Genomic DNA, 245,060 nt, shown 5'->3' on the forward strand with positions numbered 1-245,060 from the left:
TTCAGATCCAGGAAAAGCAGAAACAGCCAACTCTTTTGACCATCTACTGTATGTATGTCCAAACACACATGAGGCATTAAGAACAGTGAGCATGGGGGGTCTCGGGTGACAAAGGGACTGTGCCAAGCCCCTTCTATCCACCAGGCAGAGGCTTTTTTTTTTTTTTTTTTAAGATTTTATTTATTTAAGAGTGAATGTGTGAGCAGGAGAGTGGGGTGAGGGGCAGAGGGAGAAGCGATCAGGCAGTGAGCCTGACGCAGGACTCCATCCCGGGGACTCTGGGATCATGACCCGAGCAGAAGGCAGATGCTTAACCAACTGAGCCACCCAGGCACCGTGGAGGAGCCACGGTGCTGAGGCTCAGAGAGGTGACCAGGTCAAGTCCCATGGAAAGGGGCAGAGCTGAAATTTACAGAACCTACGTCATTATACGCTGCTCTCTAGGATCTCCCCAAGCCAGGCCGGGATCTTCTCATATGTGTTTTCCGGACAAGTTGCTGGAGTGAGCTAAGCAGGCGAGAGGAGCATTTAAGACCCCAGAGGGTCCAGTTCCTAACGGGGGAGACCAAGGAGAGCGCAAAGCTGCTCAGAGAATCCCCAACCTCCAGGAAAAAGCCAAGGTCAAGATCAAGTGTACAGGAGACCTGTCTTGCCTTCCCCTGTACCTGCCACCCCTCCCACCGCCCTCCCCACTGGCAGCCTGGCCACTCACGTCCCCCACATTTGACACACCAAGAGCCTAGAGTTTGCAAAAGACAAGACCCTCCCACCTCCTACCTCCCCCTTTATTTTATTCCAGGACTATCAACATTACTTTTTTGTTTTTTTTAACATAAAGAAAAGCCTGCAGTCTCTCATCCGTTGGAACGGGAACCGACATAACAGATGCCACCCATGACAAGCAACGGTCCCATAACGACATCACGATGACTTTGTGAGAGAATGGGAGAGAACATTTTTAAAGCCACGAAGTTAGTGCTGACTTGTCACAAAGCAAGAGCTAACCAGTACACCTCATTTGCGGAGGGAGCCACGGAGGACTGGGTTGGGGGGCAGCCCATCTGCTGATATCCTCGGGCAAGTCGGGGATGCACACAGGAAGACAAGGGCTCAGACCCGCCTGCCAGACCCTTACTGACCGGGAGACTTCAAGGAAATGATTGGACTACTACCTGCCTCAGTTTTCCCATCCACAACATGGGAAGCTCAGTGCTGGGACATCGGCCAGGGGCTGCGCCTGGGGGCTCAGAGCAGTGCCAGGCTCCCAGCCACACCCAATGCTGACTTGGCGCTGTTAGATGCGGAAAGAGATTTGCTCCCTGACAGATTAGGGGGCCTGTATGGGGAATCTCGGGGACTCATTAAAGCAAAAAAGACAAAAAAAGAAGTGTTGGCGAAGCCAGATGACTTGGTGGTTCTCCCCAGGCGCCCGCGTCTGAGGACACCCGTGGTGGTCACCACTTGAGGAAGGGGCAGTGCCCTTGACATCAAGTGTGGGGCAAGGTGCCCAGGGTGGCCCCTCAGCCCCAATGTCACCGGTGCTGTTGGGGAGACCCAAAGAAAACCTAAGTACCAGGTTATTCAAACGCGCCGTCCTCCGCAATCTTTGCTCCAGGTCTGGGAGAAGCTGGCCTCGGGTGATCACCCTGAAGGCTAGAGGGTCACTCGCAAGGGGACCAGGGAGCGGGCTGGTACACCCATGCCCCATCCCAAGCTAGAGCACAGGATGTCCGTCCTCGCAAGCATGCAAGGGACAGGAGCAGGACTCTGCCGTCAGGGCCACACCGAGAGAGGCGAGCCCCAGCCCGGCAGTGTGCTCCTGGCCCTTCGCCCGTAAAGCTGTGACACCTAACCCACAGAGCGGAGGTGATTAAGAGGGTTGGTGTGTGACACACGTGGAACAGCCGTTGGCCAGAGTGGGCACGACAGAAGGATTCGGTTGCAGCGTTTTCTAAGGAGATGTGAGCACGGCAGTGGGCACACGGCCAGGCACAGAAGGGGACGGAACTTCCGGAAATCTCCGAGCTGGGGTCTGTCCGGGGGCAACCAGGAGTTCCCTGGTCCAGGACGAGTCTCCAGGGGCGGCTCCAACAAGGCAGGCCGGCTCAGAGGCTGGGAACACCACACATCTGTCCCCGCCCAGTTCTGGAGGTCAGAAGTCTGAAATGAGCCTTACGGGGCTAAGACCAAGGTGTTGGCAGGACTGGATCCTTCTAGATGCTCAGGGTGGGGGGGATCCCGTTTCCCTGACTTCTCCCACTTCTCCAGGCCCGAGATCCTTCCCCCATCTTCAGGGTGGAGAGAACACCCGCCCATCTCAAATCCTGACCTCTGCCTTGTCCTCACCCTCTCCGACCCACCCTCCAGCCTCCCGCTCATAAGGAACCTCATGATGACCGGAGGGCCCCCACCCAATTATCAGGACCATCCTGCCCCCACCTCCACAGTCCCCACCGCCACCTGAGGGACCATAGTCAACAGATCCTGGGCATCAGGACGTGGCCATCTTTGGGGGGCCACTTGCCACACCCCCTTGCCCCCATCACCTAGGAAGGTCTAGGAAAAGCAGCCGGCCTTCTGCTTCTGCCAGATGCCCCAGGACATGGCACAGGGGGCAACGCTCAGGGTGGGGAAGATGAACCCTGGAGCCCCGCCCCGGATCTGGCCCGGGCCAGTTCACACGCTTGTGAGCAGAGCAGGCGAGGGGCCAAGAAGGCCATACAGAGACCCCTGCACTGCCCAGCTCTTGGGGAACACGTGTGAGTCAGCACGCGCGCACACACACACACGTGCACACGGCCCACACTTAGCTGCAGGTAAAATTTATTAAGGCAATGCTGAAGCCTCCGGCTCCCACGGCCAGTCAGGCCGACCTCAGCCCCCATCTGCTCTAGGACGGGCCACAGCGGCTCTGCCTCCATCCCATGCCCCACTTCGGAGGCCAGAAGTCCCGAGCCTGTTAGTTAAAGGCTGCTATCCAGGGGTGTGATTCAGAAAGGAGGCTGGGGTAGAAGAAATCTGTCCCCGGTTTTTTAAGAAAAAAGAAACCAGGGAGACGGAGGACCTCCTAAAAAGCATTTTTTTTTTTTTTCTGGAAACTTCCCCGATGACCGAGGAGGTGAGGCTCAGGCCGTGCTGCCTCTGAGTGCAGGGAGGGGGAGGAAGGACGGGTCAGTTTCCCGCTTCCCAGGTGGCAGCTGAGATGGGCTGGGGGGGGAGGGGGCGGGCGCCGGCGCAGGGCGCGGGCGCAGGGCTCGGGCCGGCCCCTCCGAGGGAGACTAAGTCCCTCCGCCTCCTCCTGCCCGTCCTACTTCTTCTCTTCCGGGGGTTTCTCAACGATGCCCGGGGCGAAGGGTCCCACCAGCCACGTGATGGGCGTGTTCTGAGCCACGTACTCAACCATGTGGTCAAGGGCTTCTCGGGCCTTGGCCACCTGCTCCCGGCTCTGCGTCAGGATCGCGCCGGAAAGGTCCTGGAAGGAATGGATGCCCGCGAAGGTGGCCTGGAGGTCCTCCACGTGGCACCGGGCCTGCTGCACCTGGTCCTTCACGTGGCTGGGCAGCCCCTGGATGCTGGAGCCCAGCGAGGCGCAGGTGCTCTGCAGCTGCTGTGTGACGTCGCGGAACATGGTGAGCGTCCGGGTCTCCACCTGCTGAGAAGGGGCGGCGATCAGGACCGAGCACGCTGCGGGCAGCTGGAGCCCAAGCCGGCACCGGGAGAGGCTTCTCCCGCCGACCTCCCAGGAGCCCTTCCCTGCGGTGGTCCGGGACACCAGCTCTTCTGAGTCTGGAACCACGCGACCGAGGTACCAAAGTGGGAAAGAGGCGGAGGCATCTTTCCACAGGCAGGTTCAACTCCGCCAGCCGTCGGGGAAACGGGGGCAGGCCCGCCAGGAGGCGTCACCTCGCGCCCACGAGGACGAGCGGGATCTAGAAGTGATAGGTGTTGGCGAAGACGGGGAGGACCCGGGGGCCCTGGACGTGGCTGGTGGTGCGGTCACTTTGGAAGACAGCCTGGTGGTCCTTGCAACTGTCCAACCTCCGAGTTGCCAATAGTCCAGCAACTCCCCTCCTAGGAATCCCCCCACCCAAGAAAATCAGAAACACACGTCTGTACAAGACTGGTTCATGAGGCACTGTCCACAGGAGGCAAAGTGGAGACCACCCGTACGTCCATCATCTGGTAAACGGGTAAAAACACATGACCCACCCACGCACGGGTGCGTCCCACAGCTGCGGGCACAAGCGAGGCGCCCACATATGCGGCCCTGGGGACGGACCCTGAGCCCACGACGCGCAGGGAGAGAACCAGACACAGACACAGGAGTGAGTCCACTGGTGTGACAAGCCCAGAGCAGGCTCTCCACGGACAGGAAGGGGGCTCATGGGGCCAGGGGCCGGGGAGGGGAAAGTGACTACTGAGGGGGGCAAGATCTCCTTTCGGGTTGGCGGGAATGTTCCAAACGGGTCACAGGGACGGTCTCACAACCCTGCAAATACACTAAAAACCACTGAATTGTACAGATGGGGGGCTTTCGAGTCTGTGAATTGTATCTCTGTAAAACTTTTTTTCTTAAGTATAAGACACTGCACTTTTTATCTCCACTTTTAAAGTTTTTCTGTTGTTTTTAAAAAAGAGGTCTGGGAGAACCTTCTAGGCAGAAGTCGTACGTGCTGCGAAGGACCGCAGTGTCCATGTGCAAATCGGGACCTTAACCTCCCTCCCCCACTCAGGGAAGAGGGCAGGCTGGGCGGCAGGACTTTGCCCACACCTGTGACAGAGTGCTCTGGACTTGAACGTGGCGGGGAGGAGCCGACCAGAGTCAACATCCACAGCTCCTGGGGCTGCCCACAGCAGTGGGGGAAAGGGAGACGGTTTTGGGTGGTTTGGGTCTGAAGGCTAACCGTGTGCACCGATATTCGTGCTACCTGTTGGGACATCGATGTGTAACGCTGTGTGTACGGGACAGAGGAACTCAACTTTTTTACACAGTAGTGTTAACACAGATCAGAGAATTCGCCCTTTCAAGTGTGCAATTCCGTAATTTTCTCGTATATTCGCAAGGTTGTGCAAACCACCACCTCCACCTCCAGAACATTCCATCACTCCCCCCAAAGAAACCTCAACCCCACGGAGCAGGTGGCTCCTCCCCCCCTCCCCCACCCCCATAAACCCGGAGACCGAGGGACGTTCATAATGGGGCGCGAGAGTCACGTAAGGTGTTGACTCAAGGGAAGTGTCCACGAGTGACGGCAGAGGCGGTGAAAGGGCGCGGCAGGAGAGGCCAACACCTGGGACGGATGGGACGGACCACAGGACATTAGTGAGAAGTCGTCACAAGGAGCCAGGCAGGGGAGTAGGGAGGGCTCAGTGACACCGGAATAAGGGAGAAGGTGAAAGAGATGTGGCTTAGAATTTTGGCAGGTTGAGAGACATCACTATCAAGTGTATCACAGTTCAAAACCAACACCCACACCCAAGAGAGGAAATCTAGGTAGGCTTCCTGGAGAAGGTGCTGGTGTGTCCTGAAGGCAGTGAATGGGAGGAGAGGATACGGAAAGTATTCCACGCAGGTAAGTCCATCCAGCAGGGGCATGGAGAGGGAAGTCAGTGCCCTAAGCATCCCATGTGTCCCCCAGGCTGGTACCTCTAGTTTGGCCGGGTTCGCCTCCGTGCCCTGGAGCTCCTTCTGGTTCCAGTTGAGCCACATCTGGTGTAGTTTCTCCTGGCCCTCCACCAGCTTCTGATCGACTCCTTGCTTGACGTTTTCCATCTGGGACAGGAGAACAAGGAGAGAGAGAGAGTGAGAGCCGGACACAGGAGAGCGACTGCCTCCAGCACCTGACCAGGGCCGGCAGAGCCCCGTGCACATCCCGGGAACAGCCACAGCGCCCTCCTCCTATCCAAAATGAGCTGATCTGCGAAGGCGAGGAAGGCGGGCGGGATAGTGTTCTCACAGAGGCTTTGCACCGCTACGGTTTCATCACCATCGTGCGTGCAAGAAGTGGCCAAAATGCTCTGTAGCTCCTACCAGTCTGTCTGGCACAAGGAGAACCTGACGGAATCCTTACGCCTCGGCCGGGGCCACAGGACTGACTCTGGCCAACAGAATGTCAGCAGGAAGAACACAGGCAGGACCTTAAAGTGCTCCAGTGCAATGTTCTTCAGCCCTAAAAAAGAAGGGACCCTCACCCCTGCCACCACGATGTGGAGAGACCCAGAGGACATGGGGCTCAGTAAGAGCCGAAAGACCTAGAAGGACCCATCCCGCAGGACCCCACTCCCAGGAGGTCCCCAGAAGAATCCCGTCTGCACAGAGAGAAAAGGGTGGGAGCCGGGGCTGGGGAGTCTGTGCTTCGTGGGGACAGAGTCTCCGTGTGGGGAGATGGAATGTTCTGGAAACGGAGGGTGAGGATGGTTGCATTAGTGTGAGTGTGCTTCATGCCCCACTGAGCTGTGCACTGGAAATGCTTAGGATGGCACCTTTAACGCTGTGTGTGGTTTACCCCAATCAGAAACTGACAGAGGGGTGAGCGCTGAGCGGAGGCGGCTAAGCCAAGAGGCAGGCGGCAGGAACTCAGCTCTTTCCAGAAGGGACAGAGCTCTGGGCGGGGGCAGGATGTGACAGCGGAGAGGACCTTCCCGGGTGATGGCATCCATCCCACATCTGGACTGCGGTGCTGGTTACGTGTCTGTTTCTACTTGTAAAACTCCCCAAACCCTACGCTTAGAAACGGGCGATTTGGGGGCTTTAAACGGAACTGCCACCAAAACGCATCTCACGCTCAGGGGTTCATGCTCTTGCCGCCCGCTGGTTCCTCGGACCACAGCTGGGAGGGCCTCCGCCGGCCAGTCCCGCAGTCGTGGGCTGAACTGCATCCCCCCAATTCCTATGCTGGAGCCCTGACACACACCACCACCCCCAGCCCCACCCCCAAGCTGGCAGACAGTCCCTATCGCCCCGCCCCCCTCCAACCGGTCCAGGTGTGCGGGAGATGCACAGGGGTGGGGTGGGGGGGCTCACCAGGCTGAGCGCCTGCGCCAGCTGCACCAGTGCCTCCTGCGCGCGCTGGCGCGTGAGCTGCAGTTTGCCCAGCGAGTGCGCGTAGGCCCGCTGGCGCAGCCGCTCCGACAGGGAGCCCAGGCGCACGAAGTAGCTCTGCTCCTGCCGCTGCTGCTGCACCGACGCGATGTCGAAGCCCTCCAGGGACGTGGCGAGGCGGGCTGCGGGGAGGAAGCACGAGAGGTCACGTCAAGGCCGGGAGGCGGTGGCGACAGCCCGCGCAGCTCTGGCTCGCGGTGGGGGCGCTGAGGCGGGGTGCACAGATGGGTTCGTGGCCCGCGCAGGCTTGCCCACAGGCTGCTGAGGGTTCTCCGTCCAAGGGCTGCCGCTCGCAAGCTGGGAAGCCTTGCACCAGAGTCCCCGGCCTTAGTTTTCCCCATCTGCGAGATGGGTATGCTGGGAACCGATGTGGCCAGGATTAAGCGTGTGAGTCTGCAAACCAAGGCCCTCGGGCACATCCGCTCAGCCTCTGGTTTTGCACCACGCTGGAGCACAGCCCTGCAGATCAGTTATATACATCTACACCCGCTTTCAAACTACAGTGGTGGAGTTAGTGGCCTCTTGGCCTGTGGACACTGAAATATTCACAATCTGCTCCTTTGCAGAAAAAAGCTGGCCAGTCCTGTATTAGCACCCCGCACCTATTACATGGCCGACCTTTCACAAGGTTCTAGGTGCTTCCTCCACTCTTCTCTTTGAACAACAACTCCATAAGGGAGGCACTGTTACCCCGTTTTTACAGAGGAGGAAACAGGGACTTGCAGGGGAAGTGACTTCCCGAGGTCCCGCAGCCAGGCAGTGGCAAGTCAGGATTTGAAGCCAGGCCTCCTGACACCAGGTTCTTTTTTTTTTTTAAAGATTTATTTATTTATTTATTTATTTGACAGAGAACACAAGTAGGCAGAGAGGCAGGCAGAGAGAGAGGAGGAAGCAGGCTCCCCGCTGAGCAGAGAGCCCGATGCGGGACTCGATCCCAGGACCCTGAGATCATGACCTGAGCCGAAGGCAGCGGCTTAACCCACTGAGCCACCCAGGCACCCCTGACACCAGGTTCTTAACCCCAATACTTGCCAGCGGTAGGTCTGAGCCACATGAGAACTGTCTTAACAGCAGGTAAAGGAAGGACTATCTAGTCCAGAGAGAGCCCGTGTTATTGCAACAGGGCAGGATGGAAACTGCGCGTCCTGATTTTATCCTAGCGGGTCTGCTCCTTTCAAACTTTAACAGAGTAGGTACGAGCTTGACTTCTGTAAATAACCAGATAAGGATTTGACTCCAGACCTCCTGACTAATGCCCTAGAGCAGGGGTCTGCAGACTGCGGCCCCCAGGCCGAATGTCACCTGTCTCTATAAATAAAGTTTTATTGGCACACAATCACACCCATTCATTTACCTCTCCTCTGTGCTTCTGTGTTTACAGCAGACTTAACTAGTTGCAGCAGACTAACTATCCCCAAAAGCCAAAAATATTTACCATCTGGTTAAGAAAACATCTGCCACTCCCTGCTCTACACCAAAGTGATTTTGCCAATAAGCTTCAGTTCCCCCTTCCCTACGACCACCAGAGTCAGAGCTGTCTGAATTGTGACATCTGGACCTCATACTGAAAAAAGGAACCCAAATGAACATTAGGTGTTTGTGTGACCAATTTATAGCAGATGGTATGGGGTCCCGTTTTCTGTAAGTGCTAAAGTTTCTTTCTAAAAGAATCTGAAGGGCGCCTGGGTGGCTCAGTGGGTTAAGCCGCTGCCTTCAACTCAGGTCATGATCTCCCCGGTCCTGGGATCGAGTCCCGCATCTGGCTCTCTGCTCGGCAGGGAGCCTGCTTCCTCCTCTCTCTCTCTGCCTGCCTCTCTGCCTACTTGTGATCTCTCTCTGTCAAATAAATAAATAAAATCTTAAAAAAAAAAAAAAGAATCTGAAAATGCTGATTTTGAAAAGTGTATCAAATACATACTAAGGAACATGGGGCCAGGGCACCACAGATGTGCCCCCAGTCAGGCCAGGAAGAGTCTGGCTCTCTGGGAAGTAAGCTCTCCACGTAGCCACCTAGTTCTAGCTCTGCATCTCTTTTGGCCAGCCACTGTTCCAGAAACAAAAGATGGGAAGAACAAAATCCCACAGGCAGTCACTGACCTGTTGCTCAATCAAGGTAAGCCTTCAATCCGGGGATTTCAGTTGTTTCTATGAACATTACAAATTCCAGAAGAACATACTTCCAGAACATAACCCAGGGATCACTGAACTTTTTCTGTATGCAGCCAGACAGTCTGTGTTTTGGTCTTTGCAGGCAGTTATACCGCACCTTAATGCGAAAACACTCACAGACCACATGCATGTAAATGCGTGTGGCCGTGTGCCAATAAAACTTTATTTACAAATGCAAGTGGTAGGTCAGATGCGGCCTGGAGGTAGTCTGACCAGTCAGTAGGCTGGGGAAGAGGATGCCATGGAAGAATCATTTCACGATGACATTTAAAAAGAATGAAGCTCATATGTTCCCCCCCAAGACACCCGTCACCCCCCAAAACCACAAGCACCCCTACGTACAATGGTTTCACCCTCACCCCACGGAAACAAGGAACCAACACAAAAGCAGGGCTGGTCAGAAGGATCTGTTCTCTGCAGTGGCCCCCCCAGCCTGGCACAGGATCTTCCTCCAAGCAGACCCTGCCTTCTCCCCCTGCCTTCAGGGGCAGAGACCCACAGCTGGTTCTGCCTGGCTTCAGCACCGACCTCGGGCCAGCAGCGCCCTTCCTTTGAGAGGCTTGGGGTTGGGTTCTGGACCTTCAAAGGACAAGTGACATGCCATGCTCAAGCCACATGTCTCAGGGCTTTAAATCCCCAGCCCACCTGAGACATCAAGTTTCTCCGGAGAGCAAAGGACCACCCCGTTCCCTGGAAGATTCCCAGGGAGAATCATGGACACTCAGAGCCAACTCGACGGGGGTCTCTGAGCAGCCAAAAGTAGTGGGACAAGAGAAAGGTCAATAAAGTGTGTGTGTAGGATTGGAATATGTCCTGTGAATCTTTGCACCCACACCCATAACCTAAACACCCACTACTGACAGTGGGCGAGGCTGGCAAACCAGCCCGTGATGCCAAAATAAACAGACAGGGAGGGGCACCTGGGGGCTCAGTCCTTAAGTGCCTGCCTCTGGCTCCCTTCTCCCTCTCCCCCTGCTTGTGTTCCCTCTCTCGCTCTCTATCAAATAAATAAACAAAAATCTTCAAATAAATAAATAACAAAATAAAGCGGGGAAGCCAGCCACCTGCCCTGCTTTTCCTCCACAACTTGCACCTGGGCTCATCCAAGCTGCCCCAGACAACTCCCTCCAAGACAATTTTCCAGCTACCGGAGAAAGAAGGGGCACTCAGAGGAGCGACATCTTGTTATCCCAATCCCAGTCCAACGAGGAAGTTGAGACCGAGGCGGAGGTGCTCACCCACCACGGAACCACACGATTCCCTCTGCGCAAAGTTCCAGGGAAGCAGGGCATTTCACCCGGGAGGGATTGCAGGGCGGTGTCTGGGGACACCTGTCCTGGTCGCCCTGGGGGTGCTCCGGGAATCGAGGGGGTGGGGCCAGGGACGCTGCCCCACCCCCACCCAGCACCCAGGACACCCCGACAAAGAATGACCCAGCTCCGAATGCCCACGGTGCTGCCCTCAGGAATCCCACAATCTGATCTGTCCTGCAGCTCCTTCCAATTGTTCCAAATGTCTGGCTCCTTATCCAAACCAACCAACTCTGGCCAAAGTCGGATGGAGTGTGGCGTCTAGTTCACACGCAGCCCCTCGGGCCCTCACGGCTGTGGGCACCAGAGTCTGCACCGCGGCGTGGCCAAAGTCCCAAGAGCCACGGTTACGAGAGCCAATGGTGGGCCACACAGGACACTGCTTTGTCTCAACAGTTTCATCCCCGGTTTGTCTATCTATTCCTGCCTCCACCTGGACCAGTCCCCACCACACCAGCAGGAGCCCAGCGCTGGTCCCAGTCCTGCCCTCAAACCCCAGTCTGCCCTCCCCTCAGAGGCCACCAGAGGGCACCCATGCGCACACAAGTCAGGTCCTGGGGCTTCTGCCCACCCTCCAGGACTCCCACCTCCCTGGGGTAAAACCAAGTCCTCCCCTGGATTCCCTAGGCCGTGCACGACCTGCCCTGTCCCCCTTCCCAACTCCCACTGCCCACTCTGCCTTGCTATTCCTCTAACCCACCAAGCAGGTCCTGCCCCAGGACCTTGGTATTGCCACTCCTCTCCAACCTGACATCCACGTAGCTACCTAGCTCGTTCGCTTGCTGCATTCGGGGTCGTGTCACCTCCTCAGAAACATCTACCCAATCCTCTCCCCTCGAAATCTCTCCTTTAACCAGCTTTCCTTGTATTTTATACTGTGAGTTCCCCGAGGGCAGAATTCTGTCCACTGTGGTGTCCCCAGGACTTGGCCACACAGCCGATATTCAAGGAACATCCGAATGGACAAATGCATGCCTGGGGCAGGGGTGGGGGGGGGAGTGACAGAGAAGAGTCTGAATGCCTGCTGAGTGCCAGGCCCCATTCTAGACGTGGCACACCGCAGCGACCAAGACAGTGTGCAGCTGCTTTGTGGGGCTGATGACAAGTGCTGGAGAGAAAAAACAGAGCCCAGCCAGGAGGGGACGGGGGCAGGCCTCAAGACACAGTCTGGACAAGGGAAGGGGCGATCTGAGCTTCACTGGGGAGGTGGCATCTGAGCAGAGCTGGAGGTGGAAGGGTGTCTAGGGGAAGAATGCTCCCAGTGGAGGGGAGCAGCTGGTGCAAAGGCCCTGGGGTGGGAGCATGGTCAGGATCAGCAACGAGTCAGTGTGGCTGGAGCAGAATGAAGGAGGGGAGGTAGATAAGTTCATGGGGGGGTTCGTGGGGAGGACTTGGGTTTCTACCCAACAGGAGGTGGGAGACCCCAAGGGCTGTGGGCAGGAGGACAGAACCAGGCTCTGGTGCTCACAGGGGCCCTCTAGTGGTTGCTTCAAGGAGAACAGACATTGGGGGCCAGGGAGGAGGCCACTGCACTCACTGGTCCAGGGGGCACTGACAAGGGGCTACAGCAAATCTGAGGGAGAGGTGGCAGGGTTGAGATGGCACAGAGGGACAGACCCCAGCTGGGTGTGTGTGTGGGGGGAGGTCTGGCAGGGGCGGAGGCGTCCGGGCACAAGGGCTGCACTCACCCAGCTCAGCATCCGTCATGGGCAGGTGGTTGTCCACCCACTCCTCCGACTTGCCCAGCACCGTGTCCACCCCGCTCAGCACCATCTGGCCCACACGGGAGCCCATGACCGACTGGACGCCGCTGGTCACCGCGGACTTGGTCGCATCCACACCAGTCTGCACAGCACCCCGGGTCACGTCAACCGCCCCCGTCACTCGCGTGGCCACTGTGTCCTTGGCGCTGGACACGGCTTCTCGGGCCCCCGACACCTTAGATGAGACGAGCTCCTTGGTGTCGGCTAGAACCTACAACAGAGGCAGCGTCAGCATCTCTGTCCTCTCTGAGGACCCCCACCCCTGCACCCCAGCCTCCAAGGACCCCAAAAGGAGGAGTTCCAGTTTCTGGGTGACTCCCAAGGGTCAACATGCTACCCAGCAGTGAAGACGTTGAGCTCTGGAGCCTGGGGTGAATCCTGGTTTGCTAGGTCCTGGCTGTGTGGCCTCAGGCAACTCACTCTACCTCTCTGTGCTTCCATTTCTTTACCCACAGTGTTCCAGGGGACTGTGCATTGGACCCTGATCCCCAGGACCACAGAATGTGATTATCTGAAGAGAAGGTCTTCAGAGAGACACGAGGACACAGAGGGGAGGCCAGGCAAGGCCAGAGTCTGGGAGTGAAGCAGGGGCCTCCAGAGGAAGCAGCTTCCCTTCTGGAACTTCTGGCCTCTGGGACGGGGGAACAGGAAGTTCCTGGGTCAGCGGCTCAGGAGACGGGCACGATGGGTTAGATCAGTGCTTGGCTCAAGGGCTCCATCGTGGGGCAGAAGAGACTAAGACAGCCCTGGAGGTGACCGCCCCGTCCCACGCGGAGAACCGGAGGTGACCGCCCCGTCCCGCGCGGAGAACCATAATCCTGGTGGGAGGGACCATCTGGGGGCCAACTCCCTTAGGACAGTGGCTCTCATCTAGGGTGATTCTGCCCCCAAGGGGATGCTGGGCAGTGTCTGGGGACACGTCTGGTTGTCACATGGGGGCGAAGAGGTGGGCGGGGAGCCCCTGCCGTTGAGGGGACAGGGCAGGGATGCTGCTCTGCCCCCCAGAGAACACCCCGGGCAGAGGCGCCCCGAGCAAAAGCAAAGCGACACAGAGGATGCAAGCAGGTGTCTAAAATTTGGCTCCATGAACTCCCAGCAGAACACAGTAACCACCTTCAACTCCACACGGCAAATGGGGCTCTATGCCCCAAAAGGTCACCGCGCTTGTGGATTTATTCCTGAAGCTTGTGCTAAAACGGTAAAAACCAACACTCCATAGGAGACGGGCACTGCTCTGAGCCTTCAGAGGATGGACCCGCTTCTGCCCTATAAAGCCCTAAGAGGAAGGCGCATACCCATTCCTCGGACAAGAAACTGAGGCTGGGGGGGTAAGCAGCTGTCTTGGCAAGGGGTGTCTGGGCCCAAAGGCAGAACCTGGATGTTAACCTGGTACTTTGACTCCATAGCCCCTGACCTGGGTTAGCAGCAGCGTAGTCACAGGGTTGGTAACTTTCTCTGGAGATGGGCCACGTAGGAAAGAGTTTAGCTGGGCAGGCTGGCCACCTCCATGTCAATGACTTAACTCTGCCCCTTGTACAGTAAAAGCCGCTCTCGACGACGAAACGCGTGGGTGTGTCCACGTGTGACGAAAACTGTATTTAGCACAGCAGGTGCAGGGCCGGACCTGCCGTCCAAGAATGGCCCTGGGATCGCGGAAGAGGCTGCCGCACACAGTGGGTGTTCGCGGACCCGCACGTGAGGCTCCAGTCTTAAGCCTCTGAGCAGACCGCCAGGCGGACAGCTCTCCGCAAAGCCCAAAACCACACCACCACCCCCATTCCCACCCTTCTCGGGGGGCAGCTGGCACCCCTCGGAACACCTAGACCTCCCGTGTCCACGGGAATTCGTTTCCTCGGGGTGGGAAAAGGTGGCCACTGGGGCTGTCCCCCAGCTGACCACACCACGCATCTGGCAGAACCGGGAAGCACTGCCTCCTCCTAGGGTGACCCTGGGGCGGAGGTGACATCACAGGAGTCCAGAGAGCACGGCGCCTCTGAGCCAGGAGCAGCTCTGCCAGACGACCTTGGAGAGCTTCACCCCAGCTCATCCCTTCTATAAACGGAAGGAATGCTGGCCTCATGGGGTGGCAACAACAGGACATGAGAAATTCTCGCAAGCGCCCGGCTCCAAGGAGCTGGCTCTGCAGGGAAGCTTCTCTAGCCTTCTGTGAACTGGGCAGTTTCCACCTTCCAAGCCCACCGAGCCTCTTCATGGCCTTTGCTGGGGAGACCCCCGTCCCCGCTGCACCAAGTCCTGCATGAGCAGGTGGGGTCGGCCTCTGGGGGACGTGGTGTAGGGCAGTCTCCGGCCTACAGGAGGCGCCCGCTATCCGGGGTGGTGGGGCCCTGGGGACAGAGCCCGGGAGAATCAGGGCAGCGGCGCCACTGAATTCTGGTGGGAGACAGCCGGACACGAAGAGCGTGGCCATGTGTCCCACGAGGCGAACGTGGAGATTAAGCATCTACTGTGCCCCACGCTAGATGGTGGGCCCCAGACAGAGCCACCAAGCAGCCTGGCCCTCCCCCACTCGGGAGGACAAACACGCAGTTAAAAAGCCCTGGGGTGGCGGGGAGCCCCACAGGCCCACACAACTGGGACACCCCCATTCAGCCCACCTCTCAGCGCGACTCACAAGCCCCACAGGGTGGAAGCAATCCGCTGACAGGTGCGAGGAAAAAAACAAGGTCTATCCACACTCCGGAATATTGTTCAGCCTCAGAAAGGAAGGGACCCTGCCACCTGCCACCATGTGGAGGGGCCCTAAGGACATGGGGCTCAGAGAGCAGAGCCAGACCCAGAAGGACCCGTCCCGCAGGACCCCACTCCCAGGAGGTCCCCAGAGGAGTCCCGTCCACGCAGACAGTGAGGAGAGGGTGGGAGCCGGGGCTGGGGCTGAGGGTGGGGAGTCCGTGCTTCATGGGGACAGAGTCTCCGTGTGGGGAGATGGAAAGTTCTGGAGACGGAGGCTGGGGGTGGCTGGACGGTGTGAGCGGGCTTCATGCCACAGAGCTGTGCAATTAGAGACGATTAAAGACAATTTTTCTGTTCTAAGAGGATTCATGTAACTGGTGCACAAATGTCCAGCGATATTCAAACAGCCCCGAAGTAGGGACAACCTAAACGCCCATCAGCAGATGAACAGATACACACAACGTGTCCCCCATGCACAGGACTGTCACTCGGCTGTGGACAGGCACTCCCCCTGGAGACGGACCCCGAGCCCACAATGCTCAGGGAGGGCTGTGAGTCCACGCATGTGACCCGCCCAGAACAGGCCCCTCCATGGACGGGAAGGAGGTGGTGGTTGCCAGGAGCATTTGGCAGGAAAAAGATTAACAGCTAAGGGATATGGGGTTTCTTTTGGGGTGACGAAATGTTCTAAAACGGGTGGTGATGGTTACACAACATGAATATACTAGAACCATTGAGTTGTAGACTTTCAATGAGCTCATTGTGTGGTATGTGACTCACGGCTCAGGGAAGCTGTCCATGGCATGCTAGAGAGATGCTGGCCACAGGCCACGGGCTGCTATTTAAAATTGCCAACTGAATTCCTCAGTGACACCAGCCACACTCTGAGTGCTCCGTAGCCACATATACCTGGCGGTTTCCATACTGGACGGTGCGGAGAAAGAACACAGACATCGGAGACAGTTCTCAACAGAGCTGAGCTAGAAGGACCTTCTTTAAGAGAGAAGGGAAGCCCGCTGAAGAGGTAGGATTTGAACAGAGACCTGAAAGTCTGGTTCATGACGAGGAAGTGCACATGCAAAGGGCCTGGGGTAGGACTGGGGCAGAAGCATTTACTGTATTTGCTTCCCCAGGCCTCCCCTGAATCAAAGTTCCACAAGGCAGGCACTCTGTTTCTAGATGTGTGTCCTGTCTACCTGGGTACGGATGTTCCTGAACAGAGTGCAGAGGCTGGTGGGGTTGGTAGTGGGACAGACACACGGGGGTTTTGAAGAGATCTGGCTGGGGTTTCGATCACTCCTCTAGCGGCCCAGTGGGGAGTAGATTCAAGGTGGGGGTGGGGACAGACTGAAGAAGGGTCAGGGAGGAGCAGTCACATGTGTCTAATCTATGAGAGGAGGAGCCCAGGAGGCCCCCCACCCCCGCGGAGCCTCCGTCCCCCACCGGCTCCTGATGGCGGAGCTCAGTTACCTTCTCCGTGTGCTGCTGCAGGATGGGCAGGTTCTCCTCCAGCTTGTCCAGACCCCTGTGGGCGTATTCACTGGCCGATGCGACTACACGCGACAGGACAGGAATCAGCAGTCACTGCATGTGTGCACCCGTCGGGGCCCGGAAGGCCGGAGGGTGCTGCTTTGGGGGAACAGGGCCAGGGGTGGGGCAGACACCCCCCACCCCCCTCCAAACAGCCAAGGAGGTGGGACCCAGGCTCCCTGGGGCGTCACTCACTCTGTGGCTCCAGCCTGGAGAGGATGGGCTGGGCCCCGCTGACGGCCGCCGCAGTGAGGGTCTTCACGCCCCTCTCGGCCGCGTCACACACAGTCTTGACGTGGGGGTGGCTCTCCTTGGTGGAGGTGTAGGCGGCAGACACGATGTTGCAGGTGGAGCTGATGAGGGGCATGGTGGTCACGCGGTCCACCACGCTGGGCTGTGGGGACAAGCGGCTCAGCGGGCTGGGCCTGGGGCTCCGGGCGGGGTGGGGGTGGGGCGCCACTGTCGATTTCACTCCCGGCCAGGCCACGCCTCAGCTCAGGCTTGCCCTGCATCGCCGGTGGTTGCACAAGCCACTGCTTCGAGGTTGCCCCATGGGCGCGTCCTCTACCCTAGCCTTGCCTCTCCTCTGTCTGAGCGCGTACTTGACCCCCATCGCGTGCCGCGCGGAGCCAAGAGCCCGGGCTCTCACGGGGCTCCGGGTCTCCCCGGGTCGGCAAGCTACAGCCCACGGGCCCACACCTGATCTTCTTATCCTTGTCCGGTTTTTCCTAACAGCTGAAGCGAGTTCACAGATCATTAATGCCACCATTTGATAACGCACGATTCCAAGGTTTTTAGTATTTTCATTAGGTTGTACAATGGCTGTGGCTAACTCTAGAACTTTGCCATCACTCCAAGAAAATGGTCTCTCCTTGTTCTCCCCGCCCCCAGCCCCCTTCCTGTCCAAGGAGGAGCCTGTTCTGGGCGTGTCACACACACGGACTCACACCCCGTGTGGCCTTCTGTGTCTGGTTCTCTCCCTGAACGTCGTGGGCTCGGGATCCATGCCCGGGCCAGCGCCTGTCAGTGTTTAATTTTTTTTAACTGTGGTAAAATACATATAAAACTTACCGTCTTAACCATTTTCAGTGCAGAGCTCAGCAGCATGAAGCACACTCACGCTGTCCTAGAGCCACCCCCACTCTTTGTCTCCAGAACTTTCCATCTCCCCAAACTGAGACTCTGTCCCCATGAAGCACAGACTCTCCAACCCCTGCACCAGCCTTGGCTCCCACTATCTCCTGTCTGTGTGGACAGGACTCCTCTGGGGACCTCCTGGGAGTGGGGTCCTGTGGGATGTGTCCTTCTGGGTCTGGCTGCTCTCCCTCAGCTCAGTGTCCCCGGGGGTCCCTCCATATCGTGGAAGAGGTCAGTGCTTTATTCCTTTATGGGGCTAATATTCCATTGCTGGCTGGTTCTACAAATAAAGCTTTAATACTACACGGCCACTCCTGTTCATTGATACTGTAAGAGCGGAATAGAGTCAAGACAACCCTTCTGAGGCTCAGTTTCCCCACCCATCACATGGGGAATCATGCCTGTCCAGTAGGAATCGCAGAGATCACTCGTGGGAAGGTGCTGGCACAGGGGATGTGTGGACAGCTTGTGTGTGACCTCACTCAATCGGCAGCCCCTGGAGATAGGGAGTGTTCACCCATTTTATGGAAGGGTTAACTGAGGCATGGAAAGAGTAAGTCACCTACAGTCACGAACTTGAGATGGACTCAGGCCAGCTACCTGGCCTTTACCCCTTGCCCCTGAGGCCTCACAGGAGTTAGTCCGAAGTCTCCCCTCCAGCAAGCCCACTTTCAGGCATCTAACCTGGGACAGGAAACACATGTCCACACAAAAGGTGCACATGAATGTTCCCGCAGCCTCGTTCTGAGTGGCCAGAAGTGGAGACAGCCCAGATGTCCATCACTGGGTGAGGGGATTAGAGAACAGGTGGTTCTAAGTATGTTTTTAAAAATCCATAGCCTCGGGCACCTGGGTGGCTCAGTGGGTTAAGCCGCTGCCTTCTGCTTGGGTCATGATCTCAGGGTCCTGGGATCCAGCCCCTCATCGGGCTCTCTGCTCAGCAGGGAGTCTGCTTCTCTCTCTCTCTCTCTGCCTGCCTACTTGTGAGCTCTGTCAAATAAATAAATAAAGTCTTAAAAAAAAAAATCGATAGCCTGGGGGCACCTGCGTGGCTCAGTTGTTAAGTGTCTGCCTTCGGCTCAGGTCATGATCTCAGGGTCCTGGGATTGAGCCTTGCGTGGGGCTCTCTGCTCAGCAGGGAGCCTGCTTCCCCCCCCCTCTCTGCCTCCCTCTCTGCCTACTTGTGATCTGTCAAATAAGTAAATCTTCAAAAAAAAAAAAAGTAAGGTTTTTTTTGGTTGTGTGTTATTTTACCACAATTTTAAGAAAGGAATGAAGCACTGACACCCGCTACAAGGCAGATAAACCCCCAAAACACGCTCAATGAGAGAAGCCAGGCACAAAGGGGTCTCAGCTGGCCGGATTCCATTCGAAATGTCCAGAACAGGCAACCCCACGGAGCCAGACAGCCGATGCGCGGTTGCTGGGGAGGAGGAGGACGGAGGAGGGAGTGCTGACGGGGCGGGGTCTCTTTGGAGGGAGGAATGTCCTAACAGTGTTTGGTGCTGATGGCTGTGGAACTTGGTAGTTGACGAAAAACCCCGGGGCAGCACCCTTCCCAAGGTCACGTCATTTATCATATGCAAATGACATGTTCGTAGTATTATTTATGAATTATACATAGTTGTTCGGAAGCTGTGAAGGGGGCAGATAATGGGGGCTGATTTCCTAGGATGACGCTCCAAGCACCTGCGGACAGGACAGCAGTGGGGGCGGGAGGCTGGCGGCGGTTTCCGAGCGGACCCCAGATCTCCCCCAGAGCCTTCGGGATTCCCCGTTCTGTCCCTGCCCCCACCTGTCCGGGGTCTGTGTGATGGCTCGCCCTCAGCCGCAGAAAGAGATCTGTCGCCCACCCCCACCCACATGCTGCCAACAGCTCCCCGCCACCCTGGTGTGGGGAGCCTCACCCCACGGGTCTCTGCCTTCCCTCACCTGCTGGACCGGTTCTTCTCCTGTCGCCTGGGTGGTGGCGGTGGCTTCTGTCCCGTTGGTAGACATGGTTCTGTGAAGCAGGCCCTGGGGTGCACAGATGGGCTGTGAGGGTACCGTCCCTCCCTCCAAGAGGAAGTGCAAGTTCACGGCTGCCCTCTGACCCTCCCCTATTTCACAGAGCCGGCCCCCCCAACATTCTTGATCACCTGTGAGCCCCCATGCGGGGCCAGGTGGGGCAGGGAGTCTGGGGCCCTAACCAGCACTCAGGCGCTGCTGATGAAGCAGATTTCGGAGCCACGCCTCCAGGGTCAACTCCAAGGGCTTCACATGGTCAGTACTTCGGGGAGACACCTGTGGCCCAACACCTCTGCGGACAGCCATTTGCCAGTGGCTACCTGCTCTCAAGAGCCATCGTCCCTGTGACCTGGAAACCTTGAGGGGATGATCCCACACCTGTACTGTCATGTGGGCAGAGGCGTGGGCCCCTGTGTCGGCCACAACCCGAGCATGGAAACAACCTGGTTCCCCCGAAGGAGGGCCTAGAGAAAACAAGGATCCATCCCAGTGCAGTGGCCACGGCGTAGAGACCTACACGTCACTGGCTGGACCAGGATACTCTGACACGAATACCGCACACAGGGCGAAAACGTGTGCTTTGTTTGCCCAGGATCTTTAGACATAGGAAACTGTTAACAGTGGCCACCTTTCAGGGCAGATCAGGTGCACAGGACAAAGCCTCTGACTTTTGAGCCGGGCAGATAATATTACCGGTTCAAAAAAAAAAAAAAAGGTTAAGCATTAAAACCAAAACACCCCACAAACTGCTTAAGAAAACCCTATGGCAGACCTATCAGGCAAGACTCAGGAGGGAGAGCAGGATAAGGGAGGCTCCCAGGAGAGGCTCATGCTCTCGTTTGCAAGGTACTAAAGGAAACACCGCAGGTGTGTCCCATTTTCCTGGACAGGTGGGAGGACACGGGTAAACCCTCATCAGACTACAGACCGCAGGAGTCCAAGCTCCGCCCGTGGTGTACCCTGTTGAGCAAGGAACCTCCCCTTCCCTGGCCTCAGCCCTCTCACCTGCACAAAAGAGCTAAAGGTAGAACCTGCCTTCAGGGCTGGTTCCTCTGGTAATTCTGGGATGAGCCTGTTGTGAACCCCTGACCTTGAGTCTGAACATTTCCTTCTAGAGGAAGGGGGCCCATCCTCCTGGCTGCCATGTTGCCCTGTCTCCCAAAGCCCAGCAAACTGAGGTTTTGAGAGCACCAGTGCTGGAGTCCAAACCGGTTCTAACCCCAGCTTTGCAACTCAGTACCCAGCGGGAGCTCAGGAAAGCAGCACCCACTCAGAGCCTTGCTTGCCCCATCTGTAAAAATGGGGATATGTATTTCTAGCTCAGAGTCCCTACAGACTGGCAGAGCGACACGTTGTCCTTAGCTCAGTACCTAGCACATAGTAGGTGTTCAATAAACAGAACCATTTCACACACAGGTGAAGCGACCCAGGAATGAGCTTCTGCTTGGTACTGAGTTCCCCAAGCTGGGAAGGGGAGCAAGTCGGCACACTGGCCCCTGGTTATCTTCAGGAGTCCGGTTATTCCCCTCACCCCTCCCTGGGCATCTTGGAGGCCCATTCTCCCATCCCCTTGGCCCATCAATTCCTCCTAGAGCGGGTTTAGCCAAGGGCCGCCACTACAGATGTCAGCATCCCATTAAAGTCCTTGGGGTCTGCGAGCTGCCTGAACTTGGCTCCAGCGGCCACAGCGAGAGCTAGCTGGAACCGGCTGCGGTCACGCAGGCGCCCAGCGGCAGCCGGGATCCAACTTCCAAAGTTCCCAGAGACCAAGGTCCCAGGCCCGGCAGTTCCAGCAATCCTGACCAAGGTCCCAAGGTCTCAGATAAGGGGCAGCAGGCCTTCCCAGCCACCGTGAGCAATCCTCTGGCCACACCCACCTAAAGGAAGAGGGCGGGGTCTGCCCGCGACCTCCCCAGAGTCAGCTGAGCCCACCAGAAACTCGGGCGGGGGGAGGAGCTAAGCCCCGCGGGCGGCAAACCCATTTGCCGAGGAGGGGTCCTTGCGAGGCAGAAAGCCCCCTGATTGGGGGGCAGGGGCGCCCGGAGGACCCAGGAGGGACGATTTCCTCTGCAGGATAGGCTGCGGCTCGCCTCCAAACTGCGTTAGCAAAGCAAGCCGACTTTTCAGGGAGGCTGTGTTTTAGGAGGGGGTTTTACCCCCCTCTTCATACTGCCACTTTTGGGGGGCTCTTTCACGCGCCCCCGCCCCGCCTCCAACGAATGTCTCAGAAACTGAAAAGAGAAAGTTTGGAAGTTTGACTCTGCTCCAGAAATAGGTCTTGTTTCTTTTGTTTTGTTTTGTTTTTGAGGGGGCGTTAGGGGAAGAGACGGGAAAGCTTAACCCAGGCTGGAGACCCCTCCCCAGACCGCAGAGCCCCAAGGAAGGGTCTCCCCTCCGTCTTCTTCCTCTGGGACGCCCCGGGGCCCGGCGGACCTCGCCCCCCACCGCAATCAGGCCCCCTCCTCTTACCGCGGTCAGCGGCACGAACACAGTTCGACGGGCAGCTCTGAAACCGTCCGGGGGAGGCCCCGGGGAGGCTTTTATACTCAGGGGGGCGGGCGCTCGGGAAGGACGGGCCGGAGGACCAATCGTATCGGGAGGCTGCCCGCCGCCGGGCCACGCCCCCGCTCGGTGTGGGACGTTGGAGCCGCAAGTGAAGTCCGGGAAGGGCCAGACTTTTGCGGGTGGCGTTTGCGGGCCGCGCCGCGCCGGGGGACCCCTATAAGACGCCTGATCCAGCCAAGGGCACCCCCTCCCGACCTAGGGGTCCTATGAACTCGGCCCAGGGAGGTGCTATCCTAGTTCTAGGGTCCCCCAGTCCCCCTTTTCTCCAGAGGCGGTGAGGGATCGTTGCCCCGCTGCGCGTGAGGAGCCACGCCCCAACCCTGGGCGGGAAGGTGATGGAGCAGAGCTCGACCCAGCAGTATGAGCAGCCTTCGCCGCAGCAGTTAACAGACACGGAGTGCCTTCTTCCCGCCCTGACCTGCGTGGCACCGTTTAATCCTTCCAAAACTGTTCCTTTGTCATCCCCATTTTACAGATGGGGAAACTGAGGCCCAGAGCCGGTCAGCCTAGGGCAGTGCTGGGGTCAACTCCTGGATCTCTGACTCCTGGATCAACCCCTTCCTGAAGCAGCAACCGCTTGGATTCCACCCCTTCCCCCATCCTTTATCCTCTGAGTCTATAAAATGAAGTCTCAAACTCAGACGCCCCCGGGGGGGGGGGGGGCAAAAGGAAGCAAATGCTTCCTCCAAAGTGTTGGCAGCATGGCAGAGTGTTGCCCTGTGGAAGACCCACCCAGAGAGATTGCCACATCCACTGGGATTCTAGACTAAAGAAAGTGCCCTGCTTTTTAGAAAACCACTGGACCAAATAAAACCCAGCCGGGGCCATATTCAGCTCAGGAGCCACCAGTGTGCCACTTCTAAATTAGGTGGGGCGGGGTGGGTCAGGGCCTCTGAAACTTCCAGAAAGAACATGGAAGAAAAGCTGGTGTCTGTCTGTGACTGAGCGCATTTTTTGGACAGTGGTTACAGTCGCACCATACAGTCGAGCTTTCTGCCATGATGGGGAGGCTCCAGAACCCCGCACCGCTCAGTATGGTGCCCACGGGCCCCACATGGCTTTTGCTCATCAAGAAACTGAATACTCACATCCTGAATATTCATATCCAGGCAGCCACACGCAGCCACTCAGATTCTCAGGTGAGTCTTGAGGCGCCAAAAGGATTAAAGCAATCAGCTACAACAGTTCAAAATTTCCTCTTCGCTGCTGGCCTTTTTTTCTACTCATGCATTCATTTTCCTCCTCATTCATTCAGCAATTTTTATTGCTGTGCTAGGTGCTGGGAACACAGCAGCGGGTCAAAGAGATCCCAGCCTTGTGGCGCTCACTGCCGTTGGCAGAGTCAGACCATAATGGAGAGAAATGAGTGAAACGCGTCATGGTCAGCTCACTGAGAAAAGTAAAACACTGGCATGGAGAATGTGGGGTGTGATTTTTTTTTTTTGGGGGGGGGTGTAACTTTTAATGGGGCAGTCAAGGGAGGCTTCCCAGACTGGCATCTGAATGCAAAAGTGAGGGAGGAGAGGAGGGAGTCACTTAGAGATCTGGGGAAACAGCACGTTCAAAGGCCCAGAGGCAGGCTATATTTGGGAAGTTGGAGAGAGATGCAGCCAGGAAGTTGATGTGGCTGGAGTGGAGTGAGTTCTTGGATGTATAGAGCTCAGAGAGGTAAAGTGAGTTGTCCAAGGTCACACAGCTCCATGGTCACTGGGAGAAATGTCTGGTAGTCTTGAGCTTCTGAATGGCCTTCAGTGCTACAACGTGGCGGAAGTATTCCTGGTTAAGGAGATGTAACGCAATTCCGATCAGTAAAATAAAGTCCTGGTGATTTTGCCCAACATCTTTTCAACAAAAGGAGAACAGCCATGCTCACCATCTTTCCTAATGTGGCACGCAACCCCCACCTCCAGTTCCCTGTAAGTGCAATCACGGACATTTGCCACTGCGCATGTGCGTGTGGTGGGGGAAGGGAAGGAAAGGGCACCGCCCCACGGGACCTTAGCACTTCCTTTTCCGCAGCACTGCCACCTCCTCCTGGAAATCTTCCAACTTACCTCCTCAGTCTCCCCCAAGGCTAACTTTTCCAGACTAAACAGAGGTTCCCATTTCAATTTGAATTTCGGGTCAATAAGGAATACATTTGGTGGGTATAAGTATATCCCATTAGATATCTGGGATATACTTACGTTCAAAAATTATTCCTCGTTGACCTGAAATACAAATTGAGCTGGGGATCCTTTTTATTTTTGTTTTTGCTAACTGTGACAACTCTACCTTCAAACTCCAGTCCCTTTTTCTGCCTTTGCTGTGTCCCCTGGAAAACTGTCACCTCCCAGCCTTGTTGGGCTCCTTGAGGCCAACACCTGTCCACGATTCCCAGCGTGGGAGGTAACAAACATATCGTTTTCTGATTTATTTCATTACATTATTCAGAGACCTCATTTTTATTTTCCCCATTTTTTGGATGAGGAAGCTGAGGTTGACCGATGTGATTCACTTTCCCCAGGTGACACAGCCAGAAAGGGACCGCCTGAGTTTGTTGGAGATCTCAGTGTACCCTCCAACTCCTCACCCTGCCTCTCCTCCCCTCTCCTCCTTCCCCTCCATCCCTCCTGCTCCCCACCTCCCCTTTCTCTTCCTCCTCCTCCATTCCACACTTTCCAGTGGAAGGGCTCTGAAAACTCTCCCGTTCTTTCCCACTGAGCCTAAGGGAAGGAGAGACAGACCAGCATTATGCCACAAGGTGGCGCTGCTGGCCCCAGATTGGTCTCCTGACCCAGGTGTCCACCCTCCCACCCTCAATCTACCCTCTGACCCTGCCCTCCTTGCAACCATCCATCCATTTATCCAGTATCTCCTAATATTGTGAGCCAGGCCAGGCCTGGCTGTGAGGACCCGACTGGATAGGCAGTCATTCGACCAACAATTATTAAGTGCCTGCTGTCTACCAGGTCCATGCTGGGCAGCCCTGAGGATTCAACCCCCACTTCCACCTTCAAGGCACTCATAATCCAATGGGGAGACATGTATGGGCCCAGCAGGACTGTGTTAAAACTTCTATAGCCCTGGGGTGCCTGGGTGGCTCAGTCAGTTAAGCTGTTGCCTTCAGCTTGGGTCATGAACCTGGAGTCCTGGGCTCGAGCCTCACTTGGGGCTCCCTGCTCAGTGGGGAGTCTGCTTCTCTCTTTTCCTCCGCCATCCCCCTCCCCTGACTTGCGTACTCTCACTCACCTGCTCTCTCTAAAATAACTCCGTAAAATCTTTTTTTTTTTTTAAAGATTTTATTTATTTATTTGACAGAGAGAAATCACAAGTAGATGGAGAGGCAGGCAGAGAGAGAGAGGGAAGCAGGCTCCCTGTTGAGCAGAGAGCCCGATGCGGGACTCGATCCCAGGACCCCGAGATCATGACCCGAGCCAAAGGCAGCGGCTTAACCCACTGAGCCACCCAGGCACCCCAACTCAGTAAAATCTTAAAAAAAAAAAAAAATTCACAGCCCTAAGGCCCTTTTGCCATTGTGGGTCCTTCCCCCCATGAAAAAATTCTGCAAATGATCTTTTATGACTGCAGTGGTCTTCTAGTCCTTATTTTCTTCTGATTTTAAGCTAAATTAAAAACAAACCCCTTCCATGGGCCCTTAAAAGTGTCATGGGCCCCGGGTCTCCTGTGTCTGATGAATGAGTTGGCTCTGGAGGTCAAGTGCATGAAACAGAGGGGATCAGGACTGTGATCGGGGCTGCAGGTGCACAGGAGGTCCAGAGGAGAAGTGGGCCCGGGTTGTGGGTGGTGTTGGGAAGCTTCTAGGAGGAAGTAATGTCTGTGCTGAGCATCAGGCCGGTGAAGGTACTGGGGAGGTATTCTGGGGCAGGGGGAACAGAGAGTGCACGTGCACAGCGAGGCTGGGGGGTAGAATGTGGCGAGAGCGGGGTGTCAGGGGAGGGACAAGATCGGACAGTTTGGCAAGGGTCAGGCTGACAAGAGCCCTGAAGACATTAGGAAGCCACAGGAGGTTCTGAAGCAGGGTTAGCAAGGGCAGGTTGGAGCACTGGAAAGATGTTTTGGGCAGCCCTATGGATAAAGAAATCAGGAAGAAGAAAATGAGCCCACCTGCCTCAGGTAAGTCTTAAAGAAAAGGTGGAAGTCCTAGAAAGATGGAAGAAGGCGGGGAACGGGGGAACATTCCAGGCACCATGATGAATCAATCGTTCATTCAGGAAGTGTTTATTAAATACCTCTGGTGTGGTCCACTTCCGAATACAGCAGTGAAACAGAGAAAAAGGCTCTCTGGAGGAGATGTGCTCCAAGCAACAGGATAGCCTGTGCAAAGGCCCCGGGGCAGCACTGTGACTGATGTCTTGGAAGAACAGCGAAGGCCCTAGTGGCCAGAGCAGAGTGATCCAGGGGGAGACAGGGAAGGGACAAGGCAGGTGGGCTAAGGGAGGACTTGGGCTTGTACCCCAAGAGAGGTGGGTGGCCCAAGAGCTGTGGAGGGGGGCACCTGACTCAGGTAGGGGCAACGGTCTGTACCAAGGGTCCTGAACGATTAGGAAGCTTTTGGGGAGCCATGGCTCCTTCTGGGAGAGGGGGCTGGGAACCGGGAGTAGGGGTTGCTGGGAGCCCCGCTGGGGAAGGGGCTTCGAATGTCAGGCAGAGGCTTTGGGCCTTTATTGTGGGAGCAGTGGGGAGCAAGTGTTGGATTCCGAGCAGGGAGGCCCTGTTTAGGTCCCTGGGGAAGGGGGTGGAAAGGCAAGGGTGAGGGCAGGGCAGGCAGGAGCTGATGGCCCATGAGCAGGCCTGCAGGAGTGTGTGTGTGTCGGGGGGGGGGGGGGTGGATGGGAGAGACCACAGCAGGGAGTGGACAGGCCACTCGTCAGAAGGTGAAACTGACTTGGGCCTCTGGTGAGGGACCCAGGAAGGGGGAGGAGACCTGGGCCGTCCCTCCGGCTAGGACCAGGAGAGGACACAAGTGTAGGAGGACGTCAGTGGGCTTAATTTTTCCTCTCTGAGAGCCCACGGCCTGGGGTTGCAAATTTACCAAATAAAAATACAGGATATCCAGTTCAGTGTGAATTCCGGATACATAACGAATAGTTTTTAGCGTAAGTATCTCCCTTACAATAGTTGGGACATACTTATGCTAAGAAATATTTATTTACTTGTCTGTTTACCTGAGGCAGTTCCAGCCAGTGGCTGGACAATCTGACCAACGGTGGTCGGATGGCCAAAAGGCAAGGTTTTGTCTCCTTGGGCCAGCTCACGCGGCGGGAAACCGGGGTTCTTTTAACATGCAGGCCCTGGCCTGTCCCCGCCCTCCCTCCCCGCCCTCGTGGCGCCAGCTGCCCGCTGTCCCCTGCACGGGAGGTATGGGCTTGGGGGAGGGGAGCTGCTCGGAGACCCACTGTCTGTCCCTGGGCCAGCCCCTCCCAGGCCAGGCAGGTCCCACCGGGCACCCCTCGCCCCAGAACGCCGGCAGCCGGGAGGGCTCCGCATGCCCTCGGTCGCCCCCATCCCCCCCAGCTCTGGTGGCCCATCCATTTCTGAGCCAGACATCTGAGGCCCTTTCTGTGAAGTCGTGCGGGCAGAGCAGGCTGACTTCCTCGTTAGAATGTACCGGAAGGACAGAGGCCTGGGGGTGGTTGACCGGGAACTAGATCCCTCAGCGCGACAGCCGCTCCCTGACCGCTCCCACACTGAGTGGCCTTGTCCGGGGCGGCCGGGCCCAGCAGCTTGGGGAATGGCCCTCCAAGCGCCAGCTGCCAGGATGTGCCAGTCACGTTGGCGGGGAAAGAACACGCTGTTCTTGGCTCTCCTGGCTGCCCCTTTGTTCCCAGGCAGAGGTGGGGGGCTGTTGCCCTGGCAACCAGCCCCTTCCCCCTCAAACAATCCCTTGAGGTGAGGATTGAAGGCACCTTGGGTCGGGGGTCTGGCCCTGGAGGGTGTCCCCTGTCCCCCAGGGGGGCAAAAGAGCGCCCTCCCCCCAGCCGGCCCTGGCTGCTCAGAGCTCAAGTGTCCTGGCCCCTGGGTGGGGGCAGGTCACCCCCTCGGGATTGGAATGCCGGAGGTGGCAACAGCAGGGGGGAGGACATTCCCAGCGGGGGCGGGTGCCGTGGTGGCAGATGCTGGGCCCCGCCTGTCCTATGTCCCCTGAGCTGGAGGCTGCAGCTGGCGCGGTGGCTTTGATTCCTGGCGGGGAGGTGTTATTTTGGGGGGTGGGAGGACGCAGGAACGTGAGCAGCGCCCCGCCCCCCAGGGCAGGAAGTGGGGTGGTCCCAGCTGTGTTCTCCCGTTGGCCCACCTGTCCCAGTGGGCACCACAGGCCACCGCACAGGAAGTGTTCCCAACGCCCGTCCTGTGTGGCCTCCTGAATCTGGGGCCCAGAGGGGAGGCACCCCACCCGGCTGGTGGGGAGGGTGCAGGGGCCTGCTATGGTGAGACAGAATCTTCCAGAAGCCCTCAACTGTAGCAACAGCAGTGCCGTGGAGTAAAGCGCTTACTTTGGGTGATACATTTATAGACATAGGCTGTGTAATCCAGCATCTTGGGGGAAGGAGGGACTAATGAAGAATTTGAGTTTTATCGGTGGGGATACTAAGGCTCAGAGACACAAGTCACTTGCCCAAGGTCACACAGCATAGAAATAACAGAGCTGGGAATCTCATTAGCAGTTACTGTCAGCTACCCGAACTCAACATAGACCTCAGCCCTCTCGTGTGGATAGGGGCTGGCACGAAGCGGGCTGGACCAGGGATGCTGCCCAGCCCCCGACGCCCACAGTGCCCCGGACACCCCCACAGAGAGTGACCCCAGCCATGTGTGTAGAATTGTGCCAAGGTGAATAATAGTAATTAACATTTCATGACAATACCAGCTATTATCATTAATCACATTATTTTAGGTAGAATAATTATTCAGCGATTTTACAGATGAGAAAACTGAGGTCCACAGGGCCTATATTTCAGACCCCCAGCCCTTCTCGGGTACCTGAATCTTGGCTGATTCCATAACACTCTGTAAGCTTTGCAGGAAGGGGACCCGGAGCAGAGAGGGGACATACTCAGGACTCGAACCCACAAACCCAAGGACAGGCTCAGGCCACCCTGGGTCCCCATCTCAGCTTGGTCACATGCTGGGGGCCCAGGCCGGCCATTCACCTGCCTCAGCTCTGCATCTCCAGAGATGGGTCCCTCCACCCTTAGCTGAAGCAGTAAAAATAATTCTCTGGGGTCCTCAGAGAGACACTACTAAAGGTGGTTAGGGGATCCCGTCCTGGCGCTGCAAGCCTGGGCACCCCCTGTGCTTCTGTGTGACATCTAGTGGGTAAAACCAGGAGATGCTGTTCAACGTCCTCCCTCGTGCAGGATTGTCCCCCATAAACGGAATTATGTGACCCCAAATGTCAAGCCTCTGTTGCCTCATCCGTGAAACGGGGCATTCGCGCCCTGGCTCATGGATGATGGAGAGGATGAAATGAAGCAGCCCAGAGCTTAGCTCAGCGCCTGGGACACAGAGAGCACTGTATAAGGCTTGGGCATTGCTATAATTAAAATGTTTTCATGGTGGTAAAATACACATACATAAGCTTACCTTAATTTGTCTTAGCCGTTTTTAAGTGCACAGATCAGTGACATTAAGTGCATTCACAAGCTTGTGCAACTATCCCCATCAACCGATTCTAGAACATTCTCCTCTTGCAAAACTGAGACTTCGTCCCCACGAAACACTGACTCCTCACCCCTGTCCCCATCCCTGGTGCCCACCATCTACTCTCTGTTTCTGTGGCCTCTAGGGACCTCCTAGAAGTAGAAGTAGATGAGAATTGTCCTTTGGAGACGGGCCCCCTTCACTAGCTTAACATCCTGGAGGTTCATTTGTGTTGTAGTGCGTATCAGGATTTCCTTCCTTTCGAAGGCTGAGTAATATTCCGTCACGTGGATGGACTCATTTGTTTGTTAGCCCATCCGTGCGTGGGCACTGGAGCTGCGGGACCAGCGTGGTGATGGCGGAAAGAGTCTAGAAGGGTATTAAAGGTGAATCCAATGGGATTTGTCAAGGAATCGGTCAGGGAGTGTGGCTTTACAAGATACACCCGTGGAGGGATGCTTGGGGAACTCAGTCGGTCAAGTGTGTACCCTTGGCTCAGGTTGTGATCCCAGGGTCCTGGGATTGAGTCCCTAATCGGGCTCCTAGCTCAGTAGGGAGCCCGCTTTTTCCTCTGCCTGCGACTCCCTCTGCTTGTGCTCTCTCTCTCTCAAATAAGTAAATAAAATCTTCAAAAAAAATACACCCACAAGGGGCACCTGTCTGGCCCAAGTCCATAGAGCATATGACTCTTGATCTCCAGGTTGTGAGTTTGGGCCCCATGTTGGGCATGGAGCTTACTTAAAATAAAGAATGAAACAAGACGGGCACCTGGGTGGCTCAGTGGGTTAAGGCTTCTGCCTTCCGCTCGGGTCGTGATCTCAGGGTCCTGGGATTGAGCCCCGCATCAGGCTCTCTGATTGGAGAATTAAACAAGACAAAAAAACCCAAAAAGCAGAAAACAAAAACAATCCACAAATGTTTTGACACTCCTTTAAGAAGGCGGAGTGTAGGCGGCACTGAGTGACTTGTTTCTTACCAAATACAGCAGAAGTGATGATGTCCAACACCTCTGAGACTGGGTCATAAAAGTCATGGTGCCCTCCCTGCTCGATCGTTGATCACCTGCTGCCCGAGGAAGCCAGCGGGCATGTTGCAAGGACACCCAGGAAGCTCCGGTGGCGCCAGTGTGGGTGGGGCTTCTTGGGAGGGGCTTCGGCAGCCCCAGTCAAGCCTGTAATCGCTCGCTCTCTCTCTCCCTCCCTCCCTCTCGGGCTGCTGGAGTAAGGGTGCAGGGGTGAGAGAACACAGTGCCCGGGAGGGGGCTACAGCCATCATCCAGGTAAGCATTGATGGTGGCCTGGGTTCAGGTGGTGGCAGGGGAGATGGAGAGAAGTGGACAGGTTGAGCAGCTATTTAGGAAGTCAAACAGGACTTGGGAGAATAAAAGGCGGAGGTTGGGTCTTGAGATGAAGACGGAGCAGGTGGGGCAGGGGTGGGGAGAAGACTCGAGATGACAGGTTCCGCTGTGGCCGCACTGAGTCCCCGTCCCTGAAATGGCCAAAGACCTCCGCACATGTAGCCACTGGTATGATAAGAGTAGACTAGAGGCTCTCGGCTGAGGGTGATTCTGCCCACCCAAGGGATTCTTGGTGGCATCTGGAGACATCTCTGTTGTCACAGCTTGGGGGATGCTCCCGGCATCTAGTGGGCAAAAGCAGGAGATGCTGTTCAACGTACTCCCTCGTGCAGGATTGTCCCCCGTAAACGGAATTATGTGACCCCAAATGTCAATGTGCAGAACTGGAGAAATCCTAGGGTAGACCAAGAGTTGGAAGAAGAAATTGTCGATTTCAGCCGCTGTTGCTTATTCAATAAAGTTTTATTGCTCATCTTTGCAACACTCAAGCGCAGACCAAGCTTCCTGGGCAGTTCCCCTTCAAACGCTCCTCTCCAAGCAGCTGGCAAAAAGGGAAAGAGAGAACGAGATTCCTGTGACCCGTTTTTAATGGATCTGGCCTGAAGTGACTCACGTCACTTGGCCAGATCAGTCACACGGCCGTGGGCCGTGATCGTCTTCTGCTGCCATTGGTCAGCTCAATCACATGGCCACACCTAACTGCAAGGGATGCTGGGAAATGTAGTCCAGCCATGGGCCCAGGAGGAAGAAGGAAAATGGGGCGTCAATGGAGCCCGTCCTTGCCGTGGTGTTATTGTCCTCGTTGTTTCGGGTATTATTTAGATCTATCATCTGCAGAGATGACCCTTGAAGGTCATCCACGTTTCAGGACCTGTTAGAGGTGGTGAGAGTTGCCTACCGGGTATGGCGGCTGGAAGGCTTCCAAAAATCTGAGAAATGGGAGAAGAACAGGAATGGGTGGCATCAGGGACGCATTCCTTCATTCCTGACCAGGGGGAGCCTCGTAGGCCGGGGTGAGTGTCATGGGGACCCGATGGACCCAGGTGGCCTGATGTGTGCGGAGTGCCTGCCGGTTGCTTAAGGAATCGGATTGCCAGGCAAAATACAGGACACCCGGTGAAATTAGAGTACCAGATAAACAGCGAGTGATTTTTTTTAAGCTTCAGTGTATCCCAGATTAGGCATGGGACATACTTATGCTAAATAGGCATTGTTCTTCTGAAATGCAAATGTCACAAGGCATCCTGGATTTTTTTTTTTTAAGATTTTATTTATTTATTTGACAGAGAGAGATCACAAGTAGGCAGAGAGGCAGGCACAGAGAGAGACAGAGAGAGAGAGAGAGAGAGAGAGAGGGAAGTAGGCTCCCTGATGAGCAGAGAGCCCGATGCGGGACTCGATCCCAGGACCCTGAGATCATGACCCAAGCCGAAGGCAATGGCCCAACCCACTGAGCCACCCAGGCACCCGGCATCCTGGATTTTTATTTGCCAGGAGGGCAGACTGTAGGGGACCAGGTCAGGTGCAGGTGACTGATGGTCAGGGCTGACACATGGGCAGATGTGTAAGCCCTGTGTTGGGAGAACTCTGGCTTCTACCGTGAGTGAGGTGGGGTAGAGCTGCGAGGCTGTGAGTGTAAGAGGCCGCCACCCTGACTTGAGTAAGAGGCCCCCACACCCAACCCTGGTACTTGGCAACACCTGCCCAGTGTCTTATCCCTTCAACAGTGCCGACGTTTGGGGCCAGATCATTCTATTTTTTTAAAGTTTTTATTTAAATTTCACTTTGTTAACATACAGTATAATATTAGTTTCAGATGTGCAATACAGCGATTCAGCATTTCCATACCTCACCCAGTGCTCATCACAGCAAGTGGGAGACTTAATCCCCATCACCCATTTAACCCATCCCCCCCACCTCCTTTCTGGGGACCATCAGTGTGTTCTCTTTGTTAAGAGTCCGTGGGGGCCAGATTCATTCTTTTTGTTTTTTAAGATTTTATTTGAGAAAAAGAGAGTGAGTTAGAAAGCAGGAGCAGGGGGAGGGGCAGAGGGAGAGGGAGAAGTAGGCTCCCCCACTGAGCAGGGAGCCTCACTCAGGGCTCGATCCCAGGACCCTGGGATCATGACCTGAGCCAATGGCAGATGCTCAACCGACTGAGCTATCCAGGTGTCCCAAGGGGACAGATCATTCTTAATTGTGGGGGGACTGTCCTGTCCACTCTGGAATGTTGAGCAGCATTCCTGACCCCATCCACTCTGGCAGGAACACTCATGGTTTGATGACTGCAAATGTCCCCAGGTGTTGCCTAGTGTCCCCTGAGGGGCAGGATCCCTCTGGGTGAGACTCACTAGGTTAGGGGATTCCCAGGACGCCCAGGAGACTCTGCATTCCGTAAGCATCTGGTGAGCTGAGGATATCCTGGGATCCTGCACACATTTAAATACACACAGGAGGGGCTCCTGGGTGGCTCAGTGGGTTAAGCCTTTGCCTTTGGCTCAGGGCATGATCTCAGGATCCTGGGATCAAGTCCCGAATTGTGCTCTCTGCTCAGTGGGGAGCCTGCTTCCTCCTCTCTCTCTCTACCTGCCTCTCTGCCTACTTGTGATCTCTGTCAAATAAATAAATTCTTTAAAAAAATAAAAAATAAAAATACACACACGAAGTGGGGAGGAGAGAGGAGGGAACTCACAAATGCCAGGGGGTTACCCTGGTTTCTGCCGCCTGATCCACTGGGGATTTATTCTGGTGTCTAGTGTGAGCTAGGGATCGAACTCAACTTTCCCCCCAGATAATGAATGCACGTTTGGTCCCCCTTGGCGCTATGGACCTTTGGGGTTGGATCATTCTGTGGGATGAGGCCAGCCTGGCCAATGCGGGCCAGTGAGCGGCATCTCTGACCCCCATTCACCCACTACCCGGAGCAGCCTCTGTCCCCCCTCCCTAGTGAGAACCAGGACCACCAGCCTTTGCTAGTGCAGCTGGAAGGCAGAACTGCCCCAGTTGGGGACCCCAAGTTCTAGACACTGTACGCCCCGGCAAGGAAGTGGGTCTGGAGCACTAACGGAGGTGGGGGCTACTGGAAGACCTTGTCAGTTTCCTCCTTCTCCTGGCATTCAGTGAACTGTCTGGGCCAGGAGACACTGATGCCTAAGTGACCACAGGGTAGGGAGGCTCAGGCACGTGCTGACCACAACCCGACCCATCCAAAGACTGTCTGTGCCAGACAAAGAAAGGGCTGCCCTGTAGAGTCCGATAAAGCTTTTAATATTTAGAAGTTTGGGCACTTAATTCTGGCACTCCTGGCTCTCGGGTGACAGCCGCCCCTCCAGCGGCGGACAGCTGTCTGGGTCCACAGGGGCACTGGTGATGATGATGGGAACCTTGGCCTTCACACTGGTCAGGGACCAGGGCAGGTGGACCGTGCTGACCAGCTCGTAGTGGGTACTCATGATCTCGTCGTCCTGCAGGCTGCTGCTCACGGACAGCACCTGCGGGAGGTTGAAGGTGCTGACGATCTTGGTGGTGTCGAAAGGTGTGATCTGCGTGTTGGCCTCCTGCCGGAGCAGCTCACTGCTTTCCACCCGCAACCGCCGCTCCGCGTTGGGGGTGAAGCCCTCGTATTGCACGTGGGCGTAGAGGGCGAAGATGACCGTCTTGATGCACTTGCCGGTCTGGTTGTTGATCTCCGTGGTGAAGATGACCCTCTGCCCTGGGACGAAGGTGTTCTTTTCCATCTGGATTTGTAGGCAGATAGTGCCCTGGCTGCAGCAGTTGTAGGAGATCTTCTTTTCAGCCTCTACCAGCAGAGGGTTCTACAAGGGGCGGCGGGGGGGGGGGCGGGATAGACAACCGTGAGGGATCGCAGCCCTCCGCTCGCCTGCCTGACACTCCTCCATCAGAGCTCCCGCCAACCTTGCGCTTTGGGAACTCTCCTAAGTAACAGGCAGTAAGACAGGATCTGGAGCCCTGGGGAGTTGGCAGGCAAGACCCTGCCATGATCTCCCAGAGTGCCTTATTCCATATCCTCTGCCTTTCTGATGAGCAACTTCCTCGTCTGTAGACTAAGCCTAAGAAATCCACAAGACCCTGGCTTTACCCCCACCTCCCCTGCTCACTTGCTGTGTGACCTCGTGTAAGCAGCTTGACTTCTCTGGGTCTTGGTTTTCTAGAAGACAGGAAATGTCTCACCGTCTAAGCCCAAGCCTTGGGGCTTACCCAGGCAGTTCAGACTTTAGGAGAAAATATCGCGGGCTCTGAATCTCGAAAGGAAAACCATAGAGTTGAAAGTACGTCGTGTGTTCCAATAAACACCTCAAAATGCCGCCGTCCTGTCAGCTCGTCAGCTGCTGGCTTGCAAGTAAAGGCACGTGTGCATCATATTTAATGGGTGCCTTCGGTGACCTTTTATTTTTGATTTGTGGGTGATATTTTAAAGGATTTGATGTGATGTGGTGGGGGACTGGAGGACTGGGACTTAGAATGATCACTTTCCACTTTTGCTGGCTTCCGGTGTCTTCTTGCAGAGGAAATCGACACTTTTTACAAGTGTGTGTGTGTGTGTTTGTGTGTGTGTGTGTGCGTGAGCGCGTGCGTGTGCATGCGCGCGCATGTGTGTTCCCTTTCAGCATACCAAAAGAGAGAGAAAACAGTGTGAAAAATACTTCCCAAACTTCCCTCCCACTTCCCATTAGAGACCTCAAGTTGGTCGCTTGAAACTGGCCCTAATGGGAGAACTTTCACCAGAGAAACTGGGAAACCGTACATCACAGCTGCCCCACACCACAGCGGGTCGTTAACCATTTCCTAGCCCAGAGCTGCCCTGTTCCTATGACCCGCTTCATCGGCATTTACACATTCTCCTGATTTGTTTCAGATCTCTGCTGGTTTAAGAAATAAAATATCAGGGTCGCCTGGGTGGCTCAGTGGGATAAGCCTCTGCCTTCAGCTTGGGTCATGATCTCAGGGTCTTGGGATCGAGCGCCTCATCGGGCTCTCTGCTTGGCGGGGAGCCTGCTTCCCCCCATCTCTCTGCCTGCCTCTCTGCCTACTTGTGATCTCTGTCAAATAAATAAATAAAATCTTAAAAAAAAAAAAAAGAAATAAAATATCAGAGTTGTACAACCATGTGAATGTACTCAACCCTCATGGTGAGGACGGTTTTATGTTATGCGTATTTTGCCACAATTTAAAATAAAAACATGAGAGATCTGGTTGAAAGCCCCGTAGTCCTCTCCCTCATGCCGTCCCCCATTCTTCCTGGCTCTCTGTCCTGAACTGGGGGTTTATCATATCTGGATTTTTTTTTAAGATTTTATTTATTTGACAGAGATCACAAGTAGGCAGAGAGGCAGGCAGAGAGAGAGGAGGAAGCAGGCTCCCTGCTGAGCAGAGAGCCTGATGTGGGGCTCGATTCCAGGATCCTGGAATCATGACCCAAGCTGAAGGCGAGGCTTTAACCCACTGAGCCACCCAGGCGCCCCTGGATTTTTTTTTTTTTTTAAGATTTATGTATTTATTTGAGAGAGAGGGAGAGCACAAGTGGGAGGGTCAGAGGGAGAGAGAGAGAGACTCTCAAGCAGACCATGCCGAGCGCAGAACCCCATGTGGGGCTCGATCTCACGACCCTGAGATCACGACTTGAGCCAAAACCGAGAGTCAGATGCTCAGCCAACCACACCACCCAGGCACCCCACATCTGTGGGTATTTAAGAACACTCCTAAGCATTATTAAGAAACCTAACTGGGACAACTCCACGAAGCAAATCCGTAACTATGTTATTACAAAGTCAACTCTTGTAACTTCCGTCCAAGAAGCAGGGATTTGCTAGTTTTCCTCCCAAAGTCCCTCACCTGTGCCCCGCCTCCACCCCTGCCTGCAAACGGCAACAGCCTGAATTCTACAGCAATCGCTTTGTTGTGTCGACATAGTTGTGCTCTTACTACCTACACAGAAGGACCTATTGCAAGATGTATTGTTTAAGAAGAAAGTGAGAAGAGGACAATATTAACAAGCTCAAATGTATCTTCTAGGAAGAAAGGAAACATTATGGATTCCACTGAAATCCATGGGGTTCTGGGTCTTCTGCCCCTTGCCTCCTTCCCCCCCCCTTTGTTTTAAAGATTTTATTTATTTATTTGACAGACAGAGATCACAAGTAGGCAGAGAGGCAGGCAGAGAGAGAGGAGGAAGCAAGCTCCCTGCTAAGCAGAGAGCCCGATGCGGGGCTCGATCCCAAGACCCTGGGACCATGACCTGAGCCGAAGGTAGAGACTTTGACCCACTGAGCCACCCAGGCTCCCCCTCCCTCCCCTTCTTTGCCAGACCCGATTTTGTCATTCTATTATTATTTTTATATTTATATTATTTAGGAATGCATGAGCTTGTGGTAGAAGTATACCGTACTGTTTTACATATATTTTTTTAATTTTTTAAATATTTTATTTATTTGACAGAGAGAAACAGCAAGAGTGGGAGCACAAGCAGAGGGAGTGGGAGAGGGAGAAGCAGGCTTCCCGCTGAGCAGGGAGCCCGATGCGGGGCTCGATCCCAGGACCCTGAGATCATGACCTGCACGGAAGGTAGACGCTTAACAACTGAGTCACCAAGGTGCCCCTATTTTTTTTATAATTAAAAAAATTTTTTTAAGTATGCTCCATGCCCAGCATGGGGCTTGAATTCAGGACCCTGAGATCAAGAGTCCCATGCTCTGCTGAGGGAGCCAGCCAGGCGCCCCTGTTTTACATATATTAATACTTAAAATATATCAAGTTGTCTATGTTTTCTAGCAGTTCTCTTTTCTAGCTCAGCATTTTGTCATTGAAATGCATTCACACTAGCGCCTGACATTCTGGTTCTTTGGTTTTCCCACGGCCACGGAGCGTGTTGCAAAATAACCGATCCACTCATCCGCACCCCCCCCCACAAGAGGGACACTTACGTGCTTTGTGCTACATGTATGTTTCTATGTGCTTGATATCATAAAGTGCTAGAAGGAGCATCCTGAAGGCATTTTTTCCTGCTCTTACACACGAGAGTTGCTCTTAGTCATGAGCTGGTGAACTTTTTCTCTAAAGGATGACTGATGACAAGTATTTTAGGCTTTGCAAGCCACATATAGTATGGGTCAGGTACTCTTATCAAATAATAAAATCTTAGAAAAAACAGGGGCACCTAGATGGCTCAGTGGGTTAAGCCTCTGCCTTCAGCTCAGGTCATGACCTCAGGGTCCTGGGATTGAGCCCCGCATCGGGCTCTCTGCTCAGTGAGGAGCCTGCTTCTCCCTCTCACTCTGCCTTCCTCTCTGCCTACTTGTGATCTCTATCAAATAAATAAATCTTATCTTTAAAAAAAAAAAGAAAAAAGTATTCATTGCAACCCTCTGGATTCGTGTTCCTGTTATTTTTAGCCTACTTTCTTTATTCTATTGTTTTGTTTTATACAAAACCAACATTTTACGAACATTAGCTGGCTGTAACCCACCAAATTAATCTTGTTCTGATAAATTCTCTATTCTGCTTTTTCACAACTGTTATATGCTGTCCAACACACTGATGTTATAGAAACAAAGCTGTTGCAACCCACCACATTTATATTTTGTTCTGTTCTTTCGTTTTTAAGAAGTTGATTGTAAGCTGCCAAGCAGATTTTCTTCGCTTCCTGTTCTATGTATTTTATTCTGTTCTGTTTTCTTCTTCTATTAAACACACACACACACACACACACACACACACACACACACACACAATGTTTGCAACCCACAAGAGTGACTTTGTTTCTAATATTTTCTAGGTTGGTCTTGCGAATTCTTTCATTTTATGCAAATATATTTGCACCCTGCTAAATTGATTTTGCAACCCATGAATGGGTCGTGACCTGAGGTTTGGAAAAACACTGCTCTAGATCAGATGCCCTTCCTCTTGGGAGACCTGGGCCTGACCCCTGACCCCAGGTGACCTCACCTCTCCCCTTGCCTCTGGCCCCCTTGCCTCCTCTGTCTTCCCCCCCTCCCTCTCCTCCAGGAGGCTAACTGCAGGCAGTTTTATTCTAAATCCCTCCAGTCTTATTCGAAAATTCCTTGCATGCGTTAGGACCCTGGGGGCATGGAGGAACTTGCTGCCCTAACTCAAGGCCAAGCCTGTAGTTCTGCCTGTACTTGTGGGGCCCAGCCATTCCCACAGCGGCACAGTGGGGACTCCCATGCTAGGTCAGGCAGGGTAGCCTAAGTGCCCTGATTCCCAATAATGTTGTGGGGGTTAACACACCCAACACTGGAGTTCCTGGATCTGGGGAGTGTTTGGGAGCCCCGAATTCCTTTGGCACATGTGAAACTTTGTCGGGGGGACTCATCCAAACAGTACTTATTGGCATCAACTTGGTGCCAAGTTCAAGGAAAACCCATAGCAGTTAAGACCAGCCCCGTCCCTGCTCCTGGCGGGAGGGACGGGGGAGGGAGAGGGACAATCAGCTCCTGAAAATGAACCAGGTCATTTCTGATAAGGGACAGTGATGAAGCTGTGGCCAGAGGCAAACGGAGGGTATGAACTAAGGAGAGGTGCGGTGAGGGCTCGCTTGGAGCCAATGGTTAGGAAATGTCTCTGGGACAAGCTCCTTTCCCGAACGGTGCTGACTTTGGGAAGAGGCAACACAGTCTTGTCCTTCAAGATCCTAAAGGTACACAGAGTGGAGAGGAGGTAGGGAAATGAGGTGCCCCGTGCAGAGCTGGAGGGAACGCAAAAGCAGTCCAGGCACAGTGGAAAACAGGCTGGGGGGCGGGGTGCCTCAAATGCTCAAGGGAGTGGCCATCTGGCCCAGCAATTCCTCTCCAGGTATCCAGCCAAGAGAAACAAGAAGATACATCCACAAAACTAGCCAGGAAGTGCAAGCAATCCAAGTACCCATCATGCACAAATGTGCATGCAAAATGCGGTCCACCTGCAAGACAGAATGTTACTGGGCGGTTAAAAGGGATGAGACACGGACAATACGCTCGTGAGTGGAATCAGCCGGACGCAGAAAGCCTCCCTAGGATACGATTCCATTTCCCTGAAATGGCGGGAACAGACAGATCCGGGGAGGGAGGAAGGGCATTAGCAGTGGCCAGGGCTGGGGGAGGGGTGTGAGGAGTTTGCAGGGGTGACAGCCCAGGGATGCAAGCTTCCCTCTGGGGTGACGGCCCTGTTCTCAAATAGAGTTGTGATGGCCGCACAACTCTGTGAACATGCGAGAAGTCATTCGATTGTGCACTTTCAGTGAGGAGATTATAAGATATGTGAATTCTAGGGGCGCCGGGGTGGCTCAATGGGTTAAAGCCTCTGCCTTGGCTCGGGTCATGATCCCATCGGGCTCCCTGCTCAGCGGGAAGCTTGCTTCTCCCGCTCCCACTTCCCCTGCTTGTGCTCCCTCTCTCGCTGTGTCTCTGTCAAATAAATATATAAAATCTTTCAAAAAAAAGATGTGAATTATAGCTCAATAAAGCTTTTAAAAACAAGTGGAAGGGGGAAATGTTTGCTTCTCCTGGCTCCGGGCTCCCCTCCCAAGGCGGGCAAGTGTCTGTTGCTAGTTTCTCTGATCTCTTTCCGGAGACGTTTGTTACACCTGCAAGGAAGTACATTTCTCGCTTGCAGGCTAGACACCGTGTTCTGAGCTTTGCTGTGCTCACTCAAGCCCGCGACTTAGAGGCCCTGATGCCAAGAGCTGCCTTGTTCTGTTTCTGTCTGTTTCTCTCTCTCTCTAACTTAGCAATAGAATATTCCTTTGCTACTTTCACTCCCTTGGCAGTGAGCATTTAGGCTGATTCCAGTTTCTTGGCACGAAAACATTGCCGTGAGAGGTCATGTCACAAGTGAAAGAATACCAGTAGGAGAAATTTCTAGAAGGAAAATGGCTGGGGCAAAGTGCACGTTCATTTTAATTGGAATAGATACAGCTAAATTGCCCTCTGTGGGGGTTGTGAGAGTTGACTCAGCCAGGTGAGTGTCTACATGGCTTCTGAACAAAGATCTGAAAGTTGAGGGGGAAGGATGGGAAGGTCATGTTATAGTGTTCTGGGTGGCAGGCACAGCCTGTGCAAAGGCCCTGGGGCAGGGCCAGGCCAACATATTGGAAGGACAGCAAGGAGGCCTGTTTGGCAGGAGCCAAGAAAGCAAAGGGGAGGGGGCAGGTCAGGCAGGGCCTGTGGGCAGGCAGGGGGGACTTTGGTCTTTACATTGAATGAAATGGGAGACCGGGAGGGCTGTGGGTGAAAAGGAAGGTCATCACCTGACTGCCTCTGGCTGCTCCGAGGACAGACAGTTGGGGGTCAAGGCTCTGCCTCTACGCAGGGGTACCTGGGTGGCTCGGCCCATTAAGGATCCAACTCTTGGTTTCAGCTCAGGTCACAATCAGGCGTTTGTGCAATTGAGCCCCACACTGGGCTCTGGTCTCAGCGCGGAGTCTGCTTCAGACTCCCTCTCCCTCTCTGCTCTTCCCTGGGCTCGCACGCACGCACTCTCTCTCTCAAATAATTTTTTAAAACCTTAAAAAAAGAAAAAACGACCGCCTCTACCAGGCTGAGCTCCATCATGGCTCACTGCGCCGCAGGGGTAATCCCTGCCCTGGGCCCCGCTCCTGCCTTCCCCCTGCCCCCCGTTGTTTATCGTCCTCACAGCAGCCAGAGGGAATCCAGCGATGACCCCCTTGTCCACCAGTTCTCTCACCTGCATCAGGATGAAAGTCTAAGCCTTCCCGAGGCCTCTTGTTCCCTCCCTGCTCTTACCTTCTTCCCTCTCACCCCCTTCACTCTGTTCCAGGGCCACAATGGTCCTCCAACACGCCAGGCACAGTCCTGCCACTGGGCCTTTGCATGGGCTGTTTGCTCTGTGTTTGCTCTGCCTGGAACCCTCCACCCCAGATATCCCCATGGTTTCCCCCTTCTCCTCTTTCAGTTCTCTGCTAAAATGTCACCTCCTCCAGTCGGTTAAAGACAGTACTGAGTAGTTGAAAAACGCTATTTTCATATCCTCAAAACTTATCTGTGACAACTCCGTTTGCTGCTATGATCTTGATTTTAGATCTTCCCAGGGCATCTCCTGGGGGTGCAGACACCATGCTGAGCACTCTGCAGTCTTCATGGGTACCCATCAAGGGAAGAATTCTCCCCCCCCACCATTGTACAGATCAGGACAGTCAAGGCTCTGGGAGGTGTTAGGAATTCCCCAAGGCCCTCTAGCTAATGAAGTATCTGTTGGCCAGATCTCAGGCTGAGTCTCACCCAACCCCAACATTTCACCCCACTTCTGCCTTGTGCCCCGCCCCCCCTGTCCTGTAGATTAGCTCTGAAGGGAAGGCCAGAGAAGGGCCATAGTCTGCTCAGGGTAACACAGAGAGCAGGGGGTCAAGGGGGCCTTGAGCTCAGGTCTGGTCCTCCCGGGGCTGTTAAACCCCTCCAAGCGTCTACCCTTCCTGGGACCCTCCAGGACCATCTCAGGTTGTTGGCCGGGCTAGAGATGATCCCCGTGACCTATGTAATACTGGTGTTGGAGGCTTGACAAGGTTCTTGGGGCCCATCCCTCAACCTGTGCCAGGCACTGTGGGACGTTCTGCAGGCCAGGCACTGTCTCTGCCCATTTTACAGATGTGGAGATGGAGGCACAGAGAGGCAACGTCATTTGCAGAGGGGTCTGGTCATTCCCTGTGGGGTATCGAGCAGCACCTGAGCCCCTACTCCCTCGATGGCCAGTAGCCTCCCTCCCCAGACCTGTCAACTGTAGATGTCCCCAGACCCATACCATCCTGTCCTCCCAGGGGAGGCAAGATTATCCTGGGTGACAGCCACCCGCACCACCCACCCCCGCCGCCCGCTGCCTTAGTTCCTACCCTGGTTTCTGATTCACCTTTTGTGAACTCAGTGGGCCCCACAGAAAGCCATCAGCAACTTTCCTTCCTCCCGATAGAGGCCATCTCTGTTCCCCGCCTTCCCACCTGCCTTGGGGGAGCCTGGAGGACCAGCCGCACCGCCGCCCCTCCCCCATCGCTACCTGCAATGGGTTTTCCTTATGGAAGTCCGAAGTCCCTTGAACCAACAAGTACATCCTCTTCTTCGCCAGAATGTGCTCCCGGCCCACGCAGGAGGCTTGCATGAAGTAGAAGACATGGCCGATTTTGCTGGTGAAGGTAGAAGGAAGCCTGGGAGGTAAGCTGAAATGGAATTCAAAGGTGTGGCTGCCTGCACTTAACCAATTATCTGAAAGCAAAACACACCAACGCCATCAGAAGGTTCTAGAATCTTTTTCCTTTCTCCCCCGCCTCCCCCCCCCCCCCGCCCTTTCTTTATTTGTTGTTTTGGCAGGGGGTTTGTTCTGGGTCTGGCCTACCTGTCCCCGAGCTAGGCTGAGTTCTGTGCTTTTAGGGATCTGCATGGTCCACGAATATTAGGTCTAGGCCTCAGCTGGGCTGGAGGTGGGGGGACACCTGGGTGGGTGAGGTGGCTGGGGTGGTCCCCCCAAATTATGCAAGCTACCATAGGGATGTGCTCACCCTTACTCTGGGTCTGAGGAACTGGAGGTCCAGCCCTTAGTCTCGCATTGGTTTGGCAAACCCACCTTAGGCCCCTACTGTCGGTTTCACGCTTTATTTATCAGAGTGGGCGGGGCCAGTTCAGCTCCCTGCCTTCCCTGAGCTTGGCCCTCAGTGCCCTGCATACAGTAGGCACTTAACATTGGTTGAGAGGCAACAGAGGACCAGGGAGAAACTCACCCGGCCCCCATTTCTGCTGCCTCCCCTATTTTATTTACTGTGTCTTTCATTCGTCCCAAAGCCTCTCATTCTTGTGTCTTGGCCACTGGGTGGCAATCCCAATGACTCCGGGACCCGGTTTGTTCCGTCCATGGCCCCACCCCGAGCCTCTGGCCCAGTGCCGTGTGCAGAAGGCGATCAGTAATGCGAAATAAATGAGTGAATTCATCGGAGGCTCGGGGTTATGCTTTTGAGGGGAAATGCCCAGCCATGGGAAGGGGTGGTGATGTTGGGGGTGTCTGGGTGGGCTGAGAAAACGAACACTTATGAAGCGCTTACTGTATGCCCCACACTAGTCTAAGCCCTTTATATACCATTAAATCACTAACTCCTCAAAGCAATCTCATGAGGCAGCCCCTTTTTCCGGTTCCCATGTTCCGGAAGGGCTAGCGGGACACAAGAGAGGCTGTTGCTGAGCAATAAGGGCCAGTGGGTTGCGATTCTTCCCCTAGATTATCTGCACGCTCAGCTCTGAGCTCCATAGTTCATCTTTGAAGAGGCCTCTCCATGACCTCCCAATCTAAAAATTTTAAAAGTCTAAAATTAAACTTTGTTCAGCCAGGTGTGGGCCGAGAGCTGTGGAATACATGGGAACACTTCCATGTACACACTCAGGGATAGACGTGTGGCTCCCGGGCAGCTCAGCCTCCCTGAGGTCTGTCCAGACTGTGGATCTGAACCCGCTGGAGTTGGGAACTGGTTCTTCTCTCCCTAGAATGTCTTCCCTGCCTCCTCACTCGTTCCCTGGGACCATAGGACTGATGATTTTGTCTCCTTGCATATTTCACTGTCAGAGGGAGATTTGTCAAATAACAGGACAGATTCGTTTTTTTGTTTTTGTTTTTGGCCTCTCCAAGTGGTCATTGGGCTAAGGCTAACATTTTGTCCCTGCAGGGAAATGACTTTGTGAGTTCAGTTTGAATATCTGGGTTCTGATCAGCTCCTCCTGTCTTGTTATTTTCGTGTTAATGTGTATCTGATGGTCATTGTTATACACAGCGTCCCTCCTTGGGAGGGACCCAGCCTCTGCCCATTTCTGGTATCCCTGGGGCTTTGCTGATCCCCTAGCAGACATGGTTACCTTCCAGACCCAGGTTCCTATTATGGCTAGAGGTGGCTGCTGGCTTCGTCCTTACCCTCTACTGGGAATGTCTTCATCTTGTGCACATAGTCGGCCTTGTTGTTGCAAATAACATCTCTGCTATAATCACGTGACGCCCCGATTTCTTCATTCCACTCCACATAGCCCCTTCCCACGAGCTCAACCTTCACAATAGGGTCCACCAGGGTGCTGTTCAGAATTAGAACCACCTGCCCTTTGATGCTGGAGCCGGCCAAGTAGATGGCATCCTTGGGCAACACTAATTCGATCGACTTCACCACAGACATGGGGGGTTGGGGTGGTGGGGACACATCCTCCCTCCTCCCCCATGCCACTGAGATTCCCGGTTCCTTTGCCGCAGTGAGGTCACCTGTCTGTGACATCATCCAGCCAGGGTTCTGGGAAGGGGCTCCCTAGGGGCTGGGAGGGGAGATGAGGCTGTTGTGCAGGGGTGGGACAGCTTGGGAATTCCAAAGTCCTCACTGGTGTATGAGATGACAACCTGACCCCTTTTTCCTAAGAAATAACAGATACATAAGCCAAACCAACCGCAAGACGCTAGCATTTCTGCCCCATAGGGAGCACCTGTCATCATGCTTGGAGGTTAGAGGCCTGGGTGGGGGTGGGGAGGATGCTCCTTAGGAGCTCTGCTTAGAGATGGGCCCCAAGTCTTCTCTGCTCTGCAGATGGCCCCCGAATGTGGTATGTGCACTTCTCAGGGTTCATAGAGTGGTTAAACTCATACACAATCACTGTCATTTTAATGGGTCATTATACCAACCAGTTCCTGTTAGGAAAAAAAAAATTGTAGATATGGCCAGGTGTGTCCTGGCTGAATGCTTAGTTCCATCTAAACATGAACACCATCTCCTTACACATTTGACATTTCTCTTTACAACTGGTCTCCCCCGTTGAATGGGAAGACGCTGCAGGGTGGGACTTAGTCTCTGTAGGCTTTGTGCCCACCAATGTCTGCTTGACTCCAGGCTTGTCCTCAATGAGAAAGATCTCATCTGCCTCACAGACTCAGGGAGGCCTGCTTGACACCTGCCCGTCCCTGAGATGTGTTCTATATGCGGCTGATGACTGTGGGTCCAGAAAGACACTCAGTAGCATACAGATGGAGTTCTGAAGTTGGAGGAAGTTAACAAATTCCGGACTTTGTATTTTGGACTCTCTTTGTTCCCTAGGACATCTAAAACAAATCTCCACAATTTTAGTGACTTAAAAACCACAAATTCATTCTCCTACGGTTCTGGAGGTCACAAGTCCTAAATGGGTCTTAAGAGGCTAAAATCAAGGTGTCCTAGGGCTTTAGGAGAGAATCTGTCGCTCCCCTTTTTGGCCTCTGTAGGTTTCCCACGTTCCTTGTCTGTTGGTCTCATCATTGCCTCTCTCGCTTCACTTGTTAGGACCCTTGTGATGATTTTGGACCACGCTGCCTCATCGAGGATGATCTCCCCCACTGGAAGATGTTGAATCCGATCTCATTGGCAAAGTCCCTTTTGCCGTGGACGCTACCATATTCACAGGCTCAGGGATTAGGATATGGCTAGCTCTGGCTGGGGGCGGGGGGGGGGCATTGTTCCATCTACCATCTGGGTAAAGAAGGAGCAGTGCCTACAAGGGACTCTGCTCGGGTCCGAAAAAACCTGTACACGCAGAAGGTGGAGGTCACTACTTTTTGGCTCACAGCCTCCCCCGTGCTGCTCACTGCTCTCAACAGATAAAGACCAGAGACCCCCTGAGGCCTTAGATGACACCTCTGTGGGCTTGTCCCCTCTCTGCCCAGCTACCCCGGCCTCCTGGCTGCTCCCCCTACATTTCTAAGTCTTTTCAGGCCTCTGAGCTTGCCTGTCCCTCCTCGACCCATCTGTCCTTGTTTTCTATCTCAGCTCAAATGTCATTCGTTCAGAGGCCCACCTCTCTACCTCCGCCAGAATGTCCTCTCTGCCCACCCCCACATGCCTCTCCAGCTACTGTCCTGTCTTCATTCCACGTACCAGTATCTGAAACAATTTGCCTTACTTACTCATTTTTTTGCCTTTCTTTCCAGACAAGAATTTACCCCTCTAGAAACCACCAACAGGGTTGGCCTCGCCCATTGTTGGGCCTCGCCCCTACATCCAAACACTGTGTCTGGGCGCTTTGTAGATGCCCAGCATGGGTCACTTTGTGCCCGCGAAGACTGGCCAGAGCAGAGCAGGCAGGGCGGAGGGGGCAGGGCAGTCCTGCCCGCCTGGACAGCCAGAGAAGGCGGGAAAACGAGGCGGGAAAACCCAGCAAACAAGCCCTGCGGGTGGGTAGGGTGGGGAGCTCTAGCAGGCCCTGATGTCGGGAAATGGGAGCTTGGGGCCATCAGGCTGGCCGTCGGGGTACAGGCAGTCTTGAGAGGAGCCCCCACATTCTACTAAAGCGTTTAAACACTGATTCCGGCCTTCCTTGCCTTACTGGTCAGTGCGTGCCCGTGCCCCGGGAGAGGGACTGTGGGAAAGGGACTTAAAAGGTCAGGGGATCCCCTACCCGGGGTCTTTGCCCCGGGGTTCCCTAGGGCTCCTGAGGGACACGCAGAGTGGGGGGCGCCCAGCTCCCGCCACTGGGCCGGGTTGCACACTGGGCGCGCCCAGCAGAGCGCGCAGGGCTGGGCGGGGCCGTGGCCCGCTGGGCGGAGTGGGGGTAGACGGAGGAGGGGGCGCCCCCCACCCCCTTTCTCGCTTCCCGCCACTGCGGCGGCCAATCACCAAGCAGGAGCCCGCCCCTGGCGCGGCCTCCCGCGGCCCCGCAACTCCCAAACGCCGAGTTTTCGCGGGAAAAAAAATCAGAGCAGCTGGCAGCGCGGCGGGCAGTGGTGGCCGTCCAGGCGCTCCGGGTCGCACGCAGGTCCGCGCGGGGTCCGGGGCCACGCACGCGTTTCTATCGCCATCCCCAGCCGGGCCGGGCGCGCAGGCAGGAGAGTGGATCGGGCGGCCGAGAGGTGAGCCTCCGGACTGATCGGGCTGCCATTGCAGGCCGGGGGAAGGGCCCGGCGCACCGGGAGCTGAGACTTTGCAAAACTTTCGGGAGTGGCCTGGGGACGCGCGGCCAGTACCGGCGCACGCGTGCCCCGCAGCGTGGCTGCTCTCCACGCCGTCTCGGGCTCTGCCCCCGCCCTGCCGGCCCTCGGGAGTCGTCCCCCGCCGCCCGGGCGCCGGCAGGAGCGAGGGGAACATACCCAGAGCCCCGCGGGGGTCGCGCCGGCCGGGTGGGGGGAGGGCCTGGCGAGCCGCAGGGGAGGATGTCAGGCTCCGCGCCTGCGCGCGGGGTGCCCCGCGATTCAATTGTCGCGCCCGAGCCCGATTTCGCGCGCCCTTAGTTCCCCGGGCGCGCCTGGGCCAATGGGGAGCGGGCTGGGCGGGGCAGCCGGGCGCGGCGGAGCCAATGAGCGGGTCGGCTCAAGTGAAGGGGGGCGGGACTTGGAGCGCGGGGCCCCTCGGCCGGTCCCGGCGGTGGGGGTGGGCGTGGGCTAGTTGGCGTGGCCCGAGCGGGCGGGCGGGAGAATAAGAGGGGCTCTGGGCCCGTGGGTCGGGGTCCGGGAAACGCGAGCCGGCGCGCGGGGCCGCCGCCGGGCCGAGGTGAGTAGCGCTGCGCGCGCGGGGGCGGACGGGACGGGGCGGCCGGTTGCCATGGCCACCGCGGGGCCGGCCGTGTCGCGCGCACGCGCGCGGGGGGGGGCGGTGGGGGCCGCGGGCGCCCAGGGCTGGGGGCTCCCGGGTCCCGGGGGGCGGTGGTCCTTCCCTTTCGGTCCCACTCAGTTGAGTTACTGGGACTTCCGAAGTTCCAACCCGCGCCGGACTTTTGGGTTTTCCTCTTGCGTCAGTATTAACCCAGGGAATGAATGAATGAACGAGCGAGCGAGCGAGCGAGCCTGGTCCCTCGCCATTTGGCTGTGCGCTCCTTCCTCTGGACGTTGTGTGTGTCGCTCCCTGCTCCCCCGCGTCCCGTCCCCTCCGCCTCCCCTCCATGAAAGACGGAGCGGGTTGGACTGAGTGGTCCGAGATGCCCTTCGCTGTCCCCGCATTTTCCCTCCCGCCTCGCTCCTCCGGCGTCACGGTCATTAACGCGTTAATTCCTTCATTTCCTCCGCGGGGCCCTGGTCAGCTGTGGCTGGCTAGTCCGCGGACCCGCGCGCCGGGAGGGTGTCCTGGGAGTTTCCTAGCGTCCGCAGACTGGACAAAAGCCAAGGTGACCCGAGCATGGCTCGGTGTGTAGATGGCAGCAGCCCCACTGACCCGGGGGTCCCGCTCTCTCGCCCTCAGCACCAGCAGGCGCCATGTGGATCCAGGTTCGCACCATGGACGGGAAGGTGACGCACACTGTGGACTCGCTGTCCAGGCTGACCAAGGTGGAGGAGCTGAGGCGGAAGATCCAGGAGGTCTTCCACGTGGAGCCCGGCCTCCAGAGGCTTTTCTACAGGGGCAAGCAGGTAAACCCGCCCAGCCGGCTGCCGCCCGCCCTGCACCTTTGTTCTTGCCTGGTCCAGGCACCGTCCATATACTCTCCCCGCCCCTCGTCCGGTCCCGCTTCACGTCTCCACAGAAACCTCAAATGCCTGAGCCAGGAACAAAGGCTCCGCTTGCAGATCGACATACCGGGCAGGAAGCTGGCACTCCAGTCCGTAGCCGTTGGGCTTTTAAGTCCGCCTCCCCTGTTTTTTTTGACGCTGCCCTCAATGTAATTTCTAGAAAAGGAAGTTGGAGGTGGTCGATGGAGGACGGATGAATTTCGAGGAAGAGCCTAGAATGCTTCCTCAGACAGTAGGACAGGAGGGATCGGGTTTTCCTTTGAAACACACACCGATGGCCCACAGCCTGCGCCCAGTTAGAGTTTGACCCCCGCAGGGTCTGTTTTTGAGAAATTCGGATCCGCTTGTTCGGAGGCCGGAGATGGCCTTGCTGGTCAGGAATTTCCGCCGCTCTGGCCTGCTCTGCGGAGCGAGCGGAGCTCGGTGCTTTCCTCGGGGTCTGCGGGCCCCGCTTTTCTGTGTCCTTTCTTCTCGCCCTCTCCCCGGCCTCTGGAAGCGTTTAAAATGGCCACCCTGGCTTTCTCAGCTGCCCACGTTTGGGACGCTTTCTCCAGGGGGAGTGAGGGGTTTCTGTTTTTGTCGGAGTCTTTGGGGGCACGGCCCATGCTGCTGTGAGTGGGATTTCCCACAGGGAAGCTAAGGTGGTAAGGCCCAAAGTGTCGGTCCCGTCTGCAGGGGCCGTCATGGAGCGGGGTGTACGGTAGAGACAGCGGGGCGCGGGGGCGCAGGGGGCGCGGGGACCGTGTCCTGGATTGAAAGTCTGCAGTTGGGCTGCGCGTGCCTGACTTTGTTGTTGTCGCATTTTGAACTGGGTACTGCCGCCATCTGCTGTCTCTGTTGAGGAATAAACACTCTGTGACCAGCCGGATTTTTGGGGGCGGGGAGTCTCCAGGGTGCTTAACTCAAAATGAGACCTGATGATTAATTTCTTGGGTTCCTGGTGCCCTTGGAGACCTTTCCCCTCCTTCCTGGGAGAGACGCGATGACTTGGATATTTCTAGAAGCTGCTTTAACCCGTCTGCCCGGGGAGGGGACGTGGGTCCCGCCGATGGCCTGTGCAGTCAGCAAAGGCAGGGCCCCGAGTGAGCTCTTCCAAGGGGGCTGTCTCTCTCCCGCCTCCTCCCACGGCTCATTTTTTGTGGCATCCAGACCGACTTCGATTAGCCCACTCGATCTCTTTGTTCAGCAGAGGGTTCTTTCAGAGTTTCTGAGCGCCTTCTGCGTGTGCCTGCTCTGCTGTTCACGATGTGATTCAGACGTGAGTCGGATCGAGTCCTCCCCGGTGGGAGGATCTGTGAGCGCCTGGCATGCCAGGCGCTGTTGTTACATTTCCACCTGGCCGAAAAGTTGGAGCCACCATGAACAAGCACCTACCCCTAGAGCTTGCCCTGGCATCTAGCCACATTCCGGTCAGCCCCGCTCTCTCCGTCTTCCTGTCTGTCTACCAGTCCATGGTGGTGTTGGGAGTGCGTTTCAATGTAAGTTGCACGAGCACTTTACGCCTGCCGTTAACTAGAGTCCGGGATGGGTTTGCGGGTCTTGCTTTTTTGTTCAGGCAACACTGGCATATAGTGGGATACGCACGCGTCAGGCAGACCATTTGGCGTCTGGACAGATGTCTACACCCATGTATCTAAACCCCCATCTCCCTTCATTCCTAACTTGAGATCTGACCCGTACGAAAGCCCTTAGGACCCCTGTGAAAGTTATAAGGCCTGATGAGCACAGGAACACCTGTGTGTGGGAGCCCGGAGGCGGGTACCTGCAACTGGCCGGCCGTCAGCGCTGGAGACGGAGCTCTTGACGCCGCCTGCTCACAGCCCGGCTTTCACACTTGGCACAGGCTTCCTGCTTCCCCCTTGACCTCCGTGAAGGCCGCCTGTTCCCCCGCCTGGCGCTTCTCTTCCCCACTCGGCAGCTTTGGGAGGGAACGTGCAGCCGCCTCTGTCTTCCGGCCTAGGAAGCCAGGCCTAGAGTGTGATGCAACTTCCCTAGGGACGCCAGCGGGGCCTGGCTGTCGGGTGGGGGTGGGGGGCTGGGACGAGGACAGACAGGACATAGGGCAGCACCTCCCAGTGAGTCGGGTCCGCAAACAGACCGGACCAGGCTCACTGCGATAGAAAGCAGCGGAGCTTCCAGGGCGGGGGGAGGGGGGCGGGGGGCGGAGAGCTGCTTTTACAGAACGTTCTAGAGAGGCTTTGCAGTCCTTCGCGCTCCCCCCACCCCACTCTTTTTTTCCGCCTTTTAAAGAAACATGTTGTAGCAGTCCACGGTCTGCCGTGAGGTTGACTGAGCCGATAAAGCAGAACATAGTTGAGCCTTTCTTCAGGATATGGGAGGGTTTCGTGGCCGGCTTGTTTGGGCTGAATAGGTTGGCGGTTATGTCGCTTGATTGGCGGAAATACAAGAAGCCGAATGGGGGCAGGGACCCGGGCGGCAGGCCCAGCCTGGGCAAGGGCGAGAGGCATCTGGCGCCTTTTTCTTGGCTGCCCAGAAAAATAACAATAGCTCTCATTTGTGGGGACTCCGGCACGCTCAGGTGTAGGGCTCTGGCTGTTACAGAATCGTCCCTGTGTCCCCAGCCCAGGTGGCTGCCATCCAAGCTCCTCGCGGCTCTCCCAGTGTGGCCAGTGTGGAACTGGGCCCGGCCAGCTCGAGGTAAAGGCACGGGAAATCAGCGCCCACTGGGTTTCTTCCCTTCGGCCCTACTGACGTGGGAGGCGGGCTCATTGTCTGGAATTGCCCCCAGTTGAGAAGTACTAATTTAGGTAATTGACGTGAGGGCAACAGTGAAATCGGCCACACTGGCCTCAAAGGCCGTGTTAAGGTCCCTTGGAAAGATCAGTCTGAACTGGTGCCCTGGAAACGGCCTCGACTGGGTGCCCCGCGTCCTAGCACCCGAATTCAGAATGGCTTTTCCCGAGTGCTGGCCCTGAATTCCCAAAGGGCCGAGTGGGGCAGCAGAGCCCTGTCCTTCAGGCGGTGCGAGGGAGGGTCCTCTTCCCCAGGGAGAGCTCCCAGCCGGGCATGCCCTCCAAGCAAGCCTCCAAGCCAGGCAGCAGCAAACCCTTTACATAAATATTTGTCTCCAGGAGAGCTGCTCGCCCTGCAGCGGGGAAGCAGCCACAGACAGGATGCGAATGAAGGGGCGTGTCCCAGTCCAATAAAACTTTATTTACAAAAACAAGTGTGGACTAGACTGTCCGGCTGCCCTATTGTGCTTCCATCCAGGGTCCTTACTTGAAGATCCAGGTTTTGCTGTTAGGAACAGCACTGCTGTGGAATGTACTAAACCTGTTCTAGTACATTCTAGAACAGGTCCCCTAGGGCACTGTGTTGCAGAGTTCTTCAGGGCAGGGTGTGCAAAGCATCTGGTCTCAGCACTTCCCCTGTCCACCCTGAGACCAGCTGAAGACCCTGAAGAGCCTTTGTTGATGTGGACGAGTCACGTGTGGCTTTGAGGTGCCCTTCTCTCTGCTTGCTGCCCCCAAGCTGGGAAATCGTGTCCCCTCTGCCTCATCCGGGCTCTTGCTGCATGGAATTTTCTTCCCCCCGTTCCTGTCGGTCTGTCTTTTGTGCACACTGGGTTGCAGGCTGAGCAGGACCGGTGAGCGGCCACGGCTGTACCCCCCAGGAAGAGGGGCAGAGCAATTTCCTGCTTCCTCCCTCTCAGACTCCCAGGTCGGCCTGGCGGGTTCTCATCAGAGCTCCCTTTCCTCCGCCAGCTGTAGGTCCTTCTTGGTATGAGGCTCACTGCCCTCCCCACCTCTCTTGCTGAAACAGCTGGTTAGAGGCAACCCAAGAACTACCACTTGCCAAGCCCAGGGACATGAGTCCCTGTCCTCTTGGGCCTCCGGGCAGCACCCAGCACCCTGAAAAGCATCCCTTAAAAGTGTTACGAGGGGACAGAGACTGGGGACAGAAACGGTAGGCATGGGAAGCTCTAATCCCGGTTTCCAACAGGAACCAATGTGCTTAGCTGTCAGATCACTTACGTGTTAAGTTCGCTCTTATGCCGTCCGAGTGGTTGAAAATTCCAGATGTCCTGAAATGTCCAGAAAGCATACTTGAATTAAGACAGAGAGGAAGACATGGGCACCTGGGTGGCTCAGTGGGTTGGGCCTCTGCCTTCGGCTCGGGTCATGATCCCAGGGTCCTGGGATCGAGCCCTGCATCGGGCTTTCTGCTCAGCAGGGAGCCTGCTTCCTCCTCTCTCTCTGCCTGTCTCTCTGCCTACTTGTGATCCCTGTCAAATAAATAAATAAAATCTTAAAAAAAAAAAAAGACAGAGAGGAAGACATAAACACTGTGGGCAGTTTTGTTTTTAGACCTGAATCTGCTGTATAAGGTTACGTGCCCCAAACCACTGCACGTGTCCTATCATAGGAGGTTTGAGGGATTTTCGATGCAAAGTGTGCCTCTACGGGTTGTTAACTTCAGGTTTAATCTTAAGGTCAGGACCTCGAGAGTGAGGAATAGATCATCTGTTGCGGAGTTTTTGTAGCTTTTATGAATATCGTTAGCCTTGGTGGAAATTTTTGGACTTTTTTTTTAAGACTTTATTATCTTTAAGTAATCTCTATACCCAGCATGGGGCTCAAACCCGACAACCCCGAGATCAAGAGTCGTGTGCTCCTCCATCTGAGCTGGCCAGGTGCTCGAGAACTTTAGAATCTCGATGAATGTAAGTGTAATACACGTTGGCATGAGGCAGGCCTGGGCCTAGCCTGTCTCCCGTGGTTCCCAAATGTTCGTGTACAGCTTTGGGCAGGCAGGGTCGGGGGAGAGGGACACATAGCACATACCCTCTCCTATAGCAAACAGTTGTGCAGCCTTCCTGCTGACCTCAGGGGCCCTTCTGGAAAGTTCTAGAAATGGCTTCAGGAAGCAGCCAGAGGTGGCTTCTGACCAGGAGGCAGAGTCCTGTGCTCGCCTCCCCCAGCCTGAATGCCCCCTTCCGTGCCCTGTTTGTGCCTCTGTCCGCATTCTTGCGTCGGTAGGCACGTTGGCCTCCTCCACAGGGCCTGTGCCCGAGCAAATCCAGGAGCTGACAGAGCCTGGCTTCCTGACCCGCCACGGGCGGGAGGGGCCCGGTCTGGAACTGGCCTGGTTCCAGCCCTCCCGCCACCTCTCAGCTGTCCAGGTACCTTGATTTATGCTTCATTTCCCGTCCCAGGAGTTGTCCTTGTTTCTCGTGACACGTGTGGGACTCTCATCTGCTTTGCTGGTTTCCCTGTCACAAGGCAGCTATGTGGACTCCTTCGTGTGACAAGGCCATGGTTTTCCCAGCAGTGCCAGGACGGCCCCCCGCAGAGCGATTCCGCCCGATGTCAGCAGCGGCGAGGGGGTGTCTGCCTCTTGAGCTGCTGGGCCCCAGGGTGCATGAGTCTTGTTCTAAGGCCATTTGGCCCACCTTCTGCTGGTTTCCTTGCCCTAGTTCCACTGGGGACACTTGTGTTTCTTCGTCTGTTTAAATTAGCGTGCTTATTGTGGATCTGTATGTTTATAAGCTTATTTGTATTTACGTATGTATTTGTGCGTCTCAGGTCCTCAGTAACGTCGAGAGGAAGGCTCGGTGATTTCTCCCGTCTCCCACACCGCCATTCTCGCCCGCTCCCGGTGTCCGCACCAAGTGCCATGCGTGTCACAGGCGATGAGCCCGCGCTGACCCATAGAGGACATTAGGGTTCGTTCCTTGTCCCGTCGGCTCGGATCGCTGTGTGACGTGGGCCCGCTGCTGTGGCTGGGGGGGCTCCCACCGTGTCCGTCACGCCTCCTCTCCCAGCCCCTGGTCCCCACTGATCCTTCTGCTGTCTTCACGGTTTTGCCTTTTCCAGAATGTCTCCGAGCTGGCGTCACCCACTATGCATCTTTCTGGGACTCCCTTTTCTCCTTTAAAAAAAAAAAAACCTGCCGGACGCGTTGTTGAGACGTAATTCACATGTTGTATGATTCACCCGCTCAAGGGTGCGATCCAGTGGTTTTCCGTGTCTTCACAGAGCCGTGCAGCCATCACCACGGCACAGCTAGGACATTCTCTTCACCTACTTACTTTTTAGTGTCCCTTCTCAGCCCCTAACAACCAGTCACCTGCTGGAGGAGTCTGGTCCGGGCGTGGACTCACACCGCCTGGGGCCTTCTGTGTCTGGTTCCCTCCCTGAGCGTCATGGGCTCGGGGTCTGTCCCTGGTGCCATGTGTGTGGGCGCCTCACTACTGTCCATGGCCGAGGGACCCTCCCGTGTGTGGGGGGCACGTTGTGTGTATGCGTGTTGTTCCCCGCCCACGCGTTGGTGGACGCTGGGTGGTTCCCCCCTTAGGCTGCTGTGAGTCCTGCTGCCGTGAACACGTGTGTGCACGTTGACTTGTCTCTTCCCAGCTGTGTCCCCACTGCCCATCACAGCTGTCCTGTATTGGTCCTGTGGTGGCGGGGGGCTGGCACTGAGGCTCCCCCCTCACGCTGCGTGAAGCCGTGGGGTGTGCCCAGGAGCGCTGTGGCTGTAGGCAAGTTTCCATGTGTCCAGAGGCCTTCTCCCGGGGAGGGGGCGACCATTCACCAGATGTTTGGTTTGCGCTGAATGACACAGCAGCCGCTGCCGTGAGGGGCTTTGGGCCCTGGAGCTCGCCTTCCCTGTGACCCAGGGGCCGCTTGCCTGTTGACAGCCACCAGGCCTTCCGACAGCCACCCAGGCATCCCCCCTTTCTCTTTTTCTTTAGGACACTGCTTCTGAGCAGGGTAGTGCAGCCCTCAGGGGACCCTGGGCCATGTCTGGGACATCTCTGGTCCTCACGACCGGGAGTGCTCCTGGCATCTAGTGTGTGGGGTCAGGGGATGCTGTCTCCCCAACCAGTGCCCAGGATGGCCCCCCGGGGAGCAGCCTGACCCCATATATGCCTAGGGCGCTGTGGGCAGAGACCTGCCTTAGGGATGTTGGGGGAGAACAGGATGCACTGGAGGGGCCTTGCTGGTGTTGGTGGGGTGCCGCGGTGCCCGGGGGACAGCTTCAAATAAAAGAGAACTCCTCGGGCCTCATGTGCCACTGGAATGTGGCTCAGATGACAAAACTCCTTTGCACACTGTCACCGGGCGGTCATGAGGATGGCTGGCCTCAGTGGTGGCAGCACAGTCCCACCAGGGACTCCTGTGGGTGGGATTGGGGGAGAGAAGCTCATGGGGGTGGGGGGCAGCAGGGAAGCTGGCGAATGTTGGGTCTGCGTCTCCGGTAGGATGGGGCGTCTCTCCCCCGTCCCTCCCCCTCGGCACCACCCGAAGGCCGAGGGTAAGCTAGATTGGCTAGTTGGGTCCCCGTAGTCGTGTCCCCGGCACCGTGCGAGGCGGGGCAGCTTCCCATAACCCAGATGACCCCAGGTGTTGTCAAGCCCCTGGCAGGGAGGCAGAATCACCCTGGGCCGGGAACCCCTGAGTGGGGGGATTCCACGGACACCCCCCCAGGAGTCTGCGTTCAGTAACCGCATGACCCGCTGAGGTCCTGGGGTGCTGCACACATTGAAATACACACACTGTGTGGGGGGAGGGGGTGACTTGCCCATATTGGGGGGTCACTCTGGTTTACACTGCCTGACCTCTTGGGGTTGGATTCTGGTGTCTGGTGTGAGCAGGGACCTGGCTTAATTTTCTCCCCTGAGTAATTATCGAGGAGTCTCTGTGCTTGCTGCTGCGGCGTTTTGAGCCAGGTGACGCGGCGCTCCCTGGCGGGCAGGCTTGCCCTCAGTTTGGCTCCAGTGCCAAAGGCCGTTTATTGTTACTGGACCCAGTATTAAGAAACACCCCCGGCATGTGATGGGTGCCCCCAGCACGGCTGGTTATGCTGGGTGCTCCCAGAACGTTCTCTGTGTGACGTGGCGAATCCTCGTTGGAGAGGCTCTGAGGGTCCTGATGGAAAGGGGTGACTGTGTATTACCTGCCCCCCGCCCCGGCAGTGTTGTTCTGTGGTAGATCTGGAACCCACCCTCCACGAGGGCAGATCTGGTACCTTGCTTGTGGTGTATCTGCTGCCGGGTACCCAGAAGGGGAGCACTCAGTGGCTGGCAGGCTAGTGACCCTTGTCTTGGGGTCTGTGCAGATGGAGGACGGCCACACACTCTTTGACTATGACGTTCGCTTGAATGACACCATCCAGCTCCTGGTCCGCCAGAGCCTTGTGCTCCCGGCCAGCAGCGCCAAGGAGCGGGACTCGGAACTGTCGGACACAGACTCGGGCTGCTGCCTGGGCCAGAGCGAGTCCGACAAATCCTCAAACAGTGGCGAGGCGGCCTCGGAGGCAGACGGGAAGGCGGGCCTGGCAGATGAAGACACGTGGGACGAGACGGAGCTGGGCCTGTACAAGGTGAGTCTCGCAGCAGGTTTGGGGTTGAGCGTGCACCCCACATGGCCGCTGTCTCCACCCCCAGGGCCCCGGGTAGCATGCCCCACGCCCCTCCATCACACTGGCTTTCTAGTAGCCCGACTGTAGGGTCAGGCCAGCTGTCATCCTTCCCTTGGCCGGGCACCCCCGTCCTGCTGTGAAAGTCGCCGGCGGGAGTGCTCCCGAGGCTTCCCCGTGGAAACACAGAGTGATCCAGCGTCCCTTAGTGATCCTTGACGGCATGCATCGTGTCTGGGTTTTGTGGGGCTCTCTCTGCCCGTCCCCGTGGAAGGAGAACCAGAGAATCCTCAGGGCCGTGGCTGAGAAATCCTATTATAGTCGTTTGGGTTTGAGTCCCAATCCTGAAGCATCCGGCCCCCCGGGAAATCAAGCAGCCTCTTGTCCACGTTGTTGGTCCGACATGTCGGGTATCTCTGGCTGGATGAGTGTTTTCTGGTTCCCGGCAGGCCAATGAGTATGTTGACGCTCGGGACACGAACATGGGGGCGTGGTTTGAGGCCCAGGTGGTCAGGGTGACGAGGAAGGCCCCGTCTTCGGACGAGCCCTGCAGCTCCAGCTCGACGCCGGAAGACGATGTCATTTATCACGTGAAATATGACGAGTGAGTGTTGCTGCACTTGGGCAGGCCGCGGTGCTGGCTGTGTCCACGGGCCCTGGAGTTCGGCACCGGCAAGGGCATGACAGGATATAACTACCCAGGAGGCCACCCCTAGAGGGCTGACCTCACGGGGACCCCCTCCTCGGGGACAGCTAGTTGCAGATGCACTCCCCCCACCCCGTTTCCTGACTTCTTCTGTCCCTACCATGCGTCATTGCGTGAGGCCTCTCTAGATCTAGTTTGTCGTCTGTCCCTTTCTGGCACGTGCAAGTACTTAGCACTTAGCGTGTGCCGGGCACAGGGGTCGGTGTCTCTGCACGTGGAAGAGGTCTGGGACGGGCTCGGGTGACCACCACAGGTGACTCCAGGCTGGGCGGCTACATCTCCTGGCTCTGGAGGCTGGGACTCCACTTCACCGTGCTGGCGGGTTGCTTCCTGGTGAGGCCCATCTTCCCAGCTTGCAGACCGGCCGCCTTCTCGCTGTCCTCACACGGGCTTTCCCTTGTGGGGCCGCGAGAGCCTACCCTGGTGTCTCCTCCTCCTCTTGTAAGGACTCCCGGCAGGTCTTTTTTCCGGGGACACCGTTCAACCCGTAACACCTGTAATTCGAACGTGTCTTCTAGGCCTGGGTATTTTCCTTACTGGGAGCTGAGCTCATCGGGGAGGGCACTTGACGGGCCACTGTGACCAAAGTAACCTGCACTCGTGTGGGCACCTCTGCCGTCACGGGAATGAAGTCGGGTGTGACGCGGGGATCTCATGACGGTGCGGTTTTCCTTCCAGCTACCCGGAGAACGGAGTGGTCCAGATGAGTTCCCGGGACGTCCGGGCCCGCGCCCGGCACATTTTCAAGTGGCAGGAGCTCGAGGTGGGCCAGGAGGTCATGCTCAACTATAACCCGGACAACCCCAAGGAGCGTGGCTTCTGGTACGATGCAGAGATCGTGCGGAAGCGCGAGACCCGGACGGCGCGGGAGCTGTACGCCAACGTCCGGCTCGGGTGAGTGGCGCGGCCCCGGCGCTGTCCAGCCGGGGCCCCGGAGGGGAGGCCCTCCGTCTCTCACGTCCCTCCTCCTGGGCGATGGTCTCTGAACCCCAGGCCGCGACGGTAGAGGTTTTTTTGTGTTGTTCTGAATTTGGTGGATAGGTAATAATCCCAGAGTGTCAAAATCCAGGCGGTACTGAAGGAAGGCTCTCCCTTCTTCCTTCTCCCTTGGTCACCCACTTCTCCTTTCCGGAGACCTCTCTCTCCCTGTCACCTGTGCGTAAGCTAGCATAAACAGGCACAGAAGCAAAGCGCACGTAGGATACAGTCCGCATCCGGGATCAGCAAAGTGCAGTCTGCGGCCGGATCCAGCCCTCTGCCCTTTTTGGCAAATAAAGTTTTATTGGCACACAGCTATGCCCATCTCTTCACTGAATACCCGTGGCTGCCTTGGTGTTAAAAGGGCAGATGGGACGCCTGGGTGGCTCAGTTGCTTAAGCGACTGCCTTCGGCTCAGGTCATGATCCCGGCGTCCTAGGATCGAGTCCCAGGCTCAGCAGGGAGCCTGCTTCTCCCTCTGCCTCTGCCTGCCATTCTGTCTGCCTGTGCTTGCTCTCTCTCCCTCTCTCTCTCTGACAAATAAATAAAATCTTTAAAAAAAAAAAAAAAGGGGCAGAGTCCAGTAGCTGAAGAGAGGCTGTGTGGCCCACCAATCCAAAAATACTGTCTGGCCCCTTTTAGGTATTTGCCAAGCCCTGTTCTACATGTGCGTGTGCCTGTGTAGATATACATGACAGAAAACTCACCACCTTAACCACTTCTAAGTGTGCAACTCCGTGGCATGAAGCACACTCAAGCCATTGTGCAGTAATCCCCACTCTCCGTCTCCAGAACTTTCTATCTCCCCACATGGAGACTCTGTCCCCATGAAGCACAGACTCCCCACCCCTGCCCCAGTCCTGGCTCCCACCATCTGTCTCTATGTGCATGGGACTCCTGGGGACCTCCTGGGAGCGGGGTCTTGCAGGCTTTGCCATCCTGTGTCTGGCTTCTCTTGCTGAGCCCGGTGTCCTCAGAGTCCATCCACCACAAGGTGTCAGGATGTCCTTTTTTGTGGTCAAGTAATATTCCATCATGTGTGTAATGCATATATACACACAGATATTTGGGTAACAGCATCTTGAGCAAAGCACAGCTAGTGCAAAGGTCCTGGGGCAGGCCATGCCTGGTGCATTTCTAGCAAGGAAGCCAGTGGGGTGGAGTGGAGGGGGAGAAGAGTCAAGACTGTGGGAGCCTCCAAGCAGCATGGTCCAGAGAGGTTTGGAACTGGCATTCTTTCTCTTTTGCTGGTAGCCATTGGAGCATTGGACCGTTGAGCATTGGTAGCATTGGAGCAAAGCCACAGGCTTTGACCTACAATTAAGAATTCCAGCTCTGGCAGCCTAGACAGGAATGCACTGCAGGGGGCAGTGTAGGAGCAGGGACACCAGGGTGGAGACCTACGCAGGTGTTAGGGGCAAGGTTCTGGGGCTCAGGCCAGGCTGCGGCCACGTTATGGTTAATGAAGAACGAGTGTGTTCTTTCATTGCTTTTCTCTCTTATGTCCTTGTTTTCAATTTCACTGATCTCTGCTCTCATCTTCTAAATGTTCTCCCTTCTTTCTTTTGGTTGATTTTATTCTTTCTCTAGTTTCTTTTCTTTTTTTTTCCCTTTAAATTTATTTTTATTTTTATTTTTTTTAAGATTTTATTTATTTATTTGACAGAGAGAGACCAGCAAGAGAGGGAACACAAGCAGGGGGCGTGGGAGAGGGAGAAGCAGGCTTCCCGCCAAGCAGGGAGCCCGATGTGGGACTCGATCCCAGGGCTCTGGGATCATGACCTGAGCCAAAGGCAGATGCTCAACTACTGAGCCACCTGCGCATCCCCTTTTTCTAGTTTCTTGAGGTAATAAGAAACTTAGACTGTCGATCTGCGGCATCTCCCCTCCCTAACGCCTGCCCTTAGCGCTATATATTTAGTCCTCAGCACTGCCTTCACGGCTCTCCATGTAAAAGTTTGCTATGTTGTATTTTTCTTTTTCTTCACCATTCTTTTTTTTTTTTTTTTTTTCTTTTTTTCCTTCGAGACTTCCTCTCTGGCTCCTGGCTTCTTTAGAGGTATTGTGTTTAATTCCCAAGTGTTTAGAGACTTCTGCATTGTCTTTCTGTTACTCATTCCTAATTTCTTTTTTTTAAAAGGTTTTTTATTTATTTGACACAGAGAGAGCACAAGCAGAGGGAGCAGCAGGCAGGCAGAGGGAGAAGAGGCTCCCCGCTTAGCAGGGACCCTTCCTCCCGTGATGCGGGGCTCGATTCCAGGAACCTGGGATCATGACCTGAGCCAAAGGCAGTTGCTCAACCCATTGAGCCACCCTGACACCCCCTGATTTCTAATTTGACTTTATTATTATTATGGTTTTTTCTGTGGCCCCTGGTAGGGTCAAAGTTGCCGAATATTCTGCAGTTGCTTGAGAAAAAACCAGGATATTCTGTTGGGCAGAGTGTCCTACTTCCATCTGTTAGAGCCTGTTGGTGCTCCCTTCTGATTCTTGCTGATTGTCTGTCTGGTTCCCCGTCAGGTACTGAGGGGTGCTGGCGTGCCCACCCTCACTGTGGGGGTGTCTGCCTCTGCTTGGCCTCACATCAGTGTCTGGGGCACACACGCTCAGGGCAGCTCTGTCTTCCCGGCTGAGGGACCTCTCCGTCATGCTGTAATTTCCCTCTTGTCTAGTGGTGTCCTGGCTCCCAGGTGCTTGTGTGTCTGTCCACACCTGCTTTGCTTTTTCAAGTTAATGTTTGCAGGCTGTATTTTCTTTCCTTTTACTTTCAACCCGTGTAGTTGGATTTGAAGTGAGTTGCTTAGAAGCAGCACATAACCGGCATGTTTTTTAATCCATCCTGGCATCTTGCCTCTTGATCGGCACATTCACACCATTCCCGCGAGGTGAACATTGGTGTGTTACGACTTAACGTCTGCCAGTTTGTCATTTGTTTTCTGTTTGTTTCCTCCGTTTCTCTTTTTCCATCGTTCCCATGGGTTACCTAAACACATTTTAGGATTCTGTCCAGATTTGAGTACTGTCTTTTGAGTATTGCTGTGGATAGGTTTTTTAGCGGTTCCTCTGGATTTTACCGTAAGCATGCGACCCACTGGTTGTCCCTTTTGCCAGAAACCCATCCTTACTTATGTCCGTTTGTACTCACTGAGTAGCAGACGGGGTTCGGATCTTTATCAGTCCTCACCTGTGTCTTGCAGAACTCCTAAAGAGGATAATCTGTCAGATGTGCCCACTTTTCTGCTTTTTCTGTTTCTCTTCTGTTGCTCCTAAGAATTCCTTCCTGAATCATTTCCTACCTGAGGAGCTCCCTCCCTCATCCTGTAAGGGCGTGTCTGCCAGCAGTGGATGGATTCTGTGGATTTTCCTTCACAGGAGAGTGCTACCAGCCTTGTCGTACTGAGGTGACTCTCAAGCATTGATTCATTCTATCCATAATGCTTTACAATTCATTTCTTCTTAATTTCTTTTAAGTTTTTATTTATTTGACAGAGCATGTGCAAGCAGCAGGGGAGGGAGAAACAGGCTCCCCACTGAGCAGAGAGCCCGATGCGGGACTGGATCCCAGGACCCTGGGATCATGACCCGAGCCGAAGGCAGAGGCTTTAACCCACTGAGCCACCCAGGAGCCCTCATTTTAAGTCTTTATGCCCTTTTTTTTTTTTTTTTTTTAAAGATTTTATTTATTTATTTGACACAGGTAGAGCACAAGTAGGCAGAGAGGCAGGCAGAGAGAGAGGGGAAGCAGGCTCCCTGCTGAGCAGAGTCCTATGCGGGGCTCGATCCCAGGACCCTGAGATCATGACCTGAGCCGAAGGCAGAGGCTTCAACCCACTGAGCCACCCAGGAGCCCCTAAGTCTTTATGCCTTAATCATAATTTTTTTTTTTTTTAAGATTTATTTATTTATTTGACACAGAGATCACAAGTAGGAAGAGAGGCAGGCAGAGAGAGAGGGAGGGAAGCAGGCTCCCTGCTGAGCAGAGTCCAAAGCAGGGCTCGATCCCAGGACCCTGAGATCACAACCTGAGCTAAAGGCAAGAGACTTAACCCACTGAGCCGCCCAGGTGCCCCCGGTCATAATTTCTTAATGACTTATTCAGTCACTGATTTGTTTTCCAATTTCCTCACTTGTTTTTGTAACCTTTTGGCTAGTTGGGTGTACGGAGCCTGCGCAGACTTCAGTTAGATCAATCTGTATCACTTAAGCCACTTTCATCTTCAGGTCTCCCGTCCTTTCCTCTTTCCCCCTTTCCTTACCAGGTTATTTATTGAGGAAGCCAGGTTATGTGTCCCACAGACTCTCCGTGGCCTGGGTTTGCCTTCCATGCCCTGTGGCGCCATGTCCTCTGTGCCTCTGTCCCCAGGGTTTCCTGCGAGCCGGCAGGATCGTCTGTGCCTGTGCAGCCCGGGTCCGTGGCCTCGGCCACTCATGATGTCAATCACTCAAAATATGGCGGGCTCGGGCCAAGCTGACCCGGAAGTGTAACGCACACTGGAGGTCAGGGACTTGGTGCTGGGCAGGAATGCGAAATAGCTCATTCCTAGTTCTGTCCTAGTCATCACCCATGGAAATAGTACCTCAGGACCCGTGGAAATAGTATCAGATTACGTAAAGCCCAGCATTGATTCTGCCTGATTTTACTCGTTCAGCATGGTGGTTGGAAAACACAGAATGACACAGGTGGCATGTGTCTGGGACTCCACTGGCTTGCCATTGGACACTGTTGGAGATGTGGGGTTGGCCCCTGGCCGTCACTTGAACCTGGAGGAGTTTTGCATTTTGATACAAGGAGACTGAGCAGACCTCACCTTTCGGTTTTGTGTATGGGGGCTTGTTTAGTCATGGCTGCCTGTTGAAAGGTTAGAAATTCTTGTCTCAAAGGCATGTGATGAAACTGGGGTTTATGCGTTGTCTTGGTCTTGTCTCTGATTTAGTAGGACTTGAATCAGCAAGGGGAGAAGCTCAATGAATGTGAGAAGCCTTGATAAAACTAGATAGAACCAGAGGCGTTTCTCTGCTCTGAGCAGTGTGGGAGGTGGCAGAGTCTTCCCTGCTGAGGCACCTTGGCTTGGCCAGCTGGAGTGTTCTAATGGAGTGTTCTAATGGCTTCTGCCTCACAGGGGTGGTTCGCTCAATGACTGTCGGATCATCTTCGTGGACGAGGTGTTCAAGATCGAGCTTCCGGGCGAGGGGAGCCCCGTTGTCGAAAACCCAATGAGAAGTGAGTTCCGATCCTGTCTTTCCGTGACTCCCCTGTCGGGTGTGGGGTGGGGGCTCCCCGTGCCGGCCCCGCCGGAGCTGAGCCCCGCCTCCCTCGTCCAGGGAAGAGCGGGCCCTCGTGCAAGCATTGCAAGGACGACGAGAACAAGACCTGCCGGGTGTGCGCCTGTCACCTGTGCGGGGGCAAGCAGGACCCCGACAAGCAGCTCATGTGCGACGAGTGTGACATGGCTTTCCACATTTACTGCCTGTGTCCGCCCCTCAGCAGCATCCCCAAGGAGGACGAGTGGTGAGCGGACGGGCTCCTTGCTGCCCGTCGAGTTTTCCTGGGGGTGTCCAGTATCCCCGGATGAGCTTTACCTTCATTGCTGGGCAGCGCCGTGAGATGCCTGGGGGAGAGGGACGAGCGTCTGGGCGTCCAGCAGAACGTTCTCGCTCTGCGCCACCTGTCAGGGCACACGTGGCTACTGAGCACGTCCGATTGGGGATCGGGGGCGGGGGCGCGGCTGGGTTCCTGCTTAATATTCCTGAATTTGGACTGAAATGCTCTCCCTTCCCTGGACCGCGCAGGATGGCTGGGCGCGGAGGGTGGGAGGCAGGCAGGGACAGGAGGTGACGTCCCTGCTGTCACAGGTACTGCCCCGAGTGTCGGAATGACGCCAGTGAGGTGGTGCTGGCGGGTGAGAAGCTGAAAGAGAGCAAGAAGAAGGCGAAGATGGCGTCAGCCACGTCCTCCTCGCAGCGGGACTGGGGCAAGGTGAGGCCGCCCCTCGCCCCGCGCCCCTCGCCCCTCGCCCCCACCACCCTCCCTGCCCCACATGCGCTCACTCTGCTCTTCCTTTGGTCCCGGACGGACAGGGCATGGCATGCGTGGGGCGTACCAAGGAGTGCACCATCGTCCCGTCCAACCACTACGGACCGATCCCGGGGATCCCTGTGGGCACCATGTGGAGGTTCAGAGTCCAGGTACCCCCCGACTTCCTGGGCTCTGGGGCCGGGCCCACGGGTACTGGCCTCCCAGAAGCCCCTGCGCCTGGGCAAGGACCACCCTGGGGGCTGGTGACAGGGCTGGACTTCAGGCCAGCTCCTTCCACGGTGTGGCTCAGACTTGGGGCTTCTGGGGGAGGGGCTCTCGGAACAGGTGTGATTGGCTTCGGCAGATAAGTCAGGCCGCTGGCTTTGGAAGTGGGAGCCAAAAGGGTTGGGTTGAGCTGCTCTGTGCAGCCAGTCCCAAAGGTGCCATTTATCACCTGGTGGTTTTCGCAGGTCAGCGAGTCGGGGGTCCATCGACCTCACGTGGCGGGCATCCACGGCCGGAGCAACGATGGGGCTTATTCCTTGGTCCTGGCTGGGGGATATGAGGATGACGTGGTGAGTGTGGGGGGAGCTGTTCCAGATTTTTAAAAAACCATGTATAAAATAAAAATTCTATACACATAAAATTTATTCTTTCAAGTATTTCTGAATGCACAGCTCAGCAGCATGAAGCACACTCCCACTGTCGTACAGCCACCCCTACCCTCCGTCTCCAGAACTTTCCATCTCCCCACACAGAGACTCCGTCCCCACGAGGCACGGACTCCCACCCTCTGCCCCAGCCCTGGCTCCCACCGTCTCCTCTCTGCCTCTGGGGACGGGACTCCTCTGGGAGTAGGGTCCTGCAGGATGTGTCCTGGGTCTGGCTCCTCTCACTGAGCCCAGTGTCCTCAGGGTCCCTCCCCATCGTGGCAGGTGTCAGGATCCTTTCTTTTCTAAGGCTGGATCGTGTTCCGTTGTGTAGATGGACTGTACCATGTGTATCCTTCATCTCCCAATGGACAGTGGGGTTATTTCCACACTTAGCTTTTGTGAATAATGTGACTGTGGACATGGGTATGCAAACATCTCTTCAGGGCCCGGTTTTCACTTCTTTTGGGTATAGACCCAGAAGTGGGACTGCTGGATCCGACGGTAACTTGTTTTTAATGTACTGAGGAGCCTCGGTACCGTGGTCCATCACGGCTGCGCTAGCTTGGTCTCCTTCTGCTTGCACACGGACGCCCGGGTTCTCATTCTGTGTCTTTGAGGGTTGTCCTCTCGATAGGTGTGTGCGGGGTAGTTTTTGGCCGAGTCTCTCCTCTCCTGTGTCTGGAGGGCTCAGCCTGGCCTCCTTGTCTGTTTCAGGACCACGGAAACTCTTTCACGTACACAGGCAGCGGTGGTCGAGATCTTTCTGGCAACAAGCGGACTGCAGAACAGTCTTGTGACCAAAAGCTCACCAACACCAACAGGTTTGCAGAAACAGGTTTCCTTTCTTTGCTAGCAGGCTTCTGCCCTATCCTCCGGCAGCTACATGGGGAGAGGGTTGGGTCTTTTTTAGGGTGTACGGTCAGGAAGTTCAGATTCCTGTTACAGTGTGATGGAATATGTAGAGATGATGAGATCCATTTCTTCCCTTCTGTTTGCTAAAGGCTTGTGAGTCCGTCAGACGTGTTAAAGAAAACTTTTTCCCTTAGGCCTCTGTTGTAACCACTCAACTCTGCTATCACAACACAAAAGCAGCCTCAAAGCCCACATAAATGAACGTGCGTGGCTGTGTTCCAATAAAACTTTATTTGCAAAACGAAGCAGCGGGCCAGAGATTGCTGACCCCAGATCACAGGATGGGGAAGGACTTTGTAAGCACAAAAAGCATTCTGACGCCAAAAGAAAAGCTGGAGATTTGATAACTTAAATATTATAAATTACATCAATAGAACCCATATGTAAAATGAACAGGCAGAAGACTATTTGTGGGGTGAGTGTGCTGCAAACATGACCTATGATGGTTAGGCTTTCCTATATAAAGAGCTTTGCAAATCAATAACAAAAACGAAGAAAAGCAAAGGACATACAGGTCATTCACAAGAAGAGTGCAGAGCATCAATGACCATGAAAACTTAAGTTCAACTCAGGTTATCAAAGATACAAATTGAAGCAGTGGCGAGGCTCCGGAGTGGTCCTGAAGGAGGTGCTGAGCCTGAGCCCTGGTCTGCCGGTGCCGGGGCCCACGTGGCCCTCGGTGGGAAGGCCCTGCTGTGTTCGCACACCTCCATCTGTGGAACTTACTCTTGCATAGTTCTGGAGCCCAAACTCTGAATTTGAGGGGTGGACAGGGCTGTGCTCCCTCTGACACCTCTGGAGGGGGATCCTCCCTGCTGCTTCCAGCTTCTGGTGGCTGCCGGTGGTCTCCGGTGTCCCTCCTGCCTTTGCTTCCTTCATGTGGCCCTCTCCCCCGTTCCTATACCTCCACTAACCCTTCCTTAGCGGACACCAGTTGTTGCTTTTAGGGCCACACTAGTGCCCCCTGATCTCCTCTGAGCTTGAACGCATCTGCGGTCACCCACTTTTCAAGGAAGGTCGCAGTCACAGGTTCTAGGGGTGAGAATGAGAGGCTCTCCTCTGGGTGGTTGGAGATGGGATCCAACCCACAGTGATTCTTCCCCCAGGGCGCTGGCTCTGAACTGTAGTGCCCCCATCAACGACCGCAAGGGGGCCGAGGCCAAGGACTGGCGGTCCGGGAAACCGGTGCGGGTGGTGCGCAACGTGAAAGGTCGCAAGCACAGCAAGTACGCCCCCGCCGAGGGCAACCGGTACGACGGCATCTACAAGGTGAATGGCCGCCCTCCTGCCGGCCCCGCCCTCCTGCCGGCCCCGCCCTCCTGCCGGCCCCGCCCTCCTGCCGGCCCCGCCCTCCTGCCGGCCCCGCCCTGCCCCTGCGGGCCCCGCCCCCGCCGACCTCCCCTGGGCTTCCCCACAGGTGGTGCGGTACTGGCCAGAGAAGGGCAAGTCCGGCTTCCTGGTATGGCGCTATCTCCTGCGGAGGGATGACACTGAACCTGGCCCTTGGACGAAGGAAGGGAAGGACCGGATCAAGAAGCTGGGGCTGACCATGCAGGTGCGCCCAGGCCCAGCCCATCCGAAGCCTCCTGCCGCACCGCCCAGGCCCCACGCTGTCCTGCTCACAGCCCCGTTTTCCTGGCCAGTCACTGGGGACCGTGGGAGCCTGCCTTCCTGACCCGAAACTCTCGCGGGTTTCCTGTGATCTTAAATGAATTCCCAGGCACCGAGCTGGTCGCCCCTTGCACCCACCCAGTAGACCTAGGTGGTGGGCAGCTGGTGGTGGTGTCTTTACATTCATAATTTGAGGGTAGAGAGCCAGGCCTCCTTGTTAGAGCTGTGTTCTGGGAGGAGTTTGTGCGACATCCACGTGGCCTCTGGGTTCTTCCTTTTTGCTAGGCTTCATGCCGCCTCCAGGCGCACAGGGGCAAACCCAAAAAACCGGCGGGATGTGGGGAGGAACGCTCCCCCAGAGCCCTCGCTCCCCTCCGTGCAGCAGCTAGAGCTCCCAGGGTTCAGCCGGTGTGCGGCGCGCCCTTTCTGCCCCATAATTATGGTGTTTCTGTTCATTATGGCGAGTCTCTTCACAGCTGGTAACTCAGTGTGGGACTATTTAAGGAATCTTAATTGCTACTGAGAATCAGATAGCGCCTCCCCCCGGGGTCACGAAGTTGTCTCTTGCACTTGATGTTTGCACCATGGAGAATTTCAGAAGCTAAGGAACAGGGGAGAAAAATAGCCGCAGGACGGGAGCTGCCGGCCTCTGGTGGGGGTGTCAGTGACGTCACACTTGTGTTGCCAGAGACGCTGGACAGTTTCTAGATGACATGCTGGAGAAATCTCCCATGATCGGAGGTGCCTCAGAGTCTGGGTTTTCCTCAAGTAATGCCTGTTAGACCCTGGGGGGGCCCCCAGACTCCTCAAAATAGGGTTGGGAAGCCAAGGCCTTGGGGCCATGTCTTTGTAAACCTGTTCGCTGGAGGCCCAGCCACACTGGTCCATTCCCTTCTGAGCCCTGCCGGCTTCTGGGCTACCTCGGAGCTCTGAGGCTGGGAGGGCTGCCGCCTGGGCCCTCGTGGGAGAGCTTGCCTACCTCTAAACGAATCAGTGAGGATAACCATTAGACGCTCTTAGTCGCCAGATCTGGTGGCGAGCATGTTCTGTGCCTGCCCTGTTCACCACTTCGCCTCTGCCCCATCAGGTGCACGGGACGCCCTTAGCCCTTTTCTCCTTGGTACGTTGGGTGATTGGAGGCTCACTTCCCAGAGCTCCCTAGAGGCTGAGTCAGGAGGAGGAGTCCAAGTCTCGGAGGCGCCAGTGTGGGCTGGGCAGGGGGGGAACTGTCCACGAGGGAGGGGGCAGGAACGGGGCCGGGTGAGACCATCCCTGGTTCTGGGACACCCCCCCCCCCCCCCCCCCCCCCCCCGCCCAGTGGTCCTCACGGCCAACTCCCTCCTCTTGCAGTACCCGGAAGGCTACCTGGAGGCCCGGGCCAGGAAGGAGAAGGAGAAAGAGAACAGCAAGAGAGAGGCCCAGGAGGACGAGGAGGAGATGGAGGAGGAGGGGACCTTCACGTCCCCCAGGAAGGGCAAGCGCAAGACCAAGTCCGGAGGTGGGTGTCTCTGCGGGCCGCCTCCCCGCGTGCGGGCCCGGCTGCCCACCTGCCCGCTCTCACCCCCTCTGTTCTGTCCCTGCAGGTGGCAGGGCTGGCGCTGGGTCCCCGGGAGGGACCCCTAAGAAGAGTAAGGTAGAGCCCTACAGCCTCACGGCCCAGCAGAGCAGCCTCATCAAGGAGGACCAGAGCAACACTAAGCTGTGGAGTGAGATCCTGAAGTCGCTCAAAGACGGGACGGTGAGTGCCTGCCACCCCCACCCCTACCTGGCCTGGACGTCCTCTCCCCTCGTCATTGTTTACGGGTGAAATAGAAAGCATCCCCCATTGCCACGTGTCTAAGCGCACAGCTCAGCGGCGGGAAGCACACTCACCCTGTCCTGTGACCACCCCATACTCTCCGTCTCCAGAACTTTCCATCTCCCCACACAGAGACTCTGTGCTCGTGAAGCACGGACTCTCCACCCCCTGTGCCACCCCTGGCTCTCACCCTCTCCTCACCGTCTGTGCGGACGGGACTCCTCGGGGCCCTCCTGGGAGTGAGGTCCTGCAGGACGGGTGCTTCTGGGTCTGGCCACTTTCCCTGAGCTCATTGTCCTCGGGGCCCGCTCCCCTCGTGCAGGGGTCAGGGTCCCTGCCTTTTTAAGGCCGAGTAACCTTCTGGCATGGGGGTGGACCATGTTGGGTGTGTGCATTCACCTGTGGGTGGGCACTGGTGGCCACAGGCTGGCATGCACCCCTGCTGGGACCGCGGTGCTGAGCCACAGCGGGGGGCGGTGAACATCGCAGCTTCCCCCCCTCAAGCATGGGACTGCTGGGTCAGGAGGTCTGTCTGTGTTCAGCATTCTGAGCTGCTGAACCAGGCCTGCCTCTTCTGGATCCTCCTGCCTTGAGCAGGATGCCTGACCTAGATGGGTGGCCGCCAGCTTGGTGTCCTCCGGCCACAGCCCATACCTGGGGGGAATGGGCTCTGTGCCTCCCTCCGGACAGACTCTTCCCACCTTGGAGTTGTCCTGTTACCTCTGGCGTCCTCTCCGGGCTCTCGGTCACGTTGGCTCGGGGCCTTGGCCTTCGCTCCTCTGGGCTGTGTTTCTTGTCCTCACATGGGCAAGAGCTGCTTCTGGCCCCTGGAGGGTTGAGGGGCACCAGGTCCGACACTGTCACAGGGGGGTCCAGTCCGCTCTCACACGCTCTCCTCCAGTTCCAGAAGTTCCTGAGTAAAGTGGAGGAGGCGTTCCAGTGCATCTGCTGCCAGGAGCTCGTGTTCCGGCCCATCACGACCGTGTGTCAGCACAACGTGTGCAAGGTGCGGGGGCGGCCGTGGACCGGGGCGGGGGTTGCCGTGGACCGGGGCGGGGGGTGGTGCTCAGACTACACTGTCCTCATCCTGCTCACCTCCCTGGGACCTTAAGCCACATTGGTCCTCTGCCTGTCCCTCCAGCAGGTCATAGACTACCTGCCTTAGGAGTGTTCTCTGGTTCTCCTGTCTCCAGAATGTTCTCCCCTGGCCTCCTAGATGGCTGGGGGTCCAGGACGGGAGAGGGTGGGTGGCAGTCCTAGCTTGAGGTCTGGGTGTGACAGACATTGACTGAGCATGCCGTGGCCTGGGCTGGAGAGGTCTGAGATGTTTGGCTCTTAGAGGAGTGGGAGGGAGGGCTTCCCAGAGGAGGTGGAATCTCAAGGTGGGGGACAGAATGGCATGCACAGAAGCCTGGACAGGCATGCAGATTGGAGCAGTGGGGGCCTGTAGAGGACGAGGGCTGGGAAGTAGGGCCTGGAGGGTTGTCAGTCAAGAGGGCTGGACTGGAAGAGAGACGGGGGTGTGGGGTGGTGGGAGGTCGAGGTCTCCTCTGCAGCCATGCTGATGCTGGGGTGGGTTGCGCTCTGCGGGGGTGTCCTGAGGAGCGGTGGTTCCTGACCCCGCCCCGTGCATCACCGGGAGGCGGAGTTGCACAGCTGGGTGTGCTGGTGAGTGGGGAAAGTGGCTTTTTGGCAGTGTTTTCTAGTCAGACTTGGTCTGGAGGAACTTGTGGGCAGTGCAGGCAGATAGTTGGGGCGTAATAGACTGTCCTTGCCTCGCTGAGCTGCCAGCCCCCTTTCTCGCCTTGGGGTTATCCTGGTCCAGGCTCCTGTGTCCGCTGCCTCACCAGGGCCAGGGCTCTGTGACCATCCCCCAGTTCGGCAGGTCAGGCCCTTCCCTTCTCTGTCCTCCGGCCCGGCAGCCCCGCTGCGTGGCCCAGGACAGAAGCTCCGCGTGCCCCGAGCAGGGGTTTTGTGGCCTTGGAAAGCCACCCAGGAGTCCCTGTTGCCTCGTGAAGAGAAATGAGGCAACCCCTTCCCGGCCAGCCTCTGTGCCACAGTAGTCTGGGCTGGGTGCGGACAGACGGCACCCACGGCAGGGCTGGTGGGTCAGGCCACAGAAACTGCGTGGGTTGTGGGGAGTCTGGTACTGAGTGTCTCAGTAGAGCCCGCACGGGTGCCATGGAAGAAGGGGCTGCTGGCCTTTGTGTCTGTCCCTGGTCACGGCAAGAACCTCAGCCCCTGAGTGGTCACAGGAAGACGGCTTTGGCCTACATGTCCCAGCACCTGATTTTGTTTCTCCTCTACTAAAAAATTACTTGATTGTAGTAAAATACCCACAAAGTAAAAATTACTGTCTTAAGCGTCTCTGAGTGTACAGCTCAGCGGTGTGAGGCACACTGACTCTGTCCAATGACCACCCGTTTCTAGAACTTTCTATCTCCCCAAACAGAGAATCTGTCCCCACAAAGCACGGACTCCCCACCCCCTGCCCCAGCTCCCACCATCTCCTCTCTGTGGATGGGCCTCTTCTGGGGACCTTCTGGGAGTGGTGTCCTGCGGGGTGAGTCCTGGGTCTGGCTCCTGTCGCTGAGCCCAGTGTCCATGTCGTCGTGGCAGCTGTCAGGATCCGTTCCCCCGCCTTTTTATTTTCTTTTAAAGATTTTCTTTATTTCTTTGACAGACAGAGATCACAAGTAGGCAGAGAGGCAGGCAGAGAGAGGAGGAAGCAGGCTCCCTGCTGAGCAGAGAGTCCGATGTGGGGCTTGATTCCAGGACCTTGGGATCATGACCTGAGCCAAAGGCAGAGGCTTTAACCCACTGAGCCACCCAGGCGCCCCCCTTTTTCTTTTTTTAAAGTAGGCTCCATGCCCAGCATGGGGCTTGAACTCACACACCTGAGATCAAGACCTGAGCTGGGACCTGAGTCGAGACATTCAACTGACTGAGCCCCCCCAGGCGCCCCTTCCCTTTCTTTTTAAGGGCGAATAACATTGTGGTGTGGAGATGGACACTTGAGGTGTCAGCAGCCCAGAGCCCGATTTGTGAACGTGGCCCTGAGCCTTAGTTGTGTTGAGTGGAAAGAATGGCCTTCAGTCTCCGGGATCAAGGTTGTGGACTGTTGGGAAAGGAACTGAGTTCTACAGACGGGAGCAGGAGCCACGGCCGTGCGCCGTGGCTGGTTGTGCTGTGGCTTCGGCAGGCTTTCGGCACGGTTGACCTTCACCCCGTTTCCCGATGCTGCCCTCGAGGTGTGGGCACCTACCTGCCTAGTGTTTGCCGAGTGGTGGTGCCTTCCCTGTTTCCGCGAGCAGGAAGCTGGCTGTCCAGGGCTTGTCTGCCCATTAGCTCTCTAGTCCCACCTGGCTGGCTTCTCCAGCTGTGCCACGGTTGAGAATGGCGTGTGAACCCAGAGGTCTGGCTCAGGGCCAGAGATCCTGCCGGCCTTTCATCCTGTCCTGTCACTGGCACGGGTTTATTGAGCACGTAGTATGTGGCGGGGTCGGCAAGCCCGCTGCAAGTGGCGGGGGTGTCTGGCCTGTTGCACATAAGGACGTTGTTAGGGGGGCGCCTGGGTGGCTTAGTGGGTTAAAGCCTCTGCCTTCGGCTCAGGTCATGGTCTCAGGGTCCTGGGATAGAGCCCCACATGGGGCTTTCTGCTCAGCAGGGAGCCTGCTTCTTCCTCTCTCTCTGCCTGCCTCTCTGCCTACTTGTGATCTCTGTCTGTCAAATAAATAAAATCTTCAAAAGAAAAAGAAAAAAAAGGACGTTGTTAGGACGAGGTGATTCCAGAAGGTGGAAGGTGCCGTTTGGAGACAAGTAGGGCGAAGGCTGCTTCTGACACTCCAGGGCCACCCGGGAAGGGCCCTCCGAGGAGGTGACTTGAGCCGAGGCATGAGTGATAGGAGAGCCAGAGGACAAACTGTTAAGTGGCACAAGCTACGTATGCCAAGGACTGGAGGTCAGGATGCGCTTGGGGCCTGCGAGGAGCCCCAGGGAGGCCAGCCTGGAAGTAGAAAGTGAGACCCAGGATCAGGGGAGAGGGGCCTCTGGACTCCGAGATGGTGGCTGTTGCTTGCCCCGTACCTGGGGGACGTGGGGTCAGTGGTCATCACTTGCCCAGTGCCCTGGGGGACGTGGGATTGGGGGTTGTCGCTTGGGGGCCAGTGGGACAGTGACTGCGGGGGACAGTGGGACAGGGACTGTTCTCACCCCGCACTCTCCTGCAGGACTGCCTGGACAGATCCTTCCGGGCCCAGGTGTTCAGCTGCCCGGCATGCCGCTACGACCTTGGCCGGAGCTACGCCATGCAGGTGAACCAGCCGCTGCAGGCCGCCCTCAACCAGCTCTTCCCTGGCTATGGCAATGGCCGATGATCCTTGAGCACTTCTCGCCCGCAGTTTTTAAGAAGACGTGTCACAGGGGTCTCCGCCCCCTATTTTGTTCTTAGTGGGCTTAACTTAAACAGGTAGATTCTTCTCCACTCCCTTAAAAAGCCTTGTCTTCCTGGTTGTCTTGTTTTGTTTTTTCTTTTTGAACCTAAAAATTTTCAGGAGTTTGTATTGCGGCTCAGAGAAAGAAAGTTGGACTTCTCAGTGTTTTTATTTGGGTTTTAAAAAAAAAAACAAAAACCAAGCCTGCAGTTCATCAGCAAAAAAAAAAAAAATGGAATTTTTTTCTGAAGATGGAATTAGAAAACCGCCTTGGCGCGACGGCTGCTTGTGTCCCCAGCGCCAAGCTCCCAGAAGTGCCCGCCGCCGCCGAGCAAGAAGGCTCCCGGCCGCCTGGAACAATCTTTCCAAGGTGTGTGGCTTTGGCCCCTGCAGCTGAAAAGGAGCACATCTTCCTGACCGCGTTTTGCCGCCCAAAAACCAGCAACAGCGGTGCCCAGTAGTGGCCCTGCTGTCCCCCGCCGGGAAGAGAGGTCCCCGGCCAACGGGTTTGAACGCCTGTCTCGAAGCCATGCCTCCCAGTCTGCTTCTGTGTTGTGGCCCTGCACGCAGAGCCCTCTGTCCGGGTGTGCGGGGGGCTGGGGGGCCGGGGCTGGGCGCGTGGCCAAGGGCCAGCCTGCCTGTGGCACCACGGAAGCACACGTTCGAAGCCATGTTCAAGTGCCTTGGGGTCTTTCTTTTGTTGTAAACGTGGGGCTCTCTTTTAGCACTGAATTGTTGAAAATGCCAGCCAGATTCTGCAAACTGGGGTTAGCCAGTACTTCCTGATTCTGGGTGAGTGTTTGGGGGGTGATTTCATTTCTATGGATCCTTTCAACTGACTGGTCAGCTCACCAACCGAGAATTTTAAGAGGGGGATTTTTTTAAGTACTTTTTTGAATGAAATTTTTTTGTAGTTATTGTATATGTACCAAGAAAGCTATAACTTAGGGTTTGGTTGTGTTTTTTGCTTTTGGTTCTTTTTTTTTTTTTTTCCTTTTTTGGTTTTGTACTTTTTGGGGAATGATTTGTTGAATTTTATTTTTTCCTAACTTTACCAAAGTTTGCAGCTTTTACCTCAATAGAACAGGAATATTTTAAATCCCATAACTGCAGACAGACCGGAGTGATACCGTTTTAAAAGTTTTTCTTTCCTCCTTGTTATTAGGTTTGTTAATGTGTTAGGAAGAAATGACAAAATCCCGTGTAGGCTTTTTCTAAAAAGTTCAATGTTCTTTGTCCAGATTTTAGATTCTCAGAATAAATGCCTTTTACAGATGTACCGGGTTGTGTCTTCTGTTCGCAAGTCGTTCTGGGGCCCACCAGGCAGGTGCGGCTCTGTCCCCTGCCCGCGGGCAGCATCAGGCCCACTCAGGACAGGAGAGATTGAAGACATGATGTCATGCCGCAGCCCTAAGTGTCACTCAGGAGGCGTCCAGCGTTGACCTTTACCACCCAAGGGCCAAACCCAGCTTTCCAGCTTGGAGCCAGGGGTCCCTTAATGCTCGCCAAGGGAGTGGCACTGTCCCCACTTTTAACATTTGAGGAAACAGACATCCCCCAATCTCCATTGCAAGATCGGCTTGAATCAGCAACCAGGGGACGTGTGGGCACCAAGGGTGTTGGCGGGGTGAGTCCCGACAATGTGAAATGCTGGTTTGGGCAGAGTTCGGAGGCCAAGGGGGAGGCCAGTTTAACGGTGGGCTCCAGGGAAGGGAGCGGCTGCATTCACGGACATGATTTTTCACATCAACCTGTTGCCCACACCTTTTACTGCCGGTGAAGTAATGATACGGGCAGGACTGAGTTCACAGCAAGGAGAAAGTTCTGCCTCTCTGGGTCCTTTAACATGTGTCAAGTGTGCCCTTGAAAGCCTCCTGGGGGCGAGTGGGGCTGCTTCGTGGGGTGGATGAGAATGTTCTAGGTTTGCTGATGGCTGCGCGCATCTGGGGATGTACCAGAGTCTTTTGAGTTGTGCCCTTCTTGAATGAGCCAGTTGTACCGTAGACGATTCCGTCTCAAGGAAACGTCAAGTGCGAACGGGAAATAAAAACGGGAAGGGTGCCAAGCTATGACAAGCGGAGGAAATGCCACCAATGTCCCCAGGCAGGCCCTCACCTGGGGACAGAACACACGGAGGTGGGTTGCTTGTTGAGACTGGGCTTTTTGGATGTTTCATTTGGAGAGTTAAGAACAATGTGACTTAAAAATGAGCAAAACCCAGAAGGGCATTCTTGGCATTGCTATGCAGAAAAACATCTCAACCTTAGGGCATGTTTCTTTCCTGATAGGGTTTGGGTTTTTTTTTTTTTTTTTTTTTTTGTCATGTAACAGCTTTATTGAAAGATACTTCACCGGGTCCTAGAATTCACCCATTTAAAGTGTTCAGTTAACCGGTTTTTAGTATATTCAGAGTTGTGCAACCATCACCTCTAGTTCTAGAACATTCTCCATCACCCTAAAAAGAAACCCCATCCCCATCAGCCCCCTCTCCCAGCCACTCCCCCAGACCCCAGCCCCTTCAAGCCCTACCTTTGCGTGGATGAACCTGTTCTGGACATTTCATGCTGAAATCAACACGCTGTGTGGCCTGTGTCTGGTTTCCTCCCTGTGTCCATGTTTTACTCCTTTTAAAGGCTGAATAATATACCATCAGATGGATTAACCACCTTTTCATTTGTTTATTTTTTAAGATTTTATTTATTTGAGAGGGAGAGCAGGAGCAGAAGGAGAGGGAGAAGCAGACTCTGTTACTGAGCAGGGAGCCTGATGCGGGGCTCGATCCCAGGACTCTGAGATCAAGACCGGAGCCGAAGGCAGCCCTTTAACCGACAGAGCCCCCCAGGTGCCCCCGGATTAACTGTCTTTTTAAACCCACCTAGCTGGGGAGCCTAGGTTGCTCAGTGGGTTAAAAACTCTGCTTTCGGCTCTGGTATGATCCCAGGGTCCTGGGGTTGAGCCCCACATCGGGCTCTCTGTTCAGCGGGGAGCCTGCTTCCCCCTCTCTCTCTGCCTGCCTCTCTGCCTACCTGTGATCTCTGTCCAATAGATAAATAAAATCTTTAAAAATAACTAACTAACTAAATAAATCCACCCAGCTGATTTTTTGATGTACAGCATGCTCCATCTTTTCCTCCACTCCAGGTTTGTTTTTTTTTTCCCAAGATTTTATTTATTTGACAGATATCGAGACAGGGACTACAAACGGGGAGTGGGAGAGGAAGAAACAGGCTTCCCACAGAGCAGGGAGCATGATGTGGGGCTCGATCCTAGGACCCTGGGATTGTGACCTGAGCCGAAGGCAGATGCTTAAGGACTGAGATACCCAGGTGCCCCCACTCCAGGTTATAAAATTGTTTCACCTGGTCAGGCTTTCTTTACACCTGTTGCGCACCTGTATGCCCGGCCCCACGGTGCTCAGTCTCAACGGAGCCCTCTAACACAGTTTTGACTCCTAGCCATTACGCAGTTGAGACCCAGGGAGGGGAACTGGCTCACCTAGGTCTGTGGCACAGCCACGGCACTTACACAGGTGTATACAAATTTAGACACAAGGTGAGGACAGTGCTGTTATACATACTGCCCTGGGCTGGTTTTCTATTCATTTCAGTTCATTTTGTAAGTGACCACCTCGTCTAACGCTTTAGGAAACAAACATGAGGTGTGGGCTGGTGTGCGTATGTTTGTGTGTGTGCGTTCAAAAATGGGAAACCGGGGGCACCCGGGTGGCTCAGTGGGTTGAGCCTCTGCCTTCAGCTCAGATCATGATCCCAGGGTCCTGGGATCGAGGCCCACATCGGGCTCTCTGCTCCGCAGGGAGCCTGCTTCCCCCCCAAACCCCTGCCTGCCTCTCTGCCTACATGTGATCTTTGTCAAATAAATAAAATCTTTGGAAAAAAAAGATTAAAAAAGAAATGGGAAACCTACTACATGTATGGCTAGTGATATGTACTTGGAGTGAAATGGACGGTCAGGATTCCTCTTCCACGGGCGCCTGTGGGGCTCAGTCGGTTGAGCGTCTGACCCTTGATCTGAGTTCCGGTCTTGATCTCAGGGTCATGGGCTCAAGCCCAGAGTCGGGCTCTATACCCAGGGAGGAATCTACTTAAAAGTAGCTAAATAAAAGAATTCCTCTTTCATGTATACTTCTAAAAATGCATTTTTATTTTTTATTTTATTTATTTATTTTTTAAGATTTTATTTATTTATTTGACAGACAGAGATCACAAGCAGGCAGAGAGGCAGGCAGAGAGAGAGGAAGGGAAGCAGGCTCCAGAGAGCCTGATTCGGGGCTCGATCCCAGGACCCCGGGATCATGACCTGAGCCGAGGGCAGAGGCTTTAACCCATTGAGCACCTAGGCGCCCCTAAAAATGCATTTTTAAAGCACATAGGAGTTTACTTTTCCAAGCATCTCTATGCATTGGACTGGCCTGTCTGGGAGAGGAGGCTCCATTCCGCACCTTGCCCATGTGGGGAAGGTGGTGACCAGTTAGAAATGAGCTGGCCCTGGGCGACCTGGTGGCTTGGTGAGTTGAACGAGACTCTTGGTTTCAGCTCTCAGGGTGGTGAGAGTGAGCCCCAGGTCCGGCTTCGTGTGGAGTCTGCTTGACAAATACTCTCTCCTCCCTCTGCCCCTTCCCCTGGCTCATTCTCTCCCTTTCTCTGCCCCCTCCTTAAAATAAATAAAATCTTCAAAAACAAAGTGAGCCGGCCCTAGACTGCTCGAGGCTTGTTCAGGGAGGGGTACTAGCCCTCCCAGTCCCAGCCTTTCATGAGATTTGTACCAGTCTGCAAAGACCTGGAGAAAACCCAATTGATTTATCCTCCAGAGTGTTTGCCCATTTGAAAATCCTGTGTCCTTTCTACTTTGCATAGGACCCTTTTTAACTAAACGGCAACGCTTGTATTTTTTTCCCTAACATTCTTTTTAAAATTTTTATTTATTTTTATTTTTTAAAAGTATTTTATTTATTTATTTGACAGAGATCACAAGTAGTCAGAGAGGCAAGCAGAGAGAGAGGGGGAAGCAGGCTCCCCGCTGAGCAGAGAAGCCGATGAGGGGCTCGATCCCAGGACTCCGGGATCATGACCGGAGTCAAAAACAGAGGCTTTGGGCGCCTGGGTGGCTCAGTGGGTTAAGCCACTGCCTTCGGCTCAGGTCATGATCTCAGGGTCCTGGGATCGAATCCCGCATCGGGCTCTCTGTTCGGCAGGGAGCCTGCTTCCCTCTCTCTCTCTGCCTGCCTCTCCGTCTACTTGTGATCTCTCTCTATCAAATAAATAAATAAAATCTTAAAAACAAAAAACAAAAAAAAAAAACAGAGGCTTCAACCTACTGAGCCACCCAGGTGCCCCTTCCCTAACATTCTATCATGCAAACTTTCTTTCTTTTTTATTTTATTTTATTTTATTTATTTATTTGAGAGAGAGACAGTGAGAGAGCATGAGCGAGGAGAAGGTCAGAGGGAGAAGCCGACTCCCCATGGAGCTGGGAGCCCAATGCGGGACTCGATCCCGGGACTCCGAGACCATGACCTGAGCCGAAGGCAGCCGTCCAACCAACTGAGCCACCCAGGCGTCCCATATCATGCAAACTTTCAAACAGAAAAGTTGAATTGAAATAAACAGCCACTGTCTGGATTCTACAATTGGTGTTTTATTTTATTTTTTATTTTTTTTTAAGATTTGATGTATTTTTTTGACAGACAGAGATCACAGGTAGGCAGAAAGGCAGGCAGGGAGAGAGAGAGGGAAGCAGGCTCCCTGCTGAGCAGAGTGCCCCATGCAGGGCTCGATCCCAGGACACCGAGATCATGACCTGAGCTGAGGGCAGAGGCTTAACCCTCTGAGCCATCCAGGCACCTCTGGATTCTACAATTGTTAATGTTCAATTTTTACACAAGAGATGGCATTTTTTTAAAAAAAGAAGTCTCCCCAGAGAAAATAAGAAAGTTGGTACCTATTTAGGTGCTCCAATTAAAAAAAAAAAATTTTTTTTTTTTTTTTTTTTTTTTTGAGTCTCTGTTCTCCAAATACCTGGAACTGACCGTCTTACAGGAGAGCAAAAGGCCTGTGTGGTTTTTTTTTTTTTTTTTGGGGGGGGTGGGGGACCCTCCATTGTTGTACCTCAGATACTGTGTTACCGTGAGCAAAGGACATTTGTCTTTCCCACTGGTTAGGGAGTTCCTTGGGGGAAGATGCTCTTTCCCATTTTTAAAGTTAAATTTTAACTATAGGAGGAGTCTATGAATAGGGTCCCACGAGAACGGACAATCTCCCTGAGCAGATTCAAGTCCCCACCGACTACGTTTTCTCCTGGTGTGGCTCTCTCCTCTCTCCAAAGATTTCCTTTTCCCTCTGCCCGGGTGACCTTTCTCTGTGCATTGTCCCAGATGCGAGCTCTTGGAGACCATATGACCCGGGACCCCGTGTGTCTTCTCCCTAAGGTAGGTTAGTGGACACCGAATTCTGAACCTTGCTGCAGCTTGCTCACGAAACTGTGTAGGGGATCATTCCAGGGCACTGCATGGAGACCGCCCTCTTGTTAAACTGCTCCACAGTTGGAAGTGCTGCGGAGTGTCCCGTGCCCCAAATTACGGGGCTGGTACCCTGTAGATGCGTGTGGACAGCGACACCTTGGGCGCTGAAGACGTGACCTCCGGGGGGGTTGTTCAGGGTGCCTGACCTCCTGGGGGCGGTTTACAGTGTGGGTGCATAGATGTCACTGGGAAACGCCCTGCTGCCAGTTCACACGACTGCCCGCGAGCTACCCGCGATGCACCCCACTGTTGCCTACTGCACAAGCAGTGATGATGAAGCCTCCTGCTCGAGCCCTGTGTGTGCGGCGTCCCACTCATTCTCGCAACGTCTCTTGGGGAGGGGCCGGCGGAGTCGGCTGAGCGTGTGCCTGTGTGTCACCATCTCACCCACTTCATGGGGGAAACTGAGGCCCAGCCAGGTTCCAGTGAGGTGTGGGGCCCAGGTGAGCTTGGAAACTTGGTGTTAGGGAACTCGGGAGAGCGCACCTAACTACCCGGTGGGCCTTGAGGCTTTGCAAAGGTTGGTTGATCGCGATGGAAATAAATTTGGCTTTTTGGGGGGCAGACGAGGGACGCTTGCCGCGTGACCTTTTATTTCTCCAGCTCTTCGTTCTCCTGTTTTGCAGAACCGGTTGCACGGGAACTGCTTCCCACGTCAGGACTTAAGGAACTGGGGCTCTCTGCGTCCGAGTTCCGGCCACGGGTCTCGAACCCCTTCCCCGTCCCTCTCGGGCCGGGTGCTGATGTTGTGCTGGGTCTCACGTACTCAGTTGCAGCCTGATAACCGGGGCGGGGCCCGGGCCCTGATTGGCATTCGCCTCAGCCAGTCCGCGCCTCGGGCTCACCCCGTAAGCCAATGCTCACTTGTCCCCGTGCGGTCGTTGGGCGGTCCCCGAGGCGCCCTTGTCAATCCGAGGCCCAGCCGCCGTCGGGTTGGTAGCGGCTGTCTTGCCTGGCGTGCGCCGCTTCCAATGAAAACGGAGCCGGTCACCGGGCACGTGGGTGGGCGCCGGCGTGTCCCGGCCGCTCAGCCAATGGGGGCTTGAGGCCAGCGCTGGCGCCCGCCCAATCGAGGCGCGCGGGGGGCGGGCCGTGCGATGTTGATGGGCCCGGCGTAGGGGAGGGGCGGAGCTGTCAGCGGTAGCCAATGGGCGTGCGGGCGTGGGCTCGGGGCCCAATGGGAGCCAGGGCGGAGCTGGCGCGCGGCCTCATAAGCCCCGCCCGGGGCGCTCGCGGAGGGCTCGGCCGCCAGCGACCGAGCGGGGCCCGGCCCGAGCGGGGCCTGGGGGTGCGACGCCGAGGGCGGGGGAGCGCGCGCCGCTGCTCCGGACCGGGCCGCGCGCGCCGCCTCAGGTGAGCCCGCGGGGAGGCGGCCGCCGCGTCCGAGCTCGGGCCCTGCCGCCGCCGCCGCCGCCACCGCCGCCGCCGCCGCCGCCGCCGCCCCCGCGCCGCGCCCCGGGCTGCGGGCGGGCGCCCGGGACGCGAGGCCCAGGCCTCGGGCGCGGCCTGCTCGGGCCGCGGCCGCCGCGCTTTGTCCCGGCCCGCGAGGCGGTTGGGGGCGTTAACCGCCCGGCCCGGGGGCGCCCGCCGGGCCTCGGGCGGGGGCGGCGCGGCCGGACAATGGCGGGGCCGGGGGCGGGAGGCGGGGGCGTCCGGCCCGGGGCCGGGGGCGCGCGCGGGGGCTGGGCCGGGGCGTCCCCGCCGGCTCTGCACAAAAGATGACAGCGTGGGTGGCCCGGCCCGGCTGGCCCTGCCCGGCTGGGCCCTTCTCTTTTATTATTCACAACAGTCCTGATAATTAAAAAAAAATGAAGAACGAGGCAGAGACCGAGAGCTCGCGAGCGCGAGGGAGCGGGCGATCCCAGGCCCCGGCTGGCCCCTGCCTGCGTTTCCGCCCCTTGGGCTCCCGGCGGGGTCACCGGGGCGCTGCCCGGCCCGGCCGCGGCCCCCGACACGGCCGTCGCTGCACCCCACCCCCCGCCCCGAGACAGCCCCCCGCGCCGTCGCGGCTTCCCAACTCGCTTCCTATCTCCCCGCCCCCTACAATAAGCGTGCAGTCTGGATTTTTAAAATGATTATTAAAATGCGTGTCCACTTGGTAGGCACCTCGCAGCTTCCCGACGCGTCCCCTCAGTGCCTCCCCCTCGGAGCCCCATCGCCATCCCAGAGACCCCCTTCTCTGGAGCAGTCGGTCGTGGAGTCGCTCCCGCCGCGACCGCGATGGGAGCTGGGGGACGGATTCATTCTGCAAGGGACCTGCCCCTCGGCGTGCGGGGGCCCGAGTCCGCGCCCAGGGGGCACGGTGACACCAGGTGGAATGGGGTGCGTGTCCACCTGAGCGCCGTGGATGGTTTTGCGGGCGATTGTCCTCCCCCTGGGGTCGGGCGAGGCGTGGACAGCGCTTCCTGTGTCCCATCTGTTTTGGGCCGGGGGTGGGGGGTTGGGGGGGGATGCTTTTGTGTTAATAATTCAGGTGCATCTGGGGAACTGTTTCCCGAGTTACGAAACTAGTGAGAAGGTGGTTCTGTTCGGTGGAATCCGGTGATCCTGCCGTGTACAGAGTGTGTTCTGGTCGGTGTGTCTCTGTCAGCTGCTTTTATTCAGCAAGTTCCCTCGGGCCCCACGGGGTGCTGGCTCGGTCTTGGGGTCGGAGGATAGTGGGATGCAGTCAAGGCTTGGGGGCCCTGCCCCACCCCTCTGCCTCAACAGCCATTTATGTGCTTGTCCCCAGGCTGGAGAAAGCCCCTAAAACGGGTTCATTAGATGACTCTACGGGCTTCTATCGCTGCCATCCGAGAGCTAATGACTCCCCTAATTCTCAAATAATAGCTTCCTTATGAGGCTCCGGGAGGGTTTGTCAACTCGCTGGTCAGCCTTTTCTCGCCGCCTCTGCAAGAGCTGCGGTCGGCCTCTCCCATCTTTGCAGCCTGGTGTGTGGAACCCTGAAGGACAGAGTGTGAAAGTCGAGGAGTCAACTTGTGATTATGGGAGTCGAGGGTTTCTGAAACTCGCTGGCCCTCTTTCCGGGTTTCTGATTGGATGCTGGGTGAATCTCGGTGTTCCTCCGTTTGTGCCGGGGACACCGCGCCGGTCAGGCTGCCCTGCCCTGGGGGACGTCACTGCTGGGGAGCACAGGGGGTGGTCCCACGGAGGGGGGGTGGCCCAGGGGCACCCAGGTGTGGCCGTGCTTGCATGCACGTCCGGTGTCAGTCGCCGCCCGTGCGTCTGTGTGCACACTCATGGGAGTGTGTAGCTTTTGAGACTCGAAATACCTACAGGTCTTGGAACAATTGATTTTCTCCCATTTTCGGATCCTTTCCTTGTTGGGGGTGGCCTGCTAAGGAGATTGTGGCCTGCTGGTGCCGAAAGGTAGTGCTGATTGGTCATTTAGGACCCCGCCCGGCCTTTGTTGTACTTTTCCTCAGTCCCTGTGCCATCCTGCAGGAGCCCTCTGGGGTGGTCAGCCCCCTCCCCTTCCCTCGCCCCACCCCTGCCGCTCTGTCTGTGCTTGATCCCTGTGCTGCTGCCTCTGCCCTCCCGGGCCCCACCCCTTCCCCTGGAGGGGCTCAGCCATCTGTTCTGGCTTCTGTGTGACACCTGTGAGAAGGCGGGGGTGGTGGGGAACGCTCGAGCGCTGGGACAGGTTATAGAGAATTGCTGACTTGAGGGGGCCTCGGTTCTCATGGGGGGCAAGGGAGAGGTGAGGGTCCTAGGGTGTGAATCCCACCATCCGTGGGGGTCTGGTTCAGGGGATGGGTGGGTGGTGCCGGACTGAGACCCTGGCAGATGAGCCTTTTGAGTGGCCTCCTTCCTGGGCTGTGGAAGCGTGGTGTGGGGTTCAGAGCTCTGTGACCTTGGGCCAGTCACTTGCTCAGGACCAAAGTTAGGGGGTTCATGAAGCCTTCCTAAGTTGGGGGGCGGGGTGAAGAGCGAATGACCTGCTTGCAAAGGGCATGACTGTGGAGGGCCGCACAGACCTGCTGGGTTACCCCTGTGCCTCACCCACAGTCTCGGCGGCCAGGGCTCCTGGCTCTGCTCCAGAGATTGGCTCCGGGGGCTGCCCCCAGGGGCCTCTGTGCCCCAGCTCTTTCCTGCCCCGCCCTGGTGAGGATGCTGGGCAGCAGACGCCAGGGCTGAACCTGGACTCCGTTCTGACCTGCTGCTCTTGGCCGTGTCCCTGGATTCCTGTCCCCCGCTCCGTTCCCCATACAGGCTTCCGCGTGTGAGGGACCAGGTTCACATCCCTCCCCCGGGCCACGTTACGTCCCTTCTCTGGGCCTCGGATTCCTCACCTGTAAAATGGGTGCAGTGAGAACGTATGCTGGGTCGTTGTGGGGGATCAGAGGGGATGAGAAGCACTGAATGCTTTGTGTGGCCCCGGAAGCTGGGAGCTGGACACGGTTGATTACTGGTGTGTGGCATCAGCTCCTGTCAGCGGCTCCCTCTGCCTGTCCACATTCAGTCGGCTTGTCCTCCCTGGGACTGCCCTGGGCACTGTAGGATACTGAGCGGCATCCCTGGCCCCGCCCACTTGATCCCAGGAGCACGCCCACACCCCCGGTGTGACAACCACAAATGTCCTCAGACATTGCCCAGCGTGCTGGGGTGGGTGGGGGGGGGGCACAGTTACCCCCGAAGGAGATCCTGTCACTTAACCTTTAATCCTGCAGCAGCCTGCTATTTGGCTGTGACCCTGCTCTCAAGTTCTGGTGTCCCTTGTCCCCTTCCTCCCCTCTGTCCTTGAATAGAGAGGGGCTTGTGTTTGCAAACAGTGTCTGGCCAAACTCAGCCTGGCCGTCCCAGTCCTTAGTCCTTCCCGGCTGGGCTGGGCTGTCGCTCTGCCTCTGTGGGGCCCTTCCCAGCCTGCAGCTTCCCCTTCAGGAGAGGAGGGCACCCGTGGACTTGCCGGTGTCGCCTGGTGGGCGTGGCCTCACCCCAAGCCTGCCCGGGTGCCCTGCCGAGGCTGGCTTCCACCTGTCACCATAGCCCCCCCCCAGCCCCCACCATACCCCTTCCTGTCACTTTGCTTAACAGTTCTCTTTACGTTGACTCGGAGGTGACTCACTTCTTTAATCTTGCCTTCTCCCAAGCAGTAATGTCCATGAAGTCGTGGCTCCGTTCATACGCTGGTTGCAGACCCTTTGATCCAGAGAAATGGATTTAACTCTGATATTTAAAAAAAATAGGTTTGTGTCACCGCAGTAGGAAGGCCCGAGTGGGTTGATGAATTGATTTTGTTGTTGGATGAGTTGGTTTTTGAGTTTCCTCCTCCACTTTGACTTGGCCTGTTCTGGGAGCAGCTTGCTGGTTAGATAAGGTGTTGCCACGGGTGTGTCACTTTCCACTCCTGCTTCCTCAAGGAGCTTTTAGAAGCTCTAAAAGTGGTCAGCCTCTACTCAGAATGCTCCAGTAGCTTCCTCATGTTCCTGGAAAAAATCGGGAGACCCCTTCCCATGGGCTCTGTGCTCTGTCCTCTGTTGCCTATCCTTTCTCCTTGCCCTACTGTTCCCCCATCCTGCACCTCGGTCATAACCAGTTGCCCTGCCTGCTCTTCCCTGCCCTGCCTCAGGGCCCTTGCACTGGCTTTCCCCTCACTCCTCTTGTCAGCTGACTCCTTGTCTCTTCCTGTCTTCGCTCAGAGGCCGTCCCTGGCCGCGCTGCCTAAACTCCCCCTTGAGCCTCTGTCTCTCCCCATCCTGCCTTTTCTTCTTCGTGTTCAGCACTGCCGTAAACACATAAGTTAATCTCTTTATATATTTATTGTCTGTCTCATCCAGGAGAACAGAAGTTCTTTCTGTAAAGGGTCAGAGAGTCGTAGTTTTGGCTTTGCAGGCCAGTCGGTCCCAACTACACTGCTCTGCCGCTGTGGCCCAGAACTATGGGAACGAATGAATATGCCTGTTTGCCAATAAAGCTTTATTCGTGGTCACAGAATTGGGAATTTCACCCGTGATGAACTGTTTCTCTTCCTTTGATTTTTTTTTTTTTCCCCTCACCCAAACATTAAAAAAAAAGGTCAAAACCATTCTTAGCTCTGAGACTGTAGAGAAGCAGGAGGTGGGCTGCGTTCTAGCTGTGGGCTGTAGTCTGGGAACCCCTGCCGCTGGGCTGTGAGGTGCTTGCTAGAGGAATGACGTGTCTACTGGCTGCTGCGCGTCTCCCCAGCACCTCGGGCGGCGGTTCCTGGCCCGCAGTGCGAGTTCAGTCAACCCTCCTTTGCTGGATGAATGAATAGTCATCTTCCTTTCGTCAAAACAGAGTCCTAGTCTATATTAGAAAAAGAATGGGTTCCAGGTTATTTCAGGGGAAATATAAGAAAATGTTATGGCCCAGTCCACCCAAACAACCCCAAAATGAAGGAGGAAAAAAAGTCTGTGAACAGGAGGAAATATATTGCTATGTGCGGTACACGAGACCCCCCCCCCACCTTGCATGCCACCCCCCAGAAGATTAGGAAAAAATGTTCGCAAAAGATGGGGAAGGAGGCTTCTTGGCGTAAGGAGTTTAGTTTTGGCCTGGCAGAGGGTGAGGGCTTAAGAGGAAGACGAGTTTCCCAACCATTTTATTTTGTAAGCATCTGACCCATCCTCTTGACCAATACCTGTGCCCTCGTCAGAGGGGGTGGCGGAGTCCTGTGGGGTGGTTTTCTTTTCTTTTTCTTTTTTTAAAGACTTTATTTATTTGATAGAGATCATAAGTAGGCAGAGAGGCAGGCAGAGAGAGAGGAGGAAGCAGGCTTCCTGCTGAGCAGAGAGCCCGATGCGGGGCTCGATCCCAGGACCCTGAGACCATGACCTGAGCCGAGGGCAGAGGCTTTAACCCACTGAGCCACCCAGACGCCCCGTGTGGGGTGGTTTTCATAGTCACCGGCTGCTCCAGGTCACTGGGGACAGTTGGAAGAGGTGGCTTCGTGGACGTGAACATTGAGCCGTGTGGGGTGGGCGGGCCACAAGGTGACTGTTGGATGACTGTGGTGGGCCCAGGAGTGCACCCGGCGGCCGCACTGGCTCCCTCTTGCTCCTCCAGCACGACCGTGGCGGGAGGACAGCGGCTGGCTGGGTTTCCGAGCCAAGGACATCTTCAACGACTTGGATTTGGTACCGTCCCAGGAACGTTCTGACTCGTGAGAGAAGCATGATTTGCGCTCACGCCTTCTTTAGTTGATGGAAAGAAACAGTCTGGAGAGGGTTCCAAAGGTGCCCGTCCTTTTTGGCCTCTCTCTGTCTTTCTGCGCCTCTCCATCTCTCTCTCCCTCCTTTCTTGCCCTCCCCTTGCTTCTCGCCACCCCCCCACCCCCCGGTCCCAGCGAGTGCATGTAGGCAGGCATGGGTGGGCGCGGGCGGCATCGTCGGAGCGTGTGTGTGGAGCTGGCTTCCCCCGACCGGCGGCTGTGCTTTTGGCAGCCGTCAAGCGCAGAACTGTCCCGTCGCTGTGGGTCGGAGCTGGAGGCCTCGAGTGGGTCTGTGCAGTGGGCAGAGAGTGCGGAGGACAGAGAGTGAGCAGGCTGCGCCCTCTGCGTGGGTCTGCGGGTACGGATCAGGGCGGTTAACTGCGTCGGATTTGGTGCTGGTTTGGTGACCCCTGATCAGTTACATTTCTCAGGTGAGCCTGGACAGCGAGCCGCGAAGGGGTGATCTCTAGCTGGGGCGCTCCAGATTTGCCCCCAGATGATGGCACGTTTGCGACAGCTTCGGGCAGAGGTGGGCCCGGCTGCCTGGTTTCACGGCTGCTCGCTCCGGGCTCCTGGAAGGGAACATGGGAGAGATGGTTTGGGTACGGCAGCTGGCGGTGCATCTGGAGTTGTGCTTCATGCGGAAGAAGCCGGGGCGTGGGTCCCCGAGGCCTCTCTGACCAAGGGCCAGCCCGAAGCCAGCAGCAGGCTCAGGGGTGGCCTGATGATGGGGGTGTGCGGGGATCCCCAGACCTCGCGTGGGGTGGGAGTGGGCCGCACGCCCTGGCATTTCTGGGCAGCCCGGACAGCGGCCTGGGAGCTGGCTGGGGCGGTTTCCTCTCAGTCACCCCAAATGAGTGAGGGGGACCCTGGCTGGCTGGGCGTCTGGACTGGGAGAGTCTGTCATCTTGCTGTTGGCCCCTTCAAATGCCCACGGTTCCCCTGGTGTCTCCTTTAAAACCCCGTCTAGCAGGAAGAGCCGGCCCCTGGTGTGGCGGGCCTCCGGCTCAGGTCGGCGGCCGCATGGATCTGATTATCCCGGTCACGAGGCGAGCGGCCTGCCCGCGTCTAGCTTGCGTGAGTAAAGCCCCTGGAATTTAAACTCTTGATTCACTGTGTTATTCCAGCTCCGTGTCCCTGAGGAAGAGTAGGGAGTCGGGAGAGAAAGCTCGGTCAGTGACACCCCCGTTTTGGAGAGAAGGTGTCGTGTCGCCCTCTCTTCCCGGTTGCAGCGCGTGGAAGCCGCAGCATGGTCTGGGCTGTGCCTGCGTCCTCGTGTCCTGCCGGCACCAGAGGCGGGGCAGAGCCTCGGCTCCCGGGCAGCGTCGCTGGGCGAGGACCCGGCTGCTCTGTGCCTGGAGCGCCTCTCGCTGGGCCCCACGGAAGGAAGGCGGGTGGTCGGACAGATGGCGGCGGGGAGCTCGCCGACCGCTAAGCCCTGCAGCCGGGGGGCGCGGCCGGTGCCGGCGGACCCTCACGTGGAGCGGGGGCGCAGCGGCCTCTGCAGACACCCCAGCTGCGTGGCCCACCAGCCTCGAGGCAAAGTGCAAAATCAGGAATCCCAGAAGGCTCCTCACATGTGGCCCTGGGCCTGCTGACCTGTGACTCCTCTCCGTGACCCAGGCGGGGCCGTGGCTTCCTAGCAGATGCGCGGCCGTGGGAGCCCTGGCGCCATCTGAGGGCACCTGCCAGTATGTGGAGCGTGACAGTTGTCAGCCCTGCCTGTGTCTGGCCAGGTGCTGGTGGCGACCGGGCGAGCAGCGTCTCCGGCCCACAGGGGTCATGGCCCGTAGCGGAAGGCAGAGCAGCTGCGGGGCCCAGAGGGGACCAGGGGAGCAGAGCTCACAAGATGCATAGAAACCAAGCCGGTGGAAACACGGGGCAAGGGTGGCATCTGCTGGCTTGGGTGGTGGCCAGGAAGATGACGGAAGAGTCACCACTTGAACCGAACCTTGTCATTGTGGGCGCTGATGGACTGGCAGGCAGTGGAAGCGGGGGGAACTTGGAGGGGGTGTTTGGGGCTGTGGCCTTGGGGACTTGTGTGAAGACCACGGGGGGAGGCAGGGAAGCCCGCCTGTCTCTTGGGTGTCTTTCCTTCCCCAGCTCCCCACACCAGGCTCCAAGGGGTTCAGGGGAGAGGGAGCCCTCGAGGATCCCAGCGTCTAAGACCAGAGCTGTTCAGGCCACCGGGGAGAGCCACAGGATAGCTGCCCATCGATTGGCTCTGGGAGGCTGACTGGACCCTGAATCTTCTAGAGCTGTCCCTCGTAAAGTCCTCCTGCCCTGTCCTCATTTTGTGTATGTATTTTCAAAGTAAATCCTGTGCCCAGCATGGGGCTCAAACTCATGACCCCAAGACCAAGAATTGCATATTCTACAGATTGAGCCAGCCAGGTGCCCCTTAAGAAAATCTATCTGATATATATAAGGTATTGTTTATTTGACAGAGATCGCGAGAGAAAGCGCACAAGCAGGGGGAAGGGCAGAGGGAGAGGGAGAAGCAGGCTCCCTGCTGAGCAAGGAACCCCATGTGGGGCTCGATCCCAGGACCCTGGGGTCATGACCTGAGCCAAAGGCAGACATTTAACCGGCTGAGCCACCCAGGCACCCCTCATACTTTTATTGAGATGTTCACATATCAGAACACTCACCCTTTTCAGTGGACAAATTTGTTGTTTTTTAGAGCATTTATAGAGCTGTGTAGCCATCACAACTATCAGATTCCAGAACATTCCAGAACCTCAGAAGGAAATACCATACCTGTTAGTCACTCTCCCCTGCCCCCCAACCCCCAGCCCCCACAAACTCCCCCCACCCATCTCTGTATGAGCCTGTTCTAGACATTCTACAGAAATGGACTCACACCCCGTGTGGCATTCTGTGTCTCATTCTCTCCCTGACCATCTGTGCGGGGAGGGGAGGCTGGCCCTCAGGGTGCGGAACGGGTTCTGGAGATGAGGGTCAGGCACGATGACCCAGCTCACTGTGGGGGTGCTCGGGCAGCCCTTTGCGTGCCCAGTTCTGGACTCCTGTGTTCAGTGCTGGGTCCTCACCTGCCTGCCCTCCCCTTGCTCCAGCCCGGGCTGCCCCAGTGGCTCCCCTGCAGGACCTCTCTGCGCAGAGCAGGGCCTCCGAGTGTCTCCCGCATGGAGCAGCGTGGTCCTGCGCGTGTGGCTCTGGTTTATCCATTTCCTGGGTCCTGTAGGTTCACCTCCTGGTTGGTAGGCCTAGGGCCTCCCTGCCCGGCATCTGCCAGGGCTTGGCCCAGAAAGGGGTGTCCTGGTTCCTGCTGGCCTGGTTGGTCATTCATCGTCCAAACCTGAGTGGGCCTCCCTGAGAGCTTCATGTGGCTCGGGAGAAGCCCCACTCGTGCCCTCCTTTCTGAGATGCCCCCCACCCCTGCAATCTCGCCAGCAGCTTTTAAAGTGAGCTGCATCATTTGGGCCCCTTTCCTCTCTTGGTCCGGCTGGCCCCAGCCTTCCCAGGGGTGTGAATTATCTCTTCGAAGGCAGCGACTGGGTAGCTAAGTGTCCCCTAAGTCCTTGCAGGACCCCATGAAGCCCACTAGCCCGAGAGTTGCAAGTGGGCCTCCGTTCCTGCCCAGGTGTTCCCCCATCCCTCTGAGTTAAAGCGGTCAGTGGGTGCCCCCTTGCCCTCCAGGGGGAGTGGCCTCACCACCCTGGGAGATCCCGAAATGCAGCTGGGCTCACCGGGGAAGGGTGAGGGCCTCGAGGGGTGTGTATTTGCAGCAGCACACAGCCGGACGGCTGCGCCCCCTCCCACGTGCCTGGCCGGTGCCTTCCCTGTGGGGGCAGTGCCGCCCACCTGCGTGTGTGTGCCCTTCTGTCCCCCGCCCCCCCCCCCCCCGGCAGAGGACACCTGTGAGCCCCGGGGGTCCCAGGCCCATGTGAACACTCCCTGAATGTCAGGTGACAAAGTTGGTCCCGTGCCTCACACCATACACAAAAACTCCAGAAGGCTCAGTGACCTGAATGTGAGACGTGAAAAGACATGTTTTCCCAAGGCAGTGCCGTCCAGTAAAGAGGCAAAGCAAGAAGACCCTTGTGTAAGTGCAATTTTTACAGTAGTTACATCGGAAGGTAAAAGGAAACAGACGAAATTAATTTGATTAATGTATTTTTATTGAACCCTGTGTACCTAAAATGTTCGCGTTTTTAACATGTGATTACTGTGAAAATAGTCATGGGGTTGTTTTATGCTCCTCTGTGTTGTCTTGGTACTGAGTCTTCAGCGGCGGCTGTCTTTCTCGCTCAGTGCTGCCCCCCCCCCCGGGCCAGTTCTTTGGGGGGCCCCCTCCATCCCTGGATGAGCTGATCACCGGGATGGGGTCGGGGACGCTGGCCGTGGGGGTTCCTGGCGCTTAGTGGAGACTGGGCTCTTCCACCTGCCTCCTGTTTCTGCCCGCCTTCCCGGTCGGTCAGAGTTTCAGAGCTCTGGGCCTCTGGCTGGAGAGACAAGACAGAGCCAGCAGAAACCGGCTGTGGTCGCTGAGGTGTGTAGGGGCAGGGCGGTGACCACTGCAGGGGGGTGCGGCCAAGGGAAAGCCCTTTGTGGGGGCCCATGGGAGGCCCTGAGCCTTTCATGGAGGAGGTAGAAATCAAGCCAGCATTTGGAGGAGGAGGCGGCTGTGGGCCCGACCCAGAGGTCAGGACGGCCTGCCTCGGGGAGGGCAGGGGCTGAGCCCTGGAGGGCCCCGTTTTGGGGTGCTGTAGTACGGAAGTGGAAACAGCCGGAGTCCGGGCTCTTTGAGGGCCGTGGCTGAGCCAGCCTGCAGTGCCGCCTCTCCCTCTGGGCTGTTGGGCCCCACGGTCATGGTTCCGACCCTTCCTGTGCAGCCCTGCAAGGCCGCCTCTCACGTTTTACAGGAACAGAGAACCTCGTCCCTGCTGTGAAGGCCGATGAGTCCCCGTGGCTGAGCCCAGGGTCGGGCTTGTGTGGCCGGGATGTGGGCTGTGCTGGGGAGCTGGGTGCTTAGCGCTCGAGCTGCTTCTGGTAGGGCCTCGCAGGAGCCTGGAATGCCGTGTTGGCCGTGGGTTCTCCCAGGAGAGAGACTCGTGGAGAAGCGGCGCTGGGAAATTGCACCTCCCAGCTGCCACCAGTCTTAAATGGCCTGAGGTCTCAAGGCAGGATGGCCAAAGGGGTGAGCAGCCAGAACGTGTACCCACGTGGCCACTGCTCCTGCCCCCCCCCCCCCCCCGCCACCCCGGGTCTGTGTCCTTATCTCCAAGACGGGGCCCACGGCGAAGGTCTCCGCTGAGTTGAGTCGGCACCTGCAGATCCTTTCATGGAATAATTCCTACCCCAGGGCTTTGCTCCCAGGGGATGCTGGGTAGCGCCTGTGACATCTGTGGTCGACAGGAGTTGGGGGTTGCCGCTCAAGCCCCCACGGTGGGTGCCCAGGACGGCCCCACAGAGAGCGACAGGCCCGGCCCCATGAGCCTTCAGGCGATCACGGTAACAGCTTCCCCTGAGCGTCTGTCTCTCCTCGCCCGCGAATCGAGGTATCGCCACCAGAATTTCTAAAACCACTTCCCATTCCAGAGTCGCCCGTGGTTTTCCCCCCGCTCTTCCGTAGTTCTGGGAAGGGAGCTCAGGAACAGTCAAGGTTATTAGAAGGTGCCTTGAAAATAAGTTTGTTTTTTCTTCCTCTGGAGCTTCTTTCTTTTAATGGGGCAGGTGGGAGGGTTTGACCGAGGATTCATGGACCAGGAAGCAGGGGCCTGTTCCCTGGGGACGCGGGACCGGAGGCAGCCAGGCCAGAACTCGGAGTCCTGTGGCCTGTTCCACATGCCTCATTGGATTTTCCCCTCCAGTGAGCTTGGGGCTGCCGTAAAAATGAGCCTGGAGCCGCCAGCCTGGAAAACCGGCGTCCTGGGCTGAATGGTGCTGCCCGGGTTGGTCTGAGGGCTCAGGCCAAGCACGTGGATTTCGCAGAGCAGCTCTGGGGGTTGGCATCTTGGTGAGGCTTTGTGTCCCTCAGCTGCCACGTGTCCTTGGCGCGGCCCCCACGACATGGGGCACTGGGAGCTGCTGCCTCGGGGTCCCAGCACCTGGTCCTTGAAGCCCCAGGTCTCCCTGTATTAATTAACTTGGCCTTTAACCAAAAGAAGGCCTGGGAATGTTGGGGTCAGCCGGGTCTCATGGCTGTGTTCCTAACAAGCCTGCCGGAGGGGTCTTCTGTTACAAACGTAACTCATCTCAACGGTAGAAAGCTCAGCAGTGCTGTTGAGACAAAACCCAAAGAGACGAGGTGTTCTCTAGTCCCTGGGAGCATCCGATGTGTGCGCCTGTTCCGGTGGACTTCGGGAGAACCCTCTGTGCTCCTGGGGGCCAGTGGTCGGTTCAGGGCTGATGGGATGTCCTGCTTGCCCTGAGGCCTGAGGCGGTAGCTGGGGAGGCCGGCGTCCTGCCGGTAGCGGGTAGGGGTGCCTGGTGCCTGAGATACTGCTAGTGCTCGGGTGAACCGGGCTGGCGAGAGCATCCAGTCCCCAGGCCAGAGCTGTCCCTGGGGACTCGGACTGGGCCCATGGAGGAGGGGCCTGGTGGGGCTTCTCCAGCGACTGCCAGAACTCTCCACCCTTGGCCTCCGTATGTCTGCGTTTGGGATTTCCACCCTGGGTGTGGAACAGCCCCATGGCATAAGACAGGGCCTCTCCAGCTCTTATCAGTCCCCCGAATACCGGCCTTGCACGCTGAGGCGCACGGCCCCCCCTTGCTGGCTCCTGCGTGAGGCTGGCCCGGAGCTCTGGTGGCCGTGGGACCTGGAGAGGGGACTGGCTGGGGGTCCCATAGCCGCCCCCACTGTGTCCAGGAATCCCTCATAGTCCAGGTGCTCGGAAGGACTTGGTTGGGGTCTTGAGTCAGTGCCGAGAATGGGACCCCAGCTCCCAGACTGCTCTGCCCCTGACCTGGCGCGGACGTTGGTGCCTCTCTGGGCCTTGGCACCCGCACGTCCTCTCCTCACTAGAGGTAAATGGGGTGAGGCACGGTAAGGAGCATTCAGCGGCGGGGGGGGGGGGGCTCTCTTTCCTGGCCAGCCGGTGGGAGCTTCAGTGCTTAGAATGAGCTGACTCCTCCAGCCCCAACTTTGTAGGAGATAACAGAGGCAGACTGCAGCCTGGCGGCCTGCCAGACGTCTCCATGCTTTACTGCTCAGGCTGGGTGCTAAGTAGCCAGCAAGGAAGAGATGGCCCCTGGGTGCTGAAGCAAAGGAGTGATTTGACTGGGAGAGACAAGGGGTGATGGTGCTTTAACTGGGTGGACAGGAATCCGCTCCCAGGAGGGGACATTTGGGCAGAGAGCTGAATGAGTAGGAGGTGCCAACCTTGAGGAGATCTGGAACAGGAGGTTCCACGTGGAAGAACAAATAGTACATGCAAAGGTCCTGAGGCAGAAATGAGCTTGGCATGTTTGAGGATTGGAAGGAGTCCCATGTAGCTGGAACATGATGAGCTGGCAGGAGAGCAGTAGGCGCTGAGGTTCAGAGAGGCCAGGCCAAGTGGCTCTGCCCCTCAGGCTGCAGGGAGCCAGACCCCATGAAAGGCAGGGAGAAGCCTGGGGAGCGGATGATGAAGGCAGAGATTTATGTGTTTTCAGACACCCCTCTGGTGGCTGTTGGGAGTAAAAGGCAGGGAACTCCAGCAGGCATCCAGGGTCCTGACCCCAGGAGCCGTGACAGTGGCTCTGAAGAAGGTGGTCTGGTCTGAGGGGAAGGAGGACTGGATTGGGGGGGGGAGGGGGGGCGGATATGGAGGCAGCAGACCAGTGAGGCGTCAGGAGAGGATTGGATGTGTGGGGGAAGAGGAATCGGTGCTGACTCCCAGGTTGGAACAGCTGATTTCAACCCTGCTCCATCCTTTCTCCCAGCTGTGTGACCTTGGGCAAGTCACTTAACCTCTCTGGGCCTCATCTTCCTTATTGGTGATCTATAACATAAAGGTGCCTACCTGAGTTGTGATTGGAGGAGTTTGTAGACGGGGACCAATTGGCACAGTGCTCCAGGTACGGGCCTGTCTCCGCGTGGACGCCGGGCCCAGAACGGAAGGCCCTGGGGGCGCTGGCTTCTTGTTCTTCCGGGATGACCGGGCAGGGTTGGGCCGTATGAGCTCCTCCCACTGGTTGTGTCAACCCGTCTTCCCTAGCTTTATTGTTCTCCCTTTTAAACGTTTTTAAGATTTTATTTATTTATTTGCGAGAGTGAGCGAGTGAGAGAGCACAGACCACGGGGCGGGGGAGAGGGAAAGGCAGGCTCCCTGTTGAGCAGGGAGCCCGATGCGGGGCTCCATCCCTGGGCGCTGGGATCACGACCTGAGCTGAAGGCAGATGCTCAACTGACTGGGCCCTACAGGCGCCCTACATTTTCTTGTTGAGAAAGAGTTGAGACCTTGGTGTGAGAGCAGATCGTTTTTCACCTGGAAATGGGGGCTCTGTGAAGGAGAAACCTCCCACAGAAGGCAGGACTCCAGAAGCTTTGCAGAAATTCCCTGCCCGTGAGCAGTTCAGGGTTCTGGTCTGGAATGCGGGCTTGGGGGTGGGTGGGTCCTGGCAGGGTTGGTTGCTTTGGCTGAAGGAGAGATGCGGTGTGGGACGTGAGAGCCTGGTGGGGCAGAGCTCATTTTAGACACCAGGCGCATAAGGCAGATCTCACACGCTGCTGGGAATACATTATTCAAGGCGGCATTCAGACCGCCCTGTGTCTCTTCGGGGTCTGTGCTGTGAAAACACTCGGGCAGCTCTGGTGGCCTCTCTGGCTGCTGTTTGGGGAGCTTATCAGGCCAAAGGGGGGCAGTCTTGATGACGGTGCGGTTGAAGGGTGTTTGTAAGTCTGGATGGAGAAGGGCCTTGTTGGTGGCTGTCACTGTGTTGGTTCCAGGTATTTCATGTTTTAAGCTTTTTATTCTGGAGGCTTGGAGCACATACAGGGGTAGACAGAATAGGGCGACGAACCCACTTGTCCCTGTCACCCAGCCCCAGACCATCCACCCACATGACAGGCTGCCCTTCCATCACGCCGTGCATATGAAATATCCTAAGTGGTTTTTTTGAACTTCATATTTTTCAAGAGTTAGACTCCCAAGAAGTTGCAAAAATGGTCCAAAGAGGGGCTCCTGGATGGCTTAGTGAAGCATCTGAGTTTGGCTCAGGTCATGATCCCTGGGGTCCTGGGATCGAGCCCTGCATTGGGCTCCCTGTTTGGCAGGAAGCCTGCTTCTCCTTCTCCCACTCCCCTTGCTTATGTTCCCTCTCTCGTGTCTCTCTCTCTGTCAAAAAAAAAAAAAAAAAAAAAATCTTAAAAAAAAAAAATGGTACAGGGTGCCTGGGTGGCTCAGTGGGTTAAATCTTCTGCCTTCAGCTCAGGTCATGCTCTCAGGGTCCTGGAATCGAGCCTCGCCTCAGGCTCTCTGCTTAGCAGGGAGCCTGCTTCCCCGCGCCCCCACCCCACTGCGTCTCTGCCTACTTGTGATCTCTCTCTCTGTCAAATAAATAAATGAAAATCTTTAAAAAAGAATGGTATAAAGAGATCCCATATACTTTTCACCCATCTTCCTTCAGTGGCGACAATTTATTATAGCTACAGTCCATTGTCAAGACTAGGAAATTGACATTGGCATAACATATCCCGGGCCTGACTGGGATTCTACCAGTTTTTATCGTGCACTCACTCTTTTGTATGTCTGAGTGACATCAGCTGCAGGATTTGTGTAACCCTCGTCACACTCGAGATACAGAGCTGTCCGGTCCACACGAACGAGCTTGCTTGTGCTCCCCCTCGGAGTTACTCCCCACTCCGGCGCTCACCTCCCCACCCCGGGTCCCTGCTATCATTGATCTGTTCTCTATAATCTAGTCATTTCGAGAACGTTATGGGATCATACATCATGTGTCGCCTTTGGGGATCCAAATTGTTGCCTGCATCAGTAGTCCATTGCTTTTTATCGCTCGGCTTTCCATGCTGATTTTATTTTACAATCCTCGATTTCTGTGAGGTGAGCGGTGTTGACAGTGTCTCATCTCTCATTCCCGATTTGAGCCACCGGAATCTTTTCTTCTTGCTCGATCTGCCTAAAGGTTCATTAATTTTGTTGATCTTTTCATGGAACTAGCTCTTGCATTAGTTGGTTTTCTCTTATACTGTTCGTTTCTGCTCTGGTCTTTATTATTTCCTTCTTACTGATTGCTTTGGGTTTGGTTTGCTTTTCTTCTGGTGTAAGGTACAAGTTTGGGTTGTTGATTTGCGAGGTCTCTTCTGTTCCTACCGGCAGCTGTGACTTTCCCCCGAAGCACTGCTTTGCTGTGTCCTGGTAAGTTTTGGTTTAGTTTGTCTTCATATTCATTTACCTCGAAGTGTTCGTGAATTTCTCTTGTGATTTCTTCTTTCACCCATCGGTTATTTAAGAGTATTTTTTGGCGGGGGTGGGGAGCGTCTGGGTAACGCAGTCACTTAAGCCTCCGACTCTTGGTTTCAGCTCAGGTCGTGATCTCAGGGTTGTGGGATCAAACCCCCGTGTCAGGCTCTGAGGTCAGCAGGGAGTCGGCCTGGCTCTCTCTCCCTCTCTCTTTGTGGCACACACATGTGCTTTCTCTCTCAAATAAATAAATCTTAAGAAAAAGAGTGTGTTTTTAAAATTTCCACACATTTGTAAATCCGCAAATTTCTTTTTGTTACTGATTTGTAATTTTTGGTGTGGTCAAAGAAGCTGCTTTCTATGATTTGAATTCTTGTTAATTTAAATGAGGCTTGTTTTATCGTCTAACATATGGTCTGTCTTGGAGAACGTTTCGTCTGTACTGAGAAGAAAGTGTATTTTGCAGCTCTTAGTGGGGTTCGGCACATGGCTGTTGTTGTAGTGCTGCTCAGGACGTCTCTTGGTTGTTCCTGCCCGGCTGTTTGACCCATTGTCGAAAGTGGGGTATTGTGGTCTCCAACCATTTTTCTTGAGTTGTCTGTTTCTCCCTTCATTTCTTTCTTTCTTTCCTTTTTTTTTTTTTTTTTTAAGATTATTTATTTATTTATTCGACAGAGAGATCGCAAGTAGGCAGAGAGGCAGGCAGAGAGAGAGGAGGAAGCAGGCTCCCTGCTGAGCAGAGAGCCCGATGTGGGGCTCGATCCCAGGATTCTGAGATCATGACCTGAGCTGAAGGCAGAGGCTTAACCCGCTGAGCCACCCAGGCGCCCCTTTCCCTTCATTTCTGTCAGTTTTTGCTTCATGTATTTTGGGATGTGTTATTAGGTGCACACAAGTTTATAATTGTTACATCTTCCTGAGGGATTGGCTTTTGTAGCATTATAAAATGTCCATCTTTTACGAACATTTTTGTTTTACAGTGGGCTTGTGTGGTATTGGTGAAGCATTCTTCCAGTCGCTGTCTGTGCACCGTACTTTCCCCCCATCCTTTTATTTGCAAGCTACTTACATCTTTGAGTCTAAAGAGTGTTTCCTGTAGACAGTGTAGAGTTGGGTCACATTTTGTTTTTGGTTTTTCCACTTTGACAGCCTCCTTTTGTAAAGTTTTTATTTAAATTCCAGTTCGGGGCGCCTGGGTAGCTCAGTGGGTTAAGTGTCTGCCTTTGGCTCAGGTCTTGATGCCGGAGTCCGGGGATGGAGCCCCGCATCGGGCTCCCATTTCCACAGGGAGTCTGCTTCTCCCTCTGACCTTCTCCCCCTGTCATGCACTCTCTCTCTCTCTCTGTCTCTCTTTCTCTCAAATAAATAAAAAAATCTTTAAAGAATCATAATAAAAAAATAAAAAAAAAATTCCAGTTAGTTAACATGCAGTGTAATGTTAGTTTCGGGTTAGAATTTCATGATTCGACACTTGCATATGTACCCAGTTTGATCTCAAGTACATTTTTTAACCCCCATCCCCTATTTCAGCCCAGCCCCTGCCCACATCCCCGCTGGTAACCCGTCAGCGTGTTCTCTGTAGTGAAGAGTCCGTTTCTTGGGGGCACCTGGGTGGCTCAGTCGGTTAAGCATGTGCCTTCAGCTCGGGTCATGATGCCGGAGTCCTGGGATCGAGCCCCACATCGGGCTCCCTGCTCCGTGGGGACTCTGCTTCTCCCTCTGCCCCTCCCCCGCTTGTGCTCTTTCAAGGAAATAAATAAAATCTTAAAAAGTTTGTTTCTTGGTTTGCCTTTCTCCCTTTTCCTTTTGCTCACTCGTTTTGTTTCTTAAATCGCACATATGGGTGAAAACGTGTGGTATTTGTCCTTCTCTGACTTACTTCACTTGGCAGAATACACTCTGACCGTGTCCATGTTGTTGCGAACGGCAGCATTTCATTCTTTTTCGTAGCTGAATAATACTCCATTGTCGTGATAGACCACCTCTTTATCTGTTCATCAGTGGATGGACGCATGGGCTGTTCCCATAGTTTTGCTATTTTTTTTTTTAAGATTTTTTATTTATTTATTTGACAGACAGAGATCACAAGTAGGCAGAGAGGCAGGCAGAGAGAGAGAGGAAGGGAAGCAGGTTCCCTGCTGAGCAGAGAGCCCGACGCGGGGCTCGATCCCAGGACCCTGAGATCATGACCCGAGTCGAAGGCAGAGGCCCAACCCACTGAGCCACCCAGGCACCCCAGTTTTGCTATTGTTGATCATGCTGCTGTTAACATCGGGGTTCACGTATCCCTGCATATCAGTACTTTTGTATTCATTGGGTAAATACCTCGTTCTGTTTTCAACTTCCGGAGGCACCTCCATACCGTTTCCCAGAGCGGCTACGGCCGTCTGCGTTCCCGGCTGCAGTGCGCGAGGCTCCCCTCTCCACTCCTCGCCAAGACTGTTGTTTTCTGCGGTGCTGGTTTGAGCTCTCCTGACAGGTGTGAGGTGCTAGCTCATCGTAGTTTTGATTTGCATCTCCCTGATGGTAAGTGGCGATAAGCATCTTTTCGTGTGTCTCTTGGCCATCTGGATGTTGTCTTTGGAAAAACGTCTGTGGTTGGCTTCTGCCAAGTTTGGAATTCGATTATTCATTTTTTTGGGTGTTGAGTTTAATATGTTCTTTATATATTTTGGATACTAACCGTGTGTTGGATGTATTATTTGTGAGTATCTTCTCCCATTCCCTAGGTTGTCTTTTGGTTTCCTTGGTCGTTTCCTTTGCTGCAAGGAAATTTTTAAATTTTATTTATTTTTATTATTTATTTTTTAAAAGATTTTCTATCTTTATTTTCAGAGGGAGCGAGAGAGTGCACATACGCGTGCGTACATGTGTGGAGGGGGAAGGGCAGAGGGAGAGAGGCAGACTCCCTGCTGAGTGGGGACCTGACATGGGACTTGATCTCACGACCCTGAGATCATGACCTGAGCTGAAATCAAAGAGTCAGATGCTCAACCCACTGAGCCACCCAGTTGCCCTGAAGCTTATAATTTTGATGAAATCCCAATAGTTTTATTTTTGCTTTTGCTTCCCTTACCTTTGGAGACGTGTCTAGTACGAAGTTGCTTTGGCTGATGTCAGAGAGGTTATTACCTGTGTTCTCCTCTAGGATTTTTATGGTTTCATGTATCACATTGGGGTTTTTCATTCATTTTGAGTTTTTGTGTGTGTGTGTGTGTGGTTTAAGAAACGGGTCCAGTTTCACTCTTCTGCATGTGGCCGTCCGGTTTTCAGCACCATTTGTGGTAGAGACTGCCTTTCCTGCTTCGTTGAAGATTAGTCAACCATATAATTCTGGGTTAATTTCTGGGTTTCCTCTTCTGTTCTATTGATCTGTGTGTTTGTTTTTGCACCGGTACCATACTGTTTTGATCACTACAGCTTTGTAATATAACTTGAAGTCTGTAATTGTGATGCCACCAGCTTTGGTTTTCTTTTTCAACATTCCTTTGGCTGTATGGGGTCTTTTGTGGTTGCATACACATTGTAGGATTGTTTGTTCTAGCTCTATGTAAAACGTATTGGTATTTTGGTGGGGATGGCATTAAATGTGTCGATTGCTTTGGGTACTATAAACATTTTAACAGTGTGTGTTCTCCAGTCCAGGAGCATGCAATGTCTTTCTTTTTGTGTGATCTTCAATTTCTTTCACAAGTGTTCTGTAGTTTTCAGAGTACAAGTATTTTACCTCTTTGGTTAGGTTTATTCTTAGGTATCTTATTATTTTGCATGCAGTTGTAAATGGATTGATTCCCTAATTTCTCTTTCTGCTGCTTCATTGTTGGCAGATAGAAATGCAACAGATTTCTGTACCTTGAATTTTGTATCTTGCAGCTGTACTGAATTCATGTATCAGTTCTATCAACTCTTTGGTGAAGTCTTTTGAGTTTCCTTTTTAAAAAGTTTTTTTAAAAAGAGTTCATTCATTTGAGAGAAAGAGAGAATGAGTGGTGGGGAGGGCTGAAGGAGAGGGAGAGGGAGAAGCAGGCTCCCCACTGAGCAGAGAGCCCCATGCAAGGCTTGATCCCAGGACCCCAGGATCATGACCTGAGCCCAAGGCAGACGCCTAATGACTGAGCCCCCCAGGGGCTCCTCCGTCCACATGGAATGTCATTATTGATATAGTTGGATTTACAGCTATGATTTTCCTTTTGTTTTTTTTTGCCTCTTGCCTTTGGTTCCTCTCCTTTGCTGCTGCCTTTTGCATTAAGTGCGTATTTTCTAGTGTAACGTTTTAATGCCTTTAATGTTTTTTCCACTGCATTTTTTCAAGTATCTTCCAGTGTCTGCTCTAGGTCTTACATGCTTCTTAACTTATCAGAATTTCCAGTATTATTGGAAGCAAATCTGTGCTGATTGCTGTTGAACTGAGGTTGTTGGGGATTAAGGTTGCGCAATCAGTGACAGAGCTTGGGTTTTTCAAGGCAGCTCACGCGTCCGGCTGTGTGCGTGCGCCTGACTCTTGCCCAGACTCCCTGCTCGGTGAGTTGAGCGCGGCGCAGTCTTAGGGTTGCGGTGCCTGAAGGTGTTGGTCTCAGACTCCGGCTTAGAAGGGCCGCGACTCTCTTGTCATCACCCCACGTGTTTTGGCCCCTTGTTCCTTGTCCCATCTCAGCTGACTGGTCTGTGGCTCTGATCCTGTCCCCAGATTCCGGATCTGGGTCAGCAGGTCACGCCCACTCGCAGGCGGGCAGGTCCTCGGTCTTTGAGGCTGCCTGGTACTCAGCGCAGGGACCGATCTGGGAAGGCTGGCAAGGGGGTGGGGGACTGGTGACCTGCTCCTTAACCAACCCCTTTTGTGGGAGCCTAGGGGGGCAGCCTGCACGGCTGTGTCAGGATAACACCGGGCAGGGGACCAGGGGCGGCCGACGCAGGGGGGCCTCGGCGCTCTGGATGGATTCCGTGGAAGCTTCAGAACAGCATCAAAGCCGCGAGTCTTCCAGGAGCTCTGATGTGTTCATTTTCTGGCTTGGTACCTTTTTTTTTTCCTTTTTAGTAGCGGCTTTATGAAGTAGAATTCCCATGCCATACATTTCCCCCTTTTAGAGTGTACTGTTCTGTGGTCGTTAGTACATCTCCAGGGGGTGTACCGATCACCACTGTGCGGTTCCAGAACTTCTCTGCCACCCGACAAGGATGGTGTGCACCCCGTACCTTTCAAATAGTCCTGTCCTGTTTCCCTGTCACATGCGTGGACTCCCACCCCGCGTGGCCATCTGTGTCTGGTTCCCTCCCTGAGCGTCGTGGGCTCGGGGTCCGGCCCCGGGGCAGCGCGTGGGGGCCTCGCTGCTGGCGGCTGGGGATGCGCGCGTGGGAGCGTGGACCACGATCTGTGTGTCCGCTCACCCACCGATGCGCACTTGGATGCTTTCCACTGTTTGGCCACTGTGACTAATGCCTGTAATGCAGAATCCAGACGCTTGCGTGGCGGGTTTCGCGTGCCTGCTTGTCTTGTCTCTCTTTGGTGGATGCCTTGGAGTGGAATTGCTGCTCATAGGGAGACCCCGTGTTTAACACTCGAAGAAACTGCCAGATTGTTTTCCCACGTGGCTGCACCGTTTTTGCAGTCCCATGGGTGGTGCCCGAAGGCGCCAGTTGGGCTGGGCATTTTCAATTTGTATTAGGCGGCTCGCGGCTATTGTAATCCCGCTGGTGATGGCGTCTTCTCGGGTGCTTTGCCTCTTTCCTTTGAGACTGGGTCCTTTCTACACGGAGGGACCAGCCGGTTTGGCTGCCGGGGGACAGGACCTCCAGGTGTCAGGCCCCACTCTCGAGGTGGGTTATGGTTTATTGTTATGACATCAGAATGAGTCTTACCACTAAAGAGAAGTCTGTGTGAATGACCAGTGTCCCCAGCCCCCAGAGATAACCATCCCTGGTGTCTTGGCCAAGGCTCTCCTGGTCATGGGCTGTGTACGCCTCCATTTTTGTAGGGAGATGGATGCTTTTCTCTTTGGGTAATGTGTATTTTTTTCTCTTTAAAACCGTGCTGCAGTGAACATCCTCACTGCCGGTCCCTTGAGGGGAGATTGTGTGAGTGCAGACGCTTGGCGCACAGACGGCTTTTCTGTCTTGAGTCATGTCACTTGGTTGTCCAGGGCAGGTGGTTGGGGTGGAGGCTCTCACGGTGGCTGGCGGCTCCCATCATATGGGGCACAGCCTCAGCTTCTGTCTGGCCTTTAATTGTCACCTCCTCATTGTCTTTTTCTTTTTGAATTGACAGTTCATAGCCTTGGCCCATCCATGAAACTGGGGGTTTATATTTTCTCTTGACTTACAGTGGGATTTCTCAAACTATTTGCTGTCTTTGAACCAGGCCATTCTCTGGGGTGGGGGAGGGGGTCCAAGGCACCGTCTGGGCTGAGTGGCATCCTTGGTGCTCACCCACGATGTCAGGAGCCTGCCATCCCCTGTATGACAGCCACAGATGTCCCAGATGTTGTCCGTTGTGCCTTGGGGGCCGGATCACTCTGGCTGAGAAGCAGTGTTTTGGAACATCCTTTCCTGCATTAGGGCCGTTAGCACCCTTTGTGTCACTTTTTTTTTTTTCTCAGTTTCTCATTTATCTTTCAGCTTTATTTTTGATGTGTCGGTACATAGAATGTTTTTAAGTTTATCGCCAAATTTGTCTTTAAAGCTCCTGGTCTTGTGACCTCCTTGGAGAGCTTTCCTCCACCTCCCCCCGCCCCCCCAAGATTATAAAAACGTTGGCCTGTATTTTCCTGCTTGCACTCTGAGGGAGTTCATAAAGACTGCCCTCTAGAAGCTGCGGGCGGGGGGAGCGCTGTGTGTTTTCCATGCGTCTCCCCGCCAGTCCGTGTGGGCTGGTGATCCGCATAGAGTGCGGCTGCCCCGTGGCTGGCTCTGTGGTCTCAGACAAGTCACCCTACTCCCCGTGCCTCAGTTTCCTCATCTGTGAAATGGACTCTGACGACAGTGCCTGCTTCCTGGGACTGATCGGACATGCCAGGCGTTTAGAGCTGGGCCCGCATGTGGGTTTACCCGCCCGGGCACGAGCTCTGCGGGAGGGCCCAGAGCAAACTCTAGAGGGAGGGCGGCATTCAGGGAGGCCAGTAAACCTGCACAGACTCACCGGGAGACTCACCGGGAGACTCACCGGGGCCCCGAGGGAGAGCGTGTAACCTGTATTCCTCTATGCTGCCCGGCCCTGGCCCCTCCTAGAGCCTACGCGGATTGTAGGGGACACGGGCAGAGACACAGGAAGATCATTTTGTTACCGATCATGGTTCTGAATGCCGAATTACGGCACATCTAAGACCTATACATCTGGATAAAGAATGGACGTGTGTTTTGAGCATCTGCCAGGCCCCTGGCTTTTTGCAGGGAGCTTGGTTGGGGGCTCCAAGGATGCTGGCATCTGCTCCCGTCTCGGTGTGGCTTCAGCCCCTTGCCCGTGGCTGTGGGCCAGGGGGACAGGTGGCCTTTGCCCATGCTGCTTCCCTGACCCTGTGGAGCCAAGTGAAGATGGAGGTGGACTGGCTTGTCCCTGACACTCCAGAGCAGGCGCTGGCAGCCGTGCCCGCGGCCCTCCTGGCTCCCTGGCCTTCCGTCCTCACAGTCCGTCCTATTTTCACTTCCCCAGTCCAAGCGCTTCCTTCTCCTCGTTGTAATTCAGGTGTTTGGAGACCGAACTTCAGATCCATAGAGAGGTTGCGAGACCAGATCTGGGGTGTGCTTCTCCTGCTTGCTGGGCCGCTGGCGGTTTGCTCGTCTGTTCCCCTCCTTTGCCCGCTCTCCGCATTTTTCCTGAACTGTTGGAGAGATCTGCCCCTTCCCCTCCAAATACTTCAGGGTTTGGTTCTTGCCGACAAGGGATGCTCTTAGCAAATGAGTCAAATCAGGAAATTAATTCTCAGAATTCTCAGGAGAGAGTCCGGGATCGCACCGCGTGTTCGGTTGTCTGGCTGCTTTCATTTCTTTCAATCTGGAACAGTTCCCGAGGCTGTGTTCGGAGTTCATGACTTTGACATTTGGGAGAGGACAGGCTGGTGATTCTGCAGGGCGTCCCTCAGTGTGGGCTTGTCTGATGGTTTCACGCCGTTACACACTTTTGGCAGAACATCCTGGAAGGGACCTTGCATCCTTCTTAGCATATAGTATCCGGAGGCTCCCGCTGTCAGTTTGTTCCATTTATGGTGACATTAACCTCCATCACTTGGTTAAGGAGGTTTCTCTGCCCTACAGGGGTAGGGACTATTGTCTGGTTTGTATTTAGTGAGTAGATTCTGGCGGGGAAGTAGCCTGAGACCAGTGGGTGGGACTCCTTGTTTGTTCCTCCAGCGCCCGGTGTTTTGTTTTGTTTTTTTCTTAAGATTTTATTTATTTATTTGAGAGAGAGGGAGTGAGTGAGGGAGAGAGTACAGGAGGGGAGAAGATCAGCGCGAGAAGCAGATGCCCCATGGAGCTGGGAGCCCGATGTGGGACTCGAGCCTGATTGGGACTCGATCCTGGGACTCCGGCATCAGGACCTGAGCTGAAGGCAGATGCCTAATGGACTGAGCCACTCAGGCACCCGCCTTTTGCATTTGTTAATTGGCGTTCTGCTGTAAGGACCAGCTGGCTGTCTCTTCTTCCCTTTTTTTTTTTTTAAGATTTTATTTATTTATTTGACAGACAGAGATTACAAGTAGGCAGAGAGGCAGGCAGAGAGAGAGGGGGAAGCAGGCTCCCTCCTAAGCAGACAGCCTGATGCGGGGCTCGATCCTAGGACCCTGAGACCATGACCTGACCAGTAGGCAGAGGCTTTAACCCACTGAGCCACCCAGGTGCCCCAACAATGGCATTTAGAAACCAAGATCTCGGTGTTCACTGTGCTCATTGCCACTGGGCGTCTTTGCTTCTGGGTCCTCTTGTTGGCTACAGCTGGGAGTAAACCCACATGTGCATATATTTAGCATTCCTGTGTGCATGTGTGTATATCTCTCTCTCTCACACACACACACATACAGACACACACACACACGCTCAGACGTTTCTGCTTCCGGTCATCCGCGTATATGCACTGCGACCCATGAGTCACACTGCTACTTCGCAGTCCCAGTCTCCCACACGGGCTTCGCGCCGTCTTCCCCTTTCCTTGTTGATAACTCCCTCTCTGTCAGCAGAACGCACCTCATCACCAAAAGCAGAAGAAGCCTGTGGAGGAGAAGTTAATTTTTTTTTTTAAAGATTTTATTTATTTATTTGACAGAGGGAAATCACAAGTAGACGGAGAGGCAGGCAGAGAGAGAGAGAGGGAAGCAGGCTCCCTGCTGAGCAGAGAGCCCAGTGTGGGGCTCGATCCCAGGACCCTGAGATCATGACCTGAGCCGAAGGCAGCGGCCCAACCCACTGAGCCACCCAGGCGCCCCCGAGAAGTTAATATTTTGTTGTATCTTTATTTCCAGGGCAGTTGGTTCCAAAATTGTGTTTCAAAGTGGGCTGGGTTAGTTCTTCCTTTTCTTCTTTACTGTGGTTCTATTATTACCTGGAATATGGTCCGTTTTAATTATCTCTGTCTTGTATTTGTTGTTGAATTCCCCTCCCCCCATCAGCTCTCACTGATTTCGTTCGTTCATTCAGTTAGGTGGGGTGTTAGCCTGGTTCCAAGTCCAAGTGCACCGAGGCGTCTGGAGAGAGGTGTCCTCGCTCCTCCCTGCGGGGAACGATTTCGTGAGTCCTGGGCTGCTTTTCTTATGGCTCCACTTTTTTCACATGAACCGTGGCATCGTGGGGATTGCTCTTGAAATTTACTCTTTTCCCTGAAGGACGCATCCTGGAAGCCACCTCACCTGACCATGGCCAGGTCCTCTTCTGCACGGTGTCTGCAGTGGGACTCAGCAGTCAACCCAGCCTCCGGTGTGCAGGGGCACTGAGATTGTTTCCAGGGTCTCGCAGGTGTAAATGGTGCTGCAGCAAATGCCTCTGTGTATTAGGTGTTTTCATATTCTTGGAAGAATGTCTTCAGGGTGGATTTCTAGCAGTGAGATTGCTGGGTCAAAAGTTAAGTGTCAGTGTGTTTTGTCAGTTTCTGCCCAGGGTGGTGTGGGTTTACTCCTGTTGGCCCTATGGGATGACAGGTCTGGTCCCCACAGCCTCAACCAGCAGGATGTACTGTTCTGTTTAAAATTATCTGCCAATCTGAAAGATGTGAGAAGTGGGGTCTCAATTTTTTTTTTTTTTTAAAGATTTTATTTATTTGCCAGAGAGAGAGAGAGAGAGAGTAAGCGAGTACACACAAGTAGGCAGAAAGGCAGGCAGAGGCAGTGAGAGAAGCAGGTTCCCTGCTGAGCAAGGAGCCCGATGCGGGACTCGATCCTATGACCCCGGGATCATGACCTGAGCCGAAGGCAGCGGCTCAACCCATTGAGCCACCCAGGCGTCCCTCAGTGTGGTTTTTAATTAGCATTTCTGGAATGAGGAGTGAGGCTGAGCCATGTTTAACATGTCTGGGGCCGTTTTTATATCTTTTCTGTGAACTGCCTGTTCATACTTTCCACCCTTTTTTCAACTGGATTTACTCACCCCCCCCCAGCTTTTATTTATTTATTTTATTTGAAAGACTTTATTTATTTGACAGAGACAGAGTGAGAGCACAAGCAGAGGGAGCAGCAGAGGGAGAGAGAGAAGCAGGGTCTCTGATGAGCAGGGAGCCCGATGGCGGGGCTCAGTCCCAGGACCCTGGGTTCATGACCTGAGCTGAAGGCAGATGCTTGACTGACTGAGCCACACAGGCACCCCCTCCCCAACCTTTATTTTATTTATTTATTTTTTAAAGATTTTAGTTATTTATTTGACAGAGATTACAAGTAGACAGAGAGGCAGGCAGAGAGAGAGGAAGGGAAGCAGCCTCCCTGCTGAGCAGAGAGCCCGATGTGGGGCTCGATCCAAACACCCTGGATCATGACCTGAGCCAAAGGCAGAGGCTTAACCCACTGAGCCACCCAGTCACCCCCACCACCAACCTTTAAAACTTTAATGTACATTAGGGAGATGAGCCCTTGGTGGTCTGTTTGTAAATATTTGCTCGGAGTTTCCCAGTTGCATTTTGATTTTTTAAAAAAGATTTATTGATTTATTTTAGAGAGAGGGATTGAGAGAGCACATGAGCACAGGGAGAACCAGAGGGAGAGAGAATCTCAAGCAGACTCCGCACTGAGTGCCAAGCCCACGGCCAGGCTAAAGCTCACAGCCCTGAGATCATGACCTGACCTGAAATCAGGAGTCAGCGGCTTAACTGACTGAGCCACCCAGGTGCCCCTGCAATGAGATATTTTAATGTTTTTTTTCCCCTGGAGGGGTGGGTTTGTTTTTGTTTTTGTTTTTTTGCCCGAAGAAGTGTGTGTGTTTTAAAATAATTTTTGATATAGTCAAGTTTACGGATCTTTCTTTTTTTATTGCCTCTGGATTTGGAGTGCTAATTGGAAAAACTTTTCATATGCTGAATTGGAGGGGAATTCACCATGTTTTTTTCCAGTACTCCTATGGCCACAGGCTTTCCAAGCAGATCCCTCCTCCATTTGGAGCTCATTCTTGCTGGTGGTGTAAGGTAGGGGTCCGACTGTCTTTTCCCAGATTGTTGCCCGCTTGTCCCGGCGCCATGGGTTGAAAGCCCATCCTTGTTCAGTGCTGTGAGGCGCCACTCTTGTCTCCCTCCGTCCCTGATCTGTGGCCCCCAGCTGCTTGGAGGAGGTCACCATTGAGAAAGACTTGCCTACTCCTTCCTCTCCAACATGCGAAGTGTGGGCTGTGTGGCCCACAGACCCGGGCACCTCGCCTCGAGGCATCTCATGGTTCACAGCATCTAGGTGGGACTGTCACCAGGCCTGGGCCCCCCTCCCAAGTCTTTATTTATCCTGCACCCTCCTCCTCCTCTGCCAGGAGCCAAGTTGTTGGAGGTCCTTGGGGCTCCAGCTCCTGCAAAGGAAGGTCCTACAGAAGAGTCTGGGTGGATGGGTGGGTTGTGTGTCCCAGATGTAGGGCTGAAGGGCTGCTGGCTGGAAGGAGGTGGGGGTTTTCTGTAAAAGAGGGGTTGCCAGATTGCCCTTCTGGGCCATCCTGCATGGCTGCTGGGCGCATGGTGAGGGCACTTCACCACCTCCTGTGTCTTCAGATTGGCCTCCTTTGCCTGCATGAACCACTTTGATGACCAGGCCCCGAACACCTGCCATTGGGCTTATGGTGTGCCAGGGAGTCCTTTAAGCCCTTCTGTCACTTGCCTCATTTAGCGCCCCACGATCGCATGAGTAGGGCACTAACATGGTGACCCCACTTTACAGATGAGGAAACCGAGGCCCAGAAAGTAGGAACTTGGCCCAGGTCGCAAGGCTGGCACTGGGCCCAAGTCTCTGGAGCCCGGGCTTGTCACCCTGACCCCTCCGTGCTCTCCAGGGAGAAAGCCTGAGAGAACATTGAGGGACATGACATTGCTGTGACAAGTGTAATTCTCACAGTGATACGGCTCTGTCGCCTCAGTGACAGGCCCCGACTGCCCTGTCATCACTTTCCCTGGAGTTTTGGGTTCTTTTTTTTCTCCCTTGCTCTGTGGCTGTGGTGTCGAGAATCTTGTCATGTGCCGGTCGGCTGTTGATCTTCTTTGGAGAAACATCCCTTCAGATCTCTCATCTGTTTGCATATCTGGTTGTCTTTTGTCGTTGATCCTTAAGAGTTCTTTATATGTTCTGGATACAAGTCCCTGAGGTGATAGAAGATCCACAGATACCGTCACCCATTCCCTGGGTGGTCTTCCCTTTCTTGACCGCTTCCTTCGAAGCACACAGTCTAATTTCTCTGTTCTTTCTCTTTCGCTTGTGCTATTAGTGTGGCATTGAGAAACCATTGCCTGACCCACGGTCAGCAGGCTGCATTCGTGTGTTATCTCCTCTGCGAGTTTTACAGTTGTAGCTCCCGAGTTTAGGTGTGTGATCCTTTTGAGCTGAGTTGCATGTGGTGTGAGGTAGGGGTCCAGCTTCATTTCTTTTTCCCGTGGGTATCCCGTTGTTGAAAAGACCGTTCTTTCCCTCTGGAATGGTTTGGGCAGCCTCCTTGAAAATCACTTGGCTTCACAGGATGGGTTTATTTCTGGGCTGATGTCAACTCTCTTGCACTAATTTCCGTGACCGTCTTTATGCTGGTTCCACACTATCTTGCTTACTCTGGTTCTGTCACCCGAGTTAGATCTGGTCTCGGCGGTGGGCGTTGAGGAAAATGATGTGGTTCTTACCATGCAATGAGACCAGACCCTTCTTAGTTGGGATCCAGACAGCCTGGGGTGCCCGCCACTTCCCTAGTGGAGCCCTCGCGACTTCTGCAGTGGGATTGCGGCGTCCGTGAGGATATGGGGATTTGGTGAGCTATTTGTAAATAAGAGGCTCTTTTGCCAGTATGCAGAGATTGAGGAAATATGTCGCTTTTTCTTCGCTTTCAAACAGGAAGGATCTGAAACTTGCATTCGGCAGGTTGGTCTTTATCAGGTCCTGAAACTCGATGGTAGTGTGGTGTCAGCTTGCTTTTTCTTTTCTTATCAGTTTGGATCTTTTTACAGCCTCTCTCCTCTTTCAGCTAAACCCTGCTGTGCAGTGAGCTTCACAGGACAGAGGTAAAGGTTGGCTTTTTCTTCTTCTTCTTCTTCTTTTGCTGCTGCTGCTGCCTTTTTTTTTTTTTTTAGTTTTTATTTTGAAATAATTTTAGACTTATTGAAATGTTACAAAGACAGTACAGAGAGTTCTCGGGTCCTTTTCAGCTACCTCCCTGTGTTAGCATCTAGCATAACTGGAGAAGAATGACCCAAAGTAAACAAGAGCATGGAGGAATAGTATTTAGCATTTCTTCGGATTCCCCTACTGGTCACACGCATAGCCCTTTTCTTCCCCAGAGCCCGGTCCGGGACCCTGTCATGCATTTAGTTTCAAGTCTCCCCTGGCTCCTCTGGACTGGGACTGTTTCTCGGTTTTTCCTGATTGTTTGTGACCTCGACGCTTTTGGAGAGCAGAGGTCAGGGATTTTGCGGAATGTCCCTCCACTTGGCTCTGTCCGGTGTTTTCTTGGGATCAGAGGAAGGTGACGCAGTTTGGGGCCAGCTGCCTTCTCCGTGCAGGATGTTGGTGTGTCTCTGTGCTGGTGATGTCAGGCTCGATCCCATGGTTATGGAGGAGCTGGCCAGGAGCCTCCACTGGAAAGTTATGAATTTTCCCTTTGGGGACTGTGCAAATACCTTGTTTCCTCTCAAACTGTTGCCTGTCTCTTGCAGTGCCCCTCTGTGGGTCTTCCCTGCCGTAGTTGTTACTCTGATGCTCACACCGCAGCTCTCCGGCAGCCTCGCTGCTTCTCCGTATTCTGATTAGAATTCTTTGTGGAAGAGCGCAGTTCCTTCTCCCTCGTTTATGGTGTGTTTTTCATTTTGCGTCGGTGAAGACTTACACGTATTTGTTATATCCTGGGGCTTATGGTCTAGTACAATCATGATTTATTCTGTTTCCTGAATTGTCCTTGCTTTGGTCATCGGGCATGCCTTCTTGGGGGTCCTGTGTCCTTCCTTCATGATTGCATCCCCTGAGAAGGGTTGCCCCTTGGGGCTTGTGGCTGTAGAAGAGCAGGCAGACAGTAAGCCCTTCTGGGTCAGGTCGCTGTGTGAGTAGGGTAAGGGCTCCTTTCCCGTCTGGCCCAGAGGCTGCCCGCTCAGCTCTCTGCCTCTCAGAACCCCACGAGCAGCTCCAGGGCAAGAGTGGGCAGTGTGGTCTAGTGGGGGCCAGCCCTCCGAACCCACCCGAGGGTCAGCCCCAGGGAGCTGAGAGCTGATAGGGCCAGGCGACTGGACTACCTCACCCAGGGTGGGGAGGCCAAGCCTGCGGGGTCCCTGGAGATGCCACCAGCTGGTGGCAATTCCTAATGCCGAGACCTTTAGGTACAGCTGGCTCGTCCCCTGTTTCCTGCTGCTGCTGCTTCCTGGCCCCACCTGCCTGCCCTTTGCAGAGGCCGCTTTGCACGCCGCTTCAGCACCTGCCTGCTCGCAGTGGGCACGTTGGAACAACTACATCTTCTAACGGCCAGACTGAACCTCTTCAAGAGAGAAAATGGTCAGACTGTGCCTTTTAGGGGCCTCGATGTCTGATGTCTCAGGCCGTCGCTGGAGGCTCTCACCTTGCTGCAACTGGACTCCCCTCCCGGGTTCTATTCTTAGCGCCCCAGATTTCCCGGGACCCACAGTGAGGTCAGCGGCTGGGCCGGGCCAGCCTGGGCAATGGGAGGCATCAAACCCAGCCTGCCTGGGCCTTTCTCTTTTGTTTTCTTTTAAAAAATTACTGAGACTTTATTAAAAAAGAAAAGAAAAGAAAAGAAAAACCATTTTGAATTTGCAAAGAAATTGAGAGTGTTATGCCCCACCCCCGTCCCCTGATGAATCTCTGCTGGGCTCTTCCATCGGACGGGGACCCTGTTGTAGTTAGTGGATGTGTCGATACACTCTTAGTAAGCAGACTCCACAATTTATTCAGATTTTCTCAGTTTCCCCCAGTGTCCCTTTTCCGTCTCAGGTCCCTGTCCCAGGCTCCCACGTGACAGAGTCATCACGTCTCCTTGGGCTCCTCTGGGCTGGGACTGTTTCTCAGACTTCCTTGGCTTTTGGTGCCCCTTGATGGTGGTGCAGGGGACGGGGCAGGGTTTGGTAGGAAGCCCCTTCCCTGGATTTGTTTGGGGCTTTTCTCATGGTGAGACCTGGGGGGGGGGGATGGGTTTGGGGAGGAGGACCCCTGAGTCAAGTGTCCTTCTCCTGATACCATCTCAGGCGATGGCTTGTCACTGCAGACGTTGGCCTTGGTCCCCTGGCTGAGGTGGGTAGTCAGGTGTCACCCCTGCGAAGTCATTCTTCCCAGTTTCCATGGTGTTCTATTTGGGGGGAAGTCACTGTGCTTGGCCCACACTCCGGGGCACTTTGATGCCTCAACGCCGGACTGCTTTGTGCCCAGTGGGCCTGTGGCCGTGTCTGAGGCCAGGCCCTGGCATCCCAGAGCCTCCTGGGTGGGTGGCAGCCAGCCGTGGAGGCGGGTGAACCTCGCCTCTTGTCCACTGTGGACATGGGTCAGAGTGGATGGAAGCCTTATTTCCGGGTCTGACCCAGGAATTGGGGTCAGTGCTCTTGGCCCCCAGAGCATGAGGGCCAAAGGACCCATGGCATTGGTGGCCTGGCAGTCCTGGGGAGCAGCAGACTGAGGTCTGTCCAGCTGAGAAGCCCAGGCCCTGGGGGTCTCTCTGTCTTTCCGGCCATGCACTGGTAGGGGCGGCCCATGCCCGGCGTAGAAACAGCCCCCACAGGGACAGTTCCGAATGATGAGGGAGACCCGGGGTCCCATCAACACAGGAGCGAAAGGTGGAGGCCTGCAGTTCGCTGGAGCCTGTGCTGTCCGTGGACATGGAAGGACCCCTCAGCCCCCCTGAAATCCAGGAAACGCACCTCGAAGCTGCCGCATTAGTCTCCCTGCGCTGTTGGAGCCATAGACTTAGTGACTTAAAACAGCGCCCAGTGATGATCTCAGATCTGGAGGCCAGAAGCCGGACCTGGGTCTCCCTGGCTTGCTACCGTCACGGGGTGGGCAGGGCGGGCTCCACCTGGAGGCTCCGGGCCGTGTCCCATTCCCTGCCTGATGGCCCCTTCCTCCCTCTGCGCGGTGTGTCTCTGTGACCTCTGCTGGTGGTGGTGTTGTGTCTCTTTCTCTGACTCTGAGCCTCCTGCTCCACTCTTGTGGGGACTTGGGGCCGCCCAGATAATCCGGGATCCTCTTCCCATCTCCGGGTCCTTCACTTAACACCCCCTGCAGAGTCCCTTTTGTTGTGGAAAGGGGGCGTGGCCACAGATGGGTTTAGGACCTGGACATCTTGGGGGCTGTGACTACCAGCCACAGCTCCTGGAAGCTTCCCCAGTCCTCATATCCTAAGACTTCATCCTTGCCAATGGCAGGTGTCCACCGGCTGTGGAGCGGGGCTCAGCCGCACAGGTGGGAGATCTCGGCCCAGGAGCCATCGGGAGAGCCCCTAGCGGTTCACCCCGTCCAGAAGGTGTGTGCAGTCCGAGGTCCAGCAATGCCACAGCTTGCTGTTGTCGTTCAAACCAGGGCCTGACCTTTTAAATGCCAGTGAGATCTGTTTAATGGGGTCATGCCCAGGATTTTTTTTTTTTTTTTTTTTTAAATAGAGGACTTTTTTTTTTGTTTTTTTTAAAGATTTTCCTTATTTATTTGACCGACAGAGATCACAAGTAGGCAGAGAGAGAGGAGGAAGCAGGCTCCCTGCTGAGCAGAAAGCCCGATGCGGGGCTCGATCCCAGGACCCTGGGATCATGACCCGAGCCGAAGGCAGGGGCTTCAACCCACTGAGCCACCCAGGCGCCCCCATGCCCAGGAATTTTAAACTAGAGAAAAACAAGAGAAAATTCCAGCCTACATACATCGCACGCCGTGAGGGGTGTGGGTGAAGCTTGTGTTATGTGGCGAAAGTGTGCGAAACTGCATTTAATGAAGCCACAGCCCGTGGGGGGAGCTGCCTTGCTCAGGGAGACGGGCCGTGGGGGACACTGGTGTCCTGGATGGTAGGCTCGTGAAGGCACAGAGTGGGGGTGGGGCTGGGGAGAGGTGGGGGCAGGGAGGGTGGGAGAGTCAAGGTAGTGGCCACGGCCTGGACTGTCAAGGGTCTTGGGGTTACACCCAAAGTCGGGAGTCTTGTCCTGCAACCGTTCAATCAGTGTTGGGGGTCTCTCTGCCCAGCTACGAAGTCGGTGGTTGGGACCCTGCCCCCTGTGGGATCTTGCCTCTGTGCTGCCCATGCTCTGCTCTCTCCGTATGCTCTCTGTCTGCTGGGGGCGCGGGTAGTGGCCGCTGGGCATTGGTGTTGTCCCTGTGACTCTCCTCCTTGGAGGGTTGCCTTCCTGGCTGTGGCGCTTTGGAGGAGGCAGAACTTCTCATAAACCTCTCAGAGGCTGCCCGTACTTTAAGGTTTTCAGAAGCTTCTTTGGTTTAATTTGATTGTTTCGAGGTGCCTCTCACTTCCTCTGCTACTGATTTTTAGGGGCTGAGCTTAAAATGGGCAATCACGGGAGGACTTTAATGGGGAAAGCGCTTATAGCTATGGATTTTAGTGTTCTTGCAAATCGGCAAGGAATTGGAAATGTCTAAGTGAAGGCGACTTCCTTGGGCTATGGGCAGCTGTTCGGAGTGGAATCTGGACTTAAGGTTAAATGTGCGTTTAGTTAATCGCGCTTTTATTTTGCATTTTAGGAACCGTCACCATTGCTGGGACCTGATAAGGAACCTGTGCCAGTTCCCGGGGCACCTCTCCTCACGGCCTTGGCTACAACCGGTCTCCGAAGTAAGTTCTCGGGCCCCTGGGCCCAGGTGGCCGCAGGAGAGCAGGGCGCTGCCGGCCACAGCCCCTCCCAGGCCTGCCCACGCCCTGCGGGGCGATGGCAGCTCCTGCTTGGTCCCGAGTTTACGGGTGTCCAGGGTCCAGGCCGAGGAGCCTAGAGGCCGGTCTGGGGTTTGTTCTGTGGCTATTTCTTCTCCAGTCCACATGTTCACGTTTGTGCTCTGGTCCTTCAGCGTCTGATGCCTGGGCCACACTTGATGTTGTGCATTTTGGGGGATGCTGGGATCACCCGGCTTAGCGGCCTCATCTGTGTCACACGGAACAGGTGGGACAGTGCTTCTGGGCTCATTGAAGGACATACTCACCCCATCCCCATGCCCTACAGGAAATGGTGACCCGCCACAGTGGAGTGGTGACTGGGAGCTTTAGGAATGGAGAATTATGGGGCGCCTGGCTGGCTCAGATGGCTAAGCCTCTGCCTTCGGCTCAGGTCATGATCTCAGGGTCCTGGGATCGAGCCCCCATCAGGTTCCTTGCTCTCTAGGGAGCCTGATTCTCCTTCTCCCGCTGCCTGCTGTTCCCCCTGCTTGTGTCTGTTCGCTTGCTCCCTCTCTGATACATAAAAAATCTTTAAAAAAAAAAATGCAGAATTGTTTTTGAAATACCTTTGAAAGAATCCTGTTGCCCAGGGGCTCTGGGCTTTAAAGCTTTCTACTTCCTCCAGTACTTTTCTTTTTTTGGTTTTTAAAAGATTTTATTTAGGGGCGCCTGGGTGGCTCAGTGGGTTAAAGCCTCTGCCTTCTGTTCAGGTCATGATCCCAGGGTCCTGGGATCGAGCCCCGCATCGGACTCTCTACTTAGCAGGGAGCCTGCTTCCTCCTCTCTCTGCTTGCTTCTCTGCCTGCTTGTGATCTCTGTCAAATAAATAAATAAATAAAATCTTAGGAAAAAAAAAAGATTTTATTTATTTGTCAGAGAGACAGGACCCTGGGATCATGACCTGAGCTGAAGGCAGACACTTAGCCGACTGAGCCCCCCAGGTGCCCCCCCGCTCCCCGTACTTTCCTAATAAATAAGGGGACAGAGGGTTTTAAGGTTAGGTGCCTCTGATGGTGGTTCAGGGCTGTTGCTCATAAGAAGACAGGGCACGGCCTAATCACCTCCCAGCTCACATCCAGGGAGCAGGGTTGAGGGTGTGGCAGTGACCTGCGTGGAGGATTGGTCAGTGTGGGATGAACAGTCCTGTGTGCTCCCCGGCCATTTCACGTTGGCTGTTCCGGTGGTCTGAGAATCGTGTTCAGGGTTGATCTCCAAGGCCACAAGGCCGATAGGACTAAGCATGGGCTGGATCGTGGCTTTCTCTGTTTCGCTATGATTTCGGAATTCGGGGAAATGGGCAGTGGGACTCAGGTGCCCTTTTAGAAGGGGTGAAGTAGAGGTTTTGTTTCTTAAAGGGTAAACTTTGGGCATCTGGTTCTGGGGTCAGCAAACTGGTCTACAGACCAATCTGGCGCACTGCTTGGATTTGTAAATAAAGTTTTATCAGCATACAGCGTTCATTGACATGTCGTCTCTGTCAGCTTCCTCCTCACGATGGTAGAACGGAATGAGCAGTTGTGACAGAGACAGTGTGACCTGCCGAGGCAAGAGTGTTTACCGTGCAGTCCTGTCGAGAAAAGGTGCACCGTCCTTAACCTGGGCTTGCTTGTTGCTCGCTGGGGCTGGGGGATTTGGAAATGGTTTCTTCTGTGTCTTCTAAGATATTGATTGCTTTTACCCTTCAAAGTTGTGCTTCGTTGTGGGGCGCCTGGGTGGCTCAGTGGGTTAAAGCCTCTGTCTTCAGCTCAGGTCATGATCCCAGGGTGCTGGGATCGAGCCCCACATCAGGCTGTCTCCTCAGCGGGGAGCCTGCTTCCTCCTCTCTCTCTGCCTGCCTCTCTGCCTACTTGTGATCTCTGCCTGTTGAATAAATAAATAAAAAATCTTAAAAAAAAAAAGAAGTTGTGCTTTGTTGTAAGGCAACCAGTTCTCTAGAACTTGTCCACCCTCTCCTCTTTGCACCCAGATCCGTGGGACACGTTCTGTGAGCATAGCTTCCCCACGTGGCTAGATTAACCCTTAGTGGTCCCTCGCTGTGTTCGTCCTGACCTGTCCTCGCCCACAGTTGGTCCTTTGTACAGCTGAAGAAACTGGGCGCCACGACTGGAAGGTGTGAGAAGGTTCTCTGGCAGAGCGGGGGAGACGTGAATGAAGCTACTGACTCCTTCTCCAAAAGGCCTGGGGCCTTCGAGGAGATCGGAGTCCTTGAGACAAACGGACTGGTCCGCTGCGGCCTGGCAGGTCCCCAGTAGGCTGCTGTGGACTCTGTAAAAAAAATTCATTCTTACGCAGATGTAATTTGCGTACCATAATGGTCACCCTTTATGGGGGCGCCTGGGTGGCTCAGTGGGTTAAGCCTCTGCCTTCGCCTCAGGTCATGATCTCGGTCCTGGGATCGAGCCCCGCATCGGGCTCTCTGCTCAGCAGGGAGCCTGCTTTCTCCTCTCTCTCTGCCTGCCTCTCTGCCCAATTATGATCTCCGTCTGTCAAATAAATAAATAAAATCTTTTAAAAAAGTCACCCTTTAAAGTATACAGTTCACTGATTTTTAGTATGTTTGCACAGATCTGCAACCGTCATCACCACCACCTAATTCCAGAATATTTTATCACCCCAAGAAACTTTGCATCTTGTAATGTGTGGGGTACAGGAAGCAGTCCCCCCTTCCCCATCCCCAGCCCCCGGGGAGCCCCCATCCTGTCCGTGGAGGAGCCTGTTGAGGGCGTGTCACACATGTGGACATGTGTACACCCCCTGTGGCCTTCTGTGTCTGTGTCTGAGTTGTGGACTTGGGGTCTGTCCCCAGGGCTACGCATGCGAGCGCCTCTCTTCTGTTCACGGCCGCGGGACGTGTGCGTGTGGGGGGGACACGCTCTGTGTAGCTGTTCATCCGTCAGTGGACTCTGAGGTTGCGGTGGACATTCATGTACAAGTTTCTGTGCGGACGTATGGTTTGGTTTTCTTGGGGGGACGCCTCGCGTGGAGCTGCTGGGTCATGGGGTCCCTCTCTGCGTCACCTTCTGAGTTACTGGTGTCCTGCTTCTGCAGCGTCTCTCCTGGGTCCCTTCCCCCCCAGTGCCCACGTGGAGTTGCAGGGCGAGCTTGTCTGCGGGGGTCACACGTGCGGGCACAGCTCCTGTTGACCCCGTCCCTGCCTCTGGCTCCCCACCCCCACAGCGGATCTAACACTGCGGCCTGAGGAGGGCGCTCTTCCCTCTCGGTGGCCCAGGGCACTGTCCACGCCTGTGTAGACTGCAGGGACACCAGGGGTTGTGGGCCCGTTTATGCTCCGTCCTGTTTCCGATTTTCTAGAAAGTGCTTCCGTCTGAGCAAGCATGGGCAGCTGGGCTCATCTCCCCGAGATGGACCCCGCGGCAGCAGTCTCCGGGTTGAGGCTATGTGGTGACCGTTCCTTCTTTCTCTGTGTGATGGGTTTTTCCCACAGCACCTGCAGCAGACTGAACCGTGTCCCCCGAGGGGCCCACAGCCTACTCCCGGGGACCTGGGACTGCATTCCCTCGCATGGTAGAAAGGTCTTGGCATCTGGGATTACGTGACGGCCCCCAAGATGGAAGATGTTCCTGGATCACCTGGGGCCCAGATGTCGACACAAGGGTCGGTGCGACAGGGTGGCGGAGGGTGGGAGTCCGAGAGATGGGCGGTGCGGGCCAGGGAGGCGGGGCCTCTGGCAGCGGGAAAAGGCAGGGAAGCTCAGAAAGAACACAGCCCACATGCCATCCGGGACAGACTTCTGGCGTCCAGAGGACAAGTTACTAAAGTTCGGAGGTTTGAAGCCATTAGTCTGTCATGGTTTGTCATTGCCGACCACAGCACTGAGCGCATGGGGTGATGCTTCGTTTGGGCTTTTTGGACTTTGTGTAACTCTCACACCAGCATGAGGCTGGTCCTCGGCCTGTTGCCCGCGGCTCCCCGCCTGTTCGGTGCCACGGGAACCTGGTCCAGCGATGTTGCCTTACTCGCGGCTCTAGACCTTGCCTTTCTTACTTGGCCCTGGCTGCCTCTGTTCCTGCCTCTGGAGATGCCCTGCCTGCTCTGTCCCCTTCTGTCTCTGTGACCATCTCTGGCCGGCCAAGTCAGTGGGAACACGCTGGAGCAAGTCTGGCGTCCTCCCCGGGCTGCGCCCCGTCCTTCCGCCCACGGCCTGCCCTCGTGGGCTGTCCTCCTAGGCCCCCTGCTCCCACCGGCTCATTTCTCCGCTGCTCGGAGGGTCAGCACCAAAGTTCCCCCAGCTGGGGCTCCTTGGGCCAGAGAGCGGAAGCAGAGGCTCCACGAAGAGGCTTCCACAAAGTGGAGGCTTCGTGACACTGGGGTCAGCAGGTGGTGTCCCCCCCACCCCCCCACTGTGCGGTCTCTGGGAGTCAGGGATTGTGCCCGTGCCTTGTGGAGAACCTGGGGTGTACAGGTGCTCCTGGTGGAGGAGGAGGACGACACAGAGGGTGTCGTACTCGGTCTCCTGCTGCGCCCCGACCCCATGCAGAGCTGCTCGTGAGTCACAGCCCGCGCAGCTGGCGGGGCGATGGGGGCTGGGGGGGCCTTGTGTCACCTCCGCAGTAGGGTCCAGGTTGATCCCTGGTGAAGGAGTGGACTGGGCTGGAAGCTTTGAGCTTCAAGCTTCATCTGATGGCCAGACCACCTGGCTCGGAGACTGGCGGGCAGGGGGAGGCGAGGGCCCGGGGTAGAGAGCTAGGGGAGATGCCCCCTCGGGGCAGGGGATGGGCCTCGCCGGGAAGGACTGGGGTCCCCAGGGAAGGTTCACCCCTCATGTTGTGGCGCCCCTAATACTTTTCAAGATAAGTGGATTTAAATATCTCTCAAGGTTATCCTTCCCTCATGGTTAACCTTCCTCGTAAGCTTTAATTTGCTCCGAGGACGTGCTTTCCAGCACGCTGAAGGTCAAAACCTCAAAGCTGCGGGTTCCACCCATTCAGTTTCTGGAAAATGTCTGCTGTTGAGCCCCATCATCCCTTGGGGTCAGTCTCTGAGCCCATCTGACTCCGGGCCAGGGCAGCCCTCTTATCCCCGACTCCGGTTCCCATAGGGACGGACAGAGCATGTGCTGGCTGAGGGGCTGTCCCCTGGCAGGGGAGGGCTCATCCCTCAGGCATTTCTCACCCAGCCCTGGGGGCGGCTTTTGCGGCTTGGTGCACCCCCACTGTCAGGATCTGCGGGGCTTCTGCCCCATGGTTGAAGTCCAGATACAGCGAGAGCCTTCTGCTCCCGAGGGGGTAGCAGCCGTGGGGTTGGGGGTGGGAAGCACGGCCACCCAGCCAGGCAGTGCGGTGCCCATGGTGGTAGAGGACTCCTCAGGGTGGCCAGGGTGGCCAGGGTGGCCCGTCCCCAGCTCGTGAGTCCCTGCCCTTGAAGACGATCCTGGGTCAGCTGCCAGCGTGTGTGGTTTGGTAATCCAGGACGGCTTTCCCGGGCCTACGTGACCGTGACCCAGAGAATGACCCAGACGGCAGCAGGTAGCCCCGGTCAGTCCAGCCCAGAGTCTCTGTCCTTGGGACACATCCCTGGGCTGATGATGCTTGTTCCTCTTCCGGGGTGGGGAGGGGTGACCCAAGACTGCCCAGGACAGCTGGGATGCTGCCCCCACGCGCTGCAGTCCAATTGCTTCCGGGTGGGGCTGTAGGTGGCCAGGAGGGCATCAGGTCAAGAAACAAACGACCTTAAAAAAAAATGAAGAGGGACGCCTGGGTGGCTCAGTTGGTTAAGCAGCTGCCTTTGGCTCAGGTCATGATCCTAGCGTCCTGGGATTGAGTCGCACATCGGGCTCCTTGCTCCGCAGGGAGCCTGCTTCTCCCTCTGCCTCTGCCTTCCACTCTGTCTGCCTGTGCTCGCTCTCACTTTCTCTCTCTCTTACAAATAAATAAATAAAATCTTTAAAAAAAAAAAATGAGCTTTATTGAGATGTAGTCACGTGCTTGCAATTCACCCATTTGGAGGGTGTCGGTCGGTGGTTGCTGGTGCGTTCGGATCCCCGCTCTTAGCCTCAGATTGAGGAGCAGAGAGGGGGAGGCTTTCTAATCCTGCCCGAGGTTTTGGGGCCTGGCTCAGGCAAGTCGTTGCCAGGGAACCCACCGAGAGGCCGCCCTTCCTGTTAAAGGGTATGCCCGGTGGACACCCCGGCTGCCTCTGGCTTCAGGATGCCGCCCTGTTTCTGCCTGGCTTGGTGTGGGCGAGCAGCGAGGGTGGAGGTGGGAGCCCCCAGCCGGGCCCAGGCCTAGGCCTGTGGCTCCTGCCTGCCGAGCGTGTGGCTGGAAGTCGAGTGACACTCGGATCGAATGGGCTGGGGAGATGCGGGCTCCAGGGTCCCTGTCGTGTGAGGGGGCCTGGGCTGGCCTGGGGTTGGGGAGGTCACATGCATGGAAATCGCGAAGAGCTTTCCAGAAGCACGCTCGCCTGCTGGCTCGTGAGCTTCCTTGGCTGCTGTAACCAGTGGCCGTGAACCTGGTGACTTTATCCACTTCTGGGAGGCGGCGAGTGTGAGTGACCCTAGAGGCTAAAGGCAAGGCATGGGCGGGGCTACTTCTTCCGGAGATGTTCGGGCAGAACTGATTTTCGTGATTCTTTTCAGCTTCAGAGGCCTGCCTGCTCTCTCGGGCCTGGGGCGCCGTCCTCGGCTCCGTCCGGCCGCTGCTCCCCCATCACGTCTCTCCTGTCTCCCTCTTTTGATGGGCCAGGCTCATCCGCCTCTCAGGGTCCTTAAGTCCCCTCATCTGCAGAGTGCGACCACAGTCTTACCCAAACAGCCTCCCTCCCGCGCTGTGCCCTCCATCCCCCCGTCCCTGTACTTGGCTCCCCCTTCCTCGTCCTTGGCGAGTTCTGTTGCTTCTGTCATCGAAACGCATCCAGTCCCCTCCTTACCACTGTTGTCCCTAGCTCTGCCCCATCTGCCAGCTTCGGCGCTGGTCCTGAGCAGCCAGGCCGGACGGCAGAGCCTGCAGGGCCCAGGGCAAGGGGCAGCCCCAGTGCTCCTCTTTCTAAGACGGGAGAAATTCAGGAGGGTGACAGCCAAGCGTCGAACTCAGGCTGGGACTGGCCACTGAGGTCTTGCGCCCGCAGGGCCGGCCCTGCCTGTAGTCTCTTGCCCACAGCCACAGGGGGTTTTCTGAGGATGTAAATGGGGTCTGTGTCCTTGCTCTGGACCACCGGTAGCTTCCCAGTCAGCCCGCTGCAGCACACGCTCCCCCACGCGGCCTGCTTGGCCGGCCGGCCCCCACTGCGCCCCGCGGGCTCTCCTCCCTTCCAGGCCGCCTCTCCAGGCCACCCTCTGCCTGGAATTTTATCTCGCCCCAGACCTCTGTGTGACCTGTGCCCCCTTCGCTTTTGATGTTAAATTTGGGCCAAGCACACCCTTGCTGCCCAGCGTGCTGGGGTCTGGGGGGAGCAGCCAGGATTGAGGTGTCGTGACTTCACGCTGCCTTATCTGTCTTTGACGTTCTCATTCGCCGTTCTGGGACATTGTAGTCCCCGGCTTGGCAGCTTCTGGCCCCAGTGCTTCAGACCTCTTGTTCCCTGGTCGGGCCTGGTGTGGGCTCAGCCCAGGAGGATCCCCAGCTCCTCAGGGGCCCTGTGCCGGGTGTGCGAGGGCCAGTGCAGAGAGGGGAGACACGCTGGCTTCGCGCCTTCCGGGCCGCTGAGCGTGGAGGAGTTTCCTGTGATTGTGTCAGCGCGGGGTGGAAACGGATCCAGAGATGTTTGGAAGTAGAATCCCTCCTTGCTCCCCTCTGAGCTGTGCATCCTTTCTCCCCAGTTCGAGATAAAATTCCAGGTCTTTCTCTTCCAAGCATGGGAGACTGAGAGAAAGGGGTCCCCAGTGGAGGGTGCGCCTGGCCGCAGCCCAGGGGCCAGCAGGGCGGGGGTGCAAGGCCCGGTGGGCAGCTGCCGGGGAGGGCCTGGCGGGTAGCAGCGTTCGCGTCTGCCGTGCTCGCTTTAGTTGTACATACACACGTGCGGATTTTTCATTTTATTTTATTTTTAAAAAAAGATTTTATTTATTTGAAAGCGACAGCATGAGTGGGGAGGAGAGGGAGAAGCAGGCTTCCCGCTGAGCAGGGAGCCCAATGCGGGCCTGGATCCCAGGACCCTGGGATCACGACCTGCGCCGAAGGCAGACGCTTCACCGACTGAGCCCCGCGGGCGCCCTCACATGCGTGTATTTTAACCAAGCATCTCCAAGGGCATTATGGGCGTCACAGCCGCACCTCGCAGTAACACAGCGACATCCTAAACATGAACCACCGCCTCCTACTGTCCCCCGGCGGCCCGTCCTTGTCCAGACACCACCCCCATCCCTGCATGTGTCCGTGGGGCGTGCTGCTTCCACACACGGGGCGCTCACATCTCTAGGGGAGGGCAGTGGAGGGGAACCCGCTCTTGTTTCTCCAAGGGCAGAACGTTCCTCCTCTTTCTTTCCTGCCGCCCTCCCCCCACCTCCCCCTCTTTCTGCAGCAGGCTTACAGAGCTCTAATTCACAGGTAGAGTTCACCCACTTAACGTGTAAATTCCGCGGTCTCTAGTGTGTTCCCAGCGTCGCGTGACCACCCGCATGGTCAGTTTCAGAACATTTCCATCACCCCATAAAGGAACCCCAGACCTCAGCCTTCTGTGTCTGCTTCCCTCCCTGAGCGCACGGGGCAGCATGTCAGCACCTTACTCCTCTTCGTGGCCGGGTGGCTTCTCTGTGGTGGGGACACGCCGTGGGCATCCATTCATCCATCAGTGGATGGACACTGGGTTGTTCTGCCTTTTGGCCACCGGAGCCAGTGCTGCTGGGAACATTCTTGGTGTGACTTTCTGGGGACCATCAGGCTGTTTTCCTTGGTGGCCACCCCATCTCTCCTGCTGCCCCTAAGCTGTGTGTCAGGGTTCTGATTTCTCCACATCCTCCCAAGCACTAGTTGTTGTATGTTTTTTTTTGTTTTTTGTTTTTTTGTATTTTGTTTTTTTTTTTGTTGTTTTGATTACGGCCATCCCGGTGGGGGCGAAGCATCTGCCATCGCGGTTTGGGTTTGCGTGGCCTTGAAGGCTAATCGTGCGGATGGCCTTTCCGCGTGCTGGTTGGCCGCGTGTGTATTTCCATCAGAGACATTAACTGGGCTGTTCGTCTTTTTCTCATCCCGTTGGGAATGCGCCTGCTCTCCAGTGTGTCACCGACCTGTGGAGAGCAGCTCGGTGGTCTTTCCGGAGTGGCCTGCATGGTCTGTCAGGGCGCCGCTCACTCGGTCCTCTGGCCCCACCGTGTTTCCAGTGCACCGGGAGGTTGGCCCGGGGCTGCTGTTTGCCGAGATTCCTTTTTCATTTCTTAAGTATGTACACGTATGATTTTTATTTGCCTGCCTTCAAAAAACGTGTCGAGGGTATGGAGTGTGAGGATTATAAAACCATTTTAATTTTCTTCTTTATATTTACCTACTCAAAACCTTCATTTCCAAAGGCACAAATAAGGCAGAGGAAAAAATCACACATAATCCGCCACTGAGCTGCGCCTGGGCGATGCCGGCGGTCGGAGTGAAGCGTGTCTCGCCACGGCGCATGTGCAGAAGCCCCACCTGCTGTCTTCTCATCTGCTCTCTCCACCTCCGAGCCGGGAAACTCATCTCTGCGTCGTGACTCGCGATGCGCGAGGGAGCTCGTGTGGGCAGGACCCCCGGCTGCCCGGGTGCCGCCTGGGAGGAGCTGGTCCTGGGGACGTGGTGGGTGTATCGCACAGCGCCCTCTGCCCCCCACACCACCCCACCGTGCCAGGTGGCTGACGGGCCTGGGGCAGCCCCCACTGGAGGTGACATGCTTGTCCCCAGGTGCTCAGAGGAGGCTATGTGCCCTTCCCTGTAGGCCACGCGTGAGCTAGCCTGGGAGAAGCAGCCAGCTGGCCAGGACCGGCCGGACCAGATCTGGAAGCTGTAGGGCTGGGGACTCGGGTTGTGCCACCTGCCTGTGTGTGGCCTGGACACGTGATTTCCCCGGTGGCCTCTGTGAGCTGTGTGAAATGAGCTGCTTGTGTGGAGGGGATGAGTCGCCCATATCAGTCATGTACAACAGGCCTGGGAATTGTTTTGTGCTCATATGCCCGCTGCCAGCCAGCCTGGGCACCGTCTGCGGCAGGCTGAGGGCTCAGGACCAGGGGCCGCGACCAGGGCGACTATAACCAGCCAGAGGCGAGGTTGCTCACCTGCACAGGTTGGGTGTTTGGTGGGGTCCCCGGGGGCTCGCTGCACTGTGTGGTGGCAGAGTGTGGGGTTGGCGGGCGTGGGCGGCCCGTGGGCTGCGGGCCGAGGAAGGCGGATGAGCATTAGCTGCGGTTTGGCCTCGAGTTTGAGCTGGTGTCCCGTGTGTCACCTGTGGTCCCTGCCTGGGGAGGTCTTGCCACCACCCCGCCCTTCTGTGGCTCCCTGCACAGCTGACAGCCCAGCTCAGGCCGTGCTGATGCTCCCAAGAGTGTCAGAGTCAAGGGCATCCCCGAGGCCATGAACTCCCCCGGGACAGACACGCTGTGTGCTGCTGCCTGCTGCGGAGGCCGTAGGAGAGCCCCACAGGGTGGCATGTGGGCCAGAGGGGAGAGGTCGGGTGGTTTGGGGGCTTGGGCGGGGATGCAGGTGCTGGGCCCTGGCTGCAGGCGAAGGGGGCTGGGTTGGCATGGTGTGGCGGCCAGTCCCGGCGGCCGTCAGGGTTCCCGTGGGGCAGCCTCCTTGCTGGGCAGCCTGGCTGTGGCCCAGGTCCTGCGAGGCCCGCTGCTCTGGAGGGACGCCGGGGACGACCCCTTCCCCTTTACAACGCTGTTTTCATGGGGGTTTCCTGTGATTTCACCCAGAACTGTTGTCACACAGTGCCACGCACACTCCTGCTTGGTGGCTGCCCCTCAGGGAGAAGCCTGGGGATTTGCTGTGTACATGAGGCAGAGGCCCGTGGTGGGGTCCCAGCCAAGAACAGCGCTGGCCCCCTGCGTCAGGCAGGACCCTCAGGAGCCCTTAGTGGCAGGCACTCTGTCATTGGAGTAGAGCCTTAGTGCTGTCCTCCTGGTTCCAGCGCTCTCCCTGCAGGTGGGGGATGGGATGTTGAGGGCAGTGCCTGGAAGGGGTGCATGGGGCCCCCAGAAGCTACCCAGCAGATACCACGGTCTTAGCTGCGCTTTCTGGTCTCATGCTGCCCTCTAGTGCCTGCAAGGGGGACTGCCTCAGGGAGGCTGCGGCCGCATCTTGGCGATACTGGAGCCTCCTTCCAGGGCCAGTGGACTGCCCTTTGCCCCGCTTACTGGGGTGGGGTGGGGGAGTGTCACAGGAAATTGGGTTTGGCTAATTGTCTTCGGGGCTCTTGGGTCTGTATGCCCTTGGGTTCTGACCTTTTCCAGGGAACCCTTCCCCAGAGTCGGTCCCCAAGCTCTCCCTGCTTGGGATGGGTCCCCGACTGCCTCGCTGGGTCCCCTTAACTCCTGGAACAGGAGGGGGCTGCCATAGCGTGTGTGCCCTCCTTCCCAAGAGGAGCCTGTCCCCAGCCTCTCTGCGGGCTCCTGTAGTGAATCTTGGGGCCATCTCGGCTCCTACGCAGAAACTTGCAGGCGCGGTTGCAGCTGAGGGTGACTGTGCGGAGCCCAGCCTCACTCCCCTCCGAGAGCCCCCACACGGGCTGCTGTCGGCTCGGGCACCCGGCTCCCAAGTGCATGCGCTGATTTGAAGCTGCCACCGGCACACCTGGTCGGGACGAAAAGGCCCCGACCAGGAAAGCTTGTCTTTCTCGGGGCCCCGGCTTGAAATCAGCACTCCTGCTTCCAGGGTTGCGTTGGCTTGGAGAACTAGGGCGCCTCTGTTTTTAATTAGCTGCAGCCCTCTCGGTTTTCTGTGCCAGCGCGGAGAGATGGAGTCGGCTCCCAAGCTCCTCGCTGGCCCCAGCCTCGCGGCGCGGCCCCTGCCTTTGTCTTCCCGAGGCGGCGGGTATTTTTAGCAGGACCGGACGGGCGGCGGCGCCGGCGCGCTCACACTCTCTTGTCCTCTTCTCGCAGGTGTCACAGCTTCTCCGCGGCAGCCATGGGGTCTGAGGATCATGGGGCCCAGAACCCGAGCTGTAAAATCATGACGTTTCGCCCAACCATGGAGGAATTTAAGGACTTCAACAAATATGTGGCCTACATCGAGTCCCAGGGAGCCCACCGGGCGGGCCTGGCCAAGGTGGGTGACGCCCAGGCCCAGCGCCGCCTTCCACCGGCTCGGCTGTGTGTGGAACCCTGCGTCCCCAGGCCTGGCATGGCCGCGCCAGTGGTCACCGAGCCTCTGTCATCTCGTTGTCGACGGACGTTACGGAGTTCCTCCCATGCGCCAGGCTCTCTCGTAGGCCTGGCACGCAGACATGAGCCCCGCAGGCCCTGTCCCCATGGGGGACCGATGCCGGGGGCCAGCCCCTGGGGGTAATGGACCCCTAGGGCCTCGTGGCGGTGCCACACAGCACGGCTCACCCCATGGCGTGTGGCGACAGGAGGGTGTCAGGAGTCGGGGAAGGCTTCCAGGGAGACTGGTCCCCGTGAACCGTGTCTCTTCCCGTGGCATGTCTCTTGTGCGCCTGTCCGTGCCTGTGCATGGTGTGCGAGCACACAGACAAGCGTAGCCCATGTTGCTTTTTACCGTGAATGCTTCACGGGAAGCTGTGAGTGTGGTACTGCTCGCCCGATCGTTTGGAGGGTTTGTAACCTGCTTGTCGTGTGGTCTGGTGGCTGCCTGTGTGCCTAGCTCTTCCTCCGAGGTGCCTTGTTCTCTGTTCTTAAGAGTGAGGGGTCAAGGAATTTTTCCCACAAAGAGCCTTGTGGGCGGGGCCGTCTCTGTGCCCCACTCAGCTCGGCCACTGAGGAGACCTGCGAGCCGGTAGGCGGGACTGTGTGCCACTCAGTCTGCACTTACGGTGCACCGGAATGTGAATTTCACGGGACTTTCACTGGTCCTCAAACATTCTTGTTTTGTTGTTTTTTTCTCTATTTGAAATGGAAAAAAACAACACTCCACATTCTTGGCTCACGGGGCCATACAAAAGCAGCCCGGCTGGGGATAGTGAGGAGTGTGTCCCCTACTTCCTGCCCCTACCTGGTTTGGGTGGTTTTTTAATGGGTATCAAGCCCTTGTTGTTACGGTTATGTTTCTAATCTCAGCCCAGGGAGACACGGCAGGCTTCCTACCCCGCACACCAGACAGTTGGGGACCAGAGCCCCTACTGTTGAGTTAGTTTTGCTCCTCCCTTTAGACTCCGTCAGCTGGAAACCCTGGGTCCTGGGTTCTGGCGGGTTTGGGGGTTTTCTGCCCGGCTGGCCAACGGGCCATTGTCAGGGGACAGTTTCCACCTGCTCTCCCCTGTCGAGGGCCCCTGGTGTGGGGTGTGTGTTTGTGGAGGGGGCCTCCTGTGCCTTGCCTCCTGTTGTTGGCCTGCTTCTAGTTTTCCCAGGTTGCAGGAGCCCTTCTGTTTCTGGTTCGAGTCCCTCGTGGGACGTGTCGCGAGTCGCGGTCCCACATGGCTCTGTCCAGGGCCCTGTGACCCCGCAGCTCTCATCCCAGCTGTCTCTTCTGTCTCAATATCTGGTGCTCCTCTCTCCTGGCTGGCCCACTGGCTCTGGCTGTTTCTTGAGTTTTCCATTCACGGTGCTGTGGTGGCTGCGGGCTCCGTGTCCCCTGTGACCCAGTCTCCCAGAACTATCCAGAATGCGCCTCTGCCTGCCTTTGCCCCTTCCCGCTTTATCTGTGCTGCTCCTTTGAGCCCCAGGGTTCCTGCTTTAAGTTCTAATCCCAGTGGAGTCACTTTTGACTAATTTATGTGGATCGAAGGAAAGTGGACTGGATGTCTCCTGAGGCAGGAGTTTCCTGGTTCTGTTTTCCTTCTGCCTTTTGTTTTGTGTGCTCCGTTTTAGCTTATTCCATGGGATTTTGTCTGTGGCTTTCTCTGGTAGTCGCCCAAGTGTGCGGGGAGGGAACGGGTGGTGTGGGGCGGGCACGGGGTTCTGTCGCACCTAGCCACAGGCTGAAGGACATTGGTGATCGCGGAGCCATGCCGACCACACACACACACACACACACACTCTCTCTCTCGTCCCTTCTCTCACATGGCCAGGACTGCGTGTCTGCACCCTCGAGTCGCCCGGCAGCCTCTCTGCCACTCTGGGGAGATGGGGGGGCTTGGCAGGCACATGCCCAGGGCCTTGGGTAACCCCCGTCCTTTTGGTGGGGGCCCTGGGCTTTCAGGGGTGCTGGCCTCTTTGGAGAAGGGATGTGGTGTCCTGCTGGCCGGGAGTCAGCTCTGCAGGTGCTGACATCCCCTCGCCCTGGCCTCCGTGGTCTTGACCGCCCTTCTTTGTGTGTTCATCTGAGTAGCGCCAGGGGTTTTCAGTTCCATCACAGCTGTGCTCCCCAGCCCCCCGCAAAAGCTGTGGAATTGGGTTTGGGGACTGTTCAGCCAGTATAGGCAGAGCCAGGGTCTGGAGTCAGAAGAGGCTCTGAGGGTATGGGGAGCCCCACTCTGGGGCTCTTGGGGTGCCCTTGTCTTGTTCCTTGGCTGCTCTGTGCATGTCCCTGCCCCCTAGGCCGGCAGCTTGGGAAGCCCTGGGGTTGGGGGAGTGAGGGAGGGGTGTGGTGCTGGGGTTTGTGGGCGGGGCCAAGTGCTTGGGCACAGTCCTAAGGACTGTCCCCTCAGGCAGGCGGTGCCCCGGTGCCTTCTCCAGCAACCAGTCCTACCACCTGCAAAATGGCTTTGGGAGCAGGAGCTGTGGGGGCAGGGCCAGCCCCTCACTTCATTCCCTCTTATAGGGTCCCCCACACCTTCTAACCCTGCTGCTCAGATGCCCTGAGCCACCGGCCTGGTGTCCCCTCCTTCACCTGGCGTGGCCCATGTGACCCTCTCAGCCTTGGCTGAGGCTTGCCCTCCAGGAGCTGGCCCAGCGCACCCCGAGGGGAGGCAGGGTGCCTCATGTGTCTGCCGGCGACAGCCATCAGAGGTGGTTCGCCTGAGAGCCTCCCTGCAGACCTGGCTCTTGTGGAGATCCCAGGGCGCCAGGCGACAGCACGGTGCTTTCCCCAAGAGCTTGGGGTCCTAGACCCGCTGGACGTGGCTGTCTGTCATGGGTCTTTTCTAGAACCTTCCTGGGGGTGTCCACGCGAGTACAGTTTGTGCGTCTGAAGCACCCTTCTTGGGTTCTCAGCTGTCTACACGGCAGCGCCCGTGAGCAACAGGGGAGATGGGCTGGGGAGCCCAAGGCTCCCAGGAGGGGCCGACAGTTTGGGGATGACATGTTTGCTTCATTTTGCAACCTTGGTTTCTGGCCAGCTTTCGTCTAATGGAACTGGGGGGGGCAAACACGCGTGGCGGGGGAGCTGGAGGAAACACCACGGGCTTCTCTGTGACAAGGGGGCGCCACCCATGTGTCTCAGGAGCCACCCAGGCTCCCAGCCCTTCGGCCCAGAACCCGTTCCTCCGGGAGAGGGTCTCCCACGCCAGAGCCACCGGCCCTCTGTTTGTGTTTGCTGCATTTCCAGTCTCGGGTGTGTGAGCTGGCCACCTGACTCTTGAGAGTTCTCCCTCAAAATCTGAGAAAATTGTTGGGGCACCTGGGTGGCTCAGTGGGTTAAAGCCTCTGCCTTTGGCTCAGGTCATGATCCCAGGGTCCTGGGATCGAGCCCCACATCGGGCTCTCTGCTCAGCAGGGAGCCTGCTTCCCCCCTCTCTCTCTGCCTGCCTCTCTGCCTACTTGTGATCTCTGTCAAATAAATAAATAAAATCTTTAAAAAGAAAATCTAAGAAAATCATCACTTGGCAGGCTGACCCCAGCACCCAGTTGTTACGAGGCCTTCTGCCACACAGGGACACCCCATGTGGCTTATTGCAGTGGGGCCTCGGAGCAGGGAGAGGGCATGTCCCCAGAAAGCCTTGACGGACCAGCCGTGTCCCCATTTACCTTGAATCGGGGTTCCCAGCCTGGGCGCTGCCGACATTGAGGCGGGTCATTCCTTTGGGGGCATCCTGGGTGCCATGGGGAATAGCCCCTGTCGTGGCAGTCACAGATGTCCCGAGATGTGGCCCAGTGTCCGCTGGTGGCAGGGTCAGCCCGGGTGGGAGCCTCTGACTTCCGCTTCCTGCTGTTACTTACTCCTGCTCCTGGAGTAAATCCCCGAGTGCTGATGGTGGAGGCAGCACCTTTCAGTTGTTAATTGGCAACTGGAGAATGAGTGTTTTCATGGCCAAGCAAAGCCTTTTCTTTCACTGATGTCTGTCGGGGACTCCTTGGGGACGGCAAATGAATTTCAGCCGTTCTGAAAGCTGCTGGCCACCTTGGGCGTTGACATCGTGTTCTTGCCTTGCTGGCCCTGAGCTGCCAGAGGCCTCGGCCTCCTGAGTTCTTGGCTGCCGCACAGAAAACAGGTCAGTCTAGTTCCTTTTCCCAAAGCTGCTGGGTGACCCACTGGACATCTTGGAAGGAGAGTTGTTTGCAGACACCTTCCCAGGACTGAGGGAGACCAGCCCTTGGCCCCAGGGGCCTTCGCAGAAGCCAGCTGGGTACCCAGGAGGCCCCCACCCGGCCCCGAGGCCTCGCCCAGAAGAGAAGGGGAAGCAGGAGGGCAAAGAGGCGAGTTGGGCGAGCTCAGTGCATAACCCGTGACCCCACTCTGGGCAGCCCTTCCCGGGAGCCCTTCCTGCAGGCCTTTGGGGGCTCTCCTGGGGTGGGGAGTGGTCGCCTGCGGGCCCTGCCGCCGCCGCCCTGTTCCTTGGAGTGACCTTCTTGGGTCTTGTCTCCTAGGGTTTGTGGCGTTATCACTCTCCGCCTCTGGTGTCTCACCGGCTCTTCTCTGTCCTTTGCACTTAGCACTTGTCCCCTCTCTACAGTTTCTTTATCCTTTATGGGGTCTCCTCATCTGCTCCGTCCCATGATGGAAGGCCCTCACCGGTCTTTGTTGTCTAATGTCCCTCTGGCAGCCAGAGCTGTGTTTGCCCCTTGGAGGTGTCCCGGGTGGGGGGCGGCTCTGAGCCCGGCTTGCGGTGCTGACTTCCACGCAGCCGGCGGTGTGGCCGCGGAGCGCCCGACTGGGCGAGAGCGTGGGAGCCCTGGGCCCCCACCTGCTTGCTCGCTTGGTGATGGCACATCTGTGCGTGGGGGCCTGACCCTGGGGTCTGCGGGGTCCGCTCCCAGCTCCTGGAGCCCAGGCTGAGCTGTAGAGGGCCCAGCAGGCAGTGTCGGGAGGCCAGCACAGCTGCGCTCCGGCAGGCAGTGCCCGTGGCCCCACACGGGTCACCTGGGAGTCCGAGGAAGGGTGGAGATGGTCCTGGTGCTGCCGCGGTGTGGGGCCCGGATGCGGGCCCGGGGAGCCGCCGTCGGTCTCCTGGCGGAGGCAGTGTGGCCTCCCGTCTGCAGACGCCGCTGACTCCCCTCTTGCCGCGCAGATCATCCCCCCAAAGGAGTGGAAGCCCCGGCAGACGTACGATGACATCGATGATGTGGTCATCCCGGCGCCCATCCAGCAGGTGGTCACAGGCCAGTCAGGCCTCTTCACACAGTACAACATCCAGAAAAAGGCCATGACTGTCGGGGAGTACCGCCGCCTGGCCAACAGCGAGAAGTATGTGGCTGGGCTGGGGGGCGGGGAGGGGCGGGTGTCCGGGGGGGCCCTGAGGACCCGGTCTCTGAGGTGGAATCACACCTTGAGGGCCTCTAGGTACCCTGAAGTGGGGCCCTTGGCGGATCCTGACTCTGGGGGTGTAGAGAGAGTGGGACGCAGTGGGGACTGCCGTCCTGGCCCCCGAGACAGGGCCTGGCTTCTGGTCTGGTATTTGCAGAGCAGAGGGCGGAGGGCAACCCTCAGAGCCCGCGTCCTCATCTGCTGCAGTGGTCCCTGGTGTGTGTTCCCACTCGGGTGCCCCAGGCCCTGGTGGCTGAAGAGATGTGACGAGTGGGTATTGCTGCGGGGCAGGGGGGTGCCTGCTACCCATCCGTACCCTCTCAGCCCCAAATAAATGCTCTCCCAGGGCCACATCCGCGTTCTCCTGGCTGGGCTCCGAGGTGGGGGCGGAAAGCCTGTCTCCAGCCGGGCCCCAGAGGGTGGGCCCCACGGCCATGGTCGCTGTGTTCATCCTCCAGGTACTGTACCCCGCGGCACCAGGACTTCGATGACCTGGAGCGCAAGTACTGGAAGAACCTGACCTTCGTGTCCCCCATCTACGGGGCAGACATCAGCGGCTCTCTGTACGACGACGTGAGTGCCCAGGGCCCCGCCGTGCGCTGGGGACCCAGGGACGCCATTCCCTGGGAGGCAGTGGAGGGAGAGGCGTGGGAATAGGACTTAATCTTGCGACCCAGTACAAGATGCTGCGGCCCAGTGCCGGCCCAGTGCCGGCCCAGTGCTGTGGCCGGCTTCATTGGATGTTCTGTCTGGGCCCTGGTGACAACCACGTGTTCAGTCTCAAGGTGAAGAAAGAGAGAATCCGGGTGTGTTCCTGATTTGCAGAATCTGTCCTGCAGGACTGTCGCCCCCCACCCTGATCTGAGCTCAGGAAGCCTGTAGCTGACCTCCCAGGGCCATCCTAATGCTCAGTTAGTCTGGTACTTTCCTCTCCAGGTGCTATCACTCTGTCTCCGGGGGACTCCGGGGCCCTGAGTTCTAGCCCCTGGGCTGGGCTGTGAGGGCCCTGGGGATACCTGGGGCAACAGAGGGGCCTCGTGCTGGCCCGGGCCTGTCCAGGGGCACAGACCACACCCTGGTGGGGACGCGGTGCGGAGGCCTTGCAGAGGTGCCGCTGTTCGGCAGGACGGGGGTTTGAGTGGGACCCCCACTTTTTTAGGGGACCGTTTATTAATCCTTATGGTGTTTCTGATATTCCTGGGATGGCTTTACCAAGACCCATTGATTTCTAAGCTCTTAAGCCTGCCTCTCTCCTGCGTGTGTTCTGCCCTGGGGCTCTCCCTGGGGGGGGTCCCCAGCTGCCCTCCCTGCCGCCCCGAGCCCTGACTCTGAAGGATCTGTTGCTGGATCGCTCTGTCCTTCATCCGTGCTCCTCGTGAGAGTAGCTGGGGGCGCCTCCTGCGTCCTGGGCTTGGGGGGTGCTGGTGTGGGTGGGAACGAGGCCCCTCAGAAGGATCAGGACCCTCCTGAACGCATCAGGACAAGCGGTGAAACGTGTTTCCTGAGAGGTGTTGGAAGGGCGTGACTACCGCTTCGGTCCCAGTGGTTCGCCCGACTTGGGGAGCCTGTCTGACCTGGGACCCACTGGCCTTCCAGCTAGGGGGTCCCGGTTCGTGGTGGGGGCAGGTTCATTCCTCTGAGCCGGGCATCAAGGGCCAGCATGTCAGACTCAGGGAGCTCACCCTTAAGAACCCGAGGGAGACGCCCTCGCCCTGGGAGGTCAGGGACTAAGCTGACTCGTGGCCGTGGTTTCCCCTTCCTTGGACCTTGGTTTCCCCATCCACAAGAAGGGATACAGATGGTATGTGGCTGTCCCCCAGCAAGGGTGTCCTGGACCAGGAGGTTTGGTTTCTCCCTGGGACCCTGAGCTCAACCACTTGGTCTTGAGCCCACAGCAGTGACAAGCTCGTGAGGTCACTTGGCATCCTGCCACGTGCACGCCTTGGCTGTGGCGAGGACAGCAGGACGGGGGCCCAGAGGCCCTGTCAGCACAGACACATCTAACGCGAGGGGGCATAGCCCGGTCTCTCACCCTGCCCCTGCATACCTCAGCTGGCGTGCAGCTCACCCCAGGGCCTTGAACTTTCCAGGACTGTGAGCAGTTGCCCTGTGTGTGGTTGCAGATGCGTTCGGAACCATGAGCCAGCTTGCCCTTGCGCCTGGCTCAAGGTGGCAGGAATTCCCGTGGCAGGCTGACTGGGGGACAGTGCGACTGCGACTCTGGGCTTTCTGGGGCCCGTCTGGTCCATCCACTCGGGCTGTGGCTGCTGGTCCTGCCTGCCGCCTCCAGACGTCGGCGCTGCCACTGCTCCCTATTCCTCTGCTCGCCTCGAGGGCTTCCCGGCCCCACAAGAGGGGCCCAGCCGCCCAAGCCCTTTTTCCCATGTCAGGCCGCCAAGGACCGGAGGGACCCGTCGCAGCAGCCCTAGATCAGGCCTCACCTCCTGCCCCATTCCGGCCAGGCTCAGGGCAGCTCCCTGAAGGGCTCTGGCAGGAGGCCAGCATTGGGGGGGTCCCTGGGTGCTGTGCCCCCTGCTCTGTGAGAGCATGAGGAAAACGATTTTCCTGGGGGCTCTGCGGAAGCCCCGTGCTTCATGTTTGTGACCTTCCGGCCTCCTCCTTGCCCCGGGGAGACCTCAGGGCTCAGAGGCCGGGAGCCTTGTCCCCGTCCCCGTCCCCGTCCCGCTGTTTGTGTACAGTCCCGGTCGTTGGCGCTCCCCATGCGGCCACAGCTGGGATGAAGCTCTGGTGCTCGAGGGCTGGCACTGCGCAGCCCCGTGAGGGCCTGCGGTTCGACTTCCCGGACTCGGAATCATGACTTCTAGGAAGGGATTCTGATCCCAACAGCTGCCGGGTTAGAAGAGCTGAAGTTTCTGTGTTGCGTTAGGACGAGCGGGGAAGTCACATGCCTGTTTGTCCGAAGGGCCGTTCTTGTCCACGGAGTTCAACTAAGTTAGTGCTCGTGGGGATCGGTTGCTCCTCTGTCCGTTGTCTGACCTACTTTGTGTTTTTCAAAGGAAGCATAATTGAGATGTAGTTTACACACCACCCAGTTCCCCCACGTAGAGCTTACAGTTCAGTACTTTCTACTGTATTTCACTGAGTTGTACGGCCATCACCACAATCAATTCCAGAACATTCTGTGAGCCCCCAAAGAAACCCTTTCTCATCAGCAGTCACTCCCTGTACCCCCGTCCCAACACCCATGAGCCTCTCCTGTCTGTGGATGAGCCTGGTCTGGGCATGTCACAGGTGGACTCACACCCCGTGTGGCCTTCTGTGTCTGGGTCCCTCCCTGAGTGCCGTGGGCTCAGGGTCTATCCCCAGGGCAGCACACGGGCGCCTCCCTCCTGTCTGCGGCCCAGTGACCTGCCCGTGCGTGGTGGACACGTGTGCTGTCCATTCGCTTGGGTTGTTTCCACTCTCTGGCCGTGGCGAGTCGCATGGCTGTGAACGTGTGGACGCAAGTCTCCGTGCGGACCGATGTTTTCATTGCTCTCGGGCACGTCCCTAGGCCATCAACTGGGTCCTCACGTGCTAAGTCCACATTTACCTTCCAAGGAACGGCCTGCGTCCTCCCCCGGAGCGCGCCCTGTTTCCTGTCCCCAGCAGCAGGGCGCCTCCAAGGGCTCAGTTTCTTCCGTGTCCTCCCCGACGCTTGTCACCGTCTTTCTCTTCGCCCCTGCGCGTCCCCGCACGTGTGACGTCATGTCCGCCCTGCAGTTTTGACCTGAGCTTGCCTGTGAGTTAACGAAGTCGAGCCTCTTTGCACCTGCTGGTAAACCGCCTGCGCTTGCTTTGAGGAGAAACGTCCGCGTGGCTCTTTGCCTTCTTTTTAATCAGGTTAATTGTTCCTACTGTAGTTATGAGACCTTTGGAGAGGACACGAGTCTCTGACCTGATGGGTGACTCACGCATATTTTCTCCTCTTCTGTGGGTTTTTTTTTTTTTTTTAAAATTTACTTATTTGACAGAGAGAGATCACAGGCAGGCAGAGAGGCAGGCAGAGACAGAGAGGAGGAAGCAGGCTCCCCGCTGAGCAGAGAGCCTGACGCGGGGCTCGATCCCAGGACCCTGGGATCATGACCTGAGCGGAAGGAAGAGGCTTTAACGCACTGAGCCACCCAGGCGCCCCTCTTTTTCACTTTATTGATGGTGGGTTTTTAGAGATTTTTAATTGGGTGAAACCTGATTTCTCTTTTTGTTTTCCTCGAGTGCTTCTGAGTCTGTGTTGGGGTTCCTGGCTTCTGCCTGGGGCTCACCTTGCCAGGACCAGCCGCTTGTTCCAGGGCCTGTAACGGGAAGGGCCCGAGCTGGGTGCGGCGCAGGGTGGGCTTGGGATGGAGAGAAGGCGGACGCTCGCTCAGCATCTCCTCAGGCTTGGGGGGCTCTCCAGGGACGGGAAACAGATCGACGTGGATCTTATGAGCTCTCATGGCAAGATGGGACCTGTCTGGGCATGAGGAATAGATGAGTCCGGCGGGCAGGGGTTCTGGCCTCGTTTGCCTGGTTCCGAAAGCCATGCCTGTCTCCCCTGGCAGAAAGTGCCCGAGGGCCGGGCGGTCTGGCCCCTTTGCTGAGCTCGCCCCACTCCACGGTCCTCTTTCTCCTCCCGTGTCATTGGCTCTGAGGCGCGTTAATTACTCACAACCAAACCTCAGCCTTCCCAGCATGGCCTTCACTGCCTGTGACGAAGGCCTAGCTCGGCGTGGCATCCGGAGGGAGCCCTACGTGGCCCAGGCTGAGGAGCCCCCAGTGGGGTTTAGACCCTGCGGCAGGTGGGGCTGCGACGTGGGCCGGGTCGGGGCTGGCCACGACCTCTCGGGCCCTCCGCGCAGGCTGCCTTGTAGGCTTCCTGTGCTCCTGCCGGGCCCCCGGGGATGGGCCGCCACCAACCGTGTGCTCGCTGCCCTGCAGGACGTGGCCCAGTGGAACATCGGGAGCCTGCGGACCATCCTGGACATGGTGGAGCGTGAGTGCGGCACCATCATCGAGGGCGTCAACACCCCCTACCTGTACTTCGGCATGTGGAAGACCACCTTCGCCTGGCACACGGAGGACATGGACCTGTACAGCATCAACTACCTGCACTTCGGGGAGCCCAAGTCCTGGTGAGTGGCCGGCCGGCAGCCGGGCCGCGGCGGGGGCGCTGCCCGTGCGCTCCGGGGGGCTACACGGGTGAGGGGGCGCCTTCTGGGGGCCCCTGGGGACAGGCTCAGGCCTGTGGCCGGGCAGGCCCAAGTCGAGGGGCTCCAGCAGCTTGTGACCCGTTGGTCCAGCCCCGTTGGCTTCAGGGGCAGCCTCGGTGGGGGATCAGGGGGCACGCGTCCCCAGAAGTGAGCTTCCTGCTCCCTGGAGCTCACGGTTCGCCTCTGTGGGGGCGGTGTCTGCGGCATGTCTGTGGTGCTGGGGTGCTCCCTGGGGCTGTGGGCCCCGGGGAGTGGTTGGCTGTGAGCCCTGGGCCTCCCCGCATCACCTCCCCCTCCCTGCCCCTCTGGCCTCTAGCTTGGGGGGGGGGGCGGGGGGCATTAGTAGCCCCCTGCTGGCAGGGTGGCCTGAAGGAAGGCCATCCTGTGAGCGATGGGCCCTGCAGGCCAGGTGGAACATCCAGCGCCATCTGTGTTCTGGATTCTGGGAGCTGAGCGCCCCCTTCCCATCCGCCTTCCACTGGCGGGACTGCCGTGTGCCGCCTTCTGTGTGAGGCCGCCTCTGTTCCCTGCGGTTCCCAGCAGAGATGTCGCCGCTGGTCCTTTACATCTCCTTGCCTTTTCCCAGCTGTCTTAGAAGGTTCTGTTACAGTGATCATCGCCGCCCAGAGGGAGTGGGAGGCAGAGCAGGAGCCCCAGGAGCAGCCCGTGGCCTCTGGAGCTCAGCCGAGTGCCTCCGCATGTGGAGGGGGCGGGGCGGGGGTGGGGGTGGAGAGGACCCGGCGTAGTCGGGGACCCAAGCTGGCCCCTCACGCTGCGGAGCCTGTGCCCACAGGCGTGGGGGAAGGCCATCTCCAGGTCCCTGGAAGTCACTGGGGCCTCCTAGAGCCCTTGGCTAAGGGAGGGTGGGAGCAGGCCCTCTGAACAGAGGGCTCAGAAGCCAGCAGGAGGCCCAGGCCAGGGGGGAGGACATGCCTCCCTGTCCTGGCGTTGGCTATGGGACCACCCTTGGCTCCCCTCTGAGGTGGCCGCAGTGGGATCCTGGCCCTGCTCTCCTGCAGGGGCTCCTGGTCTGACAGGGAGGGCTGCGGAAGCATTGGGAATGAACGTGGCAGAGGCTGCCTAATGAGTGACCTGGAGGCCTACCACAACACACATGGTCCCTGACGTTGCTGGAGGTCAGGAGTCTGACTCAGGTTGCATTGGGCTAAACGCAGGCCTGAGCAGGGCCAGTTCCTTCCAGAGGCTTCAGGGGAGACCTGGCTCCTGCCTCTTGCTGGCCTGGGTCTCCCCCCTCCCACCCCCCCACGCCCCCACCCCCGCCCATCCTCACCTCCAGCAGCGCAGGGTCTGCCCATCTCCGGGACGCCCACCCTCTGCCTCCCACTTATGAAGGCCTCTTGAGGACGCTGGGCCCACCAGGACCCCAGGGTCACCCCCACTTGGGGGCCTTGACTTCATCCCGCCCACAGAGTCCCTTTACTGCGTGAGGTGACATTGTTAACAAATTCTGGTGGTGAAGCCGAAGGCATCTTTAGGGCCGCCGTCCTGCAGGCCAGGGGCCCTCTGACCTTCGCGTTGCACTGTATCGTTAACCTTGTGCGTGTGCTGGGATGCTGGTAGGATTCCGAGCGCTTCTTGCTGGCAGTTCACTTGTCTCTGTGGCTTTGCTGCAGCTCTGGGTCATCGTGGCCTCTGGCTGGGGGGTACTTACCTTGTAGGAGGCATTTGGAGAGAGATCGATGGGGTTGGTGATGCCCATTGCAGGAAGGCCCAAGTCTCACACCCCGTGTGGTCCTGAGCCCGTGGGTGGAGGTGCGTTCTGGTAGGCAGTGTCACCCCAGGGCTGCCCAGGAGGGCCCAACAACAGCTCGGTTACCCCGTCCCCTCCCCTCGCCTTGATGGCAGGGTCAGGCTGCAAGACCGTGAGGCGCTAGTCCAGGCCCGTGGGGAAGGGCTGTGCTCCGGCCCAACCCTGCAGCGGTGAGCAGGGCCTGGTGGTGCTGCTGGCGGGGTGAGATGCTTGTGCCCCTTCCCTGGGGGCTCTGCTTGCCGGCTCCCAGTGCTTCGTTTCCTCCCTGTGGGCCGGGGCAGGCTGAGCACCGCCAGAGAGCCTTCTGGTCCACAGGCTGGGGTGTGTGCAGTGTGTGTGTGTTTGCATGTGAGTGTGAGAGTATGTGCGAATGTGTGAGCGTGCGTATGTGTGCACGGGAGTGTGTGTGTCTGTGCATACGTGCTTGTGTGTGAAGGTGTGAGTTCACGTGTGTATGTCTGAGCATGTGTGGGCGTGTATATGTGTAAGTGTGCGGTCATCTGTGATGTCTGAGTGCGTGTGCGCTGTGGTCCCAGCTCACTGGTCTGGATGGTTCCTAGTGCTGCCCCCCGCCACCCTGGGGCGGGGCTGGAGGGCGGGGCTGTCTCTCTGCTCTGGCACCAGTTTCCGATCCCAGGCCCGCGCGGCTCCCCCGAGCACCACTAGATGGCGCCCCCACCCTTCAGCGCTGGCTGTGCTGCCTGCGCCCGTGGAAATTTCCCAGGTTCTTCCATCCTTTCTGTGGACTCCTGGACCCCAGCAGTGATGGCCCCAGAGGCTCCCTGGGAGCGGCAGCAGGAGGAGAGTGAAGACTGCCCCGGTGGGGCTCCCCCACTGCGGACGCCCTCGTTTTGGCTTGGGTCTGCTGGCCAGAGGGATCGGAAAGGGAGAAAACCCACCTTTTCCTTAGAATACAGAACAGAACACACGAAGGGAGCCCCAGCTGAATGCTGCTCGTGCCAGCCAATGGCAGGTTCAGCTTTAGCTGGTGGCCCTGCCTGAGGATGCGGTGGCCTCGGGCGGCTTGGGGCAAAGTGTGAGCTTGTGATGGGCAGCGACGGTCACAGAGAGGGTCACTTGGGAAGTGGCCTGGAGAGTCCAGAGAGGTGAGGGAGAGGGCACTAGGAACATGAAGGGTAGCAGCCCCCGGCTGGTGGGGCGGCTAACGGGCAGGACTGACTGCTCTGCGCTCGCCTCCGACCTCTGGCGGCTTGGGGTTGAGGCTGCAGCCGCAGCACCCTGTCCCCTCCTGTCTACCCACCCCCGCTTCCGCCCCTTCACTCCCACTCACTCCTGAGAGCCCTGGGGCAGCAGTCGGCAAGGCTGGCATCGGGCACAGCAGCGGTTCATCTGAGGGAAAGAATGTTCTGGAAGGCAGCTTGACCTTGGTCTTGGTTTCTGGTCTTGAAGTGGGAGGGCATCACACACACGGGGTACCTCGTGCTGACAGAGTGTGGCCAGTGGGAAGAGGCTCCTCTATGTAGGCTTCTTGCCCCCCCACCCCAGCGGCTTAGCTCAGGCACCCTCTCCCCAGAACCCAGGTGGGGGCCCCAGATGTTGGCAGGGCACCCCACGTTTGTACTGGCTAGGTGTGACCTTGGCGCATCTCCTTGTCCGATAGTGGACCCTGGGAGGGCAGGGCCCTCGGTCTCCCCCGCCCACCCCCGGGTCCCTAGTCCCCAACAGGGACCTGGCCTGGCGCAGAGAGGGGGCTCCGTGCCTATCTGGGTCCTAGAGGGCCAGTGCCATGTCATGGGAACTGGTCCTTGGGGCTGAGACCCCTCTGGGTGCCCCCACCACCAGAGCCTGGGGGTGGGTGTGGCCCTTCTGGTCCCTGGGCTGGTGGTTCAGGGGGCCGCTGGGTGGCGCCCCTGCTCCTGGCCCTTGTCTGGGGCCCTGGGGCCTGCGCAACCGCCCCCCCCCCCCATCATACTCAAGCCCGTCTCCCTGATTGCTCGTTCCTCCGGCGTCTGCAGCAGCTTAATTGCAACCATTTCCGAGTATTTCGGTAGCGTTGTTTTTTTTTTAAGTGTCGACGTCCTCAGGTTTACAGCGTTTTATGGGGCCTTCCTGGGTCTGTTGCTACTTTGGGAGCGTGATTTGTGTGTCACAGTGGCGTGAACAGCCGGGCGTCGATGAGAGCGTGGAATTGCTTCAGAAGGCCGGCACTGGGCGGTGCTCTCAGGCAGCAAAGGCTAAGAATATCTGAAGCATTTGAGTGCTTCAAAATCCCTTTTGAGATGGGGATTTAAAATAGACCTGCTGCTTGCAACTCAGCCACTCCCTGGCCTTCCTGGGGCCAGTGAGGCCGGGAGGGCGGCCCGCTAGGCCGGTGGGGAGGGCTGTGGGATTCTACTCCGGTTCAGACAGCTGGGCCTTCTGGGAAGTGCTGGGGGCGGTGGACCACCTGCCCTCCCAGGCCCTCCCAGAGCCCCTGGTGCTCACTGAGCTGGAGGCGATGTCCCACAGCCGCCCCAGGACGGCCGCCAGCCGCAGTCCTTCCCTGCACGCTGTAGCCACGGTGGGCCCCAGGCCTCATGAGCGTGCCGTGGGGGGCTGTAGGCTGATGGGAACGGCACCCCCACCTGGCATGGCGTCTTGCTCAGATCCAGACCGAACACGGTGTTCCCGACAGCGTCCCCTCTTGTTCTCTCTGTGGCTTCCTTGTGCCCAGCGGGGGGTGGGGCAGGGGATGGGGTGGGAGAGGGAGAGTGGGGGGAGGACAGGCCTCCCAGGGGTCTCCTGAGGGCCCCTGGGATGGGGGTGGGGCAGCCAGTGTTCCCTGCAGGGCGTTCGTCTGGGCCCTGACCCTGGCCGTCAGGCCCGTGACTCAGCAGCATCCCCTGGTCCCGGAGTTGTGAGTTTTCTCTGGCTGTGTTCTCAAGGCTTCCCCAGCCTTCCCTGCCCGCCTGCTTCTGTTGGCCTGGGATGCATCTCTCAGGTCCTCCCGGCAGGGAGCACGTCCTCAGACCCGCACGTGTGCCCGCACGCACGCCTGCCCCACGTGTGCAGTGCACGTGCTTCACTCGTGCAGGCGTCCCGCGTGGGGGCTGGGGGAGCCTCCGGGAGGAAGCCTGTTCCCACGGAGGGCATGGAGCCTCCCTGCCCGCGGGCTCGTGCAGTGTCCTGGGCACCAGGAAAGGAGCCTTGCAAGCAAGAGTCCGGGGACAGGGTGGCGGTGAGGGCGATGGTGCTGGAGCTTCGCTTCTCTGCCCTTTAAGAAGCCCGAGTGAGCCTGGGCACCGGGGCGCACTGAGAATTTTTCCTTTTGATGTGGCTGCACCTAGAGTTTCTCACTGGATTTTTCCCTCAGGGGAGTTTCACCGGAGAGGGACGGGGCGGCCTTTCTTCTGTTGCCGGGGAGCTTGACTCCCAGCGGGCACAGCTGTCTCTGCACGTGCTGCTCTGGGGGCCCATGTGTGCGCGTGTATGTGAGTGTGCACGTGTGTGTGCACGTGTGCACGAGTGTGGGCACGCGTGTGGTTTGAGGACGTGTACTCCCTGCCGTGGGGCACGAGGAGGAAGGGTGCCGCGGGTACAGACGCTGGTCGGCTCCCGTTCCCTGCTCTCAGTGCAGCGTGGGAGAGAGGCTGCACACGCTGGGCCCAGGATTGCGGGTCTGTTGCCCGGGGGGCGGGGGGCGGTGCCGGCCGATCAGGGCTCTTCTGGGGAGGGGGGCTGCCGGGCGGCTCCCTTGCCCCTTGGCTGTGTGTCTGCCTCGCTGCAGGCCCGACCACAGCCCACTTCCCAGCTTGGCTTCTTCCCAGAGGATAGGCACCTGCCGCTCTCCCTCCCTGCCTCCCCCCTGCCTCCCTCCTTCCCTCCCTGCCTCCCCCCTGCCTCCCTCCTTCCCTCCCTGCCTCCCCCCTGCCTCTCTCCTTCCCTCCCTGCCTCCCTCCCTCCCTCCCTGCCTGCCTTCCGCCTTGCTTCCCTGCCCCTGGGCCTGCCTCCCTGCCTTCTCCTTGGTGTCCAAAGCAGGCTCCCCAGGCCTGACTGCAGGGGGCGCTGCTGGACCACCTTGAGGGCCTCTGCTTAGTGCCCAGGGAGCTTGGGACTGAGAAGTCCCGGGGTGGACGGAACCTGGAGAAGGCTTGGGGACTTCGGCTTCTGAGCCTGGCTCAGTGGGGACCAGGGGTCCCCATTCTTTGACCCGGGCAGAGCCCATCATCTGGCAACCAGAGTAACTCCTCCCAGCGGCTGGAGAGGTCTGTGGTGTCAGGGAGGGCTCGGCTAGCGGCGGATATGGATGGAGACAGCTTCCCAGATTGGTTTTAATAACTCCGCTTTCCTGCACCGTGTCCTGTCACCGCGTAAGATGCAGGAGGGCAATCGGAACTCTCCCTCCAACCCCCTTCTCCGGGCCAAAGCCCCATTTGGGCATCTGGGGACAGAGCCCTATGATGGCTCAGTGTGACCGCCGCGCCTGGGGAGGCTGGGTGCGAAAGACCCACCAGGCTGCCAGAAGGGAAGCTGTCCGTCTGGGCCTTGTTAGCAAAGCTGGGGAACCCGGCCGGGCCATGCTAGCCTCAACCCCGGGTCCTGCGCGGAGGCGGCGGAAACAGCAACAGAAGGAGTGTTTCCGAGCAGGAAGCTCCCCGAGAGCAGACTCTCACTGAGGCAGGAGGTGTCAGAACCCCATGATTAAAAAGGGACAGAGAAGGTGGCGAGATGGATCACTCGGTGTGTGAGTCAGCACGCCGGGCCGTGGAGTCCTGCTCTCCGGGCCCCGTGACCACTCTGAAGCATGCGACATCGGTCTGCAGAGTGGCCCAGCCCTACAGCCCCAGCCAGAGTCCAGTCTTGCCCCAAACATGCCACGGGTAGAGTTTCCTGGTGGGGCCCAGCCCCCTTCTGCAGGAAGATGGCCACTGTCCCAAATGGCCAGGCAAGGCCCCCAGAGTGCTGAGCTAGACCCACTGAGGCCCAGTTGCCCAGCCTGCTGGTTCTGGCTGGGTACCTCGGCTGCCTGCGGAGGGACCCGCTGTGGCACTCGGCTTCCCTGCTGGGTGCGCGGGGCCGTGGGTGGGCAGGGAGTGTCTCCTCTGTTCCCCTTGCAGAGTCTCCTCTTGGGAGGGAGGGACTGTGGCTGCAGAGCTGAATGTCCTTTGTTCCAGTGTGCCTGACCTGTGTGCCCAGTGTCCCCTTCCAGGGGACAGGAGTAAGTGTCGGGGGCCACGCAGGGAACTTGTGGGAATGATAGCCGGGTCGGCCCCCCGGGTCCCCTCCTGGGTTTCCCAGAGCCCTCGGCCCAGCGTCTGGATCAGAACCACAGACATCCTGCTTGTCGGGAGCGTGTAGAGCAAAATCCGAAAGCTGATTTCAGCCCTGGAGAATGAACTCCTGATGCCGGCGACACCTTCGCGTCGCAAGCCGGGCATCAAGTGTCACTGGACTGCGAGAGTGAGACGGTGTCGTTAGTCACCACAGCGAGTATGACAGGCCGTTCCGGAGAAGTCTGCACGGCGTGGTGCCTTGCACTGCGCGTTTCAGACCATCCCGTGTGTCTGCTTCTTTTCTTCCGGCGTCACACGCCCAAAGTCTGATCGCCTGGCACTGTTCTGGCAACACCGCGTGCCACGTGAGAGCATGGGCTGGGTGCCACTTGGCGGGGATCAGAGGACCCCGGAAACCTGGCGTGTTTTGGGGCGCTGCCCCCCCCGGGGCTCCACACGGCGGGTGGTGGGATCCGTGCCTGTGGGCTGGCTCCTCGCCTCCCGCGGCCTGCTGGCGGTCGGTGTTTGTTCGGGGAATGCAAAGTGATTTTAACATCATGCTAAGCAGAGGAAGGTCAGCCTTCTGCTAAGGAAAAATCTCGCCATATGCTTTTCTCAAGAAGCCAGGGAGAGGGAGTGGGGCTTCTTCTGGCATCGCGGGTGGCCTGACGCCTCGCCAGGAGCCCGTACAGTGGGCAGCTGCGCGGCGGGGGGGTTGGGGAGGTGCTGGGGGAGGGCGGTGGGTCTAGGAATCAGGGTCTGGGTGTCGCAACGCACCCCAGGCAAACACGGGGCTGTGGGGCGCTCTCCTCGTGCCTCCCGTGGTTGTCCCGGGCCCTCTACCCCAGTCTCGGCGGCATGCTCTTTCCATGAAAAGACGCTTTGGTGTTTAGAACTGTTTTAGTTTTATGGCACTGCGGAGGAGCTGGTCCAGGCGCTCCCCATCACCCCCACCGAGTCCCTGCTGGGCTCCCCCATCGGGCTGGGACCCTGTCGCAGTTAACGGACCCGTGTTGCTACACTCTCCATAAGCAAAGTCCTCGAATTATTCCGATTTCCTCAGTTTCCCCCAGTGTCCCTTTTCCGTCCCAGGACCCTGTCCCAGGCTCCCACGTGACAACAGAGTCGTCACGTCTCCTTGGGTTCCTCCGGGCTGGGACCGGTTCTCAGACTTCCCTGGTTTGGGGCTCCCCTTGATGGTTGGCGCGGGGGACAGGGCAGGGGTTTGGTAGGAATGGGTGGGCTGGGGGGGATGGGCTTGGGGAGGAAGACCTCCGAGGCAGGTGTCCTTCTCCTGACGCCATCTTGGGGGACAGCTTGTCGCTGCAGACTTTGCCTCGGTCCCCTGGCTGAGGTGGGCCATCAGGTGTCACCCCTGCTTAGTCACTCTTCCCAGTTTCCGTGTTGTTCTGTTTGAAGTGTACGCTGAAAAAAAAAACAAAAAACAAATAAAAAAAAGCAAAAAACAAATCGGGAAGGGGGAGAGAGCTGCGAATAGAGCAGCGTGCGCCCAGTGCCTGTGGTGGCAGATGTGAGCATCCTGGCGCCCCTCCGGGTGGGGATTTTTAATGTGTTTCTTTTCCCCTGACCTCGCGTGGAGGCGGCTGGTGTTTGCTTGCTGCGTGACCAGCCAGCGGGCGTGTGGCCTGTCTTTCTTTGCTTCAGGTTCTGTAGCTCAGAACTGAGGCATGGACCCGCTAGCGCCTCAGTTGAAGCTCTCAGAGGCTGGCATCGAGGTGCCACTGGGCCCTGGGGAAGGTGCACCCTGGGATCGTCTAGGTTGTTGGCCGAGTTCTGTTCCTTTCAGTGGTAGGAACAAGGCCCCGCGTCCTTGCTGGTTGCCAGCCCTGGGCTCCTGTCGGCATCTGGAGGTCACTCAGGGCTTGCCGTGTGTCTCCCTCCAACCTCAGGCTGGCCTGGGATCCCCTCCCACTGGTACCTTGGACATGAAGAAGGGCCCCTTACCTGCTTAGGTCAGGCCCACCCAGGGTAGTCTCCCTGTATCAGGGTCTCCTGAGGTGGGAACTGAGTTATAACAGCAAAAACCCCTCACAGCAGCACCACGGGAACACTAGAGTCCCTGTGAGCAGGGGCTAGGCGTGGGCGTCTCGGGCATCTGAGAACCATGTCTGTCATATCGCCTACGTGGCGAACTGTAGTGTGGTGCAAAGAACGCACAAAACACGTCCAGCCTGCAAAGATAGGTCTTTATGTACCATTTATCGGATGACCACGGTCACCCCCATGTAACCCCAACAGTGCTGGGAAACAAACCCCCTTCCCCCTACTGCCCACCGAGGGCTCCTCCCCACCCAGAGCTAACAGCCGTCCTTCTGCCTCTCCTCCTTCTGACTTGATGGGGCTTGCATCGCTGCTTCTCTGGATCCTTCTCCTGCGTGTGTCTGTGGACCCAGGCCGCGTGGCTGGATGGTGTGTGGGTCTGAGCACCGTACAGATAGACCCATCCTTACTCTGCGTTTCTGCCAGGAGCTGGGGAGGAAGGTCCACCCTGTTTGGTGTGGCTGGAGTTCATTTGTTTCCGTGGCTGTAGGGTCTTCTGCGGTACGACTCTGCTTCCATCTGTTCCTCCGTGCCCGGGTGATGGGCGTTCAGGCTTTTTCTGCATTGGGCCAGCTGCACACGCCGCTTTAGAGTTTCTGCCTGATGCTCGTGTACGCGGTCCATTACTGCACGCGGGGGCCCAATGAGGAGTCCTGACAGTGGGGGCCATGGGGGTGCTTGGTGCAGCTCCACACCTCCCCCCTGCTCAGGGGAGGCACAGGCTGGCTGGACACCTGTTCAGGAACACGGAGCTTGGGGGTGGCGGGTCTGGGTCTGGCCCACCTTCCCTGCCACTGCTCCATGCTGCCCCTCGAACTGGGAGAGGGTGGCCCGTCAGCCTTGGCAGCAGGGTTGTCCCAGGTGGCACAGGTAGGTGGCTTGGACTTGAAGGTGTGGGAGGGCCAGGATGCTCTTCTTACGGGGTCCCCAGAACGGTCCCTGAATCAAGCCCCGCCAAACTGAATGCTGAGTTTGGTGGGTTCCTGCACGAGACAGAGATGGGAACCCGGGCTGGCAGAGGCTCTGCTGTCTGAAGCATGTGGCTTCGGCGGAGGTCACCCTGGGTGTCCAGGTCAGGCAAGATGGGTGAACGTGTTCCAGAAATTTTGATGGGCAGGCATAGGAGGCACGACCCAGGCTTCTCTCCCACTTGGTGGCAAGTGCCTGGTCACATGACCACACTTACAGCCCGGGAGCCTGGCACACACTGTCCAACCACAGGTGGGGGGTGGAGGAGGGGCAGGTGCCGAGCAAAGGGGGTTTCTTGCCTCAGCTCACGTCCCGATGGAGTGTGCACTCTGGGTCCAGCATGAACCATGCCGGTGTGGACGCCCCCTGTCAGGACGGGAGGTGACGGTGTGGGTCTGCAGCCCAGAGCAGGCCCGGGCTGGGCAGTGGCTGGCACGCCCCAGCCAAGGTCAGGGAAGCCCATGGGACTGAGGCCTGTGGGAGGAGACGGAGCTGGGCAGTCCGTGGAGAGGGGCCCAGGGGGAGGGCGGCCAGGCCGGGGGGTGGGACTGTGGGACTAGAAGGTTGGTGGTGGGTGGTTTCTTCCCCCAGACACATTCCAGCAAGAGGGGAGGGCGGGTGCGGGCGGCGATTTAGGGGCCTGGGGCCGGCAGGTCAGGCCGGTGTCCTTCTCCCCGGGGCGCCCTCCTCTCCGCTCTTCCTGCTGCTCGCGGACATAGCCCCCCCGGCTTGGTCTGGCAGGAGCCCACGGCCCCAGACTTTGGAGTCCTCTGTTCCAAGCGTGGTGATGCGCACACAGAGTAAATTGAGAGACGCGGGGTTTTGGCTGTGGGGCCGCCCGAGCTCCTGCTCCCAGGCCGGAGGGCCAGGCGAGGAGCTCGAGTCCTCTCTCTCACCGGCTGTCTAAGAAGCTGTCGGTTCCTCTGTGGGAGAGGTCACCACTGGGCACGAGTTCCCGTCCTGGGGTCCTCCAGCCCGGCAGCGGTGTTTGGATCAGGAGCTGCTGAGTCTGCGGCTGGCGGCGGGGACCCCTCCTCCCCGTGCCGAGACGAGGCCAGCCTGGCCAGGAGACGCTCCCCCCGCCCCCCACCTGGTACCGCAGACGAGCCATCAGCGATTCGGGGTCTGCGTGCAGGGTCTGGTTTCCATGGCAAATTTCTCTCCTGCTAGTGAGGTTGCTGTCGGCTGAAGGGAGAGGCCTGCAAAGCTGGGAGGGGAGAGAGCGCGAGGCTTTGTCAACTTGGCTTAAAAACCTGGCTGGGAACGCGCTTCCCCTTCACGCTGGCCCAGCAGCAGGAGGCGGGGAGGCCTCATGGCCTTAGACAGAGCGGAGGGACACCGCCCAGCTGCTTGCCAGGACAAGACCCCCCGGAGGGCCGGTCTGTCTGCTCTCGCCGGCCTGATGCTGAGTACGGCCCCCGGAGGGCCGGTCTGTCTGCTCTCGCTGGCCTGATGCTGAGTACGGCCGACTTAGCCCAGGCATGAGCTTAACTCCCCCCGAAGCGCCAGGGCCTGGCCTGACCCCAGGAGTGACCCCGAGTGGCCCGTGGCCTTGGCCTCCTGGACAGCATGCTGAGATTCAGCCTAGTGTGACACGGGGAAGCTGGAGTCCCCGGGGTGCCTGTTTGTAAGGCTGGTGTGAGCTGTGTGCTCCCCGGAGCCAGCCCTATAGGTGAGAGGGTACGTCAGAGACACACGGGGCCTCCCTGTCAGCGTGTGCCCACATGAGGGTCCGTAGGCCTTGGCGTCCGTGGCTGTGTGTGACGACGAACGCCAACGTGTCCAGGACATGGGAAATCACTTAGCAGACCCGAGCCTCCCCCCACGTTGAAGGTGTCCTCCTGGCTGGGCTCCCACCCCCCTCCCCGGCCCCGCCCGGCTCGTAGCTGTAACCCAGGCTCGTGCCGCTGCGACGTGGGGTGGCTGACACTGGCCTCTCCGATGCCTCTCGGTCGCAGACCACAGCGAACTGCCACCTTCAGCCACGTCCCTTCCGAGTTCCCATGCTCTTCAGACCTGTCCCTGTTCCTGCCTGTGCACACGGCACGCAGGTTTCAACGCAGTGCATCGGGGGGCGTCCCCGCTCTAGCACATGCCGCCCCGAGGAGCTCGGGGGCCAGGGCAGCTGGCCTGTGGGCCTGCGGTGTGCGCGCCACGGGAGGCCACCTCCGGCCCGCATTATGAGTGGGAATTCAGGCCAGTTCTTCGAGGGGGAGACTGGTTGTTCCGGGTCCCCCTTTGCCGGTGGGCCTGGGTGCCCCATCTTCAGTGCCTGCCTTTGGAAGCCTCAAAGGCACCCCCTCCCACCGCTTTAAAAACATCAAAAACAAGTACGCATGTGACTTGGTGTTTTCAGTCCTGTCCTGTAACAGAAATAATTCCCAGGTCTAAAATAAACCGGGGCTTGGGATCAGATGCCTCCAAGTCGGTAACATTTAATGGCAGGCTCGGCACCGCTCACCTTGTGAAGTGTCTCTCTTCGTTAACATGGGCTGCCCACGTGTGAGCCGGGCCCGGAGCCCCCGCATCCCCCATTCCTATGGGCTGGTGTCGGGGCAGGTGGGGCCCAGGGCCCTGCGAGAGGCCTCGGCCGCCCCCCGTGCCCACGCCCTCCCCTTGTCTCCGCGCAGGAGGCCCGTTCGTCCAGCATCCTCGGCGTGGGCCTCCCGTCGGAGACTCCCGGTTTCCGCTGTTTATTTCCTGCGTGCGTTTCAATAAAAATGTCATTATTTGAAATCCTTGACACTGCTTGTGCCAGATACCGAATTCCATCGCCTATTGTCCCGTAAAACGATCCATTAAAGATAAAACCGCCATGGCTCAATAAGGCTCTTTCCTGGGAACGAGCCGCCCTGGTCCTCGGCCGATCCTATCTCCACAGCAAGGTTTGTGTTCAGTGCGTAAAGGGGCCCCAGCGCCGGGACAAATGAGGGGGGCTGACTCTGTGGAACGAGGTTCCTTGGAAGTTAAGATGGGATTTCTCTGGGGCGCCTGGGAGGCTCAGTCATTAAGCATCTGCCTTTGGCTCCGGTCATGATCCCCGGGTCCTGGGATCGAGCCCCGCATCGGGCTCCCTGCTTGGTAGGAAGCCTGCTTGTGTTTATACTCTCGCTGCCTCTCTTTCTGTTGTACATAAAATCTCAAAAAAAAAAAAAAAAAGTGGGATTTCTCAATAGAAATTGGGCAGGCGTCCAGTTGCCGTCAGACCGTTCTAGCCGCCCACTGCAGGTCTGTGCACCTCTTTCCTCGGGGTTTAAAGGCAAGTCAGTCAGTCGGCTGGTTTTTCTAACATCTTTTATTTCTCCCGACTGGTGTGTGGGGTGACGTCGGCCCCGGATGACCCGGGCCACCCTGTGTGACTACTACTAGTCGCCTTTCACACGCCACCCATCACGATAAGGCCCCCCGGCTCACACCCAGCTTAGAGCCCCCACCACCCTGTGTCTTGAAGTTAGTCAGTCCTCAGGTCAGGTCACAAGCTGGTCCTCTTACCTTATTTCCTAAGGGACCGGCTCACAGGTGAGGGGGCATTCTAAAACGTGTTTGTGGGTCTCGGGCTCTGTTCAGAGGTGACGAATGGTGGCGTTACTGGGCCGCACCCGCTTTGCAGAGATGTGTGTTGGCTCTCCTGGGTCAGATTGCGATTCTGTCATTGGTGGGCCCATGCCCAGGCTTGTGTTTGACCTCCTTGGTGGGGAGCAGCTCCTGCTTCCGGGCCACAGACAAGGGTGGAGTCCGCCCTAGGGGGCTTCGTGGCCTGCTGTGAATATCTTTCTGGCGCAAGGGACGTCAGGCTGTCCTGGGGCCGGTGGTTTGTCCTGCTCCCTTACTGGGATGCTTCGTTCTTTCATTTACCAGCTTGTTCTTCACTTTCCCAAGTCGAACATTGTGTTGGTCATGAAAGAGTTTGTCTCTTCCCTTCTGGTCGTTACTGTCCTCTTATCTTTTTTCCTTGGCCTGTGACAGCGGCTGGCATCTTTCAGTATGGTGCTGAGGAGTGCTGTGATAGTGGGCAGCATGCCTTGCTCCCAACTTTCCAGAATGCCTCTCCTTTCTCATCATGGGAGGTCCCTCCCAGTCCTAGTCGGCTAAGAGCTTTCATACTGAATGGCTTGGAATCTTACACAGAGTTTTGTTTGTTGGGCTTTCTTTGCAACCCTGAGGGTTACAAGTCCTTCTTGGTCTTATAATACACTTCGCTGTCTGATTTTTCCAAGGTTTAATTTAGGACTTGGCAGCTGTGAGAGACTGCCCTAGCATTTTCTTGTGTGTCTTTGTCCGGTGTTGGTGACAGGGTTTCCTGTTCATTCATTCATTCATTCAAAAATATGATTTGTAGAAGGAGTTCAGTAGCATTTGGTTTTCCTGTTAGTAATGTGCATAAGCGGGTGCAGCCCTTTAGTGTGAAGGTTTTGTGGGGCTCTTAGTAAAACCACCGGGGCCTGGTGCCTTTTCCAGAGGGGTTATTTGCAGGTTTCTAGTTCCTCTGACAGAGCTCTTGTTAACCGATGGATGCCTTGGTTCAAGGCCCAGAAGACACTGAAGAGCCAAGTGCATCTGTGGCCCTGAGCCTAGAAACTCGGGCAGGGATGAACTCATCACTCCCATGTCCATGGGGTTGGGGTGTCGCTAATAGATTTACTGAGGCTTAACTTACCTGCCATACGTGAAATGCTGGACACAGAAGTCACCTGATGTGTTGCTGTGGCTCAGATGAGGGGTGCCCACTTGTGACTGTGTTTCTTTGGGCCCTCGTGCTCCACTAACTGGCTCAGAGATGGTGGAGGCTTGTGGGGCGGCCCATTCCGTGACTGGGTCATTCTGCTCGGCCCGCCCAGACCACGGCTCTGTGTGCTGGAACTGTCCAGCCACCGTGTGATGAGAGCAGGTGCGGGCTGTGGGCCGAGGTGGGGCTTTGTATTTGGGGATCGCAGCAGTAACGGCTTTTCTGCATGCTCGGCACATGGGGGCCCTGGCGGGGCTGCTGGCATTTGGAGCTGCCGTGGCCTCCTGGGCTTGGCGTGGGTGGCCAGCTCGTGCCAGGTGGCCTCCTACTCGACACATGGTCTCAGCACTTCCAGTAGCCTCTGCCTTCTTGTTTCTGTTTCCGTAATTACAGCGTGTTAAACGGCCAGGGGCCTGTCTGCCCAGGCCTTGTGCACACACTGTGAAATTAACTTCCTCACCCTCCAACACGCATCAGGCTGAGCTGACATTTCCAAAGGGCTCCTGGCTGGACCCCCGCTCTTGGCACACGTTCCTCAACAGAGAGGAAGGCCGGGGAGATGAGGCTGCTCATCACGGCACCTGGTCGCCGGGAGCCTCATACAGCGGAAGCTGTCAGGCTGGGCGACTGTCATCGGCAGAGAGTCGCATGAGTCTTGGGGAGAAAAAAAGACAGTGTTGCATATCCTGACTCCCAGCAAGACGGTTCCACGTGGGGGCCCCAGCGGGGGCTGCAGGACCTCATGAGAAGGGCAGTTGGGGGTTGAGAGCCTTGGCCCCCAGCAAGTCTTGTTACTGTGGCAGTAACTGCTGCCCTCCTGGCAAGGGACCTGGAGTCCACCTGCAACGGGCCCCTGCAGCCTGCGGCAGCCAGCGTGTTCGAGGAGATGAGGGGTGGCCGGCTGGAGCAGCCCCTGGGCTCTGTGCAGTGGGTGGGGTTCCTTCTGGCGGAGTCTCACGTTGTTTGTCCTTTGTCCCATGAGTGTGGATTTCCTTGCTGCTCTGAGAGTCAGCAGTCCCTCTGGTGTCTCCCGTCCGTGGCCCGGGAGAGGTGAGGCAGAGGCCGGCCCCCCAGCAGCCTTTCTGCTGTTCCGTGTGGCTGTCCCCATGGGGGTTGTGTGGGACAACGACATGCAGGATCCTGGGTGGCTTCCAGGGGTCAGCTGGGCTCACAGGGTACCCCATTGCCCTCATCCAAGACATCCTGTTCCCCCCAACACCGGCCAGGCGGCCGTGGGCACTCATGCCTCTGGCTGGAGGGGGCCTGCACGGCCCGGAGCCCTGCTGCTCGTCGTCTTCATAACTAATGGCTCCGGAGCAGGTCCCTGCTCTCCAAGATGGTCTGTGTTCCTCTTCGTGACACACTCATTTAATTTTTAACTCAGAAGGCATTTGCTTATTTATTTTCATTGTTCTTGATAATAATTCTAAGCCATTAGAGGGGAAAATTATATTCAAAAATGCTGTTTCACACTTTATTTGTTTGATGATTTAGAGCGATAGAAAATAGCACATTTGCTGGCTTTTATAGTCTGATAATTATTCACATCCATCAAGCCATTCCAGGGGAATAAACAAAACACCAAGAAAATGACACTATTAATAGCATCCTCCGCGGCGGACAGGAAGACTTTCCCGGGCCGGTGGGTCAGTAAAATGGAAGCGGCCTGTCCCTTGGCCGCAGAGGACGCCTCTCCTTTTAATTACCCAGCCCTGTCCGGCCCCACAAGCTGCCTGGTCGCCAGGCTGGACACCCGCCACCTGCCCGGCGCCACCAGCCCTGGAGTGTCTTTATCAGGCCCACGTCCCATGTTGGGACGCGTGCAGGCAGAGACCTCCTTTCTTCTGGGGCCACGCGGTGTTCCCAAGGTGGGTCTGCCACCAGCTTAGACTCAGGCCTGGCCTCCGCAGGGCCGGCGAGACCTTGTGCCCTCTGGCATCAGTGTTAAGACGTGTAGGTCAGGGCCGGCCAGATGGCACAGCTCCCCGGCCTCCAGGCTGCCCTCACAGACGGGTCGGCCCCTGCCGTGTGTCGGGCCGCGGGGCCCGGATGTCATCACGCTCTGCTCTGGACCCAGGCCTTGCAACACGTCTGAGGGTTTTAGCTTTGCCTTCTTGGGGTGGCCGTGATTGGAGGGGACGCATGCCCTGCGAGTGCCTCGAGGTGTGAAGGAGGGAGCGGGGAAGGCTGGGGGGTGCCCGCCGTCCTGGAGCAGTGCATCTGGTCCCTCCCAGACCTGGGTGTCGCTTCGTTCAGGAGCTCGGGGCCTGAGTGCGGGTCCGGCAGCTCGCGTGCTCCTGCTGGTTGGCCGGTCGTTTGAACTGGGAAATGGCTGGACAGTGGTGGTCTTTGAGCCACGGCGCACCACACATCCTCACCTGAGGGGCCTGGTGCCCGGGGCTCTGGTCTCTCCCATTGCCTCCGTGTACACTCCTAATCTAAAACTGTTTGAATTTTCTCCCTGAAACCGCCGACGCTTGCAGACAACTGCCTTTCTGAGAAGGGTTTCTGGCAAATGACGCCTGAATCTGGCTCTCCCGGCCTTCTGGGCAATTCCACGGCATTAAACCCGGGGTTATGGAGCCTGTCGGGTCCAGCTGCAGCCCTGCAGGGTCACCTGGAGGTGGCCAGGGCAACCGTTCCGACAGTGCCGACTTTGCCAGAACTTTCCGGTTTACTGATGCCCGGATATACTTGGTGTGGAGCGTTCGGAAGCAGAGAGAACGTGCCGAAGGGCAGGGCTGGTGAAATACAGAGATAAAGACCCCAACGGGACACCGTGGAGAACGTTCCAGACTCCTGCCCGGCCGACCTCAGGACCAGGACACACCGTGTGTCCGATCGTAGCCCATGCTTCCCTCAGGCGGCCACAAGCAAGGGGTCTGAGCGGCCCTCACGGGTGCCCGTTCCTCTTGTAGCATTCCGCGCCCCTCCCCACCCGCCCCTGCACTCCCCATTTCTGGTTCTGCTCTCTCGGAAGCCTCCGGTTTGCTCGCCCTCTCACGCTCACCGCATTCTGGAGATCGCTCTGCCCACGTCCTTATCCGGCTTCTCCAGACCGTTCCACCGTGACGTGGGTGCTGGGCTGCAGACCCTTTGGGCCCCTCGGGCTGTCCTGAAGTGAGGGCCAGCCAGGGGCAGCCCGGGCCTGGGGGAGGAGCTGTCTGGTGCCAACTCGGGCTGGGACTTGGCTGGCCCTGGGGGAAGCCTTGGGCTGTTGGACCAAGGGGACGGCCTCAGGGCTGAAGGCTAACCTTGGCGGAGGGGTTTCCTGACACTGGCTGAGAGGGATGGGGAGAACCAGAGGACGGAGGTTCTGAGAGGGCTCTGGGGCTGAGTGGGAGGGGAGAGAGGCCGGGGCAGCTGCCTGCTGGCCACCAGAATGGACTGGACCAGAGCAGCCGGGGAGGCTGGCCGGCCGAGGACGCCGTGCAGGAGCGCTTTGCTGCCGGCGACTGCAGCTGCATGTCCAGAGGGGCCTGCCGGCCGGACGAATGGAGTGAGTTTGGCCATGATATTTGACCTTGTGATGGGGGCGGGGTTCCTGGGGAGCGAGATAAATTGCCCCCATGTTGGTGACCAATAAAACCGACTCTGTTTTATGTTCCCAAGAACTCGCTTGCTAATGGCCAGACAGATGCTCCCGCCTCGGGGACTGGCGAGCAGACGGCTCCACCCACACGGCCCTTCTTTCCCCCAGAGGGGGGCCCGAGAGTCAGAGACGTCTCTGCCCGTGGCGGGACGCAAGATGGGGCTGGGACCAGGCAGACCTAGCTCTGCTGTAGGGGCCCCATGGGGCCGGGGGGACTTTTCTCCAGGGGCGAATGTCCAGCCCTGTTGGGAGGCTCACCTGGGCCCCCACTGTGCGGGGCCTCCCAGGACGCCCCAAGGGCCGTGGCGTGGAGAGAGGGCTCCGTGGGAACCTACAGCCCCCAGGGCTGGAGTTTCTCGAAGCCTTTGGAAGGAGTGGTAGAGGGAGCCTTCACTGATCCCCCTCCGGGCAGGCGGCCTGGGCTCGCTCAGAGTTGTGTGTCGAGAGATCCCGTGCCCTGGTTCCGCTCGCCTTCCCCTGAGATCTGAGACTTGCATCTTGTCGAGGCCCCGGGGGGTGGGCTGGGGGGCATGTCGCCGGTGCTAGGGCTTCTCGGCACCCTGAGGCTGTCTCCGGGTTGTTCCACGTGGCAGGAGGGCAGCTTTTCCTTGGCCGTTGGAGCCCAGAAGTCCCTGTGGCTGTTGGCTTTGTGTCCAGCCATCCTTTGTAACCCTCCAGGGGCCGCTCTTCTGAGCGCCCGGCCGGGCGTCCAGCGGCCTGCGCTTTCTGATAACAGAGGAGCCACGCTCCAACGTATTAAACTTTTAACATCCACCAGATTCAATTAATCTTATCTTTACAACTCCCAATTACAGGCGGTAATTAAGTGAAAGCAGCATTGTAGACCGGGGATATTGCATTAATCATCACAGCCTTGGAGCCGTAAATTAGTTCCTCCCGTCCTCCGGCATCTTCCCACAAGGACCGGAATGTTTCATTTCCTTGTTTGGGGGGACGTTAATCCCACAAAGGTGCTTGGGATTGGGATTAACTTTTATCATCCTTACGTCAGTGATAAAAAGCTGTTTAAAGAAGAGTCACCTCGTCTTTGTTCAGACGGTGGAAAATTCTCCGGTGAGCACAGAATCGAAGGTGTTGGGCCGTCTCCTCCAGGGCCCTGCGGTGTGCCCAGAAATTAATTATTTTTATCCTGGTAGATTAGAGACTGCCTTATCTCTTGCCCCTGCCCCCTTTTATTTTATTAAAAAGCACTGATCACCCTCTTGATTGGAATGGACTGAGCCAGCTGCAGAGTCCGGGCCGGCTTCCCGGTCCCCGGCGCTTCCATCCTGCCTGCTGCACAGAGAGGGAGGATGGGGGGTGTGCTGTGCCGCACGCCCCCACATCGGACTCGTTCTAGAACGTGAGGTGTGCTGACGCAGGGGCTCTCCCCTCAGCACCGTCGACGTGGGGTGGGTCGTCTGCAGGCTGTGCCCGGGTGCTGTGGGGGCTGAGCAGCACCCTGACCCACCCCCTCTGCACTGGAAGCACCTTGTCCTGTGGTTATAACAATCACAGATATCCTCAGACACGGCCCTGAGACCCGTGGGGGCAGGATCCCCCCTGGGCGAGAAGCGTGGCCCTGGAGTTTCTCCCCGATGGGGCTTGGGGTGCCGCAGTAGCTGTGGAGATGGAGTCTTCACTGTGTTCCTTCCTCCTGGGGACAGAGAGACGCCTGCGCTCAGCGTTAAGGACCCACACCCCGGTTCTGCCCGCCGGTGCTTGAACACGGACGTCTTCCTCCGAGTCCGGGGTGGCGCATCAGCTGGGGGGGGGGGCGCTCGGCACCGCCTGCCCAGGCTGTCCCGCCCGGGAGAGAGGCCCTGCCATCCCGGCACGCCAGCTTCCGCACACAGCCGCCAGCGGGGGTCCCTCTGGCTGCATCGGTTTGCAGACGTCCGCCTTTCATCTTTCTTACTTCTGACGGGGCCTCAGGAATCTTTCAGACGGAAAACGTGTACAAATAAACCATGGGGAGTGGCAACAAATGAAGTGTGTCTCGCTCCTGAGCGTCTTCCCGGGAGGCTCCTGGGGCTGGGGGCGTGGGAGGCAAGGAGACTGCCGAGGGGTGCAGGGGGGTGTGGGGCGTGGGGGGCCCTCCAGCCCCTCCCCTGCAGCTCCGATCCTGGGCTCCCTTTTATAGGTTTGCCTTTTTAAGCCTCATAGAGGTTTAGCGCTGCTGAACGGGGAGCGCGTGCAGCCTGGTGTCCAGGGAGGCCATCAGGGAGGCCGCGGACTGTGGCTGGCTCTCTGGGTTCCTGCCCTGCCACCTTCCCGCCGCCCTTCACCCCTTCTCACAGCACCCGTGGCGGCTGCAGTTCAGTTCTGCTCTGAGGCTGTGGCCGCCGCCCCGGGGCCCCTCGGATGCACGGCGGCCACATGTGCCGTCTCGTCTGACGGGCCTCCCTTCTCTCGCAGGTACGCCATCCCGCCGGAGCACGGCAAGCGCCTGGAGCGGCTGGCCATCGGTACGTGTGTGCGCCCCCGGGCGGGAGGGAGCTGGGCCCCGGGCGGGCAGGGGTGGGGGCAGGGGGGTGGCAGCCCCGTGCTCCCGGGTCGCCCTCTCTGTGTGAGTTTCCATCTCTGGGTGTGGTGGGTGCTGGAAGTCATCACTGTCTGATATCCATTTCCTTTCCCACTCATAATCAGATCGACCCCCCACTCCGGCCCCGCTATGGAGCTGGTCACCTCGTGAATGACGCACAGGAGGCCATCGCTTTATTTTTTTATTTTTTTAAAGATTTTTATTTATTTATTTATTTGAGAGACAGAGATCACAAGTAGGCAGAGAGACAGGCAGGGAGAGAGAGAGAGAGGAGGAAGCAGACTCCCTGCAGAGCAGAGAGTCCGATGTGGGGCTCGATCCCAGGACCCTGGGATCATGACCTGAGCCGAAGGCAGAGGCTTTAACCCACTGAGCCACCCAGGCGCCCCGGAGGCCATTGCTTTAAACTCTCTTTTTTCCGGGTTGTGAGCACGGAGCTGCCAGGTGTGACTGCGGGCTCCAGCAGGCCGGGGAGGGTGGCCGCGTTCTTCCGTCTCGCTCCCGGCTCCTGGCACTGTCACAGCCTCCTCTAGGCCTTATAGTCTGTGTTTGGTCTGGAAAAGCAGCGGTCTGGTGCGGGGCCCCCTCGCTCATGCCACGCAGCTGCGTGGTGGCCGGCGGGCTGCTTGTGTGCGTGTGCCTGCTCCCGGGCTCCTCCAGCAGCCCCTCCAGACCAGCCCCTTGGGGGCTTCTTGGGCTGCCTGAATTTGTCAGAGAGGGTCCCGGGCAGTGTCTGCAGAGGGGGCACTGACCACTTGGGGTAAAGGCAGGCCCTCAGGTCATGGCATCCTTGGAGACGAGCCAGACACCCTACTGGGTGATGCTGAGGCCCCCGACAGAGGGGCTGGTGGGGTTCCTGACAGAGGGGCTGATGGGGTTCCTGCATTGCTCCCCGTCGTGGCGCCCTGCTCCATTCTGACAGCAGGTGGCTGTGAGTGCCTGGGACCGTGTGGAGAAACCCCGCTGGCACCAAGAGTTTGGCCCTCGTTGGCCAGAAGCCCCTGGGCAGGCGGGGCAGTTGGGGATCTGGCCCTGTTGTCTGGGAGCTGCTGGGACAGCACAGGGGCCATCCGATCCCTCTGACCCTCTGGGCAGCCTGAGTCCTCCCTGCTGGCAGCCACGAAACCTGGAAGCCATCACTCAGCCTTGGCGCAGTCTCCCTAATGACCTGCCGCCGTCCTTTGTCCCTTCCTCCTGCCTCCCCCAAGGAATGCCCACTGTGCTCTTCCCCTGCCGGTGCTGACTTTGGAGACAGAAATGGTGGAGCTTTCTGGGAAATGGGGCTTCTATGCTAGTTGCCCATCTGTTCACCAGACGCCTGCTACACACTGATTCTCCGAGGACGAGGACAGAGGGAGGCTTGTCAGAGAGTGCGGCCAGAGCCCCGGGCCCCGCTCGCCCAGCCTCGAGGCCGGTGGTGTTGTCATGTGGGAACGTGGGCTGTGTCTTCACAGCAGGGCTGAGCCCCCATAGCAGGACCGCGCTTCTCACTGTAGAAATGCCACTTACAGTCCTAGCCGAGAGCAATTTCTCTTATTTATTAAGATCTAAAATAAAAACCAAATTAAAATGTTTTCCCGACGTATTTTTTAAAATATAAATTTAGAATACAAATATTAATTAATACAGGCTTCTTGACCAGTTCCCTCCAGAGGCGCCGGCTCTAGCCTGTGGCCCAGTCCTGTGGTCACATGGCCTCCCCTGCCTCACTTCCGTGGAGACCCTGTGGTGACGCCGGGGCCCCCATCTCAGGGTCCTGCACTTAATCCCATCTGCGGGGCCTGCCGCATGGAAGGGAACATAGTCCCAGGTTCTGGGGAGCAGGACGTGGCCATCTTTGGGGGGGCCACTGTTGAGCTTCCCACCCCACCACAGCCACGGAAGAAAGTGCCACAGAGTGGTCTGCGTGGGTGCCCTCTGGTGACCACAGGCTGGCGTTCACCCCCCTTTGCCTGCTTCTCTGCTTTTAGTGTCCCCTGGATTTTGCAGCTAGCCGCACCTAGCGTGTTCTTCCTCTCTGTGCCTTTTCTACCGGAAAAGAAAAGTGTTGCCTTTGGACGACCGAGTGTCGCCTAGAAAAGCTAGAATGGAGGTCCTTCAGGGCCGTGGCGGCTCTCACTGGAGCTTGGCAGCCGAGGCCCTGCTGCCCCCGGATCTGGCCTGGTTTGCTTTCTGTGCACGAGCAGGACACTCAGTGCCGGGGTTGGGAGAGGACGAGCCAGGAGCTGGAGGCCCGCGGGGGCCACGCCGTCGCTGTTTGTGACCAGCGTGGACTCTTAAAGTCAGTCCTCGGCAGGGGGACCGGGGCCGTCTGCCCTGGGGGAGGGTGGGGAGCTGTGGCGCTGGCGGGAGGGCTGGCCCCCTGCTTCCCCTGCGCCCCTCCTCGGAGGATGGGAGAGGTTCTAGGGCAAGTGAGTCACTGCCCTCCTCCTGTCCCTTCCAAACTTTTTGGGGGGCGTGCGTCACAGACTCCATTATTGAGATGGATGGAATGAGATTGCAATGAATATGGAAAATGAATAGCCGAGCTCCAAATGGGCTCGCGGGGAGAGGCGCGGAGCCCACGGAGAGAGCGTTAATGTGTCGGCGCGCGATTGGTGCTAATCACTTAAAATGTGCGCCTTTATTAGAGCTTTAATGAGAGCCACTTAAACTGTGCATTAAAAAGAGGGACTGCAGAGAGGCCGCGGGCCGGGCGGCAGGGGCCATAACTCTAATTGAAACGCTTTTAGCACCAAGGAAAGTTGCTGGATTCAGTAATCCCTCGCACTTTCTAGAACCTCGCAGTCATAGTCATGTCCTTGCGGGCGGGCCTCCCAACCCCCACCCCCTCCCCCAGCAGGCGTGTGGGCAGGGCCCTGTGCTTGCACACAGCACACGCACACGTGCAAGGGTGCCCTCTCTAGCTGGCCAGCCCCCGGGGTGTGTGCTCTGGCCCGGAGGCTGGGGGCCCGCAGTCTGGGTCGGCTCCCGGGAGGGTCCCCGGGCGGGCTGTGTCCAGGGCCCGGTCCTGAAGGGAGCCCTTCCTGGCTGCCTCTCACTGATGATTCGGGTGAGGAGACCAGCACCTCTGCGCGGCGCTTTCTTTAACCTTGAGACCCACGCATCGTTGATGGGAGCTTCAGCCAACAAGCGACTGGAAGGGGTCCCTGAACTACGTTAGCCAGAGTTTCTGAGCAGATAGAGCTGATGGTCTGACTTCTGTCCGTTCACAAACCTTGGTTTAAACGAGCTGTGTGGTCTGCACTGTGAGACAGAAAGCATACCCGAATGTGAACTCGCATCTCGTGGGTCGCAGACGGTCAGCCGGGGTCACGCTGCTCTGCTCCTTTCCTGCCGCGCCGCAGGCCTCGGAGGGTCAGCCGAAAGCTGGAGTCTCCCTCTCCGGGGCCCACACAGGGGGCCTCTCCTCCTCTTGGTTGCAGCCGTGGCTGTGTGGGGAGCACTGCCCACGGCTTCCCGGGTTGAGAGCGTCCGTCTCGGTGTCCTGTCTCCCCCCTGCTGCACCATTATGTTGGCTGAGCGACGGGGCACGTGCAGTGCGGCGGGTGCTGTGTGTGGGGTGCTCAGAGGGGCTGGCCTGTGCAGCTGTGCCTGGCCCACGCCCCATCTGTGACTTGGGGGCACACTCGGTTGCACAGATGGCCATGGCCCCTCCTGGCTCTGGGCTCCCTCACCGGAGGCCTGAGGGCTGCCGTTGCTGCCGCCAGCTGAGCGCACGGCTTTGGGCAGGCTCCTGTGCGCTTTGTTCCCTGGGGGCCACACGGCTCCATGCTCCGCGCCTGATGGGGGGCGAACGCTGCCACAGTAGGCCTGCTCAGCTGCCGCCTGCCCGACTGATGCCCGTCTTTTCTGCTCCAGGGTTCTTCCCCGGGAGCTCCCAGGGCTGTGATGCTTTCCTGCGGCACAAGATGACCCTCATCTCGCCCATCATCCTCAAGAAGTACGGCATCCCGTTCAGCCGGGTACGTAGGGGCGGCCAGGGCCCCAGCTGAGGGGACCACCCATGTCCCGGGAGACTGGCTTCTTAAGCCCGCAGAAGGTTCTAGAAGAACACTAGCAAGCCAGGGAAGGGCACGTTGGTTGGGCAGTCAGCCTCCAGCTCTGCTGTGGTGGGGGGGTGAGGATGGAAGAGGGCAGAGACGGGTGGGGTCTTGCCTTACGTAACTCCCACCCCCCTCATGCCCAGTCCCCTGCCCACTGCGGCTGCTGGCCGCCCGCCCTGCAGGGTCCTACGGGGCTAGGATTGCGGTGGAGGGACAGCTCCCACAGACTTCCTGGGAAGCCACAGGACAACTGGGCAGTGCCCCTGACCCCCACTCTTAGGCCTGCTCTCTGGCCGCACCCCATGGCCCGCTGCAGATGTCCTTTGCGAGAGTAAATACCTGTTTGGAAAAGAAATCTGTGGTGATCCCGCAGGGTGAAGACTGCGAACTCATTCAGTTTACTGCCCTGGGCGGGGGTGGGGGTGGGGCAGTGCTCCGCTTGTCCCCAACAAAGGCTGTGATGAATGAGGCCTGAAGCTGGGGAGTTGGGGTGGGGAGGTGGGCGGCCGTGGAAGGCCAGCTCCCAGACCTGGGCCTTCGTCAGGGGCTCCCAGACCTGGGCCTTCGTCAGGGGCTCCGCTCCGGAGTGGGGCTCAGCTGCTCTCCGCTGCCGGCAGTCCCTTCCCTACAGATAAGCCTCCTGGATGGGAAGGTCTAGGCCTGCATCCCCAGGTTGGTCTGGACCAGAGGGATTTGCTGGGAACCTTCTGGAGAGGCCAGAGCAGACTCCGGTCTGGGTAGCGGAGGCAGGCCGGGAGAGGAGGCCCTTCCTGGGACTCTGGTTCCCACAGATCTCCCTACAGGAGCATTTGTCGGGCATGGGAGCAAGTTCTGCGACCAGACCCTCACGCCCACTCTTGCTGGGAGTGTCAGTGGGTTGTAAATTGCTTCTGACATTTCAGTCACATCGCCCATAGCTTCAGCGTGCAGATTGGGGGTTCGCGGTAGCCGTCGGGGTCATCTGTCAGGGAGCGGCACGTGGTCTGAGAAACGCAGGTTTCTCTGCCTCCCTCTCCTCCCCTCGGCCCCTGATTTGAACACCACCAGTTACCAGGAACCTCGCAGACAGATCCGGCATTGCTCCCAGAAGTGAGAAGTACTTGCTTTCCTGTGGGTTGTGGAGAACATTCTCTGGGTGCTGCTTCCCAGGAGAGAGAGGCCTGTCCGAGGAGCCGGCAGGCGGGCACCCTCCCCTCCACTGTGTCACCATCTGCCTGGCACTGCACTTGGTGCATCAGATGCCTGAAAGTCCCCTGAAGGTGGCGGCCTCCTGGCCTGGGGCAGCTGGCTCTTAGAGGCTGGGCTCCCCCCACCAGCCCGGCCCCCAATGGTCCACAGGCCTGCAGGGCAGAGGCCGAGGCCAGCCCAGCAGGGACCAGTGTCAGGCTCCAGATGAATGTCCCGACCAGGTCCTCAGGGGTCCCCTTATCGGAATTCCTGGCAGCCCGGGGCGGGGAGTGACTCCTGCGCTCCCTTTATAAATCTTTGTAATGGTATTTACTTCTAGAAGAAAAAGCAGATCAATAGCAGAGCTTTTTAATAATTAAAAGTGTGTATTTCCGTAATCTGCCACGGACTTCCTCATTTATCCTGCTGGAGCTCAGGGAAGCAGCCGCGCTCAGGCTTTTCCTCCATGACTGCTATGTCCTGCTGTCCCTCCCTGCACTGCTTCTGACTTGGCTGCACGGCCGAGCCGTCATCCCAAGTGCCTTCTGATTGCCAGTGGGGTTCGTGTTGGTGGCGGTGACACAGAGGACAAGACACCGGGGCTCGAGATGAAGCCACCAGGGTGTCGGTTTTGTGACCGAATCTTGCTGGCCTTCCTGAGCACTTTGCTTCTAGGCCTTGGTTTAGGGAGCAACCGGCCAGGAGAAGGAGAGCCCCGCGGGGACCCCCGCAGCGCTCGCCTGCCCACAGGGCTCCCTGCTCATGCCTGTGCCCTGCGTGGGGAGGGGAGCAGGCAAGCCGGCTTGGCGGGAGTGCGAGATGATGCTCTCCAAGGTCAGCTCAGAAAGGATAAGAAAATCCGTAATTATGTTTTCAAAGAAAAAAAAAATCCCTACATTTTAATTGTATTAGCCACTCATTTCACACAGCCCTGCGGCGGGAGCCGGCCCAGAGAATCCTTGCTGGGCCCAGGGCGGCATGGGGGGGGGCGTTGCTGGGGCCTCGGGGACACTGAGTGTTCTCTCCCCACCCCCCACTCACCATCTCCTGTCATGCGTGGGCTTCTTCCCCCCCCAAGCCTGTCACTTGGACAGGAATTTAAAAATATAACTTAATGCACACTGACTTCCTTTGATTGGTGCAATTCATTACTTGAAAAGAAAAATATCTTCGTGTTCTTAAGGACTGGCTTTCCTCCAGGCTGTGTCAGTTTTGATTGATTTTTGACTCCGTGGTTGGCTTTGGGATGTCTCCCACCCCCCCACCCCCGCAGGGTCTGACTTCTTGTTGGTTACGTCAGTGCATCCAGCCGCTTCTGCTCATCTCTCTGGAGAAATAAATACAGATTAGCGAGCCTGAGAAGTCGTACGAAGCTACGCCAGAAAGACGAGCAACTTGATTAAGTGGGGCGAGAGGAGACACTTGGCCAGAGGACGTTTTAGGCACCTGTAGGCTCAGAGAAGGGCGGTTGAGACCACGAGGAGATACCGGAGCCCGCCCAGAGGGACCCCACCCACTCCCCGAACACTGGCCAGGAGGAAAGTTGATGGGGACTCCCCACCGCAACCGGGGTGGAGGCTGCATGGGGAGCCTCCACGGAAAACTACTGGGCAGGTTCTCGGAAACCCAGATGTGCCACCGCCAGGAGGCCCCGCACGAATGCAGGCATGCGTGTCTGCGGGGAGACTGGCCCCTCCGCGTTCTCCAACACTCACCACAGCCCCACTCCAGAAACAGCTGGCGGTCTGTCGGCAGGAGGATGGGGAAGTACTTAGCAGCACACCCGCACGATGGGGTTCCCTTTAGGAACCAGAAGGGACAGGACCTGGAAGTCGCACCAAGGGACAGAGGCAGACACAAGACCACAGTTTGTACGAAGCCGTTCGATGAAACCCAAGAAATGGACTCCTCAGGGACAGAGGCCCATCTGACGGCGGGGGGATTGCTGGGTGGGGGGCTGCCCGCGGTGGTCTGTTCCTCTGCGGGGCACTGGTTACTCCCAGCCCCAGAAAAGAAGGACTTCGTGTCACTCCCACGCGAGGAGCCACGGTTTCCGTGTCTGTGGATCGGACCTCCAGCCTTACCTCTTGTGTTCTGGGACAGGGACCACCATTAATTGTCATCCCTCTTTTGGATCCAGTGTCTTCTGGAGTGATGGGCTCAGTGCCACCGGGGGGGGGAGGGAGGGGGAGGAGGGACCCAGGGGGGTCGCCACCTTTTCCTCCAGGCCTTGGGGCGAAGGTTATAGACACTTCCCTCTGGGGTCCTTGTGGGCCTTCTCCCCCATCACTCACGCCAAGCTCCTTGGTTTGGGGTCTTATTTCAGAGGCAGGATCGGGACGCTTGAACAGCTCTGGAACCATCAGCTCACGTAGCAGAGCTCCCCACCTTGACATTGTGTCCTGCTGACGCACTGTTTCTCTGGCCTCTGTGACCTCAGTGGGGGAGCCGCGCGGTAGCCTCCGCTCCTAACTCTGGGCCTCGCCCCTTGCCTACTGGCCCTGCTCACCTGTTGGCCTTTTCCTCCCCAGATCACACAGGAGGCCGGGGAGTTCATGATCACGTTTCCCTACGGCTACCACGCTGGATTCAATCACGGCTTCAACTGTGCAGAATCTACCAATTTCGCCACTCTGCGGTGGATCGATTACGGCAAGGTGGCCACTCAGGTGAGTTCCGGCAGAACCGCTGGAAGGGTCCCGATGGGGGTCGGCCACTGCCAGCCCACCCCTGGGTCCCGGGCCTGCGTGGCCTCTGCTTAGACTTGGCAGGGGGCCTGGTCTCTCCACCAGCATCTGATTCTGGGATCCTCAGTGAACTCATCCCCAGGATGTTCCTCACCCAGAACGAGCCGGGAGGAGGCACAGAGCCTGCGCCCTGCAGCCAGGGACCGACCTTCCCCACCAGACCCTGTTCTCTGGGCCCGAGGGCTTCCTGGTGTCTGGTTTGTCCATGGAGATCACTGGCGGACAAGAGGACTCCTCTGGTTCTTTTCCTGGGAAAAGGAGGGCCTCGCTTTGAGGCAGCAAGAAGGGGCTGTCGGTGGGAACAGGCTTGCACCAAGGGCCCTCCTCCCAGGACTGCCACTGCGGCCCTGGGCCCCTGTCACAGCCTTCCCAGAAGGTGATGCGCTCCTCCCGTCAGACTGGCTCAGGCTTTAGCCCAGGGTTTCGGCCCATCGGCCTCTCTCTACTGCAGATAGGTCCAGTTACGGGTGTCTCTCCGGTGCTGGGGCACGTGGAACAGGAGTATTCCCTCCAGCCGGGCCAGCGCGATGTGAAAGCGGGGTGCTTCCCGCCAGCCTCCCAAGTTGGAGCCTGGGGTTCCTCCGAGGAATCGCTTGGCCAGTTCCAAGTCAGTGCACAGGACCAGGGCAGTCGGAGGGTTTCTTGCAAGACCCGGCAGCGGTGACCCCCATAGGGATCATCACGGAGGCCGCTGGCCACGTGTGGGGTCGTGGCCTTGAGCTGTGGGTGTAACACATGCCACGTCTAAGGCTCGGTGCATCACCAAGGACGTGAAATACCGCCACAGGTAAGTGGTTCGTGCGGGTTATGTAGCCAGTGTGTTTGCATAGTTCGGGTTAAACCAAATACGTCATTAAAGTGAGCGTCTCTTGTTTGTTTTCACATTTCGAGCGTGGAGACTGGACTGAAGCTCGCGCAGCTGGCTTGTGTCCTGCTGCTGGTGGGCAGTGCAGGTCTGGGCGGAGGGGCTCACCTTTTATGTTTCTAACTACCCAGTTCTCCAGCTCCGCTGTGTCAGCACAGTTCAGAACAGGAACCGGGCTTTGCAGGACAGACTGGAGGGGCACTCGGGGGTGGGAGTGCTGGGGTGGTTCTCCCGGGGGGGCCGTCTTTGGCAGAGACGCCAGGTTTCGCTGAAAGAGAAGGGACAGGAATACCAGAACTTTTTCTTTGGACCTGAAGGAACGATGGGCTGTCCCAGAGTGTGTGGTTTTGTTCACGTGACCGTGGGGGCACTGGGGACGGTGAGACAGCGCGCAGAGAATTCCACAGGGCCCGTGTGCGCGCCGAGGGTGGGAGCTGCGATTGAGTTGTAAGCTCTGGATAGGATCACAGACTTGTCCTGGAGGTGCCGTCGGCGCCGGAACTGCACTGGGGCCGGCAGGGACTGCCCAGATAGTAAAAGCAATTTGGGGTTCAGCCATGTGTTCACAAACAAGTGACATTTGGGAAGTGCTGCCTTAGATTGGGCCTCCGCGCTTACATCGCCGGGCGGCGTAGCGTGAAATTACTGCGCGAGTGGCATGCAGTGCTCCGCGCCAGCCGGGTCTGGGCCCGTGGCCAGGCCCCGTGCCGGGCTACCTCGCAGAGCCACCCCAGCCGCCCCGACCCCCGGGGCAGGAAGGCACGGGATTCAGCGGGAGTGACGGTTGGCCATGGGGCATCCATCCGTGTAGTCCTGGAGGGCAGCCCGCAGGCTTTTCGGTGGTGGGACCAGGGCGACGATTTCTGCCTCTCGCTAGCAGAGCTGCCTCATAAGCCGTCCAGGCCGGACACACAGTGAAGGTGCCTGGCCTCGCGGATGACAGCTGAGGCGTGTCCGAGGCAGGCCTGGGAGGGGCGGGGAGATGGTTCAGGTCAGGGAATTCTCAGGGACCTGCTGGGTCCTTGGCCGTGTGTTAGGGAATGGCCACTGGGGTCGGAGAGGATCCCAGGATGCTTCACCTGAGCAAGGGCTTCTCTCTGCCAGACCCCGCTGCCCACCCCCATCTGTGCCAGGGCCGGTTCCTCCGCGCACCTTCCTCGGGACCCAGGGAGGGTGTTTCTGCTTTCCAGGTTTTTAAATTTATTTTTTACATTTGTTTATTTGAGAGAGTACCAGCATGGGGGAGGGTCAGGGGATGAAGCAGGCGCCTGACATGGGACTCGATCCCAGGACCCCAGGATCATGACCTGAGCCTAATGCAGATGCGTAACCGACTGAGCCACCCAGGCGCCCCAACCACTTTCCAGATCTTAGAGACTTTCAGCTTGGTTCTTCACCGTCTTCAGGCTCTTCAGGCTCCACTGTGCCCCTTGTCCCTTTTTCAGTCACACTCCCTCTGGGCTGGCCCATTTGCCAAATTCTTGCACTTGGCCAGCCTCCAAGTTTCAGGTGTTCGTGTTCTTTGTCCTTCTAGAGCAGGGTCAGCAGATGGGGGCCCGCCGGCCACGTTCGGCAGGCTGTCTTCGTGTGGTCCACAACCTGAGAATGATTTTTTTTTATAAAAATTTTATTTATTTATTTGACAGACAGAGATCACAAGCAGGCAGAGAGGCAAGCAGAGAGAGAAGGGGAGAAGCAGGCTTTCTCACTGAGCAGAGTCCGATCTGGGGCTTGATCCCAGGACTTTGAGATCATGACCTGAGCCAAAGGCAGAGGCTTTAACCCACTGAGCCACCCAGGCGCCCCCTGAGAATGATTTTTATATTTTTAAAGAGCTGTGCAAAAAAAAAATCCCAAGAAGAACATGCAACATGTCACTTAAAATGAAACTCGGGGTTCTTGTTCATAAATAAAGTTTTATTGGCACATGGCCATACCTGTTCATTGACAAGGTGTCTTTGTCTGCATTTTCCTGCAGCAGCGGACTTGGGTACCTGTTCCAGAGACCGCCTGGCCTGCAGAACTGAACATAGTTGTGTTTTTGTCGTGGCAGGGCAAGTGGGCTGCCGCTGACCTGGGGGACCGATGGCATGGGCAGGCTAGGGCGCTAGCCCTGGCTTAGCACCCAGGGTCTGCTCTCTGGCCTGGGCTTCCCTTGGCAGTATTTACGCCGTAGCACCCCCCTGCCCCCTGCCGCCAGCGCAGGGCTGAGCCGCCCTGGTTTCACGACCGAGCTGAGCTGACGTGTATTCTGGTGGTTGCTCTCTTCTGTGGTTCTCCTTTCGGAGCCGCTTCGCTGGCATTAACCTTCGTGAGCCGTCAGTGTGCAAGAGAAGCACGCCGCTGCCCGGGCCCTCCCAGGCCTGCACTGAGGTGGGACGAGCAGGAAGACGCTGCCTCTTTCTTTGTCCCTGACTCCTGTCACAGTTTCTGGATCCCACAGCCCTGTCACCAGGGCACAGCAGCAGATGAAAACCCTTGCTTCCCAATGTCGGTCTCCTGGGCCAGCCCTGGGCCTCCATCCGGAGCAGGGATGGATGGCGGGGACGCCCCCAGGGTTTTACATACTTAGGGAGAAGCGGGGGGGGGGGGGGGGGGGGGGGGGAGGGATGGGGTGAGCAGAGACTGGGGAGTGCCCAAGGGTCAAGGCTGGGACTCCTGGGAGGGGGCAGTGATTACAGGGACATGGTGGGGGGGGCTTCCTGCCAGCTCCATCCCGCAGCAGCCGGGAGAGAGGAGCCCCGCAGTTTGAGTGACATACATGTAACCCCACTCTACACGTGTGCGGGGTCGGGGGGTGCCCAGACGGTGGATGTTAGCTCTGTGGGGTGCAGTTTGGTTCCTTAAAAACTTATGGTCTCAATATGTTTCTGTCTTCTTTATGCAACTTTTTTTTTCTTACGAGCACGTGTAGCTTTTCAGGGGAGGGAGAAGTGATCATCCTTGCCCTTCCTGCTGGGGGTTTCCTCCGTGGATGCCCCGCGGCCCCCCGAGGTAGAAGGTTCTGGTTGCTATTGCCCATGGTAGGGTGGTTTTTTTGGTTTGTTTTAGAAACAGGAATGAAAAACCAAATGAGCCAGCAGGCCCAAACCGGGTCACTCCAGCCCGGCTTTGGTTCTCCCCCGCCACATGGGGAGCAAGGGTTGCTCCAAGTCACATGCAGACTCAGTCACCCGAGCGCTGCTGAGCACCTGCTGTGTGCCTAGGAAGCACCAGGAGTGAGCTGGGCCCACAGGGAGAGGATGAGAGGTGGGGTGGGGTGCGGGGGCCCAGGGACCCTAGGAAGCTACAGGGCCTGGTGCAGAGCAGGTGTGGGGCCAGCCTAGCCCCAGGTCACTTGCTGCTGCTGCTTTGTTTTAAGCACCGGCTTTTCTCCTCTCCTCCCCTCCTCAGAGTCCACACTCTTTCCTTTCCTGTGTCTCTCCCTCCCTCCCTCTCCCTGCTGCCAGGTGACCCTGAACTTTGTGACCTCGCGAGGGCAGGAGAGGTCAAGTAACTGCCAAGGTCATGGTGGCAGGGGCCCAGAACGTTCACACCCTGCCTGTTTCCCTCATCCCACTGGGAGGCAGGAGCCCATTGACCGTTCTGGAGCATACCCGTCCCAGTCCCACCCGGGGCTGTCTCTCCAGGCTGGCGGCCGCGTCCTGGTGGGGGGTCCAGGGCTAGACTGGGGTGGTGGGAGTTGCTCCTGAGGCCTATGCTCCATTTCCGAGAACAGAAGTTCCTGTGCTCACACAGGTGGTCTTTGTGGTGGGATTACAGTCGGGGAGATCAGAGGGATGCGCCAGTGAAAGGAAACGTGCACGCACCACCCTTTCTTGGTGTGAACTTGAAGTTGCCCTACAAGGCTGCACGCTGCGTTGGATTAGCTCTGCACAATCCCGGCTGCTTCCGTGGTGGGTGGCGCTGGGCAAAGCTGGACCAGGGGCTCTTTTCCTCATCTAGTGGTGCCGACATCCCAGGCTCCTCCACAAGGCAGGTGCAGAAGTTGACTGCGGATTAAACAGAGCGAAAGAGAATTAAAGCCCCATTTGCTGGGCCAGGAGCCCGGGTGCACTTAACTGATTTTCTGCCGGCTGTCTGGGCCGCCGCCTGCCGAGATCTTTGCTTTCCTGGGAACTTACCACCACCACCCCCCGGCCCCAGAGGCATCTGGCAGGGAGGGGCCTTCTGCCAAGTGTGGAAGAGGGGAGAGGGCCCTTGGCCCCCCAGATGCCCAGCGTACCGGGTGAGGCGCACTGGCCTTTGTTCCTGTAAAATGGGAACCGAATTGTTCAGATCGTGTGCCTTCTGTTTTGGGAAGCGATGACCCAGGAGCCCAGGTGGAGGTGGCAGCAGGCAGGGAGCCGCAGCCCAGCCAGGCTGGAGGTCCGGCCGTGCACCTGCCGCCGCGCCTCGCCGGGCTTGTGATTTACGGCGCTCGGCAGCCAGGTGCTTGGGGCTCGCGGCAGATTGCTGTGTGAAGTGTGTTTGCCCCTCACTCCTTCCTGTGGCTCTGTCCTTAGCCTTGCCTGCGGGCCATCACAGCCACACAGTAGCTCCGGAGGGCCCCCAGGCTGTCGGCCTTCCCGTGGATTCCACTGCATGTGGTGTCCTCCTCTCTGGCCTTTGTGAGAGTCGTGGGAGTGCTCGTGTAGGCGCCTGGCACCGAACACCCAGAGCCTGCTTCATATTATCGCGCTCGCCATCGCCGTCTGTGCGGAACGGGAGGTGGGAGGGCCCGGGCTGCAGACGGGCAGGACCATCCGGGCCGTCCTGGTGGGCAGGGTCACACCTGTGGGCCCCAGAGAGGACAGCGACACATGGAGGAGGCTTCCTTCATGGAGAAAGGGGAGGAGGGTGATGCTGGAGCCCGGGCCTCCTGGGGGCTGCATCGGGCTGGGTCCCAGGCCAGGGACCTTGGCCGCCTGGCTGGCTGTGGGATCTGCAGGGGGCAGGTGGTGGGGGCAGCCCGCAGTCAAGGGCTGAGGGGAGCCCTGGGAGCCGTGCGCCTAATTGTTTTGTTTATGAAGCGCTTCTGAGAGCTTCCAGTGGATTTCCTAATGAACTGGTTTGTTCTGTCTCTCGCTGCAGCACTGGTAATTACCGCAGAAACGGGGGGCCGTGGCGTCTGTGAGCCATCAACGAGTGCATGTGGGCTCCTCGGCTGGGTTTCTGCCCCCGTCGGGGGTGTTTAACGCTTTGTGGGCCCAAGTGCCTGCTGGTCTGATTGTTCTGAGAAGAGGCCCGTTGGTCGCTGGCCATGCCGGACATCTGCTCTGGTGCTGCCAGGTGGAGGGTGGCATGCAGCTTTGGACCTGTCGTTCTCCAGTGGCCGCTCCACTGTTGGAGCTCCCTGCGGGGGCTGTTTGGGGTTCAGATGGCTGTGGGTCCTGCCGTGACGTGTCCACCTTCCCTGTGACCGGTATTGGGTTCCAGGGTGTCCATGCCCTCCGTGTCCCAGCACAGATCGGAGCACAAGCGGACGGTTGGGAATGCTCGTTGGGAGTGGGACCCAGAGCAGGGCATCTCGGCCTGGGGCCCCTCAGAGGTCTGAGTGCGTGCCCGATAGATGCGGGGTGGAGTGTGTGCAGCACCATGAATCTTCACTCCGTGCCCCCGCCAGGGCCGTCCCTGCCCGATTTCCAGCAGAATGGAGTTGTCTTGTCCTCAGCAGGGTGCTTGGGGGACTGGGGCATCTGCTGGCTTTGTGCTCTCGCCAGGGTAGCCTGAGTCTAGTTATTGCCTCTGCCAAACGGCCGTGCTGTGCTAGGGTGGTCGGTGACCGACACTGGGCATCGTCTGTGGTGTCCGTCCCTGCAGGTGAGCCCTGACAGTTCTCGTGGCTGGGAAGACACAGGGGGGAAGGCTGAGTGGTTTTTTGAAAAATCACAATCCACATTTTAAAGAACGTGGCCTGGCACCCATGGCAGGGGGTAAAGAGAGCTGAACAAAAAGAACAGGAGCCTCTTGTTCTCCAGAAACACGGGGGTTGTGGCTGTTAGCAGAGTCAGCTGAGGGAGGCAAAGTTAGGGGTTCGCTCAAGCCATATGGTATTCATTTTAGGGTATAGAGGATCCTTGGGCACGTAGAAGATTGAAAACAATCTGAGCCCACACATGCGATGAACCAGCTGGATGTTGGAATACTATTCAGCCACGAGAAAGGGTGAACGGCTCCTTGAGTTCTCAGGTGGGGCATTCCCCGAAAAGGTGTCCTGGAGAAAAGGCAGGGTGTAAACAGTGGCTGTGGGCCATCATCTGTCTGACAGGAAAAGGCCATCTGTGTTTGTTGGTTTGTGGAGAACATTCTAGAAGGAGATACAGGCAGGGGGAGCAGCAGGTCCTCTGGAGGGGCCCCTGCACTCCCTCTGGTCCTCCCAGGGTTGTACTCCATGAAGTGCTGGTAGACCCTGGAAGTCTCTTCTGAGCTCCGTCAGTGTGTGCCTTGGGGTCTCCCTGCATCTGGGGAGCAGCTGCTAGCAAGACGGGAGCTCTCATACTCCAGCGGGGTCCACCAGGTTCTGGAAATTGGAGGCATTTGGGTCCCACGTGTCAGCTGGGGGAGGTCAAGCTCTGTGGAAGATGTGTGTTTGCTGCCCGTGGACCCCCCCCCACCCCGAGCCTGATGGTGCATAGCCCCCGGAAGCAGCCTTGAGAGGTCTTGTTTGAAGTCCAGCCCATAGAGCGCCGTCCAGGCTTGGAGGCAGAGGGGGGCGCTGCCCCCAGCTGGGCCAGGGCTCCCGAAGCCGAGGAGCCACGGTGGCCTCAAGGTCCAGTAGGCCAGGTTGCGGAGGTGTGAGTAGCGGGCTCAGCTGGGGGAGCTCAGCGCCTGGGAGGGCTCTCTTTTTGCTGCATGGTGTTCAAGGAAGGTCTGGCTTTCAGTGTTTTTTATCTTGCTTTACAAGAGTGCCCTGTTTTATATGTTTTTGGTCATTTTGTGGGGGCTTGTGATGGCTGGGAAAGGGTAATTCTTCAGAAGTTGAGAACAAAGCGCCAGACCTACCAATCAGACGCAGAGAAACCCTTCTGTTGCCTTCCCGTCTCCTGCTGGATGAGCAGTGCGGGGAGGGGCTGGAGAATTAGGAGGCAGGGGTCTTGTTTTATGATCGGAAATGCGCCGACGCTGACTGATCTGCCAGCTGCTGGCTGGGAGCTTTGCCTGCGTGATCTCATTTAAAATCCTCGACAGCATGAGGCTGCTCCCCTTCCCCTAGAAAGGTTTATCGTAGTGACTTCCCACATCCCCTCCCGTCCCTGTCCCCGTAGGCAAGGCTTGGTGCCAGCCTCCCGAGAAAAATGCGGGGGGCGCGTTTCTGAGCCTGTGCGTTGAAGCTTTCTTTGCATTTAGCAAAAATGCTTGCGGAGGAGACCCCGGATCCGCAGGAAAGACGCCAGTGTGCTTGGTGGCTGAATGAGTCCGGGGCGGTAATGGGGAGCAGGGGGGCTCATGGGGCGCCCAATCTCAGAGGAGCCATGGATCTGTTGCCGCCTGCCCCCTGCTGACTCGGACCCGAGTCGGCCCTCCCGTGTGGTTGGAACATCCCGTGAGCAGTGCTTTGCACAGTGAGGGCCACGGGATGCTAGTAAAGGAGATCCTCCAAGATGTATTGGGCGTTAATACTGATTGCTATGAAAAGGTTGAGTTTTTTTGTTTGGTTTGGGTTTTTTTGCCTTTTTTTTTTTTTAAGATTTTATTTATTTTTTTGATAGAGATCACAAGTAGGCAGAGAGGCAGGCAGAGAGAGCAGGGGAAGCAGGCTTCCTCCCTGCTGAGCAGAGAGCCCGATGCAGGACTCGATTCCAGGACCCTGAGATCATGACCTGAGCTGAAGGCAGAGGCTTAACCCTCTGAGTCACCCAGGCGCCCCTGGTTTTTTTTGCTTTAAAGCCTCGGGAGGGAGAGGTGGAGCCGAGCGGCAGCCTTCGGTCTTCGTCCTGCAGGGGGCCCTTGTGGAAGTCAGGTCTCGTGTTGGTGGTCTGGGAGTCCCCGCTGCCAGGTATCCTGAGTGCTGGGAGCCCACGTGCTGGTCCGGCTCCGTGCGCCCTCCGAGCCTGCCCTCTGCCCCCCGGGGGCCCTGAGCCAGCCGCTCCGAGCCTGACGACATCTCAGTTTCTACTTTTTCATGCTTGGGAAAGAAGGAACCTATTTGTCTCTGCTTGGGGCCCCTGTGCTTGATAACCAGAGGCAAACCTCTGCCCTATCCTGTTTTCTCATTCTCGGTCTGAGCGGCAGGTCCTGGGAGACACATGCACGCATGTCGGGCTGTTTGATACGTCAGTCTTCCGATCTGCGGTGACAGGCTCTCTGCTCCCAGGTCGGCGCTCAGATTAGGCCCAGCGCCCCTCAACTCCACGGTCGTAGCTCTTGTCATTTGTCATCTGGAAGTGACACGAGTGCTTCTCGTTGAGCCTCTGGCTGGCGCTCTCAAGATCCCCGGCCTCTGGTGCAGTTCTGTGACAGGAGTGAGCCACAGGGGGCCACAGAGGCCTGGGCAGGTGTGACAGGAGGCTCGGGGTTGGGGGGGGGCCCGGCTGGGCTCCTGCCCCCGCTCTCTCTCCTCTCCCCGCCCTCTCCCTTCCCTCCCCTCTTGGCCTGTTGCCATCGGAGTCCTCAGGGCCCCTGGTGAGCGAGTTCCTGGGTGGGCGATGAGGCGTCCTGCTGCCGGCCCTCCCCCAGCTGCCTGTCCGGTCAAAGGCAGCAGGACGTGAGCGGCAGGACGAGGAGAGCGTGCCGGAGGGGGCAGGGGAGGGCTGCGTGGGTCTCTTGTCCCCTGATGCTACCGAGGGGAGGGCCGCTGCAGGGCAGGACCAGCGTGCAACGACACCGCCTCCACTCAGCCCCGCCAGCGGAGAGCACAGGAAAATAGTAGACACGTGGAGAGGGGACCCTCATGGAGCTCCAAGCCTGAGACCCTTTTGCTCTGGTTTTGTGTGGCTTTACAGGGGCCCAGTCTGATCTCAGTCCCTTTCTTTTTACTCACCCGCACGCTTAGGAAGTCACGGGCACTTTCCACCTGCATACCCTCCAGGCCAGACAGCGTGGGGATCCGCTGTGTGGGCCGTCGGTCAGGGAAGCCGCGCCTGGGACCCCCCTGGGACGTATTCCTCGGCTGTGGACAGAGTGTAACCCCTTGCGGATGTAGCATCCTGAGACTGACAGGAAGAAGAGGCCGCCGCCTGCACACCCACCCCGTGGTGGAGGGCACACCCCGCACCACGCAGGGCTGTTGGCCTTTCCTTTTCTGCTGGAGGCGCAGGAGCAGGGCTTCCGAGTAAACCGGGTGCCCCGGGGCCTGACCCCTCACTCCATAGGTGTCATTTCAGAGACCTCTGCTTGCGCTCCTCCGTGTATGACTACCTGAGTTCGTAAAATCAGAAACACCAGGCGGTTCCGAGCAAGGAGAGGACGATCAGTGGCTGAGGGCTAGGACCCGGCTTCTCCGCTAGGAGGGGACCCGAAGCCCCCCGAGAGCATGGGGTTGGTCCTGTCCAGCCCTGGGTACTCTTTGAGGCTGGGCGTCGGTCCCAGCCTGGTAAAGGGCAGGTGGCCCAGGCCTTCTGAGGTCCTTTTGGGCTCCAGGAAGCACCTTTTCGTGGAGAATGGCCAGCTCGGGCTGCAGGTATGGGGGAGAGCTGGCCTCGGGTCCGGCCTCTGCACCAGGCTCTAGGTGCTTCCTGGCACTTGGTGAGAGCTGGATTCTGGAAGCGGCTGGAGGTGGGGTGGGCAGCCTGCCGTGCTCAATCAAGAAGAGGGCAGTGCGGGGTATGCACAGGGTACCTGTCCCCGGCAGCTCAGGCTGCTGCAACAAAGGAACTGGGTGGCTTGTAAACAGGAGGAGCATAACCCCTTACGGTTCCAGGGCTGGACATCTGAGACGTGGGTGCCAGGGGGACTGGGCTCTGGTGAGAGCCCCCTGGCAGGTTGCGGACGGCTGCCAGCCCGCCGTGTCCTTGCGGGAGCGGGGAGAGGACTTGGTTTAAGTGTCTCTACCTCCCGACAGTCCCATCTTCAAGTGTAGGCATGTCAGGGGTTAGGGCTTGACCTGGGGACGTGGGGGGCCACAGCCCAGTCCCCAGCGCGTTTGCAGGGGCTCATACCGTTCAGCGGGGTCGGCCTGTGGCACGCACCCCGCCGAGGTCCTTAGGCCTCAGGCCACCCTGTGGAAATCATTCTGCTCCTCTGACCAAGGCTCACCAAACTTTCTGTGAACGTTCGTGAGTGTGCAGGCCACGCGGTGTCTGTGGAACCGCTCCGGCAGCTGTGGCAGCACCGGCACTGCAGTGGCTGTGGCCACGTGCCAATAAAACCTTATTTACAGAGGGGCGGCGGGCTGCGTTTGGCCCGCTTTCTGTCACGTGGCCGTCTTTCACTTAAAGGGACGCACCTGCCCAATAAAGAGATTTAGGAAAGTAAGTGGCACAAAAATGGTTTGGCCCCACAGTTGGTGTCTGATGAAGGGGCTTGGCCTTTTCCTAAAGATTCTTGTTCACAATGGGGCCTGACTGTACTTGTGAGCGTGCGTGTTGTATTTCCTGAGGTCGCAGGTCCGTCGCCAGGACATTTCTGTCATTCCCCCAGTGTCCAGGACCGAGGGTTAGCAGCAGCGCTCGGCACCGTGGTGCGGATCTGCCCACGGCCGTCAAACAGCCTGCTTATGGTTCCTCCTGGGCGTGCGTGGTCTCGTCGGTACTGAAGGGGAGGCCGGCTCTGTCCGGGCTTATCCCTTCCTCGGGTGAGGTCCCTGGGAGGAGACGCTTGCCTCAGTGACAGGAAGGCCAGCGGCGGCGCCTCCCGCTCCAACGGGGCTGGCAGCTGGGGGCCTCACCGGGCTGGGTGGGCAGCCATGGGGGGGGCGTTGCTTCCCTCTCTGCTGTCCCTCCGACAGCACAGGTTTTGCCTGAATTGAGGGGTGCACCCCCGAATGCTTTGTGCCAACTAAGGAAATTGGCGTGGACAGCTCCTGGGGCCACCTGTCAAGGGATCTTTGAGGTGTACTTTGCAGGGCCATCGGCCCCACTGGACAGAAGCATTGTCCAGGAAGCAGTTTCTGCTCACAAGAGGGGAGGGGCAGTACCCTCCTGTCCCGGCCCCAACTATGCTGCTTCGCTGCTGGCGGCCGATGGTACCAGGGAACTGGCGAGGGGCCGCAGGGGCTAGGCCATGTCCACAGACGGGTGAGTCCGGAACCAGCGGTGAGGGCCGAGAGCTGTGGGGAAGGGGCCCGTGCTGTGGGCGGGAGGCAGGCTGGGGGGAGGGGTGTCCCCTCCTGACAGCGCAGCCCTCCCCGCCTCCCCTCCCCGCAGCCAGCTCCCTGCCTCTCGCCTTTACTTCCTCCTCTGTCCCACACGGCCCCGCCCGGCACTAGTGGGACCACCAGCCGCCCCGCCTTGGCTGATGGGGGCAGGACAGGTGCCACTTGGCGCCCTCGTGACTGAGCCTCGCTCAGAGCGGAACCCCGCACGCGGTTCTGGCAGCTGGGGTCTGTGTGCCCTGGTGGCGGCTCGGGGGCCCCCTGGCCTCCTCCCCCACGTTTGTGCCCATTTCTCATCAGAAACTAAGGACACAGCCAGCCCCCTTTGAGAGTACTCCGTGTGTGCGGCGGGCGCCGACGGGGGCGGGGGATGGCTGTGAACTTGGGGAGCTGGTGCGAGAGCGGCAGAAACTGTCCGCTCGAGTGACTCCAGCAGAGCCTTGAAAACGCCTGTCTCCGCAGGCTTGGTGTGACAGGGGGAATGAAAACAAATAGTGCGACCTGCTGGCTGTCCTGAGGAGCCTGCTGTGAGCCCCTCCCGCCGCCTGCTCTGAGCCCCCTTCCGCGCCAGCCCACCGCAGCCTGGAGCCTCCTCACGCTGGCCCAGCCAGCCACCAAGAGACAGCAGCCTGTGATGTCCCCGGTCACAGGGGAGCTGGTGCTGAGGGCTGAGCTATTGGGGGGTCGGCTAGGGCCCGGGAGGAGAGGCTCGGTCTTTCTGTCGGCCTCAGCACCCTAACCCCACCAGCTGGCAGCAGACAGAGCCGATAGGTCCATGGCACCTGCCCTCCCCTCACCCCAGCTCAGCTGCTCCGCCGTGTCCTGAACAACAGCAGCTGTCGCTCCCGTCCCCCGGACCCACTGCTTGCTCCCTGGGTGCCAGGGCTGCTCCAGAATCCCCCCCCGGACCGCAGCCCCACCATAGCCAGAGCCTGTGGACCGGGAGTGTGGCTCCGCCCGGCGGCTCCGTCCCCACCGGCCAGCAGGGCTCGGGCCAGGTTCCAGGCCTCCCTGCAGTGCTCCGATGAGCACATCCACGCGCCCCCCGCATCAGAGTGCACACAGGTGCTTTTTTTAATTACTCAAGGAAAAGCAATTGCACAGCCACTTCATACAAATCCCTTAAGCCGCTGTCAATGGGGACTCTGGGGAGGCCACGGCCGGGCCAGGAAGCTGAAACCCAGGCACCATCTGTGCTCCCGCCACTCCGAAGCCAAATTACCCCGCCAGCCTTTCTCTCCTGCGCAAGTTTTCATTAAATGAATTGCGTTTGCTGGGAATCACTTGTCCATAAATATTCCCTCCTGCTCGGTGGCGGGGTCAGGTTATCGTGGTCTCCAAGCCCGAGCTCCCCTTCCAGCTCCCGTGGGGTGGGTAGCCCAGGAGTGGGGGTGGGAGCTGCGGTTGCGGGACATTCCTCAGGACAGTTCTCGGAGCCCCTCCCACAGCCCTGCCGTGCCCACCTCACACGGGGGTCCTCCGTGGTCCCCCTTTCCGGGGCAGATGGGGCAGACGTGGAAAGGCCTGTCAGGGCAGGGAGCACAGTTGCTGGCGTGGTTACATCTTTTCCTTCTTGCTGTTTCCATTAAGAAAGTGACAGTGACAGCGACACAGTTGTAAAGGAGACTGAGACGCGTGCTTAAAATGGAAACATGTTTTAAGCTATGGTTTTGGAAATGGGCTTCTCCTAAGTCTGTTTATTTGACAGGGAGGCAGAAAGAGGGCCTGAGAATGTTCTGAACAGGCCAGCGTTCAAGGTTGGAGCTGCGGGGACCTCAGCTCAGGTGTCCCCAGGCCTGTCCCTGAAGGGTCATTGCCGGGAGGCCTCTGGGCAGCACTCATAGGACAGCATGTCCTGGGGATATGTGTCCCCATAAGGAGGCAAGGACTTTGTGCATTTTAGGCAAAGGTAGGAGGGCACCCCGGGGCCAAGACCACCTCCTGGGGTCCCCGAGGCCACCTGCTTCCAAGTGCTTTATCCTCCAGAGTCTAGACCAGTCTGCAAACAGGCCCTGGGCAGAATCGGACCCTTCATCTGTTTTTGTGCATTAGTTTTACTGGTACACTATTCGCTCCCGTATTGTCTGTGGGGATTCTGAGCCCCAGCCGCGGAGCTGGGAGGTTGTGCTGAGACCGGGCCGCTCACAAAGCTAAAAGTACTCACTGCCGGGCCCTTTATGCCCGCTCTGTGCCAGACAAGCATCCCCTCAGTTTCTCTCCCTTTCTGCAGCGGAATGATTTTCCAGTCCCCGGTGTCGTCCGCGGGTAGGTCGGGGGACCAGGGCTGCCTGAGTTCTTCCTGCTGATGGAGCGCTGGCTTCCCGACTGGAGCCCAGCTTCTGGAATCTTTAGCTGGCTTTTCTGACCCACGACTTCCAGAGGTGCCTCCAGGGTCCCTGGGACACCTGTGTGCCTCCTGCAAGGTGCCCGGCTCTGGGGGCCGCTGAGGTGCAGTGGCCTGGAGGAGGGGCTCCAGGATGTGTGGGCCTGCGGGAGCTGTTCAGGGCCCAAGAGGGACGGGCCTAGACAGCAGAGTGGGGACAAGAGGGGCCCCATTTCAGTCTGTTCTCGCCGTGCTCGTTTGCCCCGTGCTCGAAGCGCCCAGACGCAGAGGACCCTGCGGTCCGAGACAGCCTCGCTTCAGGTCCCCCGGTGCACGGTGCCGCCCCCTTCCTCACCGGGCCACTTTCAGTCTGAGTTCCGGCTGCCCTGGGCCGGCCGTTGAGCCTGTGGGTCCGGGCTTCCTCTCCCCGAACCTGTGAGGCAGCATCCGCGAGCAGGCGTGTGTGCGCCCTTGGGTGCCCCGCACCTTCTCGAAATCACTCGTTTCCTTCCTGACCCTTGAAATGACTGCGGTTAAGAAGCGGTCTGCGCGCATTTTGACCTCCTCAGGGGTACGTGTGTCAGGCAGATGGCAGATTTCGGTTAGAGCCGACACAGGCCGCTGGAGGTCGGACCCCTCCTGGCCTTGGGCTCCCGAGCTGCGTCCCTCTGCCTGACGACCCCCGAGTCCCCCGCAAAGGGTCTGCCATCATTTCCCCAGGCTATATGCCGGGCCGGAGCTGTGACCCCACGGGGGTGGCCCGGAGGCTCCCACTAGAGGGCACGGCTTCGACTTGGGTCTCCACGGTCTGGAGGTAGAAGTTCTAGTAAGGGAAGAGGCCAGGGTGGGACTCAACCGGCCTCTGTCGGGCTCACTGGTCATGGGCTTAGCAGATGTTCCCTGCACCCCCGCCCCCCCCGCAGTGCACGTGCCGGAAGGACATGGTCAAGATCTCCATGGACGTGTTCGTGCGCATCCTGCAGCCGGAGCGCTACGAGCTGTGGAAGCAAGGCAAGGACCTGACCGTGCTCGACCACACCCGGCCCACGGCCCTGAGCAGCCCAGAGCTGAGCACCTGGAGCGCCTCCCGGGCCTCGCTCAAGGCCAAGCTCCTGCGCAGGTGAGTTAGCCAGGAGACTGGGCCGCTGCTTCCATGCCCCTGGCTCTGGTGGTGACCGTAAGTGACCGCTGCCCCAGCCACTCCCACGCTCCCCCGGCTGGCGGCTGCGGGCTGTGCCCCACCTCCCTCTTCCTCCCTGCCCTCCCCACTCCTTCCCGTCCTCCCCCTCCTCCTCCCCCTCCCCCTCCTCCTTTCTCTCCCCTTCCTCTCTCTCTTCCTCTCCTGTCTCTCTTGCAAATGTGTTTCTCGGATCCCGACTTCCTGGAACATGGTCTGTGGGCCTGGGAGCAGGTGGTGTCTGTGTTGTCAGGGACTCGGGTCCCTTCCCATTCTGACATCACCGACTCCTGGGTGGCCAGCCCTTTGGCCCTTGGGCCACGCGGTTTCCTCTCTGGGAGGATGCATGTGGTCCCCGTCATCTTGTGACAGTCCCGGGCACAGGAGCCCTGTTTCAGCGTGGTGAGACGCTCGGGTCCTTCCTTTCTCGGCTCCGAGCGACGGCAGGTCTCATGCTGGAGCCCATGTGGTGGCCGCACCTCTGTCCTTTTGCGCTGGGGGTGCTCATTTGGCGCTTCCAATATCCGGCTCTTCGGTTTGCGATTATGGCAGTGAGTGCAGAGTCTTGTCCCCCAGGGACGTCCTTGACACCGCCGTGGCTCGGAGGGCCCCTCTCTGCAGCGTGGACCCCTCCTGGCTCCCGCCCTCATTGCCGGTGTGGTGGGTTGCAGGTCGCTGGGCCGCGTGCCTGGCATTGGGTCGGGGAGGAGAGGGCAAAGCGACAGCACCCTCTTGGCATGTCACCAAGGCTGTGGGGGACAGTTCTGGGCTGAGGAGGAAATCAGCTTTGTGCCAGGAAGGAGAAACAGCCGGCAGCAGTGCCCAGTGGTGCCCTGGGACCCAGAACATCAGTCCACTGGCTTTTTGCGGGAACGCCCGGGCTCTCCGGGTCTGAGGCTCACAACACCGTTCTGCCGGATTCCCTGCCCAAAGAACATTCTGCACATCCTCGCGAGGCCCCCGGCCGTGAGCTGGAACCTTGTGGTGTGGGTCCTGATGGCTCACAGCTGCTCGACAGCCTGAAAGCTGCTGTGGACAGCGTGGAAAGCCGCTGTGGACATAAACCAGTGCGCGTGGCTGTCCCTGTAAAACCTCATTCACAGACGCTGAAATTGCAGTTTCATATCCTCTTCCCCTGCCACAGAGTATGCTCGTTCTTGTCACTTTGTGAACCTTTCAAAAGCAACGTCGCTGTCCTTAGCCTGCGGGCGCCGTGGGATCAGGCCGCAGGTGGGTGTGAGCCTGGGGAGAGCTTTCCGTCCTGCAGCCACGCCCTCACTTGCGGCCTCGTCTTGTCCCCGCTGGCTGTGGACGGTGTCTCAGGAGGCTGGGACAGAGCCCTCCTTTGGGGAGCCCAGTTGCTGGCACTCCCACACCCTACAGGGACAAATGTCCTCGGACCCATTTCTGGAAAATACCGTCCTGCCTGGGGGGCTGTGACGGCCCAGAGCCTGCCCCCGACGGAGCTGTTCTTGCTACCCTGTGTCTGCGAATCTGCGAATCTTGGCCAGTCTCAGCCTCCCCACATGATTTCCCCACCCCCGGGGCCCCTGTCTCCGAGAATGTTCCTGAATGCTTTCCAGCCGCTCCTGACAGCCCTTGTGGAGGTGAGTCTCTTTTCTCCTGCTTTCTTTTGTTATCCGTCCTTTTGATTTTTTGATTTTCTGCTCCCCCGTGCTCCTTGCGGAGAGCAGCTTCTGGGCGAGACCAGCCTTCAGCAGGGCGAGAGAGCAAGCTAGTGCAAGGCTCACTCCCAGGCCAGATGCACATTTGCATGACAGCAAATTGATTGTGGCTCGAGCCGAGTCGGTCCGTGGAGCAGGTGACCAGTAAACAGGCATCATACACCAGAAACGGACGGCATTGGAGGCGGTCTGAAGAGCCTGCCCAGAGGACAAGGGGACCCCAGCTGGCTGGCCCAGGACCTTCTCTGCCAGAGGAAGCGCCTTCTACCCTCTCCGCTTCGGCCGAACCTTGCTGCCGCAGCCCCCTTGTCAGACACTCTTGCTTTCTGGAGTGTTCCATCTTCATCTCTCTGACAGGAGGAGCTGTAGTAGCCAGCCAGGGGGACCGGACTACAAATCAGCCTTCTTCCCAGGGATAGCATGGAAAGTCTTTAGTATGTAAAATATGGCTATTTGTCTTCTTTTTCTTTAAAGTTAGGGGTTGGGGGTCTTTCTCAGAAAAATCCAAGCTGGCCACCTGCCCTTGCCCCTCAGCCTGAGCTCGGTGACTCTCCCAAATCCCATGTGATTCTCCGGGCCAAATGGCCCCCCGCCCTGACCAGCTGTGACAGCTCCCCTGAGCCTCTGAAGGCTTGTTTTCAGGGAGGGGTGGCTCCCCGTGAGCGTCCTTGGCTTGGGCCTGGGGTGAGGGATGATGCTGGGTCTGTCCCCAGACCAGGTCTTTCCCCTTAGCCCTGGGGACTCCAGGGCCAGGTCATCTCTGGGAGGGCACACTCTGGGCTCTGCGGGAGGTGAAGGAGCACCCCTGACCCCCACCCGTTCAGTGCCAGGAGCACCCCTAGTTGTGACACCCGCAGCTGTCCCCAGACACCGTGTGACCTCCCTGCCCAAGGCCATGGCATTGGGGTGGCCTTCTCACCTGCCTGCTGCTCTCCTCCAAACCTCCAGTCCCCCTGCGGCCCCTTCTCCTTCTCTGGGACCTGCAGCTTCTCCTTGGTCCTTGCTCAGACTGGCTCAGGCAGGTCCCCGCCCTGCAAAAAGTTCAGTCTTCCGACAGTGCTCCCCCCACAACGTGGCCTCAGGCAGAAGTCAGGAGTTGGCCTCTCCAGGAGGCATGATCTGTACCCTTGTTGCCCACCTGCGGATGAATCTTCCGCGCCAAAATCTGGTCACATGAACTGAGCCCACCCCATGACAAAGGCCACAAACTGTGAACTTCCCACTTCTTGGTGTGCGGCTTCTTGGGTCCCGAGCACCTGGCAGACCCGTGCCTGGGCAGCTCAGGCCTCTGTGGGGTCTGGTGCACATCTCCGTGCTCTTCCTCCCCCTGTTCGGAACAAGCAGCCCTTTTCCAGATGCACACGGGCTTTTCTTCCCAGCTCCTTGTCCCTTCGCACGAGGGCTTTGAGAAACGCCCCGCCTCGACCGCCCGTTCCAGCCGGTATGCGACCTGCCAGCTGCACGCCAGCCCCACAGTACGCCCGAGCTGCCCCGTGCTGGCCGGGCCCAGCCGTCTGCAGACCGCAAGGTGTGGTGGGGTGTGCTCCCTTGCAGGCACCCTCAGGTCTGCATCCCTCTGCAGCCTCTGCCAGCTCCTGCTGACCTTGACCTCCACCTGCCCCCTCGGCCGCTCTCCACACACCACCCTCTTGTCGCAGTGGAAACAGGGAGCCCAGGTCCTGCCTCCTACCCCTCCGGTGCCTGCTGACCCACAGGCATCCTGTCTCCCCTCTCCTCGCTGTGCCTGACACCCTGAGCCAGGCTAGAGGTCATCACATGTCTGGGCCTGCTCCTGCCAGGGGCCCCCCGGCCCTGCTCCCGAGCCCTTCCCCACAGACGTACCTCCTGGTCTCTGAGGAGTAAGCCCTGTGACGCCGGGGCCTGCCCACCCATGGTGGCCCGCCGAATGTGTCCTCCATTGTTCCTCCGAGAGCACGCATGACCGTGAAATTTTTTTTCCGAAGGTGAAATCTTTTCCTCACCGCTCAGCTGCTTGTCTCTGAGGGGAAAGGGGAGTGTGTCCCATGGAGCCGGCAGGGTTGGGTGGGGAGAAGGGCCTTGGGCACTGGTTCATTGGATGCAGTGGCTGTGCTGGCCCCGGGGGCCTTGGCAGCCCCAGCAGCTCCCTGCGGATGCTCCCTGGGCAGCGGCCGGTTCTGTGAGCGCTGCCACCTTGGGTGCTCTGGGCCCCGGTGGTGACCAGGCTAGGGGCCACCCGGAGCCTGCCGCCTGGGCAGGGGTCCAAGAGGAGCCCCCCATGCTGCCTCTCCTGCCGCCCGAGGTCCAAGGACACCTGCTTCCACAGTGAAAACGAGCGTGGCTATTTGGACCCAGTCCCTGCCTTTGGTTCACAGGAACTTATGGCCGTGGCCGCAGTCAAGCCTGGAGGGTCAAGTGTGTGGTTTTCTCCAGCTGCTCCTGAAACCCCACCATGACGACCACGCAGGAGTGACCCAGAACAGCAGAGGGACGGCGACTGCTGAGCTGTGTCTGCAGACTTGGACAGGAGGTGGGGGTCAAGTGAGCCCCACCTTTGCAGCACAGAGAGGAAGCTTGGATCCGAGGGTGCGCAGATAAGGAGCAGGCTGGCTCGGGCCGGGGACTCTGGAAAGGCCTGGGCGCCTCCAGGGCGGCGGACCAGAGGGGACTGGAGGCCAACTGTGAGGCACAGCAGGGCTCAGCGTTCCCGCCGCCCCATCTCCAGCAGAAGATGGGGTGTGAGGCAGCATCTCCAACCAGAGAGAAGAACACGGCCCACGAAGGAGCCTTGTGTGCTGAGCCTCCGGACACCTGGCCGCGCGGGGGTCACTGGGGTGGGGTGCGCCTGCCGGTGAGAAGCCTGTGCTTGGGGAGAGCCGGTTCCAAATGGATGGACAGGTGGGCTGGAGTCGGCTCGAGGAGTCTCCCAGGGCCGAGAGGTCGGGTGGAGGACAGGGAGATCACGCCATAGAGGCTTCCCGGGCAACTGCGGCCTCCGCAGGGCGTTTTGGGAAGAGAGAAAAGAACGTTGGCCGGGACCCAAATGCTGCGTTTCCGGGTTAAAAAGTCTGGCGCCAAGGGTGAAAATGAGCCAATGCACGTGTCACTGTGTGGTTTCACAACTCAGGTTAAACGGAAGGTCCCAGAAATTTCTGGAAGGAACAGCTGCGTCACATAAAGAACAAGAGACCCTAAAGGCATCAGACTTAGGCTACAAGCTAACACACAAAGGAAAAGGCGCTCAGAAGTCAGAGGGGAGATAATTTATAACCCAAAAGGAATTACCTAATCAAATTCCAACCTGAACGTGCAAAGGGATGAAGATCTTTCTAGACACGTAAAGCCTCCGATTTCCCGTTCTTTGTGAGGAAGCTACTGGAGAATGTGCTCCAGCCACACAAAGGTGTCAAGTGAGAAAGACATCCTGTCGAGGGACCGGATCCTGCACAGGAGCGTCCAAGGCAGTCTCAAGGAGGCAGGCCCCTGGGTGTCCCCGAGGACTGCGGGACACCCTGTGTCAGGGGCTGTGAGCTTGGACATGACTGGGGAGGCCAAGTGTCTAAGATGAACCAGTTTCAACTCCAGGAGGAGCGAGTGAGCAGCTCTGTCACTCACAGGTGAATGACACCTGTGGAGTCCAAAAAAGGGAAGTCTAAGTGTCACCACACTGACCGTGGTGGCAGTTGCGGGGGAGAAGTGGGGAGCCTGGAGGGGGCAGGAGGGGTCACAGCCTTCCTATCTGTGCTGCTGGCGGGGCAGGGACGCCTAGAAACAAATATGAGTGGGGGAGGTGGCCCATCCGGTGCGCTGGCCGGCAGCGGGGTGCGGGGGCGCTACAGGGGGGCTGCTCTGGCCGGATGCGGGACCCGGAAGTGCATGGTGGACACGTCTTCCCGCCACCCCGACAAACCGGCCGTGTTCTCCCAAGACGGGTGTTTTCTTTGCGTGCTGCCATTCGTCTTGCTCTCCCCGCTCTGCAGCAGCGGTGGCCTTCCACCTTGTCTGTCCGCCTGGCTCCGCCCCATTCGGGGGGTCTCCACAGTAGCAGGACTGGCGGGGCTTGGGGTCTGGCCCTGCGGCTGGAGCTGCCCAGAGCTCTGAGCCCCATGGTGCTTCGGGGCCGAGGCAGGTCTGAGTTCTCTGGGGCAGACAGGACTGCCCCCGTCAGCCCTGTGCACGGCGGGCAGCATTCGATGTGGCCTCCCGTTCCCGGGTCGGGGGAGGGGAGGAGAGAAGGGGGGCTGCGGGAAACCTCGGCCAGGTGAGTAGGCAGCAGGAGGACTCCTTTCTGCTGGGTGCTGCCTGGGGCCGGTGGGGGGGGTTCACTCGTGGGTACCCTGCCCCGCAGCATTCCCGGACCTGGAGAGATGCTCCTCCCCAGGAGACAGCTGGTGACACAAGCCAGCTGCGCTCTGCTGCTGTCCCGGGGCTTGCTACCACGTGGGGCCCGCGTTCCCCAAAGTCGCTCCACGTGGAGCCCCCCGTGGCTCTGTGGTGCTGGAGAGCGTTCCCCACCTCCTGGTTCCCATGCCCCCTCCTGCCTGGCTCCTTGCCCGCGCGTTCTCCTGCCCCGCACCCCGCGCACCCCCCTGCAGTGACCTGTGCACGCCATGATGTGTGTGACGCCATGCTTCTGCCCGTGACACTCCCTGCTCCCTGCTTCCCGCCTTTCGTCATTGGAGTGGTTCGTGTGCCAACATCACCCGGGGCTTGTCAGCCTGGCCTCGCCTGGGCTCAGGAGAGATGAGCAGCGGCAAGCCAGGGGGCCCTCAAGCGAGGCAGCTGAGCAGCGAGAAGGACCAGCAGCAGTTACCGTTAGGGGACAGTTAGGGGATGCCCCCCCCCCCCCCGCCAGGAGCCGGCAGGGGCTGACATGGGAGGTGATGAGGCAACTGTCAGGCCCCCGTGTCCTGGGACAGCAGGGCTGTCGTGGGCACCCCCTGGGTGGGAGATGGCGGTCCTGGCGTTGGGAGCCCTCGAGGCCTCCCCAGGCCCCCACCCGACCCCAGTCACAAGGCCCTGCTTTGCTTGGTGACCTCTTGGTCCTTGGAGGTGCAGCTGCCATAGGAACCCCCATAGGGTCTCCATGTCCAGACTGACCTCAGTGGGGCCACACGGAGAGCCCGCAGGGGGAGGGAAGCTGCAGCCAGTGCCTCTTGGCTTTGCTGACCCTCAGGGAGAAGAAAGGCTGTGGGTCGAGACGTGAGCCTGGGGTTTCACAGGGCTGTCGCCCCAACCCCTGGAGGGTGTCGGTGACGTGTCTGAGGCAGGCTTCTCCACACCCCAGCCTCCATCCCCTCCTTGGGCAGTTCCCGAGGCTGGGCAGGGAGGCCCGGGCCGCGGCTCTGCAGGGCCATCCGGCCTGGCCGCGTTCCTTCCTTCCCCTTACCGATTCCCTGTTTGCGCTGAGAAGCCGTCGCCGAGCCCCAGGTGACTTCCCACTTGGGGCTGAAGGCCGAGGGCCGCCCCCACACGCTCGCACCCCTGAGCGAGACCAGGCCCTGCTCCGGCGGCCGGCGAGTGAGGGACACGGAGCCACGGGTCCGGGCAGGTGCCCCAGGCCAGGCCCTTAGACGAGGCACCCGGGGAGTCCGCAGAAGCGCTAGAGAAAAACTCCCTGACGTTTACATTCTAGACAAATTAGTCTGAAAGAAAACAGACACTGGAGAAAGACTGAGGAGGACAGAAAGGCCAGTCTAGAAAGGAAGAAAGAGCAGCCCAGGAGGCCGGGGCCGCCGTAAGTCCACCTCGCCCCTCTGCGCAGGCCTCTCCGGCTGCCCCCTGCCTCCGCCCCCCACAGCGGCTCCGAGCCGGCATCCCCCGTCATCCCACCTCCCGGCCATCGACGCCTGCTCAGCCCCATGTGGCCCCTGGGCCTGTCCCCCCTCGACCTCCCCTACCCCGAGGCAGCGCCCCCCACCATCCCACCTCCCGGTCATCAGCACCTACTCAGCCCTACGTGTCCCCTCGGCCTGTATCCCTCCAGCTCTCCTACCCCCAAGCCAGCACCCCCATCATCCCACGTCCTGGTCATTGGCACCCGCTCTGCCCCACACGGCCCCGAGCCTGTCCCCCCTCCAGCTCCCCTACCCCTGAGTCAGCACCCCCACCATCCCCCCTTCCAGCCATCAGCGCCCGTTCAGCCCCACACAGCCCCGTGCCTGTCCCCCTTCCCCCTCCCCTACCCCTGAGCCAGCCCTGCTGGCCCCGGCCCTGTGACTTTGGGGTCCCCTCTGGGGCTCTGTTCTGCCAGCTGGGTGGTGGGGCACACAGATGGGACTTCTCCCAGTCATTTGACCTCCTGTCTGATGGCCGTCCCTCTCCAGGTCCCACCGGAAAAGGAGCCAGCCCAAGAAGCCCAAGCCGGAAGACCCCAAGTCACCAGGGGAAGGGGCCACAGGGGCCACCCTCCTGGAGGAGCCCGGCAGCCTGAAGGAGGAGGCCTCGCAGGAGGCGGACCCGGAGGAGGAGGAGGAGGAGCCCCAGCCGATGCCACCGCAGGGTCGGGAGGCTGAGGCCACGGAAGGTCGGTGCTGGCTGGGGATCCCCTTCCTGACCCCGAGCCGCATCTCTGTGGCCACAGGGTCCCTGCTTTTAAGGGTCCGATGCAGTTGCTTCCTCGGCAGGGCGGGGTGTCTCCTAAAAACGTACACTTGAGGAGGTGTTGTGAGAAGACCCTCCTCCCCCAGACACTGAAGGTGGCCTCTCCCTGCCGCAGCTGCTGTGAGTGGGAGCCAGACGGGGACACTGAAAGCGGCATGCACCCCGGAGTCTGGGAGCCCCGGACCGAGCTGGCGAGGCGGGCTCCGGTGCCGGCCGCCGTCTGTGTCCATGTGGGGAAGAGCGAGCCGGGCTGTCCCCCCATCCCACTCCTGGGGGCGCCACCCGCATCCCCCCCATCACCTCCTACCGGGCTTTAGCTCACAGCGTCTGTATCTGGGGGGACACCAGCCCTCAGCCCATGACAGAGGAGACGCCCGCCCCGTGAGAGGGCACCCTGCTGTTTGCGGCCGCATCAGCGGGCAGCTGGCTGGCATTCTGGGGAGCAGGGGGGACAGGGTCTCAGAAATGCCGACAATCTGTGGCACCGCTGCTCTCGTGTTCCCCGCTGACAGCTTCGGCTGCTCTCCTGCATGCACACGGGAGGGGCTCCCCGGGGAGAAGGGGGGCAGGCTGGATGGCAGATGACCCTGGCAGCCGCAGCTCAGGCAGAAGTCACCAGAAGGTTCTGCCCCGGTCCTCAGTCTCCCTCCTGGTGGCTGGCTGTCGGGACACGTGAGCCCGGCACGGCTCTGCCAGTCTTGCGCTGGAATCCCGCCGGGTGCATACGCTTGCCCCGTGGCTGCTGTCGGAGAGGATGTGACATCAGGAGGATCCTCCGTCCCAGGGTACAGTCTGGGGCTCAGAGGAGGTGCTGCTCAGCAGAAAGGAGACACAGCTTCCTCCCAGGGCTGCGATGGTTCCCGTCAGGTGTCAGCGTACAGACCTCAGTACAGATGAGGGAGCGAGGGGTCCGAAGCGGGGCGGTCAGCGGAGGCCAGGCTGCCCGACTGGAGATCGGACTGGCCGTTGGGGCACAGGAAGGATGGGGGCGGGCAGGTAGCAGAGATGGAGGCCACCGTTCTTTCCCAGCGCGGGGCGGGGCGGGCATCGCGACGTTCAGAGGGGGCCTTGAATGTCCCAACGCACTCTGTAGGTTTCTTTCAAGTCAGAACACGCCCAGCCGGATGGTGCACTGTTCAAGGGCACTCGAGTCTGTGGAGGCAGCCGTCCCCAAGGCCCCCCAGACTGCGGGCCTCCACAGCAGGACTTCGTGGCTTCCCCAGTCTGGAGGCCAGAAGCCCGAGTTCTGGGGTTAGGACTACACAATGGGAATTTGGGGTGCACAGGGAGAAAGGGCTGAAGTCGGTGGAGGAAACCCCACGGTGCCCTCCTCCGCCCCTGCTGCCCCAGGTGGGGGTGGGGGGCAGCTGGGAGACACGTGTCCGGGGGGGGCACATGGTGTTCCCGAGCAATGGGCCTCTAGGCCCTGCACCCCTGTCCTGTGTGCCCTGGGACCTAAGGAATGCCCGTGATCAGACACCTGTCCCGACAGATTCAGCCGGAGCCCGGGCCATGTTGGGCAAATCGTGATTTCTCTGAGCTGGGCTCGGGGCCCAGAGCCTGGTGTCTCATCAGGTGTTTGCATTTGACCCTGGAGTCCATGGAGCCACAGGGAGAGGGAGAGGGGAACGTGTGATGTGGCCCGTGGGGGGCTCTGGCCCGAGGAGTTGGGAGACTCGGCAGAGCTGGTGAGGGCCAAAGCGGTGAGTGACCTGCCCTGGCCTGGGCAGGCACCGTGGGCTGGGTTGGATGCGAGACCTCCTCCCTGATGCCAGGGCATGCGGTCAGGCTGGTGGAGGGACAGGGTGCCTGGGGGGGTAGGAAACTGGGTTTTTGCTGGACATGGCTTTTTGCCTAAGTAGGAACAGCTCACTGGGGCCCAGCTGGGAGCCCCAGGGGACTCCTCGGCTGAGTGGTTCAGGTGTTCACGAGCGACGAAGGTGTCCGTGGGGCCCTTCTGGGGAGCGTGGAAAGGAGACTTCCCGGCCAGTGCCGTCTCTGCTCCCCCCGAGCGGACTGGCCTGAGGCTGGCTGGGCACAGCCAGGAGAGCAGACACACTCGGGCGCGCCTGCCCGTGCGCCCTGCGCCCACCCAGCTGCTCAGCCACGCAGTCGTGCCCGCTTTTGCTCACTTAATCTTTTTTTTTTAAAGATATTTTTTATTTATTTGACAGAGAGAGAGAGAGAGGGGTCACAAGTAGGCAGAGAGGCAGGCAGAGAGAGAGGGAGAAGCAGCCTCCCTGCCAAGCAGAGAGCCCGACGTGGGGCTCGATCCCAGGACCCTGGGATCATGACCTGAGCTGAAGGCAGAGGCTTTAACCCACTGAGCCACCCAGGTGCCCCTGCTCACTTAATCTTAATGAGTCTTTACCCAAACCTGCGGACTCTTCAGTAAAGACAACTGCCTCTCACCCACAGCCCCCACCCCCCGCCTGGGGCTTCCCCGGCTCCTGGCTGCCTGTGCCCAGTCCCGTCCTGGGGACGCCAGGGGCCTGGTCTCCCCGAGTCTCGGGATTCCTAGGGAGAGCTGCCCTGTCGAGGTCCCTTTCCCAGGGACCCGCCTTCCCCGTCTGCAGCCCCTCCCTGTCCTCCCCCCATCAGTCCCACCCTGGGGCCCTGTCAGCGCCTCGGGGCACATGGACCCCAGGGAGGGCGGGGTGCTGTCCGCTCGGGGCCGGCACACTCCCCCGTTCCAGACACGCCACCCCTGCCCCACGCCAGAGCCTGAAGGAAGGAGGATTGGGGGTATGTGGCCCCTTTAGAGCAGAAGCAGTCCCTCTGGGCTGTCGGATGTGGCAGCCTCAGCCCGTGCCAAGGGCAGAAGCGTTCTCTGAGCCATCCTCCAGCCACTGGAGGGGAGGTCCCTGAATTCACTGAATAAATAAGTGCTCACAGTCAGGGGTGACGGCAGATACACGTCCGGGGCAAGTGGAAAATTTTAAAGTGCTTTTTTGGCTTCCTTTAATACCTGCATAAAGTCCCTGAACGCTCAAAGCGCTGAGGGTCATGTTGTGCGAGCAGTGGGACCTTTTGTTTTGAGTTTGCTCAGTGACAGCAGTGAATGCTGTCGCTTCCGCGCCTCGTGCAGGTGCCTGGTACTCTGTACCGGAAGGCGCTGGGACTGACTGTCCCCAGGAGGAAGCCTCCTCAGGGCTGCCTGGGGCTGGGGTCGCTGCTGGGGTCCCCACCCTGCTCCCGCTGTTGGGCCGTCTGGGAGGAGCCCTGTGGCTCCCGGACCAGCAAACTCTGCCCACGTCCACCGCGGACCTCGGGGGTCCCGAGCCCAAGAGTAGAAAGGCAGCCTGTGACCGTCCTGGTTTGCTGAGCCATCTGGGGTTCCCTCCTCCTGGAGGGTCATGGCCATCTCCGGGGAACTCAGCCACCTGCTGTGGCTCGGTACGGCCACGGTCCCTTCTCGGAGCGGGGACGGCCCTGGGCCTGCTGGTCCACACTGCGCTGTCGTCCCTCCCGGGTTGGGCACACGTGCAACGAGGGACCCCACCCCGTGGACCAGACCGGCTCTAGACCCTGGGCCGTGTCCTCTCAGGGCCTCAAGGTTGGCCCAGCTCCCAGGGCTCAAGGAGGGAGTGCCAAGGGCTCCCCACAGTGATGGAGCCGCAAGGGTCAGGACTGGCCTGACGCCGTGATGTGTGTTCGGGTGCCCCAGCCGGCAGGGGGTGGAGGCTGGGCTTGAGTGTGTGAGGGGCTCTGCATTATGCTTGCAGACTTGTCCGGTCACACGGGACACATGTCCCTAGCATAGTTCGGCCAGGCCTCAGGCCTCAGTTGACCATGGGCATGCCTGCCTCAGGCTTTGTGCAGGATGAGGATGGCGTTCGTGGGAGCAGCTGGGACTTTGGGAGTCAGGACTGGCTCTCCCGCTGGGGGGAAGTCTCTGAAGTGGGCAGCAACTTGGGGTGGCTCCCTTCCACGGCAGCAGCCCCGCGGACATTGAGCTCAGGGGTGTGGACCTTCCAGGTGCTCTCGTGCACTCCCGTTGGTGAACTTGGGGGCCGTACGGTGTGCTCCCCAGCTGAGCAGGCCTTTCAGATCTAGAGCTGGGCGGATGGGTGCTTGGCTCTGGCTTAGCCCACTCTTCCAAAAAGCTGCGGGAAGAGCCTCCGCTTGGAGGGGAAGTCCCTCCCATTCTTGGGGGAGGGGAGAGGCTCATGTGCTGGGGAGACCTCTGGCTGGGACCCTCAGCCCCGTCTGTGTGACTGTCACCTGCTCCGTTCCAAGGTTCCTTGAGGCCCAGGCATGTGAGGGGCTCGAGAGAGTCCCATGGGTGAGGCCCCTGCCCTGGGCCTGTGCCGGTCCCTGTGTCAAGGACAGAGCACCGAGCACCCAGATGTCATTTCTGGTCTCCGGCTTGTCCCCTAAAACGGTGCTCTGGGTGTGCATCCCCATGGTTTGCCAGAGTCCAGGGGCCTGGCATGTTCCCTTTTGCCAGCAGAGCCTCTTGCTGGGGAGCGAACCCACAGTAAGTAGGTCCCACTGTCCTCAGGCAGGGGCAGAGCTCAGCTTGATTTCCATTCGAGAGGTTGGCAGATCAGGGCTGAGGGAGTGTTGAGTTTCCTTCGAGAACAAAGCTGTTGATCAGAAAGTACCATTTACACAAATAGGGCAGGCCCGGTGCCCTTTCCGTAAATTAGTAGAACAACCGACTTGACATGCCTCGCCACTGCCACCGGCCTGTGAGGCTGATGTCCTGGGCCCCCCGCCACCCCTCCCCATCTCTCCCCTCCATGTCCCCCTCTGACATCATATCTCTCCCCCCACCTTGTGCAACAGCACCCCAGCATCTCCCCGCTCTGTCTCTTCCCCGCCCCATCTGTTGCCCCCGGTGCCTCCCTCCGACGTCTCCTCCCCACCTCCGCATCCCCCCACCAGCACGCCCCCCCCCCCATCCACAGGCTGCTTTTCGCTGCAGGGGCCTGCCGAGCCCAGCCTCTGGAGGGCAGAAATGGTTTTGTCCGTGGAGCAGAGCGTCTGTTAGGGGCTTGCCTCAGCCAGATTACTGTTCCTGGGGTGCAGGCGGCAGCGGCGGGGGCTAGGGAGCAGTCAGGCCTCCTCCAGGCGGAGCAGGGTGATGGCTGGGACAAGGAGTGCCGCGGGCCCCTGCGCTGCTCAGGACCTGGGGCACGAGCCAGGCCAGGGCAAGCATCCCTCCTACTTGGGACCAGCGGAGCCTCTTGAGAAACGCCGGATGTGTGCTGGCCGAAGACAGGAAGAAGATGGGGGGCAGTGGGGAGAGGTGGGAAGGGCCGGGGGCCTGGCCCAGAGCCTCGGCAGGCTGACCAACTGATCCCGGGTTCTCAGGAAGCCCTCGGCCCCGGGCAGACCAGATGGCCTCTGCTTCCATGACGTCTCGCCCCTGAGAAGCCGGGACACACGAGGGCCTGAGCCAGCGTGCCCATTCTCCAGTGCGGCAGGCCAGGCCCGAGGCTCCGGGGGAGACAGTGTTCCCGCCTTCTCCAGTTTACGGGGGCGGCGCATCCTCCACTCGCGGCCCTTCTCCATCATCAGAGTCCGCAGCGCCACAGTGACCCTCCCCCAACCGCAGCCGGGAAGGAGCCTGGGCTTCTATGGATCCGAATCCCCGTTAATGCACTGGGCGCATTGGGGTCCCCCCCTTGGGCCAAGATCCTCGGCCACGTCTGCAGAGTCTCTGCTGCTTTTCGCAGTCGGGAGCTGGGACCGGGGCCTATCTGGGTCCTGAAATTCGGCCCGACATACCGTAGCGCATTCACTTTGCCGGATGTCCCCTCCCCGAGTTAGGAGGCCGCTGCGGCCACGCCTCCCTCCCTGACCTGCCCCATTGGGCACCCCATAGTGGCGGCCCTCCGCAGCGGCCTCCCGGCCCGTCTGGCTCCTGCCCTCTGCTCAGGTTTGACCCTCTTCTCCACGTTTGCTGGTCAAGGTGGCACTTTCTAGAAATGGTGCGGGCTGCCCGCAGGAACCCTGGAAACATACAGAGCCCAGATCCCAACCTCCGTCTGCCACACTCCCCAGCAAGGACGCTGGGGGCGGGCCCCTGCGCCCCCCACCCCGGTCAGGAGCCTAGAAGCACAGAGCAGCTCTTCCCGGCTGCCTGCTCACTCCTTGTTCCAGAAGGCCCTTGGAGCAGCTGCCGAAGCAGGACGGGGGCCAGGGGCTGCCCTGAGGCTTGGGTGTGGCTGGTCTTCCGCTGGGCAGGGGGACGCAGGGGGACGTGGTAGCCGCAGGGGGACGTGGTAGCCGTTTGAACTTGCTGGAAGCGTGTGTTTTGGGGGGGGGCACTTCTTGCCTCTGCCGGTGGGGAGGAGGGGTTCTCAGGAGAGTGCGCAGCTGCGAGCCGCAGCTCCGACCTGTCTTTCCTCTCTCCCCACAGAAGACGGGAGGGGCAAGCTGCGGCCGGCCAAGGCCAGGAGCGACAGGAAGAAGAAGAGCTATGGTCCTCCACACCCCCACCACCCCCTCTTGCCCCAGCTGCCGCCGCCCCCACCCACCCAGTTCCCCGCCGAGGAGGCGCCCCGGCCGCTGCCCCCGTTGGAGCCCCCGGTACTGGCCCCGGGCCCCGTGCCCGCTGAGGAGAACCCCCTGCCGCCACCTCTCAACGTCGTGCCCCCCGAGGCACCTGGCGAGGAGCCAGAGGTGAAGCCGCGCCCCATCATCCCCATGCTGTATGTGGTGCCGCGGCCCGGCACGGCGTGTGACAAGGGCCGCGTGTCCTGCCAGCAGGACTTTGAGCACTTTGCCCAGAGGGGCCCCACCTGGAAGGAACAGGCGGCCCCCATGGAGCTGACGGGTCCCGAGGAGGAGAGCGGAGCCGGCGAGGTACAGGTAGGAGGGCTGCCGGCAGGGGGCCCTGAGGCTCGGGGGTCCTCTCTGCCCCGTGCTCCCACCCTGGCCCTGTTCATCGGAAATGGCCCCCGTGGTTCCCGGCCATCCCTTTTCCAGGGGCCTTGACCCTGCGGGCAGGGACACAGGTCTCTCGCTTTGTCCTGATGGGCCGGGCTCCGCAGTCGCAGCCAGGCCCTCTGCACACGCTGCCTCCTCTGCTTCCAGGCCCCGTCCACGTTTTCCAAACTGAAGATGGAGATCAAGAAGAGCCGGCGCCACCCCCTGGGCAAGCCGCCCACCCGTTCCCCGCTGACCGTGGTCAAGCAGGAGGCCTCGAGTGATGAGGGTGAGGCCCCCGGACCCCCACCCCCTGCAGGACACCTGACCCAGTGGCCCCTGCTTGGCCTGCAGTGCTCCCTGCAGCCACGCCCAGGCCGCCCTACAGAGACACCCCAGGGCATGACCCCCCTTCTTGGGGGCTGCGCTTCCCACCTTGGGGTGCTTGCTTTGCTTTGGCCCCTGGGCCTGAAATGGACACCATGACCTGTGGGGGGCTCAAACCACAGCCTGCAGCCTGGAGCCCGAGACCACAGGTGCCGTTTACCTTTGTGTGCCTTGGTTTCCCTGTCTGGAAGATGGGGGCTGCCAGTCCTGCGAGGCGTCCTGCCGGGAAGGCGCGCCGCATGGTGGTGAGCCCGCGGCGGGTGCCGGGAATGCCAGGTTGGGTTGTTGTGCGTAGCTGTTTGTGCCTGTGCTCCGGCCACGCCCCGGCTCTCACGTTCTGTGAGAACCTCTCCTGTCCCCGCTGGAAGCCCCCTGCTCCAGGCCTGGGATGGCCGCCCCCCACTCCCGTGGGCCCTGTGCGTCTGTGTCCCTAGCTGGCCCCCGGGCGGGCAAGGATCGTGCCGTCTCTCACGGGCTCGGAATCTGCTGGGGTGCTGGGTGCAGAGGAGGCCCCCGGGACGCTACAGAGCGGGCCAGCGAGCGAGGGAGCTGAAGGGCGTGCCTGTGCCCTGCCTACCGGTTGCACCCCTGCCTCAGGCTTTGAGAAGTGACCTGGGGTTTGAGAATCGAGGGGCTGGGTGCACGTGAGGACTGCCCTGTGGACATGTCCTGGCTCTGCGACCCAGGCCCATGTGTGGGAGCAGCAAGGCGGCTGCTCCCTGAGACGCGTGTGACCTGGCCGCCTGCTCGCCTGGGCTCTTCCCGGTGGCCCTAGCTGCCCATGGGGAGGTGGGAACAAAGGCGATGTGGAGCTGGGGCCGGGATGCTGCGGAGAGCAGAGCCACGGCCTCTTGCAGAAAGCCTGCTAAGCCAGCTTGCTTTCCATGTACGCTGCCCGTGGAATTGGCATGTCATCTGGACAGCTCCTTTCATTCTGAATCGGCTTTGAGGGCTAGGGTGAAGAGGGGTTCGGGAGGCGCCTGGGATCTGCAGGGCCAGAGCCCCAAGAGGAGGGGGAGTTCGCGGGAGGGCCAGACGCACCAGAGCCCTGTAGGCAGCTGAAGGCTGTTGGTATTGTTTCCAGAAGGTGCCAGAAGGTGCCTCTGAGGCCTCCCACACGCCCACTTTGTGGGCCCCTTAGATGAAGCTGTGGCTCTTCTCTGTGAGACCCCCAGGAGCCCCAGAGCCCAGTGTGTGTCATGTGATCTTTGGTGCCAGAAGGCAGGCCAGCAGCTCTTGTTACCTGCAGGGGGCCTAGGCCTGTGTGGGGCCTCCTCCGGCTGAGCAGTCTTGTCCTTGAGTCTGGCCCAGCCCCTCGGGGCATAGAAGATCTGCATGTCCATCCCCAGGGGTCTGCGGTGACCGCCGTCTCCCTCTCGGGCATCCCGAGTCCCAGGGCTTTCTCTCTCCACTGTGCCTTGCTGGCCTGGCGGCTGTGAAGGTTGGGGCCTCGGGAGTGAGCACCCCGCTTCTCGGGGTGGCTCAGCCCCGTGTCCTCAGGAAACACTGCAACGGGACTTGGGGACATTGGGGCATGGCTGGCTGGGACATGAGACCAAGCGCGGTGGCAGATAGCAGGCAGGGTGGGGGGTCGTCTCATTTGTGGCAGTCCCCGCGCGTGCCGGAGTGACATTCCCCCACCTCCTCCCCGGCCGTGCTTCTCTCGGCTCTGTTGAGGTCGGGGACCTGTCACCACCGATGCTCACAGCAGTACCGGGCCGCAGGGCAGGGAAGGAAGGGTCCCCTGGGCGTCCAGCCATGCCGAGGTTTCTCTCCGCCCTCTCCCGCCCTCCTGTTTCCCTCTAGAAGCTTTCCCTTTCTCCGGGGAGGAGGACATGAGTGACCCCGAGGCCTCGAGGCCTTTGCTCTCCCTGCAGTGGAAGAACAAGACTGCCAGTTTCCAGGCCGAGAGGAAGTTCAATGCCGCGGCCGCGCTCGCCGAGCCCTTCTGCGCCATCTGCACCCTCTTCTACCCCTACAGCCAGGTGGGTGCTGGGCGGCTGCGGGGCGGGCAGTGGAGACCGAGAACACAGGTGGCCGGGCTGTGGGGGGCAATGGGCGGGAGCCCTGGGCATTCGGGGGCACATGAAGCTGAAGGCAGGTAGGGAGAGCCCGGTATCTTGCGTTTTAGCAGGAAGGGACTTCTCAGTGGGCCTGGAAGTGGGGCCGCTGGGGGTGGGGCGGGGCCTTGGGTGGCCAGGAGCAGCATGGGGCTGGCCACGGTGGGCCCAGCCGCAAGGCAGAGCGGGGGTAGGGTGGGGGGCAGGGCAAGCACCCTAACACCACCCAGGAGCCCCAGGGCACCTCTGGCGAGCCAGGCACTAGTTCTCAGCGTGGCCTCACTCTGTCCCATTTCCCAAGTCAGGGACCTGGGCTCTCCCTGCCTTCTGTCTCAAGCCGTCACCCACCAGATCCTGCCCCCTTAACCTCTGGTTCCTCCCTGCACACCCCCCCCGCCCCCGTGACCTGCCTTCTAGCTCTTTTCTCCCTCCCCTGCCCTGGCAGGAGCCCTTCCTGTTGGTGCCCCACTGAGCCCTGGGCACATGTTCGGGAGGCCACACTGGCCATGTGGTTCCTGGCTGGAGAACCCCAGGCTCACCACCGGCCTCAGAATCAGTATGTCCCCACGGCTTTCCTCTGCCCTGGGATTGGCCCCGCAGCCCCACCCGTCACACACACAGTGACAGTGTGCTCCCTCCGGACCCCCAGGGTCCCCACCACCCACCCACTCAGCCCCTTGCCTTGCCAGACAGATTTCTGTTCATTCTCTGAGTCTGCTCAGCTGTCGCCTCTTCCATGAAGCCTTCCTGGACCTGCTGTCCCCGGGCACGGCCCTCTCCAGGCTCTCCCGCCCACCTCTGCTCTTGCTCCCGTTCTCTGTTTATAAGCCCCTCGACTGTGAGTCCCTGGAGGACAGGACTCAGTCTCCAGGCTCCTAGCCCAGTGCCCACTTAGCTGAGTCGCCCCGAGGTCTGTGCCCCGAGCTGGGGGAAGCATGCTTGTCCTAAGGACGCTGTTGCTTCATGCTGTGTGGGGTACCGTCTCCAGGCAGACAGGACAGAACAGTTGCCTTCTCTAGGCGTGACCCTCTTAGGGCTGCTGGCTGTCAGGGTCTGGGGACTCCGGCCCGAGATGCGAATCTCCTTGAGTCCAGTGGCTGTTTCATGTGCCCACAGTCCAGTGTGGGCTTCTGCTGTCACAGCTCTCAGAGTCAGGGACCAGGCCTCACTTGCCCCATGAAGGGGACAAACGTCGTGCCTGGACATTCTTCCTGACGGGAACCAGCCATACCCTTAACCCCAGATGCCAGGCGGGGCGCCTCCAGCAGGGCTCTCCCCTCCCGGCTCAGGAGCAGTGCAGCTGTTCCTCTGGCGGTGTCCTGAGACGGGCCTGGAGGGTGCAGGACCTGGGTGCCACGGGCAGGACATTTTCATCATCTCTTCATGAGATGGCATCTGGGGGCTTAGTGAGGCCTTTACGGGACATACGGCAGAGGTGGCGAGAACTCGCCGTATAGATTCACAGGTGAAACAGTGTCAGTTATGGTCAGGATCACACGAACACACGGAGCAGGGGTGAGGGGTGGGCTGGGGGCCACTGGTCTTGTGGGCCGGCTGGGCTGTAGAACACACAGGAGCAGACCTCTGAATGTTCTGGCAGTGGGAACGGCACATGCAAAGGCCCTGGGGTGGGATGGTGCCTGGCTCCTGGGGTGTTAGAGGTCGAGCGAGGAGGCTGGTGTGGTTGGAGCAGCTTGATCGAGGGCCATGTGCCAGAGTGTGACCCTAAGTGGGAGAGTTTTCAGTGGGGGAGGGGGAACAGGTCTGACTGTTCGAAGACGATCTCTTGAGGGATGTTGGGTCGGGGAGGAGGGCTAGGAGGGTGGGATGAGGCAACTGCAGGGCAGAGTGAGAAGCAGGCCAGGGCTGCTTGGGCTGAGTAGAGGGCAAGTCAAGGACGGCCACCGTGCCCAGCCTGCTTTGCCCGTGTCGGCTGTCCTGCCCACCCCGACGGACTCCTCTCTGAGGGCAGCTCCCTCCTTTTCCTCCTCCAGTCCCTACAGACCGAGAAGGAGGCTCCCCAGGCCTCCCTCGGGGAGGGTCCCTCGGCTGCTCCGCCTTCCAAAAGTGGCCAGAAGACTCGGCCGCTGGTCCCCGAGATGTGCTTTACTGCCAGCGGCGAGAACACGGAGCCCCTGCCCGCCAACTCCTACATCGGAGACGACGGGACCAGCCTGCTGATAGCCTGCGCCAAGTGCTGCCTGCAGGTCCACGCCAGTGAGTGCCGGGGCTGGGCCGGCGGCCGGGGAGCGGACAGCTGTGGGCTCTGCGGCCCCTCCCCGAGGGGCTCCCCTGCTTCACCCTTCACAGGCGGCGGGGGTGGCGCTTGGGTCTACAGAGCCAGCAAGCCCCTTCCCTGGGTTGCCGTCTGGGGGCTGTCACAGGACCTCGCGTCATGGAGTGGCCTTCCCCCTGGCCGAGTCTGATGATTCCACTGAGGCCTGTCCGCCCCTTGGGCTCTGGCCAGCAGCAGGAAGGAATGCGGTGTCTGTTCCTCGTTTCAGAGTGCCGCGACACTGTCGAACTGTGCACTTTGGGGCAGGAGTCAGATGGTAAAGGTGAAATTCTGGAGCAGTCCAGGGCTCCAGCCTCCCTCTGCTGTGGGCGACCACCCTCTCCCAGAGCCTGAGGGCTGCGTTTGGCCCAAGACGAGGAAGTGGGCATCCGCCCCTTCTCAGGCCTGAGTCGTAGCAGCTGCGAGCTCGAGCTCCTGGGGCCGGAAAGAAGCTTCTGGAGCGGTCCAGCTCCGTGGGCTGCCCCGTGGAGGAAGGCAGCCACAGATCTCCACCAGCCCCTGCAGAGGCCTGCCCAGAGCTCATATTGTCCCCAGGCCAGGGGCCTGTTTGCTCTGCCTTGCTGGGTGGGGGCGTGAGATGTGCTCCTGGGCCGGTAGGCCCAGGCCTAGCCCACCCTCGGAAGGGGCCTGAGTAGGGCTGCGTGGGTGCGCTGGGCCAGAAGGCAGAGGTCTTGACCGGGCCCTGCGGGGAGGTGGAGCCCCTCTTCCTCCAGGAGTCCGGCCCCCACTAGGCCTAGAGCTTGGCTTAGTGTCCCCAGGGCTTGGAACGGGGCCGGGTTCCAGCTCTCGCACACTTTGCTGTCCCTCGGGGCCTCTGGGGCACACAGCAGAAGGCTACCTCTCTGCCGCCCTGCCGTCTCCCTGTGTTCCCCCTGGGGCCCTCTGTCTCTGGCTGTGGCCCACTGCAGCTGGCAGAGCCCCTGTTTGCCAGGTGATGGGACCCCAGGTGGCCGAGGATACTGTCGGATGGTGACCTAGGGCATGGCCTCTTGACCCTCTGCCCCCAACCTCCCTGCCCCTCTGCCCATTTCTAAACCAGGACCAAGGTCCTAAGTAAACCCACATCACCCAGGGCCTCCAGTTTCTGGCTTCCTGAGCAGTGACTCTGCCTGAACACAGGGCCCGGCTGGCTCAGCTCAGCCGTCTGAACCGCAGGACCGTGAGGCGCACCTTGCACCGTGCACGCCTGCATGGCCGCTTCCCCGGCTTGCCGGCCTCCCCTGGCCTGCAGAGCCTGGGCCTTCTCTGTTGGACTGGAGCCAGCAAGGGCTGCCCAGGAGGGGGCCTGCTCACCCTCGCCCTACTTGAGTTTCAAAGGAGCGGTGTCCAGACCGTTCCCGCTGTGCGCAGTGGCCTGGATTCAGGGAGAGAGCGCTGCTGCCGAGTTGCAGAAGGGCCCTGTGGGCTCCGTGTGCGCCCCGCCTCAGTGGCCCCCTCCCCTGTCCTGCAGGCTGCTACGGCATCCGCCCCGAGCTGGTGAACGAAGGCTGGACGTGTTCCCGGTGCGCGGCCCACGCCTGGACTGCGGTACCGCCCCCCGGCAGCTGGTGGTGCTCTGGGAGCCCTTGAGGCCTGGGGATGGGGGGAGCTGGGCCCGGGACCCCGGGGACCTCAGGCTGGCCGCCTCGCCTCTCCTGGTCTCCGTTACCTTCACCTGGACAGTGCGGGGGTGGAGCCCCCCGCCCCGTCCCGTCCGCGGCCGCTAGGAGGAGCTGGAAGGACTGTGGGCCGCAGGGCAGAGAGGCGGCACCCTGCGCCCCTCACCGTGGGGTCGTCTGGTTCCCACAGGAGTGCTGTCTCTGCAACCTCCGGGGAGGAGCCCTGCAGATGACGACCGACCGGAGGTGGGTGGCAGGGGCCTCTCCTGGGTGTGTGGCCTCGGGCCCTGAGGGAATGCAGGGGGGACCAGGAGGAGCCGCTGGCCCAGAATGCCCCTTAAGGTCCTGTAAGCCCCGCAGGGGCTGTGAGGTGATCCCAGGGCCCAGGGGCGGGGTTCCTCCCGAGTCCTGACCCCAGCCTCCCGCCGCAGGTGGATCCACGTGATCTGCGCCATCGCCGTCCCCGAAGCGCGCTTCCTGAACGTGATGGAGCGCCACCCCGTGGACATCAGCGCCATCCCTGAGCAGCGGTGGAAGCTGGTAGGTGCCCCGTGTCTTGCCCGGGAGTGCAGGGCAGCCGCCCGGGAACCGGGTGCCATCGAGTCTGGTTTGAAGGTGCCCCAGGTCCCTGGCTTCCGGGGTCTCTGTGCAGAGACGTCTGTGGCCCAGCCAAGCAGCGTGCACAGCTCGGGCCTTCTGGCGCCCCAGGCTGGTCTTGTTACCAGGAGCTCTATGCTCCGCCTCCCGGCGCCCCAGGCTGTGGTCCTGCAGCCGGCAGAGCATGGCTTGCTCACCAGGCCCACCGGCCTTGATGCATACAGAACCGCCACCGCCCGGCCCCTGCGGCCACCTTCTGCTCTGTGCATCCAGGAGTTTTTGAGTGGGGTCACACAGGATGTGTCCTTTGGGGCCCGTCCCCGTGGCTGTGTGTGACGTCCTCGAGGTGTGTCTGTGCGGCAGCTGATGGCAGCATTGGCCTCCTGTGGCCGAGTGAGACGCTCCGTGTGGCCACGCCGCATCCCGATTCCTTCCTCCGCGGGTGGGCGTGTGGCCCTTTCTGTGTCCCGGCCACTGCAGATGAGGCTGCCGTGGGCACCGGGAGGCAGATGCCTCCCAGAGATGCTGTTTTCGTTTCCTTTGGGTCAGTCCCTTATTGTGGAATTACTGGATTGTGTGGTGGTTCTATTTTTTTAACTTTTTTTTTTAAGTCCTCTCTGCAACCCATGCGGGGCTCGAACCCACAACCCCGAGACGGAGAGGTGCATGTCCTACCAATGGAGCCAGCCAGGCGCTCTTGCTGGTTGTACGTGACTTCCTGAGGACTCTCCATGCTGTTTTCCCGCGTGGCCGCACCCGTTTGCGCTCCCACCCGCAGCAGGGGTGCGGATGATTTGAGCTGTCCTGGTCCGGCCAGGGGTGAGGCCGCATCTCAGTGCGGCTCGGGTTGCTCTCCCCTGCGGTGAGGGACGGTGAGCGTCTTTCCATGTGCCCGTTGGCCACCTGTCTGCGCCGTCTGTGGAAAAATTCCTGTGTACGTCCTTTGCTAATTTTTAACTCGGGGGTTGCTTTTCTTCGCCGTGGAGTTGTAGGAATTCCGTAGCTGGCCCCGCCGAAGCACATGGTCCTGCCCTCCACAGGGAGGACGCAGTTAGCCTCGGGCGGAGTGTGGCCTCAAGGGGCTCGTGCCACCTCCTAGCCAGTGGTGGTCACCCTGGGGCAGCAGCCAGAATGGGCAGAGCGTGACTGTGAGCAGGCCAGTGGCCTGCCGCGTGACATTGGATGGATCCCTTGGCCCCTGTGGACCTTGGCCTTCCCATCTGTACACTGGGCCGCTCTTGGCCACCTGCGAGGCTGCCAGCATGAACTGGGCCCGACCATCTAGCATGGGGTCAAGCCATCTGCGGCCCAGCTCCTGCTCTCAGGTCTGTCCCTGTCCTGCCTGGTGAGCTCTGCTGTGATAATGTGTGCGGGGGGCCTGACACCCAGGGACGTGTCTCGGGCCTCTGACAGCATCCGGCGGCTTTTCCCCCGGTTTTCCCCAAGCCTGGGGCACCCCAGCTGTTCCTTGGGGCCGAGGGCAAGCACGCGCTAGAGCGGGCTTCAACCAAGGGAGTCCCTTGGGGGTGTGGTGCTCAGAGCCCACGGGCATGGGGCCCTCTGGCAGGGTCGAGTGGGCAGCTGGAGGGAGCCCGTGTGGGAGGGGCGGGGGGCCTTGGCCGTGGAGCAGGGGGTGGGCAGCGCTGGTCCCGCCAGGTGCGGATGGGCGGTGAAGAAGAGGCCGGCAGCCGGCGGAGGCTCCTGCAGGAGCACGTGCGTCAAAGGCTCCATTATTCAGGTGGGGTGACGGTGTGTCGCGTGGTGTCCGTGATAGACCGTCCCTCCCAGACGCTTTATGGATCATCTGACATTTCCAGCTTGCAGCCTCTTCATTACCAGCACTTGTAACGATGAATTAAAAATCCTTCTACACGAGGCTCACTTGTACTGCCTAATGGAGCCTCGCAAGGAAGCCGGCAGTTAACTCCTGCTTGCCCAGCTGCCCTGGCCGCCGTCTCAGGGATGGCCACTCCTGGTCCCCATCTGTCTGTCCCCAGGACTACCAGGCCTCCGGCCCTGGGCACTGCGGGGTCCTGGCTAGCAGGGTGGCCTAAACGCAGATTACCTGTTGGGTTCGCCGGATTGTCCCCTCCGGCCCTGGGCACTGCGGGGTCCTGGCTAGCAGGGTGGCCTAAACGCAGATTACCTGTTGGGTTCGCCGGATCGTCCCCCGCACTCGCCCTCATCACCAGGCTCGGCTGGTCCCCAGAGGAACGTTGGAGTCTGGTGGGGACTCCTGAGGGGGAAGGATCAGCCTGTGAGAGTGGGAGAGGCAAGGCTGCTGGGGGCCAGACACTTTGAATCCATTCTGCTCTCTTGCCGGCCCGGCTTCGAGGTGGAGGCCTCACTTCAGTCCACACAAGGACTCTGGGCAGGCGCAGGGGAGTGGGTGTGAGGGGTGGGCTGAGGACGTGGGACCTGGTGTGTGTGTTTTCGTGGGGGGGGGGGGTCTTCAGGTGGAGCACCCTCCCTGGCCAGTGTCACCCCACACAGTGGCCCCCAGCTCCCCCTGACCGCTGCTCTCCACTGATATCTGCCGCCCCCCTGCACCCCCTTGCCCCCCAGCACCGGGGGTCCTGCCAGGTGGCGGGGGCGGGAGGGCCTGGCCCTTGTTCTAACGAATGCAGAAACTCAGCGAGGAGTTGCCACCCATGGGCTGAAATGCCTGGTGCTGTCAGGCATGGCCACGGGTTCCCCTGGCTTTCCTCGGTGGGGTCCAGCCTGGCGGCGGCGGGCACAGCAAGGCTGCTCGGTGGCCCCACTGGCTTGGTGGCGGGACCCCCCGCTCCCTGCCCTGGGGCTGCTGCATGTCTTCTCGCCTTCCCACCTGTGCGAGGAGGCCCAGTCCTGGAGGGTTAACGCCGCTCCCGCCTGCGGTGTCCGTGCCTGTCCCCGCAGGCTGGCGGGGATTAGGTATCGACAGTTTAATAACGAGATCTCATTGCCATCGATCCGTGCTGGGCGCGCTCCTGCGGCGCCCTGTGCTGAGCTGCTTATCTGGCTTTTGAACATGGTTTACAGAGCGATAAAGGCCCGCTGAGTAAATGCTCAGAGTGACGGCGTGGGGACTGTTGGGGGGGGGCTGTCCCACAGTGTGTGCCCGGTGTGGGGGTGAGGAGCTCCCTCGTGGAGGAGGCCACTCCACGGTGCCCTGTATTAAAAATTGAGGTAGAATTTCTTATTATCAAGTACACAGTTTAGTAGCTTTTTAAATACATTCCCAGAGTTGGGCAACTATGGCCAATATTTAGTTCCAGAACATTCCATCTACCCAAAAAGAAATCCTGTCCCCATCAGCTGTCACCTCCCCTCCCCCAGCCCCCACCCACACGAGCCCCCTTCCAGTCCGTGGAGGAGCCTGGTCTGGGCGTGTCACACGCGTGGACTCACACCCCCTATGGCCTCCTACGTCTCGTTCTCTTCCTGAGCGTCATGGGCTCGGGGTCCGTCCCCGGGGCGGTGCGTGGGGGCCTCGCTCGGGCGGCTCAGGGACGTGCATGTGGCCGGCTCCTCAGCGCCTGTCCGAGGCAGCCCTGCAGAGAGGGCGTGTGGAAAAGAGTCCACAAGTGTTTCCGGGGGAGGCCCCTGGCTCGGTTCGGGGGACTCTCCACGAAGGGCGAGACCCCCGGCCACCACACGGTGCTCTGCGGACTTTGCCCCCCGTGCCTCTGCCTCGCCTACCGCGGGGGCCGCTGCCTTGCCGCCCTGGATGCCGAGGGCCTTTCCGGGGAGACTCCCAGCCCGTTTCCTCTGCTGCTGTCCCCCAGAAGTGCGTGTACTGCCGGAAGCGCATGAAGAAGGTGTCGGGCGCCTGCATCCAGTGCTCGTGCGAGCACTGCTCCACGTCCTTCCACGTGACCTGCGCCCACGCCGCCGGGGTCCTCATGGAGCCGGACGACTGGCCCTACGTCGTCTCCATCACCTGCTTCAAGCACAAGTCAGGGGGCCACCCCGTGAGTGCCCCGCCCGCCCCCGCCCTCCGCCCCCAGCCTCCGCCCGCGCTGACGCAGCCTGTCCCCTCCCGCCCCCAGGCCCAGTTCCTGAGGGCCGTGTCCTTGGGCCAGACGGTCATCACCAAGAACCGCAACGGTCTCTACTACCGCTGCCGGGTCATCGGCGCCAGCGCGCAGACCTTCTACGAGGTGAACTTCGACGACGGGTCCTACAGCGACAACCTGTACCCGGAGAGCATTACTGTGAGCGGCGCGGGGAAGGGGGGGCACGGGCGAGGGGAGGGGGGCCCCCCACTCTGCAGGGTGGGTTCTGCACACACACACAGTGGAGGGAGGTCAGGTCCAGACAAGCTCGCAGCCTGGCGGTCCCTGTGCCCACACGGCGACCGTGAGAGTTGGGGCCCGGCCCGCCACCTCACCCTCGCTGCCAGCACTGGCCCTTAGACGGATGAGCATGCCCAGTGCGGTGTGGGAGCCGCCGGCCGCCCCCCCCCCGGAGGCCAGGGCGCCCGGGGCCTCACCTCCCACCGCCTTCTTCCCTTGCAGAGCAGGGACTGCGTCCGGCTGGGACCCCCGCCCGAGGGGGAGTTTGTGGAGCTGCGGTGGGCCGACGGCAACATGTACAAGGCCAGGTTCATTTCCTCCGTGACGAGCCACGTCTACCAGGTGAGCGGGCCCTGCTCTGCGGGCGGTGCTGGGGGCGGGGGGCCCTGGCCAGCTCCTGCCCGGCCAGCACACGCGGTCAGGCCTCGTTACACCTGGGAGCCGGGGGTCTCGTTGGCCGCCGTTTTCCCCAGAGAGGTCTTCCGCTTGTGCGTGTGGGAGATGACACACAGAACGTGAATTTACCAGGTTAAGCATTTTTAAGCATAAGGTTCAGTGCCCCTGGTTTTTTTTTTATTTTAACCCGGATGGTTGCGAGTTTCTTCTCACGATGGTGGGAGAGAAATGACCTAGTAGCCGGTGGTCTTGGAGGAGGGGCACCTGCATTCCAGCCGCCCAAGTCGACGGCCGCTCGTCCTCAGCCGATCCGCGCTCTCTGTGTGTGCAGCCCCCAAAGCTCTTCATACCTCACCCCTACACCCCTGTGCCTCTTGCCCTTCCTCGATGAGTTGGGGCGCCCCTCGGGAGGCAGCAGAGGCCATGCCTGACGCCTGCTGCCCTTTGCAGGTGGAGTTCGAGGACGGGTCCCAGCTGACGGTGAAGCGTGGGGACATCTTCACCCTGGACGAGGAACTCCCCAAGAGGGTCCGGTCGCGGCTGGTAAGTGGCCCCCGAAGCCCTCGGTGGTCCTCAGGGAAGCAGCCCTTCTGAAAGGCCTTGACCTCCCCTTCGTCCTGCTCCCCGGAAGGGCACCTGGTCAGTGGCGGGAAGGATAGGTTCCAGGGCCGGTGACAGCCGCACCAGCAGGAGGCAGAACCGCAGGAGCCCGGCCCCGGCCATTGTGCTCGCGGCAGCTGCTTGAGTACAGATCCGGGCCCAGCACGGGCGGCGCAGGCACACGCTTCGGCAGAGCTCATCCCTTTTCAAAAGGAACAGCGAGTCCCAGGGTTGAGAGACAGTCACTGGCCATTTCTCCCAGGCCTTCTGCGCTTGTTTTTCTGAGGTGTTTAATCCGAAGGCAAGGTTCTGGGGCGCGGGCAGCTGTGGCGGTCAGTGAATGAGCTCCAAGTCCGAGCAGGGGTGGGTGCAGGTCGGACCGCTGACCTCCGACTGGAGGTTCCCGCGGGGAAGGATGGGGCTTGCCAGACACAGCGAGGCTGGGCTGCTCCTAGCGGCCGCCATCTGGCGGGACAGACCGGGCTCTGGCCGCCCGCTCTCCCTGGGGCTGGTGGCTGGAGGGCGGGGGCGGCCCCCTGTCTTTGGGCCCCGCCTGCCGGGAGGCGCACACGCAGGACTGGGGGTTCACACAGAGGCAGAAGCGCCGAGCAGCCACCCCGGTCACCACCCGGTATCACTCTCAGAAGGTCCCCGGGAGAGGGAGCCCCCGGGTCAGTCTCTCGGGGCTGCTGTAACGAAGCCCCACGTCTGGGGGCTTACGGTACAGGCGGCATTTCTCACGGTTCTGAAGGCCACGTGTCTGAGGTCAAGGCGTGGGCAGAGTCCGTGACAGGGGACCGCGACTTCCGATTCAGACGCCTCCTCCTGGTGTCCTCTTGTGGCCAGAGGGAGAGGGAGAGCTCTAGGGGGTCCTTTTGATTTAAGGTCACTGACCCCGTTGCCAAAGACCCCCCACTTCTGCTGCCAGTACCTCGGGGGCCAGGCTCAGACAGATAAATTGGGGGGACACAGACCTCGGGTCTGCGATGTGCCACCCACTAACCGCTGTGCTGTCTGGTGTCCTGCAGTCGCTCAGCACGGGGGCGCCGCGGGAGACCGCCTTCTCGGGGGAGGACGTCCAGGCCGCCAAGCGCCCGCGGGTGGGCGCCCCGCGGGCCCCCGAGGACTCAGGGCGTAACCCGGACTGCCTGGCGTTCATGGAGAGCCTCCTGCAGGCGCAGTGCCGGCCCGGGGCCCCGTTCTAGGACAGCCAGCCGCCCGGCGACCCCTCGGCCCAGCAAGGCAGGTGGCGGCGGGCCCTGGCGTTCGCTTGCTGTGAAGTCCTTCCTCGCCTCCCCCGGCCCTGAGAGGCTACCTCCGCGCGCGGCCGCCCCGCTCCGTGGCGACAGGAGCGAGCAGGACGCCGGCGCGCGGCCCGGACTCAGGGAGCAGGGCCACGCGGGCTCTGGGGGGTCCGGCCGGGGACTTGCTACCCTCCCCCCACGACTCAGATCCGTAAACCATGTAAGCTCTTCTTCTCGAAAAGGTGCTACTGCATTGCCTGCCTCCTGAGCAGCCTTTGAGATTGTGACTTCTGTACAGACATCACCTTTGTGAGGCTCTTTCTAGAAATACCTATTGTTTAAAAAAAAAAAACCCGAGAAAAAAAGGAAAACGAAGAAAAGGAAAAAAATCCCCAACGTTGTTTTCTAGATTTGTGGCTTTAACAATGAAGCAAAACGAAACAAAAATGTTCTTTTTCTCAGAACCAAGATACACCGAGGGAGATAAAAGCATCTCGTTTTTTTTTTGTTTGTTTGTCGTTGTTTTAAAACCTCGCTTGTCTCCGTGAGCAGCAGGGAGGCCCGGGCAGGGCGACGGGGCCAGGCACGGTCATGGGCCTGGCCCTTGTCTCCCCACGACTTGGCGAAGGTCCGGGCGGCTGGTCCCGCCTCCTCGGCCCACGCCCCAGCTCTGTGCCGACAGGAGGAGGCTGGTCGCGCGCTTTGGAGGCGACCGTGTCGCGGGGGTCCAGGAGTCCCTCTCTTGTCCGCGCACGCTGTCACAGAATAAACACTCTCTCCTCTGGTTTGCTTCTTCCCCTGGTGAAAACCCACCGCACCGCTGAGGCCTCCAGTGTTTGCAGAAATGCTCCGTGTCCCCAGAGTGTCCCCAGCACCGCCCAGGGGCCCTCCTGTCGCCCTCCTCCCGCTGGGTGGGTGGCAGGCTGCCTGTAGCCTGCTGGGGAGAGACGATGCGGGGCCACGCAGGCCTCCGGGTGGCCTGAGTCTGGCTGTTTCCCTGTGCGGGCGAGGCCTGTGTCCCTGGGCTCTGGCCACCCAGGCACCCCCCACCCCGGCCCCCGGATTGGCTGCTGTCTGCGTGCAGAGGGACGCACACCTTGGACCCCGAGAGGCCAGTGGCACCCTGTGTCCCATTGGGAAGTGTGGATTTGTGCGTCTTGGGGGGCAGCTGGAGAGAACCAGACCCACCTCCGGAGAGCTGGGGGTTGGATTTATGAGAGCGTGCCTGCGAGGGGCTTGGGAACCCCCTGCCCCCTGCCCCGGGGAGCCTTCCCCCTTGCGGGAGGGCCCCTGCTGTCCTGCCCAAGGACCGACAGCATAATTTTGCTTGTGTTAAAAAAAAAAAAAAAAAAAAAAAATTAAAAATTAAAAAAAAGAGTGTTCTGATGGTTACCAGGCCAGAAAGAACTATTATAAGGAGACCGGAAGGAATGTAAATGAGCCGGGAACCTTTCATTTGCTTGGTGGGGGGGCGGGGGGCAGGTGCCCTGGAGCGGGGCGGGGCGGGAGGCCCGGAGGGGAGTCAGCCGGGATATGGGGGTTTCCCCGCCCAGACGCGGCACTGTGTTCATATGTAGTTTGAAAATGCTATTTATATTGTAAAGAGAACAAAAAGCGGGCTGGCCCTCTGGGTCGGGGTTCGGGGGGCCAGACCCAGGGGGTCTTTTTGGGTCTAGGGTGACGTGCAGACAGGCCGCAGCTCAACAGGGGAGACACACGTTTCCTCGCAAAGGTATATCCGTGTCTATGTACAAAAACGAAAAACAAAAAAAACCACCCACTCTGATTTTTCTCCCACCCGAGATTAAGGATGCGCTGTATTTTTGCCTAATTTCCCCTGCCTCTAGGTTCATAATGAATTAAAGGCTCGTGAGCACTGCGAATTACAGCTCACTGTCGTGGCGGTGTCTTCATTTCTGGGTGGGGGTCGGGAGGCGGGGTGGGGGCGGGGGTGGTCCTGGGCCACCTGCTCTCAGACGGAGCCGAGGGGAGGCCGCCCCAGGGGGACGCAGGCTGGGAATGCGGCCTCTCGGCTCCTGCTCGCGGCCTCCTGACCGGGGCCGTTCCTTCCCCAGCCCGTGTCTGTCTGTCTGCCCGCCGCTCATGTTCCCACCGACCCCTCGCCGGAGGCTGTCGGGCTCCACTCACAGGCAGGCTGGGGGCAGCGGTGGCTGGCGCAGAGGGTCCCCTTTGAAAGACAGTCAGCCCTTGCTTGTCTGGGGCCAGTGGCCACCCTCCCACTGCCCTCCTGACCGCCCGCTTCCTGTAGCGTCTGAGCCAAGAGCCCGCCCAGACCGTGGGGTCTCCCAGGCTTGGGATGCTACGGGGCCCCTTCTCTTCACGAGTGACAAGTCCTGGGCCTGTGGCACAGGTGAGGTGGGTCTGAGCCCTGTCCTCTTGGAGCCCACAGGACTGGGAGAGGCAGCCAGTAAGTATGGCTCTTCTGGTGACGCAGGAAGAACAGAACAGGAGAAAGGCGCTGTGTTTGCTCGGGTTGTCCTGAAGGAGACGGGCAGTGTGGCAGGCGGCGGCTGTGAACGCCCCGCGGCAGCTCCGGGCCTGGCCTGCTGGAGGCCCACGTGGCTGGAGCAGAGCCGGTGAGGGCGAGACTGCGGAGGGGGACAGAGAGGAGACGGGACGGGTAGTGCAGCGCCTTAGGGACCCCATGGAGGACCTGGGCTTTGACCTTGAGGGAGGAGGGAGCCCTGAAGGGCGGAGGGCAGGGAAGGGCAGACCTGACGGGCCGCTCACGGGCGCCCTCTCGCGGCTGCTCTGGGGAGGCGGGCGCCGGCTGCTCTCCGCCCCGGGGGGCCGGCCACTGACCCAGGTGGCCTGGCCTGGCCACAGAGGGCCCACGGCCTCTCCCCCTCAGTCACGCGACCGTGCAGAGCCCATGGGGGTTGTGCGGGGCCTGTGCTGGGCCCTGGAGAGAGGCCCGAGGACAAGGGAAACATAGCCGCTGCTTCTCTGGAGTTTGGGGTTCTGAAAAGCACAGGTCAAGCATGGCTGTGACACATGTCCCCATGGACCGGAACAGGCAGAGATGCAGTGCAGCCTGGCGGTCACCATGGCTGTCGGAGAATGGCCGGAAGACTCTAACAGGAGGTGATGTTTAAAGGATCTGGCCTTTGAGGGACGGCCCGTCAGAAGGACCCTGGACGGGTCCCCTGCGTGGTGAGTACACCGTGCGAGGGCCGGGCTCGGGGACCTGTAGCCTGTGCGCCGAGTCTGGCCTTCCACTTGCTTTCTGTAAGTAAAGTTTTATTGGCACACGGCCATTCATTTCGTTGTCATCCTGGGGGGCTCCGGCCCTGCAGTGGCAGAGACCACCCTGCCCGCAAGGACAGATACCGGCAGCTTCTGGCCCCTCCCGGGATACATGTGCTCACCCCAGACCTAGAGCAAGTGGGAGACTGTGGGTGCACGTCCCCTCCGTGGCCACCGCCAAAGCGCTCCCCCGTGGGGGTGGTTGCCTGCCCAGCCTAGACCCGCCCCGTCTCTCGAAGGCCCCCAGTGAGGCCACCTGCACTGCCTAAGCCCCCGCCCCCTCCAGGAGCCAGGGACAGTGAGATGCCGGGTGTCCCCGCCCTGCCCCGCCGTGCAGCTTCCATCCTAGCCACTCAGCAAGCGACAGGGACAGATGATGCCCTCCCAGCAGCCTGCACAGGGGAGAGGCAGGGAGGGTCTCTCCTGCTCACAGCACCAGCCCCAGCGCCCGTTTCCTGTAGAAACACAAAACCCAAGGTGTGTGTGGGAAATGGGGTGTCTGGAGTTGTTCCTGTGGCACCGGCCCTTCCCAGTGGCCCCTGCTGGGCCTGGACCCCCCACAGCTCTGTTGTGGGCCGTGGTCACCAAGGACCATGAACTGAGTGGCTTGGAACAGCAGACACATATTCTCTCAAAGTCCTGGAGGCCAGTTGTCTGAAATCCTGGTGTCACGGGGCCCTCACCTGTCCCTCTCTGTCCCTCGAGGCTCCCAGGGAGGACCTTGCCTGCCTCTCCCCACTTCGGGGTCCCAGCATCCCTTGGCTTGTGGCCGCATCAGCACGTGACCGTCTCCCTGTGTATCTGTGTCTTCCCTGCTCTCTGTCTCCTGTGTCCGTCAGCCTTTCCCTTGGAAGGGCACCGGGCGTGGGATTTAGGGTCCCCTGGATAACCAGGATGCTCCCCTCATCTCAAGCCCTTAACTCCATCTGCAAAGATACTTTTTCTGAATAAGTTCAGAGGCCCTGGGAAGTAGGCCCTGGGAAGTAGTCTTTTGGGGACACCCCAGTCAAGCCACTCCAGCATCCTTTCCCTGCCATGAACCCGATGGTCCCTGCTGTAACCGTCCCCCGACTTGAGCATGAGCCCCCTGTGTGTAAGGACCCGCCGTGCTGGACTCAGGGCCTGGGACAAGTGGATCTTTGAGTCCCGGTGTTGGTGGGTGAGCTTTGGAGAGCCTTGGGGGCTGGGCACCTATGGGGCAGGTGGGCAAGGGTCCAGAGATGGGCACGGGAGAGAGTAGCAGGGCGAGTGGGCGGCTTCTGGGCACGCCTCTCGGAACAGCCCAGATGACAGCATAGCCTGTGTCGCGCCCCACACCACACACGGTGGCTGATTGAAATCCAGCAGGATGCGGTGGGGATCCCAAGACAGAAGCCACATGAACCCAGCCGTGCCACAAAGAGTGTTTTGAAACTAGTGTTCCAACTGGATACTGTTCGGCTAAAAACAAAGATACCAGGCACCCGGGTGGCTTGGTCATGGAGCATCTGCCTTTGGCTCAGGTCATGACCCTGGGGTCCTGGGATCGAGCCCCCCTATCTGCTTTTCCCTCTCCCCACTGCTTGTGCTCACTCTCGGGCTCTCTGTCTCTCTCTCTCAAAAAAAAATAAAAAAAAAAATCTTTAAAAGTTTAAAAAAAACACGAGGATACCTACACAGGGACTCTGTGCTCTAGTTAGAAAACCGTGTCCCCACAGCTTAGCCATTCTGGAGGCGCTTTATGTAAATACAGGGGCTGGACAAGTGGGCACATTGATGGTTCATGATGAGGGCCAGGTCTCCCTCTGTCAGAGAAAGAAATGACGAATCATGGGGTGCCTGGGTGGCTCAGTGGGTTAAGCCACTGCCTTCGGCTCAGGTCATGGTCTCAGGGTCCTGGGATCGAGCCCTGCATCGGGCTCTCTGCTCAGCAGGGAGCCTGCTTCCTCCTCTCTCTCTGCCTGCCTCTCTGCCTGCTTGTCATCTCTCTCTGTCAAGTAAATAAATAAAATCTTTTAAAAAAAAAAAGCCAAAAGAATAGATTTTTAAAGAAATGACGAATCAGCCAAGGGCTGGGAGCACCGAGAACGGACCTTGTCCTGGGTTGGCATCCGGCATGTTGGGATGAACTCATGGTTTTGTACACAGAGAGACGGCAGGTGTGGACAGACGGCCAGGCAACACGGACGGGCGTGGAAGTGAGCGCCGGTGTGCGCACGTGCGGCCGCGTGGTGCCTGCCACAGTGAGCACCCTTGGCACCTGGACTCTGGCTTCTAAGTACCATTGTACCGTGTGAAGAACCAGAGCTCCTCGGAGAGATCATCCCCTGTGTGTCGGGGGCAGGGAACACACAGGATAAACTGGGACTCACTGGTGTTGGCAGAGAGCAGGGAAATGACCGGAAAAGGACAGGGATGCCTGGAAAGGTCACGCGCAGGGGTTGAGGCCAGAATTATTGTAACAGTGAACTCAGGGATGATATTGGATTATAACCTACAGAATAAAATAAATAGCCAAACTCCTCGAGACGAGTGGATGGACGGATGGGTAGGGGGAGGAGAAGGTGCAGCTCTTCCTTGCAGATCCCGATTACCGAGCGGAGGAGGGAAGAGAGGAAGGTGTTTCTGTCCAGGTGGCTGGTGGACAGTCACTCTGCAAACGCTGACGGAGCTCCTTTCTCGTCCTGGCTCTGTTCCAGGGCCTTGGGCTGCCCTGCAGAAAAAGACAGGAAAGAAAGAAAACCTCCCTGCCCACAGGAGCTCACAGCCTCTCGGGGGAGGCAGATGGGGGCTGGGGCGGGGCAGTGAGTGTATCTAGGGCATTCAGGGTCTTGCTGAGAATTTGAGCAAAGACCTGAAGGAAGTGAAAGAGTGATCGAGTGTACATCTGGGGGATGAGAGCTCCACGGGGAGGGCATAGCCGGTGCAAAGGCCCCGGGGCAGCACGGGCCCGGCGTGTTGGAAGAACATCGAGGAGGCCCAAGCAGCTGGTACAGAGCGAACAAGAAGGACAATGAACACCTGGATTTAATATCTATTTAGGGCCTCCTGGATACCACGGCTTTAAGAAAAATGACGCCAGGGAAAGGGTTAACTGATAAGGAGGGGCTATTTTGGCCACAGAGGCAAGGTAGGCCTCACTGAGCAGGTGACATTTCAGTAAGCACCAGAAGGAGGTGAGGGAGTGAAGTAGGTGGAGATCTGGAGGAAAGGTGTTCCTGGCAAAGTGCATGGCACGTGCCAAGGTCCTGGGGCAGCACTGGGTCTGGAGTGTTGGAGGAGCAGCAAGGGACCCCTGTGGCTGGAACAGAGTGAGTGAGGGGAGAAAGGGAGGCAGGGGGGCTGGGAGGGAGGATTGAGACAGGTCCTACAAGGCCTTGGGCTTCCCACCTCCAACCCAGGGAGGTGGGAGTCCTAGAGGGCTGTGGGCACAGGAGGGCAGGACCCTACTCAGTGAGCGTAGTAACCGCTGTGGGAGGGTTGCATTGTGGGGGTTGAGGGTAGGAGCCTGGGGTCTGGGATAGAGGAGACTGCGCTGGTCCGGCAGGAGGGATGTTGGGGCAGAACAGGTGGAAGCCGGGAAGAGACCATTCTTCCGTGTTAGCGGCGCAGAGGCCTGTGCTGACGCTGGGAAGGGGCCTCGGGATGGAGCAGGAGAGCGAATGTGCGGCTGGAGGGCCCGCGTTTTCAAACACAGAATTCTCTGTTCTTTGGTGAAAAGTAACACTCCGTTCTAAGGACGGACTGTGATTGTAATAAGTCAGTCCTCTGTTAGTGGGGACTAAGGGTGTTTCTGGCTTTTCCCAACAGGGACCCATGCTGCAGTGAAGCAGCGTTTCTGTTCTGTTCTTGGTTTTTTCCAAGATTGTATTTATTTATTTGAGAGAGAAAGGGCATGGGAGGGAGGGGCAGAAGGAGAAGGAAAAGATGCGGGGCTCCATCCCGGGACCCCGAGATCATGACCTGAGCCGAAGGCAGAGGCTTAACCCACTGAGCCCCCCAGGCGCTCCCCGAAGCAGATTTGGTGCTCACGTGTATGTGTCTCTCTAGAACACGTTCCCTCCGACAGTGTAGGGTAGGGATTGCTGGGTGGAGGCATCTGGAATTTTACTTTGAATTCCTTCAGCCAGGTGACCCCCTCATGTCCTGGGAGGGCCCCGCTGCGCGGGGGGTTAATGCCACTTCCCCGACCTCCCGGACGGAAGCAGGGACCAAGCCGGGGACCTTGGTCTATGGGATGGGTGAAAAGTGACATCTGACCACAGCTGCAACATTCCCTCCCCTTCTAATGAGTCGGGTTGAGCATCCTTTCACATGATTAAAAGCTTTTTGTCAGGACTGTCTTGAAACATATTATTTAAAAAATTCCCCAATGACCGTTCCCGTCGGAGAGAGGGTTGATTTGCTGTTCAGTCTCTCGCCATGCTATATCTGTCCCACTCGGCGTCCCTCGCTGAGCCCTGGGTCAGGGGCCACACCCAGGGTGACTCTTCTCTTATTTGGTTCAGTGAAATGAGAAAAACCTGGCCCGTAATTAGTGTGCAGCGAGCGTAGCGGCGACCAGCCGGTGTCAGCTCAGACTGGGACCCAGAAAACACAGCGACGTCTTGCCAAAGAGTTCTTGCTTGCCGTCCCCCCACAGCTCGAACGGGGGACCTTCCCATCAGTGGGGGCAGCCACACTGCACCCCGACTTTGGGCCCATTGACTTGCAAAGAATCCCACATTTGGGAATTTGGGTCAGCTGAACATTGCGATGCCTTTTATTTCTTTATTTTTAAGATTTTATTTATTTACTTGACAGAGATCACAAGTAGGCAGAGAGGCAGGCAGAGAGAGAGGAGGAAGCAGGCTCCCCACGGAGCAGAGAGCCCGATGCGGGGCTCGATCCCAGGACCCTGGGATCATGACCTGAACCGAAGGCAGAGGCTTTACATTTACCTGGCTTTACCCAGGCGCCTCTTGGGATGCTTTTTTAAAAAAATACACCCTGGGGCTCCTGGGTGGCTCAGTCGGTGGAGCATCGATCGGCTCTGGTCGTGACCTCAGGGTCATGGGATCGAGCCCCGCGTTTGGGCTGTGTGATCCACGTGGAGTCTGCTTGTCCCTCTCCCTCTGCTGCTCCCCCTACTTGTGTGTGCACTCTCTCTCAAATCAATAAAATCTTAAAACACACACACACACACACACACACACAATTATCTCTCTCCCTCTGCCTCTCCCCCACCGCCGATATGCAGATCGATAGATGAGTATAATGCGAATCATCCTTCTCGTGCCCCAACCAGACAAGAAAACCATCCTGTGTCACTGCAGGCTCAGACATCTGGAGACAGAGCCGTTTGTGCAAAGGCTCAATCTCCGAAAGAAACCGACAACTGGGGTTGTCAGGCCCCATGGGGTGGCCCCAGGCTTCCCCGAGTGGCAGCACATGCCCCCGCGAGCCCTGTCTCAGATAGCGGCCGTGAACATGGCTGGAGCGGCCGGGGCCTAAAGAAATGTCCTCTCCAGGTTCATGTATCAAACTCTCAGGCGAGCGCCCCTCCCCCGGGACGCCTGAACCCTCCAGTGGGCAAAGCGTGAAGTCTTGTCACCACCGCCCCATTCGTCCCTCGGTACAAGAGTGCCACGGGGCCACGGTCATCCACTTTCTTCGTGACTTTGCTGCCAGGGGGTGGCTCCTCCCTGAGCTGCCCTGTGGCTCATGAAACTGCTGAACTAGGGAGACCCCCTTCCTCATAGAAACATTTCTCGGTGATGGAACAGGGCAGATGCTATGGCAGGAAAACCCAACAGACATCCCCATCTGCTTTTCCCTTGTCCCCCGCCTCCACCGAAAAGCCTGGGAAATCAAAAAACCTTGCCTTCCCAAACTGTCTTACATACTCGGGGTCCCATGACGTGGTTCTGGGGAATTGGAGGGAAGTTTTTAAATTTCCTGCTGAAAGGGACAGTCAGGGCTGGCTGGTGCTGCCCCGTTTTGCATTCTTCTCTCCTCCTCCCAAACCAAATGTGGGTGTGATGGCTGGAGCCACAGCAGCTCTTTTGCAATCACCAGAGAGAGGCTGAGAGATGTCCCCAACATCATTCACTCATTCGTTGGATTAGTGTTTGCCTAATTCTGTGGTGCGAAAATCCCCCTGTGGCCCATTTCAAGCTACCAACCGGATGTCACTGAATGCAGAGTTGGAAAGAGACGCAGAGTAGCACCCCATTATATAAGGTTTTCATCAAACAGATATAATTATTAAAAAAACCCAACAACCTCCAGAGCATAGATGGTAGCAAAATGCAGTAAAATAATAAGTCTATCGCTTTAGTTTTAATATAACGTATGTCATTGTAAGTTTGTATAATTTTATTTTTCATGGTGGCTGTTCCTGGCAACCCGTTCACGGAATTCCTGAAAATTCACGGATTGACTCTTGCAGGCGGGATGAGCTAGTTCCCCAAAGCACAGGTGACCCCCCGCCAGCTTCTGTGTGGGCCCCACGATGCAGAAAGATGCTTCCCCGTCCTGTCTCTGGCAACCAAATCTACCAGCTTGATACCAGAACTGCATTATTTTGCCCAAGTTCAAGAGGGGGATAAACACCCCTGGTTAAGCGCAGAGTGCCTTAGGGCCGCTATGATAGGACACACACCAGGGGGCTTATAAGCAGCACATTTATTTCTCTTGGTTCTGGAGGCCGGGGGGTCCAAGATCAAGGGGCTAAAGAGTCTGGGGCTGGTGAGGGCTGCTTCCTGGTTCGTAGCCCAGTGTCTCTTGCTGTGTCCTCTCCTAGCAAAAGGGGTGCAGGATCTTCTTGGGGTCTCTTTCAGAAAAGCACCAGGCCCATTCAGGGGAGCGGCACCCTCATGACCTGGTCACCCCCCAAGGCCCCGCCTCCTCACGCCACCGCCTTGGGGGTAGGACTGAAGCATACACATTTTGGGAGGACACACACGTTCAGTCCATGGCAAAGCTCCGTAGTCTGTGCGATTGGGACGTCATCTGCTTGTCGCTGTTGACCCGACGCTGGACATTTATCATATCATTAAATATTCATAGCCCACATTTTAATATCTATCAAGTATTGTAATTTTTTATTTGGCCATAGTTGACCTTTCCTAGACACTCATGAGGTCGCACAGCTCCATAAGTCCGGCAAATACATACACTTGAGTAACCACCACCCAGCACTGAACCTTCCAGAATATTCCCTCTCTAACCCTCCATGCTCAGAGGTAACCACTGATCTATTTTCTGTACCTATAGATTAAGGTTGCCTCTTCTAGAAGCTTCTGAACATGGAATCGTGGAGAACACAAGCTTCTCCCCGCCGCACAAAGCATCCGGGGATTACCCACATTGTCGCATATTCCCGTGGCGCGGTCCTTTTGCACGGCCGTGTCGTACTCCACGGCGTGGCTGGACCACCGTCCGCTTGCAACCCTGGTGGGCGCTTGGCGATGGCCAACGAAGCCATGAAGGCTTTGTGAACTCATTCACACCTGTGGCTATTTATAGATACTTTGTGAGAATTTATCCTTGGGTTTCGCTCCCTCTTGCTGGAACTTCTCCCGCGGGGGGACACTCAAGGCGGTTCCCAGCATGGGACACTCCAAAAGAATGTTGCAGAGATGGTCCTTGTGCGTGATCGTAGAGCGGAGAGGGGACAGTGCCGGGGGTGTGCGGTGAGGGGCGCTAATGGCCACCAGGGTCGGGGAGCAGAGGGGGCGACGGGAGCCCACGGCCCAGGGAGAGGGTGGCGTTCGGTGGCCGAGCAGTGGCGCCACTGGGAGGATTCAGAACAAGGAAACGGCAGGACTGGCCCAGGGTCTGTTGCAGGGGACGGGAGTGGAGGTCAGGAGACCCTCGAGCAGCTCCTGAAGGGTCCCCTTTAGGACGGGCTGAAGAACGAATGGGCGCGGGCAGCCCTCGAACCCGGGCCTCCGCTGGGAGAAGCGCCGTGGACACCAGGGCCATGACCATCTGATAACAGGATCTGTTCGGAACAGCTGCCTGGTGACAAGTATAATAAAGCGTATTAATGAGGCCATTATTACTCCCTAATTAAAAGCTAATAACTAAGAGTTAATTGCCTTTAAAAGATGAAGCCAGGATGCGCTGGGATTTATCTCTGTTTGCCTTCGCTTGCCTGGATGGGCTGATATTTGGGAACTAATTAATTGAATCAAATCTTAAGAAAACTAATAATCTCCTCGTGCCGTGGGGGCTGTGAATTGAAAGGTGTTTGTGGTGTGGCGGAGCGTCGGCCTCTCCAGGAGTCCTGCGCCCTCCGTCCCCACAGCGGGGAGCCCGGGGGCTCCGGGGGCCGCTGGTCCTCGCGGTGCTTCTGCGCCCTCAGCCGGTTGGGGCCCCGCGTCCCCGCCGCGGGGAGACCAGGCGGCCCCGGCCCAGCCCGCCACCCGCCTCCGGAGCCCGGAGGCCTGACCTTCCCTGTGGAACCAGCTTCCGGCTTCCCAGGAAGGGGCCAAGAGTACTGCACGGACGGACATACTGTGCCCGCTTCCCCCGGCCGCCACCCCACCCCGAAAATGTCATTTACCCCGACCTCCTGCCTTGTCAGAATCAGGAAGGAAATTAGGAGAATAAGATCAACGTGGACCAACCAGCCTTCTGCAGACCTCGCCAGGCTTCGCTTGTTATTTTGTTTTTTTATTTTTTATTTATTTATTTTATTTTTAAAGATTTTATTTATTTATTTGACAGACAGAGATCACAAGTAGGCAGAGAGGCAGGCAGAGAGAGAGGGAGGAAGCAGGCTCCCCGCTGAGCCGAGAGCCCGATGCGGGGCTCGATCCCAGGACCCTGGGATCATGACCTGCGCGGAAGGCAGAGGCTTTAACCCACTGAGCCACCCGGGCGCCCCTTATTTTATGTTTTTAGAGATGTGTTTATTTGAGGAAGATGGAGAGCGCCCGCGGGGGTGGGGGCGGGCGGAGAGGGAGAGGGAGGGGCGCGGGCCCCGACGTGGGGCTCGATCCCAGAACCCTGAGATCACGACCTGAGCCGAAACCATGAGTCAGAGGCTTCAACGGCTCAGGCACTCCAGGCCTTCTCTCTTTAAACACATTTTAAGGGGCGCCTGGGTGGCTCAGTGGGTTAGGCCTCTGCCTTCGACTCAGGTCATGATCTCAGGGTCCTGGGATCGAGTCCCGCATTGGGCTCTCGGCTCAGCGGGGAGCCTGCTTCCTCCTCTCTCTCTCTGCCTGCCTCTCTGTCTGCTTGTGATCTCTGTCTGTCAAATAAATAAGATCTTTAAAAAAAAACAAAGACGTCTTAAATCCATACATATTGAATTAATTAATTAAAATCCGTATATACTTTTTTTTTCCAATTTGGGGACATAAATCCCCTATCAACAAATTCAGCCTTTTAAAATGTATAATTCAGGGATGCCTGGGTGGCTCAGTTGGTTAAGCAGCTGCCTTCGGCTCAGGTCATGATCCCAGGGTCCTGGGATCGAGTCCCACATCAGGCTCCTTGCTCGGCAGAGAGCCTGCTTCTCCCTCTGCCTCTGCCTGCCTCTCTGTCTGCCTGTGCTTGCTCGCTCTCTCTCCCTCTGTCTCTGACAAATAAATAAAATCTTAAACAAAAAAATAAAATAAAATAAAATAAAATGTATAATTCGGTGACTTCTGTTGTAGTCACAAGGCCGTGTACCCACGACCACTAGGTTCTGGAACACTCCATCACCCCATAAAGAAACTCCGTCCCCATCAGTGGTCACCCCCGGTCTCCCTCCCTCCCCGGCTCCTGTGAGTCCCTGCCCCTCCGTGGAGGAGCCTGTTCTGGGCGTGACACATGTGGGGACTCACACCCGGTGTGGCCTTGTGTGTCTGAGTCCCCCCTGTGCGTCGTGGGCTCGGGGTCTGTCCCCGGGGCAGCGCGTGGGGGTCCCTCGCTCCTGTTCGTGAACGAGTTTCTATGTGAACGTGTTTTCAGAGCTCTCGGGATCTGCATTCAGTTTTAACTGTGGCGTTCTGAATTTCACGCATAACATGCAAATACAGCACTGGTCACTGAGAGCAAAGCTTGTACCCCCCCACTCCCTGCACCCCTGCTCTCAGGGGGAGACCCAGCGCCTACAGCGCCGCAGTCCTTGTGTCCGGGGAAGTCGACGCGCCCCCATAGACATGCACGCGCCAAGATGAAATCCCCGTTCCGGTGAAATTTGGCTGTTCCCCTTGTTTTTCTAGAAAATCCCCACAGAGTTACCTCCTCCTTTTTATTTTTCCTTTGCTCTGTGAACTGAGTTACAACTTAAATACAAAACGGCGTCTCCCTCTGTATCATGTACACGCCCCTGGGACTCACCGCGCTTCGGCCCAGCCAAATGTGGCCCCCCGTCTGGTTAGTGTGGCCCAAAGATGAAGAATGCTTTCACATTTTTTTTTTAATTTTATTTATTTATTTGACAGAGAGAGAGACAGTGAGAGAGGGAACAGAAGCAGGGGGAGTGGGAGAGGGAGAAGCAGGCTTTCTGCCGAGCAGAGAGCCCGATGCGGGGCTCGATCCCAGGACCCTGAGATCATGACCTGCGCCGAAGGCAGAGGCTTTAACCCACTGAGCCACCCAGGCGCCCCAAGCTTTTACATTTTTAAGTAGGTTTCTTTTATTTTTTAGGCTGAAAGAAGATGAGTATCTCATCACACACAATTGCACGAAATTCCAATTTCCGCGCCGCCAGCAGACGTTTTGGGGGACGCAGCCGCGCCCGGTCACCTCCACACTGTCCGGTGTGGGATTCTCGGCGGACGTGGTCTTTTCCTTCCAGGACGCCGCCCCGATCGCTGCCGGCCGGAGGGGGGGGTCCCTCGTCATCTCGGGGGTCCCCTGCACGTGCCTTGTGTCTCCGGCAGTCAGGGTCTCCCCTAGGGGCGTGGCCTCGGCCGGAGCCCTGGGGTGGGGGAGGGGGCGCTCGCTCGGAGGCAGGTGTGACTGAAGGGCGGGGCCTGCCGGTGGCCGCGCAGGTGCGCCCGCTCGGGCCTGCGGGGCAGGTGGGGCCGGCGCCTCCCTCCGGCCGCCCTCGGGCTGGCGGATCCGCTCCGGCCTCTGGGCTGGGGCACAGGCCGGGCTCCAGGGCCCAGGTCGGGCGGCTGCCTGGCCGGACGCGGCCGGCGCCGTCTCCCCTCTACGTGCGAGCCCCCTGCTGGGCGCGACTCCTGCTCCGGGCCAGGTAGGGACTCCTGCCAGGTGGGAACACCGGGCGCTCTCCCTCCTCGGCCACAGTCCTGTTGCCCTGGGTCAAGCCCCAGAGCCCCCCCACCCTGCACACCCCAAGGGGTGAGACCAGAGCAGGGGCTTCTTAAGAAGCCACGAGGGGAGCTGGGTGCGCACCCCGCCTCCCCCCAGGCCGCTGTGGGGCAGGACAGGCCCTGCCGCTGGCCTCTGCCAGCCTGGGGAGGGGCAGCGGGGGTCCGTGTGGTTAGGGGTGCTGCGGCCTCATCCCTGCGTTCTAGGATTTTCTCTGGTGCTGTCTTGTCCGTGAGTCATTGGTCCTTGTTCTTGTGTGGGAGCCAAGTCAGCAATGACCTATGTCCCACATTTTCATGTTTAGTGTTTTTTTTGTTTTTTTAAAAAAATTTTCTTTATTTGAGAGGGAGAGCGAGCAGAGCAGGGGGAACAGCTGAGGGAGAGGGAGAAGCAGACTTCCTGCTGGGCAGGGAGCCTGACCCAGGGTTCGGGACTTGATCCCAGGACCCAGGGATCAGGACCTGAGCAGAAAGCAGACGCTTCACCGTCCCGACCCCTGTCCCATCTTGGTGGCCTCCCCCGTTGGATTCTCGCAGCTTCCCTCACTCCCCTCCCCCAGGGCTGTATGCCTGCAACACCCGCCCCTTCGCCTCTCCCCCTTCTCTTTACCCTTGGGCTCTCCATTTGGATGTCCCCTCCTCCAGGAAGACTTCCCGCTACCTGAGGACAGCAGAGCTCCATGCCCGGCCCTCGGGCTGTGGGCGTGATTTCAAGGGTGCCCGAGTAGCGTGAACTCACTAGAGTTTCCACGAAGAGAGGGAGGTGTGTTTGCAGACCGGGGTGAAATCCAGAAAGGGCTTGGCAGTGTGTGTGTGGGGGGGGGGGAGGGGGACGGGCCTAAGCAACGCCCGGAAGCAGGACTTTGCCAGGCCTCCCGGGGAGGAGTGGGTCGGGCGCCCGTGGACTCATCAGGACGCTTGGGCGCCAGTGGGCACCACGTGCCAGGGCCCCGAGCGCGGCAAGGACAGTTAGCGAGTGACGGACTGCACTTCTGTGGGTCTCGCTGTTGTCGAGGCTAATTGTTTAAACGAAGCTTCTCCCCTGTCACGGGCCGCGAAGGGCGCGGTGTTTCCTGACTCCCGGCCCCACGGAGTTCACGGCGGGCCCGTCCCCGCGGGTGCAGCGGGAGCCCTGCCGAGGTCCCCCCCGAGCGGGCTCCGTCCTACCCGGAAATCACGCGATCGGATCTGCGCCTGCATCTTTGATGCTGGGCGCTTTGTCCTGTCCGAGACCACAGACTTCGGTCTTTTTTTTTCTAACTTTTTATTTTGAAACGATTCTGGAGCGATCGGAAGTGGCAAAGTCAGTACAGAGAGCAGCTCTAGGTGTCCCTCCTCCAGGGACTTACTCTTACCTAACGAGCTGCAGCCACCAGGAAGCTGGCCTGGGTACGGCGGGTCTCATTCTGGGCCCTGCAAGCCCCTCCCCATGCAGGTCGCGGATATGTTCCGTCCCCTCTGCAGCCGGTCCCCGTGCTCCTGACCCCTGCGACCAGTGCCGCCTTCTCCACCTCCACGATCTGGGTTCTTTCAAGACTGTTCTATAAAGAGATCGGCACAAGCACGTTGCCCTCCGAGATCGGCATGTTTCACGCCAAGGGATGCCCTTGAACTTCCCCGGAGTGTCCTGGGAGTGAGTGGCTTGTCTCTTTGCATTACTGAGTACTATTCCGAGGCACGGAGGCCGGCGGGCCCCGGCGGGTCTGTTTAGCTCCTTCCCCGCCGTGGCTTCTGTCTGCCGGGACGTAAGCTGCATCAAGCAATCGTGTCCAGGCTTTTTTGCACGGACACACGTCCCCATTTCTCTGGGAGCGATGCCCAGGAGCCCAATTGCTGGACGGTATGGGAAGCGTTGCGTGTTCTAAGAAACTGCCGCGCTGTTTCCCAGAGGGGCTGCACCATTTTACATTCCCACCAGCAAAGCAGGCCAGCACGCTTACCCCCCTCAGGCTTGTCCCCGAAGCCCCACGCCCCTGACTCTTGGAAGGGGGGGGCGTTCCTGGGCCCCTGGGGGAGGCCTTAGAAGAGGAGAAAAAGGGGACTGGTGATTCTGCTGTAAGAGGTTGTCTTAGCCTTCGCTCTCCCTGGAGGGCGCTGTGCGCCGACTGTGGGCATCACCTTCCGGGCCCCGCACGGGAGGGGTATTAGGAGGTGAGGCCTTTGAGAGGTAGCTGGGTTTGGATGGGGTCGGGAGGGTGGACCCCCCCAGGAGGACATTAGTGCCCTTGGAAGGAGATGAGGGGACCAGAGCACAACTCTTTCTGGGCCATGCGGTCATGCAGCAAGAAGGGGCACCTGAAGACCAGGGGGTAGGCAGAGCCCGACCTCGCCGGCACCCCGACCCGGAACGGCTAGGCTCCCTCCAGAACTGGGGGAAAGAACAGCCTGTTGTTAAGCTGCCCAGTCAAGGCGTGTGGCTGTGGGGTCCGAGCCAGTGACGACAGCTGGGAAGCTCCCGGCCCCGCGGTGCCAGGCATCCCAGATGCTCCCCGACCACCAGACGGGAAACCCACCCAAGTCAGGCGCCGGAATCCCGAGCGAGAGTTGGAGGGTTCGGTGGGATTTCTCCTGAGAGATAAACTCTGAGATTGGCTTTATTTGATTCTGTGAGCCCAACGGTTTTTACAATCGCGACTGTGTGTGAATCCTTGAAATAAACAAACACACGGTCACGTGTTTGCCGCAATCTGGGCGTCTTTTAGGCCTCCCCAGATCACACCCGACGATGACACATCTCTCTCCCTCTCCCTCTGCCCCTTGGAGTCTGCAGCACAGTCACGGGGCCATTTCTGGGGAAGGAAAAAAAATCCGTTAGTTTCTCCAGGAGTCTCTTAATCCTGTGCCAATCGGATGTTTCTCTTTTGACTCTTTAACCTTTTCTTTGGAAGTAACGGCAGACTTCCAGAAAGTGGCAAAAATAGGACAAGGAGTCCCGTGCCGCCTCCTGCAGCGGTGACCTCTTCAATGGCCTGGCCGGCGGGGGGTGGGGGGGGACGCCGTCAAAACCAGGGCGGTGACACGGGGTCAGTGCTGTTAACTGGGCAATGGACGCCTGTCATTTTTCAACATGCATGCGTGTGTGTGCAAGTGTGTGTGTGTGTGTGTGTGTGTGTGTGTGTGGTTCCGTGCAGTTCATTCCACGTGTAGATTTGTGGCCCGTCCCCACCAAGACAGAACCGCTGGGCCTCCTGGAGTGACTCCATCGGGCCATCCCTCTACGGGAGCCCCACCTCCCTCCCCTGCCCTCAGGAAACCGCAGATCTGCTCTCTGCCTCTCTGGCTTTGCCGTGCTTCGAGCGCCGCACATGGGAGGTCAGGCCTGGGTCACCCGAGAGCCGTGGTTCCACCCCGCCTGCTGCCCTTGCGTCTGTCTGTCCCGGGTGCTGCCTGTCCCGGGGGCTTTCCTCCTTCTTGTGGTCGAGTAATATCCCAAGTACGGCTTTGCCAGTTTGCTCAACCATTCAATCGTCAAAGGACGTTTGGCTCCCAGTATCTTGCTGCTGTGCGCGGAGCCGCCGTGAATATCGGTGTACGCTTTTTTGCATGAACATATGCTTCCCTTTCTCTGGGATGAGCGCCCAGAGACGTATCTGTTGGGTGATGTGGCAGCTACGCGTCTCGTCTTGAAAGAAACTGCTGATCTGCCTTCCAGAGTGGCTCTACCCTTCTGTATTCCTGCCAGCGACGTGGGAGACCTCCAGTTTCTCCACATCTGCTCCAGCATTTGGTGTTGTGACGACTTTGCTGTTTTTGCTCTTCTGCTAGGTGCAGAGAGGTAGGTGCATGGCCGTGGGCCTATGTAGCTCGCATCTCCCCGGAGTCTGATGATGCCGGACGTCTCTTTGGTGGTCATTAGGTGTATGATCATTCTCCTTTTTAAAGAATTGAGGCTTGGGTTGCCCAGTGGGTTCAGTGGGTGCAGCGTGTGAACCTTGGTCTCATGGTCATGAGTTTGGGCTCCGTGTGGGGTATGGTATGGAGCTGAAATGAACAAGTAAGTAAATTGAGGCTTCCCGCGCAGTAGCAAGTGTAAATCTTCAGCGCAGAGCTCAGTCGGAGTTTCCGAGTGCATGGAGCCTTGTGACGGCCCCGCAGACCGAGACACAGACATGGCCGGAGGGCCAGCGCCTAGAGGTTTCCCTCCCTTCCCCCTCCTGGCAGATCCAGTGAGCTGATGTGGCTGGCAATGCTCCCCCACGAGGAGCCACCCCGGAGATGTCTGTGTCTAAGCCCTGGGACCTGGGAATGGGCTAAGTGGCAGAGCAAAGTGAAATTAATTTAAGGTCAAATTAAATTAAGGTCAGTCGCCCTTAGAATGCGGGGATTATCGTGGATTTATATAGGTAGGCACCAGTAGCCTCAGAGATTCTTAAAAGCAGAAAAAGGAGAGGGAGAGAGAACTGTGATTTCTCTCTCTGCCTCCAGATCCGGGAGAAGGTGATTGCGGCTTCTGCCCTAGAGCCTCGCGGAGGAGCCACGGTTCTCACTTGTGAGAGCCGTGGGGGAACCGCTGGCCTCCAGGACGGTGGGGAGGCGGGGCAGAGAGTAAATCCACGCTCGTCGAAGCCGCTCCGTTTGGGGGAGCAGTAACACCCGAGCGCGTCGCGATGCATGAGCTCAATCTCGGCTCACGATTTACATCAACGCAACCACGGAGAGTGTGTCATTCGCATCCAGGCATTGCTACATGGCAACGCCGTTCAAAGTCATCCCTGCCGTGTGGGTAATTCATTCGTTTTCACTGAAAAGTGATATCCGCTTTTTGGGCGGGCCGGCTGGCTCCTGGACGGACCGAAGAGCCTTTCCCGTTTGGGGCTATTAGAAAAAAGGCCGCTGTAAATCCTGGCGCGTGGGTCCCTGTGTGATCAGACGTTTCCGTGTCTCTTGGGTGAGTACCCGGGAGCAGGAGGCATGTGTCCTGAATCCTTAGCTTCCTAAGCCTCGTCTTCCAGGATGGTTTTACCACATTCCGCACCCCCGCCCGCCCGAGCTGCGCGTCTCTGATTCTCCGCACCCTCCCGAACGCCCCACGTCAGCCTTTTTCAAGTCGAGCTGTTCCAAAGCCAGACTGTCCCGCACGGCAGCTGCTGGCCTTGTGCGGCGATTTCAGCTCAAATTAATTCAAATGCAATAAAGTGCAGAATCCTGGTCCCGTGCCCGTGACATTCCGCGTGTTCCTCGGCGGCACCGGCGGAGAGCGGCTCCATCCATCATCCCAGGAAGTTCGATCCAACGGCGCCGCGCGCGTGGGTACGAGGAGGCATCTCTTTATGGCTTTGATTTTTCATTTCTCGGTATCATCTCATAAGTCTCCTTGTTTCCCCTTAAAAGCCTCCAGTGTGGGATTCTGTCTCTGTCAGTCATTCAGAAGCTCTAGCTCTCTCGGGCACGGTCCTATTTCCCTGTCTCCCCCCACTTTGGGCCACAGCCAGGATCTCCGTCTCTCTCGCCGCCCCCAATAAGTTGTCCCTTACCGCATCCCACAGCCCATGACTCTCCGTCCCACGCCTCCCGGCGCCCGGCCCCCACCTCCTCCAATACTTCCTCTGTGCAAAAGCCAGATGGAGCTTTTAAAACCTAAATCTGATCGAGTTTCTCAGTTGCTACTCTGTCAGCTTCAGGACGGTAAGGATCTTGCTCTGCTTTGATCGCTGTTGAAGGTCAGGGGCCTGGTATGCAGTAGGTCTTCAATAGATGCTCGCCAAATGAACGAATGAACAAAAAGGGCTTACAGTGGTTACCGCAGAGATCACGGCTGGCTCACCCCAAATCCGTTCCCCCTCTCTTGTCTCGTCGCGGAATCGTAGTTTTATCTGGGGAACCCTTGCCTCCTGAACTACATGTAGTCAAAAGGCTACATTTCCCAGCCTCCTTTGCAACTAGATGCAATCTTATGAGTAGTTTCTGGCTGCTGAGATCCTAGCGGAGGTTTCACGTGGGATTTCTAGGGGGGCTTTTTTTTTTTAAAGATTTTATTTATTTATTGGACAGATCACAAGTAGGCAGAGAGGCAGGCAGTGCTCCCCGCCGAGCAGAGAGCCCGATGCGGGGCTCGATCCCAGGACACTGGGATCATGACCCGAGCTGAAGGCAGAGGCTTTAACCCACTGAGCCACCCAGGCGCCCCTCTAGGGAGGCTTTTTTAAAAGAAGCTGATTCAGGTGGAAACTGCTTCATTGTGTCCCTCTTCCCCCTCCCTGCCTCCTTTCTCCCGCCGGGTGCCTGGAATGAAGGCATGATGGCTGGGGCTCTGGCAGCCACTTTGGGTTCTGCAGTGACTCTGAGAAGGGTAGAGAGAGAAGAAAGAAGCTTGGGACCATGATGGCCACAGATATGCTAACCAGCCCAGAGTTGCTCCCCTTCAGATGCCCCATTTATCTTGTTTGAGCTGCTAGCACTTCTGCAGTTGTGATCTACCCTGGACTGAACTCACCAGAAGGAGACGCAGAATTTGTGGACAAGTAGTTATCGTGGGGGGAGATCCCACGAAGCCCTGGGAACGGGTGGAGAATTGAGATGGGTAAGGAAGAGAGTCAATACACAGTGTGTTCGTGGGTGGGTGACATTAGTGAGTAAACCGGGCTCCGTCCCACCAGAGCCCCTGGAGACCACATAGCGTACAACCCGAGTCGTCCACCAGAAGAGTGTCTTTGCGAGCGAGGGGTGAGTGAGGGCTGAGTGAGAGGTGAGCTTTGGGTGGGACCAGCCTATCCCCAGCGGCCCCCGCTCACCCTGCGCAGGGCTGATTTTGCTCCCGCAGCTGGTGCAAATCCCAGGAGCAGAGTCGGAGATTTCCAGTTGGCAGCCTTTGATGTGCTAAGAGGAGAGCGAACGTGAGGCTGGGCTGTGACTCGTACCCACGGACCTCACAGTCCCTGAAGCACCTGCGTGGGCTCCCCATTGCTCTTAGGACAGACTCCTGAGCGTGGGTCTCTAAGCCCCACACCCCGGCTGCCATCTCTTGAACCTTGTTCCACGTGACGCTCCCCATCCCCAAATGTCTGAAATGGGGCCCTTCCACCTTGCAGGCCTTTCCCCAGGCTGCTTCCTGGAGCACTTGTCACCCTTTGGGTCTTCCCTTATGGGACACCTCCTCCAGGGAGGCCACCATCTAGCTTGAGCTCCCTGCTGCAGGCTTCCATACTTCTTGGGCTTGCCTTTGGAGAAATTCTCAGTCATATTATGGGATGACTCGTAGACGATTTAGGGGTTTGTCTCCTCTGCCCGCTCCCCCAAAAGGTACCCAGTCTAGGACACGGTATACAGTAGGTGCTCAATATCTACCAGGAAACTCAGGTCTGCCGAGGGAGGGAGGTGTGGCCCGGATCACACATCTGAACCTCCTGGCATCCTTTCCTGCTGCCTCCCTGCCCCCCTGGGGGCCCCTTGGCCCTTCACTCCAGAACTCTCATAATTGAAAGCAAATGTTCCCTCCAGAAGTTTACCGTATCTGTGTTCATCTTCTGTGTGGGCTAATTTTATTAAAGTTCCCCAAAGAGAGAATTGTAAATTCATTAGCGTGCATCTTGGACCAGACCCTCCTGTACGCCGGGTAAAAAAAGATTAGAAGTCAGCTGGGCCCAGTGATAATGAAACAGAAGATGCTCAAACATAATTCTTAATTAAACTGTAATGAGATAAGAAGTTGTCGCCGGCTTGTGGGCCTGGGCTGAGTCGTCCTCATTCTCAGCCTAACGCTGTGATTTATGATTCTCTTCCCTCATTGATGTAATTAGTTTTTCTCCCCTCTTAAAAAAAAAAAATCCTAAACATTGAGATCATATATATTTATATAATAAAAACAAACCCTGGGCCAGGGCTGGGGGTTGCTTTTACCCTATCGGAATATTTGCTTCCACTGAGCAAAAATGAACACGGGGGGGGGAGGAGGGGCTCCAGATGTGAAAACGGGGTACAGTAGTGCACCCAGTAGTCCCAACCAGGGGAGCCCTCACATCTCCAAATCAGGGTCACCACGGGCCCCGTCCGTCTACCGGGGCTCAGAGCTGCCCTGTGTGAGGTGAGGGTCGCCTTGTAGCGGGTCCTAGAGCCGCAGGCAGAGCTGTCTGGTCAGGGGTCTGTCTCCCAGTCACTGAGCTCTGGGATCGGGGGTGGGGGGCTCGGAAATGCCAGGAGAATTTGGGAGCCCGAATTTGGGAGCCCGGTGAGAGAACCCCTTGCAGCCGTCTTGGAGGGGTTGGACTTCTGTGGCAGGATATGGACATGGTGGGTGTGTACAGAATAGAAATGACGGGACAGTTAGCGCTGTCTCCCTCCCCTCGTGTTATTGGTTCCAAAGTGCTGGGAGAAGGTGACCCAGCCTAAACCCGTGACCACACCTTGGCAAGGTGTAGTGAGACAGCATCATGACACCCTCTACCCCCGCCGCCGAAACCACAAGCAACGAGGACCTCTGTGACCCAGAACCAGGTCTGATTAAGCATGGGGGGCATGAGGCCACGGCAGAGGGCTGTCTGCTGCAGGATCTATGGCCGGCCGTTTGAAGAGGACGGTGGGTGTGGGGTGTCTGTGTCCCCAGCCAGGACATCTCATTGGCCCGGAGCCCAGGGCCTCGCACCCAGTTCTGCCCCCGGCTATGGTGACGGGCGTCATCAAACCCACGAGCATTCGCCGAGCCCTTTTATGCACCTGATGCTGGGGTCAACAAGTGTATCGGTCAGTTATTGCCGCATAACAAATAGTACCCAAACTTCACAGCTCGAGGATAGAGCACTTATGGCAGGGGGCCTGCGGGCCAGGGCTGCTTGGGCGGAGGGGGGGGTCCCCTGCTGGAGGGTCTCACAGGCTGTAATGAGGTGTGGGTCTGGGGCCGAGGAAAAGAACCTGCTTCCACCCTCACAACCACGGCTGTGGGACGGAGGGCGTCAGCGCCTTGCTGGCGGGTGGCTGGGGCCACGCTCTGTTCCTTGCCCTGTGACAATGCCATGCGGCGGTTTGCTTCATCAGAGCGGGTGAGCAGAAGGCCAGAGAGCGGGAGCAGGACGGGCGTCCCAGACGCTCCCGACCTTACCCCAGCGGTGACATCTCATCACTTTGGCCTTATTCTGTTCGTGCAAAGTGAGTCGGGGGTCCTGCCGCCCGCATAGAGGTCCAGGCGGCGGAGGTCCTCGGCGGCCATGTCAGAGGCCACCTAGCTGTGCTGTGTGTGTCTTCTGTGCCCGTATCATGCACCGCGGCACCGGTCCGCCTGACACAGTGCCTGGCACACACTAGGCGCTCCGTTAACAAACGTTTGTCGACTCAGTGGCATTCGTGAAGCTTCTGGATTCCTTCCTTCTTCTGCCTGTCCAACGAGTATGGACCCAGCGACTCCTGGATGCCAGGTCTGGGGGCTGACACCTGGCGGTTCTCACCAGACCCCTGCCCTGGGGGACCTCACAGTCTGGTGGGGGGAAAGTGATGTTCGACAAAGACCCGCACATGGAAATCTCACTGGTGGGGGGGGGTCAATGCTGAGATGTCCGGGCTCGGGGAGAATGTCTGGGGGTGGACCTGGTCTGCAGGGCCCGTGACGGCTTCGGAGGAAGCTTGCGCTGGGGTCTGAACGGCGAGGGGGAGACACAGGAGCGGCCTGGGGCGGGGGGAAGGCTCCAGGCAGAGGGAACGGCCTGGGCAGCGCTGTGAGGTAGGGCGGCTGTGGGTGGCGGCGGCTGGAGTGCAGAGTCGGCCTTGGGAGGCCCTGAAGGTTTAAAGAGAAGTTTTCACTGAGGGAAGTTACATCGCGTAAACCCAACACATGAAAGTTTCTAACTCAGTGGTTTTCAGGAGATCCAGAGCTGTGCAAGCGTCACCACCCTCTCGTTCCAGAACATTCCATCACCCCAAGAGAAACCCCGGCCCCATCAGCCATCACCCTGGCCCTCACGAGCCCCCTTCCTGTCCGTGGAGGGGCCTGTTCTGGGCGTGTCACACGCACAGACTCACACCCCGTGTGGCCTCCTGTGTCCGGTTCCCTCCCTGGGCGTCATGGGCTCGGGGTCCGTCCCCGGGGCCCTGCACCAGGCACCTCGCTTTTCTTGTGGCCGCATCCTGGTCCAGCGTGTGGACGGGCCGCCTTATGTTATCCATTAGGCCTTCATGGGCATTTGGGTTTTCCGCGTTTCAGCTCTCAGAATCACGCTGTCGTGAACACTGGTGGACAAGAGAATGCAAACGTGTTTGATGGTCCAGTGATTGTGCCAACACGGGTGCCTTCTCTCGGGTGGACCCCGGGGCGCCGAGTCACTGGGTCACGCGCTGGTCCTGACGTCTGGGGACATCCCACGCGCCTCCCTCCCTGGCCGTGGGCGCGTCTAGCCAGCCTGCTGTAGGAGGCGTGGGGTCGCTGCCGGGGCTCTGGGGTAAGAACCCTGCAGAGACCCTGCCGGACCCTTGTGGGAAGTCACCGGGGACGGAGCTCCCGGCAGCCTGGTAAAGCCGGGGGCTCTGGGCTCAGCCGCTGTCCCGTGCCACGTCCCCCTCTCCCCCGTGTGAGGGCACCTGGGGGGTGGAAGGGAGGGGGTTAAGCCCATCCAGTCATCCCAGAACCGGGCACCATCCTCACAGGGCCCCAAGACTGGAGGAAAGGTCGGCTATTCAAGACGTCCACCCAGCCGAGCCCCTTTCCGAAAGGGCCAGAGCGAGAAGAGGCGGGAAAACAAAGCCTGGAGACGCGGGGCCTCCTGCCTTCCTTTGTAGGGTCCGGCCTGCTCTCCGGTCTGGGGGGCTGCGGGGGGCGCGGGCAGCCTCGCCTGAAGCCGTCTGGCCGCAGCAGCCCATTGTTTGCCCTCATTGAAATGCAAAGAGAAAATTAGAATTCGCCTGCTTCCTTTCCCCTTTCTTCTGGATTTTAATGAATTCAGCAGTTACAGGCTGAGCTGGAGAAAAAAAACCTGGCTTTTGAGGTTCTCTCTCTCTCTCTCTCTCTCTCTCTTTTTTTTTTTTTTGTTAAAAGAACAATTTTCATGTCAAGCCTGGTCCTCACCGTTCATTCTTCGTCATTCAGCAGGTTGTCCCCTGGGCGTTCCACGGGCTGGGCACCCCTTAGCTGATTCCCGGGCGGCCTGCCTCGGCTCGCCTCATTTTGATTCACAAACAGACTCTATAGAGTCACAACTGGTGTCGCCTGTGTCCGTGACAGACCATCATGAGAGTAAATACGTAGGAGAATATATTTGCAAAAGACACTTTGATACAGGATGGCTACCCTCCCACAAGCACAAATAACTCTTTAAACTTAACCATAAGCTCCCACCAGACTCAAAACTGTGAAGGTAGGAGATCTTCCTCTAAGCTGGGGACAAAGACAATGATGCCCACTCTTGTGTTTCCATTCGACGTCATCCTGGAACCCCGCGCCAGAGCCGTCAGGCCGGAAAAGGAGAGGAAACACATCTGATTGGGACAAGAAGCCAAATTGTCTGTTTGTAGACGGCAAGATCATGCCTACAGGACCCCCACAAGCCCACCAGGAACTTGCTAGAACACAGATGGGATTCAGTAAAGTTGCAGCACCCGAAGTCCGTATACGCAGACCGGGTGCATTTCTGTGCACCAACAATGAACTGCTCCCAGAAAGGGGTTACACAGACATCCCATGACGATAGCATCAGAAAGAATAAAATACTTAGGAATCCGTGTTACCGAGGGGGTGAAAACTGTGTGCCCTGAAAATTATATAAGGCACAGATCAAAGACACAAACAAATGGAAAGATATTCCGTATCCCCGTGGATTGCAAGAACTAACATTGTTGCAATGTCCATAGTCCCCAGAGTCATCTGTAGATTCAGTGTAATTGTCACCCAAATTCCAGTGGTGTGTTTTTGGTAGAGATAGAACAATTCGAAAATCCATATGGAACCACTCAAGTCCCTGAGTAACAACAAAAAAGTCTTGAGGGAGAAGAAGAAAGCTGGAGGCATCACCTGTCCCCGATCTCAGACGGTCCTGCAGGGCTGTAGTCCTCAAAACAGTATGGTACCGGCGGAAACACAGACACACAGGTCGGCGGAACAGAAGAGCGAGCCCAGAAGCAGGCGCACGCTTCTACGATCGACTGGTCTTCGACAAGAGTGCCGAGAACACACAGCGGGAGGGGAAGTCTCTTCAGTAACCGGTCTTGGGGGAACGGAACAGCCACATGCAGGACAGGGAGATCAGACCCTTACCTCACCCCATAGGCAAAAATCAACTCAAAATTCATTGAAAGTGTAAATGTGAGAACCAAAATTGTAAGATGCAAGAAGAAAACAGGCGAAAATCTTCGTGACATTGATCCGGGTGATGGCTTTTTCAACACGACGCCGAAAGGAAAAATGGGCAAGTGGGATTTCACCAAACCTTTAAAAAGCTTCCGCACAGGAAAGGGAGCCATCAACAGAGTGGGGTGACCGCCTAGCGGAGGGGAGAAAAAGTTTGCGGCCACTACCTCTGATAAGGGGTTTTCCTCTCCGAAATGTAGAAGGGGCGCAAACAACTCAGTAACAAAAAGCCCAAGTAACCCCATTTTAAATGAGTAAAGGATCCGAATAAACATTTCTCGGAAGAAGATACACAGGTGACCAAGAGACGCATGGAAAGACGTCCAGGGGCAGCCGGGGGCTCAGTCAGCTGAGCGTCCGCCTCCGGCTCAGGTCACGATCTCAGGGTCCTGGGATCGAGCCCCGTGTGGGGCTCCCTGCTCAGCGGGAAGCCTGCTGCTCCCTCTGCTTGTGCTCACTCATTCTCTCGGACAAAGAAGTAAAATCTTTACAAAAGAAATAAATAAATAAAACGAGAAGACAATGAAGACCCAGCAGTTCCGCTCCTGGCGTTGGCCCCAAGGCTGGCTCCGCATCACGGCGCCATGATAGCATCTTGCGGAACGTAGTTTTCTGAGCCGTTGTGTAAGAATGTCCACAGCAGCTTGGGTCCCCAACTAGAAGCAAACCCACATGCTCGTCGACAGCAGGAGAAATGTCCCTGCCACAAATACGGTGCAGCAGCGGGAAAAGGGGCATCACAGAAAGGGAGCGGTGTGCAGTGCCACACGGCGATGTCCTCGTCCTGTCATGGAGTGAATGAGGCCAGACCCCGAAGAGAACAGACCACGTGATTTCTTTTTTTTTTAAAGATTTTATTCATTTATTTCACACAGAGAGAGAGAGAGAGATCACAAGTAGGCAGAGAGGCAGGCAGAGAGAGGGGAGGAAGCAGGCTCCCTGCTGAGCAGAGAGTCCGATGCGGGGCTCGATCCCAGGACCCTGAGATCATGCCTTGAGCCGAAGGCAGAGTCCTAACCCACTGAGCCACCCAGGCGCCCCAACGTGATTTCTTTCTAGAAAGCTTGAGAATGGGCAGGACTGATTGACGGTGACAGACATCAGAACAGCGGTTGTCCCTGAGGAGGAGACCCCCCGGGGTTCTCTCTCTCTCACTGTGGCGGGTGCGGGGGTCTGCTGCCCTGGAACCCAGGGATTACGCAGCTTATAAATAACAGAAATATATTTCCCACAGTCCTGGAGGCTGGAAGCCCAAAATCCGGATGCTGGCAGGTTCATGGCTGGTGGGAACCCACCACCTGGTTCATAGCCAGGTCCTTGCTGTGTTCTCGTGTATCATCGGAAGGACACAAGACTTGATTTTAAGACGTTATTTGTCAGAGAGAACACAGGCAGGGGGAGGGCAGGGGGAGAGGGGGAAGCAGGCTCTGCTGCGCAGAGAGCCTGATGCGGGGCTCCATCCCAGGACCCTGAGAGCATGACCTGAGTTGAAGGCAGAGGCTTTAACCCACTGAGCTGCCTGTGTGTCCCTCCCTGGGGTACCGGATACGGGCACGAATTCCGTTTGCGTGGGCTCCACCTCACGCCACGGCACCTCCCCCAAAGGCCTCCTATACCACCTCTCTGAGGGGCAGGATTTCCACACAGAATTGGCCGGGTGAGGCGGGACACCGTTCAGCCCATACCACCCGGTTTAACCCCATAGAGAGGCAGAAGGCAGATCAGGCTGGCTGGACAGCCAGGGGGAGGCGTTCCCGGGGCGCGTGGGGCGCACCCAGCCTGCCGTGGTCCCTGAGCACCCAGCCTGCCGTGGTCCCTGAGCACCCAGCCTGCCGTGGTCCCTGAGCACCCAGCCTGCCGTGGTCCCTGCCTGCGGCGGGCGCAGACTCTGGCGGGAGGGAGGGGCGCGGGAAGGCCGGCAGCCCGTGGGGCTGTGCAGGAGGTGGCTGGGACCGCAGGGGTCCCCCGGGCACAGCCGGCAGCCCCCCTGCTCCTCCAGTATCGGCATCCAGCTTCCCCCCCTCGGCCCCGTCTGAGCTGGTGGACGCAAACGCTGACCTTCAGAGGGGAACGGCCCCCCACAGTAAAAGTGAATGGGCCGGGGGGGCCGGTGACTTTGTGTGTGTCCGCCCGGTCCCCAGCAGCTGTGGCTCCTTGCTCAGCTCTGCGCGGCTGAGCCTTCCGCGCTCCACCTCCACGAGCATTAAAATCTGCTCACCGCATCCCTGGGGAGCCTTTCCAACCCCCTCCTGCCTACTTCCCAGCTTGCGTTCTCCGTGGCAAAATGGCATAGAAATTTAATTTGTGGGTCTGTTTCCCCCACTTGGCCCCAGACCCCATGGAGGCAGGGGCGCGGTGGTGGTCATGCGTCTTGTGCACTCTTGAATATATCCAGGGCCCGACACGAGGTTTATTTGATATCATGAACACTCTCGTGCCAGAATGTCCAGGTTCAAATCCTGCCTCTTCTATTGCCTGGCTGTGTGTTCTTGGGCAAGCTACTTAACCTCTCTGTGCCTCTGTTTTCTCCTCTGCACAATGGGGATGATGACGGTACCTGATCGCAGCAGTCTGAAATACTACAATTATCACTCAAATGGTAGTCGTTGTTTGTGATAGTGATGGGGCCCCAAGAGGAGACAACATCGTTAGCAAAGTTTTGCGGTGTCTTCGGTCTCCTGGGCTGCTGTGACGTCTTTAATAGGTGATAATGGTTAGAAGGGCTTTCCTTCACTTTTTGAATTCATTTTTAGTCACGTCATCACCATTTTTAGTCACATTTCACCAATCAGAAATCTTGGAGCCCCTGGGTGGCTCAGTCAATGAAGACTCTGACTCGAGTTCTGCTCAGGTCATGATCTCGGGGTCATGAGATCGAGCCCCACATTGGTCTCCACGCTGGGCATGGAGCCTGCTTGAGATTCTCTCTCTCTCTCCTGCTCCCCCTCCCTATCAGTAACTAACCAAGCAGAAGTCTTACTGCAAAAAGCAAAGTAGCGGTCCCCCCACCTTTCATCCTGGCTGCATCCTTGCCCTCTGCTCTGGTCTGTGTTGCAAACTTCCCACGGGAAGCCCCAAGGACTCCATAATGTTGCGGGTCGGTCGTCTGGACCACACGGGAGTGGGGGGTGGCTCGTTTCCATGCCCTGATGTTTGGTCCGCATCTAACAGGTCAGGGTTGCAGACCAGGGTGCTCACATGGGGCCTCTCTGTGTGGGTGGGACTTCATAACCACATGGCGGGAGCCCAGGGGACCGTGTCCTGAGAAGGAGCTTCCAAGTGAACGTCTCCGAGAACCAGGTGGAACCTCATGGCGTTTTAGGATCCCACCCTGGGGACCCCTCAGCACCACTTGCCCTGGATCCCTCAAGTCCAGCTGCCATGAGCCCACCCAGTGGCATCATGTGTGGTCACTTTATTGTGTGACACCCCACCCCTGTCGTCCACGTCCAGAACCCTGTTCTTCTCACAGATCTGAACCCCTGTGCCTCGTCAACACTGAGGCCCCACGCCCCCCTCCACCCAGGCCCCAGCGCCCATCCCTACTGCCCTGGGTCTTTGGTATTTACAACATCTCATTGGCTATTGCTGTTTTACAAATAGCTGACTCTAAAAAATGATCCTGACTTTTATTTATTTATTTATTTTTAAACTTTAAAAAAAGATTTATTCATCGGGGAGGGGGTGAGGTAGGGTAGGGGAAGGGGCAGCTGGGGAGAGAGAATCCCAAGCAGACTCTCCACTGAGCATGGAGCCCAACACGGGGCTCAGCCCCACAAGCCTGAGATCACGACTCGAGCTGAAACCAAGAGTTGGACCCACAAACGGCTATGCCACCCAGGCGCCCCGATCCTAACTTTTTCTTTTTTAAAGATTTTATTTATTTATTTGACAGACAGAGATCACAAGTAGGCAGAGACAGGCAGAGAGAGAAGAGGAAGCAGGCTCCCTGCTAGGCAGAGAGCCCGATGCGGGGCTCGATCCCAGGACCCTGGGATCATGACCTGAGCCGAAGGCAGAGGCTTTAACCCACTGAGCCACCCAGGCGCCACCCCCCCCCGATCCTAAGTTTTAAACCCACACCTATATGATCGGTTCATCTACAACAAAGGGAACAAAACCTATAGTGGGGAAAGACTCCCTCTTTAACTAATGGGGTTGGGGAGACTGGACCCCTTTCCTACACCATACACGAAAATGAACTCAAAGTGGGCTAAAGGCTTGAAAGTAAGACAAGAAACCATCAATGTCCTCAAAGAAAAGGTAGGCATTGAGCTCTCTGACATCAGTCTTAGCCTTATTCTTCTGGATCTGTCCCCTTAGGCAAGGGCCACAACGGCAAAAACAAATGGGCTCCATTACACTAAAAGGCTTCTGCACAGCAAAGGAAAGCACAAACGAAATGAAAAGGCAGCCTAGCGCATGGGAGAAGATACTTGTAAGTAGTATATCCGATGCGGGGTTGATACCCAAGCTATATAAAGAACTCCTACAACTTAACAACAACAACAACAAAGAAACGACCGGATTAGAAACTGGGCAGAAGATCTGAACAGATGTTTTTCCAAAGAAGACATCCAGATGGCCAGCAGACACATGAAAAGATGCTCAGCATCCCTTATCATCAGGGACAGGCAAACCAAAA

The 245,060-nt window shown here is 58.1% G+C and overlaps 4 protein-coding genes across 16 annotated transcripts; 2 read left to right on the forward strand and 2 right to left on the reverse strand.

The window, feature by feature from the left end:
• Nucleotides 1-821: 821 nt before the first annotated feature.
• PLIN3 (perilipin 3) lies at nt 822-22,370 on the reverse strand. 2 transcript variants are annotated; one of them, XM_032307059.1, is made up of 8 exons: nt 22,179-22,370; nt 19,635-19,718; nt 16,761-16,959; nt 16,506-16,588; nt 12,270-12,555; nt 7,025-7,224; nt 5,648-5,773; nt 822-3,649 (listed from the first exon to the last, which is right to left on the reverse strand). In XM_032307059.1, the coding sequence occupies exons 2-8, from the start codon at nt 19,698-19,700 to the stop codon at nt 3,308-3,310; spliced, it is 1,302 nt and encodes a 433-aa protein (XP_032162950.1). In that variant the 5' UTR covers nt 19,701-19,718; nt 22,179-22,370; the 3' UTR covers nt 822-3,307. The 2 variants fall into 2 exon arrangements, with proteins under 2 accessions (XP_032162950.1, XP_032162943.1); XM_032307052.1 differs by having other exon boundaries at nt 822-3,652; nt 22,179-22,363.
• A 12,148-nt stretch (nt 22,371-34,518) lies between these two features.
• On the reverse strand, nt 34,519-47,651 carry ARRDC5 (arrestin domain containing 5). The gene is made up of 3 exons (XM_032307072.1): nt 45,184-47,651; nt 43,291-43,496; nt 34,519-35,087 (listed from the first exon to the last, which is right to left on the reverse strand). Exons 1-3 carry the CDS (start codon nt 45,533-45,535, stop codon nt 34,560-34,562), a joined length of 1,086 nt encoding a protein of 361 aa, XP_032162963.1. The 5' UTR covers nt 45,536-47,651; the 3' UTR covers nt 34,519-34,559.
• Nucleotides 43,356-75,416, forward strand: UHRF1 (ubiquitin like with PHD and ring finger domains 1). Of its 5 annotated transcripts, none has more exons than XM_032307003.1 (17): nt 43,356-43,445; nt 49,445-49,611; nt 57,793-58,056; nt 58,542-58,696; nt 59,477-59,692; nt 64,897-64,997; nt 65,099-65,285; nt 65,630-65,753; nt 65,855-65,962; nt 66,263-66,367; nt 67,160-67,266; nt 68,464-68,626; nt 68,775-68,912; nt 70,319-70,466; nt 70,552-70,706; nt 71,668-71,772; nt 74,996-75,394. In XM_032307003.1, exons 2-17 carry the CDS (start codon nt 49,459-49,461, stop codon nt 75,140-75,142), a joined length of 2,376 nt encoding a protein of 791 aa, XP_032162894.1. In that variant the 5' UTR covers nt 43,356-43,445; nt 49,445-49,458; the 3' UTR covers nt 75,143-75,394. The 5 variants fall into 5 exon arrangements, with proteins under 5 accessions (XP_032162894.1, XP_032162882.1, XP_032162889.1 ...); XM_032306991.1 differs by lacking the exon at nt 43,356-43,445 and adding an exon at nt 47,885-48,123 and having other exon boundaries at nt 74,996-75,416; XM_032306998.1 differs by lacking the exon at nt 43,356-43,445 and adding an exon at nt 48,614-48,760 and having other exon boundaries at nt 74,996-75,416.
• A 7,543-nt stretch (nt 75,417-82,959) lies between these two features.
• On the forward strand, nt 82,960-215,534 carry KDM4B (lysine demethylase 4B). 8 transcript variants are annotated; one of them, XM_032307114.1, is made up of 24 exons: nt 126,969-127,096; nt 127,225-127,483; nt 129,784-129,949; nt 135,186-135,361; nt 135,880-135,994; nt 140,339-140,532; nt 161,361-161,410; nt 165,349-165,452; nt 169,232-169,369; nt 184,792-184,988; nt 192,345-192,446; nt 193,036-193,235; nt 199,683-199,945; nt 200,030-200,134; nt 200,360-200,480; nt 202,385-202,563; nt 204,633-204,855; nt 206,385-206,461; nt 206,723-206,778; nt 206,964-207,072; nt 210,897-211,325; nt 211,629-211,748; nt 212,253-212,345; nt 213,431-215,534. In XM_032307114.1, the coding sequence occupies exons 2-24, from the start codon at nt 127,407-127,409 to the stop codon at nt 213,605-213,607; spliced, it is 3,471 nt and encodes a 1,156-aa protein (XP_032163005.1). In that variant the 5' UTR covers nt 126,969-127,096; nt 127,225-127,406; the 3' UTR covers nt 213,608-215,534. The 8 variants fall into 8 exon arrangements, with proteins under 8 accessions (XP_032163015.1, XP_032162985.1, XP_032162976.1 ...); XM_032307117.1 differs by having other exon boundaries at nt 200,033-200,134; XM_032307124.1 differs by lacking the exons at nt 126,969-127,096; nt 127,225-127,483 and adding exons at nt 82,960-83,090; nt 117,578-117,668 and having other exon boundaries at nt 199,683-200,134.
• The last annotated feature ends 29,526 nt before the right edge of the window (nt 215,535-245,060 follow it).

Source organism: Mustela erminea, chromosome 1 (assembly GCF_009829155.1).
Source record: "Mustela erminea isolate mMusErm1 chromosome 1, mMusErm1.Pri, whole genome shotgun sequence".
Classification (NCBI taxonomy): domain Eukaryota; kingdom Metazoa; phylum Chordata; class Mammalia; order Carnivora; family Mustelidae; genus Mustela; species Mustela erminea.

Bases quoted from the DNA above. Each gene is read 5' to 3' on its own strand.
- PLIN3 (XM_032307052.1), bottom strand. From the start codon at position 19,700: ATGTCTACCAACGGGACAGAAGCCACCGCCACCACCCAGGCGACAGGA. The intron at 16,960-19,634 runs GTGAGGGAAGGC...TTGTCCCCACAG, and splicing joins GAGAAGAACCGGTCCAGCAG to CCCAGCGTGGTGGACCGCGT. The intron at 5,774-7,024 runs GTGAGCCCCCCC...CTCCTGTCCCAG, and splicing joins TGGCGCAGGCGCTCAGCCTG to ATGGAAAACGTCAAGCAAGG.
- ARRDC5 (XM_032307072.1), bottom strand. From the start codon at position 45,535: ATGATGTCACAGACAGGTGACCTCACTGCGGCAAAGGAACCGGGAATC. The intron at 43,497-45,183 runs GTAAGGACGAAG...TTTTGCTTTCAG, and splicing joins GAAGACATTCCCAGTAGAGG to ATAATTGGTTAAGTGCAGGC. The intron at 35,088-43,290 runs GTAGCGATGGGG...CGCCCCTTGTAG, and splicing joins ATAAGGAAAACCCATTGCAG to AACCCTCTGCTGGTAGAGGC.
- UHRF1 (XM_032307003.1), top strand. From the start codon at position 49,459: ATGTGGATCCAGGTTCGCACCATGGACGGGAAGGTGACGCACACTGTG. The intron at 58,697-59,476 runs GTGAGTGTTGCT...TTTTCCTTCCAG, and splicing joins TATCACGTGAAATATGACGA to CTACCCGGAGAACGGAGTGG. The intron at 71,773-74,995 runs GTGCGGGGGCGG...ACTCTCCTGCAG, and splicing joins GTCAGCACAACGTGTGCAAG to GACTGCCTGGACAGATCCTT.
- KDM4B (XM_032307085.1), top strand. From the start codon at position 127,407: ATGCGCGAGGGAGCTCGTGTGGGCAGGACCCCCGGCTGCCCGGGTGCC. The intron at 165,453-169,231 runs GTACGTAGGGGC...TTTCCTCCCCAG, and splicing joins ACGGCATCCCGTTCAGCCGG to ATCACACAGGAGGCCGGGGA. The intron at 207,073-210,896 runs GTAGGTGCCCCG...GCTGTCCCCCAG, and splicing joins CTGAGCAGCGGTGGAAGCTG to AAGTGCGTGTACTGCCGGAA.